At 31.8% G+C, this 288358-nt stretch overlaps 4 protein-coding genes and 2 long non-coding RNA genes across 7 annotated transcripts; 2 read left to right on the forward strand and 4 right to left on the reverse strand.

The window, feature by feature from the left end:
* Nucleotides 1-30275: 30275 nt before the first annotated feature.
* LOC123654296 (transcription cofactor vestigial-like protein 4) lies at nt 30276-61287 on the reverse strand. Its single transcript, XM_045590210.1, has 6 exons — nt 60892-61287; nt 54349-54455; nt 33906-34047; nt 33035-33180; nt 31746-31865; nt 30276-30821 (listed from the first exon to the last, which is right to left on the reverse strand). Exons 2-6 carry the CDS (start codon nt 54443-54445, stop codon nt 30379-30381), a joined length of 948 nt encoding a protein of 315 aa, XP_045446166.1. The 5' UTR covers nt 54446-54455; nt 60892-61287; the 3' UTR covers nt 30276-30378.
* On the forward strand, nt 60428-78474 carry LOC123654300. The gene is made up of 2 exons (XR_006743222.1): nt 60428-60610; nt 78194-78474. It is a non-coding gene; the product is annotated as an uncharacterized LOC123654300 (long non-coding RNA).
* LOC123654298 lies at nt 71610-211327 on the reverse strand. The gene is made up of 20 exons (XM_045590213.1): nt 210664-211327; nt 210261-210455; nt 185901-186009; nt 144620-144842; nt 131334-131498; nt 125439-125519; nt 122266-122451; nt 120576-120704; nt 119185-119262; nt 115527-115595; nt 94958-95115; nt 86253-86368; nt 81560-81727; nt 80539-80727; nt 78170-78295; nt 77225-77308; nt 76165-76307; nt 73159-73389; nt 72647-72823; nt 71610-72128 (listed from the first exon to the last, which is right to left on the reverse strand). Exons 1-19 carry the CDS (start codon nt 211310-211312, stop codon nt 72680-72682), a joined length of 3243 nt encoding a protein of 1080 aa, XP_045446169.1. The 5' UTR covers nt 211313-211327; the 3' UTR covers nt 71610-72128; nt 72647-72679.
* On the reverse strand, nt 109983-112008 carry LOC123654297. Of its 2 annotated transcripts, none has more exons than XM_045590211.1 (2): nt 111837-112008; nt 109983-111381 (listed from the first exon to the last, which is right to left on the reverse strand). In XM_045590211.1, exon 2 carries the CDS (start codon nt 111335-111337, stop codon nt 110525-110527), a length of 813 nt encoding a protein of 270 aa, XP_045446167.1. In that variant the 5' UTR covers nt 111338-111381; nt 111837-112008; the 3' UTR covers nt 109983-110524. The 2 variants fall into 2 exon arrangements, with proteins under 2 accessions (XP_045446167.1, XP_045446168.1); XM_045590212.1 differs by lacking the exon at nt 111837-112008 and adding an exon at nt 111561-111826.
* Nucleotides 211328-245017: 33690 nt separating the features above from the next.
* On the reverse strand, nt 245018-245251 carry LOC123654299. The gene is made up of 2 exons (XR_006743221.1): nt 245106-245251; nt 245018-245074 (listed from the first exon to the last, which is right to left on the reverse strand). It is a non-coding gene; the product is annotated as an uncharacterized LOC123654299 (long non-coding RNA).
* Nucleotides 245252-276303: 31052 nt separating this feature from the next.
* On the forward strand, nt 276304-281193 carry LOC123654699 (ras-related protein Rab-3). The gene is made up of 6 exons (XM_045590588.1): nt 276304-276377; nt 276449-276555; nt 276858-276975; nt 277415-277533; nt 279727-279898; nt 281047-281193. The coding sequence occupies exons 1-6, from the start codon at nt 276333-276335 to the stop codon at nt 281191-281193; spliced, it is 708 nt and encodes a 235-aa protein (XP_045446544.1). The 5' UTR covers nt 276304-276332.
* The last annotated feature ends 7165 nt before the right edge of the window (nt 281194-288358 follow it).

The raw sequence follows: 288358 nt of genomic DNA on the forward strand, positions 1-288358 counted from the left end.
CGTCCCACACTGCGCTTGCTAAGACGCTATCTCCACTCCAGAACAATTCCGCTCCAGTGGCCATCGGCCCTACGACACAGACGTGACCAACCTACTGCCACTTTAACTTGCTAATTTCGTGGGCTATGTCGGTTACTTTCGTTCTCTCGCAGATAGTCTCTTATCTAATTCTATCTTTGTGAGAAACCCCAAGTCTAGCCCGTTCCATTATACGTTGAAAAACTTTAAACTTATGGACCCCTCGTTGATATCGACGTCTCGGCTCCGTATGTTAACACAGGCAGGCCGCATTGCTCGAAGACTTCTGTGAAGACTCGACAGAGCCTACTAAACGCCGCTCAGCCCATCTGAATTCTCCTATCGGCCCCCTTCTCAATGTTGTTGCGGCCTAGTTTCATGGTATGACCTAGGTAGACATAATCCTGTACAATACGAGAACCGGTCTCGGTATGCTTAGTTATTAAACATAATTTTCGTTATGTCCAAGTTCGTACCGAGACCAACTCGTTGGGAGGACTCGTTAAGATCGCCTAGCATTTGGCCTAACTCATCCAACGTCTCCACAAAGATGACGATATCGTTGGCGAAACGAAGGTACGAGATGACTGATGACTCTGCGACGAATGAAAATGGGTCTCGTTAGCTGGCTCTACGAGGCACGGTGGGGAGACCCACAAGGACTGCACAAACACCCAGACTACGGCAAACCCCTGTATGGCCAATACAAATGTTTGTCATGTGCGGGGATTGAACCCGCAACCGCCAGCGCAACAGGTACAATCCATGGCTGTGACCGTTACGCCAACGCGGTGGTATGTATAGGTATGTATACTTAGTACCAGTAAAAGACCCTTCTGTATTAATTTGCGTAATTTAGGTATTATTATCAGTAATAATACATTGCCAAGACCCGATCAAAATTTCATTAAGCCTCTGTCCAAATCGGCTTGTATATTTATTTAACTATATAGTTTTTATTCTCGCCTTAAAAAATAACCTGCAGTGCTGCGAACTCATACGACAGTTAGCCCTATTTTTGCTCTTTTTACGGTCATTCTCCAATTCAGCGTTCTTTGCCTAATTACCGTGACGTTTTTTATTTTTCACTGATTTGACTTAAACACATTAAAATATGAAACAAATCAAAAATACGAATTCAATAATTAATTTGGCATGAAACAGTTAATTGTGGTTTTCTAGATAATGAGACTTAAAAAATTTATGGGTATGGTAATTAGAAAATTTTTATATTTAATGTAACGGTAATTAGAAAATATGCTGTGTGGTTACGGCAGTAAGAATATAGCCACTCCCTCTCTTCCCGTGAGTATCGTAAGAGGCGACTAAGGGATTACACAGTTCCACTACCACCCTGGAACTTGAAAGTGCCGACCGATGGCGGGATAATCATCCAACTACTGGTTTTGAAATACACAGGCCGAAGACGGGCTGCAGCGTCTTAGGTGCAACAAAGCCAGCCCTGCGGTCTCCAACCCGCCTGCCCAGCGTGGTGACTATGGGCAAGACAAGATAAGACACATGAGTTCACGCCACGTTTTTCTTGAAATATATTCTCTCTTGCCTGGACAAATGCGACTGATCTCATCTTGCTCTACAAAAATTTGGACGTCTTGTTTGGTTTTCTCTACAGTAGTCCCTATATTATTATTATGTAAATACTTTGGTTCTATTTCGTTATCATGACTTTGTTTTGGTTTTGGATGTAGCGTGTTTTATATTTCAGTCTTAATGCTTGCTTCCTGTACTTTTCTTTTGCTCTTCTTAGCTCTATTGTTTTGTCTCAAATATGACATTTCTTTATTTGTTTTCTATACATGCCTTCTAAATAACAATAAGAGTGAGATTTTTTACGTATCGGTTTCTCGATAGTTATCTTTGAAGATGGTGAAGTTGGTGAAGTTGGTGAAGTTGGTGTTGAACACAAGGAAGACGCTCGTTCCGTAATATTCACACTTGTATCTTTATTTTCGGTCAAATGCTCATTATTGATTAATAATAAAATAACATACTTTCAGTAGAAGATGATGACAGAGCACTAGATGGACGCGGCGTTGATGTGGTTAAAGAAGGTTTAAAATTTGGTGTCTTTTTCAAGGGAACTAATTCTTTTCCAAAAAAAGTCGACTGAAGAAAAATTTCGTCTTGCTGATTATCTTCTTTTTTTGATTTGGGATTTTCGGGACAATTTTATACTCTTTTAGTGTACTTTTTAGCGCAACGAGTATGATAAATCATTGAGATGTGGTGTGACAAAGTTTCAAGAGGATCTGTTATATTGTTATCAAGCACCTCTATATCTAAGGTCACTTCTTCCTCGATTGTTTTCAATTTTCCCTTTTCCTTTTGTCTTTTATAGTAAGCTCTGAAATTTTCTCTACTTCTTTTTTGAGTTTTCTTCCGGCTTTTGGTGACATTTCGCAGATAGACAGTATTTTTTTATTTTTTTATTGTACCCTTCTTTCTCCTTTATTATTTTTTTTTTTTTGATTGCTAATACAAAAAGGGGCATTTTTAATTCGTTCTCGGCATTATCGCGCGGCAAGCCTTCTATTTTCTTTAACTTCCTAACTAAAATTAAATAATTTGATGAATGGTCAGCATATAATATAGACATATTTACGAACAATAATAATAATAATCTACGAAAACCGCGGTAAACAAGTATTACTTTTTCATACAACGGTAATTATAAACATATGGTAATTAGTATACGGTAATTAGAAAACGATAAATTTTCATAAAAATGTTTAAAACCGACACAGTATAAAAATTATAGCTTATTACAACGTACGGAGGCCAAAATTCTGTCTCCATTTACATGATCAACTTGGGTCTATCTTAAAAATCTAGTATTAAAATAAGAACAACGGTAATTAGAAAAGTTTTTAACCAAGGCTACGGTAATTATATACTCACGTGCTTCATTGGCGGTACACTAACATGAGAGTCATACAACTGCTGATGGACCTCGGTACACACTGAGGAGACGCGATGCGTACGGTAGTGATGTGCCAAATACTTTTATTTAGGGATGTGCACTCGAGAACAGAAGATGTTACGGCAATTAGAAGTTTCCATTGGACATACGATTACTTCATAATAATTATTTGTAGACTGGTTCTATTGAGTTGATATTTTGTTATGCGATACACGCTGCTTAATATCGTTTAAAACGTTGAATGAATCAAAGTAAATCTGTACGCTATAAAAATTACAAGCAAGTTTTAAGATTAAGTGGGTGTGCGGACACGCCACGGTAATTAGAGAACAGAGGTTTTTTGAACATAAGTTAAATTAATTTAGTCTTAATTACTTAAAACAGAAGCCAATATTTTTTTTACAGCTAGATACGGATGCTATCTAAAATATATAAAAAAGTGCATGATTGAATATGATGATATTACGGTTTAAACAAGCCCGGACACGAAAAATTTGCTAATCGGAGAATGGCCGTTTAATAAGTTCTAAAAAACGACAAACAACCTTTTCGACGTTTTTTCAAATATTAACTTTATTTTAATTTATTATTTGTCAATATAGCGGTTATACACTTTTTGTGTAATATTTGTGTTTATATGAAACAGTTTTATAAGTGGCTAATAAGTAACAAGAGCTCTAGAGGTTTTCAGTAATAATTATATAAAGTTCCGTTTGCCTAGTGTTAATCATAAAATTTACATTATTATAAACATTATTTTTTCGACATAGAAGATAAAGTTGCTTATTTTAGTTTTGCAACAAAATGTGTTTTTAATTTGCAAGCGTGAAACGAACGCGGTGCGTAAATACCTTTTTTTTGTTTCAAATTAGTAGATAGGTACATAAATTTCAAAATAACATTTCATTCTTTTTTAAATTGAGATTACTTAATTATTCAAACCTATTATTGACATGAAAAAGAAAAGCATTCATATCAAAGTAAACTACCAATTAAAAACTGACATTTTTACGCTTGGATATAAAAAAGAAAAGCTCAACGAACTGAGCGTTGTTTTTAAACAACGTGACTTTATAAAACAACTGTTATTGACTTTTTTACTATTGAAGAGCTGCAAAACAAAGTTTTGCAGTTAATTCGTTTATGAATTTTTTTAACGGATTTATTTAACGGAAATTAAATAAAAAAATTAAATGAATAATTAATTACTTTTAATATTATATTGTATAAATTATCATAATTATCATAAATTCAAACACATGAGAGCAAAGAGTATAACTTTTTAGCTATATTGTAAAATTAAATCTTGTACAATTACCTCCTTTCGTTCGCAAGCTCTTTAATTTACGTTATTGTGAAAGCTGACTCGCAATTACCCCGACCCGCTTCAGCGAGCGAGGTACAAAGAGATAGGTCTTCAACAGCGTAAATTTGCATAAGTATATGTAAAGGTTTCAATCAACGCTGCTACGATTTTTCAGGCTGGCTTTGTATTATTATTGAGGCACCCTACGCGAAACGAATATTCACGTTTCGGATGCTCTCAATTTTTTTTCTTTCTTGATGTAGGTCGGTTCGATTTTTATTTACGCAACATTCCACTTCGTTGCGAAAAATAAAAATATATTATGAAATTGTTTCTAATAACGTTTACACAATAATAGAATTAGACGATAGATTTAAAAGTCCCGCATTGTATTTTATAAAGAAGAATGAAAAATAAAAAATATACGTTTAAAGCCATATGTAGTTGAAATCTTTCACTAGGTTATTAGCTAGATATTTGGTCCAATTATGATTTTTTTTTGTCTGTTTTTCTCATTATAAGGTTTAATGGTCTTTGACAATACCAAAACAGTACCGATGATTTTTTCCAATATTACGTAGGATGGAGAAGATGCGTAAGAAATCAGTGCGAAGTATTTCACTAATAAAATACCATGTTTAACAGCGACTTTCGTGATTTTGTTAAAAAGTTTCTTTTTAAATTTTTCTTAGTAATAAGAAAATAGATTATACTATTTATAATTAAGTAAAATTAAAAATACATACAGAAATATAATATAATTACAGGGTTTATGGCAAAGGTGAACTTATCTCTGAAAGGGATCTCTTCCAGTTAACCTCGCGAGAAAGATTTACGTATAGAGGATTAAATAGGTGTATTTATTTACGTAAAAAATAAACTAGTTAAATTCTAATATGTATGTACAACTACAAGTAAATTTACTTTATTCAATATAATTACCGGAATAAGGTAATTATGAAAGTATTATTTCGTTATGTGAAAAGGGTTTATCAGGACGGTGTGGACATTTTTCTTTCATTATTTATTTTTCACCCAAGAAAAATAAATCATGAAAGAAAAATTAATGCAGTAAAAATAAAACTTTCAAATATGCTGTGTGTGTAATGTGTGTAATGCAAATATGCAATACATAAAAAAAAGGAAAGAAAAATAATAACGAGACAAAATTAAATTCAACTTGTAACGAGTGTTAACAAATTATTTTTATTTTATTTTATTTTATTTGGATAGCTTACAGCTTATTATAACTATAACTCATACAGAATATGAATAAAAAAAAAAGCTAATAACAAGCTATCACATATAGAAACATCACATTATACATACATATATATTTATTTTTAATTTAATAGAATATTTTTCTTAAATTATTCTTACTTTCAAAAGTTACTTCGTTAAGTTAGCGTCAAAAACAAGTGTCTAACTGGAAACAAATTCATGGCCATACACATTTTTACCGAGTTCACGGTATTTTTATTTAAAAGAAAATTTTATTTTCTTGTTAAATTGAATCTTGGAAAAATATTATAAAACATAGTTTGTAATAGCACTAACGTTCTTTAGCACGTACGGAGCTAATTTATCATGATTTGCAAATGAGAAGAAATTGTTATTGAAATTTAGCGTCAAACTAAGTTAATGAATTAAGCGTTGATTTTAATCTATTTATACCAACCTACCAATTACATATAAATAATTAAATTTATTTTGTACCGAGTGTACGTGCCTAGATTTAAATCAATTATCTATAAATATTTCTAAGACTTGAATATTTTACGGTGTTTGGTAATATTACAAATATGTAAGTCTTCCTATTAATTCGTATTATATTCGTTATAATTTTGCAAGCGATCTCCACATAATTGTGTTTGCTCGCAAACGAAAAAAAAATCGACTTCAATTAGATACATCGACAAGTAATATAACGTAAGTAGATTTAAAAATATAAATTTAAAAGGCACCACATGACAAGCATCAGCATTCGATTAAAATAATAATTATCAAAATTGCTACACCCAGTGAAAAGTTATGCCGACGAAAAAATAGGCAAGTAAATATACGCATTATTGCCGATAACTGAAAAAGCACTTGTGAGATCTCCATTAAATTTAAATCAGCCACATGCTTTGCACCACCTTTCAATGAAAAAAAAAGTCGAGTTGTGTGCCTCCTTTTCCGGAAGTCGGTTAAAAAGTGCTCAGATCGACGATGTTCACTACGTTGACATAATCAGCTGTATATTAATTTATTTAACACTTTATTGCACATTTGAAATTACATTCATTAATACATATAATATTAATAACATAACTTTAAAAAAAGTGCAAATGTGGCCTTATCAATAATAGTGATCTCTTACAGACAACTTACAAAAATAGAGAAAATGTTGATAAAATAAACAATGAAGTAAAATTAATTGTTGAAAGTACAAATTACATACCATTCTCGTAAATAAAGTAAATGAAATTACCATACCTTTAAGACTTATATTACTATGAAACTGTAGACTATTAATTATTACTATATTACTATTATTACATTAATGAAATATACATGTTAAACAAAATTAGGATTTACTTTAATTAAAAAATTGTCTTACGCCGAGTTGCACGAAAAGAAATTAAAATTTAAGTAGTGATTAAACTAATTTAATCGCAAGAATTGTATGAAATTCTTGTGATTAAATTAGTTTAATCGCTATTTAAATTTTAATTTTGTTTCGTGCAACTCGGCGTTAATAATTTAGATTTTTTTAGCGTCTTGAAGGAAGCTCGCTTCACTTAACTGTCAGTTTTTAATATTTTTTCTGAGACGAATAAACAATTCATCACTTTTATTTATTTAAAGAACAAATTGGAAAAATAATAAGATTAAATATTTTTTATTTATGAATAAGATATTTAATTATTAATCATTTGATGTCCTTAAGATATCTTTGAAAAAATAAAACATTAGGTTTGTTCAAGTGTTGTTTCAAAACACATTCACTTCTAGATACTTAATATAATAAAGCTGAAGATTTTGTTTGTTTGTTTGAGTAAACACGTTAATTTCAGAAACTATTGGTTCGAATTGTGAAATCATTTTTATGTTGGATGACTCATTGTCCGAAAAAAACCTATAGCATATAACCGCAATAACTTATATAATTTCATTACGTTTTATTTTTCTCGAATTAACGCAGGTAAAATGTACGTGTAAGAAAATTTCTAGTTGCCTTACATCAATCCTCGTTTAAAATAATTTTATTGTTCTCTGGAGTCAAATGTTCACTTCTGAGAGATTTCTTAAATGCTTCTATTATGAAAGCTTAAAATGCACTGGAGTACGGAAGCTCAGAGTGAAAAGTTCCGTTTTAAAGAGTTCGTCATTATTCTGTGGTCACTTCTGAATTAAATGGCATTATTGTTGCTCTTTTTTATTTACTGATGCCGATTAAAAATATTTCGTACGAACGAACTAATCGTTTGATCTTTTTTGAATGAAATACTTTTGTCACATTTGTCATATGTTTTTTTCTTTATTCAATTACAAAAAGATTATAACGTAAAAAATGACTAGTATGGGGTGGGTCATTAACTCATTTATAAAATTATAGTCAGAATAAGTTGTGTGAAATAATATAAATCGTTCGGAAAAAATATATCACAATATGATAATATATGTATATGACGTGACCATCAAAGAATGATATACTTCAAAGGAAATGAAATCCTTTGATGTTTATCGATATTGGATATCAATCAGGAATATGTTAATAGTCTCATCTTAGCTTATGTATCATATTGCAACACACACATTACAAAACAATAAAATTGGAGTGTCTGTCTCTTCTCAATCTGTTTGTCTGTTTTTGTCTGTCTGTCCGTTTGTTCCGGCTAATCTTTGAAATGGCTGGACCGATTGTGACGGGATTTTCACTGGCAGATAGCTGATGTAGAAAGGAATAACTAAGGCTACTTTTATTTTAGAAATTTATTTATTTTATAACTCTGCGAACTGAACAATAACTTTTTTTGTTAAATTCCACGTGGACGAAGTCGCGGGCTCAGCTAGTATATAATAAAAAAATCCAATGTAATTAATTAATATGAAAAAGTAATATTTTCAACAAAAACTCTAGAAATTTTTTATGTTAAATAAGCGCATTACAATATCAGTTTGCTTTTTATGATATTCAGCAGCTTATTTTACTAGGTCACACACTGACCGGGCTGTTTGAACACCCCTCTTCCCTCATCAGATATGAGAAAAACTAATTAAGCGAATATCGTTCTTGTGAGTAAGAATTTAGCATCAGTATTCCGTGCTCGTTGCGACTAAGAATTTGTAGTTCCGCCTGGACGTTGTTTCGTAGTCGATAAGGGGTGGTTATATTTCACACTTGTCTAAGTCGTAATACAATTCAGGCTTATTAATATAAAATGTTCTTTTACGTAAGGCATTACATAGCTCTCGTTTAATCCAATTATTATTATTTTTCTTTATTTTTATTATTCATTCGTTATTTGTAGACAGTTTTAAAAATGTTATTTATAATGTGACATGTTTTGATTGCTACTGAGAAAAAAATTAAAGATATTAAGCAATCGTGATACGTAATACTCTTTTTTAACCGACTTCAAAAAAGGAGGAGGTTACTCAATTCGATCGTATATATATATATATATATTTTTTAATGTATGTTCGAGGATAACTTCGTGTGGTACCATGATAAGGAAACCAGGATCTGATGATGAGATCCCAGAGGAATCGAGGGAAACCCTTGAAAATCTGCATAACTTTTTACTGAGTGTGCCGATTTTGATAATTTTTAATTTAATCGGAAACTGATGTTTATCATGTAGTCACATTTATATTTCATCGAAATGTGATTACAACTTTTGGAGTAATCTTTGATAATGCGTATTTACTCGACTATTTTTTCGTCTACCTACGTTGTATTACTTGTCGATGTAATTGAAGTCGGTTTTTTTCATTTGCCAACAAACACAATTATATTTAGTATTGTAAATATTGAAGGCGTATAAATGTTTACATCATTACACAAAACGCAAACAACTCGTGTACCAGTCTCTCTACTCACTCCATAGAATATTGGAAATGAATGTTATATGAGATTTCCATGTAAGTACATATTTAAAATAAATGCTGTGAGACTTTGCTACGTATGATTTTTAAGGGCATGCAATTGATTTACAAGATTTGATTTGTTTTTACATTTTTTTACTATGTACTCAATATATAGGTGTTGACATAAACATAAATTTATACATATTTCATTGTAGCATATTAGTTGGTATCAGTGATGTATTTGGCGTGGCTTCATATAGAACTAAGGTAGTGAGTTATTTGGGATGGCTCGAATCATAGTAAATAGTGGAGTTCCTTTATGACACCTCTTATAATTGACACATCATTTTAATTAAAAATAAGAAACTAGAAGGTCTATATCTCTGACTATTTTAATGATTCTGTTTTTACTAACAATGGCTGTTTATTAACGGCATAGTAACAGCAAGTCTAGATATAAAAGTATCAGATGGAACATGTAAAGAATGTAACAATAAAATATTTTCTGCCAACTTCGTTTTCACATACGAATACATAAATTATTTCAATAACTTCGGAACGTGCTTACTTCTTATGAAAGACAAAATTAAACATTTTTTTTTTTTGTATTGATATTGATATAAATAATTTGATTTAGTCCTTCATATTAAATTTATTTATTTTTGTATTTGAAAACAAAAATAAATACATGCATACAAATATTTCGACACCAGCAATTTATACTAAGCTAATTCATAAAAATGAAATTTACAATACAGGGTTATAAAAGGGAAAAAAACGTGACACCTTTTATATTAATTAAGAAACTTATTTGAAATTTGGTATCTTTATTAGTTAATTAAAATAAATAATAAATTTATTCATTGCAATTTCACAATTTTTATTATTATAAAAAAAACACATTTATTCAAGTTGCATTAAGAAAACCAACTTATCCAAAATTCGAGTTGGCGTAGTATAATTTGTTGGTGTCGATTTGTAACTTATATATTTTTAGAATTGAATTATGTAAAATTCAAAAGACATCATTCTTATATAGTAATATTCTTGTATGGTAATGTGACCAAGTGACCAGGAGTAATTATTAATATTATTATATTGGTATTAAATCTAAAATCGAATCGATATAAGCTTCACTCACTGTAACTGTAATTAATTAATTAAAGAATATTATAGTCTTATAAAATGACGATTTAAAGTAGTTTGAAGTAGCTGGTATAAGGCGTTTTTTATTTTTATTTCATAAAAGTTTCAAAAACCTTCGCAGTACGATTCCAAAACAGCCCTATGAAAGACAGACGGACGGATGAAATGGTACCGTTAGTAACAGCGTCCCACGCGCGCGTGAATACACTTTGGGTACGGAAACCTTTAAGGTGCTTTGTATACGAATTACTAGACAGTTGGGTTTTAACCGTTTCTGAATACAAAACTATACGAGATTTATACATCAATATTGTTTTATTATTTTTATCTGTTATATGCGAGGAAGGTAAAATATTGCACAATTATATAAAACGTCTAGTTTAACTACCTGACCCGATATACTTTGCTTTGTCTAGTGAACTGTTAAATGCGTGAAGTTGAATAATTGTTACGTTTTATGAAATTATTCTATTTATGCACAATTTTCTTTATTTTTAGTTTTGTATAAACCTTCTAAAAAAGTTTTAAAAAATAACCAAAATAATCCACTCTCGAGTTTTGAACTTAGCAAAACGTGTAGCGTTTTATTTTTGTTTGTAGAATATTTATAAAATTATGGTATTTTAACACATAAACCGGGATGTCTGGAACGAGCTTGGGGAGGCCTATGCCCAGCAGTGAACTGCAATAAGTAATAGGCTGAACTGTCTGATCTTGTAATGACAAAATAAGCGCTTTTTACTAAATACATATGGAGGTATACACGGTAAATATACCAAAATAACATTTTTTTACAATTTTTGTCTGTCTTTCTGTCTGTCTGTCTGTTTGTTGGTATACACGGTAAATATACCAAAATAACATTTTTTTACAATTTTTGTCTGTCTTTCTGTCTGTCTGTCTGTTTGTTCCGACCATTCTCTGAAACGACTGGACCAATTTTGACGGGACTTTCACAGACAGATAGCTGATGAAATAAGGAGTAACTTAGGCTACTTTTATTTTAGAAATTTATTTATTTTATAACTCTGCGAATTGAGCAATAACTTTTTTGTTAAATTCCATGTGGACAAAGTCGCGGGCACAGATAGTACATATATATAATACCTGTATAAGAAATGTTAGGGAAGTTATTTTTGATTAAAATATCTGTGTTATAGATTAAAACAATCCTAAGTACCATAGTTGAAAGTACTCATTAGCGGAATTAGAATCATTTGTCTATATTGTAACTTTTGTCGTACAATACGAAATTATGTAAACAAACGTGAGAGAGTTTGATCCGATTAGTGGTTTTACTCAAACTTTTGTTTCTGGGCTATAAATACAAAACAACTGCTGAATAATAATAACATTTTAAAAGTCCACTGATAAAAATTTATAGAAATAATTTTATTGAAAGATTTATTATATTTATAAAACGAAAAATATTATACACGAATTAATATGTACGTTAATAATATAGGTATGTTGTTTTATTAAAAACAATTGAAGAGTATACCTATCATACCTATATAACATTAACAAATATGTATGTGTCATAATGTAACTCTTTATCTCTTACGAATTCCAATGATCGATATACATATGTATTTTCTTAGTTCCACTTCTGATCTTCATCTGAAAATCTAATGATATAACATTGCCTATTATCAAAATTCGCATAATTATTTCATTACTATAAAGTATACGTTATTTCATTAAGAACAACTAGCAATACCCGTGCGAATAATTCGCACTAAATAAGTAAAAAATTTACCGACCGATTGACATGTTGACGTTGTTTCCAAATTAAAGCCGTCATATATATAATTTTAATAATTAATTAATTTACAAAAACAAAAGCAATAATACATTTTTTAGTTGTGGATGCCGGTAGAGTAGGCAATTATCTATAAAATGATATATAATGTATGTGGAGTAATTGTGAGGTTTTTTTTAAATAGGGAGTCAAATATCTTAATTAATATATATGATAATCAGAATTTTTTCCAATTTTTCTGTTGTTCAAACACCCATTTATTTATACATTTTAAAGTATAAATTTTAAGATCTATGTAGTCAAAAATAAAAACGTAATACAGAAATATGTATGTGTATCACAACCATGTTCCTTTAAGCCTTTAAGGACCTTTTAAGGAAATAGCAAAAAGGTTATTCGACGTTACAGAGACAGGTATGTGTATCACAACCATGTTTCTTTGTATTTTTACTTTATGTTTCACTATTTGGTACTGGACTAAATTAATTAATTCCAAAGGTTGTCTGTAAGAGATTGCTTATAAGCAATTTGACAGCCTTAGCGCGGTCTATTTCTGTACTTTTTATTATAACGTTATATGTTTGTTTTCTGGACGAAATTAAATAGAATACTTGAATTAATCATATTACTCGTAGACGCATATTTACCTAGATATTCGCATACAATACTTTTTGATCAGTCAAGTGTCAATAGGAAATAAAATATTTATGTACGAAGAAGATAAAATACCTGACATTTGACAAATAATACCAATGTCTGTTATACCTACGTAATCAGAAATGTATGGACGTTACGAATAATGTGTCTATTATATATGTGTGTCTATAGGTGTCTATAGGTGTGTTAAACTATATCAGACCAGGTTCAATAATTTTTGAAACCAAAAAAAGTTAGAACAGTAATGGGTTTCATCCTGTTCCAATTTTTTTTTTACTTTTTGCCATTCTCAAACGCTTCGACTCTGGTCTATTAGTACTAAGATGTTTCTTAGATTCCAAATGATAAGAGGTAATAATGACAATGAAGTAATTGTTGTGGTCAAAAATAATAGAAATAGTATTATGTAACACCGCAATTATTATTACACTTCACTATAATGTTACGTTTTTTAAATAAATTTTATGATTTTTCTAATACTCGAAAGCTAGTATTCGTCATGTGGTCTCATTTAAATTTGACATACATAGATCTAGCAAGTAGTTTTTGAGTTATCTGTTCTGATAACGTTTTTTTAAATGAATTTGGCAATGTTTGATGATGTGGTTCGATCCCCGCACATGACAAACATTTGTATTGGCCATACAGGTGTTTGCCGCGGTCTGGGTGTTTGTGCAGTCCTTGTGGGTCTCCCCCCGTGCCTCGGAGAGCACGTTAAGCCGTCGGTCCCGGTTGTTATCATGTACACCTGATAGCGATCGTTACTCATAGTAATATATCCGCTAACCCGCATTGGAGCAGCGTGGTGGATTAAGCTCTGATCCTTCTCCAACATGGGGAAAGAGGCCTATGCCCAGTAGTGGGATATTACAGGCTGAAGTGTAAGAAACAATAAGAATATTTACTAACTATTTTTAAGTAAGACGTCGAAGTTTTTAGTCGCCTAAATAATTACCATTTTGAATTCTTCACCAATTTCTGTAAAGAAATTGGTCTTAAGGTCATTATAATAAAATTATATTGATGGGTCGAATCGCTTATATTTGTAATTGACTCGACCTTGTTTAACTGTCTCGATACGTCTATGAAGTATTGTTTGTTCTTGTTGTACTTGTACGAAACATAATGTTTACCGATCCGATGTAAGGAATTATAATAAAATAACCAGTTCCTTTGGATTATTGTTACATATTCTTATAATTGTGTTTGTTCGCAAATAAAAAACCAACTTCAATTTACGTCTACAAGTATGTAATATAACGATAGTCGTAAAAACTATCAACTAAATACGTATTATTAAGCATAACTTAAAAAGTACTCACAAATAACGAAATAATATTCGATTAAAGAAAATCCTCAAAATCTGTAAAAAGGCATGACGTAACAAACATAAAATACAGTCGAATTGATAACCTCTTCTTTTTTTGAAGTGGATTCAAATATATATAATAAGTATGATTTATATTTTCAGTGGAAATTGAACATTAACTCATTTTTAAATAAATAGACGTCGCTCGCTAGTTCACTCGATCTGATATTTATTACTTGATTTACTCAGAAGAAAATCTATAAATTTTCCGCTGCAATGAGCCGAAACGTAATGTTTTTTATAAGCAATGTGTTATGAGTAATTCAGTATTGTATTGTTATAGTAATAGCTAAAATCGATTCAGCAGTTTATCGATTAAATACTAAAACAACAAATCAATTCTATAATAATAACTTTTAAAATATATCTCTAAAAATAAAGTTAAGTTCAGTTCTTATTTCTTTTGCTTTCACGACATCACGCAATCACTCAAGAAACACAATCATTGATTTATAGTACATGCAGAGTTTATACGAAATATATCAACAATATAATAGCTGTCTGGATTTCGTCTTCTTTTCTTCAGCTCTACACGTCAGCTCTACAAACCTTATTAAAAAACTCAACTGGATAAGTACTGGATAAGTTTAGAGAAAGCGACAACAAAAATAATAAAATAAGTTTACTCGAGTTGCTGCTTACTCTCTAAAATCTAAATGTTCGCTCTGTTTACGACCCTGAAAAAATATTCCCCAACAAACTACTTTCGTAAACGTACCGCATACATTAATTAATTTCTGCACGTTTTGAAGCAAACTTCAACGGTCCTCTTTTAATTTTTTACAAACCTCGGCTATTAAACAAAAAAGAAAGAACAAAATCTAATTAACGAATCTGTTCGACTTTTAGTGTAATTATTATTAGTTATTCATCTGGGCTGTGTTATATTGATTAATATAAAACTGTCCATTTATTATTATCAATATCATTGGCCTTAGTCCGTATATTGCAGACGATTTAGACAGTGTCAGACAGACACTGTGTCGCCTATGACACACTTCAGGAAAACGCAGAGTTGTCGAAATTCTGCGCCACCCTCTCGACCTCGGCTAGGCCTACAGGAACGACGAATCGATATGTGTGGAGCCAGTTCGGCTTCAGGAGTCTTTCGCATTTTAGAGCTATGCCACGAATGCTTGACAGATACCCCATTCCGGGTTTTAAATGAATTTTTCCTCCTCCAGGACCCTGATGATTTTGAGCTAGGTTTATCCCTCGGACGCCTTTTACGACCCCCACAAGTAGAAAGCGGGTGGTACTATTCTACCCGGCCGAATACTACAACCCAAAAAGGAGATGTTTACTGTACCCCTACTACCGCTTGGAGTCGGAAACTTTGAGTCACAATTTAGTTATTCGTTCTCGTGTGTATACTGCGACTAGCTGGGTTCCACCCGCGTTAATTTGAGGAAAAACGTGCTAAAATATTTTTTAAACCGTTACCGTGCAACACGTGCTTCTTACACCGTGGCGCAGCTTCGCGGCGTCGTCGTTTCATTTGATTTTAAATTAGCTCCTAAATGGCCCGAATAAAATTCTATAAAACACAAAGTTTATCTTCATAAAATTGTCTTGTCGATGAAGTATTTTTTATTCGTAAGGTTTCATATGCCTGGCTAATAATAATGTAATAAAATAATCTTTTCATTTTTTGTGATCATTAAAGCTTTGCAGAGTTATTTTAAAACTATGATATCTTCTAAGATATTAATTGAAATCAAATGATGTCAAGGACAATTTTGTTCAAAAATAAATACTTGAGACGTGTCTATTAAACCACCTTCGTAAATAGTGCATGTTAGAACAAACTTGATTACCATAAAAATGTTACAATGAGCTAACCTTAAGAGATATGCTGTTACAAACTTTATTTTAGGACTTTTGATGGCGATAAATTCCGTCACACATAATTTTTGGGTAAGTTTAACCGTTAACCGAAGCGCACGCAATGGAAACTCTCAAAAAATAATATTTTTTCTCCTTTTCGTAACATTTCTTATTAATTTTCACCTCCCTTTGGTCGTAGCATGATGTTATATAGCCTATAGCCTTCCTCGGTAAATGGATTATTCAACACAAAATAATTTTTCAATTCAAACCAGTAGCTCCATTAGCCCGTTGAAATAAACAAACTTTTTAGCTTTATATATGTTGCAGTCAAAACTCTTAAACAGTCAAAAGCACTATTGACTATCAAAATCAGTCAGAAGTACTTTTGACAGTTTGCTTTAGTCAATAATACTTTTGACTAAAATAACAGCTAAAAGTACTTTTGCCCAATGGAGCTGGTTAAAAGTACTTTTGACTAAATAATTCCGTCAAAAGTGGTTTTGACTGGTTGTATCAGTCAAAACTCTTAAAAAGTTAAGGTGGTCGATAAAAATAACGACAAACGCACATATAAACTTTTATATTACTCATTATTAGTGGAGAACGTGCTGATATTAGAACAAAAATGAGTGACTACGAAAAGAAAGAAGGCTTTTTGCAAAGAATTTAAGCGATGGGAGATATGAAAAATAGTCATTTCAATGTGATGACAAAAGAAAAATTTCAAAAGTTTGCAATGGATGTGAAAGACGTGAAATTTAATGAAAAGGAAACACCATTACAGTACAGTAGACTACAACGCTTTAAAACATTGAAGTTTGTGGTATAAAAAAAATAGTTACAAACACAGAACCTGTCAAATATTTTTGCCGGCTGAGGAAATCTACGACATTATTGATGCTGCTCATATTTCTATAGGGCATGGTGGTCGCGATAGACTTAAGAATGAAACGACAAAAAAGTACGATAATGTTATAAAAGAAATGATTAATATATATTTATCAATATGCGAAGTATGCCAAAGGAAGAAAAGCAAGAAAAGGATGGGTCAGGTTTAGAAACCGATCCTGCACACTAAAATGAACAGCCGCTGCCAAGTCGATCTGATTGACATGCAGTCGCAAGATCGCGGGCATAAATTTATTATGGTTTACCAGGATCATTTGACTAAATGTATTCACATCTAACGAGTTAATAGTGCTTTTGACTGACGCTTTTTTGCAGTTAAAAATACTTTTTTCAGAGAGCGTCAGTCAAAAGTATTTTTAACCGCGAATTTGCAGTCAAAAGTACTAATAACCAATAATTTTCAGTCAAAACCACTTTTGACCAACTTGTCCAGTCAAAAGTACTTTTGACTGATTTCGCTAGTCAATAGTACTTTTGACTGGTTAAGAGTTCTGACTGTAACATATATAATATTAGTATAGATTATTACTATTTGTATAAAAACAATAGATAATATTGTTATAAATATATTGTGTCGCAATTATTAATATGTCTATTTCATGAAAAACATCCCGGAGGGAGACGCGAGCTCCAAGATATATAAATATATATAAATGCCGCGAATAGCCCTTTTTTTGCAAAATATATACAGTCCCAATATCTGGTGCGTTACCTCACAGTAGCAGACCGTAAGATATAACACTATGAAAATAGATTAAATATATCAAACTTACAGTAGCAATGCCGGTCAGTTATGGAACTTTTCTAACTGCGAATGCTGCGGAGCTGAGTCTACCATTCAAGAATGACAAATGGAAATTCCGATTTATGTTACTCTATATGTTTTTCTTTACGCACAATTGACTTGGGGAGTAAACTGGTAAATGCGTGACGAGAGCGTTACGAAAAGTGTGATCGGGTGAGGCAAACGGAAGTTGAGAGGGATAATATATAAGTTAGTGAAGATAGAAAGTTTTACTTCAGTCGTATGGTCTAAAGCACACTCGTTTTTTTATATATAATTACGAAGAAACCGGGTTTTATTTTAAAATATGCTATTATTCATATGTATAATATAAGACTGAAGTCGATGTCTTTGAGCTAGAAATCAATGTAAGTAAGATAAAGGATGCTTGTTGAAGACCCATTGTGACTACTCTCTGTTCAGGGTTGTGTTATCGATTGGAATTGAACACTTCCAATTAAATTTGTCGTTGAAATGAAGGTCGCATTGATTAAAATGGAAACCTCATTTATTGACTCAATTTACTTCGTACTTAAACACAAAGGGTTACTCGTTATTTTATTCCACTTCTCGAAGTTTCGATTTTTCCGATAGCGACGGTTTCTAAATTTTCTATATTCATATTGAAAAGTTTAATTATGTATTTATTTATTTTTTATTAATTTTATTTATTATGTTTACGTCATGCAAATGTAAATTACGTTTACGTAAGCAAGAAAAGAACATTTCTTATCGCGTCTCCTGTTAGTGCTAACTTCTTTTATATAACACGCACTGACGTCGCCTCGGGCGTTTACTCTATTAAATAGCCGTACCTACAATTCCTTAACGAAGTTTCACCGACCTATTTACAGAGCGAGCCCAAGAAATGAATGTCACTTCTATTACTTTTTGCGCAATATAGCAAACCTTTACAGAGAAGTCTGAACAAGTTTATCAGTGTAGGAGAATTATGCCGCCACGCTTTGTGAGTTGAGTTCAGAAGTAATTACAACTTTTTAAAAAATGATTATAGTTATATAATCTCATATTATAGTTTTAACAATGATTAAAGTTATTATAGAATTATTTCAGATAAATTGGCGTCGCTTTGTAACTACATCCATATGCATGTAGTAAAAAGCGGTTATTTTATTATTACAAACAGACTCTCCTTTATTTAGTTGTATAGATTATTAAATTATAAAAAGCAGATAAATATGTCAGTTTCTTAGAACTTGTGATAACTGCCGTGGAAAATCTGTTAATGGCATTTGTGAGAAAAGCATGTATTCAGACATTACACTTGGGTGACTGAATAGACTCAGATTCTATGGGTTATCCTCGGAAGAAATAGCGCTTGATGGGTACTTCACCGGTTAAATGAAATCTAAGCAAATAGTATAAAGTATGTCTATTAAATTTAATAATTATTTATTTTAGTTTCTTGTTCATGTTGATTTAGTTTACTTGATTTTTGTCAATGTTTTAAATTTATAAATATATATATATATATATATATATATATATATTTAAAAAAAAACTAAACATCGCATTCGCCTGTAACATCCCACTGCTGGGTATATGCCTCTTTTTCCGTGTAGGAGAAGGATTGGAGCATAATTATACACGCTGCTTTACTGCGGGTCAATGGATATGTCCCCTACGATCAGTAACGATCGCTATCAGGTATTTATGATAACAACCGCGACGCGAAGTCATTGGACTTAACCAAGGCACGGTGGAGAGATCCACAAGAACAGAAATCAAAACCATACATACAGGAAAGAAATATTTTTACAAACCCATCCCGAACAGGAATCGAACCCGTAAACCGTCAGTGTTTTATGCGACTACATGCATTACTACATCAGAGCGGTAAAACTAAATATATTATTTTCAAAGTACTGATTTATTTTTTGTCTATCTAGACTCTAGATAAATAATAATTGGCGTAGGTACCTACTAAATAATACTTACGGTATACAATACGGTATAAGTTTATCACGGTAAATGAAACTTTGAATGAATATTTCTACTACGGTTAATATTTTATTATAGTTAATTGAGAAATGCATCTGGAAGTATTCTTTTACATGTGCACTCGCAATGAAAAGAAACTCGATCCATCACAGTTTCAATACATAGCGGGTTTTACGCGTGATTCTATACGTCAGCATCAAGTGACAAGACCTTCTAATAACATGCGGCATAGTTTATATACATATCTAGAACGTAGCTAACGACTTTAACTTCATTGTTTCTAAAAAATGGTATACAAAAATTCATAATATCAATATATTTGAATTACGATAAATTATCGGAACAAATTATAAAAAAAAAATGATACTTAAATTCACAAGGACTTGTATAAATTTTATAAACTTATCCCTTTTTAACTGACTTCAAAAAGGAGGAGGTTACTCAATTCGACCGTATATATATATTTCTTTTTATATATGTTCGGGGATAACTTCGTCGTTTATGAACCGATTTTGATAATGCTTTTTTTGCTGGAAAGGAGATATCCCTGGTGTGGTACCATGATAAGGGAACCAGGATCTGACGATGGGATCCTAGAGAAATCGAGGGAAACTCAAAAATCCGCATCACTTTTTACTGAGTGTACCGATTTTGATAATTTTTAATTTAATCGAAAGCCGATGTTTATCATGTAGTCACATTTAAATTTCATCAAGATCTGATTACAACTTTTGGAGTAATCTTTGATAATGCGTATTGGCCTTGACTGATTTTTCGTCTACCTACGTTATATTACTTGTCGATATAATTGAAGTCGGTTTTTTTTTCGTTTGCCTGCAAACACAATTATTATTATTTATATTGATTTCACACATTGAATTTCACACAGATTAAATTTTAATGATAAACGTACCAAGAAGAAAAGCCTAGAAGTACTGGTAAAAATATAATTAACCTAATCTCGTCTTAAAATAACGACACTATAATAGTATAAAGTGAATAAACAGAACAATACACATTCTCAGCTCTATAATCTACAAGTCACACAAGAAACACTAGAAACGAATAGATATTGTTAGAGGAAGTATCCTCTTACAGGCTTTGTCCCTGATGCGGTATCTAGCGATGCACCGGACAATTGTCCTGGTTCCCTCGCCCGGAACCTCTACAGCCTTTAAATAAGTATGCCCGCAGGAACAGTATCAGTCCCTCGACTAACGTAAGAGTTAAATTGTGAAGTGCTGTGCTGTGTTATTTAAAAAAAAAAAAAAATTAAAATTCAAAGAAAATTATAATAGTTTAAGGATCGATCGATTATAATAGTTTAAGGATCGTTCGTGTGGTTCGCGTTTTAATTATAAACATTTTTAAAGAGGATAATAGGATTTTAAAAATGAAAACGCTAAGTTTTTTTTATTTGTGCTCAAGTGAGCTAGATAATCTCATAAAACTTAGTTACAGACTAATGCCTTGTCGTTATGCAACGATATTATAACAAGTGTATTGACTTACCTCGTCGTTGATACTGTCAATGTATTGTGGCAATCCACTGACACTTAACGCCATAAAATTTTATTATATCTAAAAAATAACATCGAAATTGCATAAAATGACGCTTAATGAAAACGGAGCGTAAGAAAATTACAATAATTTGATGAGCAGAAAATAACGGCTGAAAATGTTTTAACGTTTATAACGAGTTCGTTGCGAACGTTTGCTCCGATTACCTACAGAGGCTACGATTACTCCAGCAATATAGAATAAAAGCACTGTTCAGATATTTAAATCACGATGATATTGTTTATCGCGCCAGTCACTCTAAAGTAATGGGAAGGACGGCAATAGTTCGTGAGACAACGGCATTAGAATTACTTACTCTAGTCATATAACATAGTAGTTTCTTGTTCCATTAACGTTGCATTTTTTACGTTACTTTGAACCATACACGCAATTTCAACGGATGTCTTAATGGGTCGCTAATTTTTTTTTCTGTTTGATTATTACCCATTGTTTCTATTTAACGAAAACAAAGTTACATCAATTTTAAAACCTATTAGTTCAGATTTCTATTCGTATCGTCATTTCTATTTCTATTCTATTCATTATCTTGTAAGTAATGTTATTAAAATAATAATAGTTTAATGAGAGGAAAATAAAAATAGAATTTTGATTGACGTTAAGTTGAGAAAAAAGTGTAAAACGTCCGTATACTATGTAACAACACATAAAAATTTCGTAACGCGTTAGGGTTAATGCAAACATGTAAGAATTTTTAGAAAGGGAGAAAACGTATTTCATGTCGTTCTAGTCAAGTACCATTTTCCCACACTATGAGGAAATCGATGACAGGAGATCATGTTTAAAATTGTGAATACATTTGCCTACTGGATAGTATCGATATTATAATATATCGATTTTAGACAACTTTGTTTTATGGTCAATTTTATTAAAAGGGTTATTTTGTTCCCTAAATAGATTGCCCTAAATTCCTAAGTTTCGTTTAGTTGAAAAAAGGCTACCGAATAAAATTAATTATCCCTTCCCTTTTCTAAACAGGCTTTAATGCGTTTATTAGGTACTGTATTCACGATTGACATTTAATGAATAACTAATTTGAGTTTCCCCTTACATAGTATCTAATAAATTCAAGACAGCCAAGGACTTATGGAAAAGTTTTCGTTGCATACATAAATAGAAATTACACCATGCTCGTGAATAAAATATCAAATTAATTTAAACCGTATTAAATGCCACATAGCCTTTGAACCGTCCGTAGTTATTATGATTAAAAATGTAGAAACGTTTAACAATAATTTCGTATTAGGTAGTGGCAGATAATCGATACACGAAACACCATCTATAAATATTACAGATAGGTATGATTAAATATTATAGCAAATTAACTATTATTGTACAGAATTTTCGTGTAATTTTCTGTATTATTAAGCGAGCGGAACGGTTAGCGAGCAAGGCGCGCGTCGATCGATACTCGGACAGGTTATACGGGAGGTGACGTAAATAATAAAAGCATTCATCGTTTTCGTCGCTGACTGGCATCCGTGCTGCCGATCAATCGGTAGCACGTGGATCAGCTATTTTTTGTCACACTTCAACTTTGATGTAATACTTGACACTTCATTGTTCTTTTCAGCCTGCCGTAGGGCCGTTCTCTTTTCGTAGTATGAAGACATCTATGTATAAGGATACAACTTATGATAAGCAATTAATGTAGTTACAAAATTTATGACGCATAAAAGTTTTTGTTAAATTAATATTTTAATGATATAATCTATACCAATATTATAAAGCTGAAGAGTTTGTTTGAACGCGCTAATCTCAGGAGCTACCGGTCCAATTTAAAAAATTCTTTCAGTGTTAGATAGCCCATTTATGGAGGAAGGTATAGGCTGTACGTGTATTATGCTGAGACCATTAGGAGCGGAGCAATCATTAGCAACAATTAAGAATATTTCAAAATCGGGGTTTTTTCCTTTTGAGAGCTTCCGCTTCGTAAACTGTTAAACTTTCGCAAAAATCATGTATCAATTGTTTCCCTTCAAAAGTTCCATGCGTACGAAGTCGCGTGCAGAAGCTAGTATTTATTAAAGTAGCTTTATACTAGTACTCTTTTAACACGTAATACCAAATAATTATTTTTAAAAATTCATCGAACATTGTTGGTACTTCGGCAATGTTTTCATTAGGACAACGTTAATTTTAATGTAATATTTAGGTTAAACGACATATAAATGCAAAAGCTCTCAATTAAAAAGAGCAATTTATCACGTACTGTCCACTAAACTTTTCTATATTCTTGTTTTTCAGGTATACGGGAGCGCTACGAACACTATTACAACTGCTTGGAGCAAATCCGTTAGTTACAGACCAAATCATTGTGTAAAAATTAATTACAATATTTTACAGATATTACCCATCGATGAGGAATTAAACTTTTGTAACATAAAAAAACAAGATCGTATTTACATTAATTTTTTCTTAGAATAAAAATGTATTTTAATTTCGTATATTTACGTGTATATTTGTAGCCACAGAAGTCAGCACATTTAAAATGAATTTCACGCTAAGAAGAATTTGAAAGACCCTTATGCGAGAAGATTGCTGTAATAAGGTGCTATAATAATCCATGATTTGGCAACTGCATTCGAGTGTGTGGATAGAGTGATAAATTATCTAGCACCATTCGAATTCAGTGCTCGAATTTGGACGTTCTACTGAAGAATAGCTCATTCGACTTATTATTAAGGGAATTCTAAACACATATGTTCTACTTTGCGTTCGTTAAAACAAATACGAAATAATTTGGATATTTTTTTTTTAATATATAGACTAGCGCTTGACTGCGATCTCACCTGAAGTCAAGTGAAGATGCAGCCTAAGGTGGTGCGCGCTTGCCTAGAAGATGCCTATTCACTCTTGATTTAAAGATACCCAAGTTATAGTTCGTTGGAAAAACGGAAGCCGGAAGGGCATTCCAAATTTTAGCGGTGAGTATTAGGAACGAGGAAGCAAATCGTTTAGTGCGAGATCGTGGGATTTCAACCACATAGCGGTGTAGATTCATGCGATGCCTTGCGGTTCGGTGGTAGAAAGGTGATGGTGGAACCAAATTATATAGTTCTAGAGCACACTCTCCGAAATATAACCTGTAAAATACCGACAAACAGGCAACCTTGCGCCGATGTTCGAGACTTTGAAGTCTAGAGCGAACCAGCGATTTGTCACCAATGAGTCTTCTGGCGCGTCGATCCACAGAATCCAAAGCAGCGAGCTGGTACTTGGCAGAGCCATCCCATAAGTGGCTGAACATTATGTGGAATATGTATCATGTATGTATCATGTGGAATAACATTATTTGATCTTTTTACAAATGTATTATGTTATACAAAATTAAATTTTCCTATTCGGATAAATCATTTAAAATGTGTGTCTGTCCTGTGAGCGAGTCAACGCGAAGCGATGCGACACATCGTGACAAATAAATCACGTGACGTAAATTAATTCGACAACGTAGTCGCTTAACTTACATAATTGTAATGAATATTAAATATTTAGTAATTATGAATCGTTTCGCTTGGCTTTGTGGAATTTGTCGCTCGTGTAGGACAACGTGTAAATGTGTACCTACCTACATATGTATATAATAAAATTGTAGCCGGAAAATGTCTGTTAGTGAGTTAATGTCTGTGAGTTTTTAGTAAAAGTAAGTTATAGGGATCTTCACATAAGTCGTAGAAGTCAAAACAAGTATTTTTTGAATTTGAGCTTGCCTGTCTGTGTAAATGTTTGTTTCTAGATCATGTAAAATCTACTGTAGTTGGTGCTGAAGTTGAATGCTGCTTCCACATTCGAGTGATTTTAGTTTAAACGATTTTACTTATATTTTAATGTATATAACATATTGACACACCGTCTGTGTAGTTGTAATAATATACAGAATAGGTGTACCTACTCGTAGTCAAATCGTAAGTAAGTTGTACTGAACTTACGAACAAAAATACAAACTTTTTTTAGTTTAACATTGATTTCTCTTGTTTGTGCTATAAGCATAGAAAACAACTTGGTCGGAGTACTTGTTTCTACTAAATAATGTCCTATTAAATATGTAAATGTATTAAGTCAAGTAAATAAGCAATCGTAAACTTAAAAAATATTGCAATGTACTATCATAGTATTTATTTATATAACTATAGGTATATTAATTATAATATAATTTATATACTCATATAAATTAAATTATCTATATATAAATAAAAATGAATATTGCTAATCGCATAACTCAAGAATGGCTCGACCAATTCGGCTAATTTATTTTTTTGTATGTTCCTTAAGGCCCACGAAGGCTTATAAACAAAAAAAAAAAATGAAAAAAAAGTTACTATCAACTTTTGACAGAGGAAAGTCTGTCCAGGTAGCTAGTAATTAATATAATAAATCTAGTTGATCCCGCAAACGTTGTGCTGCCATATATGTTATTAATCTCCTTAATCCCCTCCTTTTATAACTTAGGGGTATGAAGTATAGATGTTGGCCGATTCCCAGACCTACCCGATATGTACACAAAATTTCATAAAAATCGGTCCATCCGTTTTGGAGGAGTATTGTAACATTATATTACCGTAGTTTATAAGACGTCTGCAACATCAGAAGCATCGCAAGTGCGTTGCCAACCCTATCCCCAATTCCCCCCAGGAGCTCTGGTCAGCAACAGGAACATAACACTTCTTGAGAAAAGTATTATCTAGCTGTGATCTTCTGTGGAGGTAACTACCCCAGTCGGGATGCTCCATATATAGAATATGCATATATAATACGAGGGCGCGTTTTTATATTCGTGAAATGAGTCATAATAAAATCGGTATTGAGTAAAAAAAATAAAACAATATTATTTTTCCTTTTCAAAATATTCACCTGCAAGACAAATACATTTTTCAGACATTCTATTTGTTCCCGATTGAATTGCTTGGCCAACGATAAACAATTCAAGAACTAATGATCCGATTACAACAAAACTTGACGTATGGTAGGTACCTAGACTCATTATGAGTCACTTGACATGTTAATATTATAACGAGCCCGTCTACACTCTTCTAATGCTATCATTCCGCAAACTTCAAAACGCACCCTCGTATGTAGCACACACATCACTTCAGCCTATCGCAGTGAACTGCTGGACAAAGACCTCCACAACTTCGCCCAAATGCATCGCAAAAATGGTGTGAACTCATGTGTGCTGCCCATAGTCACCACGCTGGGTAAGCGGGTTGGTGACAGCTGACTTTGTCGTACCGAAGACGCTACTACCCGTCTTCGGCCTAGGTATTTGGAAACCAGCAGTTCGATGGATATCCCGCCATCGGTCGGCTTTAACAGTTCCAAGGTGGTAGTGGAACTGTGTTATCCCTTAGTCGCTTCTTACGACACCCACGGGAACAGAGGGAAGTGGCTATATTCTTTACTGCCGTAACCACACAGCGACTCGTATGTAAAAACTAACTAAATTTGTTGTATTGTCGGGTATTTGACATTTGAATTAAAATTGATACCCAAAGAATTAATAAAACCGATTTTAATCCAATACGAAGTTACAATTTTTTAAGATTAGCTGATATAAATTCAAGTAAATAAATAACAAATGAAATATCAAAATTTTAGTATTAGCATATTATGTAAAAATTAAATACATTTTTCCTGTAAATCTCTTTGTACATGTTGAGCGGACAAATGTACCTAATTATTTAACAAAATAAGTGTCCTTATTTTGATATTATTCCATATTATATATTTATTTTATTAATAAAGGAAAAGTAAATTTTATACATCGTTTTTGTACGTTATTATTATTACTTTGTAATAAATAACAGTGTGCCTCCGGGATAGCCATATATTAGTATCAAATGTAACAATTTTCCAATCGGCTAGCTGTACATATTAATTTTTTTAGAGAGTCATTAACTCACGAAAGTGGACACTTTATGTATGTAGACACTTTGTGTATTGGTTTATATTAGCTACATTTGCCACAAAAAACAAATGATACATTTGATTTTAATTATTTTCATAGCAGATTCAGTTTTGTAGTAAACTAGTCAAATGGTATCAATCGCGGTCACATTGCATTGCTCATGATTTGTAGACACCCCAGCCGGTCACAATATTGACTGACGGTGGTTATAGTAGGGCCATACACGTAGCAAAATCTTTCGACGACGCGTGGCGTAGCGCTAATGACAACGGCTAAGATATACCTAGTATAGGTAGTAAGGCACTAGGCCTTATACCTACCCTTCTTTGTTTGTTTACTAGTATTTTTATTTAGCATCCGATTATTCATTTAGTAATATCGTAATGCCAAGAATGTTTGTTTAATGGTTAGATAGATTTCGATAATTTATCTTTTGAGTCATAAACAGTTTTATTGATAAATTTACCACCTATTGTTAAAACTTGCAGCGCTATAACCGCATTAAAAAAAGCGAAAATACCTCATTTATATTGTTACGTTGGAGTCACAAATAAGTACATTCATGTAGGTCGGGTGAGTGGTACAACAGTTAAACACCTAATTTTCTGATCATCTTAGCGCGTAATTGGTAATACAATATGTATGATTAGATACATGGGTCAAAGTAGTGTTTTATTAGCTACATATTTGCAACTAAGAAATGTTAGATTTTCTTTACGTTTTGTTCAGGATTTTGCAGATATGACTTTAAAAAGAAATGGGAAGTGGTTAACTGTATATATAATACACAATTAACCACTGGGACTTCGCCAAGCTAGTTAGTCAAGGTTCTCGAAAACCGAAATCAAAATTGAAAATATAGCCCAGGTAAATATTGTAAAAAAATATATAGAATGCGGGCAAACGGCGGGGCGGCAAATTTTCGGTAGGCCCAGGGCGGCAAAAACCATTCTCCGCCACTGGTTTCAAAAATATTATCTTGGAAATACTTGAGTCCTTTTAGATGTTTTTACTAAGTATCTTTTTTAAGTCTGCTAATCTGCGTGCCTGGCACTGGGACTGAAAATTATAATCACAGTGCCAAGTTATTTTATATTTTATTTAAAAGTATCTATGATATTTAAACACGAAATAATAGTATTTTACTTAAATTTAATACTCTTGGTATCATTACCAAAGTCTTACAGGATAATCTTACAAAAGGTATAAATTCTGAAAGTGACTTATACAACAAAAATAGCTAGTCAGCATGTATGGTTTCATTCCGCACTTATGTCTTTTATTTTTAAATTTTTGATAGATTGTCTCAATTTAAGACGTTATAGCACTATGCTCTCGTCCAAAGACAATTCTTTCGCAAGATAATAGGAGCTATCCATTTTGTTATTTAAATAATCAAACATTCTAAGTATTTTGTAGTGGGTCTTGGTCATTCTATCTCTGGGCTGAAATGGAGACATCTTATGATAAGCAGATAGGCATTGAAATTAATCGCACTAAAAGCACTTTCTGGTGGTTGCAACGCTTCGGACTCGGAAGCTGCTGTGACACTAAATTCATAGCTGCATTGTCTGTATGTAGTCAAGGATACATATATTTTATATTATTAATTTTTAATAAATTTGTAGATTTATAATTAGCAATCTTATTACTTATAAGTATCATTCACTCATGCACTACTGTGCCAAGCGGAAAAACATGAATTCCCACCACCGTGGTAGAGATAACTTATATAAATATGATTAAATATGAGTAAATATGATTTTTACTTGTTTCTTTTTTTTTAAGTGCAATAAAGAGTATATGTGTATATAGCGCAGAGCCAAGCTGCAAAAGTATCGCCAAGTGCGGTACCGGGCCCGTAATAACTCATACAAGACGAGCGACGCTACAATGTCCTGCTGTCAAAATAAATAAAACAATTTATTTTAATCTGTGTATTTATTTCATTTGACGAAACTTCATCCTTAACTAATGTGCATAAATAGGAAAACGTTATTTACAAATACAATTATTCTTATAACTAACTGTAATTATAAAATAGAGCAACAGCCAGCTGCTGCCATATTTCTGCTTTTGACGAAAAATATTAAATAGTACGTCAAATAGCTTTGATCTTTTTTTAAAAAAGTTTTGATATGTTCTATTTCAAAAATAAAATATCATGTTTTGCGTTTCGTTTGCAACGCCAATAATTTTAGGTTTTTTTTTTTTAAATTTTTACGTGACATTGTGAACGTAAATATATATTATGAAAAAAAAATATGTTAATTTACAATACGAGAATTTTGTATAGTCTTATACATTAATAGACACTACGTAAGTTTAGATGTAAACAATTTACGGAGGTTATTACAAAACCACTTTGTTACGTTTATAATACGTAAATTATTATTAAACAACAATAATATGTAAATTTGGGTTAGAAGCTTAAAAAAAGTTATTTTTCATTAATTATATCTGTGTTATTATACTCTAGACTTTTTTTTTAAGAAAAAACAAATAAAAATGATTATTTGATCATCTTTTATGCAAATCATATATTTACAGAGAAGTACAAGACAATTTAATAGAAAACCATAAACAGTCATTATGCAAAGGCGGTCTTATTGCTTGTGATCATATATTAGTTTTTTATAACCAAAATTAGGAATTTTTACTTTTATACACCTTACTTTTTCTTATTTTTTTCGAAAAAAAAATAAACAGACTTTTCCAAAAAAATAAAATAATCTTAAGAACATTATACGTAGAGGAACATTACGAAACGAGAAATTAGCAAATAACTAAAACTAATACCAATATCCTATCGAATACAACAACTATTCGAAGTCATTTTCACATTAACGTTTTATATTTACAAGGCATTTAACTTAGCCTAAATAGTGAATTGTGCAAAGCGCATAAATTGAGGTAATAACTTAGCGTGTAATGGTGACTAATAATTGACTATATCAATGAAACGATCTCGTATACCCAAAGCCTAAAGTAATAGAATTGTCATGGATATCAAACGAAAAAACAATAAATTCGAGCCAAAATATAGGCGAACTTCAGGTTAAATTAGTAATTTTTTGATACTACAGTTAGAACCGTAAAACCATAAACTGGACCCTTCAGTGCTTAATACAACCATTATATAACGACTCCGCTCCTTGTAATAATTTTATTGGTTTGGTCTTTTTTATCTTCATCTATATTGAGTTTAGAGGATTTAATTTTTTTCCATGTGTCCCCTAGGGCTTTGCTGAAATGATCGTCGACTCCACCTTTAGACGTGTTCTTTTCATTTTCTTTTAACCTCGACGTTTGTATTTGACGCCAGGTGTCTCCGAGGGCTTTTGCGAAATGATCGTCTACTGAAAGACTGGCGTCGTCGACTTCCATAGCGATAATTTTTGCTGGTTTCTGCTCTTCATCGATTTTGAACTGTATGGGGCTGCTAGCTCGGTCTTTTGTGTTGGGTTTGGGGCCAGGCTGCGAATCTGGGGCATTCTTTTTGAACAAGTTCATGTAGTCGTCGCCGAGTGAACGACGGAAGTGCTCGTCTATTACGGGATCGCACATCGACATTGAACCTGCAAAAATAGAAAAATATGTTTTACGATTTCATTTCAATATAATAGGAATAAGTTACATTGTAAGAAATAGCCTCAAGCCTACTAGTGTACGTTAACCATAAAAAAAATTGAAACAAGATTTCATCTATTTTTTCAAAAAGATAAGTTGTTGGTTTTTACCAATCTTTTGTATCACGTAAGTTATTTTTTGGTTCCATGGTTGCCACACACCTTGGATTATGTATCTAGAAAGTTTCAAATTATTTCTAAGACTCTACTACCCGTTCTTTCATCGGACAAAGGGTATTTGTATATTTGGGATCATTAATTATAATTGCACACAATATATGCCGTTATGAAAAACAGAGAACAATTAAAACAGAGACAAATTAATTGGTCATAAATACATGGGCGTATTTACCATAGGGCCACAAGGGCCATGGCCCCTTGGGCCTGGCCCGGGTCATCATCATCATCATCATATCAGCCTATCACAGTCCACTGCTGGACACTGGCCTCCACAAGTTCACGCTAAAAATAGCGCGAACTCATGTGCTTTGCCACCACGATGGGCAGGCGGGTTGGTGACCGCAGGGCTGGCTTTATCGCACCGAAGAAGCTGCTGCCCGTCTGTGGCCTGAGTATTTCAAAGCCAGCAGTTGGATGGTTATTCCGCTATTAAGTTCCAAGGTGTTAGTAACTCTGTTATCCCTTAGTCGCCTCTTACGACACCCACGGGTAGAGAGGGGGTGGCTATATTCTTTACTACCGTAGCCACACAGGGAACGGGTCGGGTTGGGTAAAAAAATATGAACTTATGGAAAGGAAGAATAAAAAAGTTAGTCTAAAAATTCGAAATTCGGGTGCGGCAGTTTTTATTGGCCCCGGGGCGCTGGCTCTTAAAATACTACTAATGTAGTCGAAATACGAGAAATAGCTTACCAGGCGGAGAATCATTGCTCTTTATAACTGAAGGTCTATTGTAGGGCGGGGGTGCCGGTCTCGATCTTAACCTCATGTCGATGGGTGCTTCATGTTTCATACCGGGATACTCAGGTGGAGCTGGGAACAAGATAAATACCTTAGTACAAAACTAACAATAACTAGTAACAACGGTGTTTGTAATAAAATATTTTTACAATTTTTCAAACGATATGAAAACAATAGATATTTTATTATATTCGAATATGTATGTTATTGTTGTATATAACTGTCACAATCCATGCAGTGTTATAATAATTAGGACACCGCCTTGTCTAACTATCTTTGTTTATTGTATCTTTGCATCATTTTTGTTCCGCTAGCGACTTTCAAAAATATTTATGAACAAATAATTATAATATTTAGGCATTGATGAAGATGTTACTGTTTATTCATCACAGACGATTTTATATAGGATCAAATCCAGCTCAGAAGTGACAAAATACACAATAGTTAAACTTTTAAATTAAAACTACTACACAAGTTTTATATTATTATAACTAAATTCTAACTTCCATTGAAAATACCTAAAGCTTAACAATATTATAACGTACAACTCGCGTTGAAATTAATACGAACAAAACTTTCCACTGTTAAATTGCAGCTACGATATCTTTGTTTGCACGTCTTTGTTACCTATTTCAATTGTCACTTGAATATAATTATTTTGTTCGTCGCATCCGAGAACTGTAATTAATTTGTGTTTTACTGTAGTTTACAATAAAAAGAATTTTATAATATTTTACAATATAATTAATTATACGGGCGACTATTCGATTTAAAATCGTTTTCGACACAGAAATAAGTAAAATTGCTAATAAAAGTTAATTTATTGATTGACATTTATTATTTTGCTTAGATCGTTGATGACGTCAAGTTTCTAATTTTTTTCGCCTTTAAAAATTCCTAGACCTTTTTAAATTTGACTTTTTTTCTCGTGAAAAGTAATCCATAACACCACCTAAAGAACACCCATTTGAAGGAACGCATTTACGAGTCAGACGCTGTATATTTATTTACGTAATGCAGTAAATAGGGCTAAAACTACTAACGGGTTTTGAGCACTGAAGACTGTTCAAAATTTAAATGTCAAGAATAACAATTATTCAAATCAAAATAGTCGTATTTCGTTTTATAACTTTATATTGTTTTAAAGGTATATTATATATTTTTTTACTTTATTTATTTTCATGCCCACTAGTTCATAAAGTTACAATATACGTAAATATAATTTTGTTATTCAAGCCTACCTTTACCATTGAGTGCCAGGTTAGCCGGCGCCTCATCGACCTCATCAGATAGTTCGCCGTCGCTGTGAGGCTGAGCGCGCGCAATTGATTGTACGTTGCGTCGCTCGTTGAATGACTGCGACCGTAACGCCATTTTTCCATTTTCCCTGAAATAAAAAAATAATATTCAATTACTTTATTTTTTAAAAATAACACATTACATCTGTTTTATTTTATAATTAATACATGCAAAAAATCTCGTATATTTCGGCCACAATCCATAACATTTAAAATATAAATAAATAAATATCTTATAACATACACACACGATCGTATGTTCCTATGATAAGCAACTTATACTTGTGTTATAGGTTATTATATATATTTTGATAAATATACAATGAAATTATACATAATATATAAATATATACATTTATTAAAGGTTGCCTGGAAAAGATCGCTGTAATCGATAAGGCCGCCTTTGCATACACTATTTGTTTTTGTATCTAATGTTTCTAAAATATATCTTCTTTTTTTGTTTGCAATAAAGTTTTAATAAATAAATAAATATAAATACAAATATTACACCCAGACTCAACCGAAAATCGAAAACGAAACCCGCGGAACAGAAAGCAGGGCCACTACCAACTGCGCCAACGGACTAGTAAATTATAATTATGTAATTATTAAGTATATTTGACTTATCGAAAGTTAACAAGCAAAAAAGTAAACAAATAACCTATAAATTAAGATGTAAAATTTAATATCATAAGAATTACTTAACGATTCAATACTATTTTTGAGAACGTTTCGATCAAATCAAAGCAAATCAAATATTTTTATTCAAGTTTTCAATAAAATTATTTTCTTTTCATATAAAATGTTTGCTCACTTCGGTCTATAGTCGGGCTGGCGCGTGGAGCGTCGTTCCCGCCGCCACTTGCCGGTGAGCTCCTTGGTCTGCGCGCGCGGCGCCTCGGGAGACAGCGTACGATCTCCCTCCGACTCACCACTAGAGGCGGTGCTCGGAGATTCTGAAAGAAAATAATATAACAAATGAGAAAGTAATATATTTAGTTTTCATTTTCTTGTTTAATAAATATTAAAAGTCCACAAAAATATAATTAGTGCATACGCGCAGAAATTCTACTATAAAATGATAATTGATAGAACGAATTTTATTATAAATAATATTTTACATGGGTTTTATTGGTTTTTGTATGCTGATAAATTTTAAGAATGTACATATAGTTTTTCGAGTTGTAGGTTAAGAAAAATTAAGTACTTATTTAGTTTGTTTCGACAATTTTTCTTTTCTTCGTACTCTGTCTGGTATGATATAACGTTCTCCAGATATTTATATTAATAACAATAAACATCAACACTAGATATATATTTTTAAAAAAAGCCGGGTCAATATGAGTCAGTGTAACGTTTGTGCATACATATTTTTAATGTATACCTCTTATAAGGATTTTTTTATTACTTTTAAGCTTAATTTAATTTACATTATCTGTATAATGATGTATACAAAATAATACAATTGCATGTTGTGAAAATATCAAGTCTACATGTTACAGTTTCAAAGGTTTAATTAAACCCTGTGACTGAACCTGTAAATTATTAGCGTTCATAATTATTGTTCCCTAATTTACTTTTTAAAACAGAATCGAATGTGATTAAATACAATCTAACAAGTCTGTGCTATTGATAAAAATTTTGTAAATAAAAAAGATTCATTATATGAATTTGTTGCTAATGTTTTGAAATTTTTATAAATACACAGCTAAGCACCTAAAAAGTCATTCGAAACTGCGGCAAGCGATGATGAATCACAAATTTTACATATTTTAAATCAAGAAATAATTTAGAAATTGACCTCGGTACCTTTACGCGGAGACGCTAGCCACGGTTGCCACAGAGGCACATTAAACTTTGGCGATTGAGGCGGTTCCATCGAAAGAAGTTCCAAATTATTCAAAGAAGTCCGAGCCAAAACAAATAAATAATCAGGAAGTTCCATTATCGCAGCACCATCAAAAATCTCGTATGAACACTCAAAGTCATGACACACTCAAACACCACTCTTGTAATCGCAAAACTTTACACCTCGATCAGCGTCAATCCTTTAGCGAATTGGAGCGATCTATACACAACACATTGGCGTCCCTGCACAGGTAACACTGAAGGTCGACTGAATAAAAAACAAGCTGGAAGAGATTACATTGGAATAAATAAATGAGATGAACAAAAAATAAACCGAAAAGGAAAAAGAGCATCATGCTACATCCACGCGGCCGGACGTTGCGGCGCTTCCTTCGAAACTCGTGGTATATACAGGCTGCTTTACAAGCTGAGGACGACAAGCTATACCAGAGTTAAGCACTTCGGTAACAACCAGCGTGTAATATTGTACGTATTCATAACAAAACTGTAGTAAGTACATGGATGCCTATTGTTATGATTACTTGGAAATATTTCAAAAACTGTCAACGAGAGCACGATCTTCTTGTGACCTTATCTTGTAAGGACAAAGAAACAAATGATGTGCACATTTTTTGGATGTGCGACCTTTATTTTTGACACTGGCGATGACGAACGAAGAGATCTAATTAAACATTGCTTTTATTCTTAAAGTACGAGACTTATTATTATTATTTAACATGCCTATATGTGTAGAAGAATAAGTATTTGTATTACTTTTCGGTAAAATAAATTTACTTGAAATAAATATTCTTACTACCATCCTGTGTATAAATATATCAACCTGTTCGGTCCATTCATGAAAGTGCGTGAGCGCAGGGTGCGGGGATTAATGAACCCTCTTCACTCTTCTCCCTTTACCGCTACAGCCTTTAGATGTAGAAAGTGCGGTTTTCAACCTTATCGTTTATACACTAAAGAGATATTTGCCTAAGTTTAAAAAATGTTCTGAGAAATCAGTGCCATTCATTTCAAAGTGAATCGTATTTGGTTAGTAGCAAAGTTTGAAATGATTTGCAAAAACCGCAACTAATAATCGAGTTCGAAATTACGGTGGTTGTATCCTTGGAAGGTTGTTTTATTTTGATGCTCGCGGGTCGGGAGTGCGGAGGAGGGGGGAGGGAGTCGAACTGTGAGAAGTTACCGCGTAGCTCCGCAAAGGGCCAAAGGCATTAGCTTTTTATTGTCTAATAGAGCGTAGGTAAAGGCCTGCCGACAGGTAGATCGAGTATGGCGCCGCTAGATTAATTAAAGTCTGGTATTAATACAATAAGGTACCAAGGTTTAGAATTTCAAATACTAGCACTTATTCAAATATATATTTAGTTCAAATTGCTAAAGTAATATAATCAAAACAGCAATTGCTGAGAACGTCTGATTTCATGCTAAACTAGGTTTGCTTTACTACCTAACAAGAAAATTAGCATAAGTTTTAACTTGCAGATTCATTGAAGGTAGGTAGGTACGTAATATAGTTATTAAGTTTTTAGAATTAGAAATATTTTTCAAGTGTTAAAAAGTTCACTTCGTATTACAATTACCCAAGTTCCAGACACGCCGCCGAGGGGAAAATAATATACTTTAAATTGCCCATGGAGTGTAATTAACAGACAGTCGTTTTTATTTCTTTAATTTCTTTTATTTAGTCGGCCGCCGCGCCGCCATTCAACCGGAGCGCCAGGCCGAGCGGCTTACCTGGCTGTCATAATCTACAATGGATTGTCAAATAAAATTATAAAAATATATCTACGTTCAATTAATGTCTAAGCACCGTTTGGGACGATTATTGAAAATACTTTTCATATGTTTCGAGTAATCCGGTAATCTCTAAGTTTTCTTGTTAAATATGTTTTATTGATTTTTTTGTACTATCGTAAATTACATCTTTTCAAGTTCATTTGATATATTTTTTAAACCCGGTCAATTAAAAATAATTATATAAAAAAAATCTGCAACTTAAATTTACTAGGGTATATAAAAGTAGGGCTATACTTAACATAAACTACTGTACAAAATTATTAATTTATTTTCTTAATTAATTAGGTACTTTTAATGGATTTCAGATCACTTATGTTCAATTTTGTTATTGAATGTTATTGAAAGCGATTGCGTAAGTAGCAAAGATATCTACATCGTAGAAATACTAATTATAATATTGTCACTATAAATGTTTAAAATAAAAACCGAATTCTTAATAATAAAAAAAAAAATCTCCCTTCGCGTTTTCCACTTTTTGCAATAAAAATTATTCAGGTTGCATCAGTTACAACAATCGACATTACCAGGTAAGTCTTTTTTTAATTTTCTTGTTGTAAAGAGTAACAATAAGCTGTAATCGTGTTCGAATTACACATATCAGGGGTTTGACTTGACCGTAACACAGTGGTCGGTAAACAATAATTATGTTCTGGTCGCTATTGAATATTAACATAAAAATATAATACTTATAATTAGATTTATAACAAGATAGATTACTTTGGTTTAATAACTAATGTAAGTAAACAATGTTTCGAATATTTAAAAAATTGTATTGAGGTATTTTGAGTGGTGCTGTATATCATGCAAGGCAACAAGATTTATAGTTTTGACATTTTGTCAATACTTCTCTGCAAAATCTACAATCTCAGTCGATGTTGACTTCAAATAACCAATAACATTTTTAAACTAATTATCTATAATTTTAAAAATAACGATTCGACGACGAAGTAATTTAAGATTTTGATTTAAAAACAAGATTTGTTATTTTATTTATTGTACTTAATGATATTTCAGCCTGCGGCGCGGCGCGATGAGGATCGAAAGGATGCGAGTAATTCGGTGGCTGCGAGCATGCGCATCCGACGCCCGTTGCTTAGGGGGTCGTTTATTTGCACGCACGAATTATCGATTATTTACCCGGATGGGGAAAGTGAAATTAGGGCCGCTCATATTTCGATACGATACTGTTTGTTTGAAGATCGGCATAAAAGAGTAAAAAGTTTACTCTTTTTTTGTAGGTATATTACTACGCGTTTCGCACTGATATATCCTGGTTTATAAAATTTCCATGTTCTGTTTTCACGATTCCTCTTTTTAGCCTAAATACCTCAATATGAAGACTTTCTAACGCCTCTTTTCTAAGCCAGGTAGATTCTGAGATTAGCACATTCAAAAGTATTAAGTTTTACTGGTCATAAATACAAGGACCGAGGATTATTTTGATGGTTTTAGAAATATCTTCATATTTATCTATTATTGTCTAAAAAGCTTGGCCGATGATAACTGACGTGTTTTAAAAGCGTTTAGTTTAGTTAGTATTAGCGAGGTCTCATTCCATGTATGGTGTAGGTAGGAGCTTGAGATATTTTAATGTTAAGTGGGATGTTTCAGGCAGAATGATGTTACACCTGAATAATCCAAAACATTATATATTCAAAGTTAATTGTAACGAAAATAATTTTAACTCATGTCAGAAAACAACGTTTGCTACTAACATTCAGGTTCTTGTACAGTAGGTATATAGACATTCTAACGCAAAAGAAATGTTCAAATTAATTTTAATTTTATCAGTTGTATAGTATAAGAATGGAAATATTAATTAGTTACATATGTCTAGATGATGTGAGACACGCTATAAGCGGCAATGTATGTATTTTGCCGTAGGTACATATGTACCATTCAAGTTATTATATGTGTGTATTGATATATACAGTTAATTGTATTCAAATTCTACGTAGCGTGAAGTCAGTAGCCGCGTCCGTGGCCGCGGGCCGCTGCATGGTTATTCAACATCTCAGATAACAGCCGCATTAATGCAGGTATGTACGTATCCACGCAACACGCACGCTATTTAAACGAACCATACCTACTTGCCATAGCTAACTCAGTAGCTGATATAGGTACACATTTAATTTAATATTCATTTCTTAATTAATATTGTTCGCGTGCTTCAAGTAACTTGATAAACTTAATGCCATAGATTGTTACAAAATTACAATAGTTAAAAACATTGACTATTGTATTCAGAATTTGTTGATGAAATCGTGATGAAAATTAAAGCTTTTTTTGTTAAGTTTATGATAATCGTTATGTAATAATAGTCAATGTAGAAATATTTGTAACCTTATTATAGTTATCATGTTATCGTTAGATTCAGTGGCGTAGCGTGATTTTTTACCGGCACACCTACGCTACCTACGCTACTGGTTGGATTTCGTATTTAGTACGCATATTTGTAGAAAATATATTGTACGCAACGTTTCAACCTGTAATATCCCCCTGCTGGGCATAGGCTTCTCTTTTCCCCATGTAGGAGAAAATTCTACCACGCTGCTCCAATGCGGGTTGACAAAAATATTCCCTACAGTGAGTAACGATCGCTATCAGGTGTACATGACAACAACCGGGACAGACGGCTTAACGTGCTCTCCGAGGCATAGTGGGGAGACCTGCATGGACTGCATAAACACCCAGACCACGGTAAACATCTGTATGGCCAATACAAATGTTTTTCATGTGGGGAGATCAAACGCACAACCGCCAGCTAAACAGCCACAAACTGTGTGTGTGACCGTTGCGCCAACCCGTCTGTCTTCTTTTCGTCTTCAAAATTTATCAAATTATATTAATTAACAAATAAGGTATTTATTACACGTACTTAATTCATCGGTTACACCTGCACTGACAAAAACATTAAACTAGATTGCTGGGCGTCATTTAGCTACTATTAAACGTTGCATTCAGCCACTCGGCTAATTTATTTATTTATTTATTTATTTATTTATTTAGGATCACCAGTAATTGTTAACACTAATTACAAAATAACGTAAACCTAATCTTAATAAATACTTTAGAGCTAAGTGTTACAATTTCTTAAGGTGAACACCACATGCAAAAAGAAGCGTTACATTCAAAAAAAAAAAAAAAAAAAATTTAAAATGTATAAAAATCAACAGTCACCAATCATACATAAGAAGTAGCGACCTTAACAACAATTCGTCCATGTCTCGCACAATTCCTGTCTGAGCTTAGTAAATGAGTCGGCAAAGACGTCGATTTTAGTTTCGTTTAGGAGCCTGGATAACCTCGGTACCAATGAGTTGGCACCCAGAGTTGTTTTGCGAAAGGGAGGGCACAGCGGAGTAATGGGAGTACGAGGATAAGTTCTCGGCACACGGAGTTGGAACCTCTCAAGCAACTGTGGACAATTTATGGCGTTTTGTAAAATTTTGAAAAGAAAAGAACAATCAAGTAAAATTCTGCGGTTTTCCAATGAGATCATTTTAAAAATAAATAATTGTTTTTTATAGGACAGCGTTTTCCTTGAAACTTTGTTCCAAAATGCCAAGTATGAGACTAATCGTCATATGGGCGTTTGGCAGAATGCCGTTGAATCATAAAAAGATTTGATTTGCAATTAAACAGACGTTTTACTCAGTTAGCTGCAATATACCTACATATTATATCTAAATTTTATAATACTTAGTTCCACATAATTATCTGACCTTTGTTTATGTTTTAATAATATTATGAGGAAGGCGGATGCAAGCAGCGAAAGTGCGGGAAGCGCTTGAATAAAATTCCGCATTCCACGCTTTGATGCAAGTACGGGTACGTGTGAACTGTCAAGACCCACTCACTTTGTTATAAATAGGCTATTTTTATACATTTATTATTTTGAACGCTTCGAGTAACTTCTAACTTTTATGTTGTCGCTCTTAACTAAAAGAATGAATTCATTTTAAAAGACAGCAAATTAACTGGCATGTTATCTGGTCTTAAACGTTCATAGCCGCCCTTGTATCATTGTGATAGGTATAGGTCTAAGAGGAAAGTAGGATGGAAGTGAACATTAATGATTCCTTGTCTCTAACTTATCGTACAAAACGATAGATACGATAGTAGAAATAGGAAGGAACTTGACGCGATAATATTGAGAGACCACACTATGAACTAAAGATACTACTTCGTATACCAACCACACTTTCAAAGAAAATTAACGTCAAGTTACAACCTAGTGGTCGAGAGAAAAAACTGCCGTTGTCTACAGTTTTGCTTTATCCAATTTTTTGCTTTATACATCTTTGTATGCTTTTAACGACAAATAAAGGGAATATAGGTACATTACACACAGAATATTATTTGCAAAATGTACCTATTTACATTCTAAAAAAAGTAATTGTACCTACTCTTGGCTTCCACAAAGTGAGATGAAAATATTCTTTATAAGGACAGACTGTAGTCTGTACTTATAAATAGACCAATATTATATTGATGTTATACGACAGTATGTTATTGAGCTTTATGCTATACATACTCTTAATAGGTAAAATATACATATCTATTTTTAATTTTTAAATAAGAGGCATCTCACAAACTAGTGTCATCTGTTAAAACACCACCAAAACTTATTTTGGTGTAAGCAGCGCCATCTACAAAAGAAAACTGTCCCTACCGAGTTACGTAATGTTTCCTATAGATGGAAGCACAGTGATCAGGTTTTCTTAGTTACTAAACTTATATAGATACCACCTATATAGGAACCTTGCCTGACCAGCAAAAAGTATGCTCAAAATATGTGAAGGCTTTTATACGTGACTTAATGATGTAAAGGAATTTCAAGATTTAAAAAAAATCCTCTATAGGTAATAGATAACTTACGAGATAAGTAATAATTATCTACTCATTCTAAAATGTGTTTTTTTATTAGACAAAGAAAATCGGATCGACAAATTACACAGACAAAAGATTTTAGTCCATACATCTGGATTATGGATATAAAAGTTTATTGAGATTTTTATAATCTGAAATGTTAGTAGTACACATGTAAATTCGGATTTTCTCACACCTAACGTATGACAAAATCTAACTGTATTTATTACAGTTTAGCTTAGCTGTTTACCTTTCTCATTGTCAGTGAGATGTACGAATATTTTACACCTAAAGTCGTTGATACTCGTTAACTATCGATTAACAAATATCATGGTAACTACTATTATTTGCTGGGTTATGCTATTTCTGTCAAATTGTCACCTTGTCAAAACCTGTAGCAATCTGTTTTAAGATCTAATAAGCATCTAAAGCATTGATTCCCAAAGTGTTCTAGGTGGACCCCCAGGTATCCACGAGAGACTCAAGGGGAGGGGGGGGGGTCTACGTTGGCGTGACCAAAAAACTGCTTATTCACAATTCGTAATTGGGGGTCCACGAAAATTTATACAGTATAACGTGTCGTCAGGGGGATCCAGCGTTGTGGGCACGGTGGGTATGCCAACAACCTTCAGCAGAAACTTATTTTTCCTTGACTTGTTTACTTTGTGGAATTATGGAACGGATGGAACTGCTGGGTCAAAAAAATATTTCCTTTTTCCCTTAATTTGAAACCAGGAAAATTTTGAAAGTAGTCTATGAGAAAAAAATAAGTTTGAGAACCTTTGATCCAAAGCGTTAAAATTATATTCATCTATGACTATTTCACTACTACTTCATTCTATATATAATGTTACGTTATTATATTTAGTTAAGATGTATCAGAATTCAGAATGCTCTCAATATGAATACTTTGATGTCTTATCAATGAACACGTCCGACTGTTTGGCATAACTTGGCTTTGAAAAGTAACGTCTTCGAGTTTGCCCTTATTATTTTTATTATAATATTATAGGTTTAGTTTTAAATTACAATAGGTCTTTGGCTGGTTGAAAAAATGACGTGTTTTTGATTCGTTTGCTTACATTATTTAAATCCATCCCTACAGTTTATGTAAAGGGTAATAAAATTCTTGATAAACTATAAAGTTATGTCCAGTGACGCAACGGTGTCGCTTATTCATATAGAATGCCGCACCTAGAGGTTGTGGAACATTTTTTCTTTAAACTTCGGAATCAAGACATATACTGTTAACAAATAATAAATATTCCAGAAAAAAAGGTAATTTTAGAACGAAGTGTATGTTTAGGAATCTCTTAACTACTTTGACTGGTTTCAGCGTGACATATGTTCGTACATCTCGTACACCACAAAGCGATCGCTATGGAATTTTTAAGACTGTTGTAACATCTCGTTGCACCTCTCTTTTTAATTAGAGACTGCCGTGTTTTAATTTAATTCTACGTGTTATTAAAATTATAATTACACATTTCTCGCAGTTTCCCCCGAGTTCAATATTGAGTGACGTTTAAATTACTGAACCGCATTAAGTCTGGTTGATTTTGTGTAGCCAATAAAAATTCATACATAAATATTTTATCTATAACAATGTGAATTTTTAAAATTAGACCAATCACTTCGGACTAGCTTTATATGTATATCAATAACGATTATCTTGGACGAAGGATTTTATTCCAGTCACCACGACAGAAATTTATGTGGAATAGTAAACAGACGATCATATACCTGACCCTGAAGGAAATCAAAATCATACGTTTATTTTGAATCTGAATACAAAGTCGTGTGATATAAAACGCGCCTATATTTGTCTTGATAATCCTAGCGTCATAAATTCAACAAAGTATCTATAACGTAGGTATACCTATAAAATATGCGTATACGAAGTATGTAGGATGTACGTGAATATTTACAGGATGAATGCGACGACTTACACATAATTATTATGTACCGTGCGCATAGTTCAATTTTTTGATTTTCTTAACAGAAACAGGCAGAACTTTTTTACTTTTTAACCGACTTAAACAGGACAAGGTTCTCAATCAACTGTATTTTGTTTTATGTGTGTTAACCTCAGAAATTTTTATTGGGTGGACCAATTTCGATGATTTTTTTTAAATCGAAAGGTCATTAAGTATTTTTTTTTTTTTTTTTCTTTTTTTTTTTTTTTTTTAATGTATGTTACATCAGAACTTTTGACCGGGTTGACCGATTTCAACAAATTTTGTTTTAATCGAAAGGTGGTGTGTGCCAATTGGTCCCATTTAAATTTATTTGAGATCTAACAACTACTTTTCGAGTTATATCTAATAATGCGTTTTTACTTGACGCTTTTTTCGTCGACCTACGTTGTATTATACCGCATAACTTTCTACTGGAAACCAGGATCTGATGATGGGATCCCAGAGAAATCGAGGGAAACTCTCGAAAATCCGTAATAACTTTTTACTGGGTGTACCGATTATGATGATTTTTAATTTAATCGAAAGCTGATGTTTATCATATGGTCACATATAAATTTTATCGAGATCTGATAACTACTTTTTGAGTAATTTTTGATAACGCGTAGTTGCTTGACTATTTTTTCGTCGATCTACGTTGTATTACTTGTCGATGTAATTGAAGTCGGTTTTTTTTCGTTTGCGAGCAAACACAATTATTTATAATATAATAATAAGTGATAATTCTAAGAATCGACTTATAAATTTGACCACCGAGTTTAGAATTATTTAATTTTATACTTTATGTAACTATAATAAGTTAGTAATAGATAATTGTTAATATCTTCACTTCTTTATTTAAAAACTTTAAGTGTCATTTACCGTTTTATTTTGCACTGTTATCAGTATTATTTTTAGTGTATTTAAGCTGTTCTACATGTATTTATGTATGTTCTCTGATTCGAGTTACGTTAGTGGAATTGTTTATTTCCTTTTTTCGCTAAGGTTGATTATATTAAACTTTTTCTTAAGAATTATATGGGTAGGATGTCTTCTACTGCTGCAAGGAAACTGATTCGGTACATATGTATGCAAATTATTTTTATGTTTAGCCCATTCTGACTCCACTCAAAACCTCCGTTGTGCTTAGGACCTTTAAATTAGGAACCAAGTGTCTATTGCACATCTTACAAGGAACTCATAAATACATTCTCATCATCATCATCATCATCACTTCAGCCTATCGCAGTCCACTGCTGGACATTAGGCCTCAACAAGTTCGCGCCAAAAATGGCGCGAACTCATGTGTGTTACCCATATTCACCACGCTGAGCAAGCGGGTTGGTGACCGCAGGGCTTACTTTGTCGCACCGAAGAAGCTGCTACCCGTCTTCGGTCTATATAAATGTAAATACATTCTATGAGATTAAAATTTAAACTAGAAGTCATCATCATCATCATTTCAGCCTATCACAGTCCACTGCTGGACATAGGCATCTACAAGTTTGCACAAAAAATGGCGTGAACTCATGTGTATTGCCCATAGTCACCACGCTGGGCAGGCGGGTTGGTGACCGCAGGGCTGGCTTTGTCGCACCGAAAACGCTGCTGCCCGTCTTCGGCCTGTGTATTTCAAAACCAGTAGTTGGATGATTATCCCGCCATCGGTCGGCTTTTTAAGTTCCAAGGTGGTAGTGGAACTGCGTTATGCCTTAGTCGCCTCTTACGACACCCACGTGAAGAGATGGGTGGCTATATTTTTTACTGCCGTAACCACACAACAGTAAACTAAAAGTATTAAAATATGTTAGACCGGCCCGTTGGCGCAGTTTGTAGTGACCATGCTTTCTGTTCCGGGGGTTGTGGGTTCGATTTCCACCCCGAATCTGGGTGTAATATATTGTATGTGTATTATTTGTATGTATGTTTATCGAAAAAAGAAATGTGTAGCTATACCAATCGGCTATTACCTATAACAAGCATTGGGTTGCTTACTTTAGGAACAGATGACCGTGTGAGTACGTTGTGAATATTTATTTATTTATTATTATTTATACGTAATTAGATTTCAAAACTTAATTTAGATTCCATAAGAATAAACAAACTCTTCGTAGGGTTACTCCTTAGTTATCGCAATGGAACCATGTCAGGGCTGCCACGTACGGACGCTCAGTATATACGCGCTCGTACATGGTGCTATTTCATTATGCAACACGAAGGTCGTAATATGTAACTGGGTGTGAGCCGTGGACTTAGGTATGCAAAAATATTTTTTTTTTGAGTTGAGTCATCTATAAACTGAATCTCCACAATGTATGTTTTACCTTTAATTATATCTGTCCCTAAATTTTCTTGTATAATTTTTAATAAATATACATAAAACAATGAAAATAAAAAAATATATATTGTTTTTTACTACTCTAATTCTTTTATACCGGAAACAATGATAAAGTCAGTAAAAACGTTAACGTTTGATTATGTATATTTAGAAAAAAAAAAAAAAAAATTTCTATTTGGGGCCTTAAATTAAATGCTATAAGTATTTTGAAATAAAAAATAAATAACTTAAAGTAATCATATCAACAAAATTTTCTCTATTATCTAATTAATCATGAAAGTTGAATATTCTGTCAGGTGATGTGATAGGCCATCACAAAATGCATGTGCGTGATGCGATATGCGTCTAAAGAATGCGATAGCAATGAAGTCATCATAAAGTAGAATTTCTAATGGCAATGGATTCCATTTCGTTGGCAGCCAAGCGAGAGTGTAGCTATTCGAACTATTCGGCCCGTCTCGAGCATTGTCTCTCAACCTCAGTACAGAGATCGCTAGTAGTGACACGAATACAAGAGTATTCAAACGTAAACATCTGTGCACCCATGTATCACTATATAATGAAATAAATAACCTTCACTATAATATACTATAATTTACTTAATTCTAATTCGACATGATTGTTATTTTTATGTTCAAAAAGCGTTTAGTATTTGAAACATAAAAGGACCATTCTTAAACGCACTAAATATTGTCAATACAAGCAGTGAATCTATAAATGATATTACAAGTACAATATTTGATACATTTTCTAATGCCTATTCTCTAAGGTTTCAATGATCTAACACACATTGCTAATTGCAATTGTATATGTATCGGTACACGACCTAAGGCATTGCTAATGAGTTCACAAATTCTTCAAATAACTAAATACCTAATCGTTTCTTCAGTTATTTTCAGCTGATTTGCTGTAATTCAGTTTACCCACAGGAATGTTCTTTTTAGTGCAAGATTTTTGTTGTTAGTGATATTTATCGTATTGTGTTCAATGATTCTTTAGTAAAAAAAACACTAAGGTAGTCATTAAAAAAAACTTAATTTTGGTTAAATTATCATCATTATCATCATGATCATTCTCTTCAGCCTATGCAGTCCAATGCTGGACATAGACCTGCACAATTGGTTAAATTAAGTATTATTTAATTTTATTTAAGGAATATTGAATATTGTTGACAAATAATCTAGTTCGATGGGTAATTTATTTCACAAAACATTCAAAAAAATGATGGTGTCAGAGGTTATGAAAATATAATTTGTGACAACAATAGTGATCAACGATTGCATTCCTAAGAATGTTAGTAACTGTAGTTCGCAACGCAACCTACATTCTGCATTCTTTTCGAAACCGTAACACGCCGTCTCAGCGTTCCGGATATTATTGTACACGCTATATTCGTTCCTACTGCATCCAAATAAAGTACAAATCAAAGTGAATATAACACTGTAATGTCAGGTATTGAATTTATAGAGAGCTGTAAAACGGCTCCATACAAAGTTACTTCGGATGATTGATATGAGATGTTGATAAGTCAGACGAGATTTTGACTTGCAACGTCAATAGTTTGAAATCAATGCCGGACGCCGAGCATTGTTAACGTGTATGGAGTATTGCAATACGGCGCATATTGTGTTAATATTGCGACTTGCGTTGTAGAAGGCAGAGGCGCGGTGTGAAGTCAGCTCGACGAGGCCGGCCAAATTCCTGAGCGCTTTCTCTGGTCCGCCGTCCGCGCACGCACGCCGAGCAACGAAAGTAAATGACGACGCGGCTCAACTCCACGCTTCTGTCATCGCGTTGCATAATTATTTGCGATCCGACAATTGTTTGTAAACAACCACCGACAAGAACTTATCGTTTCACGAGTCGCGTGACCAAACTCTGATTAGACATATCGTTATATGCTCACCCTTATCAGCTGTATCATTATAACACTTCGTCGTTAAATAAGAGAAATTCATCTTATCACCATTTAGCATTAATTTAAATTAAAAGTTTCGTTACGCGTGTTAATAAACAAAAAGCAATATTGATAAATTTCAAATTAATCTTTTAATTAATAAAATGCTAATAGACAACGAAATTGCTTTGCCATTAAAATTTAAATGAAAATAAATATGTAGGGTAGGTACTTGATGTTAAAATAGCATTTATGTACGTATTTGTTTATAAAGCATTGGAATGTGGAATTTTCTGACGTATTAAATAAGTAGTTAAATAAGTGGGACAGAGGAAGCATTGTGAATCGGTGAAAATTGCACATCAAGCATTTCCTAGTAAAATCTAGTATTAGAACTCAGAAAGATCAGCTTTCTCAACGAGTTAATTCCATTGTTAAGTAGCATTAGAAAGAATATATCGGAGTTTTACATTAAATAAATTCTTATAACGTAAACATGAATTTCGCGACCCCGTGCTACCCGGACGTGTCGCTTGAGTGCGCGAAGGAAGAAAAAACAAATAATCGCTGACGGTACATGAAGTGATTGGTACACTGCGTAGTCAAACCAAATGCGTCCGGACCAACCGGATCCGGATCGGATTGATTAAACCTTAATAGCTTAACTTTTCTTTTTCATTCCAACATAAGTAGACCGTTAATAATAAGCGTAGATACAATATATGAAATTATTTATTATACTAATTTAAGACAAATTTAAAAAAGGTCTCTTATGTCAGTCCTCCCGTGACCATGGTTGCTGTAAAGTATCCGAAACGTCGGACTTTAAAAAAAAATTAATAAACCGCGATAAAATCCGAAAAAGCTGTTTCATTATAAATGAGTGAATTTCGTGTAAAAAGTAGAAAAAAATCGCTTATAACATTGAAAATATCAGTTTTAAAACTAATTATAATATCAAATTGAAAGCTAAAAATATTAGAACTACAAATGTTACCATGTGAAGAATTTCTCGATTTTTACATTTGTAGAATCAAGCCGAGTTCCTTTATTCAAAAAAAGATTCATTTTCCTAATAAATAGTCGAATTTCGAACATGTCTTATTAACACGTGGCGAAATAGAATAAAGAGTTACATTTATAATTTTAATTCTTCCATTAATATTCAATTTTTAGTAGATCTTCTCTATTTTTCCTTTCACAAGTTTCACGCGCGCAACGAACGCGATCTTTTGCCTATTTTTGCTCGATATCAATAAATGGTTACAGGTAGACACTTGAAATATTCACAAAATACTTAATTGTATATTTATTTTAATAATAAATAATAAAATTATAGTAAAAAAATATTTAGAGGAGCTCTCATACAACAAAAGTGATTTTTTGCCGCTTTTTGCCCGATATAAAAACCAGCACTAGGTAAACGCTTGAAATATCCACAAAATAATTAGTTTTATTTAACAATTAAATATTTTACAGAACATTTATTTATATCTAGTTTAGTCAATGGTACGGAACCCTTTGTGCGCAAGTCCGATTCGCACTTGGCCGATTTGTTTTTTTAGTTCCATATACTACTTACATTATTGACTACCTATAATGATTACTTTACTAACTACAGTGAATCAATAATTAACGATTATCGTATTAGTTAGTGTTATCAATTTTGAGTACTCTAAAAAATAGAGGACGCTCGGCTTGTATTATTTGACGGGTAAAATATAAACACAGAGCGCAACCTAGCGAGCGACACCTAGACTGCAGGTTATTTTCTCAAAAAATGTATTCATCGGCTTCGGTAACTTGGCCCCGGATCCGATAGGTGCAAAATGATGCTAGGTCCGCCATATTACCGGATCCGGTTTACCGGATTCCAATCCCTAACTGTGATCCATTGTTTTTCAGTCGAGGAAAACATGCGCTGCCTGCTTGTATCGAGTTCACTTGCTTGTGAACAAGGATAATTTAATATATGCAAGTCACGGTTGGAATGTTGGAAACATTTAAAGACAACAATAAGATATCAATCGCGTATACAAGCAAATACTAATTCTTTGATTTTGACTTGTGATTGATAATTAAAACGGATACATTTAAATAAACCAACGATTTTTAATTGCGCATAAAAAATTAAATAAAGATATGAAATATTGATCTAAAATATATTATAATAACACTATTAATATTCCAACTTTATATTCTGTTCAATTTTATAACAAGAGTTATAGTTTCTTTAATATTTTTAGATGCACTGTTTGTATTGTATCCGTTAATATTAAAATGTTATACATTTTGAACGAGTGTGAAGCTATTTAATTTATAATTTTTGAGAAATTACAAAAAAAGCTTTACGCTCTAGTCACATTTTAGAACTTCCGTCTTTTTCTATTATGTTGTACAGTTCTTTCGCTTCTACTATTCATAACTATACAATTAACATTACTTAATGTTTACTGTAGAATTCTATAATATACCTATCTGAGATTTTGAACACTGAAGTTAGAATTTTGACATAAACGAATACGTAAGTATAAAGTGAATTTATAGATATTAAATGGTAAAATTATAGCACCAACCGTACGTTAAAGTAAACTACTGACACATATACTAGATCGTTCAATAAGTCCCGAGACTAACCTGGAAATGGCGCATATATTAAAAACTCTTTTGATTTTTAAAAAGTACTGGCTATCAATACAAGAATATGTGTCAAATTTTTAAAAATGGAACAATAAAATTATTGATTTTGAAACATTTAAGTGACGCTACGGTTGTAATTTCGATACAATGGAAAAAAACGAGTTTCGCGTGTTGATAAAACATTGTTTTTTAATGGGAAAAAATGCCGTTGAAGCACAGCAATGGCTTATAAAATGTTATGCAGGATCAGCTCCCTCTAAAGCAACCATTTGTCGGTGGTATGCCGACTTCAAACGCGGTCGCATGGACACCAATGATGGGGAACGCTCAGGTCGTCCAAATGAAGCAGTAACTCAACAAAATATTAACCAAGTCCTCAAAATCGTATTGGAAGATCGGAAGGTAAAAGTGCGAGAGATAGCCGAGATAGTGAAGATTTTAGCTGGTAGTGTTTTCACTATTTTACATAAAAATTTGGCCATGAAAAAGCTTTTTTCTAAGTGGGTGCCGCGTTTGCTTACAACTAATCAAAAGGAACAACGTATCAATGATTCAGAGCGATATTTGGCGCTGATGAATCATAATAAAAAGGATTTTTTACGTCGGTATGTAATAATGGATGAAACCTGGATATACCATTTCACTCCGGAATCCAATCGGCAGGCAGCGGAGTGGAGAGCGGCTGGTGAAAGCCGCCCGAAGCGTCCAAAGACTCAGAAATCGGCCGGTAAGGTTATGGCGTCTATATTTTGGGATGCGCATGGAATACTTTTCATCGACTACCTTGAAAAGGGGCAAAATATAAATAGAGACTATTACATGTGCTTATTGGAGCGATTGAAGTACGAAATTGCGGATAAACGGCCTCACATGAACAAAAAGAAAGTGGTGTTTCACCAGGACAACGCGCCTTGTCACAAGTCCGTGAGAACGATGGCCAAAATTAACGAATTGGGCTTCGAATTGCTTCCTCATCCCCCTTATTCGCCAGACTTGGCCCCCAGCGATTACTGGCTGTTTGCAGACCTCAAAAAAATGCTTCAGGGTAAGAAATTTGACTCAAATAGTGAAGTTATCGCAGCAACGGAGGCTTATTTTGAAGCCAAAGACAAATCGTTCTACACACATGGGATAGAAAAGTTAGAAAAGCGTTGGAGGGACTGTATCGCTCTTGGAGGAGACTATGTTGATGAATAAAAATTAATTTTATAAAAAAGACCTTTTTTTAGTACTTAGTCTCGGGACTTATTGAACCACGTGTTATAATTGTTTTGCCAAAAATCGTGTTCAACTAGTACAAATGTGTTACAATTAATTATTCATAATCGTGTTTGCTCGCAATTGGAAAAAAAAACACTTCAATTACAGCGACAAGTAATACAATTTATCGCGTTATCCAAGATTACTCAAAAATTAGTCATCTGGTCTCGATCAAATTTAAATCGGACTACAAAAGCAGCAGCTTTAAATTCAAACAAGAATAATCAAAATCGGTTTACCCATTGAAAAGCTATGTGGTATAAAACGTTATTAACAAATTGTTTGTTTGTAAATTCAATCACCTCAGAATATTTGAGTAGGTGGATCGATTTTGTTAATTTTCTATTTTTTCGCCTACCTGCGTTGTATTACTTGTCGATGTAATAAAGTCGATTTTTTTTTCACTTTTGCAAGCGAACACAATTATTTTCAATAAAATCTCGATATTCATTTTAACATTCTACTCAATGTATCCGCACCCTTACGGATGACGGATGACGATTAACAATGTCAGCTGGAATCTGGAATGTGACCCGCCTACAAGGCCGCGCATCGTCTATTGATAGTTATAGCTAATATATAACTGCTATAACTATAGACAATGATCAAAACGTATAGAACACTTATTCATTAACAAACCGAAAAACATCGAAAACTGATAAGAAAACTACGTAACTGAATGCAATGAAAATTTTGTAGGTAGTACAGGAGTTTTAGAGTATGCATGTATTTTTAATTTGGTTTGGTGATTTTGAGCGCAAATATTTCCGTATGTTAATTCGGAATTCTGTTAACTTTAAACGTTTAGTATTGGAATTCTGTACTTAAATAATTAATTAAGTAAATTATTTATTTTAAAATAATTAACATTATGAAAAATTCATTCTTTGGAAAATTTAAGCATTTCTTTTCTCAAAAGGGAACAAATCTGCACGGATTTACAAAAACAAATGAACCCAGTAACCACGACGATCGTGTTTTATCGTATTTTAAAATTGCGGCCCTTTGTGTCGAATTACAACCATGTGGGCGGATACTGTATCAACGATGCGCCGGTTCTGCTTGTTTTACAGACTATAAATAGATTTATAGACTGATTAGACAGTTTTAATTTACATTTTATGGTTACTTTGGATAAAATCTATCGTCTGTTGCCAGCTAAATCAACTAACTAGGGGGGAGGGGACATGATTGGAGATAGTTAGACCTTCATTAGCTCCAAGATGAGCCTTGTTAACATGACTCGTTTTTCAACTATAGCCACTCTTAATTCATTGCCTGATAAGTTACTATTTAGAAAGTTATGTGAGCTAGACTTTAGAAAATCTATGAAAATACGAATCTATACATATAGATATATTTTTTTTATCTGTCTGTGATTTTAAAATAACTGTGTTTTTCAAGGGTATATACTTATTTACACGATACTAAAACACAAACAAACGATTTTAAAATTTTGTCTTTCTGTTTGTCCGCGATAATCTTCTAAGCTTTCACTGAAACTTTATTCTTAGGTTTTTGATGACAAATAAATTAACGTGTATTTTAGTATTTTTAAAATTCAATCTCTGATGGGGATGATTCCTTTAAATCTGCACACGTCTTTATTTTTGGACTGTTTTTGATGTTATAAATACCCACCCATCTTTGATATGATCATCATCATATAACTTCAGCCTATCGCAGTCCATTGCTGGACATAGGCCTCCTAAAGTTTGCGCGTAATATCCCGGTTTCCCGGAATCCTCATCCAGCCTACACCGGCAATCTTACATAGATCGTTGGTCCAGCGAGCCGGAAAGCGTCCCACACTGCGTTGGCCAAGACGTCGTCTCCACTTCAGGGCATGTCTGCTTCAACGGCCATCGGTCCTGCGACACAGGTGACCAACCCACTACCACTTCTACTTATTAATTTTGTGGGCTATGTCGGTTACTTTCGTTATCTCGCGGATAGTGTTATTTCTAATCCTATCTTTGAGAGAAACCCAAAGCATAGCCCGTTACATTGCACGTTGAGCGACTTTAAACATGTGGACCAGTCCCTTCGTCAGTGTCCACGACTCGGCTCCGTATGTTAATACAGGCAGGACGCATTGCTCAAAGACTTGTCTTCACGCATTGCGAAATCTTTGAAGTGAAAATTGATAAAATTGACTAGAATACTTGTTTATTTAGGAATCAGTACCCGGTTGGGTATTGATTAATAAATAAACAAGTATTCCTGTTTGAATCGAATATTACCGCCTCATATCTAAACGATGTCTATCATACCATAAGTTAGAAGCAAGTTTTTTTTTAGTTTTTTTGTTTGCATACTAAATAAATTATATACTTCAGATTGTGCGTGAATTCTGGATGGTTTATTAAGGGATTTGTTCCCATCACTGAAATTACATTATAAAGGGGAAACTGTTTTTCATACAACTGCTTTAGGAAACCTGATTGAAATTGAGCTTTCCGAACAGTCTGGTAATTCTAGCGCACGAAAGTCGAGCCATGGTATACAAAGAAGTTCTAGATTATTATGATATAATAATTAGGTACTACTTTAGCACCTCTTGGTAAATGTAATCAATTTCTACGCGAGCGAAGCAGCGGGAAATAGCTAGTACTTTATATAAATTACTTACCAAAACCATCCGAATCACTTGCCGGGTAGGCTGGACAAGGCTGCACCATAGTTGCGGCGCGTGACAGCACATCCAGGGGGGATTCAACTTTCTTCATCTTATTTTCTCTAAAAAAGATTTACTATTTTTATAACAACAATGAACATATGATAGTAAATAATAATAAATGTCAATTTAGCAATGTATGTAATACCAAATTCCTTATATTTATAATAAAAATCCCTAATCAATTTGGAGGTTCACTTGTGGTCCACACACATTTCTTTTAATCATCCACTATTTCTTTTAATGTATGTTTGTATTATAATATATGAGAGAGACGAAAATCTTCTTTTAACCAGTCATCTGACATACATAACAATTACACGATATTCGGTTCGGTTGTTTACTAAAGCGGAAACAATCTATGTCTGGGAACGTAAAAATATTTGGCTCGACGAATGAATGTCGTTGCGTTAATACATAAAATGTCATGCAAATACCAAAGCGAAAATTCCGCGGCACGTAAACGGCTAGACGGTGGTCAGACGTCCGAGATGCGCGGCTATCAAGTAAATAAGAGACGAGCTAACAAAGAGTTGTGAAACGTACGCATACCACCCATGCGGGAACACAGCCAATGGACCACTATCGTGGACCGGGCGTGCTCTGCCAGTTGAAAATGTGACATTATGATTTGATTAAACTGACACAAATAGTTTAGTTGTCAAACATATGTTGCGATTTCATGGCGATGCGACCGATTTCTATTTGATTCTGTCACAAACAATCATTTCTAATGGTTTGATTTCTTAAACTATAATTCCAAAACTGTTTAAATAATAAAATACAATACATAGAGTATTTGTTTTATTTTCAAAGGTAGCGTAACAAACGTAGGTAGATAAAATATTACTATATCGTATGATAATTTTCGTTTTAATTGTTATTCTAATGATTTTACGTTTTTATCGAATCTCATTAACCACACGAGTGATTAAGGACATTCCGAACATATCCCACATGATTCGTAAATAAGACCCAGTTGAATCATAATGAACATAATAAATGACATGGAATGTGGACATATGCTTGACATTATACTTTCAAAGTTGAGATCGTTGTCCGCGGATGAAATGAACCGAACAAAAACTTTTGGAGTGATAGTGCGATGACTGCGTTAACGATGAGGAATTTGGTACATTAACCACAATAGAATTTTTCTCGGAGGCGTAGTAACACGTAAGTACGGGCGTACAGTATGCCGTATGCGGGCCAGTACATCCAAATTGAACCCTGGGATAAGTACGTAAAGTTAACGAACAAGATATCTAACTATAACATAAATATTAGAAGCATAGTCATATATAAGAAGAAAAGACGAACATATTAAGAAATTTATGCCACGATATCATGTAAAAGACATTTCCTGTTGGCGTTACTTATAAATTTGATAAAATGATGAAATACAAACGAATAATTATATTTTTATATTATTTTGTTGCAATTTTAAATATATAGTTGGATCAAGTTATAAATTCCTAAAAAGGTATTTGATTGATTAATTACCTACGTCGAGTTAATTTTTAGAGATTAGTTATGAATATTCTATACCTATAGTTTAAATTCAAAACTTTATTTTGTCACGGATTACGTTTATTATGTACTTATTACTAAATTTTTATCTTTTATATTTTGTTAAATATTTTTTTTTTATTGTTATGAGTAGAAATCACCGTTATTACGCTTATTGAAAAAAATCGATGTAAAGGTAAGAGGTTTCAATTGCGAATTAAATATTGAACAAATTACAGGTAAATAATGAACGTTGCACAATCATAGGACCTCACTAGGATGTGAACTCGGTGCCGAGGGTCAGTAACTGCGCATAACACGATCACAAATGTGCAAACCACAATAAACATATCTATGACCCATAAAAATATTTAATTATACGATACGCTAGTCTAAAGAGGATGAAATTACGCGAGATTTTTAGAATTCAGATACTGTCTCGTGGGGTCTCGAGTTTTAGGAGATCTAACTTGTGTTAGAGTATATTTGATGTAAGTTAAATTTGGAATTTCTCTTTGATTGACACTAACGATAGGAGCTAAGGGTCGTCCATTAATCACATGATGTTTTTAGCAACTTTGTGATATGTGGTGAGATTTTAGACTATCTAAAAAATCTGCCCTCCCTCTGCGCCTCCGGCTTCTCAAGAACACTCTAGGGGTAAGAAAGACCAAGACCACGTGGATAGTGTGGTGCTCCGATTCGGTTTTGGAACAAAGAATTGTTTTTAATATATATAAATAGTGTATTGAAATAAAAACTAAAGTTGTTGCTCTGAAAAGAGAAATTTATTTTTTTATGCTAACTATAAACTCTTTTATTTTGCATTATACATATTTGATTATTTTTAATGACTCTTCATAAGAATCTAATCTAATTTGGGGTTAAAAATTCCAATAAATCTAATTAAAATCAAATAAAATCTAATAATTTCTAATCTAATTTTGAACTTAGGTGGTTAGGTTAATTTTTTTTTATCTATTTAATTCATGTCATGTTTTTCACTTCAATATATTTTTATTTTTACTTATTTACCGTCATATATTCAGTAACAATTATTAGAAATGAACTGAAATATTGAATATTTTTCGTACATAATAAATATATAAGTAAAATAAGTAAAAATAAAATATATTTAAGTAAATAATTGTGTTTGCTCGCAAACGAAAAAAAACCGACTTCAATTACATCGAAGAGTTATACAACGTAGATCGACGAAAAAATAGTCAAGTAACTACGCGTTATCAAAGATTACTCAAAAAGTAGTTCTCAGATCTCAATAAAATTTATATGTGACCACATGACAAACATCAGCTGTCGATTAAATTAAAAATTATTAAAATTGGTGCACCCAGTAAAAAGTTATTGCGAATTTTCAAGAGTTTCCCTCGATTTCTCTGGGATCCCATCATCAGATCCTGGTTTCCTTATCATGGTACTAAACTAGGGATATCTCCTTTCCAACAAAAAAATATGATAATAAAAATAATGATGAACAAAAAAAGAATTATCAAAATCGGTACATCCAGTAGAAAGTTATGCGGTATAATACAACGTAGGTCGACAAAAAAACGTCAAGTAAAAACGCAATATTAGATATAACTCGAAAAGTAGTTGTTAGATCTCAAATAAATTTAAATGGGACCAATTGACACACACCACCTATCGATTAAAAAAAAAATGTTGAAATCGGTCCACTCAGTCAAAAGTTCTGATGTAACATACATAAAAAAAAAATACATTCGAATTGAGAACCTCCTCCTTTTTTGGAAGGCGGTTAAAAACAGGGCTGAAATAAGGTTGTATGGTCTTAGATCTTTGCCTTTTACAGTTATTTAGACAAATCAATGCATTTATGCTTACATTGATTTGAAGCGAAACTCTAAGTGGCGCGCCATTTTTAAAGCATCTGTCTCTTAGTCGTTAAACATCAGTTGTATCGTTTGTTAAAATAACGTGTGAAAACGTTAAAATAACGTGTGAAATGTGAAAAAAACGTGTAAAAGCTGCGGAATTCTTCTTTTAATCTCAAAACTTTTACCATGGATATCTCCATAATATCTTCATAACCATGGAATTCCGAAGGGTAGCAGTGGCACTGGGGGAAGCGCGCCCACCCCCTCCCCCTTTCCCCCAAAATCCCTTAACTCGATGGTTCTTAATCTAAAGCTTTACCAATTTCTAGACAAACATCAAGGTTACTGGGTGTTTGTTGGTTATTTTTTCAATGGAAAAATAAACACACGTGATTATATTATATACTCGTATATCTCATACCCGTCTCCTCTACTGGTGATATTTCGGTTTTTTTTTGCCGAACCCTCTCCTCCTTTCGAACCCTTATTACTTTTATTTTCTCTATTGATACATTAAATAGTATATCGCAAACCATTATATATATATTTTTTTTCAATTCAATATTTTATTATTGACAATAGTATCTTATAAGAAACACCTCTATTAATAGGAAAAGTAGAAAAGTTTGTGTTTAAATGGGTAAATAAATATCTTTATATAGTGGACCGATTTTTTTAACACATCATGCAATGACATGTTTCAGTAGTAGTTATAAAGTCAACGGAGGTATTACCGCGCTCTTCGGCTAGAATGTATTTTAATTCTTAATAGTATATCTCGCAAGATGTCGTCCCTGTTTTGTTTCCCTTGTATCGGCAAACTAAACTTAAATTCAAAAGTAGGTAATTAGCTACACACATGCTATAAATAGAACAACATTAAATGATTATTAGTCAATCCCTTTTGCAAATAAACTACACTGTTGTAATAGTGAATATCTAATATTCTAAACATTTCTTTTTTTTAATATATTAGAATAAAAAACAAAACCGAATAGAACTGGGAATTAGTATTGCATTCATTTGAAAAAGCTGTTAGAATATTTTTTAATAACTTATTTGAAACACAGGTAGGTATATTTTATAATGATCTCCATTACATTTAAGTCTTAGAAAATCGGTAAATGCATTTGAAAACGTAGGTATTCGTCTAGTTTCGACGATTTTTTCCTAATGAAGTTAGCTATAAGTAGTCATATTAAGAAATTGTTTTATTAGTCTTTGTACTGTATATGGTCACGGAGCCGTTCAACGGAACAGGAACTAGTCATTATGTATCGCATAAGGTTCTTAACATCGCTTATGACGTCAGATTCTTTAAACGTATCTATTATTTGAATTAGCATATTTATTTAAATATATTCTTAGTAGTTTACTTGTATGTGCCTATACTAATTTATGTACATTTATATACTTATTTTAGAAACGTTTAATAATACAAAATCTATTGTCAAGAATAAATTTTTCAATCATTTTAAAACTTAGCCCCTTTTTTTAATAATATGAGTTTTGAAATATGTACCTATTATGAAAGATATATTATTATTTATTTAAAGTGATTTTATGGATAATGATGATAAATGAAAAAAAAACTATATTTATTTTTATACTATTTATATAAGAATATATTAGTTTGTAAATTATAGACACAAAACCTAATTAAAAAAATTATAGTTTGTGTACCAGTACTTACTAAAGTTGCATTGTTCAGAGTACGATAGGCTATAAAATATCACACTACGACTAGTAGTAACAAAACAGTAGACATTAACGTCAGCAAGGTAAACTATACGGGACATCTTGTTCAAGATAAAAAAAATAAATTTTAAGGCACAACTGGCGTCACCTGAATGTTCCCTAAAAGTCACATGGTGATCGAACCTTGACATTCCGTACGGTAAAAATAATAATCTATTTTTGTATAACCGTTTTGTATGTTATTATATTGCACCTTTTTACAAAGTACTAGAGTCCATATCGCATGTCGGTATTGACCGCGTTTGGGGTGTGTTGCCTGTCTTTAACGACGGTCGCCACCCCTGCTGTGTGCTTGCGCACGTGTCTTTGAAGGGTCGAGAATAAGCAGATGTTCAAAATTGTAAAGCTGCAAAGGATCGTTCGTATTTATAAGATTTCAATAAAATTTAAATACAAAACCTTTGGTGCAGTGTAATCACTTTTAACTATTCGTAAAAATTAAGAATTCATAGCGCAAAAGAATATAAGTAGCAAAATGTTAATACAAATGGAATGCAATGCCATATCCATAAAAATAATGATGCGCTTGGTTGAGATAATTTCGAAGGCAGAACAATGACTTGTACGTGAGTGCCAGTTGTCAATATTTATTGTTAAATAAAATCAAACGTAGTATTCCATTTATATATACATATATAAAAAAATAAATTACACCTTGTAAAAGTTTTATGTAAAGAGGTACATTTTTATTGTATTTTAAGTAAAAAAATAAGTATGACAAAAACATTTAAACTTGCTATAGAAGGTATACGATTAGACTGTACTATATCTTAAACGAATACACAACCTTATATCATTATTGCATATTTATAAAACCTATTATTTAAATTATTGCACCAGAATGTATAGTTATTCTGGATACAATTCAAACTAAAAAATAAGTACGTGATCAATGTGCGGGTCACATTGGGTAATCGGGCGAGGTATTATCGAGTCGTTATCAACGGGGCCGCGAGTGTGGAAACGATGTTTAGAGGCGCATATCACTCGCATTCCACGCTATTATGTTCGCGAGATTCCTCGCCATGCTCACTGAATGCCCCCGCTCCGAGTAGCGGCGGATTTTTTGCGTGGCGCGTTCGTAAATCAAACCGGTAAGTAAGTACTTACTCGTACTTATTTCGATAGCTACTTATTTGATGCTGTTGTCAGATGAATCTAATTGCGTTGTTTTAATTTTTCTTAAAAATAAGTGGGATAACTATTCTTAAGCTACTTTAAAGTGCGGTGCTTATTATTGACGATAAAGATATAACGTTAAAAATTTAGCAAGATAGTAAATTAAACTTTATTATAATTATTAGGCGTAGCTTTATTAAAGATAAATATAAAACCAGTGTGAATATTATATACAATTTACATATTTTATACTTACATTTTTTCCCACGATACAACACAATGCAGGGTCGAAAGTTTATATGTTTATCACTTGGCAATAACAAACATGTAAATAACACTTAAGTCTTATTATAGAATTAATGATAGTGCGCTAAGTTATATAGTTAACTTCTAACAATGTTATAAAACCGGCGAAGAATAAAAATCAATATCAAACGATTCGCAAAAACTACGCGAGGTAATGTTCTCTCCAACACACGATAAGTAACAATAATGTTATATAATGTAAAGCAGTATATCGAGTTTTATCGCTTAATATCCATTTTCTTTTTTGTAAACTAAAACAATATTTGTTGTTATTTTATAAAATCCAACTACCGCGCTACGACTCTGTTGACGAAATAGCCGCGTTTGACATTTGAGCCGTGCCCACTGCGATTGGAATTTGCGGAATGTCAAATATTTTCAGTGCTGCCATCTGTGTGACGGAATTTCAACAGCTCGAAGGCGGTTCACATATATGTACTTATCATATATCTAATAATTCGTTATTAAAATTACTACATCGAATGATATTATTATTTTAAAGTTTATTAATGTATTATGATCAAGATTTTTTGAACACAGTTTTTAAAGTATTCATGTTAAATGTCTACTTTGAGTTAACCAATGTTTTGCTTTTTTATTGGAATGCGTCCAAGCTGGTATCGCGTTTTTGAGACTACACTAGCGCAGGCGTGATGGTAAGCCGGGCGTTCGTTTGCGTTTATACAGGGTTATCGACACATGGCGTGGAGGCGAAAAGTAGGGTCGGCTTTCGGTGCGATGCCCACCGTAATATAATAGTCGTTGTGCATGTACCGTGGCCAAACAGGCTATTATTGTTTCGGTTCGTTACTTTAGATAAAATGTTTTATTTGAAACCAAGAATAAGTATTAAGATTCTGTTTTGTGTAGTTTAATATTTCATAGGTACCCATTTGTTGTAGCTTATTATTTACATGAAACTACTTTTATTGAATTAATGCCATCTGTAGGCGGCGCTGGAGAATTTTACGAAACAGGTAAATATTTATTGGATGGAGGAGGATAGATATTATACCTATTTAACTAGGTGTTGATTGTTGAAAATATTTACTACTAGATGCCGCTAACAATGTATAAGAAGAAAAATTAAGGAGAAAAAAGAGAAATAATGATATATTTTATTTATTATAACACAACTTTAAAAAGTTTATATGACACGCTTATAAATAACAGAAAAAACAATAAATATAATACTTTATAAACATATTAATCTTTAAATTTTATTACCTTTAAAGCAGCAACTGAACTAAATGTGGCACATAGGTACCTAACTTATATAGGTATAATAGTTAGTTACAGTGCTTTATAATTACATTTATGTAATTATAAAACACTATTATAATTCCTTACAAAAAGTGTGTTTATACTTATATACGTAGGTAAAAGTTATACTTCATTGGCTAGCTAACTTTACGTTGCTAACTTCTTCTTCGTTGACAACATCAGGGTGTCGGTTTTTTCGTGACGGTGTGTGCGTGCATCGTTTTCCTAACGCGCCAAAGAAGTATAACTTCAAAAAATGATAATATATATATCTATATAGACCATTTATAAATTATATACCGATTAAATAATATAGTGCCCATCGTATATCCAGAGTAAGGAAGTATATTCGTGAATAAATCTATGATCAAATTAGCATTTAAAGAAATATTATCTAAGATAAAGAAAAAATGTAATTCATTCAAAATTAGTGTTTGTCTACCCTTTTTTAAATTAAAAAAATAAATGAAAGTAATCAGGCATATCCATACATCATGTCACATTTTAAGGAGTGAATTTTGTAGCAATAAAGCCAATTTACATTATGAAACTAGTTACATGAAAGTATTTACGAGATATTAATTTTATCAACAATTTCACGTATAAACCTCAAGTTTTACAATGCAATCATCGATTTCACGACACTGAAAGTGTTTTGTGTCTCTCGCGATCTTTCTATCTATCTTCTAATATATAAAATTCTCGTGTTGCGTTGTTTGTAGTTAAACTCCTCAGAAACGTCTTGACTGATTTTCATGAAATTTTTCCTGCATATTGGGTAGGTCTGAGAATCGGACAACATCTATTTTTCATACCCCTAAGTTATAAGAGGGGGGTGGATTAAGGGGCCTAATAACATATATAGGGCAAAACAACGTTTGCGGGGTCAGCTACTCTATATATATATAAAACTGAACGTTTGTCTGTATGTCCTTTGTAGAATCGTAAGTGCATGCAATGCATTTGATCATATCATGATCTTCAGCAAAGTGTTGTGCATGAGCCCACAAAGATTTCCGAGTTGGTACAGCCAAAAAATAAAAAGCGTAGCAACGCGCGCATGGTACAGCTAGTTATTGTATAAAACTTGTGTCATAATATTTTATGATTCAACTGATTTCATCGTCTAAAACAGGGGTGACCAACTAAGAGGGCCGCAAATTTTGAAAAATTATTATACGGGACAAAAGCACAGAATGATGGAAAATAATAAGATTTGATGGTACAAGTAGTGAATTTTGGTGTGCCTTATCTTATATTATTAAACGAGCAATTCTTGTATATATATATATATATATATAATAATAATAATAATAATAATAATAAAGACGTTTATTCACCAAGCATAAAAAAAACAAAAGATTTCTTAGTCTAATTTACAGAGATTTTATAAAAAATGCTGGTGAAAAGGTCGTAGACTCAGCTTATTGCTGCTTTTCAGTCCGCACCTTTACAAATGCTGCCAGCACAGGACGTTAGATTTACATTTAAAAACTAGATAAAGTAACGAAAAAAGTAATGAAAATAGTATTTAATAAAATAAAAAAATAAAAAACCAGCATTAATAAATGAAGTACATTGCCGAAGGTACAAGTAGGTAAAATGGCGAGCCACGTGAGACATACTATACGCTTATAATAAAGTCATAGTTACTACAAATCCAGCTCAGTGAGCGTTTCGTATCAACTGTCTGATGAAATGCTATAGTCGCCTATATCAATGTATTGATAGCTTCACTTTTTGCCAATTTGATTCTGACTTTTGCTGCTCAAGGAGCCATCTCTTGGTAAGGTCACGAAATTTCGAACGAGTTGCAGCAAATCTAATGGGAGGTGGGATGTCGTTCCAACATTTGGAAGCCGCAAAGCGAAAACTACCTCTAAACGCCACTAAACACGGACGAAGTACAATAAGGTTTGCGATACGCGATGACCGATAATTATCGGTGTCGGATGCGTTTAGCCACCTCAGTTTCTGTGCCAAGTATGATGGCCTCTTGTGCTTTCTCAGATCAAATACGATAGTGTTCAATTTAAGAGTACGTCTATGCTTCATATTGAGTACATTAAAACTATTTAGGAAAGGGGTAATATTAGATCCACGAGGAATACTATGGCAAAAACGCATACAGGAATTTTGTACTTTTTGGATCTTCGCTTCAGTTTGTTTTAAAAGACATGGCCCATAAACTACATCACAATAATCCAAGTGGGACAGTATTAGCGCATTGACAAGTTTTTTTCTAACAACAGCACTCAGAAATGGTCTTAACTTATAAAGCATTTTAAGCGAAGCGTAACTATTGGCTATTTTTTTATGAACATGCTCTCTAAATCTTAAAGACCCTTCAAATTCAACACCAAGATTTTTTACTACTTGAACTTCTGGAATAGCACAGTTATATTATATTCAGATTATATATATATATATATATATATATATATATATATATATATATATATAATCTGAATCTCGGAACCGGCTCCAACGATTTTCATAAAATTTAGTATATAGGGGGTTTCGGGGGAGATAAATCTATCTAGCTAGGATTCATTTTCAGAAAATATCGTTTTATCCCTGTTTTTAGGGAGTGAAAAAAATATCGTTAGAATACGAAGGTAAATTTCGCATTTGTCAATTTAGTTGCAATAGCTCGGTGGGAAATCGTCCAGTCGGGATCAACCGAGAAGATCATGGTTCAAATCCCCATGTCCCTTATCAATTATTTTTTCTTTTTCTTTTTCTAATTGCACTCGTTATTTTTTATTTAAATAGGCTGTTCTTATTCTTTATTATTATGTCGGTAAAATCGAAAAATATTATTCATATTTTATGATTATTATTTTTTAATTATTTTTTATTTTTGATTTTTTATATTCATTTATATTTTTTATTATTATTGGTAAAAAAAATATTATTCATATTTTTTAAATAATGTAATTCGTATTTAAATATGATTTTCAGAAAAAAAAAACACGATTTGTTGGAGCGCCTGTGAGTTTTTGAGAAGCAATTACTCTCAACCTTGTAATTGTGTGTGACATGCGTTGGCGCAACGGTTACGCCATGGATTGTGCCTGTTGCGCTGGCGGTTGCGGGTTCGATCCCCGCACGTGACAAACATTTGTATTGGCTATACAGGTGTTTGCCGTGGTCTGGGTGTTTGTGCAGTCCTTGTGGGTCTCCCCACCGTGCTTCGGAGAGCACGTTAAGCCGTCGGCCCCGGTTGTTATCATATACACCTGATAGTGATCGTTACTCGCTTAGTAGGGAATATATCCGCCAACCCGCATTGGAGCAGCGTGGTGGATTAAGCTCTGATCCTTCTCCTACATGGGGAAAGAGGCCTATGCCCAGTAGTGGGATATTACAGGCTGAAGCGTTGTAATTGTGTATTTTGTATCAATTTGTAATTTATCGTTATTTTTTATTTTTATTTTGCGTTAGTTAATTATTAATAATTATGTTTGCAGGCAAACGAAAAAAAACCGATTACAATTATATCGACAAGTAATACAACGTAGGTATACGAAAAAATAGTCAAGAAATACGCATTATCAAAGATTACTCCAAAAGTTATAATCAGATCTCGATGAAATATGACCACATGATAAACATCGGCTTTCGATTAAGTTAAAAATCATCAAAATCACTAAACCCAGTAGTATGTTAAGTATAATATACAGTTATGCGGATTTGCGAGAGTTTCCCTCGATTTCTCTAGGATCCTATCGTTAGATCCTGGTTTCCTTATCATGCTATCACACCAGGGATATCTCCTTTTCACCAAAACAAGAATTACCAAAATCTTTTCATAAACGACGAAGTTATCCCCGAACATACATTAAAATATATATATACTAGCGACCCACTCCGTCTTCGCACGGGTATAAAATATAATTATAGCCTATGTCATTCACTGAAAAATGATTAAAATCGATCCAGTAGTTTTAATTTATTCATTACTGCCCGTGGCCCGTACGCGTTTCTTTAGAGTAAAAGCCGGCCGGAACTGCCGCAAACGCTACGTATCGCAATTTTTCAATCTAATATCTTCAAAAATATTCATTTAAATCATATGCTGTAAAGGGCAATATAGATCTATATTAAATCAACAATGTATTTAAGGTATTTAATTAGATAAGGATTAATGCTGTATTGGTTAAAATCGCTTCGAAAATTAGCCATTATTTGTCGTAAAAAGTAAATGACAAAAAATGTTTTTGTGGGATATCCATAAGAGATAGACATATACCGTAGCGAAGTTTTCTGTAGACCTTTTCAATGTGTACAATACTTAGTACATTATTTGGATAAATCTCGTAGCTCTCAGCCTGCGTTTGCAATGTAAGCGAAAAAAATGTAATTATTTACGACATCACATTAGAAACCTCAAAAATAACAGTATTTCTCCACTATTTAATGGATGTTTTTATACATATAAACCTTCCTCTTCGATCACTCTATCTATTTAAAAAAAACCGCATCAAAATCCTTTGCGTAGTTTTAAAGATTTAAGCATACATAGGGACATAGGGACTTAGGGACAGAGAAAGCGACTTTGTTTTATACTATGTAGTGATATATATATATATATATATATATATATATATATATATATATATATATATATATCGCACCTTCGGTGCAACAAAATCAAAACAGTTCATTTCTTAATTTTACAGGAGAGGACTTTTAATTTTTTTTTTCGCTTTACTTCCTCATTTCTGGATTACTATGGAAATCTTTAATAGTTTATAGTATATATAATAGTATATAGTATATATAATAGTACATAGTATATATATAGAATCTTAATAGTTTACTTTCTTTTCTATAGTTTAATTATCTTATATTAAATTATCAAAAAGTTCTAGACAACAAAAAAAAGTGTCCTGAATTGTGACTATATATATATATATATATATATATATATATATATTGAGTTTTCTACAGCCGAATTGAGTAACCTCCTCCTTTTTGAAGTCGGTTAAAAAAGACTTCATCCAAACCGGCAGCGAATAATTTTAACTCTCTCTTCTACTACTAATCCTTCACGATTTACTAAAAATACCGAGCTGGGCTCGGTCACCCAGGTACTTATAATAATATTGACACTACGACACGGGCCGCACGAAATCTCTATTCGGGCCGCGGTTTGCTCACCCCTAGTCTAAAACTCTAAACGCGACGCGATACTAGTGTCTTCTTTGCTAGTGTTGCAATTCGTGAAAGCGCCTGCACTGAAAGACGTATCTTTTTAGTCGTGATATGGGTGGTAATAGTCGAAAAAATTCATCGTGTTTCCTTACGAGACAAATTTTTCTTAATTTTATACAATAACATGTGTATGACAACATTTTGCAAAATAAAGCTCTGATGTTGGCGGAAGCTATAAATACTGACATATCGTAGATTCCACGTTAGCACTATTTTTAATGACACTATTGTCATAGGTAACAATATAAAAGTACAGTTTATTGTACACCAAAACAGAAATAATACATATCAGATTGATTTGTATTATTTCTGTAAGTATCATAAGGTACAAAGGGCGGCCTTATCGCTGAAAAGCGATCTCTTCCATGCAACCTAGGGACAGATGAATGTATTGAAAGAGTTGTTAATAATAAAATTTTATCATGTATGACACTAGTTTCGTAATGTATATTCGGCTTAATTGATTCATTATCTAACATAGTATTAAATGTAATATAATATATTATTTAAGCTTATTCTAAATAAATATCTTACTAAGGAATCATTCAGGGTATTTTTATTATATTTTATAAATAAACAATTGTTTCTATTCTTTGGTTCTTTTCGAGTATAATAACATTACTTTTCATAATATGATTATTTAAGATGGAATACACACATTTAAATATATACTATAATTAACATTTTTTACATAATACATTAATAACTGATTTTCTAGTTATTTTAAGTTTAAAAAAGATATTGAGGTTGAAAGAAGAAAATATTTTAATATTCAAACAAAATACTTCTAAGATGACGTTCTTAATAAAAATATATTCTCTTCAAATTTGTTATCTTTAAATATTCCATCTCATATTAACATTTGCTTTACTGTTCATATCATCTTTATTTTAACGACACTGCAAGAAAATATTTTAATTAAACAGTACTTATAAGTGTCTTTATTACTTTATATATAATTCTATCCTATTCATAAGGTGTGCTCTCACAAAATATTGTTTTTTTTTTTTTTTAATTAATAAAGGTACTCTAGATAATATTATAATATCGAGTTTAATGATAACTTGGATAAAGATAGCAATTTTATATTTTGAATCCTTTTGTTTTGTCTTGTTTTATACGAATAATGTGTCGAATAATAAAATAGATTTATGGATACACGCGGAAAAAAATATTTAATAATAGCCAAATAAGTATTTTTATAAATATGGCCATATCCCATTCAGTCTTTTTAAAATTCCGATCATTATATCATATTATATATTAAGGATTGATTCTCTATTTATTCTTATCATTGATTTTTTGCCAGGAGCTGTTGTGAGACAATAATTTGTATGCTATTAGTCTAAGATCCGAACTATACATAATATTCATCCCACTATTTAATGATGAAAATTAATTAGAATAAATCGCGAAAGGGTTCGCTGAAAAATTCCTGGCCAGGCCATTGTTAATTAAAAACCGATGAGTTGAAGGAATGAATTTAATACCAACCGAAAGTGTATAAAATCCAATGAAGTCTTTTATTTTTCTGACTTTAACTACTGGATTGGCAGGTATAAGTACTAAAATAACTATAAAATAATTTTCATTCATTACACAGATTGGTTAAATTCGTCTCTAGATCGGATAAACATTAACATAAAGAAAAAATATAAATTAATGATTTAATTTCTGATCCATTCATCACGGCCAAGTTGGATTAAATAATAAGGATCGGTTTTAAGGTTTGGTGGACTTTAATCATAATACTCCGATTGTCAAACTTGGGCGAAGAGCCTAAATCGATTTATTTATTCATTATTATTTAATACATTTTAAATTTTTGAAAAAAGCGAAAAAACACATCATTTTTGTATGAGGTGTAATTAAAAAATTTGTGAACCTATTTACTAAGTTTTCAGACCACAGCGTCAAAAAGATTCAAAACATTTCTTGCAGGTGTTCAAAATATTCCAATAGAATTAACACCTAGTTTAATAAACTACGAAAAATAAGATGTGCGAAAATTCTACTTTCAATTGTAGTACGAATTAAATGTCTACATTTTAATAAAAATAACGCAAAACAACTTATAACACTTCTAATTATAGATATTATTTTCACTAAAAGTCTTTTTTCACTAAAGAACCAATCCAAGTTCTATTTGAATGTTAGGTATTAATCAAATGTCAGTTTGAATTAAAAAAAGTAAAAAAATAAATAAAACATAAATGACCGTGACTTTAAAAGAAGGTTTATAATTTTCGAAACGTTTCAACTGAATGTAGTTTTATGTAAATTCTATGATATATATTTATATAATGATGAATTTCCTCACCTCGAGTGAGGTGATCATACCTTAACAATTATAAATTAGTGTACACATACCCTATCTAGTGGTTAATTATATATTTTCTTACAATAACTTCGATAATTTTTTTGTTATCTCTATTTAGGTATAATTAGACTTAGAACTTCAAGGGGACGGTTCAAACGTGTCAAATAAAATATGGATAAATGATATTTTTTAAACATTGGTGTTTTACACAAAGTACTCAAAGATAATTTTACACATTAAAATATAGGAAGGTTTACAAGGAACTATAAAAGCTGATATTTTTAAACGTTGTAGATAATACTTATAGTTATATACTAACAAATGAACCTCATACAATGATTGTTACTATCATATGCAGATATTAATTTATCTACGTTGAAACAAAGTAAAATTCTATGGCCATTTGTGTTGCTAGAAACACTTCTCATATAGTACCAATATTCAAAATAATTTTAATACAGCAGGTCGTATTTTTCTTAAAAGTAAAAAGCAATTAGGTAATTTAAAATTAATGTAGTGATGTGAGTATCTCTATTATAATATTTGATAGACAGTATATAACATAAACATTTATATTTAAACGAGTACTTTGTACTTCTATTTCCTAGGAAAAAATCTTTTTATAGTAGTAGTCTGCCTGGCATATAGCTACCAAATATTGTCTATCTTCCTAGTATAGACATTATAATAACAGAATTAAAAAGGTTTGAACTATAACATAAAACACAGATATACATATTAAATGTTTTCAAATTTATGAAACTAAGAACGTAAATTACAATGTCTAATAAAGTGTCATCTATGTAGTGACGCACTTTCTAAAAATTCTACATTAATTGCAATGTACAATATATTCTACTAATTAATTATTAAGTATTACTACTAAATTGTTTATGTACTAATTTAATCGAAGTAAACGATATGTCAAAATAAAATGCTCTGTCACATATGAAAAATATTGTTCATTAATGCATCAGGCAGATAGAATATTTTAAAAGAAAGTGTGAGTAGTTTTTTAATAGATTCAATCAAAAATATAACACTTTCATATATCTTTCACGGTCGAAAATTATTTACTTTTTATCATTAAAGTAATACTTTCTGTATACGAATTACTATTTACCTACACGTCCAATTTTAACTTGTCAATAACACCATATTCCTGTGTTCCATTGTAAAATATAGGCACTGTTCTCGTTTACAAACATTTCCATCAAGACATGAAATAGATTCCTCCTGTCAGACGAGACTAGAGATTTGATCACAATAAGAGAAATCAATAAATAGCGCAATTATTAGTTTCCTCTTTGATTTCATGTTTTTAATACCTATGTTTATTTATGTTCGGATTTGTTTTGCTATTTTGTATTTGGAAAAAAAATGTTTTATAATTGTAATGTACGTACTTTCAAACTATTTATGCTTATATATGTAAGATATATCAGCAATTTTGCAGGGATTATATTTTTTATTAGTTATTTTCGAAATGTTTATCACATTGAAAATAACTTTATGTGCATCGGGTGTCAATCAACAACTAATTTTTGAGATTATTTTAAGTTACAAAAGTAAATATATAATTTTGAATAAGCTATCGCCCGGTTTGGGACGGTAAAAGTTATTATAAGTCTAATAATTATGTAAACGGCTAAACTTCAATATATATTATATAAATATAATAAAAGGGTTTTTAATTTTATATATTACTTATAGTATTAATTATGTCAACCGTATGGAACTATAATTGTATTTGTAAAATGATATGTTGCTATATTTTTGTATATACTTATGCAGTAATAAAAATGTACCCTTAAAGTAAATTCTGAATATGGAAGGATTGTATTTTTTGAATAAAATAGGCCATACTGAATATAAAATATTTAAATATTTTAAGCAAAATATCAAAATAGTTGAATTGGTCAGCTCAGATGTCGAAATAATATAGGATCAAAATAACGTTAATATCGTATTGCAAAACCATTCTTACCAAGATTTTTTGGTTTTTATATTTAAAATTTGAAATAATGGAAACACAATATTTAAAGAAACAGTTGTCTGACAAAATTGAGCGGTCGGTCTCCGGACATGACGGGGCGTCTATCGTAATCGTAATCATCGAAAGGTATACCGGTACACGACGTCATTTGCAAGGGTCTGGAAGAAGAGGAAGCTCCACATCTGCAGGTCGTTCGTCTCACTCCTAATGGTCTTTTCCACCACCACATGCCTTCGACGGATGCTTCGTAGCTCGCTTTGTCTGATCGTCTCGCTTCGTACGTGTCGGACCAAGTCGATGTTTCGCTATCACAGGGTGTGACCGGGGCGCTTCGGGTCGGCTTAGATTCGTAATATTTGTTGGATTCTTTAGATAGGGAGCCGCGTCTCTGTAAGTTTAACATAATCTGTATTGATTAAAGTTCGTTTTATACCTTGCAATAGATAATATTTTTTATACGAAATAGAACAATAAATCTATTTCTTGTTTATATATCCACATTGACAATGTCAATTTTTCAGTTGTCAATATCATATACATCAGGGTCAACAGTAAACACAATTCCTTAAAAATAAAATCAAATTTAGGACTGATAGGACTAAAATTTATCTGAAGTAGAGCACAGCAGTAAATATCCTGCTCAAAATTTTCACCATCACAATTGGGGAAGTGCCTCAATACACAGCTTTCAAGGAGTATTGTGTTCCTGCGTTGAGTAAGGTGACCAGAGGCCAGAGTTCCTGGGGGATTGGGAGTAGGGTCGGCAACACGCTTACGATGTTTCTGGATTTGCAGGCGTCTATAAGCTAAGGTATTCGTTTACCATCAGATGAGTGGTATAAACTGGTTTGCCGATCTAGTTGTATAAAAAAACATATACCTATATTATGCTTTAGTTTTTCTCACCTTCATGACATGGAAGTGGGGTAGCTTAAAGCGTCACACCTCCTGTAAGAACTTGACCGGGCACACACCTTGACGGTTGTCACCGGAGCGAATCATCACCATGCCATCAACTTCGTCGCCCACTTGAATAACAATCTGATCACGAAGCAACATCAATCCATTATCACCGTCAGATACCTGCAAATGTTTTATAGTATTTTTCTGAATATTATTTTTTAGACTAATCTCATATCGCAGGGTTGCTTAATATTGAAATTTGTTACGAAATAACTACAATATGTATTCTTAATATCGTACTTTACGATTACGAGATATACATATCCTGTTGAATCGTTGTGATAAAAAATAATATTGCTCTACGAACTTTATTCAAAACATTAGGTATATCAGTTTAAAATATTTACCGACCAAAATACCTACTGACGGGTTGTTAAAAATATATATATTAAACTTATTAAGTGCCTAAATCCATTACAAAAAAATATTAACGTGTAATTTCAAGAAATTAATACCTGCAGATTGTGAGTAACTTGCAGAGGTCTTTCTCCCGCTTGAAGCTTAGTACAGTACTTCGATGGAAAGTACCCAATCTTGCCGAGACATTTTCCCTTCCACCAATCCGGATCAGATGTATCGATGACGGTAACCTTGTAGCCCGCTTTCAGGTCTAACTCATCGGCGTGTCGCGATTTGAAGTTGTAGAGAATCACGTACAAGTTCGTTGGCAAGAGTCGTTGATGTTTCTGAAGTGAATGTTATGTACATTATGAACGACGCTGCATAAAAGTTCGAAGGACTACCGTATTCATATGTTTAAGTGTACAGTAAATAATGTTCGATATTGTTTCGATTTATTTCGCTGGCTTTGTGTAATTATTGAATTTTTATCTTGTTCCAATCTTTTCGATTTATTTTCTAGTAGTTCCTCAGGTAGCGGTTTTTTTAATTATTATTTTATTGACTTGACTATTATTTCATCGATCTACGTTGTATATACCTCGTAACTTGATACTGTTGGCTCGATTTCAAAAATTTTGTTTTCTTATTAATCGAAAGGTGGTGCTTATTGGAACGAAGTTCCTTACAGCAGGCTGGACATTTGGCTGGGCGACCGAACTGAGAAAGATGTGAAACTAAAACCGTAAGAAAAATATATAACGGAAGTGACGTAATATCAGTCACACGACTGTATAATATGACGTTTGTAAAACAAAAATATTACTAGTAAACTTTTTAAAATTATTTATGTAATTTTATGCTGTCGACAAAAATAAATAAAGACACATATTTTTTTTTATTTCACTCAATAGTTTGAATTAATATTATTATTATTATTTTGTTTGATTTATTTTATTTTACAGTATTTATTATTTTCTAAAATACTAAATTTCCTAAATACTTTTAATTACTTAATAAAAACCAATCAACAAAATTTAAAAAAAAATCAAGAACTAGAAAATATATATAAAATTCAACATTTTTTTTTCAAATTGTGTAGCTTCTATACTATCCGAAGGAACTTTGTTCCTACCTGGTGTCCTATGACACCACATAATTTTATTTACTTACTTAAGTACTTTTTAAGTTATCGCTAATAATACGTATTTAATTGACTGTTTTACCGCCTACTTACGTCGTATTACTTGTCGATATGATTGAAATCGGTTATTTTCTTTTGCGAGTAAATAGCGGATGTTTTTTTACAGAGGTATAGAACTTTAAGTTGGCAACACTTTTTTAAATGGAAGGCATTATGTCAACTGTCTAGTGATTTATGTTTATTGTTTGGTTTGGCATATCAACATAGACATGAATAGACAGATGCCTGAAAAATGCTTCTCAAACTGACACAAACAACTAAAAGCTATTAAGCAAAGAACTGAACTGAACAATGCTTTCAAATTGTGCAGATTTATTTTGAAAATCATAGTTCTGTTCAAAATATGCATCGCGTACTACGTCCACTTTATGGTCAACATAATCGTTCATCAGAGCAATTAATTCGATTAACTATGGAAAGTTTTCGCACGACTTCGTCTATTCTAAATGATAATTCGCATCCATAGACATGTCGTACAGTGAGTACAGAAAAAGTGATTGCTGCTGTGGAGCGTAGCGTAGAGGAAAACCCGAATCAGTCTATTCGCCATCGTGCACAGGAATTGGATATGTGTCCATCCACTTTATGGAAGATTTTGTGGAAAAATCTTGATTTGCGTGCTTAAATACAAAATCCAACTCGTGCATGAATTGAAGCCACACGAAGCAAGGTGTAGATTCGGTGAATGGCCCAAAACAAGATTACCGTTGACCCCAATTTTGATACGCGAATTTTGTTAAGCGATGAAACTCACTTTTTCTAATGGATACGTCAATAAACAGAACTACCGTAGGTGTGATGAAAATCCTCAAGTGTATGTTGAGACACCGTTCCATCCAGAAAAACACTGTTTGGTGTGCTTTATGGGCTGGTGGAATTATTGCTTCGTATTTCTTTAAAAACGATACTAGTCAGAACGCTACAGTCAATGGTACCGCTATACGGGCATAAATGTTGGAAAAAGTCCTCGAAAATTGGACCTCCAGATTAGATTACGTCCGATCCAGCCGCGGCGGTCATATGCCAGAAGTCATATTGAAATTATAATACCAAAATTATCTTGCGAATAAATTTCATGTCAATAATAATAGTATTTGTTCGCAAACGAAAAAAAAACCGACTTCAATTATATCGACAAGTAATTCAACGGAGGTAGACAAAAAAAAATTGTCGAGTAAATACACGTTATCAAAGATTACTCAAAAAGTAGTTATTAGATCTCGATGAAATTTAAATGTGACTACAAGATAAATATCAGCTTTCGATTAAATTAAAAATGATCAAAATCGGTACACCCAGTAAAAAGTTATGCGGTATAATACAACTTAGGTCGACAAAAAATAGTCAAGTAAAAATGCATTATTAGATATAACTCGAAAAGTTGTTGTTAAATCTCAAATAAATTTAAGTGGGACCAAACGACACACACCACCTTTCGATTAAAAATTTTTTTGTCGAAATATGTCCATCCAGTCAAACTTTCTGAAGTAACATACATAAAAAAAACAAAAAAAAAAAACAGTCGAATTGAGAACCTCCTCCTTTTTTGGAAGTCAGTTAAAAAAATCATCTTATAAAAATATCCTATCAGATTATTCGAACAACGTATTCTCGATAACTTAGATTATTAAGCGGCGTAGAGGGTTGGTGTTGTTAATCTATACAGAAGCCTAATAAAAATAAGTTCAAGGAATCATAAGAAATGTAGTGCTTATTTACTAGAAAATAATAAAAGATTTTAAATCTGAATTTCAAATTTTACAGTATTATTAAAAACGAGTGTGCTTTAGACTGCACGATAAACTTCCGTTCGTCTCACCCGACCACACCTTTCGTAACGTTCTCGTCACGCATTCGCCAGCTTACTCCCCAAATCAAGCCTGTGTACAGAAGTTTTAGGTACTTTAAAAATACTCACGTTGTATTGCTTGACTGGTGAGGGGCACGGACTGGCACTATTGGATGACAAACTCTTATCGGGTTCGTCAGGCAGTTCAACGCTGTTCATGCGGCCACCTCTAGCGCTGAGAAGTCGTCGGCTTTGTACTGGAGACGATGGCGCTGTATACGATCGTTATAGGTTTTATAGAATTATGAAGATTAAAGCGATAAAAAACTTGATTAGTTGTTTTATTCAATTGAAACAAAAATCAACAGCTTTTAGTGTGTTAATACCAATTATCAATTTTTTAATTATTATCATTTGTGTCAATATTTCTGTTTAATTCGGCAAATGTACGAAGCCAAAAAAAAAAAAATCTTTAAAAGTTGATTGAATTGAAATGTAAGACCACACTTTTATTAGATCTCTTCAGGATCGTCCAATTTTTTAGTACTTACGCATAAAAAGAAAAGACAATCTTTTTTGCGTGTCGTTATTTAAAATTCCTTTCGTTTACTTTGTCCTTAAATCATTTGTTGAAGGTCAAACCATATAAAAGAAATTCCAAAACGTAAATCTTAGGTTCGACTTAAGTTTATTGTTATTTGTACTACGTAAAATTTTAACGTAACTCCAAGTTATTACCGGTTATTATTTAATTTTTTTCTCAAGTATAACTAGTTTGGAACTAAGTATTAGTTATGATATTGAAATAGTGTCGGTAATATTTACACAAATAAAAAAATCAAATATAATCTGTATATTGTGTTTCTAATTCTCGTTAAAATCGTTACTGGTTACTGATAAACATGCTACACTGTAATAACGACGATCACAAACAAGTTATTTATACCAACTTATCTTTAAGGCAAACAATGCTGTACCTATTTAATCACAATAATGAATTTCGTTATCGTTGACAAGCGTTTTTATGGCATGATTTTGTATTATAATAAAATAATGTACATCTTTGTATGCCTTTTATAAGCAGTTGCCAAATTACATTTACAACTAGTAACTAAAATAAGAAAGTAAATTACTTCCCACTTGTGTTACATTGAATATCAATGATATGTTATATTTGTGGTCAACGTACATGACTGAGTATGAGCATAGTGGTGAATCATGGGGTTACTTATTTTATAAGAGCCATATCTCATGCAATGCGTTCTGTAGTCACCTAAAATAAAATAAATGCAAGTTAATAATGACATGCAAAAATAAAGTAAATCAGCGATAAATAGAAGATAGTACATACATCTTTTCTTTGTTGTGAGGCAGGTTCAATATAAAAATTCTGTATATTTTGCCAAATAAAAAAACAATATTATTAACCAAAGAAGAATTTTTTTTGAGACTTAGACTTTTGGGTTACCATTGAACGACGTAGAAAGCGCATTATCAGGAAATTTCAGTAGTGTGTAGACGGCAACAATTAGCTAATACAGACACAAGCTAAGCCAAGGGAAAAATAGTGGTGTACATTTAACACAGCTTGTGGATACAAGACATCGCTTTTAGACATCACATAAATTTCTGTTCGAGACCAAAAAACCCAATATTATTAAATTTTGACAAAATAATAAGCCATCTTTACAATATATTATTACATATTTTTTCAAAAACAATTGGTATAATTTATTCAAGTATTTGTTATAATTGCAAAATAAGTGTGCATTTTTGTGTAATTGTCAAACAGATGGCGTTTGAAAATATAGCTGAAACGATGCCAACACTATGTTGCACTAAACAACCGCCGGGGACGGTTCATGTTAAATATCTAACAAGATCAATAAATTTCGACTCATTAACTTCAGTACGTAATATAATATGCTTAATATACTACAATATTTATAAATAAATAGTTATTAACCGCATGTTATATTGCGAAGACGGCTATGTTTTTAAGGATTTATTTTAAGATCCCCATCAATTGCAATAAAATCTTGCAATGTGTAATTTGAAAGGCAGTTTGTATTAATAAAGGTTTAAAGTCATGGGTTTTTTTGACCTCAGTTGTAATTAATATCGATGGTCGTACATAGTACTCTGCTACCCTGTGCAGGCTGGTCCCGCGGGCGACGTCTGAGTTCTCCGCACTCCGGCGAATCCAGTGACAGGCTCTTCATCCTAAGGTTCAACTTTTGGCGTCTCGGCGAATGCGGTGCTATAACAGTCATGCATTATGAGCATCAGGCACTTACCGCTACGACCTACACATTCTCCATTTCTGACTTGCGCTTTATGTAAATGAAATGAGATACTATTATGTCTAGTGAGAACATTTTGCAAATTTTTGTACTTCATTGAAACTAAGCTCGATTAAATACTTCAACCTTAAGTGAATCGATTATATTTTAAATGTAATGTAACCTAGCTATTTATGGTATAAGCTATTGAGATTTGGCATAAAAATTATAGATTTTATTCATAAAACGCAACCTTTTCAATACATTTAGGTACTACAATTTTGAAGAGGCATCGTTTGATCTTACAGACTATTAATTTATCCACATATAATTAAAAATAACAAACATATTTTGAGTGCATAAGCATTGCAACGAAAAATATTTAAAAATATATCAGAAAATACAAATGTAAGGTTATAAATGTAGCATGGATCAAGATGCAAAAACGTGGAAATCTGAATGGAGTTTACGTGACGAAACCTACTGACAACTACAAAACTTTTCAAATAAAAAGTTAATTACTTGTATATACATTCAAATGGCACTTTTGCGACTCGAACAAATAGTAATAAATTATTCAAATAAGTAAACCCTCAGTCGCACGTCACCGGCAGATAGGTTTGATGCAATAAAGTGTCATTATACAAATGAATCAAAGAAGATGCAACGAATCTCTTAACACACAAGTGGTCTACAAGGATTCGCTTATGTACAAATTATTATGGTACCAGGTAAGGGACTGGTGCGGTCTGCCTGCCTCAACATTTGGGCACTCTTGGAGTTCCTCATCGAACCTGCGTAAACAAAATAAATAATATCTATGCATAGTGGTAAAAGCACTAGATCCTAATTTCGGTGTCGCCCTGTAAACTCAATAAAAAAAAAATCAAAGAAGCGAAAAGTAAAAAGAGTATTATCGTTTAAGTCAAAATTACAATAAATTTGTAATTGAAGGTTTTCTCCGAATGTCTTGTCTTTTCAATGTGTCAGTGGCTCGGAAAGTGAGAGTAGTTCTAAACCCTTGTGATAAGTAATTGTTATTTACATTATTTTTTTACGATATAGTGCAAGTGATAGTTAATATTTAGTGATTTTAAAGACAATCACCGAAAGACAAATGCATGCGATATCAGCACGACACGCGCCAAGCCATGCACCACTTACGGTAAGAGGAGTAAAGACCTTTTTATTTATATTTAATGCGAAAACTTATACAAGGATATAAAAAATAAAGCTTTTCTGTTCTGACTTTTATTGTAACAGTAACAATACATATCACAGAACGCGGGGCGTTTCGGGGTAACAATAGTTTCGCGTGCGGTTCACGAGCGGGCTAGAAACCGCACTAAGTCAGTGCTCTTTTCATTTCTAAGACATTTAAAAAATATTTTCGTTTCCTGACAGCAATTTTATAAGATCATTTTTTCTTTCGAACGCTGGCCTGAGGCTTGAGAATTGAAGGCGGGGGATCGCCGTTTTCATTTATGAAACATAATGGCTGTCCGAATGGGCGTGTCGTTGTTTCTTCCGATTCTGTAAAGATAACGGGCGAACAAAAATATATAAAAAATAAATAAAAATAAAATACATATTCGAATAGGATATACAAATGGAAATGATGTCAAGTTAGAATTTGTTCCATGACACATCCAGTGGGAGGACGGGAGTAAGCATCTATAGCGTGATCATTGAGCTTTATCTAGATTATCCTATTCATAACTAACACCGCTATTGCGACACATAATAAAAATAATACAAAATAAAACCACATAACGAAACGAGGCCTTTTAGCCCAATAAGAAGACGGGACAAATAAAGCTCGATTGCAGTGAGACAGAGAGCGATGCGCTACGACAGCCGTGGGCGCGTACTTTCCGGCAGAGAAACAGATCGGTGCTGCGGCGACCCGCGACGTGACTTCGATCCCCACATGGAAAAGCTCTTGACCCCAGCGAAGAGACGCCGCCGCACTCCACTCTCGGGCCGAGGCGCCGCGCCTATCGACAAGCACCGCTCAGTATCGACCGCACCCCGCCCCCGCCCTGCGCCCGCGACTTATGAATGCGTGCAAACAAATCGATTCTACTGAAAACGAGTGGTTTGAGTGTGCGGAGCCGCCGCGCGACCGTCACGCGTCGTCTTTGGAGCCGAGCGACACGGACAGTCGGCGGCGAGCGCGCATCGAGCCGAAAAGCGAGCGAGTCCGGGTGCCGCACCAGACCTGAGCTGGAGGAGACGGGCTGCGGTGCCACTGCCAGGCCGGCGGTCGGGCGCGCCGGAGAGCGCGCGGGCGGCGGCTCTTCCGGCGCCGACACGCGCACTACAGGGCCCCCGCGAGCATCCCCGCCACCCGGCTTCGCTATTTCATTAGCCCGCTTCAGAACTTGATAGGTCTGATCCACTTCCTCCTCTGAGCACCGATCGAAATGTTAATTCAGATGCCATTGGTACTACGAGTTAAAAAGTTTTGGAGGAACGCGGCAAAGGATACGGTCGTGTATCTTTTTTGTTAGTAGTGGTTTTTTGTAAAGTGATTGATATCTGTTCTTTGTCTAGAAGGACAGTACTTTAAAATTAGATTAGTTAATAAATGGAGGGCTAAGAAACGTGATAGGGGTCAATCCGCGTAATACTGTACCCTCATCATAGTGGCTATCGAAATCATCATCAAACTCGACCGATCTCTTGAAAGAGATCTTGGTAAGTCTCTGTCCAGGCAGCCAGCCGTCCTCCACCCCTGGACAATGTAATATTAGTGTCGAATTGTGATCCGTGAGAGTATTGAAAACTGTGTGAGTGTATGCAAGCTTTTAAGCAGTGATAATATAATATTCGAACTAATCTGTTGCTGCAGGCCCTGATGTAGCCGCAAAGTTGAACCAGATTTAGTTATGAAAATACACATAAGAGTAAATAACTTTTAAATATATAAAACTTTCATCACACTTATTTTACATAGTGTTGTTAATAAAACTTACCATCCCTGATAACTTAAGTGTAAGACATGTCGAATAACACTTTAACAAAAATAAATTGCTTGTAGTTAAACATTAGTAAATGTTTCTTTCTGAGGTTCTTTATTCCTTTCGATGTAAAAAACGAAATTTTTCACTGTAGAATATAGGTATCATCAAACTATATTCTTAGCGAACGGTAATCAATTAGACAATCAATTAGATAACTAATATGTATAACTTTAATATTTGTACACCTCATCATAAAATTATTAACGGTTGACTTACTTTCTTCATCAAAAGCAGCATCTTGGATTCTATGGGCCTCAATTTCTGAGGTGCTCTTTTGCCTGCGTAGGAGTCGAGATTTCGTTTGGCATTTACCGACTTGTGGCAAACAGTCACTGTGCACGTTCATCTTACAGATCCTGCATCGGAGTCCTTGGCGTGTGTGTCCTACAACAAAATAATTTTCATAAGTAACAGGTAGGGTAACAGAAAACCGAATCTAGGCTGTTATTTTTTATTATTATTCAATGATAGGTATTTGCAAAATTTACGAAAAATTATAACACACATATTTTGTTTTACATATCAAACATATTGAGAAATCTTTTCTTTTGCTAAAGATCCAATTAAAGGGCTGGCACTTTCTGAAGACCGAAATTACATTAAATGTCATACTCTCAATATGTTTTTTGTAGTTTATAGTATATTAAATGTTTTGATATGCATACATAGTAAATAAGTTTGCAGGTAGGTTAACGAAGAAAAACCGACTTCAATTATATCGACAAGTAACAACGTAGGTAGACGAAAAAATAGTCAAGTCAATACGCATTATCAAAGATTACCCCAAAAGTTGTAATCAGATCTCGATGAAATTTAAATGTGACCACATGATAAACACCGGCTTTCGATTAAAGTAAGAATCATCAAAATCGGAACACCCAGAAAAAGTTATGCGGATTTTCGAGAGTTTCCCTTGATTCTTCTGGGATCCCATCATCAGATCCTAGTTTCCTTATCATGGTACCAAACTAGGGATATCTCCTTTCCAACAGAAAAAGAATTATCAAAATCGGTTCATAAACGAGGGAGTTATCCCCGAATATACATTTAAAAAAAATATACGGTCGAATTGAGTAACCTCCTCCTTTTTTTGAAGTCGGTTAATAAATATATTATATACTCGGAGCTACATTACAAATATACTCGAAATAAGGTATTTATGTTATTTCACTACTTTTGTACATTGTGAAAATAGAAAAGACTACATGTCTCTAAGGGTTGGGTAGATAACTATGTAACAAGACAAATTTTTACGCAAAATTTGGACATCAGATAGTTGCGAATGTTACATGTTTAAATAATTGCACTGTACCTCTTCCTTGTTTTTTTCCTTTACTTTACCTTTTAATATTATTGCGTTACCTCCTCATTATTAATTGTGCTTAGGTTTTTTTAGTCGAATTATCTACAAACGTTCCTGCGCTGCTTAGAAGCAGGTGAACATTCCGTGGCCGGATCAACTTTTTTAGAAAACACAAAATATTTACGCCATTATGCCTCCCAGAATAGTCACTTAGCATTTAACTTTCTTAGCCGTTATAAATATCTAATAGACTCCTAGATAAAGAAGTTTTAAACAGTATACAAATAGTGAGTACAATTACAGTAGTATTCAAGTTATTGATTATTTCTATGTAGAGAAACTCTGAATCTGGTTAATCGTTTATCACTACATAGTATGAAACATAGTCGTTTCTCGCTGTCTGTATGTGTAGATCTTTAAAATTTTGAATTTGATGCGGCTTTCTTTAGTAAAATAGTGATTCCAGAGGAAGGTTTATATGTATAAAACAAGTATAATATAGTAGAGGAATACTGATAGTTTTTGCAACCGTGCGAAGCCGCGGCGGGTCGTTAGTTTATATATAATTCTTAATTATTTATTAACTTTTAGCAGATTATATAAAAGTCTCAACATAGCTTATATTCTGTTTCAGCTTTAATATGCGTTTCCATGGCAATGAGCAAAAGTATGTCACGTGCTTCCCGTACAATTAATTTATAAAATGGTAGATTACACAATGTTATTTAAAGCTGTGAGTTATATCTTGGTACACTTTACGCTCTCTAGGCTGGTCATAGAAACGATATAAATCATATATTTAGTTTACCCGATGACCTTATTCAAACAAATTAATCTCGTTATTAGGGCCGGGTAGACTATGAATCATTTTTATTTCAGAGTCCAAACGTATCTCAATCGCAAATAAGTAAAATGTCAAATTTCATTATTTATCTTATTAATTGACTAGTCGTTTGCCCGATGGTAATTGCGTCGACAGTTTATTTTACCCCAAACAGACTTAGTTTTTGTAATATTTATGGACTCGTAATATAAATGAAATTAAATACCTGACCGGCAGACTTACGTACTGTCAGACACATGGAATTAAAATTATCGTAACGTTTTGTGAAATTGTTCAACAGAATGAATGAATGAATTCTCTACAGAATGTTATGTATGAAAAAAAAATTGCTGAATGTTTCGAACCGTTCTCGAGTTTTGCGCTTAACAACACATTATCGATTTATTTTTGTTTATATAAATACAAAATGATTAGAGGTATTAAAAACGTTGAAAACTTTTATTTTAGCAAAGCCAAACACTAACTACCGTAAATTTAACTTGATAGATAAATGATTGAACTTTAAAACCAACTTTTCGAGTTAAAAGTGTTGTTCGTGATTTTGTTATTGTTAGCTGTAAAGAACAGTGCTTAGAACCGTTGATTTGTGTCCGAGCGTTAAATTCTTTTTAATTTTTTTTTTTGCATACAATCTTTGACATTTTCGTATGTTCTTGACATATCAATTCTACTACTGTACTAATATTATTTGCCTCAATCCATTCTGCTTTATCATCATTCTTATACAACGTATGGAGACTGATCTATAACATAAGTAGGTATAACGATAATAACACATTGTTGTGACCTCTCATTAGTGTGTCTCTTAGTCAACAGAGACCAACTAATTGGGGGCAAAACTTTAATTGGTTGAAACCACAAATGAAAGTGGTTCGAGTGGCTGTTAAAAAAACTGGTAAAGTGTGACTCCGGCTGGTACGAGATGAAATATAGCAAATTATTTGCAAGATTACATATTTATGTTCAAGATAGTATACATTTTTCAAAAACTACCCAACTCGAAAGCTAGAGAGTGAATCATCTAACTTATTGGACAAAGGATTCGATTATTATTGAAACATACTACACCATATAACTGCTAAACAATTTACATAAGTTGTAAAGTGTAAATACGTAAGTATAAGTGCAATAGTTCTTAAAAAGGTTTATTTTAAGAAGTCTTTTGACTATTTTGCTCCCTAAAATTAGAGGTTTTGTTGTTACTTCTATCTTTGTAAAACCTGACCTCCACTAAAATATGTCGGAAATTAAGAAGCTTATCTGTTAGCCTTTAGGAATCAAGTGATGATATTAATCAGAAGTTTAAGTATAGAAAATTTATAGAAATCTTAGTGAGACCAACCTTGTACAGTTTTCACAGAGGAGGTGTTACTTTATTAAGAACTAGCTAGTACTTGCATTAAAAAAAAAATATTAGGAACTACTGGTCTACGTTTTCAAGTAATTAGTATCCCGTTTGTATCCAGTTTCATCAGTCTACGTATGAGTAACTAAGTACGGAATGACTTCATTTAAAAATGAAAGAGCAAATAAAACAGGCTAATATAAAAATTAAATTGAATAGTTGCTAGGTAATGCTAAGTGAGATAGAATATCAGTCTATTTTTGTGACAAAATATGCCACACTATCAACATTTACAGCATAAAGCCAATCTTTATGCGGTTGTTCTTGTGTTGGAAATGGATCATAAATTCGACGCATTCACGCGATGGTGTTCTTCTTGAAAGAAGAAGAGCCAGCACTATCTGAAGGATTAAATGTAGTTGAATTATTTTCTTTCTTATTTTCCATTTTTGCAAGATATTGTCACTTATTTGGTAATATTTGTATTAGTCACCACGCTTAGCACATATTCAAAGATGGCAAACAAGCACACGGTTCCGGCTAATATTAAAAGGTATCTGCTTAACATCAGGTGGTAGTAGGTGTATCTTATTGCCGTCGCCTATACTAGGAGCGTTGTAAGTGCGTTGCCGACTCTATCCTCAACCCTCAACAAGAGCTCTAGCCTTCCTTATCCCAGGAACACAACATTATTCGAGAGCACTTTATTAAGCTGTGAATTTTCTGTAAGGTTGAGGTTCTTCCCCAATCGGGTTGTTCCATATTTAATATTAATCTAATATTTAAAATTCTCGTGTCGCGGTGTTTGTAGTTAAACTTCTCCGAAACGGCTTGGCCGATTCTCATGAAATTTTGTGTGGAGAATCGAACAACATCTATTTTTCATAACCCAAAGTTATAAGGGGGGGGGGGGGGTGAGAATGTTTTTATTTTATTTATTTTATTAGGTTAATAAAATATATGGCAAAAAACAACGTTTACGTTTTATATAAATTTTATATGGTTTAGATACAAGTTATTAATATATATACAATAGAATTAAATCAGTGATTCTTTAGTGTAATCACCATAATGAATTTTAACATCACTTTATTAATCGATTACGTTCTTCTACGAATGTACAAAAATGTAATATTTCAATTCGTTAGAAAAATCGGTACCAACCACAAAAATAAAATAATAGTTCGTTGACATAACGTTATTCTACCATTATTGTGTCAGGCCGTGACGGACTCCACGTAACTTACTATAAATTATTTATATTATTAATGTTGTTTTAATGTTTTCCATTAAAATCTAAAAAAAGTAATTATATTTTGTCACAATCAAATACTAAACTGACTGCATTTAAACTCCAACTATGATGGGTTAATTTAGTTATGGTCTTACATTTTAAAACTCGTGAAAAGAAATTTACCTCGTAGAACTTGTGAGCATACATCGCATGGCGTGATTTTCTTGTATGTGTATTCTTGGAAGTTGTGGGCGTCCGAATCCCCAGCAGAGCGCATGTCGCGGGCCGCGCCGTTCCTCCTAGACAATTGTTTGTATTTTAAAATTTTAATTAATGATATTCATCTTAAGATAATAATGACAAATAAACTTAAATTACATAGATATAAAAATATTACAACAAGTGAAAAATTTACGACCTTCTTTATAATGCAATCCTTATAAATAATTAAAAATCTATTAACCTAAATTGTTTATAACTAACAAAATTAAAAGAAATTAATCAAATGAGTGTCTCTATTACGTGTTAAATAAAAAAAAAATGTTACATTCGATATATTAAAGGATTCTAATTAAAATAATATTTTTTATTATATGCATTGACGTTAGATGTACCAACAGTTTTTTTGCTTTCATAAAGGCGCTTTAGTAATCATTGATCAACAGAGTGATGTATGAATGGGTTATTTATTACCCCGTTGGTACTTTTCAGTGAGTGACAGACGGGTAATTTACGCCATATATTGATCTATCAGGACAAGGTCAAGAGCATGGCTCGACGCTAGGTCAGGCATTACATTGTAGAGCTTATGAAAATTACTTTGCAAATAAAATTTTAAGGGGTTTTAACCTAATACTCTTTATTAGACATAGTCTTTTCTAAAAGAAAGTAATTTATTATATCAATATTATTAATATTTAATGCAATTAGCCGTGAAATGTGTTATATTTAGTATGCAGTCAGTACATTGGTATGCAGAAATATATATTAAACTTTTTTCTGACTGACTAATAAAATGATGAAATACTATTTTAAATATTTAATAGCGTTACTTACGTTTATTTCTAGTGAGGTCATTAGGGAGTGATAGGAATTTAAATATTGTGTTTTAGGCGTGCTTGGTAATTACAGTACAGGATTTTGCATGGCAAATCATAGCTTTCATACAATATATGCAGAATTTAAGCAAACATAACTAAGCAGGACATTAAGTTGTTTAAGCGATGGAAACTTTCAAAGATATCATTATTAAGTTTATATTGACTCATGTCGGGTAACATAGAAGGCTAGTTAGTTACACCTAAGGGGAAGGTTTACCTCATCGCCATAACCGTAGACACCGCGTGGTACATTTGATTTTTTCTTATGATGCAAGAAGAGAACATCAAAATGAACATGATAAGTGGTTAAATTATTTTATTAAAAATGCAATCAAATCTGTGATACATCACATATTTTATTAAGCTGTAAGTTGATCGTGACAAAGATACAAAATATATTTATATCACAACATTTATATCACATGCCTTTGTGATTACATAATAACCTAACAATATTAGAAAAACGATGAACTTACAACTAATATGAGATTTAATAAAATGGCTTGTACTATTCAAAATGGTGACAAATCAATAAACACGGCTGAAGTATTGAAAATTTATGGTTGATATTATTAAAACATGAAACGGTTTCTGTAATCTTTTTTTCGGTAGAAGTCAAATAAAAAATAATAATAATAATACTGATTATCAAACAATATAGCAAAAAATGACTTCTAGCAAAATATTTTAATATGAGTTTTGAAAAAAATTGCGTCTGAAACAGTGTTGCATTTATTTAATCACACCTACAAATATAAGGGTATATAATATGTAAGAATGACAAACAAAATACTTTATTTATTTTTCTTGCTTGTCTTTAAATCGGTTAGTTAAATTCAGAACGAATATATAAGGGAGGATTCAGACTTTGGCTTACTCACTACGAAATGTCTGGAACTTTAAGGTTTAAAGAAATCGTTTGAAATGTAAGGATAAACTAGAAAAGGGATTGGCGAAAGTCTTTTTGTTTTGAAAAAGAAAAAGTTATGGCAGTCCTAACTTAAGCTGTACGAAGCGTATCTGGGGTACTAATACAATTATGGTAATAAGAATAAATACCTTATAAGATTTACCGGACAAATTACGGCAACGTACGTTCAATAATTACTTAATCTATATGTAATGGCCAATTTTGTTTCTAAATATTTACAATTAAAATAAAAGTGATAAAGAATTATGTCTTATTTTTTTTATTAGCAACTTATAATATAATAATAATAACTAGATAAATTACATTAAACTAAAAAAACCTTAACCTTAAACCTTAAACCTTATATATACATAATATGATAACTAAAAAATATTAAAAGGAGTCCCTTTAGGCAAGGTTCCAAAGATACTGGCAGCGTTCTGTCTTATTTAAATATACATATAAACGATACTTTTTTATGAAACATACATAAAATATAAGTGTCAATATTTCATGTATGTTTTTACGATTCAGTGAAGACATCATTTCTCCATGTTTTGTATACACCTCGTTATCTAGAAAAGTATATTTATCTAAGCTTATATTTATTTACTCCGAACTAAATCTTGAATATATCAGAATTGAATTTCTTAACAGTAGATACTTGGTTGCACAGAAATATGTACCATGTATATATGAGCTGATATAATTTTGATTTCGTATAAATATATAACCTTTGCCATCGATTTTACGTGTAATTTTCTATATATTATTTTTTTAGTGCAATAAAGTATATAACATAATAAAAATTTCATATAAAACAAAGCCGTTGGTTGACCCAATATAATAAAGTATCAGTGTAATATCTTTATTAAACTTAAAATATTAACGTATTATATATGATAATCAAACTTTTTGTTTTCATTTCTAATTTTTGGTTTATAATACTAGATAATAATCACATTTAACGATTTGAAGCCGTATAAAAATTTGCTTTGAAGCAGTTGTGACGGCTAACGATGCGGTTTCTTGACCGCTTAATCCTGTTTCTAATTATTTTTTCATGTCAAGTGTACTTGTATTATTCTCGATTCAGTTATAGGATTATTGTGTTGTGTTATGTTTTTCAATTTCCATTTATTTACATATTGTATTCTATTACATTTGTGCTATCTATTAGCACTGTAATGTATATTTTATTCAGTAAGAATAATAAAATTAACTTTTTCTTTAAAATAATGCTACTGTCCGACTAGAAAAAAGGTCAGGCTCAACTAGATCATGTATCTGGACCGGATCAGGACAGAATGAGGCATGCCAGATCCGGCAAGCTCTATCAGGACCAGATCTGGTCCAGACAAGGTTAGCCTGACGTAAAATATAATCTAGTATGGTAAGGCATACTGGATCAGGACCCGGTCCGGTCCAGATAAGGACAGCCTGATGTAAAATATAATCAAGTAAGGTAAAGCATACTGGATCAGGGCCCGGTCCGGTCCAGATCAGGATAGCCATCATGTAAAATATAATCAACTATGGTAAGGCATACTAGGTCAGAACCCGCTCAGGTCCAGATCAGGATAGCTTGAAAGAAATTACGCGAACTGAGCCTGAATAGCGCTATCAATGTTTTGAAGCGCACTTAGTATATATGTATACAGTTATCGGGACAGTCTAGCGGGGGGTCCATTTCTACACAGTGGAGCAGTCGTAAGTAGTAGGAAGTAGTTAATTAGTAGTTAATTATTAGAAGTTAATAAATAAAATTTATTTAATAACAATAGTTAATTAATAATATAAAAATAAATTAAAATAATTGATATTTAAAGTAAAAACATAAATAAATAATACATTGGCAAAAATAAACGGAAATAAATATTATAATAATTATGTTAAGTAACATATTTATACTATCAATTCGCTTTTTTTTGTTTAACATTTTTTTTAAGAATATACATTCGTGTTTTTTAAAAGGACCGTACCGAACCGGCTGATCAGGATGAGATGAGATTTCCTGATCTGGACCCCATCAGAAAATCACATCTCACCCTGATAAGGTCCAGACCAATCATCTGCGTTACATGCCTTATCTAGTCCTAATCAGGCATGCATGGTCCGGCCCTTCTAAGGAAGACGAAAAAATTTCTACTTGAGCTCTTACGACACTCACGGGATGAGAGGGGATGGCTATATTCTTTACTGCCATAACCACACAGCAGTCGTCTGACTGTCCATAGAACAGTGTCGTATCGCGGTCACCAACCCGCCTGCCCAGCGTGGCGACTATGGGCAAAACACACGAGTTCACGCCATTTTTGCCGTGAACAAGGGGTGGCCTATGTCCAGCGGTGGTCTGCGATAGGCTGAAGCGATGATGAAATATAATTTGATACGAAAGTCTTATTTTGTGTTAAACGTTCAATAATTCAATTTTGGTTAACATGAATTTGTTTACTCTTGGTATTCGACAACGTATTAATATATCGACCTTATGCAGAGGAAATTAACAAAACAGTATGGGTGTTCCCAATATACAAATAAATATTAAAATATTATTGTAAATAGAGAAGTTATTGATGTAATATTAAATATATACTTATATAGTCATATATATACACACATATACATATGCCTAAATATATATTGTAATTATATATATCAATAAGATATATTTCTTCATTATGTTTTTAAATAACGCGAGAAATTTTGCGCGTCTCTCTCCAAAAAGGAATTCCATAAACTAATTGATTATTATGTTTTCCAACGCAAAGCTTGAGATCAAATTCTAAACACAAATGTAGCTCTTGAAAATCCAGCGGTACCCAATCAGATTTGATTCAATTTGTAACGTATTCACTTTTGCCTGGAAGACATATCTCCTAGCGTTTCTATAACATCAAATTAATGAGAAAATATGAATGTTATCTAACGCTGTATTTGTTTTATTGTGGTACAATAAAGCTATCTTTATTTCATTATCCTACTTTTTTATATATTATGGTTTGTTAAAAGTGACAGATATGATGAAATTGTAAACTTAAATTCTAAAATCGTTACTTGAATAAATTTCAATAAAACTGATAACATCTTTGGTATTCAATTATTCATATTTAGAACTTTGGAACTCAATAAAATCATTTTTTTACGGTTGCAAATTGATCGAGATCAAATTGATTGATCGATTTTATTTAAATAAATGAATTTCGCCGCAGCGCATCACGTATTTTTTAATACTACTAGTCGCCCAGTGGTCGAAATTCGACCATAAGTAATTTAAATGATAAGTTTGAACATTATTAAAGTTATTTTATCAAAGACTATACTTCTATAATAAAAATGAAAAGATTATATATGCTTGTGTTTGTCAAATACATGGTAGTATGTGTAATGTTTTTTTACCGATTTAATTTATTTTTATGCAATTTACAATTTGAAAAATTCAATTTTAAAAAAATAAGACAATTTAATTTACAATTTAAAAAAAAGATAAGTATAATTATTCTGTACTGCTTCTTCATATAAGTGTGCGAAATTTCATACTCCTTCCGCGCAGTTTTCATAAAAATGGGTACAAAGTTTTTGCTTCACGTCATTTATAATTTGATACCAATGCTTCACGTATTAAATAGATTATTGAATTTTATTTTCAACATCAATAAACTCTCACAAATACGACACTGTTTGATAAATTAGACATTGTTTTCATCTTTAACATTTCTAACTAAGATATAGTTATTAATTTAGATGTTCAATGTTTCGTACATGTGGGTACTTTGTAAGCAATATTTTATATGTTTAATATGACGTGACTTATACGTTTGTAGGTTGCGATATAATATGAAACTCAAGGTCGTTTTAAGTGCAGAAAGTCTTGAGGAAAACTGTATTGTCTTTTATATAAACGCGACCAAACAGTTTTTCAATTGTGACTTCAATATAGAATAACTTTCACTTATACCTCGTTGTACATTTTGTTTAAAAGTTGAAGCTATTTTCTTTTATATATTCGTTACCGGACAGACTTCGTCCAGTCAAAAAAAAAAATATAGTAATTTTTTTTCAGTATTAAAACCTCCCGTGGGCCTTAAAGAACATACAAAAAAAAAATTAGCCGAATCAGTAGAGCCATTCTCCTGAAAATTGTGTTATTTACTTGAAATAACGGTTTGCACGTTAGTTAATTTAAACCTTTTACATTCATTAAAAACAGTAAGTCTTCGCGCCAAATGAGCATAGCAAAATAAAACATGTTCTATTATAACCTTTTTATTCTGTGTGATGACGTTGGTTCAGATTTATAATAAACCTATAGACTGTTTTGCGCTTTTATACTCTTTTGACATTTACAGGTATATATAAATATACTAGCTGTGCCCGCAGCTTCGCCCGCGTTGAAATCAATGTGTCACAAAGTTTTCCCGTCACTCTTCCAGTGAAACTCCCATCAAAATCGGCTTAGCCATTCTGTAAACCTTCATCTTGAAGCCCTTTCTCCATTGGTGAAACCGCATGAAAATCCGTTCAGTAGATTTTGAGGGAATCGATCACATACACTTTTTGGGGACTTTGTTTTATAATACACTAACTGTTGCCCGTGACTACGTCCGCGTGGTTATAAAGATATGCGCTTAACGCAAATTATTTTTTTATTTCAGTCACTTGAAATGCTTATCACACTGAGTAACTTTTTAAAAGGCACAATTTAGTATAATTTAATAGTTATTTTTATAAAACCCCGCTATACACCACATTTTTAGTTTTATTTTCAGGCTGCAGTGTATATATATAGATTACCTTAGTAATATTTGATAAAACGTTTCAGTGATGTTTAATGAAAATTATAACTAGATCGGAGCCCGCCTGCAGTTGATAATTGACATAGTTAATAGTGTTTGGCTTCCTGGATGATGAAAAGCTGGCCTAGATTACTAGATAGGTACTAACGTAATTGTACATTTGAATTTTTTTTAATATACAAACAATATTGTATAGGTATAGAACACTCAAAACAATTATGTTTTTATTACAAATAGTTATATAATAATAATAATAATGACATTTATTTCGGGACTAGCCCATATAGTGTTAGTAACAATGTTTCTTATAACCTAGTGTTAGTACAATAACAGAGAATAAATATAAAATAATTTTTATATTTATACATTTTTTTTTTCAAATCACATGGAGTTTTATCCAATGTCGCAGCATTGAACTCTCCCATCTATCTACAAATACTTTCAGAATACTATTGTGGCTGCCGCGGAAACGCTTAAGTAATGACGCACACCTCTTGCGCATGATAGCTTTGAAGTCATCAACGCGCCTTTCCGCGAACATCAGTGAGGCACTACAGCGCCACGGCAGCCCCAACAGTATCCTGAACGCATTATTGTATTGTACGCGGAGGTCACTGTAAACACGCAAGCTATAGCTGGTCCACGGACTGCACGTATAAAACGATTGGCAGAAGGCTTTAAAAAGAGTTATTTTGACATCTGTACAACGTGCAAATCTGCGAGCCAGCATGTTGCAACGAACCGACAGCGAGCTCCGCTCCCTGTCTATATCCTTATTATCTCCTAAGTTCTCGTTTACCCAATGACCCAAGTACTTAAAGCTGGTAACCCTAAGTAGCGGTGATCCGCAGAGCGATACATCAGGCATGGTTTTATAGCCTTTTGCACCCGCTTTAAAAACCATGATTTCGCTCTTTCTGGCATTATACTTGAGTCCTTGAGCCTCAGCATACACTTCACATATAGACAATAATCGTCTCAATGCACTGACCGATGGGCTCAGCAGCACCATGTCATCGGCATAACTAATATTATTCATGTTTATTCCGTCTACATGACACCCTATGCTACTGTTACTGAGCTCATCTATCAGATGATTCATGTATAGGTTGAAAAGTCGAGGCGAGCTCAATCCCCCTTGCCTCACCCCTCATTCCAACCGGTAAACATTTGAAAATGATTCCTCCCACTTTACACTATTACACGTTATATCATACACCGAAAAAAAAAACGTTAGTTCGTAAATTGGAACTACTTACTTAAATAAAATTATTTTAGTATTTGAAACTTATATCCAAGTAACATAGGATAAAACACGTTGACTGACACACTGTCGCAGTTGGTTGTGATACTGTCTTCCGCTCCAGAGGTACGGTTTCCATTACAGTACTGAGCCTCGGTATATTATGTATAATTAATTATTTAGCGAAAAATATATTAATGCGTGTATGATTAGTATACTTTACAAATAAAATACTTCGAATGGTAGCAGTCAAAGAGAAGCCATAAATGTCGACTATTGTCGACTCAAAAGGGTAATCGACTCAAATAATACGTCTAATCTTATCATGTGTCTCATAGGAATATATAATTTCATGCCATATTTATGCCTTATATTTTATAACACATGAAATATTTAATATTCAGGTTCTATACAAATTGTTTAGGTCTAGCTTGAGTTTCGAATAATGCGAGATAGACATACGTAACTTTATTCACTCGAGCATAAATGTAGAAATCGAGTGGAAGTCCGCTCGCAGGATGCAATCAACTTCCCCGTTGCAGCATGGAAATGTCATGTTATTGTTGAAGGTTATCAGATTCAGGGCTTTAGGATATAAATTAGTGCTATTGAACACTTTACTTTGTGCTTTATTACTCGTAATGTAACTATTAATTATTAATATTTATTGATTTGTCTCCATTGAAATATTAAAACGTGAAATGAAATGAAATGAAAACCTGCGTAAAATAACTTTATTATATTACGTTATGCAAATATTTCTCATATGTTTGGTTTTAATTTTAATAACCATAAAATATAAAGCAGTAACATTTAATACAAGCTGTAAAAATGCTTACTTGTCCGGCGGTGCAGCATGTGGTGGTGGTGCACTGGGAGGCTTGAGGCTACGAAAGGCTTTAAGCCACTTGTTCTTCATACTGCCCGCAGAAGAAGACGATAGCTTCCGATCAGCCGCAGCTATGCTACTATCTGCTTTAGCCGCAAACAGCTCCCTCTGATAACAAAATCAATTAATTAATGCAGTTGCCGTGTGCTCCGGGAGTTATGCCAAATCTGTATAAAATAGTATTTTCTTATAAAAAAATAACAAGTTTGAGCTTTTATATTTCAATTATGTGAAGGTATAATTGATACATCAACTAAAACCTTACGTAATGCAGATGAATTTGAATACTCAAAGTGTGTTACTTGTAGATACATATTATGTAAGTTTTTCTGTAGGTATCTTTACTGGAGACTTTTATTTTATTGAAATTTAATAATACAGAGAAGTTATGGATGTGCTTAATGGATCCATATAAACTACGCGACTGTGGAAAACCTTATTGGCAACGTGACCGTACTGCAAGACGAAATAAAACCGTAGTAATGTGTATTATTTCTTTTCTAAGAATAGTTTGTGATTTGTAGACCGTTTATTGTCATGTTTGCTATGCTTGACATTAAAAGATTACTTTATTGATTTTGAGATTAAGAACAAAAACTTCTCATGCGTGATGTTCTTTCTACTGAAAAACTTTACAATTGCTCGTAGTTGAGGTTTGAACGAATCAATACTAAAGTTTTATGTGTACCATATTATTATTTTATTTTTTAACTACTAAATAACTAATAGCAGGTGTATGGGTTCAATGGACATATTGTCATGCATACTTTATACATAGACCTTACCTAGAATGTTGTTTGATAAAGAATTATTTGAACGAGTTTATCTATTCGTCGGTTTTGTACTTGAATGAAAGTTTTTTTTTTAAACCGACTTCCAAAAAAGGAGGAGGTTCTCAATTCGACTGTATTTTTTTTTATGTATGTTACTTCAGGAGTTTTGACCGTGTGGACCGATTTCGACAAATTTTGACTATTTTTTCGTCTACCTACGTTGTATTACTTGTCGATGTAATTGAAGTCGGTTATTTTTTCGTTCGCGAGCAAATACAATTATTGAAAATTGTGGTTAATATTACTTCATGTAAAACAATTTATTTGCGCCAAAAACAATGAATTCTTACATAATATTAAAGTTCGACTATCGAACTATTAAATAAAATTAATAAAGTAGTCTATTTCTGTTATTGGTAAAACGATTTATGATATGCCTTTGTTCAGCCATATTTCACAGTGTCTGTCGGTGTGCAAGTCCGACTCGCACTTGGTTGGTTTTTTAATATAGGAATAGTAAAAAACGTTTTCTTGGTTATACGAAAAATAAGAGTCAAATGTCACATTGAGTGACGGTACAACAAACTTTATCACTTAACGACTAAAAGCTTTGGAGAATTTTTAGACGGAAATATAGACTGTAAGATGCCCCAGGCACCATTTGTCACATGCGAAAAATATTGATAGATATACTATACCTCTAAAGGTATTATAACTTTAAGACATATATATGTTACCGGAGACTGTAAGCTTTTTATATTGGTTCTAAAATAGCACCAGGTAGGTTTTAAAATGTTTGGCGAATACTGCCAATACATTTTTCACGTTCCTATTGCAATATGCTAGTTTACATTTAGCTGGAAATTTGATCACAAATCAATCATTATTTCACATCCCTAGTACGTATAATCGGCTTGCGCGGACTCAAGCAATAGCCCCTTTGGCCCTAAGGTAAATACTTCCATGGTCTAATACTGATACTGCCGTGCAAGTAACAGGCAGTAAATAACAGCGATACGTATTGAATGGGACAATTTAAATTACCCAAAAAATAAAAATTATCTGAATTTAACACCATATTATTTTGTTGTATAAGCTGCACTGATGCACATTCTTATTAAGTGAATCGTTTTTTTTTTTTAATTTCTATTATAATTTGACATCAGCTATGCATTTACCTTATTTAATTTTTATTAAATTTTAGATTGAAAACAGCCATTATGCTGACACTTTTGTGTTAAAAAAAACGCATTTTTGGGTTAAATATTCAATAGAAGCATTAATTGATCTAGTATTTGTTTCAAGTTTCTATCAATTATCGCCAAAATAACAGTAACTGCCTTTTGGCACCGAAAACAAATAAGTTACGTAACAGCTTGTTAGTGTCACACTAGAGGCTGAACACCACTTCTTATAATGACTAGATGCTCCAACGCGGGCGTCAGGGGTTCAGATATGCCTTTGACATTTTGTGACGAAGTTGCATATTTTAATTTTTATAGCATTTTATATAACGTCAATATTGTACTATAACGTATCAAACATCCCTCATATAATAATCGGTTACTTTAGCAAGTATCATTTTCATATTATATCTGACTTATTCGTAAAAGATTGTGTTTCGTCTTTTATTTATTGCTTTGGTGTCTGAGCGAAAATAGACGAAACTGAAACATCAAACAGAGCAATAAATTATTACAGTTTCAATCAACTTTTGATACAAAAATCATAATCTTAGTATTAAATATGTAATAGAAAAGGAAATACCAGACCAGCCCCGGCTTCGCACAGTTGCAATGCTGATACTAAATATACTGCAGAATGTCTTTATTTATGGTGTGAAACTAGCTTATAGTATGGTTATTAACATAATAACAACAACATTAAAATATGCGTCGTTAGATTACACGTTTTTACAGAATGCGTTGAAGAAATAAAGGTTCACTGCTCGTTGCCCGTAGGTGATAGCGTGATAATATGTAGCCTATATGTCGACCCGACTTCTTAATAATATTCGTACCGTGCATTATTTTTTGAGTTTATTCCGGACATAAATACAGACAAACAGACAAAAATTCTAAAAACTATATTTTAGGCTTCGGTATCGATTGTAGATCACACCGCAAGTATTCTTTTAAAAAAATATTCAATGTACAGTTTTGACTTTCCTACCATTTTATTATATGTATAGATATTCTTATAGAATTCTGAACTATCCCAATAATGTGTTACATGTCATTAAACATTCATCCAACGCATATATGCAGAATATTCACCATCAACACGTATTGATCGCTAACTAGAATAACCAAATTAATTACCCAATTCGATTGAGTACTTGATACGAGTAGGACACATACGACACCATAGCTGTGGGATTAACTCCGGGGCGGTAAATTGTATAATATAATATATTCGATTTAGTATTTATATGATATTAAAGTACATAATATATTTATAGTTACATATTGAATATAATAATTATAATTTAAGCTTGCATTTTGTTGTCCCGAATTGAAGTCTTTATATTTGCATTTTTAATATTAACGTAAAGCTTTTTTGTATCTTGTTCAGTGGCTTAGTAATATTTTGGAAAAGTTAAATAAAACATATAAAAAAATGAGAATCAGAAGTGAAAGAGTCAGGTTGGATGAAAATTGAGTAACTAGTAGAACAATTGGAACAACCTATTTATTTCATCGCATCGCGAAGCTAAAGTCGCAAAAAACAGGGCCATTAGCAGGCGTTTAAAGTATGTTAAGTGTTAGAATGGTAAAACTATACTAGGAAATATAGCGTGGGCTCCTTCCCAGTTTAGACATACCGATGACATAGGCAGCACACTACAGCCCAGACAGATGTTTGACAGTTAAACTTCTAACTTTCCTTGCGGCTTAAGTTCTTGCACATGCTTAAACGAGTGAAAAAGCTTCCTTTCTACAAGTTGTAACTTGAATTTTTGAACTTTTATATTTTAGATTTCAGATTAAAATGATACCGAAGTATTATTTGTAAGGAAACAAGAATAAACGCGTTTTTTAATAAATTATAATAGAAATAGCCTTATTATAAAACACACAATTAAGTATCGTGTACACATGTACTATTAACAAGATTACTGTTATGTTTAATATGTTTGTTGATAACTAAGACTTTTCCAGCTAATAGCAGTTACATGTTTCAGTAGTATTTATTACATTCTACCCTGAGGTTATATTTCCTTACGTTGTTAGAGTAATGTCATGCATTAAGGACTTCTATGGTTTCATGATTAAAAGGATAGCGACATAAAATTCCTTTTTTCCCTTCCAACAACATCGGGAAAAATATTTAATCAATTACATTCATATAAAGCTGTTTGTCCTCAAAAGAAAACAATAAAAGAACGGTTGATTTTTTATTTTTTGACCAAAAAAATTACACTGATTTACAAAAAATGTTGTGGCAAGCTTATAAACTACTACAAAACGTTTAAATTTAATGGTTAAATGTTAGTTTTTGAAGAGTGGAAGACCTCGGTTAGTAGGTTACACTGCGTTTTATTCCCAAATCAAGATTTTTTTAGGAAAAACTCGGAAGTAAATATAGCTAGTAATGACGGTTTTCAATAACGCAGATTGCAAAGATTATTGATACCTATGATATGATGATGATGATGACAATACACGAAAAAGGTTGATCAGTTTGGTCTAAATAAAACTTCTTAAATTTGGAAGAAAAAAGAAAAGTCATAAAGCGGGTAATGGAGTAAATAATAATTATAGTCACTATCAATGTTATATCAATCGTATAATAGCAAAATCATCTATGGTACCATTTTTGACAACTTATGATAGTTAAATATAGTTTACTTGAGGGGCAATACAAACAATTTTAGTAGCATCAAGTAGATAGAAAACATGCAAATATTATCTTTGTGTCAATTAAAGTTATGTTTCTCACAAAAAGTTACTCCTACGCGTAACTAAATACGTCATACCAACTATTATCTTTAAAATAAATCCTACCATCTTATTTATTGAAGAAATAACCGATAATATATAAATGTGCTTGATAGTGTTGTCAAGGTTAGTCAGCAATCCCTTTCGTCTACCATACCGGAATTGTAGTTAGCTACGCTAAAACAAATTAAAAGTAAAATTTAATTATAGCATGAGGTTCGAAATTCGTATGCCATAATATAGCGATCTGAAATAAACGATTGCGTGATCTCCACTTCCCGTTTCGGGCAGGCATTATCTGATAAGTATACAATACAACACAAAACATCTATAAATATGGAAGAGAAAAAAAAAATACTATTATATTTTATAACGAACAGCTGACCTGAAAATGTTTTGTCGTTTTAAATAGCTTTGTGATAAATTACTTTGCACGTTTATTAATATCTTAAGCACATTTTGTACAAAACTAATACAAAAAAGATTGTTAACTGGCTCAAAACCAGGATCCAGATTCGTGTCAAGAACAAATAAAAACTTAGATTTAAGCTTCTTATCGCGAAAGAGTAGGCGTAGGTCGGGTTATCTAGCGTTGTGCTATTTTATTTATATTATTTGCATTCTCTTTACATTTTTGAGTTCTTAAAAAGGAACAGCGAGGTAATCTGAGTAAAGATAATGCCGTATTGTTGATAAATTATTTATTACCATCAGACATAAAATGCAAAGTACTGTTAAAAGATCATTAATAGCGTGCATGGTTTTTGCTATGTAATATTATTAAGTGCCTAATAACTTATTTTTCTATTACGAAATAGCACCGGTTACAATTACTATAGCTCAAGAACTCTTGAAACTTATACCTTGTATAATACGAGTTAAGACTCATAGTTAGCCTACAGAGTAATGTAGGTTTATGTCGATAATTATATATTATACTGAGTAAATGATAACGTTTTTAATTTAAGGAATCGAGAAATAGTTATGTGTGAAGATTTTGATATTTACTATTCTAGCAAATATTATTTAATACTAGCTGACCCGAAAGACATTGTTCTGTCTTGCAAAAGCGTGAAGTTTATTTAATCGTTACGTTTTCTGAACTTTTCCGATCTTCTAAGAATGCTCTATAAAAAAATAGCTGAATTAGTTCAACTAAGGCCCGTTTTTTGTGGTTTGCGCTTAGCAACACATTTAACGATTAATTTTTATTTATATACTAATTTATTATTTAACATTATATAATTATAAAGTAGAAAAAAGTTTAATACATGCGTGATACACTGACCACAAACAAAGAAGACTTGGTTTCATTTTAAGGATATTTAAATTATATCATATCACTCGTCATTTGTCAAACTTTTACTTGAATTACCTACTCGTATTGTGATTAGCATGTTGTCGTCGGGAATCTAAAAAACGTCGGAAATCTAAAAAGTTAATAAACCGCGATAAAATCCGAAAAAGTTGTTTCATTTCAATGAGTGAAATTCGCGTAAACATTAGAAAACAATATGTTGGCACTATTTGCAGTGATCTTGCTTTCTGCTCCAGGGGTTGTGTGTTCGATTCCCGCCCTAATCCAGGTGTAATATTTAATTCTAATAATAAAATAAAACAAATATACTACAAAAATAACAATATCAGACGGCTATTACCTATAACATGAGCATTAAATTGTTTATCTTCGGAATAAATGACCGTATGTATGTAAAAGATATAAATTTATATCTATGTAGTATATAACTGTATTCATATTTTATCGCAGAATCAATATCGATGCTATGTGAGAATTTACATATTTCGTTACATTTACAACACGTCCAATTAATTGGACTGTTTTTCCAACGTTTGGACGTGACACTTTTGCAAAAAAACATTTTTATTTTCTAAGACCACTTATAAAATATTGTAGTCACGCGTATTTGGTAGTCCTACAGGAATTGAAAGTTTTATATTAGCAATCATAAGTCCGCATTTATTACTTTGTTTATTCAATAGACTCATAACGTGAAGCTATCGATAGAAATGTAGAATTGTAGTGAGTCCAAAAAAAAACACATCTTATAGGACGCTCTATAAGATATACGATTAAAAGAAAAAGTAAGATGTTTTGTAACCACATACTGAGTAGACTTAATTTGTTAAAAGTGAAGATAGAATGATTCACATTTGAAACGTAGGAGACATATAGCTTAAGTGTTAACGAAAGTGATAATATGAGATACGGTTTAGAGGTATTTTTCACATTCTATTCTTAACAGATTTTTGATATTTCAAAGAGCGTTATAATTGTTTCTGTATTGACGTCAAGAGCTTAAAAAAAATCAGAGATGTTGTTTGCAACATAAAGGGAATACGTAGATACAAGATAGTAGACAGTAGTAGTAGTAGTATTAGTAGTACATACAGTAGATATACTTAGCACTTTAGAATAAAACTATTTAATATACGAGTTGTTAGCTACTGTTCATTATAACGCCGCTCCTATCAGACATTGCGTGATTTTTCATAGGCCGTAACCTAATAACCTTAATACATAGGTTTTCTCACGCAAGAATTTAGAATCGCAACGGTTGATCCTGAAATTAGCACGTACAGTCACTTTGTATTTATAGTAGTACTACTATACATAAGATGTGAACATTACGTTCATTAAAAAAATTCATTATACATATGCGTTCTGTGCGACTTCTTCAGGTTTCCTATTGCACTAATCACTCCAATAGTCAATATTTATAATGCTCGACGTATCCGCATTGCAAAGGTTACGACATAATTCAACATAGAAGCGATAGCGCAATAATATATCTATGAAGTCATATATTTTAAAATATATATATAATTTTATTTCAATTGAAATTTCCATACAATCTTATTTATAGATTTAACCTTTAAAGATAAAGTAAAACATATATAAAATCGTTAATTTAAGCACGTTAAGCTGTCGGTTCCGGTTGTTATCATGTATGTGATCTGATAGCGATCGTTACTCATAGTAAGGAATATATCCGTCAATTCGTATTGGAGCAACGTGCTGGATTAAGCTCTGATCCTTCTCCAACAAGAGGCGAGCAGTGGTTTATTTTCTGATATGGAGGCCCAGCAGTGGTTTATTTTCTGATTATGCGAATAAAAATAATAATATGTACAAAATTATTTTTATCGTTTTAATAAATCTAACAATTTCTCTAAGCAAACACGTGTAGACTAATACTATACTACACTTCCATTGCATGTAATATTAAATAAGCGTTCTAATAGACCAGGGCTTAACCATTTGAAAATGATAAAAGGTGAAAAAAAAAATAGTAGGATGAAACCCATTGGAAAAAGAAGAGAATACAACTAAAATGAAAGGAAAAATAAATTGCGGGCGATCTAAGGTCGGGAAGTGGTAGGAGGGGTTTGTTTAGGGGTAAAAAGACTGTTTATCTCGATTTCACCAACCAATCAAGCACCCTAATTTTAAATCGGAAATTCTCACGTCAATATATCAGTATTTTTTACGGTCGACTTTTTGTTCGTTGAAATCTCTATTTACTGATGTTGTAAAAAAAATAAACATTACTATGGTAAATGATCTCAGAAAATGCAAATACATGCTCAAAAACGAAATAATAATAATAATAAGACATCTACAATATTTTGAAAACTCTTAAACTAATCTTCTTAATCTTCCTTAATATAAGATGAAATTATTATTATTAAAATAAAATAATTAAAACTTAAAAATACTTTTCTTTTTCACCTCTGAACCCCAATTTGCCAAATATTTATATTCGCAACCCTTTCATTCAAAAGTTGTTGAGTAATCGTAAATATGTATATGATTTTTAGTTAAGGTGAAACAATAAAAAATAATAGTATCTTTTTAACACGGACTGATAAAGTCTATCAATAAGTTATGTGTGAGATACCGGTGAAAAAAGCTCGAGAGGCTTCAAAAAGACTCAAAACTCATACTACATAGTGTATGATCGAATCAGTAGCTTTTTCATCCTGGCTTATATCAGGATGAAAAAAGCACTAACATGAATGTTTGTTTATCCTTTAAAAATAAAAGCAATCGCATAATGTGTTTGCTAAGCACAAAACTGACGGCTGGACCAATTCGGCAATATTTTAAAAAGTTTTCTAATACTCTTTAGAAGGTTCTTACGGGATGAAATAAGGGAAGATGACCAGGAAATTCTAAAATTTCGGTAAAACTTGGACTATTTTTTAACTTTACGCATTTGACAGTTCGTAAGACAGAATAAAATCTGTTGGATCAGCTAGTAATATGTGTACCGTACCTACTTTATAGCTCTTTCGTCACCGTTTTTTGTCAATATGTTAGTAACAAAATATTGTTCTAATATCTATAATATATATATATATATATAAATAATTATAAATTGAAAGTCGTACCTGCGGTTGGAAGAATATAATTTTTACTTTTATCGAGACGTAAGTTTTTAGCCTATGCTAAATAATCAAGTCTCTTATCAATACATGTAATTATTTTTTCTAATTAAAAACAAAGCAAGAGTTTTATACTTATAATTCAAAAACTATCAATACTCTATAAAAAATGTTATATCGCTAGCAACATAATTAAACAAAAAAAAACTTCCGTTTTGAGTATAGGTAAATGTCAACATTAGATTTAGAAAAAAATCGAATGTTTAAACGTTTACTATTTGTAAATAAATAATTTTACAATCCAAATATATGAATAGATAGGATACATACAATTTCTGTGAGCGTTCGCATTTTTCCAAGTTTTTATAAAATATTAATATTTGACAACGACTCGTATATTGAATTTATGCTCGTATTACGTTAGCAAACAAAACAGAGCGGACCTATCGGCTTACGCTATGCTAACAGTAAGGGGTAGTTTTCGAAACAACGTGGAAAATTTCTTTGAAGATAAATTTAATACTAATAAAAATAATACTCGAAAAAATAGTACGCCACGCGAAAGGTGCTCATTATTTTCAATAAAAACAGTTACTAACTAGATTTAAAAAAAATGGAAAATTAACTTATTAAAAAAGGGACTCACGTCATTATTATATGTTGGATCATGCCGTTGTTTCCTTTTAGCTTTGCTATATTCAGGAAGACTTGATTGTCGTCGCATACGTATTCTTTGCTCTCGTTCCATAGTCATTAAATCTGACTTTTGCGATAGAACTAGATAGTGTAATCTATGTACTATATCCATTTTTATTTTAGTATATAAATTAATATTTAGTACATTATTAAATTTAAATCGTCTTCAATTCTTTTGTTTCTTTTTAATTAAAATAATAACTTAATCGTTTACGAAAATTTTACTTTTAAACTATTCATTAAATTAATTTGGTGTAACATGTTTTAGTAAAATTAATAAATTTTACATACTTTTAAATATATATAATAATAGATTAATTTGTTAATAAAATTATAATAATAACTGAAATTTGATCACTTCACATTTAAAGTTTGTATTATATAACACATCACTTGAACATAAAAATTAAATGAAGATAAAGATAAAGTTTGAGTACTAGGATATCATAACGTTGTAAGGACTAAGCCCGCAACTGAGGGCGGGCGGGAGTCGACTGAGCTAGGCGCTGGATGTAGTCCGCCTCTGACGTTTCCCAGCAACCGCTTATTAACAACAGCCACTTTCCGACCGTGAATACACTCATTCGTGAAAATCACTTTTCTATGAAATTTTTATTATTGCTCTCAGACATTATTTTTCTATCTCGTGGACGGGATTACCACGGTATCTCTTTTTTTCATTTAGGTTGCTTTATTTTACCTTTTATCAATTTTCGATCGACAATTATTATTTTATTTCAATCAGTTCAACAACAGTTTCGGAGTAATATTTATTTATTTATTTATTTATACTTTATTGTACACCACAACTACATTTAAATCATTAAACGTATTTAAAGACAGTTACAGACCGTGAAGCACAATGGGCAGACTCATGGCTATCTAGCCATATCTTCCAGACAACATAATAGTAGTACGCCATAATAATACCAACGCCAACCTAGATATACTTACATATAGAAATAAACTTAAAATGTTATATATAAAAATGCTAAATCGAAAGTCTTATATTTTAGATAATTATGTATCTATATTAGGAACATAGTGATAGTGACTTAGACTATTAGTGAAGTCATTTTTGATAAATTTGACAAGTAATTATTTTTCCTTTTTTTAACGTAGGTATTTTTTTTTGATTTTAGTTTCTCTATTCGCGAAATAATTGTGCATTTTTAGATTAAAATTTCTATTACATAGTTATATTATTCAACTGCGTCGATAAACAAGCGTACGACTGATGGTAACCGATTTACCGAAGCCTAGCCTACCTGCTACACCAGAAGCATCGCAGACGCGTTACCGACCCTACCCCCAAACCTTCCAGAGCTTGGTCACCTTACTCACTACAGGAACACAACATCGCTTGAAAGCAATATTATTTAGCTGTGATCTTCTGTAAGGTTGAGACCCCAGTCGAGCTGCTTCATATTTTGAGCTGTAAATTTCCTGCTCTACCCTACCTCAGTTCCAGACAAGCTGTCACAACTCGCCTAGGTGCCTAAAATGACGGCTTGGTTCGCATAACAATCATATTTTTTAAAACTTTATTATGTCATACTACTTAAGAAAAAATATTAAAAAACGTACGTAATAAATTCGATCAAAATTATGAAGAAAAAATAACTTTTCATATTTTTTTGGACGCTGACTTCACTCACTGACAAACGAGGGTTATTGCCATCGTGCTAACTATCATAAATAGTGAGAAATTGTCTTTGTCCCCCTACCTATGAAATTTCGCCACCACATATTAGAATCAGGGTCAATATATTAATATTTATGATTTTATACATATATTGATAGTAATAGATTTAATATATAGAGATAGAAGTTTATTTTATTTTTTAGCGCATTTAAACAAAACTTGTTTTTTTTAAGTTTTTTTTTACTTTTAATTTATTTAACAAAAACGTTATAGTTATGCTGAAATAAAAAATACTGACAGTGAGAGACAAAATTTTAAGGGCGTATTCTTCGTGTCAATGTTTGCTACGCCCTACTACGTAAGTGTAGGTATTACCTACACAAGGTTAATTTGTCACACTCTTTTGTTTGGTGGTTTCATCACTTTATGTATAACAAATAGTGCTTCAGAAGGTCGCACGTGCTACTCTATAATTGATTTTTGTTACCCGTAAGTTACTGTTTAGTTCCCGTATGTTGTCGCTATGCTCTTTTTGCTATAGTATTAATCTTTTTCTTACGAAAGTGGAAGGGATGAAAAAAAGAAAGGGAAGGAAAAACGAAAGGTATTTTTATTTCACTTTTCGCATTCAACGATCATCAGTATGGCGTGAAAAGTATGCAGGGGTCCGGAAAACACAATTGTCTAGACTGCGACAATGTGTATGACTTATACACACATTGGCCATTTTAATTTAATGTAGAAAAATAATACTAGGATAAATTCTTTGACTTAGCGTAAAATGTCGACAGACCACGTATTTAACGATTAAATCACTGAAATCCAAAAGGATTAGAATGATATTTACCTACGTATGTTTCTTTTTTTTAGTTACAGTTAAGTGTTACCGGTACCTACTGTTTGGTAGCCATTACGCGTATCCCTTTGTTGGGCTCGAGTTTGTCATGATTTAGTGTAAACATCTGTTCTAAATTTAAAATAATAATTTATTTTATATTAGCTCCCAAAAGACAAAAAAAAAAACGCTTTGTTTTTTACCAATAAAGTATTGATCTGACAAGTACTTTTTAAGTGATCCCTAATAATACGTAATTATATGACTATCGTTTCGTCTATCTACTTACGTTGTATAATTGGTCCATGTAATTAAAGCGGGGTTTTTTTCGTTTGCAAGCTAACACAATTGTAAAACTTATCGTTAATTAGTACGGGAATCACAAGATTGGTAATGCTGATATTGTAAAACCCCTGTCATCTCGTCATATACTAGTAGAGCTATTACCGGTAACAGCTTGTAGCTGTTAAATGGCCATAATTGAGGGATAAGACTTCGATCGATCGATTTCTCTTTCTCCATGTAAGAGAAGGATTGGAGCTTAATAATCCACCATGCTGCTCCACTGCGGGATGACGGATATATTCACTACTACGAGTAACGATCGCTATCGGGTGTACATGATAACAACCGGGACCGACAGCCTCCAAGGCACGGTGGAGAGACCTACAAGGACTTACAACCAGATCGGAAATAAATATATGTAAAAATACAACCATCGTTATTATTTATATGTATATCTTATCAGAGTGGTTGTTATAAGATTTCAATGCACGAAAATATAGTCAGAAATAGTACCAAAAAAAAACAAAGGTCTTAGCGAATTCAAAGATCGATAGAAAAATTAGAGCACCTAAAATAGTATAACAAGGAGAGTGAGGTGAAGCAAAGTTATCATTATGATCTAAAAGCAGTGAAAAGGTCATCATCCACCTAAAATGAAATCAAACCAAGAGGCAATCTGTAATGCATTGAATTAGACCAGATGGGTGGATTTGAGGAAAAACTGGGCCGCTACTGTTATAATATTTTATGCAGGAGTATTATTTCACACAATGTATAAAAATCACTGTTTATTTGCTTGATTACTATTAAAGCCTAATAGTTTTCCGAAAATTTGTTATTAGGTTTCGTTCTGAAGCCAGTATAAAAGCTAAAATATGAAAAATTGACATCATGTGACAACGGTGGCGTCATACGATTAATGATGTTAAAGGTCATATTTATCTGGGAAGCACGACATAGTGACGGATTACTGACGTAAGTATAAATATGGAAACGCTACTATACATTGCATTAAATTACCAAAACCTTAGAATAAAAGACCAAAACTAATGATTTACACAAAAAAGCAAAAAAAAAAAAAAAACTATAAGTAAATCACTATTGTCGACAGACAGTCGATACTTGTGACAATAGTAATTTAATTTACCTGGATTTGGACTAGATTACTAGCTTGTGATAAAATCAGATCGTTTATTGTCTAAGAAATAGTTGGTATACATATCTTATTGATAAGCAAGTTTAATTAGTTTTAGTATTATCATAAGAAAGTAAACAGGATAATATTTATTTCAATGAGACATTCTTGACATTTTATTGTCATTCCTACAATAAGTCTATTTTACTTTCATAACCTTTGTCTAAAATTTACAGAATAGAAATCTGTAATATTATTTATATTCAATTAATGATCATTAAAAAAAGAGATATTTTTTGATAATTATTTATTAGTAAGGCAGTTCATTTTAATACAAACAAATAAGACCAATAACAAGGAACCCTAAAAAATAATATGTTGATCTTGTAACTTGGTGCAAACACAAATTTGCAAAGGATATTTGCTGTTTTTGTTTCATAATAAACCAAAGAATCCACTCTTTTTAAACAAGCCAGTTAACATGTTTAAATCTTTGTAAACAAATATTGAACAACTTTAATTACTTAATGTACACAAATACTAAAAAAGCATTATCAGATAACTCTAGCTTTAACTAGCTCACAATGTAAATTTTAAGTTAAACAATGATTCTATACTTTCATGAAATAACATCACAGAAATATATTCACGTACGATGAATGTTCAAATTAAGAATAAATCGATGGCTCCTAAGCATACTGAATTAACTCTACTTCTAACTTAACAGGAAGTCGATAAGAAGAGTGTAAGGTTTATAATATTTCAAATGTTAACACAATCAAGAAAAAATAAATAATCATTTTGAATTAAATATATTGATAGCCTTAAACTGTGTAAAATAAAATTCATATTATGTTATTAATTTATGAAATAATGTTTTTTTTTTCGTTATTTATAGGGATAATTTATTTTTAGGAATCGTTATTTATGGGGATAATTTTATTTTTAGGATTTTTTTTTAACATAGATAGATAGGAAATGAAGTAAATATTATTAATATCTTAAAAAATGAAATTATCGAAAATTGTTAGTTGACTCCAGTATACTTAGGAGCCATCGATAATAACATTTCATAGATGTAGTAAAGTGTTACTCACATCTTTCTAATATATTTTTATCTACGCTAACAATGATCAGTTATTCACATGTGGAACATTTATAACTATAAAATATTTAAATATATCTAAATATACACAACATTTTATAAACTCTACAATAATATTTTCACATTTAAGGTATTTGTGAAAAAATTTACAAATTTTAGTTACTTTTAATTGTATACTTCAATAACTTATAAGGCTAATAATATTTTAGATAAAAAAAAAAATGGTTTTCAATTGGGAAGTACTAGTAAACTACTGTAAATTATAAAAAATAGGTAGTGTGTATGGTCATGCTATTACTGTGATACTGTTATTATCTCATAGAGTGAAATCTCAATATTAACTACTAAAAATAGAGTAGATATTAAAATGTTGGCTGTTTGTAAGCGTAAGAAACAATATTAAATAATAGTAGCTTCTCATGTAAGATAAAAAGTCACTATTGGTGCTCTTTATGTACATAATGTACATTTAAAAAATCTTATACACTATAATTTAGAAACATATTGTTCCTAAAATTTTAATTGAAAGATATAAATTATTAAATACTTATATGTTTTACAAAATAGATGAATCACAATTTAGTAAGAATTAAACAGTATCTCTGGTGAAAAACAATTGTCTCCAAATCTATTTGGAGTATACTAACAATTTGTGTAAACATGTATAAAGTACATAATATAAATATGTAAATATATTATACTTCATTTATTTTTGATTTACCATTCAATTTACCCAGTTGACCTAACATAAGGACTGTGTTAATAAGGTTTTCGGAGTAAATTCTTTGATTAGTCTCCATTCTTCTTAGTTTTTGTACAACGTATTTTGAGAAGAACTCCAACTCATTCTCGTTACCTTGAGATCGTAACTCAGAGTCATCAGAACTCCTTTTACGTTTAGCAAGCTTAGGACTGGCTTGTGTTGTTGTTGAAGATCTTCCTTTTCTTTTTGAATTATCGTTTGATTTTATTTCTTCCCTTTGACTATTTATAAAGGCATGGTTAAGGTCTTCACCAAGGTCATTTGCCTCTTCTTCATTTAACTGTATTGTCAAGTCATCTGGTACAGTAACCATGGGTACATGATTATCTAAAAAGAGAGGCGAAGGCAGGAAAGAGACTCGTTTGCGCACTTTGACAGTAGATGTCTTTGGTTTGGCCGTTAGTTCATTAATGCTACCACCAACAGTATGCCTACGATTACTACTAACTTCTTTGTCTTCAGCTTTATTTAGTCTTCTTACTGCTTGCTTGTTACTCCAGAAGTTAACTTTAATTTTAGGCTTCGATTTTGGTTTCCGTTCTATTAATTTAGACTTGGATGCTGAAAGGGTTGTAGGAAATTTGTAACGGACATTTTCATCATCTACGTCGATTATATCAGGTCTTTTGACGGTTTTGGGACTTTGTTTTCCATTAAAATACTCCTTGTTGATTTTATACCGTACATTGTCATCATCTGACTGATAGCCATTTTTCTTTGATTTTTCGGTAGATATATGTTTCATTGTGTTAGTTTAACTTATGTATAAGGATGACATGTAATGTGCACCTGTAAAACAAAAACAAAACATAACAAACAAAGTACGCGATGTTAGAAAGTGCGTGGTGTATACGAAAGAAAATGTTTCCCGCCTAAATCTATAAACTGTTGATACTAAAATTCATGCGTATACATACTATTATTACTAGCAATTAACAATAATATGCAAGGAAAATACATATTCATACCTCTTTATGACAAATTACAGTCGTTAAATATATAAATTTGGTAAGTTTCGTGAAATAAGAAATCACTTTGAGGTTATATGATGCATCAGTAAAAAATGCGAAAAACGAATTACGTTTATTTCTAATGCTCATAAAATAATAAATTTACAACAAAAATGTTGCAGTTAAACAAAATTATCATTAAACCTTATGGTAATATTTCCATTTGTCTTATCAATCTCAATTTAATACCTCAATGAATTACATAACCAATAATTAGATGTGGCAAAAACTCACCTTCATAAATATTATTATAAAATAGTTATTTATTCACAAGTTATATCACTCACACGAAATAAATAAATAGAATCATGGAAATAAACACGTCTCAAATAACACACCATAATCAACTATTAAATGACGCATATTAGTTCATGATATGTCCGCTAGTAGCGCCGTAAACGCGCAGGAAAACAGGTATGGCAGCGTTCTGTTTTTTATAGGTAAAAATTACCAATAGAACAAAGAAAACTCTTCACCCTTTTTTAACTTTAGTTATACACTTTGATAAAATTAACTTTAGGTAACATAATTTTAAGGAGGTATATAGTAACCCATTAATTTATGATTTTAGAAAATATTGCTGCACAATATGTCTATTTTTTTTATTGATTATTTATAAATAATATGGGTATAAGATTGAAAACAATAAAAGCAAAAAGCACAAAGAGATAACAACATATAAATGCAGTTGTGTCGCTACGAACACTTTACTACAGACTATCTTTACGTAAAAATGAAATTAAATACATTGGTGACCTACATTCATAATACACTGGACCGCAAAGAAAAAGGGTTGGTTAGAAAATCTTCAATACCTTCAAAAGTATCGCACCTAGGTTTATGATATAAAAACAAAATTAAAGAATATTAAACGCCACAAAATAATAAAGTACTTAGGTACATAAAACTTTATTTATTTATTTTTGATAGTTGTATAAAAAGCGGTCGCTTTATGGTGTCAACAATGTTGAAAAATCGCTTTTTTACGACTGTTGGAAGTAAAGAATCATCATTTACAAGCTGCAGGAAACAATCTGAGTAGGTACGGATACAGTCAAGCAACGCCTGTTTGAAGCAAATTTAAGGCCCAAATCTAGAAAGACATCAAAAAACTCAAGGTATGGTAAGGATTATGGTAGACAATAGTTGAACTCTGACAATGACTGGTCAAGAGTTAGCTTTTCAGATGAGTCTAGATTCTGTTTATCCAAGAGAACGGGAGAGGGAACGGAGAGCTATGACCAAGCCTTATAGAGGAAAACGTAACGTTTGGTGGAGGCTCTGTTCATGAGTGGGCTCGGATTTCAGCCACACTGAGCTGGTAGTGATAGAAAATGGAACCTTAAACTACACATCTTTATATGCCACTGAAGTTCTGAATGACTACGTTGGTCCATTTTTACGGGACATGGGCGAGAATGCCGTTTTTATGCAAAACAATGCCTATTTTCAAGAAGTCAGTATCACACACATGGAGTGGCCAGCACGCAACCCCGACTTAAATCCAATTGAGCATGGGACGAGCTAGAATGAAATGTACGTCAGCGAATTCCACTGCCAATCACGTTACGTGAAATGAAAGAAGCTCTGATAAAAGAATGGCACAATATGCCGTAGCATCGCCTCAAAAACCCAGTAGAAAGTATGTCGAATCGCATAACAGCAATATTGCGATTTCGCGAAGGCAACACAAAGTACTAAAATGCATGAAAACAGCATATCTGTAACCAATCTATATTCATGAAAATAGTAGAAAAACTTCTCATTTTTATTGAAGTAAAACTTCCTTACGCATGTTTGACTTAGGAAGTAAGCTGGTAAATGCGTAAGGAGAGCGTTACGAAAAGTGTGATCGGGCGAGGTGAATGGAGCAAGACAGAGAGGTGCGAGCACACATTTTATTTCTCTCTTTCTCTCATATCCATTTACGTTTCATATATCTAAAACACAGTGCAGGCCTATTCCCATGACGTAAATTTACGTAAATGTGATATCAATGTGACCTAAACACTAGCTAAGTAAGCTAGTGAATGCGTGATAAGAACGGGCGGGAGATATAAGTTAGTGAAAATATATAGGCGTAAGTTTTACTTCAATCGTGTGGTCTAAAGCACACTGGTTTTTTTAAAATATCATATCGATATCCACATTTAAGTAAATTGATCTCATGTGTTCACCGGAATTGCTAAAAAAGTATTACTTTAGTCTTGTGGTCTAAACACACTCGTTTATTTTTAATTTACTTTATTAAATATAAATATGCGAGATAAAAAATCGTAGTTTTCAAAATTCATATTAAATTAAAAGTTTTTGACTAAAAAAAATAATATCTTGCAAAAATAAGTCAAAAACTCAAAACAATTCAGACAAAGGATGTGTATTGTCAAGAATTATAATAATCATTAGATAAAGAATGTGTGTTGCCAAGAATTATAGTAATTTTTAAATTACTTATTTCGAGACCATAATTAAGTTATAAAGGATTTAATTAACTACTTATTTAACTATGTCGTAACAATAATATGTTTTATTGGTATCTTTACGTAATCTGCTTACTAGTGTTTTTTCTGCTTTTAGTGTTTATTACTATTACTCAAATACCAATAATTTTTAATCAGTATCAAATTTTTCTTTAGTTGAACGTTAAAAAAAGACAATTAAAACTTACCATATGGTTTTTCATAGAAATCCAACCCTTATAGTTCTTTACAGAAATCCAACCCATGTTAACACGAATTTTAATTTTTCTTTTTTGATCCGTAATTTTGACGAACAGGGTTAGCTCGATAACAATTTATTAATACACTTCTGAGATATTTTTACTTTAATGTACAGCTGATGCGATAATGCGTAGGTTATGTCAGACTGCGAGATCTCATCTTAGATTCAGACTGAATAAGTGGGAACACAGTGGGAGGCTGTGCGCAATGCGACACTGTTCACTTTGTTTTTACGAATTATTTAGTTATTGTTTTCAATTAATTTTTGTATCTACATGAAAAACATTTTTATTTCAATTTAACCAATACTTTTATATAAAATACAATTTACTTACCGTTTCACAAGGATCAATTGAAAATTTTCACGAAAATGTCACTTTTTGAAATTACACTTTTTACTAAAATTATAGACGGTATAATTCAAGAATATAGTTAATCAGTAAGGGGTCGAAAATAAATAGCGGGAAAGATTGAAATATATTGATTAGAGCTCGTATGCCCGCTCCGCATGGCTAGGAGACTTGTCGCAACATGGCATGCGCACTATGCCGAGAAGCGGTCGAGCATTTATTTACGTTGAATGTGATCTCTGTTGCGAAGTTGAAGGTCTCCTTTTCAATTGAACTACGTGTGTTTTATTTCTGCTGGTTTTAAAAAGGGGATTTTATGTTAATAGCTTAAGGCATGTACACTTGTACGAGTACAGCGCATCACATGTTACACAATATGATATACAATTTTATTTCTGTTGGCTGTTTTATACATCTATTATACAATACAAGACATGAATACGAGTACGTAGAAGCCCGAGTTGCTGTAACTTCTAGAATTTTTAATGGCTGAATGCTGAGCATTGGATTTACAACATAAACAGGATTTCAATAATGAGAAACGATTTTAAAGGGCTATTCTTGTCGAAAGTTATATTATTGTTCTAGCAACATTTTTAGTACTTGTAACTAAACATGAATGACGAATCTTAATAACTCCACTTACCACAGTTAAAACTTTTTGTTTTAGTTTTCACTTGTAAAAGAGTATTGGTTATTGGGTGACAATTTTCTCTCTTAAGCTCTTCTAAAGCTAACAAGGATTACAAGTAGGCTAGGATACAACCCCACACGGGCAGTGACATAGTAAGTATATGAATACATTGGGATTAATTACGATATGTTTTATTTTAATGAAAATTTTAGTGACTTACCTGAGCTCTAACTGCAGCAAGATGAAGCTGAGTAGCCCGATAATCGTACTTTTTTACAGAAATTTCTTCCTGTAACAAAAATCTATATTTATTACCTGTAAAGAATAATAAATACAATACCTACACGAGTTCTTATACTTTTATTTAAAACAAAAAAATAAGAGTAAATCAAACAATATAATGAGCGCTTATTCATCTTTAGCGACATTAGGTATTCAAACAATTCATTCCTAATGAATGAAAGTATCAGAAAAAGAATGATTAATTAAATATTTCATATTCAATTTATTTTACTTTGTACGTGCTTTGTTAAATTAATTATATTTAATTAATTGTATTTGTAACTTTTGTACCATTTCGTATATCAACTATAATTTAAAACTTTTTATAGACGCTATATATTTTTAATAATACATATACCTACCGAAGTATAATATAACATTTGTTTGTATCGGTATCCGATTCGGTACCTTTTAATTATTGAAATTCATGTACAAGTGCTGCCAGCTGACGTATAATCTACCATTTTATGACCGCTGACTTTATTTTTTCTTCAAGATATTATAAAAAACTATAATCCGACAAATTTTAAGGTGGCAGGAAATGACTAAAAGAACTTTTTGTTACATCTTACAAGGTACCAGCTGACATATTTTTCAGATACAGCAAGCTGACATTAATTTTTATTCATAGTAGCATATAAACTGGTAAATTTTAAGTTGAGAGGAAATCATTGAAAATATAATTTTTTTCATGTTCAAGCAGCTAGCTAACGTATATATAATCCACCATGTTATGGTCAGCTGACTTTATTTTTCGGTAAGTCAGGTTCCCGGATCATACAGCATACTAACAATAAGACTGCCTTACATTCTAGCTACTACTGCCATCCAACTAGTGTACCATGGCTAACAACAAAAGCTCTTGTTACGGGTCTTTCGTAAAAATACCACGTAATTTTTAATAGATGGCTCTGCTCACTTCAGCTTTATAAGTTTCGTTCGACGGAAGTAGATGGCGCTGTCACGTTTTCATATTTTCACTACTCAATAGAATAAGATATAATTGTTAGATAGTACCAACTTAACTTGGGTGGGTAGCATATATAGTTAATGCTTCGTTCCAATGAATAATTGTCTGATTATTTATAAACCTTAATATAAATATAAAAACATAAATTATTCAGGAATGCAAACATAAATAGGTGTTACATATTTAGTTCTATATATCTTGGAACTTAAGAAGCCGACCGATGGCGGGATAACCATCCAACTGCTGGCTTTGAAATACACAGGCCGAAGACGGGCAGCAGCGTCTTTGGTGCGACAAAGCCAGTACTGCGGTCACCAACCCGCCTGCCCAGCGTGGTGACTATGGGCAAAACACATGAGTTCACGTTATTTTTGACGTAAACTTGTGGAGGCCTATGTCCAGCAGTGGACTGTATAGGCTGTAATGATGATATTTAGTTACTCGCCTATTTAAAGGAACATGCTTACTGGTAAAATTAAAAAAAAAAAAACACCTGGAATGGAATTCAGTAAGCATTCGTTAATTGTATTAGTTTGGTTTTTATTTGTGTCTTTTTTTTATTCTTTAGTAGATGTGCCCGCGACTTCGTCCGCGTAGAATTTAACAAAAAGTTATTGTTCAGTTTGCGGAGTTATAAAATTAATAAATTTCTGAAATAAAAGTAGCCTAGGTTACTCCTTATTACATCAGCTATCTGCCAGTGAAAGTCCCATCAAAATCGATCCAGCCGTTGCAGAGATTAGCCGAAAGAGACAGACAGATAGACAAAAAATGTAAAAAATGTTATTTTGGTACAAGTATAGTGTATACACACCCATATGCATTTAGTAAAAAGCGGTTTTTTTAATATTACAAACAGACACTACAATTTTATTTATTTGTATAAATATTGTTAAAAGACACACGTGAACACCTTTAATTCAAAATTCACATTTACTTATTACACCTTACCCAAAACTGTAAAAAAAAGTTTATGGGCTGGTGTAGCCTTACTAATTTTACTACCGAATTCACCAATAGTTGGTAAAGTTTATCCTGCACATATCTACGTTAATTACAGGCTATAACCACAGGAGGCAAAGTTGGGCCGTAAGGGCTGTGGGGCTGTGGGGGTGGTGGCTGTGGGCGTGGGCTGTTTCGACTTAATTAATAAAATATTTTTTTTTATTTAAATTTACATATGGTGGAGAAAAATAAAAATACTGTGTAAACTTGTATCTGTTACAAAACATAATTATAATAATTTTGCATATTTACTTTTACGAGAAGTAAAAAAAAAAAATACATTTTGGTGTTATTTTACAACCTTTTTTAGCATTTCGTTACTTCTTATAATGTGATATTAGATAAGACTGGAAATAAAATATTGTCGTAGGGGATCGAGATACATTCGTTTGTCTCTTTACAACGCTATTTTATCAAAATAGTGTCAAGTTGTCAGTAAATCTATGATTGTCTTTGTAGTCACTTATTCACTGTGCGTACACTTCTTTAAACAATTTTTAATTATTTATTATTTATGCAGGTTGGAGGAGGTAAGTATATTATATCACTTATCTAGCGCCCAATCTACAACTCTTTTAGGCAGAGTTTTTAAATATTGCTTAGAAATGGTATGTAGTAAGTATATTGTGCATTAAATTATTTTAATTAATTTATGTCTCTAAGGAAGTTCTAAGTTCTAGGCTCTGTGAACTTATACTCGTATATAAGCACAACCGTGGAATTGTGATTCCATAAGAATGTGATTCTTAAGTTATAGTCTCTTATATATAAAGAAGATGAATAACAGTATAGAAAATTTGACTTCTTTGGGTTAAAACCTAATGTACCAATAATGTAATGTGTGTAATAGCCCATTTGTACAATAACTTTGTCGTGAAGAAAAGGTGCTAAAAATGTATATAAGTTGCTGATAAAGTTTATTTCGTACATAAGTAATAGAGGCTATGTTAGAAGGAGAACTAACATACTACAATTTCTGAATTAAGAAGATGCGAATATAAATATTAGACGGATAAAGTGAGTTTTGATTGAAATGATTTTTTTTCTCTGTCTGTCTTTCTATTTGTTCGGGTTTATCTTCGAAATGGCTCAACCGATTCTTATGCGACTTTAAGTAGAGGATAGAGGAGGTTGTGGAGGGTGTGAGAGCAAAATCAGGATTTCCTGGGGAGAAATCCCGTGTTTACCAACGTGAGTACCAACCGCCTAGGTAGATATTAAATAACAAACGTTTTGGCTGTTTGTCCCTCAAAATGAACGCAGGTGAAACCGCGGGGCACAGGCAGTGTAAAAATAAAAACATTTTTATTGTATTAAAAATGTTATTCAGATATATGTATAATGTAAATATATGTTCAAAACAGATTGGTACTAATAAAGAAGATTTTCTGTCCGCTCCTGATTGAATAGAATATATTTTAATTACTATGCTTTTTATTTTATTTCTTTATATAATTCTTTGAATTTACTTTACTATTTATACAACACATTTTACTTACTAGTACAGCATTTTTTTGTGTTTTTGAATTTGACACCCTGCTGGTTATACCTGCCGCTTTGTGTTTTTTAACCAAAGCACTTATAATTTGATCGTAAAAAGATCAGGCAAATGAAAACTTACTTGTATTTCGTTGACCTTGTTATATAGACATCCTTCGAGGCTTCGAGCCTGATGCCGCGCTAGAGCATCCAGTCCATCCTGCAAAAACGTTATACATTTTAATGTGTTCATGAATAAAATCTAAAGTAATTTCAAAACCTCTTTACATATATATTACAATTTTACAAAAAATGCGTATAAATAAAAGACTATTTAATCAATTTTTTTTTTTATTATAACTGAAGTTCGAAAGAATATTGTAATAGTAATTGTCTATGTTTTATTTGTAGTTCGCGACCACGCCTTTCAAAGACAACGTAATTTAACTACATTTTTATTGCTTTAACAACTCTTTGTATTTGCTTAGGGCAATTTTATTTTTTTGATTAACATTAAAAGTTAAATGGACAAAGTTGTCGCTGTAAAGTACTGTTCGTAACTTTTTGTCAAATTACGCTTGCATTTTTATATTAAAATACATTTTTGTTACATGACGAGAGTACGAGTAAAGTGTTTTATAAAACGCGAGAGACTGAATAAATGTATGCAACTTTCTTTCTATTTTGACATTCATTCATTCATTCATTACAGTCTATACAGTCCACTGCTGGACATAGGCCTCCACAAGTTCGTGCCAAAAATGGCGGTAACTCATGTGTTTTGCCCATAGTCAGCACGCTGGGTAGGCGGGTTGGTGATCGCAAAGCTGGCCTTGTCGCACCGAAGACGCTGCTGCCCGTCTTCGGCCTGTGTATTTCAAAGCCAGCAGTTGGATGGTTATCCCGCCATCGGTCGGCTTCTTAAGTTCCAAGGTGGTTGTGGAACCTTGTTATCCCTTAGTCGCCTCTTACGACACCCACGGGAAGAGAGGGGGTGGCTAAATTCTTTAGTGTCGTAGCCACACAGCACATTATATTTTGACATATATAATGTTTATTTAACGCCGCATTGGCGCAACGGTTACAGCCATGGATTGTACCTGTTGCGCTGGCGGTTGCGGGTTCGATCCCCGCACATGACAAACAGACCAGGGCATACAGGTGTTTGACGTGGTCTGGGTGCTTGTGCAGTCCTTGTGGATCTTCCCACCTTGTCTCTGAGAGCACGTTAAGCCGTCGGTCCCGGTTGTTATCATGTACACCTGATAGCGATCGTTACTCACAGTACCCGCCAACTCGCATTGGAGCAGCGTGGTGGATTAAGCTCTGATGCTTCTCCACTATGGGGAAAGCGGTCTATGCCCACTAGTGGGATATCATAGACGAAAGATTGAAGCGTAAACGTATGTTTATTTTGTTATATTTGTTAGTTTACGTCTGGTTACCCAGACATAAACTCTCTTCGCAATATAAACTCGCCTTCTACATATATATCATCATCATTATCATAACTTCAATTCGTAATAAAAGTACCTGTAGTTGTTTGATTTGCAACTCCAGATCTTGGGCGTCCTGTCTTAACTGTTCGTAGTTTAGTCTCGCTTGTCCGCCGCCCATACGATCGAGCAACATCTCCCCACGGAGTACTGGCGGCATGCTCTCCTGGTAATTTAAAAGTAGATTATCCATAAAAAAGTTTTTGTTTTCTTATTTACTGAAACTGTTAGTTTTAGCAAAGCAAACAGTAAGATCTCATTTCGTTTTTATAATGAATTTTCGATAAATTCGTGTACGAAATTGAACAGTAATAAAAATTAAAGGTATATTTTTTAATATAATACAGGAACCGGGCTTTAAAGTTTCAATGACTATATAATAAAATTATGACGTGAGACACCTGCATGCAAAAAAAAAAAAGAATTAAGATATAATTTATGCAAACAGATATAACTAATTTATGTAGAGAAAAACTCGAGTACACCTTTAAATAATGCTATTTATTAAACACTGATGTGAATATTGTACAACAATCACAGGGTTATTGTCTCTTGTCACATTATTTCCAGATAAATATTATAACAAAATAATATAGATAAATCACATCTGGAGGTCTCCACTAATAAATGACTTATGTCATTATCGTCCTTAGTTAGATGGAACTTTTTTCCCTGGAGAATACCAGTAACTTGATATGTTTCCTAATCTATGTTTTGAGTTGATAAACATTCTCATTTATTTAATTTATTTATCTATGTTAGTATTATTAGGTTGTAGAGTTTGTTTGTTTGAACGCTCTAATCTCATCCTTCCCTTTTGAGTTGGGTAGTCCATTTACCGAGAAGACTATAGAGAATAGATAATACTTATAATATTTTAGTGCGTCTTCAAATTGTTGCGGGTAAATCCGCGTGACACAGCTAGTATAATATATTACAAAACCTAAATATGTAATAAGTATTGCTCTCCGTTTATAATAAATAAAATACTCTCAAATTATTATTAATACTCCAGCTTAGTGTAATAAGAAGAGGTAAGACGGAGATAATAACGCTAAGCTTAACACATTTGCAAACCAAGTAGGTATCTATAAATGTCATGTATTATAGATATTTTATATTATTATTATTATTGATTATTTAATTTATACTTAAAGATATAATAATAATAAAAAAACTGATTTTGAACTATGTATGTTTCTATGAACTGCTCGTACTTCATTTATTGTACTAATGCCACCTTTCATTCGTGTTTAAACATGTTTATACGAGTTGATACTGGTTTAAATGTTACGTCAGCACAAGACTCGCAAATGCGTCGTGACCATATAAGTATGGTTCCAAGACGCTTTGAATACGTATTATGGACACGATATTTCCATTTATAATTCGCTACAGCGAATTACAGCACTAAAAGGGCGATAAGTCTATATATGGTTAGGTGCGATTAGGTGGTTGCGCTGACATCCTTTTACGGCTGGGTCTCCAGTACTGGTCACTCCACCTGGTGATGCTGTAAAGTCAGCTAGGGCCAACAGGATACTCATTTCTTTCAAAAAACGAGTGTGCTTTAGATCACACGACTGAAGTGCAACTTCTATAGCTCCTACAGTAGGTAATATACGAAACGTCTCCTCCTATCTTCACTCATTTATATCGAGAGAACCTTCTTCGTAATATATATAGTGGTAAGCATTGATTTATAAATAAACAAAAAAAGTATTTACCGCAGCGACATCTAGCGGTGGGTCATCTGGTTCAGGAGGGTATGGCGGTAAGAAAGCTCGCTTGGGCGTCCTCATGGGCAGCTGGTTGTTCAGGAGCGTACGCGCTAGATGTGCCAAATCCGCAGTGCTTGAGACAGCTCTCGCTTGAGCACAGAGAGACTCATACCGTCGTAGCTGGTTATTACTCTGTTAGAAAAAAAAGATAGTTACAAATTAACAATTTAGGATTTTACCCAACCACACCCAAGTTTTAACTAACCTAAACTGTATTGTGTGTGTTTCAATAAATCATCTTATGTTCTCGTTTATTACATATCGTTTCATATGTATGATTTTCATTTCAGGAAAAATATTGAATACAAGTTAGATAGGGTAAGTTAATTTTTATTAACCGACTTCAAAAAAGATGGAGGTGTTATGTTATACTGTTTGTTTCCCAAATACAAATAAATAAAATAAATAAAATAAAAATAAAAAAACGTAGTTACTAAACTAATCGGATGTATTTGCGTTTATGACAGTAGCATTTTTAACCAACTTCAAAAAAGGAGTAGGTTACTCCATTCGACCGCAAATATATATATTTTTATGTATGTTCGGAGATAACTTCGGCGTTTATGAACCGATTTTGATCAATCTTTTTTTGTTGGAAAGGAGGTATCCCAAGGGTGGTACCCTGATAAGGAAACCAGGATCTGATGATGGAATCCCGGAGAAATCAAGGAAAACCCTCGAAAATTGTAGAGACGACTAGTGCGTTTGTTAATTTTTTTCGTCTTCTTACGTTGTAATACTTGTCGATGTAGTTGATGTTGGTTTTTTTCGTTTGTGAGCAAACACAATTATTAGAATATAGGTCTATTGAAAAAAATTAGACTATTATAAATTATTTTTAATCTTTTACGTAGTATATTTAGACGTTTTCAAGAACGATAAAAATATTTACAACGTGTATTATGATTCCTATTATTTACGATCTTTTAATATAATGTTCTTATTAAAATATTTCTTGTTTATCTTAATAGTTTTCCTAATCTAATCTTTAATTTTTTTTTGTGTTATTTTTCTGGGAAAAATCTCTTTCAGAGATAAGTTCATCTTTGCCATAAACCTTATTATTATGTTATGTTTCTACATGTATTTTTTGAGTGCAATAAAGTATAAAGTATATAAGGTGTCTTTAAAATTGAACGTGATAAATTGATGAAGATCCGGTTTAAATTATTGGAGCTTACAAACGGAACTCTACCGTGGACGACAGTAAATTGCTTGAAATTAATGCAATCGTAGCTGAGAATGTACATTAAGGGAACTGACAATTGATTGAAGTCGGATTATTGAGTTGGATTTGTTTTCCTTACAAATTTAATTTTAGGGGAGTTGTAGGTATTTGGATTTTATATTTTGGATACAATCTGATTTAATTTTTCACTTAATAAGTTATTAACACAAATACGATTAAATCTTATCCTACATTTTTTTTTGTTTTATTTAGGTTCACAAATTGAATGATACAATATAAGAAAGTTTATGTTTGTAACAATTTGAAAGGTGTATAATGTTCATTCGTATTACAATAAACACAGCATGCATGCATCATAAATATTTCAATATGATATTATATATTTCTTTCAAAAACTCAAATCTTTTATTGAAATTATCACTTCGGCCTATCACAGTCCACTGCTGGACATAGACCTTCATAAGTTCGCGCCAAAAATGGCGGTAACTCATGTGTTTTGCCCATAGTCATTGGCTTTTTAAGTACCAAGGTGGTAGTGGAACTGTGTTATCCCTTAGTGCTATAAAGAGTATAGCCACCCCCTCTCTACCCGTGGGTATCGTAAGAGGCATCTTAGGGATAACACAGTCCCATTAAAATCATAAAATGTAGGTATTATTGTACCTAAATTTTATTTTATTTTTTTATTTTAAGAGATTTACCTTACGCCAAAGATCTCGTTACTAATTCTACACTGTCCGAAATTCGTCAAGAATATAACTTGGCAACGAATGGAAAGCCTTATAAACGGAAAGTTTTATGAAGAAAACTGTTTCTAAAATCGATTTCGTTATTTTATTTGTAAAGTCAACAAATGAAATACTTTGTTGCCGTAACATCAAAGTTAGTGTTAATAATTAGGTAAGATCGTAAAATTCCCAGTATGTCGTATAAAAGTGTCTTTAAGGGAATAGTTACCAGGTAATTTAAAAGCATCATAAAAATTTTGTAAAGTCATTTTCGTAACAACGCCATTGATTTAGTTTTATGTACGTTGTGTGTGGAGGTGTAAAGCTGGCTTTCGCACATGATCTACGAATAAATTTCTAATTACAAAAACGGTGTATTGACAATTTCAGAAGGAATAATAATTATTGAATCTTTTTCTAGTAATTCTTTGTGTATGTTCCCTTAAAATCTGGAGGCATCTTCACTTTCGCACAATACGAATACGATCGCAACAGTACAGTGAAGGCTTAAAATCGATTTTAAAGCCTCAAATAGAGTAAAGTAATTTTGACTTGATTTGAAGTGTTATATTTTATGATTATGCGGTCTTAACAATGACAATAAATGGAATAATGATAATAAATGTAATAATTATAATTGAGTTTAAGACAAAGCAACTAATTTTCTTTAATACCTAATTCAAAAGATGTGGAATACGGACGTCTTTGACATAGAAACGATGATAAAAGAACTTTATTAATGCAAAAATAAAAATAATAAAATAGAAAATGACGCAAAAATTTCTTCATTTAAAAAATTCGTAAGCTTAGCCACTGTGTGTACCTTTTTACGGCTATACCCAATTATTTTTACACATGAGTAAATCATGAAACAGTAAAATAGCAATCTTTTGTCAAACAACAACGTCTAATATAAAGGATATTTCTTTTGTACAAAGTACAACGAATAGTATCCGTTTGACTAAAGGACTCCGACGCCGAGATCGGATTGGAATTTGTGAAATAATATAAATTTTGGTTAAACATCAAATCACTTAAAATGTATTAATATTGTAAAATGTATTATATTATACAGAAGTAGAGCATAGCCTTTAAGCTAGCTATTTGAAATATATATTATATTTGCATACGTACAATTTTGTGACAGTTTTACTTTCTATTGGAGTAACATTATATTTTACGTAATAAAAATTGCCTCATACCTTGTCAGTTATTATTTCTCCCTCTTGACAAATTGCGTCGCTGACGGCAGTGGTTACGTCAGTCAAAATTTCCTCCAGTTCCTGAAATTAAAGTACAGTAGTTAATTATACTCAACAAAACGTTATTTAAAAAAATATAACACAATTTTAATTAACTAGCTTTTTCGCAGCATTGTTCGCGTGTAAAGTTATTATATTTACCGAAAGGCTCTTAAATATATTATCTTATTAATTATTTACCTTTATTTTTTATTAGTAGTTTAGCTTCATACATAGTATAGCTTAGTTTTATGTTTCTAACTTATGAAACGTACGGATTTTTCATACAAACTTTTAACCTCTATTTTATTATTCTTTAAAACGTGACATATACAAATACTATAACACGTATTTTGTATTTATTCATTCAAAATACAAAAATGATGGAATGTCAACCCCACCATAATACAACACCACTTCATACCGCCCCGGTGTAGTGTTGTGTGTAAGCGCCTTAAAACTGCGGGTTCGATTCTCGCTCGGCATAGATATTTGTATTTGTACAAATATTTGTTTTCGATCCATTAGTATGTCTTTTTGAGTCTCCCCCGTTGTAGTAGACCCTTTTTTTATGTCACTAGGTCGGCAAACAAGCGTACGGCTCACCTGATGGTAAGCGATTACCGTAGCTTATAGACGCCTGCAACACCAGAAGCATCGCAAGCGCATTGCCGACCCAATCCCAAATCCCCCCAGGGGCTCTGGTCACCTTACTCACCAACAGGAATACAATACTGCTTGAAAACAGTGTTATTTTGCTGTGATCTTCTGTAAGGTCGAGGTACTACCCCAGTCGGGCTGCTCCATATTTTAAGCAGGAAATTCCTGCTGTGCCCTATCTCAGTTAAATACACCTAATAGCGATCCTCACTTATTGTAGAAAATGTATCCGCTAAGCTGTAGTAGAGAAGCTTGGTGTTAAGCTCTAACCCTTCTCATACACGGAGAAATAGATGTTTACTGACTGAACCAAACAATCAAATGTGTAAATATTTGTGACGATAACTTTTTATATGAAAGTGGATTGAATAACTTAAAAAACTAAGGTTAAGAATTAATTACTATTTTTTTTAATAACTTTAATATTTGTGTATAATAAATTATGATACATTTGTAATTTATTAGTAGCAACGGCTCTTCTCTCGAGAGTAGACCGCTTGAAGATAATTTTGACTATATAGAAGTCTCCTTATTACGTTGTCCTAGGTGTAACGATTTAGGTAAAGTAGCTGCGTTTACTGCGCTATCTTGTCGTTTTAGGCAACGAAATTGTTCTCCATATAGTGAAACTCATGTTTTGGACCGTAAATGTAATCAAGTAAACTTTAAAGCGACAAGCAAAAGTTGTTTGTTGTGCACATATTTTTGTCACTGTAACTTATTTATTTATTCTGATTCGACCGGTTCATGATTTTATGTTGATAAATGGAATTATAAAATTAAATTAAAGCTAAACACCAGCATTTTATCGTAATCGCTTAAGCTGTTGTTATATATTACGACTACATATAAATAATTTGACACTTTTTAAGTGCAACGGACTGCCGAAGCTTTAAAAATAAAATTTATACGAAATGCAAAAAAAAAAAGAAATGTGTACGAGTACACTATAATAACACAAAGACGTCGGTATCAGGATGCATCTTGCATGAAATTTGCTTTAAAGCGAGTAAATTTCTGTTTAATTAAAATCTATTCCTGTTTCTATTGTGCGCTTGAAGCCTTTCATATCCAGATAATAGGGTTGAAGAGACTGGATGGAATCGTATAGGATAATATTTGTTTTATAATTCAACTGAGCCTGTGTTAACGAAACGATAAACTGCAAATGTTAATAAAATAAGATGTGGTGCAATTGCAAACGAACAATATACCACAAAAACAAAATATTTTGCAAGAATATGACATGCTTATTTGAAATTTTGATTTTTTGTTTTCAGAAACATTAAGTTTATTGTTTTTCTTCCCTACTTTGTACGAATAAGCGTAATGCAAATAATTGTCGACAAAAAATGGAAATGGTATTTTTTGGTTAAGTCTCAAACTAGGCGTGCGTAACTTATCAGCTTTCCAATTTATACTAAAAATACATTGGAATGACTTCTTAAATATATTGAGTCAAGGACTATGTTTAGAAGTTTTTGATAACCCCGAAAACTTAAATCTGACACCTCTTCTTTTATTCTTACTATTACGACTGCTACTGATAAATGTAGCTTTTTGGAGTATCTGTAGCGTCGACGGTATGCCATGATAATTACGACCAACTCTCTTGAAATTCACATTTACTCGAGACAAGGCCCGTTTGCAAGAGTAATGTAATTAGCGTCGCATAAGCTAGAAGTCAGGCTAATTTAGCATAAGTTGACGTAGAAATGTAATAAAATATGAGCTCCTTCAATATTAAATTGTTTTTTGAAGTTTATTGAAGTTTACACTTTAAGAATCGATTTTCATAATAGGCCCCCGGTATGGAAAAATATGAAAAGTAAAATCTACTGTACGAATGACCTCGTTACGTTTTTGTTACCGCCATCTACCCAATATGTCTCCAATAGTTGGCGTTATTTGATTCGATTATTTACCATTTGATATGGTATATTTTCCTTAGACTAATAATTATTATTATAGAAACAGTGTTATTTAGCTATGATCTTCTATAAGGTCGAGGCTCGTCCCAGTCGGGTTGCTTTATATTTTGGTCGGGAAATTTCCTGCCATACCCTAACTCGGTTAAATTTTTAATTGAACTTGTCAACTGATAATAAATTCGTTTCGAATATTATATCAATTCTGTTTTGTAACGTGTTTTAAGATATTTCGTCAAATACGAATCCATTTAATCACAAAGTTTATTGTAGAAGTTAAATTTCAAAATTACTTGTTTGTAATGTATTGTATTTTATGTTTATTTTGCTTCGGATGGAACTTTTGCTCAAGACATACAAATAACTTGTTGAGAAGTTTAAAGTACGTTGTACAATAATAGAACAAGCTGAAGATTTAATATTCTATTTATGAAAGTTAACGAGTACATATTCAACAAAGTTTGGTGTCCGTGCTTGTGTTACCCGTACTCATATGTATGGGTTTGATTCCTGCTCAAAGTGAATATATATATTTGCAACTAAATCATTACGTCATATTGTGCAAACTCAAGATCGATTGGGTGGTGTTTAGGAAATTTTACGATGTTTTCTTGTATTCCTTAGAGTTTGAAGACAAAATCCTTCGAATATTATATATTGCCATTTGATATTGCCAGCGTGTGCCAGATGGCGTACGGCTGTAAATGTAAGTCATCATGTCATATAGGTTCCATGTAATGAAAAAGGAATCTTGAAATTATTTTTTTATCAAGTGGTACAGACCCATTCGTTTCATGGGAAAATTCATAAAAATCAATATTACTAACGGCTGTGAGTTTACACAAACAATCTAAATATTTATTTCGACATTTGCTCCTTTGAAACGTAACAAAATATTTGTAAAGGAAGAATGAAAACAGCTCAAGGGTAGGTACATATCAAATATTTATAAATTGGTATCAACTCTTGATCCGTATACATAATATGAATGAAATAATTCGAAATAATCGAAAGGTATCTAGTATTATAAACCCTTGTTTACTTGGTAAATTAATTGTTTTTTAAGCCTACAAAAAAGTTGACTAAAGAAATACTAAGTAAAATATCACATACAGATATAGGATATAGGACGCTGTTATTGTATAATGTCACTTCACAGTCATTGTCCAAAAAAATAAAGAAAAATATAATAAATCATAAAATTAATAATAAATAATAATAAAAAGAAAAATAAAATAAAATGTCAAGAAATGCAATAAAGATTAATACACAACAAAAATGATTATATTAACCGTGTGGGTTACAGGAGTTCTGGCAATAAATAAAAATTTTGATATACTAGCTGACCCGGCAAACGTTTTGCATTATATATATGGGCCCCGCAGTTTCACCCGCGTTGATTTGAGAAAAAAATAGCTTGAAATTGAAGAAAAATTTACCGACTATCAATCATGTTGACTTAGTTTCAAAATTAATGCCGTCATATATATAATTTAATAATTAATTAATTTACAAAAAGAAAAGTGACAAAATAATTTTTTTAGCTACGGATGCCCGTAGAGCAAGCAATTATCTATAAAATGATATATAATTTATGTGGAGTAATTGTGAGGTTTTTCTATAAAGGGATGCAAACATCTTAACCTTAGTGTATTAATATATATGATTATGAAAATTTAGGGTTGTATGAATTTTTCAATGCCAAATTACAATTTTAAAAAAAGTATTGAGGTTGGTTTTATAATTTAGGGGTTAAAAAAATAGTTTATGACCGATTTTCAGACCTACCAAATATGCAAAAAATAATTGTGTTTGCTCGCAAACGAAAAAAAAACCGACTTCAATTACATCGACGAGTAATACAACGTAGATCGACGAAAAAATAGTCAAGTAACTGCGCGTTATCAAAGATTACTCAAAAAGTGGTTATCAGATCTCAATAAATTTATATGTGGCCACATGACAAACATCAGCTTTCGATTAAATTAAAAATTATTAAAATCGGTACACCCAGTAAAAAGTTATTGCGGATTTTCAAGAAGTTCCCTCAATTTCTCTGGGATCCAATCATCAGATCCTGGTTTCCTTATCATGGTACTAAACTAAGGATATCTTCTTTCCAACAAAAAAAGAATTATCAAAATCGGTATACCCAGTAAAAAGTTATTGCGGATTTTCAAGAATTTCCATCAACTTCTCTGGGATTCCATCATCAGATCCTGGTTTCCTTATCATGGTATTAAACTTGGGATATCTCCTTTCCAACAAAAAAAGAATTATCAAAATCGGTACATCCAGTAGAAAGTTATGCGGTATAATACAACGTAGGTCGACGAAAAAAGCGTCAAGTAAAAACGCATTATTAGATATAACTCGAAAAGTAGTTGTTAGAACTCAAATAAATTTAAATGGGACCAATTGGCACATACACCTTTCGATTAAAAGAAAATTTGTTGAAATCGCTCCACCCAGTCAAAAGTTCTGATGTAACAACATACATAAAAAAAAAAACAAAAAATACAGTCGAATTGAGAACCTCCTCCTTTTTTGGAAGTCGGTTAAAAAATCACAAGAATCGGTCAAGTCGTTTCGGAGGATTTTGGCCCCTCATACTGTGGCACGCGAATTTTATATATTAGGTAACGTATTAATTATAATATAAAAAAATATATTAAATTTTGAAAGTATATTTAGATATGTAAATTCCTGTATTGTATTCCATTCATCTTGATTGACAGATTTATTTTACGAGTCGTGTTTCAGATGTTCTTTGGGTTTTACATTATTTTTCAGCAAATTGTTCCATTATTTACTTGAAACCAGAGTAAATAGATCGACTGAAAACGTTTTTGTTTTATTTCGATAGACTGTGAAATACTAATCTGAAACATTAAAAATAGTGAGAGTTTGCTTAAAATAAATAAAAACGTAACAGATTTTGTGAGATAAATAAAATATTCAGCTAATTTATTGTAAAAAAAATGCTTTTAATGAAGTGTGTGAAATATAATATAATACAAAATAAATACATAAATATAAAATGTATACATACGAACAAGGTCGTCTTGTCCTAATGTGTTATAAACTAAAGCCTGCTGATATACCTATTTTTGTTTTGTACTCGTATATTAGACTATGACCCCACAACCCTAGAGCAGGAAACAGGATACTGCCGATTAGTTAGTACAATATTAAAATAAACTTTATTTGAAATTTATAGTACGATATCTGTACGAATATTTATTATTTTTTTATTAATAAATCTCACCTGTAATATCGTCGGTAATGTGTGCTTATGGTATTGCTCTATCATGGCGTTGGTAGCAGTCAGCTGTTGCACGTAGTTATTGTGCGAATCGTAATACGTAGCGAGGTTCGTCGGATTGGAATTATTGCAGTAGTTTAGAAACGCTGTTCGGTAGTCTTGCCGACTCTGAAATGGAAATATTATCATATTAAAATATGTTTATGTCTATTTCGAAGTAATTTTAAATATATGGTTTCATTTAATGGCGTATATAACGATCAAAGACTTTGAAAGGAAACCGGTCACATGCAAATTGTTTCAGCATATTTAATTATTATTCTATTGACAAAACCTTTTATGCAAGCTTAAATATAAATTAAGGAGGTTTTATTTCCAAGAAAATTAAACAAAAAATATTAAATAAAATTATTATTAACAACGTTTATATTTAATTTATAAATTAATTAGCAAGGCCCCGCGGTTTCAATCGCGATAATTTAAGAAAAAATTATACAAAAATATTATATAGTATATAGATAGCAGGACTTAGTAACATTCCTAAGGGAGTTGCTGGATCTCCTACTGGGCGCGTCCCCAGGTGGCGGATAGGGGAACGCCACTCGCCTGCGAGTGGTAGGGGCCTTGCGGACGGACCTCCGCGGACCAAAATCAGTAGAGGGACGGGGCGGGTGGATTCGCTCGCCCGCGCTGTAGCGCGGCCGGGTCGTGTAGGGCTCCCTAGAGCTTTGCGCGGTTGCTCGGTGCGATCCGGCGGACCTGTGGGGTCAGCTGGGGTGGACATGGAGTTACGGTTCTGGTTTTATCAGAGTGGACCCGTGAGCGCACTGGTGTGACGCGGCGGGTGGGTTCGCTCGTTCGCCCTTTAGCGGGAAAGCGCGGTCTGCCGGCCGGGTTATACTGGCTCCCTGGAGCTTGCTTGGTTGCTCGATACAACCCGGCAGACCTGTTGCATTAGGGCCGGGCTGTGCTGGCTCCCTGGAACTTGCTTGGTTGTTGATGCAGTCCGGCGGACCCGTAGGGTGTTTGCCGGGTCGTGCTGGGCTCCCTGGAGCTTTGCTTAGTTGCTCAATGAGATCCGGCGTTGGAGGTCAAGCCTGTCTGGCTTTGAGGTGGGACGCTTTTGGACCCTATGTCCCAATTCTGCAGACGGTAGACTGGTCCGGTTGAGCGTCCCTTAATTGGGGTGGCCTTTTAAATACATGCCGAATGATAGATGACGAACACGAAATACATACACACAACACATAATTTTAGCACACCACCATATATTTTATGTTATTCATGGTACAATATGAATCAGTTGGTTTTTGTGTGTGTCTGTGTTCGCGTGCACCCGTGCTTTTGCGCGTGTGTGTGTATGTGTGAGAGAGTGCGTGCGTGCGTGCGTGCGTGCGTACGTGCGCGCGCGCGCGCGCTTGTGTATGTGTGTGTGTGTGTGTGGTATTTATACAAGATTTAAATTTGATGTTATTCATTGTAGTGATATTCACTGTAGTTCTCACTTGTTAAGAAAATGGTTGCAAATTCAGTTAGATACGAGTGTAAAAGATAAAAAAGTGTGCTTGGCGTACCGCATATATGTCGGCGATACGCCAGAGTTTCCACGCTCAGACTACATTACACTGAAATAACACACTATTTCTTACTTTATTTATGCACAATTGCCCGTATAGAACAGAACGATCTTTACTTAAATCAACCACTATTATAGTTTCCTTATAATAGACATCAAATACAACTTCTTTCAAAACAAAAAAATAAAGTTAGGTATTGTAAAATAATTCTTAAAAGACAGCCTATAAGACATATTTATAATAAATGTTTCAATGATTTTAAACAACTTCAAATGATTTATAATAATACAAAGGATTAAAATAAAACATCAAACGTTTCCAAAACCTTCAAACAGTCGAAACAGTGTCTATTAAATATCAGATTTCAATAAATAACGGTTTTATGTTCGCAAATAACTTATATATTTCATGAAATATATAAATCTTAATCATTGGCGATTTGCAACCATATATAAATTCATTTGTGTGTGTGTGTGTGTGTGTATGTGTGTGTGTGTGTGTGTGTGTGTGTTTGTGAACAGAACAGTCATTATATTAGTAATATAAAATAATATATTATTCAGCCTTGTTTATTGTAACTTTATACTGTTTCTATTCTAGTAGTAAACATTGTTGACTAAAATCTGTTACAGTTGAAAAATATATTCGATGACGAAAGGCTAAACTTTCCAATATAGAGAAGAAAAACAAAGAAACTGGAGGCATCATTAATTGGAGTAGAAAATCATTCTGAATACGATAATTTAATTTTTAAATATCTTATCAGAGATTTTGCGAATCTTATAAAACTTTAATGAAATTTTTTAAAGTGATAATATTTATTACTGTTAGATGTACAATATAAGTATGACTTATGCAAACCAATACAAATTTTATACTCGTTTTTCAAATTAAATTTCATGTTTTTCATACATTTAGATTCCAAAATCCAATTAATCATGTTAATATAGTCTCGAATAAAATGATAAGATATTTTGGTTGCTTATAAAAGAAGATTTTCTCTCAATAAAAAGAAACATAAATATTGGGTACTCAAATCTAATCCTAAGAAAGCATTTCAGAGACTACGGCTTAGATGAAGGACCCCTTAAAATTTATAGCATCGTATTTAGTTCTCAATTTATTATTTACATCTCATTTTGAATTTAATTTCGTTATTCATCGATTACGCTTTCAAGACACTTACTTTAAAAGTAATTTAAATGTGATGGAAATTAGGTTGAATATATTTACTAATTTCATAAGATTGAATATATTACTGACGACTCATTGGCGTAACGGTCACAGCACTGGTTTGTGGCTGTTGCGCTGGCGGTTGTCGGTTCGATCCCCGCACATGACGAACATTTGTATCTGCCATATATATGTTTGCCATGTCTAAGTATTTGTGCAGTCCTTGTGCGTCTTTCCACCGTGCTCCGTGCACTGTGCACGAGCTAAAAGAAGGATCGAAAAGGTTGAGCAGTTCTTTATTGTAGATGTTGGGGTCCTAGCAGCCAACCCACATAATTCTGCCACGTGGTATCACCGGCAACAACGGCAACAACGGCACGTGTCTGCCACGCCAAGGACCCCAACAAAATCGCACCCTGAACCTGACCGAGGCTGAAGACAAAGGAAAAGGAAGGAGCCGCACAACACCAGCGCTTATATAGTGCTGAGCCTAATCTACACCGCGAACCCCACCAATGGTTGCTTACGCAGCCCTACATCACACGAAATACGCTAATAGCGAAACGCCTAGCAATAAGATAATGGCGGTCGGATAGTGAAATACTATCATTTTTTAGTTTTATTTATACTTTTAACATCATATTATTTAATTTTACACAGCCTTAAATTAAATATACAATTTTAAACAAATAAAAAAAAAAATACGTATGTCACAAACACAATAACCTTATAATGATACTCAAATCTTCATGTATTTAAAATAATGTAAAAAGACATCGTTTTGCTAAAAAATATATATACATAGATATCTTATATTAAACGCTATAATGAGTAATTATATTTTTAAGTAAGGTCAAACTTCCCTTGAAAATGTTTTTATTAATTATAAGCTACATTTTTTGGTTCAGAAATTTCATGAATTTTGTTAATTATATTAACATGACACAAAAATTTTCAAATTTCTGAATTAATTAATAATTGAAGTTAATTTCACGAGTCCGTCAAAGCTATTTCGTAATTGATATAGCTAATTGTTAGCAAAATTGCGAATGTTACCTTTGGTGAAATAGCGGCAAACTAAAATATTAGTAACAGTTAACGATACTGTATATTGGTCTACTTTTGATCTAAAAACCGACAATTACGGGTAGTAAGTGATAGGCGAATGATCAAACGATATTATCGAAGGCCGATAATGTAATCATCACAAATTTGTCGGTTTAGGCTTATTGATGTACTAAATAGAACGTAAATAGTCTGTTTATATACATACACTAGCTGTGTCCGCGACTTCGTCCGCATGGAATTTAACAAAAAAGTTATTGTTCAGTTCTCAGAGCTATAAAATATAAATTTTTAAAATGAAAGTAGCCTAAGTTACTCCTTATTAAATCAGCTATCTTCCACTGAAAGTCCCGTCAAAATCGGTGCAGCCGTTTCAGAGATTAGCTGGAACAAACAGACAGACAGACAGACAGACAGACAGACAAAAATTGTAAAAAATATTATTTTGGTATATGTACCGTGTATACATCCATATGCAATTATTAAGAAGCGATTATTTTAATATTACAAAGAGACACTCCAACTTTATTTATATATATATATATATATATATATATATATATATATATATATATATATATATATATATATATATATATATTGATTTACTTATAATTATCTTATTGCAATTAATTAAAATTATATTATATTATTATTTATTTATCTATTTTAATTATTAATTATCTTATCATTATTATTATATATATTTATATATATGTATACATACATATATACGTAACAGTAAGGAAAATTTTATTTACAATCAAATAATAAAGGTTGAAAATTATAAAAATATTTTGTCATAACGTCTAAAAATATTTTAGGAGTATTATATAAGCCCGTTGGACTGCCATAGGCTGAGCTGATTAAGGCAGATATTTTTATGACATCGATTAAAAAATGTTTGCTGTTGTTTGTAACAAATCTTACGGCATCACTCTGGTTTTATTTCCTAATACGGTTATTCGTATTATAATAAAGATAACGTAATAAATAAAACCTGCAGCGTCACTAAAATATAGAGAGAAAAACTTGTCGTGACACAAAACAATGGAGAGAAATATGACCGGCTTCAAACATTTGGACAAATATCTAGCACTACGAAAATTAGAGAAAGTTACCGATATACTCAAGCGGATCGATCAACAGAAGTGGAGATGGGAAGGATGCAGTTAAAGTGTTACATCTACGAGATGACCAAAAAGAAACGAGGACGACAACAAATAAGATGGGAAGACGAAATTAAACTGACAGCAGACTGACGCAGACTGAAGAAGGATAGATCAAGAGAGATAACAGTGGAGATCGTTGCTAGAGGCCTTTACTAATAGGCACGTCGAACTAAAGATACCTTTTATAGTAGTATTTGTATAAATATATCTTATATAGTAGTATTATATTTTAGTTGTTACTGTATTTTCAGAATAAATGGCTTTAATAAAACTAATAACTACTCTACATATTAATTGTTTGTTGTCTATATTAATCTATTAATTAATGTGTTAATCAAATGCTCAAACGTAATCTTCGATACCTGTGGGCAAATGTCTGTAATGGTATTCCGTTTGCCTGTGGCCGCTCTGACTGTCTCGAACAAGGGTAAGACTATATGAACGTCTTCAAAGTATAATAGGGCGGGGTAAAAAGCTTCGTATTTTTTTAGTAAAAAGTTGCAATATCTTTTTGGCTGTATTGTTTCGTTGTATTGTGAAAGATTGTATAGATTGTGTCGTAAAAAGATGGAATTTTAAAAATGAAATTAAAAAGTAAAAAACAGTTTCTCGCCACTTTTAATTTGTTTCTCTGCCCGAAAAAAGTCGGTACATGTTAAAGTTTTACTTGTCGTTTGTGGATCTAATGCATTGTCAGTAAGAGTGGCACAAAATTGGTTTAAGAGTTTTCAGTCAGGAAATTTTGATGTCAAAGATATATTTCCTATCTGGTCGTTCAGTTACGGATAAACGGTATAAAGCAGTGATGACCCATTTGAAAAAGGCTGGCTATAAAAAAAAGGTGGATGTATGTGTACTACATGAACTCACTGAAAGAAATCTAACTACCCTGTACTCATTTGCAATTCTCTCTTAAGACGTAATGATACCAAACCATTTTTGAAGAGATTGATGACGAAAAGTGAATTAATCACCTGCGATAAGTATGTAAGAAAGAGATAAAAGGTTGGTCAAGCTACACAGGCTATCGCAACCCGGGTTGACACGCAATATGGGATGATGTTGAGATTATGGTTTCAGCGTGGTGACTATTGGCACCATGATTTCACGCCATTTTTGTGAACTTGGGCAGGCCCATGTCCAGCAGTGGAATGCGATAGGCTGAAGTGGTGAAGTGAGTTTATGGTTGAATTGGAAGGCTATCATTCATCATGAGCTTTTATATATTCTTTGTTGCACTTAAAATTTTTGTACAGTTATTTATATACAAATTTAGTTAGCAACGGTGGACTTATCTCTAGAAGAGATAATGTTACATAGCAGGCTAAGAAAGTGCATTAATGTAGATAACATACAGATTCTTGAAACTAAAAAGCTAATTAAATAATATTCATAACATCATACAACACACACACACACACACACACACACATATATATATATATATATATATATATATATACATATATACTACATACACATACACTACTACTTATATAAGATTATACACATAAATATTATACACATAAATATTACATATATATCTATATAAAATACACATATAATATACATATTATACAATACACAATAAAAGTAAACATTAATGAAAAGATACCTTTTATAGCCGGGCAAAATGATCGGATTTCTAATGTCAACAGCTGATGAGATTAAGCAAGAAATTGAGAATAAGCGGCCAGAATTGGTTCACACAAAAGATTTGGTCTTTCATCACGATAACGCCCGACCACATACGTCTTTAATACAACCTAATAAAAATCGAGAGAGCATGACAGGAAAATCTTAATGCATGGATGCATATATAAATAAATAAATAAATATCTACACAATACACACATGTCATCTGTTCCTAAATAATGTTTGTATTATAGGTAACAGCCGACTGGTATAGCTACATTTTTTTGATAAACATACTTATAAATAATACATATATATATATATATATATATATATATATATATATATATATATATATATATATATATATATATATATATATATATATATATTCTTTATTGCACTTTAAAAAAAAATCATAATTACAAGTCATTTTTGCAAAGAACTTATTTCTGTAAGAGATCTCTACCAGTCTACCCATGGTGGTGAGAGAAGATATAAATAAATATTTATATTACACCCAGACTCGGGGTGGGAATCGTACTCACAACCCTCGGAGCAAAAAGCAGGGTCACTACAAACTGCACCAACGGGCTAGTCGAAAGTATATATATATATACTTTCAGGACAGTAATCCTGAGTTAATTCAAGAAAAGATTTAGAATTTTGAGTCTCGAAACTTTCCGAAACAAAGCTCTGTAACATGTGTGTCCATTCTATTTCTAACAAATTCAAATTGTGAATATTTAATTACCTATTAGTAATTTTTTAAATATATCTCTATCTTTTTTGTTTTTTAAATAAACTATTCTTAAGAAATATAATTTTACAACAGATATAATCATCTCAATATTCAACATACTAGATCTGTTATTTAACGTATAACGGATGTAATATTATTTTATACAACCGCAAACTTGATTGCCTTCTACTGAAGTGAGCCCATGATTTTTATGCTTCATAAAACGGCTTACATGCCGTGACAATGGCCACAAAACAAACAATAATGAAGTATAAATATGATTCTACGTAACAGTTGTGGCAAACATATATTATCATACCTTAAAATATTGTAGAAAATAAAAATCTCCCTTATTAAATACAGCGGAATGACGTAGTAAAGCGTAGTCTAATTTTAAATAGCTCTGATTAAGAAAATAACTTTTCGAAGTCCTATTTGAAATAATGTATTTAAAAATATTCATAGATCGTATTAATCGCGTACCTCTGTGGGGATATGTAAATTTGAATTACAAAAGGCTCTATGTACCAGGCAGTACCAATTAATAATAACAAGTAAAATACAAAAAATATATATAATAATTTCTGCTTAGGTCAATATATCCCGTATATAACTTAATAAAGTCAAGTTAATTTAGTTAATACATTAATATTTAAAACAAATGTATTATGAATCACGTGTCATCCACTTCAAGTTAAAAAATCTATTTGAACTAGAGTTGGTTACATTTTTTTAAAATTAAGGATTGAAAATATAAACACGTACCTACTAGCTGTTTCTTGTAGTTTCACTCGCGTAGAAATTCATAAAATTTACAAAGAGGTGCTAAATAGTCGAATACGTATTTATGTATTTGTGATTAAAGCCTAAGTATAAAGTTTCATTTTTCTAACTCCATTCATGACCGCGATCTAAAAAACTTAATAAACCGCGAAGAAATCCGAAAAACGTTGTTTTGTACAAATTTCAACCCCTATTTTATCGTTTCAAGAGGAGAATGTTCAAAAACGTTCCAATACATATTTATTCATTTTTAATCAGCAGTCCAAAAATATAGTTTTATGTTTCTAACTATAAAATGATTGACTTAAAATAGAAATTAACAACTCTTTGTTCACCAGCTAGGAGGAATAATTTTTCAAATCCGTTTGTAGCGGATGTCTACTAACTACAAAGTTGTAGCATTTGAAGCACTAAAAACAAAGGACTTTTATAAAAAAAAAGTAAGTACGCTTAGACCTACTAACGTTAACTAACTGATAACTATCAATTGAATTCCAAGCTTATAATTATGTCAAGCGGCTATCGATGTTTGGTGATGAGTGAATGTCCTAACGATTTCACATCTAAATGTAAATATAGATAGTAGTACTAGTGCAAACTAATAGTAAGTATTGAAAGAGTATTCAATTTATATTCACCAGCTATATCATTTGTATTATGCTTATCACTAAAACACAATAAATTACAATCAGAAATTGTTAGTCTGCGGTTAATTTCAAACAAAGGTATTTGTTTTATAGAACAATGTTGGTGTTTGTATTCCAAATATTCAGTTTCCACATGATGTGTGACCACGAAATCAATTTAGCCTATGTATAATATAAATATTAAGTTAAACTTAACACTGTAGGTACTATTTTTGTGCTAGAAAAGAACATTTTAATAAATCTCTACGTCTTCAACATTATTTAATATAGTGCTTAAATGAAAATATATACGCAGGTAGGTAAATATTTACGTCATTAACGACGATAGTCTATAAATCGATAAGAGTGGGCGACAGGAACAGATATTTATACCATACTATAAAAAAAAAATAATCTTCTATATTATTTATTCACATCTTTTTATATTAGTTTATCGTAAGGTTATGTATTTTGTATAAGTATTAGTATACACATATGTTCTTGTAAGGTTATATTTTAGACGTATTAATATATAGAAGCTATAAGTCCACCTATGCTACTACACAGTCTGTAACCATCTTTACAACTACACGATACACGTTAAACTATGTTTAATTTGTATCATGTAGTTAAAACTACTGCGTAGTGCGAAGGTATACTTTGGGCGTTTATGTAAACAAGGTCAACATTTTTAGAATTATTTGAGAAAGTAGAATCATTAAGGGAATCAATAGACAGGGAAGTACTATGGAAGCTTTCGTTGGTTGAAGAGGATGCGCTTCGACTGATGGAGGAGACGCCATAACCCGAACAACAATCAAAGAATTCGTCCCTATCAATCAAAATAAATATATGTAATAAAATTGCAAATACGCATAAGCATATATACTAAATTAAAATGTTACAAACAAATACTTATTAGGTACCGGCAGTTCATGCACTGATTTAAAATAACAAAACTAAACATTAACACAACGAGAAAAAACGTCAGTGGCGTGTATAAAGTTTATAGACAGGATAGGCAGTCAAAAAAAATGAACAGCCACTCTGCACTTACTTTCTCGCAATTTTTTCCTAATTTATTTTATTGTTGGGAATAGAGGCTTTTAGATAATTTCAAGAACAGACAAGTAAATTATTGGAAACGTAAAGTGCATTTATACTAATAATGCAGGCATACAAATACACGTACAGCAACCAAATGATACCTATCAAACAAATTAGTTACTAGATCGACATAGTCATCTCATAAGGCCGGCACTCTGATAATTTCGTTTGTGTCAAACATAGGAAATCATTGATAACACTATTAATTAGTTACGAAATTGTATGCTTAATGAAAGTACTTGCTTATTTATTAATAAATGAAAAATTATAACGTCATTGTTATTTATGTGTTAAATCGATACGCCTGAACAATTTTTATTTTATCTGTAAAATCGAACGTGTTGAATTTCGATGCACTATTTACTTTCATAAAACACACGTCTCCGTTACATATATATTTCACAAGTAAACTTATTCATCACTAATATATTAATATTTTCACTAATAACAAGAACAAAAAATTAAAAGTGAATTGTCATAATATTACTCTGTGGGATGTTGCGATTACGCGACCGTGTCAAAAATCATAATTATTAGTACAAACGGTATCGAATTCAAGACAATTTAATTCGACGGGTTATTCTTAGGCTGTGCCTAGTTTCGTTGTTAAAGGGACCAATGTTCAAAACACAATCCTTTGTTCCTATTCCATATGACGCGCGCGACATTATAAAATTGTAGGATTATATAATGTCTTACTATCATTGCTAACATTTGTTATGCGATCATAGGCAGAAGTTTCATAAAAGGCCCGTCGTCGATGCGTACGAAGCGCTGATATCGCATATATGTATGACGGCGGGTTTTTTTGAAAAAAAATTAAATTGAATTATGATTTATGTCTTTTTCAAAAATATGTATTCAAAAATAATTGTAATATTCATGTTTTATATATCATTTTTAGTAATATACCTAGGTAGGCAGTGCCTTTCTGCCTATATGAAATGCACGCTACGGAATAACATAAATATATATTTTTTTATTTTAAATTACAATCACGCTGATAAAAAATAGTCACGAAAACATGAAAGCTTTCGTTTTAAGAAAGTATTAATATTACATTTATACGTTAAATAGTTATTAATAGAGCAATCTTTGTATTAGCGACGATTCCTTTCATTTACATTGAGATAATTACTATAAATGATCATGTAATTGCTATAACTTGCTTGTTTTACCATCTGTTTTTTTTTTAATTTAATACACCTAAAATAAGCATATTTGATATGTTCACTTTACTAGAAATTGATAAAGCAATAGCTATTATTTTGTTAAATAGATATCATTTATATCTTTTTCAGCTACAGTTTTACCTAATTTTAGAAGGTGAACGTATACTCGGATCCAATTTACCCTGTTCCCGGATTTTTACACAGTAAATTGAGTTACAAATGGCATGTGAGTTAGTGACCCTTTATAAATAGATTGTTTTTAAAATGGTTTATAACAAATTTTTTTATTTACAACCGATTTTCAGATTTTAATGGCTTCAAAAGTAAAATTAGTAATCAACTAATAATATAATAATATTAATTTTCTTTTTGTTGTAAATTGTGTGAATGAATATTTTAGAACCCTATATTGGAAAGAGATAAATATTAATGAATGATAATTTTTTAAACATCTTTGTCTAAGAGAAGGAGGAGAGAGCAAGCTATAACTAATAAATTGACGAAGTGATTTATTGATTCTCTTCGATTCTGTTATCACATGAAATTTGATAGGATACTGACTAAGTTTTATAATTAAAAAATGCCGCTAAGTAAATTTTCCGTCCAACGCATGAGTAATGTTGATTAGAAAACGTATCAATCAAAATCTAAAACAATCAAATGATTGAACTAATATAATAATAAATATATAAAAATATTTCTTTGTGATAATGACGGCGTACATATTTCAAAATAAAATTATAAAGTAATAATTTATAAAAATTAATAAAAAAAAAAAAAAAAAAATAATAATTAAAAGTAATTAAATTTATAAAAATATTAAATTCGGCGTAAATATTACAGTGTGCTGCGTGGTTACAGCAGTAAAAAGTATAGCTACCTCCTCTCTTCCCGTGGGTGTCGTAAGAGGCGACTAACCACCATGGAACTTAAAAAGCCGACTGATGGCGGGATAACCATCCAACTACTGAACTGGCTGAAGACAGGGGAGCAATATTATTTGACCCATTTAAAGGATTATTTTAACTTTTAAATATCACGGTAATCGATCTTAAGGAATAATCTCCAATCGCATCACGCACACACACACACAATTTTTATAATACAATTAACACATTTTTTTTTGTTATAAGGCAAATTTTGAAAGTTGCTATTCAGTTCAAAGCAAAATATGTTCGTAACAAAATATTTTTGATATATAGGAGAATCTTAATTTAGAGCGGATGGATGAGTCGTAATTATAACTAGCTTATTTACTGAGGAATTTTGTTGACTGTAGTAAAAAAATATATTAAATTAAAACTCAAAGAAACGGAGCAATAACTAAAATAATTAATATTTAATAAATATTTAATAAATAATTAATATTTAATAAATCATTAATATTTAATAAATAATTAATTTTAGATTTTTTAAAAGTTATGAGATTTCTTAACATAATATTTTGTCGAACGATTGTGATCCTGTCGGCTAACAGCTTTATGAAATTGAAAACAAGAGTTTTTTCAGAAGACTTTCGTTGAAGAAGTTTTTATATTGAAAAAAATCCTTAAACCTACGCTCACAACATAGCGATCTATTATTAAAAAAAAGGTTTTTTAAATGTTCCTATAAAAAGGTAAAATCACTACAAGTATAAAAAAAAACATTTAATTTTTTTTCCTTTAAGGCGCATATACAAATTGTCGTAAGAGGATTGTGTTTCATTGAAAGGAATATTCTATTATCATAATATTTAGCATACATTTACGAATATGGAAAAATATAAAATGTTTTCATTTTTAAGTAAAATACAAAATGTGGTAACAATAAGCCCGTGATTGTGATGTTTCACATCAGTAGTACAAAAACTGTATGAGTTGTTTGATGATAAAAATATATAATACTTTAAATATTTGAATTAAATTAACTTCTTTATTATTAACAATTCAGAATATATATAATCAATACCTTAATCTATGACTTATATATAGCATTTATTATATTATAACACATTTATACTTTATTATAACACATTTCCATGTGTTTTCATTTGATTTAAATTTTAATTATTATATTTTCTATCGCTACTGTGTAGTAGTATAAAGACATTTTTTCAGATATTAAAACAAATATATAATTCCAGTATTTTTTAATTAAAATTATTGTACGAATCGGTGTACATTAATTTTATTATAATTAGAGTTACTTTCGGTGTTCTTTAAGGACAAGGTAAAGCTTTAGAAACATTTTCATACCTTATTAAGTTGTTCGTCAGCTTTTCCAAGTATTACTTCACAGCCTTCCCGATGCGCGAAAAGTTTTCGTGCTTGTACTTTCATGTGGAAAGTCTTCTCAATGAGTGGGGTGGCCACCACCCTCTCTAATGACGAGGAGGCATTACTGTATCCTACGACATCAGCTTCAACTTCCTGAAGTAGTGTCTCCCACGTGTGGAAAAGGGAAGACGGACAGCTTGCTCTGTGTAAGAAAAAAAATGTCACTGTAAGTATTACGATTTTCACATTAGGATCTGTTTCACTGTTAAAATCACTTGTACATAAGATGCCGATAGCTAATATTAGCAGAAAGTAAAACAGGCTCTAGGTTCTGTTTTGTTTCAACTAAGAAGTAACAATTTTGTTCTTCTTTTTCTTTAGGATTAATAGAGCTAAAATTTTAGGATGAACAGATTGCAAATAAGTATTTAGAGTGAAATGCAATGGTGAAAAAAGAAAACCTAAACTTTTGTCTGTTTGATATTAATCTAAGTCAGATAGTTTAATAGTTAAAGTTTTACGAATTATTACTAGTTAAGAATTATTACTAGTTACTATTATTAGTTTTACATTACGAAAAGAGTTAATTTTGTATAACTTCGTTGCCGTAGTTATAGTGTTGTTAACACTATCGCAATCGCATATCGCTGTAGAATATTAGTTATGAAATGTTTTACAAGCAGTCGGAATATTCGCTTTTATATTACTCAATTACGAATAGAACGTATATGTACGGAATACAATTTATCCCTACGCAAATAAATTTTATTTTTATAGTTGGTTTACAAAATCTTTGAATTTGATAATTTGTCAAAATTAACCCTGCGACATAGTAAGAAGTTTTGCAAAGAACAGGTAGATGTGTACAGCTACAGCGATGGCCCGACGTGAAGGCGGACTGCACTTCTTGCAGAAACTGTAGAAGGCCGAGGCTAAACGTAGTTGAGCATAACGCCTTCGGCAGTGACTGCTCTATCCGAAGGAGGGGGAATGACTTAGCGAGGTCCTAGAAAACGTATTAATAAGGGTGCGATGAACTACGCGGTGCCATTAAATTGTAGAGCCCCAGGAAAGTGCCCTAGCTGAAATAGCGTGGGAGAATCTGCGATCGCCCTTGTTCCAATAGAAACTTTAAAACTTTCTTTGTAGTAAAGACTATGAGACAATAAGACAAGAGGTAAGGAGTTGGATGGTTATCCCGCCATCGGTCGTCTTTAACTGTTCGATGGTGGTATTGAACCTGTTATATCCCTTAGTCACCTCTTACGACACCCACGTGAAGAGACACTCCTCTCTTATTACTTTACAGCTATATTCTTTACTGCCGTAATCACACAGCGAAATATACAAATAAATATAAATATTATGCCCAGACTCAGGCGGGAATCGAACCCACAAACCCCGGAGCAGGAAGCAGGGCCACTACAAACTGCGCTAACGTAGTAATATAAATAGCCTTGTAAATAACTAGTTTTATTAATGATATTGTCTATCATTAGTACTTAAATAATATTTTAAGCAGCTGTAACAAAAAAGACAGAATGTAATCCAAAATAAGTTAAAATGAATAAATGCTTGGAATATAAAATAGAAAGTAAGTGTAGATAAGCGTAGCCATAGTGTATTTAATTATATCTTTAAAAAAATTCTTTGCTTCATTTGTTTGCACCATGCTTTTTCTTTTAAATAAAGGAACAAAAGAATGTAAGATTAGATTAAGAATTAATACGAGTAGTTACAATAAAATTTAGTTTGTAAGTTTTAGTGAGTCCACAAGTGAAATCATAAAATGTTAATAAAATTTTTGTGTCTTTCCTTCATCTAGTAAATAAAGTGTAAAGTTTGGCTTAGTAAACAGATGAGAACTCAGCCTTAGGGTAACAGATGATGAATGATAAAAAAATACAGTCTGAAGCATTAAAGTGCGAGAGGCATGAAAACGAGAGTTGGTATGAATGAGTCTAAGAAAAAAACTCCTTCTTCTGATGAAACTTACGTGATGGAGGTTTAGCAAAAAAACATTAATACTGCTCATAACGTAATTGTAATAATAATAAAAATATATCCACGCATTCTGCACAATTTATAAAATGGAGTATCGGCAATAAAGTGGAAAGCTTTCAAGATAATGGAATCGCATATATAATGAAGGTGGTTTTTCGTGTATTATATTTAAAAATTGTATAATGCACCTACTTATAATATTAATATAAGGTATATATGTAATATGAATGTAATATTAGACATTTATTATAACCATTAATTATATATTTATAATGTGATATGATTCGATGCCATAAATTTATAATAAGAACATAAAATATTCAAAACTGAATCATTTAAATTAAATTTTAAGCATTATCGAAATAAGTAAGCGGCTTTTCATCAAGAGGAAAATACGATTGAAAACATGAGCTTCCAATTAATTAATGCCAAGTTGTCTATTTATATTGAAAAAATATATATGTACGTATGTATAGGATTTTTTATAAAAGAAGCCAGCTGCTCAAAATCATCGAATACAGAATAAGTATGTAATTTTTGTTTTGTTTTAAAGCAATCTCTTCTGCCCGGAATAACAGCTTTTAGCATTTTATTGCTGACATACCGACAGCAAAACTATCTACCGGATCCAATTGTGTTTGTCGAATCATCCATAAATCGATTGGAGTGTACACACGAAACTAACTAAATCGGTTTAGCCGCTTAGGAAAAGTAAGATGACAAACACACAGAAGAATTATACATATTAAGATATAAACTTAGTTTTATAAATAACTTGTTAAAGTTTTCTACCTCTATAATAATATTAGACTAAAGTTTATTATAAGGGCTTTATCGAACACAAATATAAATATGTTGATACGATTGTATTGCTGCTGTATTACTAAATTTTAAAAACCTTGAACGTGATCATTTTAGTTGCTGATTGCTATCATTTCATGTTAATGAATTGCGATGTCAAATTATTTTTAAGTAATGAATTTTATTGAGAAATTTTTTAAATAGTTCTATTACAACAATAATTTTAATTTTTTTATTATTATTAATAATCTTTAGCACATACAAATATAAGTGAAATACTCTGAATGAGGTAGATGACGGCGACTCACGTAGCCAATATTATAATAATTGAGTTGAGAAATTTACACAGTTCATTTCCCTCGGGTAAGCAATTTGGAAAACAACAAAATTGTTAAACCAACTCAATTGTGATTGACACCCGATATACTTCGTTTATAAATTATTAAGTTTGAGTTAAGTGAAATCTAATACAATTCTTGTCGATCAAAATTTATAATATTAATAATTATTAATATTATTTACGTTTTCACTAATAATCTAAAGTGTAATGAATATTTCTTCGAAAAACAAATTTCGTTTTGAGTGGCAATTTATTTTTTAGAATGAACTTGAGCGATCAAGGTTAAACCCTGTACAAAGTGCTCTCTACAGTGATGGACGTGCTGAAGTACCGAATCACCGCCGTCTGTCCGATGACTCGTTAACGTCAAATCGGCTTAAAATTTATTTCAATTAACAACATATACAGAATATGGCAGCGTATACGAGGAATATATTATTCTGGCATGATTTCTTTTAAAATAGTTGCTCGAGGATTTATCTCATTATATTTAACAACTCGATACAACAATAATAAAAATTATAAAGGTTAGGTTGGTGGAAACTGTCCACGTAGTGGGTCCAAGTACTTTAAATCCCACCACACTAAAAGAAGCAATAATATTTTTCATCACACTCTCAAGCTTATGAAGGGGAGATAAGGGATGCCAATATATAACAATACATCACTCATCATCATCATCACTTCAGCCTATCGCAGTCCACTGTTGGAACAAGGCCTCCACAAGTTCGCGCCAAAAATGGTGTTTGTAGACTATAAGAAAACCATTGATTGGTTGAAAACCAAGAAACCACAAAGCCATTGATTGGGTGGGCTATGTTGGGGTCATTGCAGAGATACCGGTTTGACTATGGGTATATTCGAGTGTTGTAGTGTTTGTACGGAAACTTCACCATGTCCGGTCTAGATACAGAATCAGACTACGAAGTCATCTCAATTGTAGCGCGGAGTGCATCAAGGACATGTTATCTCATCGAAGCTTTTTATCTGCACATTGAAAGACGCCTGTAAGTTTCTGGATTAGGATGGACTTGTCAATGGCAAGCATGTCACTCACCTTCGGTTTGCTAATGACATAATCGTGATAGCAGAGACTCTGGATGACCTTAATACAATACTTCTCGACCTTAGCAGAGTTGCATAACAGGTTAGCTTTATAATGAATATGAGCACGGTAAAAGTCATCTCGAATGCCCATGTTTAGCCTCACCTTATCATTGTTGAGAGCTCTGTACTCGAAAGTGTAGACGAATATATTTACGTAGAATAAACTAGTAAACAATATAGGTCCCATTTCGAGAAAAAGGTGGTCAGGTGCCGAATTCAACTCAAATGGGTAGCGTTTGGGGAATTCTGCGATGTCTTTTCGTCCAGTCTTCCTCAATGCCTAAAGACCAAGGTACTTGAACAGTGCGTGTTTCCAGTGATGTCATATGGAGCAGAGACCTGGTCGCTAACTATGAGCCTCATAAGAAAGCTCATGATCACTCAGCAGGCGATGAACAGAAGTATGCTTATGGTCTTTCTGCGCAATCACATAAAGAATGAGAAGATTTATAAAAGAATTAAAGTAACCGACCTAGCAGAAACAGATCGCAAATCTAAAGTGGTAATGGGCGCGGCACATAGCCGACACATGACCGATGGACATTAGAGTCCTAAGGTGTTAGAATGGCGATTTTGAACCGATAAGCGCAGCGTTGGAAGACCCTCGACTAGGTTGACAGATGACATCAAACATGCCGTTGGAAGCCGCTAGATGCAAGTGGTGTTAAACCGCGAAAGTTGGAAGATCTATGTCCAGCAGTGGACGTCCATTGGTTGACAATGCTGATGATGTTTTAAGTAATGATGTATGTATATCTAGTAATATTAATGTATTATTTTTGGTAACCATTTTGGATGTCTTACAAATCACACAAAACTCTTTAACCATTTTATTTTATAAAAAAAGATATACCTTACAGTTTAAAATGTGGTGATAATGATAACTATAGTTTGCTTCAAAAAATTGTCACGTGATAAGCTTATATCACGTGACATCTATCTAAATCTTCTCTCTAATCTCTCTAAAATCTATTTTACATCTGACTCATTTAGCTTTAAGTTATTGTGAATAAAAACAAAAATTACTGTTGTAGTTTTAAATTTTATCTACGACTAAAAAATACAATACAAAAACCTTAAACCATACTTAATATCTTCAATAAGGGCAGACCCTTGAGATAACTAATACGTAGTTATATTCCCAGTCATGATTTTCAAGTGTAGAATATTTTACTACTTAGCTATAGTGGAAATATCTTAAAATAGGTTACATCAAACTCATATTTTTTTGTATCGAACTATTTTGTAATGTCAGTTTATCCATTTATCTAACTCCGTCCGTCACTCAACTGACATCCATTTTTCACTCTGATTTTACTTTCGTATAAGATGATTCTTGATTCAAATTTAGTATATTATTTTAAATAATGTATGTCTATTTCATATTATAAAGTCTAAAGAAACCAAGGCCTTTTTTTTTTTTGACTAAAAAACGACTTTGTGCTCATTTTTGGGTCAAAACTTAACAAAACATTATTATTGATAATTAATTTACAAGTCTATAAATTGAATGTAAGTGAAAAGTTCATCAAGTAAATATTTAAGAATAACTTAATGTATCATACGAAAAGTATCACATGTGTTAGCGTAGAAGCTTCTTCATCCCGTAGTAGTGCATCGGTCAGTACCTAGAATACGTTTAAAAAAATGTGTGAAAAGTTTCTAATAAACATTTTATCGGTTTTGGTATTCTACTAAAGAAATTGGTTACCGACATAATGCAAATCAGGTTCCACGTGACGTCACGGTTATTTTTTTTGTAGCATGTTTTTTTGTGCATAATACCAAAAAGCTTAAACTACATCAAAGTTTTTTAAAGTTTAGCACTTAACAAACTTCTCTGTAAGTTGAATTACTGCTTCTGTTCACTTCAGCCTGATCAGTCCACTGCTAGAGATAGACCTCCTCAAGTTCGTACCAAACATGGCATAAATCCATGTGTTTTGCCCATAGTCACCACGCTGGGCGGGTTGGTGACTTCTTCTGTTCGGCTGAGATGGAATCGCATTTTGAATAAATATCTTCTGGCATACATTCAATTACTTTAAAAGAGTAGACTGTTATAAATTAAATCTATAAGTTACGATGATAGTTTTGGTTTTTATGGTTTTCGTAAAAACTTTTTATTAGTTTTTCTAAAATATCTCTCACCTGAAGACATCGACTGGTTAGAATTCTGTGCCTCCTGTGATGAGTGATGTACATTAATGGAAAAAATTACGTCCAGTCACTTACGGCAGTAAGTTCCAAGGTGGTAGTGGAACTGTATTATACCTTAGTCGCCTCTTACGACAGCCACGGGAAGAGAGGGGTGGCTATATTCTTTACTGCCGTAGCCACACACCTTATATATACGTTATTTGTATAGATTGTACAAGAAGCAAATCAGCTTACAGCGGATTTATATAGCACTGAACAACGTGAAAATATTACGTTTACTCATAGTGCTTAGAATACTAAAATAAAAATAAATAACAGAGCCATTGTTAATTACGTATGTAAATAAATTATGACTCAAAACTGACCACGCAAACTGACGTGGTTAAAATGACCGAACATTAGCCTAACCTAGTTATATTCATTATCGTCAATTCATTTCTATGAAACTATCATCGAACTTGAACAATATTTATCGATAAATGTAATGATAAAATAAAATTTAGAAGTTATTTTAAAATCATAGAAATTACCATATACAATTTTTATGAAACGTGATATGTTTTTAACGATTGAATTTAATATAGAAATTTTTAAATCTACATTTTAAAATTGTTTCACTTTCTGAAAGATTTAATATTTTTGTATTAGTTATGAATAGTTTTAATATAATTTGTTTCATAAATTAATAATTAATTATATTCAAATGAATGCAAAAGAAGTAATCAAATGAAATTAAATTATTTTGATTACAATATTGTATATTGTATAATAAAATATTTTGGTATATTAATAAGGGTATACTCGTAATATTAATTTAGTAATTTAATATTAATGAGTAATATTCTCTGTCTGCGTTTGACCGAGTCCTGGTTAGGGTCGACAGAGCGCTGAATCTAATCACCGTCAACCGCTGAAGGGTAATGTCCGGGATGCCACTGATGAAACTAAATTGCCTACTCGGGTAATAGTAGGCGGCAGACTATTAGGGGTCGGGAAGAAGTAACTTTTCATGTATCCATTAATGATATTTTTAAAGCGAAATGTGTAACTGTTTATATTCCGATTCCTGTTCATACCACGTAGACTATATACATATATAAGCATCCATGTAATATATTATACTGTCAACCGCGCGGCTTTTAGTACATGGCTAAAAGCAGAACAATGTGGTTGCGATAACTAAAGAGGTGAAAATTGTTGTTTATTAAATTAGGGCAAGAACTCCGTGCTTTTACTTAAAGCTTCGTGTTTTATAGAGCATTTTATGAGCTATTACTATTTGAAATGTTTTAATAAAGGGTAATTGGTAACTTTTTATTTCACCTAGGCGGTCATGTTAATAAAACATGCGTGTATGACTAAATGTATCTGCGTATATTTGTGTGAATATATCAAAAATAATCTATTCTTTATATGCTAAATAGCTAATTTTAATTGGTAAACATGATAGTAATGGATTTTCCGTGATTGTGCCAGTGATACAGAGTACGACAATAATTTAAATATGGCCCCTAGAAAAAAAGGAATATTGGCCAAATTTGTATGTGTATACAGGTTTATCATTTAATGTATAAAATGTAAACTTATTAATTTCCTATAATACGCTGACGTCACGCAACTAGTTTCTCCCTATTGCAATGTATTAGGTATTGTTAGGTAAAGTATTTAAATGGGTGAGTGTGATTAATGGGCGAAAAATAAAATCCTCACGTGTACCATAAAATGCAACACCATCATTATTTTTAACACTTTAAGGCTGTTATTTTTTTTTATATTATGAACTCTACTAATAAAACACCTTTCTAAAAAGTTCTATTTTTGTCAGTAGTACAAATAAACAAAAGAGACAATAACAAGGTTTTTTTTTTATTATATAGATTCTTTGTAAAATACAAAAAGGAACGAATAAAAATACTACAGTTGGATTCACATCCTTGGAAATAAAAAAGATCAATCGAAGCGAGGCCTTAGAGCTAATGAAATGGATTTAACCCTTGTAACCAATGTTTGTTTAGGTTTTTAACATAAAATTATTTATTTGATGTCGTTCCCTTTTTAATATTTATACAGATTTTGAAGAGATTTAAATTTTCATTAATTTTATCAAACAATTACTTTCCAATTATTAAATGTTAATATTGGAGTTTGAGCTATTTACTTTGCAATTTCGGCTTTCCATTATGTACTGACATTGAAACTGAAATCCTACAATTTAATAATTATAATAAACGTTTCACACTTAATTGCCCCCAGTAGGTTTTCTTTTGTTTCAGGGGTTCGGAAACACGCAATCTAGATAGTCTAGATCATGACAAACATCTATATGGCCAATATAAATATTTTTGCGGGGATCAAACTCGCGACCGTTAGCGCAACAGTCAGTGCTGTGACCGCTACGCCAACGCGTCGAAGTACTTTTAAGCTATAGAAATATAGTGAATCGCCTATCGCCTTATACTATTGTAATTTATTATCAACGTGAGTCTAATGACAACCGCGCTGGTGTAGTGGTGAGTGTCCTCGTATATCACGTAATTTTTTTGGTCGCATTTGTTATCATGGACACCAGATAGCGTTACTCATAGTTGGGAATGTATCTGACAACCTGCAGTAGATCACGTGGTGGATTAAACTTTCCGACACTTAGAGAATCCTCCTATATGAAGAAACAGACCAGGAATATAATGTTACTGGCTGAATCAATGAATCAATTGTTAGTACAATTTCCAACTTGTGTAATGGAATTGTTAAGCTCTGTTGCGGCACTGACTTTAAAGTTGTGACAATTCGAGTATATGATTAAATATTGATGTTTCCACAAAAGCAAGTATTCATCTGTGCATAAATGAGATAAGATGAACGAAGAATAAGAATGAAGGCTCAAATAAATGAGAGCAGTGAAAAATGACAGATATGAAATACTAATTCTATACAGACAAAGTTGCGGATAAAAGTGAGGAAATAAATAAAGAAGTAGATTTATGATAGATTATGTAGATTTGTGATAACAAATGTTTAAAATAATATCAAAAAAAAAAACATTCTTTTCTTATTAAAAATTTGTGTTTTTTTTTACAATAGACAATTGTAAATGTTTCACAGTGGAATTTAGGTTTTTATTTTAAGTCCTACATTCTCAAATGCGTTAACCACATCCATCAAAAGTTGTATCTACAGATCATATAGCAGATTGCTTGCTATTCGATTGTGGTCTATTTTAAATATTCAGGGAACGTTTATTCCGAATAGCAGTTTATTTGTGTTAAATTAGGATCTGATGATGGAATCCCAGTGAATCGTAGTGACGACTAGTGCGTTTGTAAATTTTTTTCGTCGACTTATATTGTGTTACTTGTCGATGTAATTGAAGTTGGTTTTTTTCGTTTGCGAGCAAACAATTATTTGGACATTTCTTGGTTTTGGTGCTTTTGGCTATTTTTTTCGCTTATTTTTGTTTAAGTAGGTCTTTAATTTAAGTCCAAATCATGATTTTTATATTTTGTTTAGGTTTTGTCACTTTCAGTGCTATCCTCAGTAATATCTGTGTAACTTAAGTCACTTCAATTTTCCTTTTTTGCTTTAGTTTTCTCAAAAGAACTCATTCTATATCTTCTTTCTAAGTTCTTCTCTGGCTCTTTCGTAGCTTTTCCTATCTTTTTATCCATTATTTTAGAATCTGAATTTAGTACCTCAGCACCTCGTATAACCTTCTTTGTAAAAGGTGTCGAAAGCCTAGGAAGTTAAAAAAATTCAGAAGCTACTTTGTATATTTTGCATTTCTGCCCTTGCTGCAGTCAGTGTTTCCTTGGTTAAAGTTATAACGTGTGGTTGAACACCACATCTACGCTTACCACACTACATCATCTCTCTATTTTGTGGGCATTTTATATCTGAATCACAAAAAGTATTATACATTACAATATAGCCAGGAATATATGCTTTCAAGTTGGCATATATTAAAGTGAAGTAGGGGTACTAGGGATATAAGCCTTTATGGCCCTATATATCCCACAACATATCGAGGCACATATCTATATCCTTAAAATATACCCTTAAAATATATGATTATTTCACCATCAAAGTGTAATTAATAACAACTAATATATCCTAATAGTAGTAGTAAAAATAAAATAAAGTTACTTGCTACATTTAAATTTATAGAAGGTCAAAAATCATTCGCAAAGTAAAATCACGACTGTATACCTCGCCACCCGCAAACGTCTCCTATGCAAGGCTGCAAGCACCAACGCTTTGTGATAAACTGAGGTGGGGGAGGAGTGTGTTCGATTATAAAATAACTTTTTGCTCACGTGTCTTTGAATTCCAGGGTGGTGTGTTGTCTCATTACTGTTCTCTATCTTCATAAACTCCATATCCCAAAAAATTACTTCTCTCTACCACATGTATGCTGACGATTTGCAAATTTATAGTCAGTCAAGTCTCGATAACCTATCCTCTGCTGTGGTTGCTACTAACAATAACTTGGCAACTATATACCAATGGAGTAAATCATATGGGTTCAAAGTTAATCCTAGTAAGTCACAAGTCATTGTCATTGTTATGTAGGTGTATATTTATACCTATCGGAATATTAAATAGTTTATTGTATACAATTTATGTGCATTATTTGTATCTTATTTTGTTTGATGTACGTTTATTATACACCACCTACTTATTTCTTTTTTTCTCCCTTAATCCTAACCCTAAGGTTGCCTGGAAGAAATCGCTATCAAGCTATAAGGCCGCCTCATTGTGCATTATACTTTTTTGTTTACAATTCTGTATTAAATTACTTTATGTGGTATACAATAAAGAATAAATAAAATAAATAAATAGATGATAGGTTTTTTTATTGTCTATCGTATGTCGGCTTGAGCACTTGGGGGGTGTAATACCGACCGAATAAATAAAATAAATAAATAGATGATACGATTTGCATTAAGCCATAGCTATCAAAAGATTTTAATTTTACCAAAAAGTTTCCCGCCAAATAATATCTGCGTACGCGTAAAGGCTGTAAGTTAATCTCATATTCCATCACATGAGTAGCAGTAGTTCTTAAAAACCCACCAATTACTCTCACACATTGGTTTTGAATTCTACCCAATTTGTTAAGATGTACCTGAGCACTATTGTCATAAGGAAAATTTCCATAGTCTATTCTATTTTTTCCATAGTATATTCTATCCAAACGCCTAAATACTTTAAACTATCTACAACTTGTAACTTCAGATTACTAATTTTTATATCAACACTATTTTTTATTAAATCGTCTTTTAAACAAAGATATTTTACTTTTCGATACAGATATGTCAAGACCAATGTGAGAAAGTAACTTAACTATTAAATTCACAGCAAATTGTAACGATTCGGCCGCCTAATGAATATGAATATTTATAATATTCAACAGCAACATATTATGTCTCTAATATCTATATAAGCTAAATTGTGATAAAAATGTATTGTCGGAGAGTATCAAGACTGAGGATAAGAAGAATGGTTTGGGTCAAGGGGCTTAAGTATAATTTTTCCAATATTTTATCCGAGGGAAGCAATTATTTATAACAAAGAAAAAGTATAAAGTTTTTTGTTTGACAATATTACAAAGGATAATAATATAGACTCGTATTTTAGTCATTCCTTTATTTGTATGTGAACTTAAAATAAATACACGTTTGTTTATAAATCTGTTGAATTATTTTGACGTAAAAATTTCCATTTATCTTTTTGTAACATGTTAAGTATGTTAAATGTATATAAAATACAACGTTGAAAACAAGATTCATTGAAGCATAAACTGCTCGTTTAGTGTTCTACTTGTTCCATACTCTTCTATAATTCAAGTTATGTAAAGCACATATCCTGTTTCTTTGGTCATATCAAACTCAAATTGCATTTTATTTCGCTTAACGCCAACCATTTTAAGTCCTTGCAGCGGAGTTTTCGTAGCTTCATGTAAAAATGACGTTTCATACCTTATTTATAAATATATTTTATATGTTTTAGTTTAAAATGTGGTAAATGTGGGTTCAGATGTCGAGTTCATACAATATTACAGCGATTGTCACCACAAAATATAAATTTCATTTAAATATATAGTTTAATCCGTTTAGATCTTAAAGTCTTCCTATGATATTGTTTGGAGATGGTGTGTGTATAGAAAACTTCATAGTTATTCATAATTTCGACACAAATTAAAAACAATTAAGGTTTAGGTTTACATATAATTTTTTATACATTATTTTTGATATTCTTTTTCAAAGTCGAATTTCAATATTTACTTTTCTTGTTATAATTATACTGTAGTTGAATTCAATGATTGATTGATAAACATGTCCTTTAATATATATTTATCGTTGTATGAAATAAACTGTAATAAGGAAGTAGGATATTTAAATTATATTTCCAACTCATCTTAGTGTGCGGCTTCACCTGTGCATGAAGCATGTATGGGTAATTGGCAACATATGTGTGACTCACGGTACAGATTTTGTCAAGCTCCTTAATATAAAATGTACTTTAATGTATATATATTATAATATTTCACTTTTAGGTAATAGTAACTTCGTTGTAATGCATCTTCACATCATGCTTATCTGTTTATATAAAGATTCTGTATGAATTTTTCTTTTCTATTCCTAAAGTTCCTTACAAGAATGTTTTCTCATTTCTCTCCTATACTTAACATCCTTGACTTTTATGTAAGTAATTTAAATTTTTAATCCAAAAAAATACGCCTACACACACACACACATATATATATATATATAGTATTTTTTTTAATATTGTTTGCAGACGTAGGTATAAACTATAAAGTACCTAAAACAAGAGGATGCTTTATAAATATTGTACTGTAAATGCTGTCTTTCTACCATTCATTTTTATTTGACTTTCATGTAGGTACATCAAAACGTGCTAGTTGGTAACCTTATGCTAGTTTTATACATGACACGCAAATATTGACCTCATAACTGTGCAAACTAGTTTGTAAGTAAATACGAATTTGTAGTTGAATGTGTGATTTTAAACGTTGGAAGCTTTGCAGACTACGATAAAAATATCGATTTTACGTCAAAAACTGTATTCTAGCATACAAATTTCGATTTTGCATACCACTTCTACCAGCTTTTCTGTGTCGAATTTTAATCAGCTTATAACTTCGTCCGTAAATGACACAATTTGAAAGCAAATAAAGTAGACTTATTCATTAGTAGCTGTAAAGGCAGCTTTGTTCCCAATTGTCATCCTATTTATCAAGTTTATAAGAAAAAACATGTATGTACGCCAGCTTAAATTGTGTGAGTTGTGAATTCAGGTTCTTGGATATACCCGTTCTCAAATTCTTTGGAACGAATACCGAGAGCAATGATTCCTGTAATTCCTGAACTATCAAACCAAATATATCTTAATTTAAAGTATTTTATTTTTACGAATACAGAAAGATTGTATTTTTTTAACTAATAGATTATTGTTAATAACCGTCTACTCTTCCAATGTAATGTACCTCAAATTCGATTTCAGACGAGAAGTAATTAAAGTTACAAGAAGTTTGTTTAGTGTTTAACTGTAAAATACTTGTATTTAGTTTTGGCCTATTCAGTATTATATATTATGAAATATCTGCGACTTTGTCCGCACAGCATGATAATTAAAATACTTAGTTTCCAAGGTATATATAATAATACTATGTATTTATAATAAATGATAAACTAACAATATTTTAGGTTTAATATTGTTTTAAAATTTTATGTTTTGGTGTAAGTGCTATAAAAAAAGCTTATTGAAGAGCCTACAACTTATATTATCTTTGTTCTTTTTAATAAACTTCGAGCAGTAACTCTCACAACAATAAAGGGATTCTATCAAGTGGCATTAAGATTTAACTTTCAAGCATTTTTAATTATAAATAGGTTTTCGAGTTTTTAAAGATGGTTTGATTATTAGTTAGTTTTTAAATTAAAAAAGTAATTTCATAAATGGAACTGTATGTAATAAAGGAATATATCTAGGTACGCCAGGAATGTGTTCAACGTGGTGTGCTACGCTTATAATTATAGTCGAAAATAATTGGATCAACACACTGCATACACATACGTATACCTATACACCCTCAGCAAGCTATTTCGGCTGTTCGATGTCCTCAAATAATGTTGTGAAATATATAAGCACATCTTAAATATATGGTGATCAAAGAGGGTATAAAGTCTCGTGAATTCCCGCTTTGTTTTAGCCGCCGGGTAATCACATTTAGTATTTTTTACCTACCATGTTATTAATTTAAATATTCTTTGTTCACGAGTTTACCAATCGTAAGATTTATTTTGTGCAAATGTGTATGTTATTAAATTCTCTAATCTCTAATTTATAGATAAACGAATAAAATTTGTCGTTCTATTTTATATCGATACCGCTTGTTATATATTGGTTGCTTGTTTGCAATTAACGATGTTACAAAAAATTGTAAAGGTGAAAAGCATTTTATATTTTAAGTAATAAAATGCATCAACCCCAATTGACGTGTTCCAATTGAATATTTTGCCGATTGGACCACCACAATGCCCTGCGAAACCCACTCTATTACTCTGTACGTCTATATATATATATATATATATATATATATATATATAACGGCGCGTGATATATTTTAAAGGAAATAATTAAATTTTGATTTGATTAATACTGTTGCCATGTGAAATTATTTATGTTAATAACGAATTATGTGCTTTATTACGATTATTGTATTTTGGAGCAGGTAAACACCGGATGGAGTTGTCAGTCAGGTGTCAGTTCGGTCGCTGGTCACTTTTTGGATTGACAGCGGACGTGTGACATGTACTCGCAAACACATCAGCTCCAAATCAGTTTGTTTCTTTGTAATCTTTTCAAATTCAGTTTCTTAAATTATTTTGCCAATTAAAATTAGTTCGATAATATTTCGTGGTGGTATAATTATTTGTTTTAAAACCTTTGTAAACAACATCCATGATGGACGATTCTGAGAGAGCACCCGCTAAGAATAACCATGATGAAGAGAGTCCGGACTATCCTGAGAATTCGCTCGGCGCTCCTTCATCAGAAGTGGGATGTACCGAAACGTCCTAGGAGCAAGCAGGTCACATTTTTCATGATATTAGTGATAATAATCATTGGAAAATTTTGTTCGAAGCGTAGCAACGCTAAATGTAGGAATTAATTCGTGCCTTAAAACAACCTGTTACTTTACTGATTCAAAGATAGCATTCCCTTAATATAATCCAGATGCACAAGATAGTGATGCACGCACTTGGTGCAATACAGTAGATTACAAATAGCCATTGCGGTTACAATTTAGCTACCTTGCCTAGTGATACAAAAAAAAAACCACGGTTAGGCCGAGCAAGGCGATGCTATATGTATAGAGAAATTGAGCACATGTCTCAAGAGCGTTTTAGCAAAGGCAATCGAAACACTAATGCTATTTCGCGTTCCGAGGTTTCAGGTGAAAAGGTGACAATGCCAAACAAGGATGGTGGAACCGCAAAGAAGCCATCACCTACCTACTATTTTTGTTATACAAAGGACCACATTGCAATGCACAGCCCGAAAAAGTAAGTTACTACAAATGAAGGACGTATCGAGCGTTGCGTTGATGTTTGCGCCATCAAGCCAGCTACGGATTATTTTTCTACGGAGACGGGTGAGAAGTTTTCAGTTTGTTTCAATCCTGGTTCTGAAAGCTCTTTACTTAAGGAAAGTAAAGTGAATAGATTCCTGAGCAAAATGCAAAATACTATAGTTACTTTGATAGTTATCGATAGTACGAATATTGAGACTAGTCTCCAAATTTCCACTACTGTAGTAATGCAGGGTTATCCGATTTGTTTATTATTTTACGTTGTGCCTGACTACTGTATTTCGATTGACACAATGATTAGTAGGGCTTTGCTTTACTTAGGGCTTTCCGTTGAAGTGTGTGAGACACGATTTGTACTAAAGAAGGTGACTGTTGTGTCAGTTTATAATGTAGGTATGAAGTAGGTAAATTTAATAAAATTGATACTGACATACCGATAGAACACAAACAATCATTAATTTCTTAGCTTAAGAAAAATTCTGATTATTTTGTTGTCGAACAGGGATCTATAAGGCTAATCGATCTTTATGTTACGGTTCCACGACGACCGTACATACTTAGTTCCGGGAAGCATCAGGAAGTCAGAAATAAAATTAAAGAACTTCTGTACACTGGTGTTATTCCCGAGAGCTGTTCGCCTTTTTTTTTAGTCCAATCCTACTGATAAAGAAAACGGATGGAACTGAACGCTTGTGTGTGGACTATCGGGAGTTAAACAGTAACACTGTGCCTGATCGTTACCCACTACCATTGATATCGGATCAATTTCAGAGATTGGTGGCAGCTCACTATTTTACGTCATTAGATATGGCAAGCGGTTTCCATCAGATACCTGTTAACGAGGACTCGATCGAGCGTACCGCTTTTGTTACTCCCGACGGACAGTTTGAATAACTCTCCATGCCCTTTGGTCTCCGTAATACACCTTCAGTGTATCAACGTGCTATAAATAAAGCTCTTTTGCCCCCTAATGAGACCTTTGCTGCGACATACATCGATGACGTCCTTATTCCATCCCGCACAGTAGATTAAGGTATTGATAAACTACGCAAAGCTCTTAAGGCTTTAACAAAGTGTGGCTTTGCAATAAATTAAAAAAAAATGCTCTTTTTTGAAAACTACGGTTGAATTTTTGGAGTTTGAAGTATTTACTGGTGAAGTTCGACCAAACTCGCGTAAAATAAAGGCTTTGACTGAACTACCGCCTCCCCAAACCGTACTCAACTCCGACAATTTATAGGCTTGGCTTCGTATTTTCGACAGTTTGTGCCTGATTTCTCTCAAGAAATCGCTCCTTTGTACAGGCTTACTTCAGGTAAGGGTAAAATCACCTAGACGCCGCCTTTTGAGAAAATTAGCAAAGATATTATAAGCGTACAGACTGATAGACCAGTTCTTACCATATTTGACCCTGAAAAACCTAATGGAGTCCACACTGATGCCAGCGTTAATGGATATGGGGCGATTCTGATATATAAATTCGCAGGAAAGACTCATGTGGTCGAATATCACAGCCGTCGTACAAAACTCCGCTGAGTCTAGGTTTCATATGAGTTGGAAACTCTCGCGGTAGTTAACGCCTACAAAACACCTTTTGATGCAGAGTCAGGACGTGCCGATAACGGCGATGGTAGGTATGTGATTTCTTGTGATAAACCACAGTTTATGTGGCATAGTAGCCTGTGTGGCATAGTAGCCTGTGTGGCATAGTAGCCTGTGTGGCATAGTAGCCTGTGTGGCATAGTAGCCTGTGTGGCATAGTAGCCTGTGTGGCATAGTAGCTTGTGTGGCAAAGTAGCCTGTATGGCTTAATAGCCTGTGTCGCATAATAGCCTCTGTGGCATAATAGCTTGTGTGACATAGTAACCTGTGTGACAAAGTAGCCTGTGTGGCATAATAGCTTGTGTGGTATAGTAACCTGTGTGGCATAATAGCTTTCGTGGTATAGTAGCCTGTGTGGCAAAATATGCTGTATGGCATAGCAGCCTAAGTGCGTTATGTGCCTGTGCAGCATAACGTGACTTTATTTAGTTGGTCAGTATGACCGAGCATACAAGTATTAACAACATGTTTGGCTTTGTTTTCAAAAACTTTCGAGGATACACACGAGGACGTGTGAAGATGCAGGACGGCCGTAACGGCGCGTGATATATTTTAAAGGAAATAATTAAATTTTGATTTGATTAATACTGTTGCCATGTGATTTATGTTATAACTTAATTATTTATGTTAATAACGAATTATGTGCTTTATTACGATTATTGTATTTTGGAGCAGGTAAACACCGGATGGAGTTGTCAGTCAGGTGTCAGTTCGGGCGCTGGTCACTTTTTGGATTGACAGCGGACGTGTGACATGTACTCGCAAACCCATCAGCTCCAAATCAGTTTGTTTCTTTGTAATCTTTTCAAATTCAGTTTCTTAAATTATTTTGCCAATTAAAATTAGTTCGATAATATTTCGTGGTGGTATAATTATTTGTTTTAAAACCTTTGTAAACAACATCCATGATGGACGATTCTGAGAGAGCACCCGCTAAGAATAACCATGATGAAGAGAGTCCGGACTATCCTGAGAATTCGCTCGGCGCTCCTTCATATATATATATATATATATATATATATATATATATATATATATATATACTATTGTACGTTGGATTATTACACGAAAAAGTTACACTGTAATAGAAGTATGACGGTTTGAGTAGGACTTGCAAATACACTATATACTGGTATATATTTTTAGTACGGGAAAAGCTAAAATTACGTTTTTCTCATATGAATTCGGATTTTTTATTTTTAACTTCGTACATATTTATATTGTTTTGCTAGGTTTATAATATGTATAATAAATAAATAAATTCTGTATAAATATCAGGTGTCTACCTGTTTATAGTTCTAAGAATATGGGTTCCATGACAGATAAACGACAGATAGACAGTGAATTTGTTGAAGAGGGTTTCTTTGCACCCCCTAGGTAGAAAACATAATAAAAAAAATACTTCTTTCTCAGTAACAATGAAATAGTGTTGAAAGGGCTTTTTCATATTGGAAAATTTATTTTAAAACTAGCCGCCTGGACAGACTTTGTTCTGTCAAAAGTTAATAAGTAGTAAAAAAATTTTTTTTTTTTAGTATTAAAACCTTCCGTGGGCCTTAACGAACATACAAAAATAAATTAGTCGAATTGATCAAACCATTCTCGAGCTATGGCGCTTATAGATGAATGTGTTAATGGACGTTCAATATATGTTGATGTCCCAAGTACAAAATGTAAACCTGTGCCCTAGTATGTTGTTGCATCGAACCGCCAATACTCTAGGTCAGTCTAGGCTTAGGAGTTTAAGTAACAAGTTACACGACGTTAAACAATCCGTTATAGCTTGGTTAATATATTTGAACTGAAAAACAAATTGTATTTTTACAACTTTAATTTTAAAATTGTATTAAAATAATATTTATTAGTGAAGTGTGTGTTTTATGATATTTGAATATTGTATTAAATACTGCTAAATTATATTGAATATTTAATTGAAAAAAGTATTTTATATTTTAGTCATCATCATCATTCCAACCTATTGCAGTCCACTGCTGGACATAGGCCTCCACAAGTTCGCGCCGAAAATGCGTAAACTCATGTGTGTTGCCCACAGTCACCACGCTGGACAGGCGGGTTGGTGATGCAGGGCTGGCTTTGTCGCACCGAAGACGCTGCTGCCCATCTTCGGCCTGTGTGTTTCAAAGCCAGCGGTTAGATGGTTATCCCGCCATCGGTCTGCTTCTTAAGTTCCATGGTAGTAGTGGAACCTTGTTATCCCTTAGTCCTTAGGTGGCTATATTCTTTGGTGCCGTATCCACACAGCACATTTTTTTTGTATTAATACATAAAAAATGGCAGATCAATACGTTGCCGAAGCTTTTTCGTATCTACATGAATAATTAAGGCGCATGGCGCTATTTGTAAGGCTCTGTTTAGACAAAGACAAAAAAGTCAGACATATATTTCTATACCACACATGTATTTCAAGTATACTTTTTTAATCTTGTAGTGAGTAACATAGATATGTAAGTAGAACTAAATACAGAGATAAGTATAGATTTTTGAATATATATTATTTATGTTCGGGGATAACTTCGTCGTTTATGAATCGTTTTTATAATCCTTTTTTTTTTGTTGGAAAGGAGATATCCTAAGACTGGTACTATGATAAGGAAACCAGGATTTGATGATGGAATCTCAGAGAAATCGAGGGGAACCGTCGAAAATCGTAGTAACGATTAGTGCGTTTGTTAAGTTTTTTCGTCTAATTGAAGTTGGATTTTTTTCGGTTGCGAGTAAACAATTATATTTTAGCGTTTATCATTTTTGTATTGGTTAAAGTTATGAATTACACATATTTTTTATTTAAATACTCTTGTATTAGTTTTAAAACTTTCGTCAAAACATTCTCCTTTATTACTTTGTCTATACCTATAACGCGGTAATAAAGTTAAATTCAACTAATTGTGAGTGTTTGATATATTTCGGAAAACACTACACAAAGAAAAGATTTGTACGCAGCAACTACTGCAGCTCGTATTACACTTATTGTAGTGTCTCCGAGTTTTAATGAATGATACTCGTATATGCTCACACAAGACACTTTGAATATACGGGTATATAAAGCGCGGAATACTAAGCTCGCCATAGAAGTAGTTCAACGGCCGATGGAATATTCAGTTTGTCCATATTGATTGTTACGCTACCTACGATAATATACGAGGTCAATTTTCAACGTAAAGTGTTGAATTTATTTATGACTATGAACTAATTAACTTAAGATAACGTTTCATCTTATATATCGTAATCTAATTCTTATATTGTCATTGTTAAAAAGTCATATGATTCAAAACGGAAGACCATAATAATTTCGTAATTCACGGATTCAATACGAAAAAAAGAAGATGGCGACATAAGTTAAAGACTCCACCAGTAAACATATTATGTTTTACATATATTTATATGATATTTGCTTAATAGATACGTAAAATATATTAAACTAGCAAAGTTATGAAATCGCATAAAAATATAATGTTATTTAAAATACATGAAACTTTGATTTTGTCCAAGCCGATCTGTTAAAGATGAAGAAGTATCGGTACAAAGAGTCAAATATCAATGAATCACAAAATAATAATTCTGTTATCAAGGCTTATCCTTTCTATTTTTACCAGTGTATAATATAAGTTACTTATAATAAAGCTATATTATAGTGTTTTCAACACTTGGTCAAGTGATTAACGAAATATTTCCATCATTTTGTCAAAAAGTGATAGTAACTTTGATAAAATAATCGACATCTGTAGCCGTGGTCGTGGTGGACATTTATCAGATATCATTTTTCATTCATAATTAATTCATAATAATAACCTTACTCTTTTTAATATATATATAAAAAATTGAATCATTATCATCTAAATTTTGTATTTTATTTTGATTTACAAAACAAAGTTCTTGTTCAAAAATCCTATAAGAACTTAATAACATATATATGTATCTTATAAATTACTTATTTTACCTATTGAATACAAATAAAGATATATATTTTATTTCCTGTATTCTAACATTTAGTATTTTAGAATATAGAAAATAACTTTAATCTATATATTCGTACGTGAAGCAAAAATTATGTACCCCTTATTACGAAAATTGCGCGGACGGAGGGGTATGAAATTTTACACACTAATAAATAATAATACATTAAATAAATTAACATAAAAAACACAGACTACCATTTGACACACACATACATATATTATATACTCTTGTGTCTGTTATTATAGAAGTATAGTCTTTGACAACAGAACCTTAATAGTGTTCAAATTTATACTTAAATTAATCACTATTTTAAATACGAGTACGTAAGGTACGCTTGCTTTTGCGACGCAAATACGTACGCAAAAACGTTTTTTTTTTTAAGAAAAGTATTTTAGTCTTTACTATTAGTACATAGTAATTATGATATTAGTAATAAATACATATTTGTAGTCACTAACTTTACTTCATATTCTCTCCCTTTTTTCTTCTTTATCTGAATTTTACTAATACTCGATTTTGCACACCTACAAACGTCTGCTCTTGTACGTCCTAAGGTTGGCTGGTAGAGAATGCTTTTAGCATTAAGCCCACCTTTTGTACAATTCTTTAATTTATTGTGCAATAAAGTACTGTCCAATAAAGTATTTATTAAATAATAAATAAATGAATATTTTCATAATTTTAGCATAAAATTAACAAAGGTAGGAACTACAAACACATATCTAGTAAACAACTTAGACTGGCCTCAGATGAAGATTATAAGCTGAATTTAGTTTATTACAAAAAGGCAATATAGATGATTTACTGTCAAAGTTGTATTTATAATTTGTAAATAATCATTAACTGGGTGGATGGAGGATGACTTTTTAAAAAGAGGACGGAAAAAAAGAAATACAAAAGATAAACATGTATACTATATATTGTGTCTATCAGAAATCTCTACTAGACAAATATTTGTGAATGTAAATTAAATTGCAACTGGAATTGTTTATATACAACTTGATTAACTATCTACATGTAAAAAAGAAAAAAAGCAATATATTGCTATATTATAACATACAAGAAGCAAGTAAATAATTAAAAAAAATATGTTCAATAAAGACGGTTGTCGGTTCCACAGGCACAATAAATCCCGTGTTTTAGGAAACAGCCGGCTGATGTAGATCCAATTTTTTAAATAATTGTAGTATTAAAATACACGTATAAATGAATATATATTAAACTCAAATCGGAATAGAAATCCAACCCACAACCTTTAGCAAAAGGCATGGTTACTGCAAACTGCCCCAAAGGGGTAAGTCATACGATACGTAGTTCGTGATGTTTAATACTTTAAACGGACCTATTTGTGTATTTACATTAAGTATATTAATTGGAATTACTCAAACTGAAGCAAACACGGTAATTGCGTTATCTGAGCATGTAACGTATTCGCATTAATCATTTGACGTATCATGAAACACTTAGCCTATTAAAGGTATTCATGTCTCCAATAGTTGTTTCGATGCATCTATATTCGTACTATTCGTGAATCTCGCATTCACGAGAGCTATTCATGTACAAGTTAGAGAGGGCTTGACCTATCTCATTTATAAAGGTTAATCTAGGTCCTTCTATTTCTTGTTCTGACTAAAAAATAATTCAGGCGTAGCTTTTCATTCTTTTTACGGTTTTGAATATAGCAATTAAAAAAAAAAAACAACTTGGTCGTACTACATATTCTTTGTTTTGGGTGTTTAATAAATCTCTAGAAACATCAACAATTAAAGAAAAATCAAGTCTTTTAGGGTGATTAAGAGTTAAATTATCTTCAAAGTTTTAAACGTTGCAATATTTAATTACCATATTATTTGTACACTTTTATTTAATTTATAGTGTTTATTATCCATCGGAGTGTAAGTGTAAGAGTAAAAGTTGGTAGTTTATTGCGTCTCTCTACTCTATCCTCCATGTATACTCGCCTATAAAAGTCCCACTGCTAGACAAAGGTCTCTTTCCCAACAATATTTGAGCTTAATCCTCAAATGCATCATTATAACCTGTTTGTACATTCATAGAAAATATAAGACCTCTTTATACGGCTTAAAATGATGTATTCTGTTATTAGAGTCGAGGTAGGCAGGTGTAGCGTGGGTCATTTGTAAATTGTCCGTTTGCACTAACTCCAACTTTCTCGTACAGCCTTTTATAACTTAAATAGTTGTTGTTTCCTTTGTTTTAAATAAGAATTATAAATTAGTTACGAGGAAAGGATACCGACTCTTTTTCGTCGACTGTTATCTCCCTGGATAATGATACCAGATCAAATATTTTTTTAACATAATACCTTTACCTACCACGACCCTTATATTATGCCCCTATGTCTTGGTTTTTTTTCATATTCTTATTATCATAGGGAGTAGGAGTCTTCAAAAACTAGAAATATTGCCTAAAATTTTATACATTTTCAGACACTCATTAAAGAAAAATCTGAGAACATAGAGGCATAGCTGAAGGTTTAGTGACATAAAAAAATGGCATGTTTTGGGGAAAAAATAGTCGACTAAGAAATGCTGTTTTGGTTAAAAATTATTTACCTAAAACGATCTATGCTGCAGTTGTCCCTTTCTTGTCTCGTGGCGCGACGGCAGCATACAGCGAGACGGAAACATTTATTTAAAATACCTATTTTTCAAAAGTCCCTCAGGTACCCTTTCCTCTTGTTGTAATTAAAGATTAAAGTAGCATAGCTTTTTTTAATTATAATTATAATTACTGAAGTAAACAAATTTATTTTAATTACGCTTTCTCTTAATACTAATAGAAAATAGAAATATTATAGGATATAAATATGTTTCGTAGCAAAAACGGAATTTTGTATTGCGTAACTTAAATACATCGTAAGGATGTTGGTTGTCTTTCAGGAAGAATAACGAACAACAACACGTATTTATGAAATATATTTTCGGCAATTTTTTTGTCTCTTACAAGTAGACAGTGTTTCGGAAAATTTCATCCATAGGGAAAATATAAATTTGTTCGCCAAAACCAGTTCAGTTAACAGAGTATTTGATATTCGTTAGTGGTACGCGCATGCAATGTTACGTACCAAACAGAGGTTTGATGTTCATATTACTGTATGGCCCAGAGGGATGCTGGCCTTATTGTAGTTTAATGGTTTAACATCATTTCTATGCACGATTTATTTACAAATTTGAAACGGAGTATTTTCGCTATAGCTATGATAATTTACATTTAAACGTACGTTAGGTATTTACATTTTGAGGTTGAGGAGAAACCGTTTAAGATTAATTTTAGTTCGTAAACATAGACATAATATCTTGTCTATCTATGTCTTTCTAATAGTTTAAGTAATTTAGAAGCCTTAATATTGACATTTATTTATAAGTTTACGCATATTATTTTTTTCTATGTAACCATTTTATAAAATGATTGCACCCAGATAGGATACAGAAAAAAATGGATTTCTTGCAGGCTCGATACAGATTACGTAGTTGTTTCGTATCGGTTAACGCGTTTTACCGATACTTTTCACACAGAACATACAAATGAGTTTCTTGACAACTTTAGGCAGTCAACCTATTCTATGTCCGTAAGTAATATAAACATCAAACATATTATACTTGTATGTTATTTAATAAAAGTTCTATAATTTTGTTTCTACGTATATATAAAAAGACACATTTTTGTCAATTTTGTAGCCACCTGATAAGGAAAATACAATTACATTATACTGTCTTTAGTTTTGTGTACCTAAAGTGAGTAAAGTAACCGAGTGGCGGGTCATTACTGGCAATTTGTGATACTTCGCTGTTGACGGCGTCTATCACGCGGCTGTAGTATCCGCTTACCGTCAGGCGGGTCGTGCGCTTGTTAGGACTCTACCAACCTGTAGTACCAACCGATACAAATCGTTTACGTTCGATTTTTATGTTTATGATATAGGTACCTACGTGATTGTACTACGCGAGTTAAAGTGTATTGAAAAATGTATTTCTACGATCTAAACTAGGTTTTATTAGATATGCGAATACAAAGTTAGTTATGTTACTTTTTAATTTTCAAGTTTATATTTGTAGCAAAAAAAAAATCCATATTGTATTAATATTCTTATTACCTTTTATATAAAATTCACAATAATCGTCCGAAACAGCTGGACCGATTTTTATGAAATTTTGTGTGTATATTGGGTGGATCTGAGAATCCAATATCTATTTTTCATATCCCTAAGTTACAAGGGGGGTTAATAATATATATACCAAAACAACGTTTGCTGGGTGCAACGTCAGCTAGTAAATATTATAAAGAACTTTAATGAAGATCTTTTGAGAATTGTTATTACTATATTTATATTCTTAAAATAAGTTTTAAAACTTAAATAGGTCTTCTTCTTATTCATAAACATTTCTTACAACGAATTAATTTTTTTTTAAACCTAACAATAGCCACGTAGATGGTGCGTTAGCATAATATAAGAGTAATCTTTCTCGTACTAATTATCCATTTTATATCAAGTAAATTTAGCACGTAAAAGTTTTAATAATCAAATTGTTAGTTTTTGCACACTCGACGTGAGTTTCAAAAAGTTAATGTGAATAAATAGCTCTCCTTAGTTTAGTGGCGTTACTTCGACAAAATACCACAAAGTAAATTAAAAGTAGCGCAACTAAGTTAATACGTAAGAAGTTTATAGTGACTGCAATAAATACCTTAATTCAGGTATTTTATGTACTGAATTTTTAAATCTACACTTAGTTATTTAGTGTCAAAAAATAAATTTCAAATGAATTATTGAGGTACTGACCAAAGTAACAATATATTGTTAATTACCTACATATTTTATTTATTTATTAAAAACTTAGTACACACAATAAAGAAGATACATTTTATAACGATTAGATACAAAAACAAATTGTGTATGCAAAGACGGCCTTATCGCTTATAGCGATCTCTTCCGGGCAACCTTTAATACAAGTAGGACATATAGAAAAATCATGTCGATAATAGTGCGCAATCAACAACGCAAGTTTATTACACATAATTAAATCAATTTATAATATGTACTAAAAATAGTTATATAATACAATGTTCATACATTTAAATGGTATATACCTACATAAACATATACATGCATATGTGAATACATACAAAATATTATATATGTATACAAACATGCAAATAAAAACAATATACCAATAGAATAAATATATTTAAGACTATGTAAGACTTAAGTAGTATTTGTGCAAACGATTCTTAAAAATATTTATAGACTCTGATTGACGGATGTTATCATCATTACAGCCTATACAGTCCACTGCTGGACATAGACCTCCACAAGTTTACGCCAAAAATAACGTGAACTCATGTGTTTTGCCCATAGTCACCACGCTGGGCAGGCGGTTTGGTGACCGCAAGGTTGGCTTTGTCGCACCGAAGACGCTGCTGCCCGTCTTTGGCCTGTGTATTTCAAAACCAGCAGTTGGATGGTTATCCCGCCATCGGTCGGCTTTTTAAGTTCCAAGGTGGACGGATGTTAGTGGGCCGGGAATTCCAAAGTTTGATCACTTTAATGTTTCAATATTTATATGTTAAAAAATAATTCCCTAGAGTTATCCTCACACTTCTATTCTTATTTTTAAACACTTCTATTTTAAAGTGGAAGGTACGAATTTACGACTGGTTGAGAATTCATTAAAAGCTGTTAGATCCAAGTAATTATGGCTCCCGTCGACTATAATGAGTTAAGGGTCGTCAGCTGTTAAGTGTGATTGTTACTTTGTGATTGCTCACTCTTTGATTTCATTCCATTAGTTTCCTGAAAGATTTATTTATTGCTAAGGATGATTAATTATGAGTAACTAGCCCGTTGTCGCAGTTTGTGGTGCCCTGATTTTTGCTCTGGTGGTTGGGAGTTTGAATTTCCCTTTAAGTTTATGTGTAATATTTATATTTATTCATATAATTATGTATTATGTATATATATTTTAATCAAAAATATATATATATACATGTCAGATATTAAGAAGAAGAAGGTATACTTTTCGGCTTGAAGGTATATTTCTCTCTCTCATCGTCTCAGAGTACTTACTCAGTCTACTGTGGGCATAAGTGGGTAATGTTGACACAAGTAAACACAATTTATGATATCATCAATTAATCATGAAACAGGATTCACTTAACAGAAAGATAACGCAGCACGGAAGGCGGGATAGTTATTAGTTAAGGAGGCGAAGACTAGCTTCTTAGTATTCGATGGTTTCACGGTTCACCGTGCGGGTGCCGAATCCATCGTGTGGCAGAGGGAGTAACTCAAAGCAGCGCCTAGGACTTGCGACCTAGGTGTAGGTTTAAGGAGGCCTCCTTTGTGATACGTATCAACGCTCACCTTCACTGCTCGAGTTATACGCCTCGCCTAGCCAAATTAATCGTAATAGGTAATAATTAATTCGTTTGCACAAATTAATTATTGAATGAGTCTAGGTTAAGCTATGATAATATTATAAATACACTTGTTGTATCCTGCTAGTGCAGGATACAACAAGTGTATCGTGCCAAGCCAGAGCCAAGACTGCCTTAGCCGAGGTGACACCGTTCGTTTTATACACGTCAGAACAATTCGAGTAATATGAGGGTAGGTGACTATCGAACGATGTGCTAGGTGGCGCGTCGATCACCCCACTACTCTAACAGCTAATAATTGACAACTGACATTATCTGAATACACCCAAGTCAAACACTTGACGTTCCGTATTCATACTCTGCGACATACATATAGTTTTTCCCTAAATATTGTTACAAAGAAAAAAAAGATTTTTTCTATTGCACGTAACATTTATTACTACTACAGTATGTTTGTTAACATATTAATATAAAACCATTAAAAATATATAAAGCTTATTCGAAGTGGTCTCTATTGGCTGCAACACAGTCCTTTAAACGTTGAAGCCAGTTATCAATAGAAGCACGCACTCTCTCGGTGGAAAAATTCTTCACTGCCAATGTCCCTAAATAATCCATACGGATTGTTTAGGGACTCCAAATTATTATGGCATTTAGAACAAGCCATACTTTCTAAAACCGACCATATATCATAATCCAAAGGATTAAGATTGGAACTAAATGACGGCCAGTCTTCAACTCTGATGAAGTCCGGAACGTTGGTTTCTAATCAAGATTGGGTAGATCGAGCTTTATGACCCGGCGCCGAGTCTTGCTGAAAGGACTATTCTTGGTTATTGAACATGGTATTGTTTAGGGGCTTAACTACCTACTCAAGAGTGGTATCTTGATACACTTGTGCCGATGTTTTGATACCTTTTTCCCAACAATATGGTTCAGTCATTCCTTCATATAGCTAACATCACACTAAACTGTCACTGAAGTCGGATAATGATCATATTGTACTCTGTGGACTAATTGGGAAGTTTTCTTAAAGCTTCCAGCATAAATACGGTCATTTTGTTTGTTACAATATTAATCAATTGTAAAAAAATTCTGACACGTAAATTTTTTTTTTTTTTTCTTATATAGGAATGTAAATAAATTTTGTAAAAGTTAAATTGATGTCTATATCAAATACGAATAATCATTTCCCCGACCTAAAAAATGCTTCCTTTAAGTTCTTTGATATATCAACATTCGTTAACTGAAATAAATTACGATGACGAAATGAACAGCTCTTTATCTCAAACTTTTATGACTGTTCTTCATTATAAGTTGTTTTTTCAGAACTTTTAACCACGCGTAAAATTCAGCGCTCAGTAAGACGTCGACTTTTGACGGTTAAATAAGTTAAATACGAGTATGAATATTAATAGAAAATTGCTTACGAAAATTAATTTTTTTCTGTTTATTTTTCTGTCACTCTTTATATCGTTTCATTTTTTCGTGATATTTAAAATATGATGTGTTTACCTACTTTGGGAAAAACAACTTTCATAAGGCTGAAAGTTACATTAATTACTTATGTAACAAATATAATTAAATTTTAAATGTGTAGTTTTTGTAATAGGAGAAATAATTTCCTACAATTGAAAAAAATGTTCGTAGCCAAAAAAAGTACCCCAAAAAGTGCTTTTAAAGTCCTGTTAATCTGATTATATCAAACAGTACGAGAAACAACATCTTTTCAAACAAACCTTCACCACAATTAATCCCTTTGTAATTACTTTACGGAATCAAAGCTTTAAAGTTCATTAAGTATAGTAAGCACAGAAGTGTCCACGGTTTAATGTAAGACATTTTGATTATACGAAATAATTATTATATCACTTTGTTTGGAAAATAAATTATAGTAAATCCCAGTTACGTTTTTATTAATAAATAAGTTTTTATTATTCGTGGGGCGTTTTATTTTACAGTTTTTTTTTTTTGGTTTTATCGCTGTGGTTCCTCGTATCTTGTATCACTAACTATTGTTAGTATTTGAATTGGTCATTCTGATAATTATTAAAATATTGGATTTTGTATCGATGTTACTCTTATTGTCTAATACAGCAACAGTACATAGATAGCGACACCATCTTCCGAATGGTTAATAATCATTTAGGATTAGTCAGTCGCTATATTTGATATCTGTTTTGAGGTATACTCACCCAATATTAATTTTATCATAGTAATAGTATGGTTCTTACTGTAATTATTATTTCGAAGTACCAGAAGAGCACAAAGATGGCGACACCATCTTTCGAATAATTAATATTGAATTTTCAGATTGGTCAGACACCATCTTTGTAATCTATTGGCGGGATTGTTGTCCTATAAATATGATAATTTGTAAGTGAAGAAGCCCTTTTGTAATAGAGGCCTGCATCTATGTGGGTAGAGGTAACATACAGACTAAACTTGACGTCCTAAACAAGTCTTGACAGATCCCGACTATAGGATAACCTTAGAAAACGTCCCCTTCACAGGGAACACACACACTACGCTAACACACACCGTCTTTGCTGACAAAGACGAAGTCCCTCGCGTTAGGATGGCTCGAATACGCTTAGGCACATCGACCGTCGACAACTCGTCACAGCGCTCCCTATAGCGTCTGTTTTACTCCGACGACCTGAGCCGAGGTGCGATCTCGCTAGGAGACATCCTTAGGAAAAACGTCTCTCCCGAGTCTTCTAAAAGGACTACTTTTCTAAAAGGGTATCATCTTCCTTCGCGGCCGGCGTCTATAGTACCCGGCCCCTCTAACTGGTGACGCTGTAAAGGCCAGTAGGGCCGGCCAACAGTAACAATCATTTCGAAAAAAAGTGAAGAAGTAGTTATTGTTTAACTATTGTGCGGCTAACGTTGCTACTCGGATAATTAGCGTATAAGCAATGAGTGTGGTAACTTATTTAATATAGTTAAAAGTGTGTATTGTGAATGAATAATTATAGATTTGAATTGAGAAGTAAGTGTTTCATTGAGTGCTTTCAGTTCTATTAACTACGTAAATCATTAATATTTTAGATTTTCTTATGTTGAGATTCAGTTTTATTAACCTAACTTCAATATATAAAGAAAACTGAATTACTTAAATTTGAATAAACTGAATAATGTTTTACGTGATCATACATAATGTATACGGATCGAATTGATAACCTTCACTTTTTCGGTGGTTAAAAATACAAACGTTATGCTGAAAAGGAGCCTTCGTAAATTACTTATTTAACACTAGTTTCAATAAACAAGCGTTAAAATTTAGTAACTGACAATATCTTTAATTTGATTGTGTGGTAAAAATCATACCTTGATCATTTTGAAAATTGCTCATTCTCTGACTAAATTTTCGCCAAGTGTAGGATGTCATACTGGAATTCATTGAAACTGAAGTATAAATATTATTATTATTACCTCATAATTAAACCTGACTTTCTAAGACTATCTTGGTTCTTGCTTTAAAGACATGCTCATGCATCATACACAGATATGCACGCTTACGTCTACGATTTGTCGCTTACGATTATACGTCGTCCTTTCCACCTTGTAAAAATAAGATATTCAATTGACATACACACACGATTGAAACAATTGGAAGATTAATTGAAAAAAGGTGTCTAATAAATAATATGTTAGACCTAAAAAAGAATAACGTGTCCCAGCTAATATTAGGAAATTGTTCGCAGTATGGGATCGATAAACGGTAACGGGTAACGATGGGATCGTTCGCTGTCAATGTTGTAAACAATTTCTGTAATTATAGCACAACCTCCTTAATAATTATGGAAATTATTAGCAATAAATTTATATATAAATAAACAAAACAGCTACTAAACAATTAAACAATAACGTTTGTATGTCTGTATAATCAAATTATGTAGTGGTTTGCAAGGCAAACATTAAATATTATTAAAATTGAGCTTTATTGATTGACATTACACATGTTAATTTGTCAATACATTTTTAAAATTAATATGTAGTAAAGTTTTTTATGTTTATGACTATTATAAATATTATTTGCGTAATAACTGCTTTTAAATATTAACTATAATTTCTTCTATCAATTAAATTTCATTCGTACATCACAATTACTGAAGCGAAAGCTAAAAATTGTGTAAGAGGAAATATTCAGACAGCAATAAGCGATGAATCAATTTTGTATTCATTAGAAATATAAGCGTTGTAAATTACAGATGTATTAATACAGTTATTTCAGTACGAAACAGGGTAAACAAATATTCAATTACATATTTAGTCTATATCGTGATGCAATTCAGATCGACTATGATGTGATTTCGATTTCGACGAACAACTTGTCTATTGTCATTTGCCTATTTAAATCTCCGTCATAGAAATCGGTTTGGCTTATTCTGGCAGAGTGCCAGTAGTGGTCTTAAGCGTACACAATTTCATTTAATTAAACGATTGTTGAAGTTACTTACTATTGCTATTAATAAATTATTATTTTGACGGCTAGCGAAAGTAGTATGCTTATATTAAGTATTTTGTTGTAGTCTTTTAGTATTTCATCTTTAGCTATAAAGTGGTTATGTTATTATAAAATGAAATTGGTAACGTTTGTTTGAATGTTTTTTGAATATTTTTTTACACAACAATAAAATAACGTTATTTTTCACATACACTTCAAAAACACTTAATATATATTTTTGCGACTAAATAGCCATTTTAGCACATTCAATAATATATTGAAATCGAAAATCAATAGATAAAAAAAGGGTAGAGAGCTTCTTAAATTTATATATATAGCGTATTTAGCTAGTTTTATAACAAATATATAAATGACTTAAAAAAACAAGTGTGTTTTAGACAACACGACTGAAGTAAAACTTACGATATGTAACTCTTTCTCTTTCTATCTTCTCTAACCTATATCTCCCTGTCAACTTCCGTTCATCTCTCCCCTCTCCCGTTCACACTTTTCATAACGCTCTCGTCAAGCATTTACTAGCTTACTCCTCAAGTCCAGGGGCCGTAAAGAAGTTTTACTTCAAAAATATTTTGAGATATAATTATAAATCATTTATGAACTACGTAGTTCTATTTTTATGTAAAGTAGTGTTAAGATCACGTTCAAGTGGACGCAGTGAGAAGGTTGTAACAGGGTCACGCAACAGCTGTTCTGTTGGCTAATAACGTTTCTCCTCAGATGATCTTTGTAGTATGTTATAGTAACATTCGTGTGTAATAATTTCTTTCTTTATTTTTGTTACTAATAGACTCACTAAGACTTTATTTTCTAATATTCAAATTATATGTAAAATTAGACAAGTATTTATTTAAAGACGCGTGTAGTTTAGGCTACTCGATGTTATTTTTTATTTTTTTGCAAATTTGTACATTTTTGCTTTATTTATTATAATTGTGTAATAAATTAAACAATTTATTACTACTACTAATGATAGATTAATAACGAATATTAAATTACATTGCCATAAATATGTTTATATTATGTTAGAGATGTTAAACTCGCGAATGATTAATCTAATAATACAGGCTTTATAAGCAGATAATAAATGACATTGTATGAACAATGCGAGTAAACATTGGCGGAGGCGTAGTAATTCGTATATGAACTTAATAACATTGTAATATTCATCAAACCGACAAACATAAGAGCTTTTAAGTCAACGTACAAACTTTTTCTAAAACGTCCGGATAGCGCATCCTAATGTAAAAGTTAAATTCTGACGTTAAGCATTACTTATACCTACTACTATATAGTAAGTTAATACACTTTTCTATGTCAGCTTTATCTAAAGAAACCGCTAATTCTTATTATGGATAAATACACGCAGTAGTTACAGAAATAATCTTAGTGTAACTTAAAAAAAAATATACTAATGCAAAACTCTTAAGTAAGTGGATATACAGACTACTAAAATTTTAGTGTTAATTACTAATATCTATTAAGTACACATTGTAAGTGTGTTAAGTGTCATTGAGTTTAAGAGCATTTTCGTATTATTATTATTTTATACACGAATAACAGATCAATATTTAAAATAGTAATCGAATTCGTCCCGCACTGCGACTCGTGCCAGATTTAGGGCTTGTCCTCATGTTAAATGCATTAAGGTATCCTTCATTACAAGTCCGAGTGCCATGTAGGGCATAAATATTTAAAGTATACTCGAGAGACCTGAAAACTAAAGGTTAACATCTTTATAACATTATAGATTTAAAAATATGCAAGGTACTCGTACTACAAAGTTAAAGTAGAATAAAAATAAGAATCACGGTCTGTGTGTGTGTAGAAACGTTGCTGAAAATAGCTTGATTCCAGTTGTCCAACGAGAACATATATACTATTTTAAGAAATGCAATAACCTTTAAATTATTAACATATTAAAAAAAAATAAAAAATAAGAGATTAAACATAATGTTAATTATTGCTTTATTAAAATAAATAGTTTTAGAACTGTTTAAAATTGATTTTATATTTTAGGCCGAATAAATTATTACATTGTGCAACCGCCATTTTCTAACTGAAATAGAAAATAAAAAAATTGCGCCTCGGGACTAAAAAAGACGGCGTCGAGGAAGAAAGATGCATTGCAGATTGTGAAAAGGAAACTATGGCCGATTCCGGTCGCTGCAGATTATTATACACTGTGTCGTTGTCGTCTTGAGCTCGTATCACCTATACGTAAGCAATTGTGAGGCGAAATATCTGTGTTGTGATCTCGGTCGTGATAAGTAGAGTATCCTTTGCATTGTGATATTGAAGTGGGGGCTATGTATATACGTCGGGTGTGTATACCGTGCGTGTCCCTAGTTTTTTTTTTCGTATACAAATTTTTAAATATATAAAGATGGTAGAGCTGTGTATACCAGCAATTCTTATAAGTTGTTAATGTCAAAGGGGTCAGGCTCTCATTATTTTTTATTCCTTTTTATAGGTATATGTATTTCTAAAATATAAAAATAGTTTTTGTAACTAAACTAATTGGAACGCAAAATAATATTTAGAATAATAAGGTGAGTATAGTATAATAGGTAAGCTAATACGTATGTAGTTTTATTTCATTTCTTAATAATCGATTGTACATATTATATAATGACTGAAGTTTAAAACTTACATGGTTATCACTAAAAATAATTTCCTATTTGAATAAATTTTAGTAATAAAAATAACCATGTTAATTTAAAGTTACTTAATACGTTCCAATTAAATTGTAATGCAATATCCGATGAAGCTAGAGAAATATCTGGTGCTGATTGCTGTAAGATACCGTTAACCAGGCGAAAATTCGTCTTGAACTTAATGACATAAACACTTATTTAACCCTTATACTTAACTTATTTTATTTGTATAACACTACTGTGTGGTTACGGAAATGAAGAATATAGCCCAGTACCACCTTGGAACTCTAAAAGTTAACCGATGGTGGAATAGCCAACCAATTTTTTAATTTTTTTTTTATATACGGCAAATAAGCGTACGGCTCATCTGATTGTAAGCGATTGCCGTAGCTTATAGATGCCTGCATCACCAGTAACATCGCAAGCGCGTTGCCGACCCTATCATCAATCCCTCCCCCCCTATCGCCCCTAGGAGCTCTAGTCACCTTACTCAACAACAGGAACACAATACTGCTCAAAACAGTATTATTTAGCTGTTTTCTGTAAGGTCGAGGTACTACCCCTGTCGGGCTGTTCCATATTTTAAGCAGGAAATTTTCTGCTGTGCCTACCTCTAATTTAACTGTTAATTTAATATCAATTTTAAAAGCATCTAAGCTTTTTCCTTTTAGATATTGCAAAAATAAAATCAAAATCGTCTTTTGAAGTACATTAAAAATACAAAGATATATGGGAGTATGACACCCGCGCAAATAATTCCATACAATTGTAATACATACTCGTAGATAACAATGTGTTTTGTTAAACTAAATCAAGCTTCTTGTTTGTTGCATCAGATTCCCGTGTATTTATTGTTTTTTTTTTTTAATATTATTATCACTAAACGTAGTAAGACATATTTTATTAAAAATAAATATTTATCTATCTATTACATTTCCATAGACAAACCGTTGACAGATGAACAAGAGGTGCACTCATTAAAACGCAATTTAAATTTATGCATTGTGTAAAACTATTTTTTTAAATGTTATCAGTCTCTATTAAATATTCCTACTAAGTCAGACATTTGTTATAAATTTATTGGGAATATTTAAGTAATACTGTATATGAAGTTGATCATTTTTAATTAAAACTTTTATTGAATTGTAGGTACTAATCAAAATTTTAATACCATAATCAAACAATTTTAATAAGTTGTCAGAACATGTTTGTATTTACGTACTTCGATGTTTGATTCCTTATTATTGTAGTTTAGATTTTAAATGATAGTACCTTTTACTAATAGTGATTTCTAATACAAGTATTTGCAATAATATAACTGAATAGTACAATTAATTTACGACGGTATGTATATTTTACGTTACGTTATAAATAAAAACTATTTTAATAGATAGCAAAACTTACTACGAATGAAAACAAACTGGACGTCCAGTATTTGTATAAACCAACTGTCGGACCTAAGCGAAAATTTCATGCTGATTTTTTATTTGCACAACCATGTACAACCGGTGGCCACATCATTTGACCTTTTTAATGTAAATTCGTACAACTCTGATAGAACTAATAGTATTTACTGTTTTACCATAATGATATCGACTAATTTTTCTTGTTCTTTTTTTGTAAGTAAGGTAAGGTGACAGATACAAACCGGCTTGATAACCTTCAACATCGACGGACCGACAGCCTATGGCTCTAAGGAAGTTTCTAAGGGTAAACCATTTAAGAAAACCGGTTAAGCCGAAAACTCCCCGAACTAGGGCCGATAAGGGACAAGTGATCCCGCCCAGGCTAAGACTGGCATCGAACCCGCTAGACCATGCTGTTAATGCAATGGTTGAATTCCTAGCCATAGTAAAAGCTAATCGAGAAGTCAACTTGGCCACATGCAAAAATATCTTGGAGGCCCTCCAGTGAGGCAGCGAAAGTCTGCTAATGGTGCTACTCGATGAGGCAGAGACAGTCATATATAATAACGACACGTTCCAGGTTATCAAAGGACACATGTCAGGAAAATATATGGCAGCCTATAGCGGTACGGGTGGTTTTGTGTGGCACGGTTGAGGCTGCAAGGCGGGAAAACACGTCACCAAAATTTTTAACACCTGTGAGGGACCCGGTTTTGGTGCTTGCCATGTGCACGAGAGTAATGCTGGATGACAGGATGCTTGAGATGGCAAAATCCATTTCAGTGGATCTTGATGTCGACGCGGGCCTCGTGGGCTGGCAATTGCCGAAGCTGGAGTGGATAAATGGGATACCTGAGTGCGGAAAAATGACACACATAGTCAGAAACTTCGATGAGAATGTAGAAATAGTAGTTACCACGACGGTTGAAGCGCCAAAGATCTTAAAGAGAAACTAGCCCGCCGCTTTGGCGACAAAATCAGGTCTAGGGTACGTACTATGGCCTCCATTGTAACAAATGAATTCAAAAAGGGCACGAAATGTAACCGTTTAACGGTGGACGAAGCTCTTATGAACTAGTTTGGAGCTATAGTAATGGAGGCGCGGCTTTCGGGGCCAAACGAAGTTGTTCTCATCGGAGATGTCAACCAGTTGTCTTATATAGACAGAGAAAATCTGTTCGAAATAAGGTACTGTAGACCTTATCTGACAATCAACATCTCACGTGGGTTGTCCTGCACATACCGGAGTCCCATGGACGTTGTATATGCCATCTGCGAGGTATACATAAATATGTACTCGTCAAATCCCACCATTCACTCCCTCAGAATGAATGGATACACTAGCGCGCCAATACCAAAACTTCAAAAGGACACCCTATACTTGGTCTATACGTAGTAAGAGAAAAAAATCCTGATGGACCAGGGATACGGCACTGGAGAGGGATCGCGCGTCATGACTATTCATGAAGCACAAGGGCAAACCTACGGCGAGGTCATCATCGTCCAGACAAAGACCGAGAGACTACAAATCCACGATAGTGTGCCTCATGCGGTAGTAGCGTTGACAGGACACAATAACACCTGTGTCTACTAAACTGACGACGGGGATGACGCAATCGGCAGGTTCGTTAGCCAAGCGCTGGGTGCCTCGACGAAAACAATCTTGGAGCACAACCTTAAAAGAACTATCCACAAGCGTGATATGTCGCTGGCAAGGGCTCTGCTCAAGATGCTGGGGACAGGCGTGGCTCATGATATAGAAATAAGGAAGTAGATATATAGATATATAATTTCTTATTATATCCTTTTAATTTATCAAATAATTACAAATAGCAATTATTTTTGCATGTTGATATAATTATTTAAATTTTAGTTAAATATTTATGATTGAACTTCTTATTATTGAATTTATTATTATTGAATGCTAGCTATGTTTGATTATTAATATTATCGTAACTTAACTTTTTTATATAAATTTGATTAATGACCTTTTTAAATGAATATTATTGTTAACAAGTAGGATCTTTACGTTTAATTTTTATGTGAAGTAATTTTAATTATACTTGCTTCATGACATTAATATACTGTGGAATGTTGTGTACCCCGTAATTGGATACATATTAGATAATAATGTAATAGTGAATCATATATAATGTTTTATATGTATTCTGTGGATGTACCTATAAAATAAAATAAATAAATAGATAAATAAATAATTATGTAGTGAAATTTAAGTTAATAATAGAAATAGATAATTTATAAATAGATAAATATAAATAATAACTATATAAAATAATAATAATTATATATATATAAAACCCTTACTAACAGATACATAGGTTAAGTTTACATTGTAAATAGAACATAAGTGTACATATATGGTAACTAGGCAATAAATGTACATATATGATAACTAGCAAATAAGTATAAATATAGACATAGATAAGAAAAATGAGAATGTTTAAAAATTAGAAAGGAATTATGTGTATACTTCTCCATAAACAGTATTTAGTAAGAAAAAAAAACCGTCAGCATCGGACCACGTCCTAGTTTTACTAGGCAGTCACAGGACTGTTGATCTGTAGTAAATAAAGAAAAATCGCCTGTGGTATTATTATAGTGCATACATGATTAACAAAAAGCAGCTTGAGCCCGTGGATCAAAATTTTTAAATAAAAAAAAACCGACTTGATAATTTCTTGATAATAATTTTTAATTAAATTAGAGTGTAAAAGTTTTTTTTAAAATCTTCGTCTCGTTATAAGAAATAAATTTCTCGTCAAGATTATCTCTCAGAGTAACAAGTTTATTCTCTTAACCGTTTAGAACTACACTTTCCTAGTAGTTTCTAGGTTATTTGTATATTGTTAGTTGATATTATTTTACGGTGATTACAATTTAGTATATACACCATAATAATCTATAATATTACTGTTAAAAAATATATTATAAATTAATAGGGACTGGGCTTAGTAATTTATTTTTATATTATACATGAAATTGTTAATACTTAATGCGCATAAACAATACACGTATGTTTTAAATTATCATTTATTATATCATACATATATATAGTTGCTGCTTATAATACATATCACATTATAAGCAGCAACTATATTAATTTATTAACACAACTTTGTATTTTTTGTATTAAGAATATTCTTAAATTTGAAGTTGAAAATACATTCAGTGATTGAATTTAGAAAACCATTTTCTTTCCAAATTAGAAATTACATTTAATTTCAGAATGTTGCTTTTAAATTAGATAACTTTTATAAGATACTTGTATTATATAAAAAAGTTAAACTGATGTTTTGGTACTGTTTCTTGGATTTAATTTAAAGCGTAATAAAAAGTATTTCGTACACGTGTAAATAAAAAAATGGAAATATAACTTAGTGTATATTTATTTGTAGATTACCGAAAATAACTGTTATCATCATTTTATTGTATTAATGGTTTATATATATACTAGCGAACTCGGCAGATGTTGTCCTGCCCGGAAAACAGCTACCAAATTTGATAGCTTATATACCGATAGCGGCGCAACCTAACGGGTCCAATTGAGATAAAAACTAACATATCTTCTAAGTCGACAAAATTACAGATGCTTACAAAATTTGATAAAAAATGATTCAGTAGTTTCAGAGCTACATACTCATATCAGCGCCACCTACCAGGTCCGATTGAGATAAAAACTACCCTATCTCCCAAGTTGGACCAATTTACAAATGCTTAAAAAATTTGATAAAAATTGGTTCAGTAGTTTTGGAGTTACATACATTTAAAATTTTCATTGTTAACGCCCACCCCTGTAATCCTTATTGGGCATGAGTTATCCTAAAATCCGCTCATCGATCATTTTCTACACCACATATAGGAGATTCGTACCAAATTTGGAGTCAATAGTTTAAAAACGTTAATTTTCCATTGTTAACCGCAACAATATAATAAGGTAACGTGAAATAGCTATTCAAATACCATTTTTACTGTATGTAAATTAAATTAAAATACGGTCTACGAATAAGATCAATTTAATCATTAATAACTTACGTAAAATGCGCCCTAATATATTATTTAACATGAACTTTATTGAATAGCAATAAAGTTCAAATTGATTTCACATTTTAGTTAGAAAACGTTTGTATAGGAAAAAGAAAAGGGCTGTTTTTGGGTTTTCACGGAAATTATTCGAATTTTTCTCGCCGTAAAAACCATTCATGGACGTCAACGAACACTTTAAAAAAAGAATTGGTAAAATTGGTCCAGGCGTTGTTGAGTTATACGCTTACGAACACATTTTACGATTCATTTTTATATACAAGATTCGATATGGCTTTGTCTATAAATGAGTATTTAAAAAAAATCAGAATTATTGTAATTTTGTACGTAAATTTGTAATATCCATTCACATTTACTAAAAATTAATTATTTATTTCTCAATACTAAAATAATTGAAAATCGGTTCGCATGAATGTTCCTTAATCATGTTATTAATTAAAAGTCACATAATGATAAAATATTATTACAGCTGCATAATATAACCATAAATTCATTGTTTTAAAAATTATATTATGTTCATATCTTACAACGATATATATATATATATATATATATATATATATATATATATATATATATATATATATATATATATATATATATATGATAAATTTTTCGAGTAGAAGCTACTGTCTATTTCTTATATAGTACTAAACTTACCTTTCTTTTCTCAAGTCGCTGTTCCGTTTGCGAAAAGTCGAGACGAGTAGTTGCAGCTCGGCGGAGTGACGTTCGTAGAGTTGCGACAGTTGTGTCGTGAAGTCGGAAACTGAAACAAACTTTTCCTATCAATACGCTCTTAAGTAAGTATCGGTAAAATCGTTACGACTGTTCCAACTTTTTTAATTACTTTTTTTTTCACGTCATTCTTTTATGATTATAAACGGTTATGGATTTATTTTCTAAATAAAAAAATATACAGATTTAACCAGAGTTTAGTGATGAAAAGAATTTCAATAGGTGATAAAATTAAAATGTTAGTTAATATTTATAATTTCAAATGTTATGTTAAAAATGTATGTTTTAGTTTTAGATAAAATAAATATTTGTATATAGAAGAGATAATACTTTAAGTACTACAACGGAATAATTTACGTCCACACGATGTACAACTGTTTATAATTTTTTTAAATAATATAAACATATAATATAGATGCGTAATAAAAGTTCCGAAATTTTTATTATATTTCTTTGGAAAAATAAGCAGTTCATTAAGGATTCGCAACGGTGTCTGAAAGCCTCATTACCAGTTTTTATACCACAGCTTAGGCAACTTTATAACACCTTAATTAATCACCTTACGTGCGGACAGAAAATTGACTTTGTACATTTTTTATGAAATATAAATTCTTTTAATTAACGATGATGTAGTATATATTATAGATATTGAAATAAAATTGCTGTTTTTAAAGGAATTCACTGTATAAAAATACATTCAAAATCAACTCGATAGAACACCAGAAAAGGCTAGCGTGATATTTATTTTTATCAATAATTCTTTAGTAGTAAGCTTGTATGTCGAAGAAGAAACAACATTACGCTTTAACAAATAGTGACTGGTGGAAAAACATAGGTAGGTTTATTTTTACACGTATATTTTGATTAATAATTATTACGAAGGAGTCGTGGGATATACAAAACTATATTGCTATTATTTACGAGTTTGCTCCGCTAACGTGTTTCAATTTGTACAAAAATTAAAATATACATTAATTAGTAATATATATCAGGGATTAATTTCCATATAATTATTACTACGTCTAACTAAAATTGACCTTTCAATTCACGAAACTTGTTTTATTTTTATACCACTATGTAGGGAAATAAGTGTACAACCTACTCGACGGCAAGCGGTTACCGTAGCTTAGGATATACTCCTACAAAACTAGAAGCATCGCAGGCACGTTGCTGACACTACCCTGGACCGTCCCGGGAGCCCTGGTACCTTACCACAGGAACAAAACACCACCTGAGAGCAGCTTTCTGTAAGTTTGTGGACTTTCCCTTTCGCTTGCTTTTAAAATGTGTAAAAATGTTTATTCAATAATTTTTATTCATTATCTTTATTACAACAAAGAGAAATTTAAGCTTTATGAAGCGGAGTAGTTCAATATATAATTTTAAATAATCTGGTTTCAAAGTTTGACACACTTAGTTTTCAAATACATTTTGCTTAACAAAGATACGGGTAAATCAAGCCAGACGTATGGACCGCAGTTTAGATAAATGTTTGTTATATAAGTTTACTGGTTTTAGAAAATAATTGAAGCGCAGGTAAAAGTTTCCAATAGTAGTTACTTTTTACTTAGTTTACTTTTGTGCTCGCTATGGAAATACTTTGTCTGAATTGACTTAAACTTGGAAGAATCTCGTATCAGGCAATCCAATTTGATTCACAAAGCTTGGTATAACGTAAGCTGGCTTAGTCTTTAATAAAGACATTTTATTACAAACCTTAGGTATTATAGTTGTTGTTGTTTTTTTATTATTATTTGCATTTTTGCATCTAAATTTTTGTCTACTAGTGAACACGTAATACATTATATAAACTTATATCTTTTCATATAAAATTCCATCTCAACCCGCATTGTATCATTTTCATAAAGGTGTATATATATATATATATATATATATATATATATATATATATATATATATATATATATATATATATATATTTATTTATTTATTTATTTTTCATCTATGATAGCTTTTACAGAATTCTTATATTATTATTCACTTCTTATATTACCTTTACAATTAGCCTATTTCATTCAATTTATTAAACAAATACTGCTATAATATATTGTATCATACGTGTAATAGGTATTAATGATGTAAGCCTATGTAAATTTGAATTTGATATCTAAATTACACCCCTTACCACGTACCTTTACCACGCTCTATACATATTTGTAAATTAAGAAAGACTAGCTATAGTAATAATTTAGAGGTTGAAAATTAATGTGTTGCTTATGAGTACATTGATATGCTTGTCTGTTTAACTCCAGAAAAGACAAGTCTTATCAAATTGTAATAAAGTAGAAGTGATATAAGATGAAATATCCGTTATATTGGTACATTATAATTAATTCCGTGTGTCTGTAGTCACATAATGTAAATACCATTGAATAATTAAACTTGTAAGATTGCTAGTTTGCGCTCTACTTAAATTTTGATAATTTACCTAGACATTTTATGATACCCGGTAGGATTTACTGCTCTGTTACGTGTCGTAGTTATTATAATTTCGTTATCGTGACGTGATATTTTATAGTCTTGTTTTTTAGCATGTTTTTGAGTGCAATATTTCTTTTTAATTTCTCTGATATTTATTACATTAAAAAAAATAAGTCTTTAGCTTTTGAACAATTGTAAAAACATACACATAACGTAGTTCTAACAAAAGGGTTCAGAAAGATAATCGAATAAATAGCATTTTCAATAAATATTTGAACGGAGTAGATTTTAATTTATTGCAGGTGGTATTTTTCTGAAAGGTAATTAATATTTGACTTAGACTGACAGAGTTTGAAATATCTTACTGTTGAAAATCCCCATGAGGGTTGAGCTGTAATTGGAATGGGATAGTGAACATTCTGCGCTATTCTACTTTAAAATAATATAACTATTAATAGCATAACATTAATATAAACTGTACTTGAATAATATGTTTAAAGAGGGATTTTTTAATAACAGTTACGTCTCCAAGGGCAAACAATCATTTCGAAATATTTATTTATTTATCTTTAACATAACGTATAACCGTATCAAAAAATGTTTCATTAATAAACAATAAAAAATCTTTATAGTTAACGGGATGTTTAATATTGATTCTAATGCAAGAGTATTTCCTGTTATTGAAAATAATTACTGCTGATTTATTTTTTCACTAGCTGTGCCCGCGACTTCGTCCGCGTAGAATTTAACAAAAAAGTTATTTTTCAGTTCACAGAGTTATAAAATGACTAAAATTCTAGCCGTTATTTCGAGATTAGTCGGAACAAACAGACAGACCGACAGACAGACATATGTACCGTGTATACTACAAAATACACTCCAATTTTATTTATTTGTGTGTATGGATTTGAATAGCTAGTAGGTACATTTTTTGAAACAATGGTCAAAATTATTTCATAAATTGTACATTATTAATAAATCCTACCTATACTATATATATTGCCTGCTAAAATTACTGTCTATTAAAATTATTAGGATAATTTAGAAATTACTTTTAACATCGAGCTATTTTCAAATAAAATTATTCCCTTTTTAATTAATGGGAAGTTATAATTTGCCTACCAGCGATACCTTTTAGGCGTAGGCAATGATACTTTTTAGTTTTAATTAATTTGTTTATATATATTTTTATATTTTAATACGTAAATATTATAATAAATAAATTTATATTTTTATTTTAACGTATTAAAATTATTAAGGTTTGTATAATTATCACACTTTTATCAAATGGTATGTAACAACATGGTTATACATTTTTTACCTTATCGTTTTATATAAGACTTTACATCATCATACATTTGTATATCTCCACTGTTTAAAACATAAATAGTACAAAACTTCAACTATGGAAAGTATAGAGCCACCGAAGCAAAGTCCAAAACAGTTTCCCATCGCTACTACCAAGTCCAAAGTTGTACGTGCAACTTCTCGAGTCACTCTTTCGTATGGTCGGCTGCTGAGTATGAATTTAAAACTCATTGGCGCTGGTTCACCTTCTGGTTCGAAAACTTTGTTAGATATTATATTGTAATCTGGCTCGACACAAGAAGAGAGACAATTACAATTTAACCCAGTTTCATTTACTCCGGTTACTCTAAGTTTCTTTAAGACCTGGTAGTGTTTTGTTAAGCACTTTAGTCCTTCTGCATCACAGTAATAGTCACTGTATTCAATCGGTGATAAATGAGATATACAGTTACACAGTTCCAACTGAGCTTCGATGCGACATTGAATGATGCAGACTGAGTAACTATAATATTTGAAGCCTTTGAAGTTTTTAGGCGACTCATTAGGAAATCTGCACTGCCGAACATCTGGGGTGGTCAGAGAAACTTCTGGTTCATTGACTATATCTACGATGGAAAATAGTATTGATCCTTTGAATCCATAGGGAACTTTAGCTCTCCGATCATTTTCCATATTCCAATATGGGACGTCGTCTGGTGAATGCAAGAATACTTCGGAATCCTCAGCTAAAACTACTTCAAATGCCCCCAACCTGCGGTGGTTCGAGGAGGCAACGTAGTACGGAGCAAACTTCTCTTCCACTTGATTATTATTTATTGTATAACACAGTCCATACTCTGTGTTAATCGGCTTAAAATGTTTGCAACAGTTCATAGGCTTACCGTCCCATGTACAACTAATAAAAAAGTCTTTGCAATCAGAGCGGAATACGGACGTTAAATTAAAAATTTCCTTTTTAATTATTAAATCATTTTCATAATTAAAATCGCAGTTGTGACATTCTCCTGTGAAGAAAGCAACCTCTTTTGCAGATAAAATGGACTTGTCTTTATTTTTTATCTGTAACTTTTGCATTATAGTTGATATTTTGTTGATATTTGCATTTTCACAAATTGTGATTGATGGGAACGTAGTATTCCAGTCAAGGTAATCTGTGCGGGTGGTAAAACGTATAGTGTCCTCTTGATATGTCGAAATGTATTTGTATATAGATGCAATTGCGATAATCCAAACATTAGTGTATATTATAAAATATATGAATCTGTAAATAAAATGAACGTCTCTACGAGCCAAAAAACTAGGTCCATGTACTGTTAGATTTCGACAGGAATATTTTAGACGTTCCAAAACTAAAGCTAATTTTGTCTTTATTGATTTCATCTTCAATCCTTGGCAATGTAAAATTGAAATTAGAATGATATTCTCCTCGTATGTTTTGACTTTTTATAGTTACGTGTTATCTTAATCTCCAATTAGCTTCATATGGACATTTACAAATAAAGTAATGGAAAATTTTCTAGTAACAAAGAAGTTTACCGTTGATAAAACGTTTGATAAGAAATCCATTTCAGCAATTTTGTTGTATGTCGCAGTTCTATTGTGCGATTGGGCAGTTTGTCATTTGCCTATGAATCGAAACGTACATAGTAGCAGGAACTATCTTCTTTTAATTAATTGGCATGGCGCGTGCTATATGTCAAAGCAGCATTAAAATAATCAACCGTAACGCGAAATCATATTATCCTGTATAATATGTTGTAGTTGAAAAATACAAGCACTAGCGGCCCATTTTTTAAGTCTGTGGTATTTTGATTTGACTAAATATTTTTCCGTTACTGATATTATAAAACTATGTGTAAAATTATATTTGAACATAATTTTATTGTTATCACGATTTTTCTGTGAAAATTATCTTACCTCAGCCCTTTGAATTTTATATGATATCGAAAAGTAATCAGTTAATCTTGCTGTGTGGTTACTGCAGTACGAATATAACCACACCCTATCTTCCCTTGGGTGTCGTAAGAGGCGACTAAGGGATAACACAGTTCCACTATCACCTTGGAACTTAAAAAGCCGACCGATGGCGGGATAACCATCCAACTACTGGCTTTGAAATACACAGACCGAAGACGGGCAGCAGCGTCTTCGGTACGACAAAGCCAGTCCTGCGGTCACCAACCCGCCTGCCCAGCGTGGTGACTATGGGCAACACACACGTGTTCACGCCATTTTTGGCGCCAACTTGTGAAGGCCTATGTCCAGCAGTGGACTGTATTAGGCTAAAATGATGATGAAATGAAGAATCAGTTAGTTAAGTTAGTGTTAGATCACGGCCGGGTTTGTAATATTTGTTGCATAATATAAAATATTACAAAGGATTATTTACGAAAGGCGTCCACTTCTTTCAAACAAACTGCTGTATGGAAATTCGAGCATATTATGCCAAAAAGGAAAATAAATAATTAATAAGTACATAATTTTGAATTGCTGAGATGGGCTTAAAAAAAGTTAAAAGCTAGCTTTAAAAAACATATTTCATTTTTGTTTGAATTCCTAATTAATTTTGTAACAGCGATACCTTTCCTCTTTCCTTTTATAAAATTTATTTATTATATCGTTATTTGAGTATTAATTAGCAGAACTCTAAACTCCATTAAAATCTATACATTTAATAAAACTGTAAAAGGCCGAATTTCGGTACAATAAAAAAAATGCTAAAAACCGAGTCAGAATGTAATGATATAAGAAGTGAAATGTAATAAGTAATATGTAAGAAGTGAAATAGAACTAATTTAGTTTTTTTTCAATTTTTTTGTTTCTTTGTTTGTCTCTTTGTAAGGGCTAATGTTCGAAATGACTGGACCGATTTAAATGAAATTTTGTCTGGTGGTATTATATTACCGGTCAACATACAGGATACTTTTGATTCCGAAAAATTGAAGAGCTCCCGTGGAATAGTTAAAAAACTTCAATTACTTAAACCGCTTATTACACTTCTTATGCACCTAATTAAGAATTGCCGGTATCATTAATAAAACAATTTATACATTAAAAAGACGAGATTCCGCAGAAAAGTAAAACCTTACAAAAACAGTGTATTACATCATCATATTAAATAAACTAGATGGCGCTGATAGTATTCTACATTGTGATGATGAAATGTTACCGACTCTACTTCGTATTAACTAAATTATATGGCGTTAACAGTATTCGACATCGCATTGGTAAAAATAAAAAAACCTTATTGCTGAAGGCATAATAAATACCACGCGAACGAAGTCGTGACCATCCTTAGGCTAGTATTTAGTAATTACAAAACTTTCTGACAAACTTTCTCAACGGCTTACATAAATGATAAGTTTTACCTTTGTATTTAACCAACTTCAAAAAAGGAGGTATCTCAATTCGACCGTATATATATTTTTTTATGTGTGTTGTAACTTCGTCATTTATGAACCGATTTTGATATTTCTTAATTAGTTGAAACGAAGAAATCCCAAGGGTGGTGCCATGATAAAGAAACCAGAATCTGATGATGGCATCCCAGAGCAGAGCTTGTCGTGAATACAATATATCGTGTCGTGAATATAATATAAAATTTATTAATACAATATACATATTTTATTAATTGTATCTACTCGTTACAAAATCAGATTCAATTATCGTGTCGGGGATGTTTATATAGGTATTCAGCATTCAATATTTCGAGGCTCCGAAATCCCCCACTTCTCGTTTAAGATGTCTTCAGCGATGCTTCAGTAACGTCACTTAGACATGCGTAAATTATTTGGAATCTCTTTGACTAGCTCTATAACAAGATTTTCTTAATAAATGTATGCATATTTTGAAGTTCCACTACGCGTGTCATCGAGTACTGGTGTAAATAAATATTGAAATATACAACATTGAATACTTGTATATACAATTGTAATAATATAAAATACTATTAGTTTTTTGTCTTAATTAATACTCATTACTAGATTTTCCTCGTGTTTCAATTGCTTTAAGATCACTGAACGCCTTCAATTTATTATAAGGTCAGTGATTATTCAGTAGGTATTGGGATCCATTCTCATTTAATAGTAATAATAGCTTCTTCTGTAATTATCACCTAAAAATAAATTAATTAATTAATGTATATTATTATGTTCCATATCCAAAATAAAATATTTGTATGTTATGAAAATATATCATTGATGTTAATTTTACATCTATTATTTTGTTATATACAACTAGCGACCTTTTTTTTTTTTTTTACGCTGGAAAATGCATTTACGCACTGACCCCGCCACCGAGCTTGACAGCGGGAGTGTGGGGGTCCCGGCGGTAGGTGCAATGCCGGACTACCCACTAAAAACCAGCGGTGCCCTCGTCGTCCTAGTGGGGCGCCACGGTACCACTATAAGTATTCGCCATGACGCCCCGACGTATGACCGCAAGTGCTGCGTGGCCGCCTTCGCTTGTAGAGCGCTCTCGGGCACCGAGAGCGCCCTATTGCCTCGAATAGAGGACGCTACGGCGACATGGCCGCAGCTTCCTTAGCGCCTCGTTGGTTGCTGGGGGCGTTTGTACTAAGCCCCACAATTTTCCCTATCTTTGGGGGACGGCAATCTCGCCCCCCCATGATGTGCGCTGCCGGTTTTCCGGCGCTGGAACAGACTGCGCAGCACGGCGTAGCATTGCAGGTGCGGGCAATGTGTCCTTCCTTCCCGCACCGGAAGCACAGCCTGCTTCGGTCGACCGCGAATGGGCACGTCGGGCGGGTGTGTCCGACGCCCATACACTTAAAGCACCGTAGTGGGCGCTGTTCCAGAACTTTGACTCTGGCGGAGCTCCAGCCGACAAGAAGTTTGCCAGCTTCTGCCAGAGTCTTCGCAGCGGGGAACGGGCAACGCAGGACTACGGATCCCATCCCCCCCGAACCAACGACAATCTCGCCTGTCTTCATGAACTCGGTGGCGCAACCAGTGGTCCTGGCCACCGCTTCTGCTACCATCTCCTTAGAGACGGAGTCATCCAGCCCAGAAAGTCGGAGACTCGCGAGCTTCATGGGCTGGACGACCCTCGCCGTGCCCTCAAGGACGCGGTCCAGCTCTTGTGCCAGACGCTGCGCCGCTTCTGGTGTTTGTCCCTTCGCCAATTCCAGTAACCTGGCCCCGGTTGCGGCACACCGGATACTGAGACCTTCCTCGATGCCAAGGTCAGCCAGGTTAATTGTGTCGGCAGCCCGCTTCATAATGTGGCTGTAGGTAACACCCTCCTCCTCTGCGAATACAACTAGCGACCTGCCTCAATTCTTCCCGACCTCCTGTTGCAATGCTTATACTAAAATTAATATAAAGTATAAAATAAATGTTTGCAATATAAGCACAAAAAATGTGTTTCTTTATGACATCATATTAGAAACCTCTAAAACTATCAGTATTCCTCTGCTACGTTATGCATTTATTATGCATATTAACCATTATATATTTATCTTATTGTTTCAATTTATTTTCAGTATACAAGTTTATCGTATTTTTTTAACAATAATAGTAGCGCTATTTTAATTTCAAAGCTCTGTTTATTATTCTCTTTTTTGTTATTTCAAAGCTCTGTTGTTTTCTTTCCCGAGATTCTATCTGATCCAAGATGATCGCATTGGTTGGACAGAGGAGTTGTAATATTCCCTCGCTCTCGTATTCTTTTTAATATTATTGACTCTAAAAAAATTTGAATATTTTCTACTCGGAGTTTTATATAGCCCATACCTTGCTGTTAAATATTTATCCTCACTTGACTCTGCTACTCAATTTAGCTATATTTATTATACAGTCATTACTAAGAGATATGGACGAAGAAATAAAAATATAAATTATATAATTGGTCGGCCATATCGATTAATTATACGCAATCGCCGTAAAAATTTATTTCTTTACGTCTGTATCCTTTGTAGTATATAAATAACTAATCTGTTGACAAACATTTTTAGCCCTCACATTTTCTGTAAGAGATCGGTTTTCAGCTCTAAGGCCGCAACTTTGACACCACATCCTTTTCTGTTCGTATTTGGTGGTACGTAACGTTTTATATTATTTAAATAACTTTCAAAGATAAAAAGATAAAAGAACCAACGTGAAAAAAAAGAAGTATAATATTTTTTAAGTACTCTTATATAAAGATGAAAAATTTATGAAGGATATTATTATTATACAATTTAAAAGATTAGTCCCCGAAATCAATTGAATTGATTCATGACATAACAAACTTGAGTAACGAATTAAATGTTTCAATTTAGATTAGGAATCGATACCGAAGCATCCGGTTCTGTCGTTTAAAAATTTTGATTATATGGTTCTAGTGGTGCTGCTACTTTAATATTACTTGGATATTTAAATGACACGTAAAAGAAATGCTACGTAGGTATAGCGTAAATTCTATACAAAATCGAAAATCGGTATACCCAGTGAAAAGTTATGCGATATAATACAACCTAGATCGACGAAAAAATAGTCAAGCAAATACGCATTATTAGATGTAACTCGAAAAGTACTTGTTAGATCTCAATCAAATTTAAATGGGAATATAATTATGTCACATACCACCTTTAGATAAAAAAATAATAATCGAAATCGGTCAACTAAGTAAAAAGTTCTGAGGTAACATACATATATAAAAAATTAATCGAATTAAGAACCTCCTCCTTTTTTGGAAATCGGTTAAAATAAAATAATATTTTGAATAAAAATAAATAGATACATATATTCATAATTGTTTATATGTACATATATACAAATATACTATATATTTGTTGTGGCATACATGTACATAGTACATACATATACACGTACATTACATATCACACGACAATCGTGTATATTTTTTTACGTAATTTAGAGTTTTATCTTATAGCGCATCACAAAAGATATAGCTTATTGTATCCGTATTAAGTATGGTCTCGTTGTCTGAGTAATAAAAGATTAAATACCAACAAAATTAAAGCAGTGTTACCATTTGTACTGTGGAACTGCACGTTACTATGACTGAATAATCAATATTCGTTTAAAACGTCTGTTATGTTTTGGCTAGTTACGGGTAACATTCTGTGCATACTGTGCTTGCTCTCCGACACACGCAAGTGCTTTGTATAATGTAACTTTATAATACATGCAACACAATTTTATCGAATGTGGAAAATTGGAACATATTCGGAATATTTTTTGTCTCAGTTCAGTAGTTCAGTAATCTATGATTAAAATCTGTTAAAAAAAAAAAAACTTTATTTATACAAAATATTATACATATTTACAATTCACAACTTACGAACTAAATATTTACAGATAGTTTTGATATAATAATAAAAGATAATATAAGATTTTATAATAATAAACTTCAGATAATACTCTACCATTTAGAAATGCTGTTTCAACATCCATTTGATGTATAACTAAAGAATTTTGACAACAATAAGATAACAATAGTTTAAGTGTAGGCATTCTAGCAACAGGAGAATAAGTATCATCAATACAATTTGTTTGCTGAAAACCTCTTACTACTAATCTTGCTTTGTATTCATTTTCGCTCTTCCTTTTGTATACCCACTTCACGTCAATTACCCTTTTGCCCTTGGGAGGTTTGTTAACTAGAATCCATGTGTTATTTTTCATTAAGCTGTCCATCTCACTATTCATTGCTTCTTTCCATCTCGCTGCCTCATTACATGTAGTCGCCTCCTGATAATCAGTTGGAGCCAAAGCGTCGCAGTAGTTACAGTATATGCAATAATAACCGAATTCTTCATCAAAACGAAGTGGACGTTTGACTTGTCTTTTTGTTCTTCTATCTTGCTCTTCATCTTCACTATCTGCTACACTTTTTTCATCATTTTCTGAGTCTTTTATTGTATCTCTTTCCACTTGTGTATTTTTATCTTCTTTTTTCCCTTTTTTTATTTTATATTCAGTATTCTTTTCTTCCTCACCTTCAAAATCACATAATTTAACATCTTCCTCGATTATATCACAATTTCTAGCAATAATAACTCTATTGTTAATTAACACTCTGTATCCAGTATCAGTATAACCAAGTAAAATTCCAACTTCTGCTTTCTTATCCCATTTAGACCTTCTCCGTTCTTCAGGAACTCTTACAAAAACCCTACTCCCATACATTTTTAAATTTTGGACGGATAGCTTCCTTTTGAAAAATATTTCATACGGCGTTTTCCTTTCAATAGTGTTAGTTAAAGTTCTGTTTTTAAGATAAGCAGCTGTTTTAATTATTTCTGGCCAAAATCTTCTTTCTACCTTTGCTTCTGATAAAAGACATCTACCCATATTCATTAATGTACGATTGTATCTCTCTGCTGTTCCATTTAATTGATGAACATATGCTGGACAGGGTTTTATTATTATTCCTTTCTCTTTTGCGAACTGAAAAACTCTTGCATTCATATATTCCTTTCCATTGTCACATCGCAGTTCCTTTATCATCTTCCCTGTCAAGTTTTGTACTTCATTTACATATTGTACCAAGTAGTCATATACCTCATCCTTTGATCTGATACAATAAACTTTGACTAATTTGCTGTAATCATCGATAAAACTCAAAAAATATTTTTCTCCATTATATCCTGTAGTCTGATGTGGCCCATTTATATGCGTATGAACGATCTCTAATATTCCCTCTGCGTTTCGTCGATTATTATTAAATGGTAAGTTATGCATTTTATTTTCAATACATATTGCACACTTTAAATATTCATATTCAATCTCTTTAGGTAATCCTTCTAATGACTCATTTTTACACATTAATTCCAAATTATTAAAATTTATATGGCCCAGAGTACGGTGTAGTTTTTCCTTTACCGTCATATCCTTTTTACTCATATTTGCTTCCAATCTTTCTTCATACATGTAACTTTTCATCTTATACAGTCTTTCATCCTTAATTGCAATTGCTATAACCTTTCCATAATTATTGTAAATTTTTGACAATTTCCTGCTTGAAGTGATTGAATATTTGTCAGTAATTTTAGAAAAACTCAATAAATTTGCCTTCATTTCTTTTACAAAGAAAACATTTGTCAAAGTCACTTCAGATTTTTGCCCATAGACTAAGAAGTAAGTTTTAATATTCCCAATTTTTGTAGCTTCTAATATTGTTCCATCACCAATTTTAACTTTAACAGGTTTATTTAATATCTCACAGGAATTGAAGTACTCATCAGTATTAATAATATGGTCTGTGCAGCCACTATCTAGTAACCAATTTATTTGACCTTTCTTAGGCTTATCAGTCGTTGTGTAAGTGTTATTTGAGATAATCGTATGAAAACTGTTACCTTGATTCTCTTGATTATTATGGTGATAATTTCCTGAGCCTCGTCCTCCGTTGTTATATGAACCACGTCCTCGATAATTTGGCAGACCACGTCCTCGGTAATTTGAAAAACCACGTCCTCTATTATAGGAAAAACTGTGTCCTCGACCACGGTTTACATTTCCAGATTTACAGTTTCTTCTCAGGCGGCCAGGTTTTCCACAACTAAAACAATTATATGATGGCTTGGCGACTGCTTTAAAAGCGTTCGATGTATCATTTGACATTTCACTCACATTTTCTATACTTTTCAATTTTATTTTACTCTTCAAATAATCAACAGTTCTATCCTTCTCAGGTAGTATATCCAATAAATCTCCCATATGGCTGAAGCTTGATGGTAATGCCCTCAACATGTAATTTAATTTTTCCTGTTCATTTAAAGTGGCACCTGCCTGTTTCAATTCATTGATAGATTTTTCAAAATCGAGAAAAAATTCATCGACCTCTGTATAATTTTTTAATTTTATAGCTTCAATTTTGTTTCTGTATACTATTTGTAATGCAGTTGATTGTTTTAAATACATTTCATCAAATTTCTTTATTATTTTGTATGACGTATTCTCTTCACAAATGTACTCTAGTTGTCTATTAGATATTGCGCTGTATATATAATTAGTTGCCTGAACATCTTTCTCATCCCAGGAACCATCATCCGATTTACCTTTTTCCCTTTTCACGACTTCTAAACATCCTCGATATTGTAGAAATTTTAGGATACGTATTTTCCAATTAGAATAATCCGCCCCGTCAAACACAGGAATACTTATCTCATTTTTCACCGCCATTTTGTCTTTCTTTATAATTTAAATTTCCGTTTCTCTTTATAATTTAAACTTTCGTAAACTGCATTCAACTTTGATAACCACGCTCTGCTACCATGTTAAAATAATTTAGACTATCATTTATATACTTTATAATCGTTTTATTATAATATAAAGAAAGAACATTTTACTACATGTTACATGGTTATATATATTCTTTATTGCACTTAAAATTTTTGTACAGATATTAATATACAAATTTTGTTAGCAAAGGTGGACTTATCTCTAAAAGAGATCTCTTCCAGCCAACCTGTGATAGTGAGAACTAATGTTATATAGCAGGCCAAGAAAGTGCAGTAATGTAGATATATACAGATTCTTAAAAATAAAAATAAAAAGCTAATTAAATAATATTCTAACAGCATACAATATATGTATATATATTATTTATATATACGCTACATTTACATACTATATACATATACACACTACTACTTATAAAGATCATACACATAAATATTACATATATATCTACATAAAATACACATATAATATTCATATTATACAATACACAATAAAAGTAAACATTAATGAAAAGATATTTATGGATTCATTTGAGCGAGGAAGTATTGTTTTAGCTTCTTTTTGAAGGTATAGATAGAAGGACTACAACAACAAGAACTAGAAGGTTACAACAACAAGAGAGAACTGCGGATCTGCCATAGATAACAAAAACATAGATTTCAACATAGATTATTTAAGTACATAGACTACAATATAAATGTACACATATACCAACAAAATCACACAAGTTCCATTACTTTGTATATTATTCCTCTATTTTGTTATGGTAGGGATAGAAAATTATTAAAACCATTAGTAAGGTATTTTAATAAATTAGTGTGTCTACGCTTATATGAATAATTGATTTTTAGAACAAAACAAAGTTTTTTTACGTATCAGTGATATAATGTGTTAAGGCGGTACATTGAAAAATTAATATAAAAATTATCTTTAAATGACAGTCGCGACGACTAAACGGCAAAGCGCCCGTACAAAGTAAGAAGCAATAAAATTCAGAACTTCTTATTGGTTACAGCCTGAACAGTTATTTAAAGATGATCGTAGTTATTATAAACTGAAGTCTAAATACGATAAACTTTGTTACAAACATGTTTTATTTATATATGATATTTGTATTCGAACATGTTTGTTTCCAGTCTGGTTGTATGTCCTTGTGGATCTCACTACTGTGCCTTGGAAAACACGTTAAGCAGTTATACCTGGTTGTTATCATAGATACTAAATAACGATTGTTACTCATAGAAGGGAATATATCGGTGATTCTTCTCCTTCACGGAGAAAGAGGCCGCCGCCCAGCAGTGGGATGTTACAGGCTGAATCACTTCGATTTAATTTAAACGTTCGTAAAATAACAATAAAAAACATGTCAGGTTTCTGTAAGCTTAGACTAATTTATCTGAATTATTATTGTGTACGAAAATTAACAATTTCATTACAAAAACTTTGTTATTAAGTATAATTTATTGGGTCTTTTGGGAGTAAACTAGTAAGAAACTTGATCTGAAGATCGCATATTACTATTAGAAGCAGATGGTAAAGTTATCACTTATAGAAACTAGTTAGTATAGTTTCTGAGAGTCTTCGCTTTTAACCTTTAACTACCGTCATGCGGTCTCACAGTCTGGTTTTCGAACCTCATAGATTACACTGATTCTCAGAATCCCCCGTCTTGATTATATCATTACCTTCGACTTTAGTAGCACCAACGTCGTAGCGGGTAGTAGTTGTAATGTAGTGTGTAATTTACGTGAGTAATTTTGTGTTCAAAATTGAGGACCGGTGTCTGTGACCGCATGTCAGAGATTAAGTAACTTTTTTAAAGAGTAATGATATTCTGATATTTTGTTTTATTCGTTTGAATACTTATAAAAATGTTCACGGGCCATCACTGGCCCATCTCATAAGTAAAGCAAAAGATTTCACTCAAAATTATGTAAGTAGTAAGGTGCAATTGTTATAGATGAATATGAGGAACTTGTAGTTCCAGTATTAAATAAAGATAAACTTGGGCTTTTTGTCTTCCAAAATTAAAAGATAATCACCCTAGCAATGGAATTTCTTTAAAAGTACAACGCTAACGACGCCTCATATATAATATTTTTATGTTTGACCATGCATAACTTTTTACAGAGTAGTCCGAGTTTGATTATTTTTTTATTGGAACCATACTATACTAACCATACCCTGAAGACGATCGTCACCTAGGAGGCGAAAAAGAAGCGTGGCTCGCAGCTTGCTTGGCATAGGCATGGGAAAAAGCAGTCCATATTTTTTAAACTTTCTTATTGTATTTTTTAGTACTATGATGGTAATTATAATCATGACATACCTTTTTGAAATCCTTGCATCCTTTAATTTGATACCCATATTGTAGAATTAGCAAAAAATATATATTTTCATTAACTACAATGATTTTGCACAGTCGTCATGTATGTTTTTTTAACGTCACCTATCTAAGAACTTTTGGGCTGCTAAGAAAAATCTAACTATGTCTCAATTATTTAAATCTATGAAGCGGTTCTGAAGATATGTATGAGGTAATAAAGAATATTACATACGTACATACACACACACGCACACATACACACACACATACACATACACACACACACACACACACACAAACACACACTCACGCACGCACGCACGCACGTAGCCACACATACACACACACACCACTTACATATATACATACATACATAGAAGATACGCCCGAAAAACATAACCCTTCCTTTGTAGTCGGGTAAAAAGTGTTAGTACATTTCTTTCGTTTGTCTTAGGAAAGTTACATCATTTATATTTATGGATTGGTAACTGTAAAAGGATGAATATTTGCTTTGTTTACTGTATTTATTTTATGAAATTGTTCTTTGACTGTCCAAGAAATGTGACATTTTGTGATAAGGGTTGGGGAGGGGTCCAAATATAGTGACATTACATTTCAAAATATCTATAGTAATATTATAAATATAAAGGTGAAGAGTCCATTTGTTTTTTGTTTGCTTGAACGCGCTAATCTCAGAAGCTACTGGTCCTATTTGAAAAATTCTTTCAGTGTTAGATAACCCATTTATCGAGGAAGGCTATATATCATCGTGTTAATTTAGAAGTAATTTAATACGCCATTTTATATTTGGCTATTGTTTCTATCGGTGTTGGGAGCATGCACTGATAAATTTATAGCTTTTATGAAATGACGAAAGTTTTGCCTGGGCTCCTGGGCTCTCGGGTAATTAGTTATCAAAAAAATTATTCATTACGTTCGACGTTTGTCTTATAAATTTCATTTGTTATATGCGCCAATTATATTATGAAATAGTTTATTGTTTTCGTTCGTCAAATCCGAAAATAAATGGAATATTAAAAATTATCTCCAAACTGATTATAATGAGAATTCGAAGTACATATATCATATTTTTTTTTAACAGAGGTACTCTGTTTTTTAATATTACGCTGAAAACAAGAAAATACACATATACTCGTAGATACAGACTTTAATTTTTAATCTTCTGTCTTTCATATTCGTATAACAAAAGTAGATCATTATGTTTATATAATGAACAAGCTGTGCCCGCAACTTCGTCCACGTGGAATTAAAAAAAAATATTGTTCAGCTCGCAGAGTTACAAAATAATAATATTTCTAAAATAAAAGTAGCCTAAGTTACTCCTTATTACATTAGCTATCTGCCAGGGAAAGTCCCGACAAAATCGGTCCAGCCGTTTCAGAGATTAGCCAGAACAAACAAACAGACAGACAGACAGACAGACAAAAGTTCGGGGATAACTTCGTCGTTTATGAACCGATTTTGATAATTCTTTTTTGTTGGAAAGGAGATATCCTAAGTGTGGTACCATGATAAGGAAACCAGGACCTGATGATAGGATCCCAGAGAAATTGAGGGAAACCCTTGAAAATCCGCATAACTTTTTACTGGGTGTACCGATTTTGATCATTTTTAACTTAGTCGAAAGCCGATGTTTATCATGTGGTCACATTTAAATTTAATCGAGATCTAACTACAACTTTTGGAGTAGTCTTTGATAATGCGTATTTACTGGACCATTTTTTCGTCTACCTACGTTGTATTACTTGTCGATGTGATTGAAGTCGGTTTTTTTTCGTTTGTCAGCAAACCCTATTATTTTTATTTTATACATTGCCTTTGTTATACATCCTGCGTTAATTCATTATTCATTCATCAACTCATTATTCCGGCAGCAAATCATTCTAACTTTCTCTTCTACTAATCCTACACGATTTGCTAAAAATACAGAGCAAAGCTTGGTCACCCAGGTACTAGTTTTAATGAGAGCATTGATATCACTATGTCAAATATGAGTATGTTAAGAGAAAAGTATAATGTAGGTCACATTTCATGTATTTCTACAAATGTTTTTTTTTATGTTTATCATGTCACATTACATTTAAATTGCATCGAGATCTGATTACAAGTTTTGGAGTAATCTTTGATAATGCGTATTTACTTGACTATTTTTTTCGTCTACCTACGTTGTATTATTTGTCGGTGTAATTGAAGTCGTTTTTTTTTCGTTTACCAGCAAACACAATTATTTTAATATTACAAACAGATACTCCAATTTTATTTAATTGTATAGATTTTTTTTTTTAATTTTGATATTTCTTTGCCTTGCGACTGACATTCATAACATTTTCATAAAATATCAAAACAATTACTTCTTTACGTAGTTGTATCATAGTTTAGGCACAGGTTTTACTCATTTGAAAAATAAATAAATAAATAAACTTACAATAATGTTAAAACGTATTTAGTTTAAAAATAATTATAGTCCCAGCTTACGGCAGGAATGATAGTACAGAATTGTATCGAAACTATCATAATCAATCACTATGAAGCCAATAGTCTGCCTTTCTGATATTTGCTCATCCATCCTCATTTAAATCGTCCCGTGAGACAATGTTTTATTTAGTAATAAAACATTGTCTCACGGGACGATACCAAATTCCAGTATTTTACTCAGTTTGAAATTTTTGGCTTCTTATTAAAGTTAAATCTTTAACATTCGTTTAATTTTAATAAGTAATACAAAACAGTACTAACATAAAATTTATTTATCCATTATTGTCCTATATTTTTATTATAAATACATACCTGTATGTTATCGAGTTGGTTCGGACAGTGCTTAATTTTTAAAATCTTTTATTTAACTTGCAATGTGTGTGTCTGTTTCTTAGGATAGAATCTCGCAACTCAGTTTTGTAGCCTATATTTTCAACCAATTGAGCTGAATTTGTATTATATACTAATATATATTATATACGTTTAGTTTGGATGACAATGCATGGTTAGCTGTTCGATGTCATTCTAGACCTAACGTGGCGATACACCCAAGATGCCGCCATTTTAGTAGTTATATTTTATTGCACTTCTACAATATGAGTATCAAAGGAAAGAGCTTGCTGGGAGTAACTCAAAAAATAAAGAGTTATTCTAAGTCCAATATTTCAAACTTCATAAGATGGCGGAATAAGTTATTTATGCTTACCTACATATGGCTATTAAATGAAAGGATTTTCTTAGAATACTAGACTGTGAAACCTGTCCAGCAATTAAAAAAAACAAAAAATAAATAAATTGGAAGTAAAAAACATTTTAAAATAGAAGCTTTTATGTTAAATGCGCTAAAAGAATAAAATAAACAGTTTGTCGCGAGATTTACCTTTATATAACTTTGTATAATGTTATATATATATATATATATATTTAATTTTGTCTAACGAGGCGGTCACCCCACCTAGCCAGCCCATCTTCTTACAGCGCGCCATAATTTTGTTTCTAAAGAGGTTTTATATTTATTACGCCATATCTCTCGATTCACCACTAGATTTAGTTATTGTAGCCTTGAAAATTACGTATTTTTATTATTTTACTTTTCTTATTTATAATACTATTTATTATAATTCAGAAATTACACACAAAGCAGTTCGGCTAACTTCCAACTTCAAAGCTACAGTTAGAAAATCAAAAACACATTAAGAACAAGGAAAATTTCGTAGAAAAAATATCAATGTACATTAAAACTTAGTAATTTAATTCATATATATATATATATATATATATATATATATATATATATATTATTTATGAATATAGTAACAGAATAAAATTGTATAATAAAAGCTTGGAGAGCACCTGTTACCTGTCACAATCATTATGTATTACAAAACTCGAATTAAACTCGAAACAATTTTAAATGTAAATCAGGCAGCTGAAAAAGCGTCTTTATACATCTGAGTATATTTTTTTTTAAAAGTTCCGTTACTTAATCTTTGCCATTTTTTTTAGATGCAATTTAATGTGCGTGGTATAAACAGAGACGATAAAACCAAATGTGTCCTTATCTCTAATATAAAATATATTTAAAAATATTTCTGAGAGTTAAGGTAGAAGTTTATTTAAAACTTTAAAATCGCTTCGAAGATTGTGAATACGTATTAAGTCAGCTTTATATAAAGATAGATATATAGACTAAATTTCGTCAGTAGTGTACATTACTGTGTTAAAGCAATTAACATAAGTCTCATCATGAGTTCAAATTTCTTCTCGACAACCGACGAACAAAAATAATATTTTTTACGTTCATTAGTTCAAGAAACAAACTCAAAGATGTCTGCCTTGATTTTTGAAAACAAGTTTATTTTAAGTATTATTCAATTTCTATATTTTAATATTATGTGCAAATTGTGCATAAAATTTCGGTCAAGTCGCATGTTTTCACTAGAATTAGATGCTTAATATATTCAGCTCACTATCCTCATATTGCCTAAAATGATACAGGAATGATATGACGAGCCTAAACAAATATCTTTATACGCAATGTAAATATTTATCAAATCTCGTAGATGAAACAGGTATAACGTACAAAATTTATGTCGTTACTTTGCACATTCACGTTAAAAAAATAGTGTCGTAATTGTTGTCATTCTGCTTCCCCACATTCTTTTACTAATCAGATTAAAAGTAAATAATAATTATAATTAATACTTTATAACACCCCGACAACAAAGTGAAAATAAATCCGTTTTCAAAAAACCTTAGCGTCTTTTGTGAATTTTGTTAGATATATTTATTAATGATGCGTAATATTTTATTGATTTTTTTTTTTGTTTAAAAAATAATGAAAATATAATAATTTGTTTTTAATACTTTTTATTAAAATTTGTAAGACTTGATCAAGAGGAAAGAAGAGGAAAGGGTACCTGACAGACTTTTGAAAAATAGGTGCGACTAGGATGCGAAAAATAAAAGTAATAAGTAAGTAATAAAATAAGTAAATCTTGACTTGTATTTATTAATATTTCTCATGAACGTATTTTTTCAAATAAAAGTATCAACCCGTAGTGAGCGTTAATAATGTTGAAGAAAAAGATAAAGGGAAACTAGTTTGAAAAAATTAGCTAAAACCAATTTCTTTATTAATGTCATTTGCTGCTTATATAAAGGAATTAGCGGTCCAATAGCAGTTACAACCCACTACTTTCTTGCGTTAATATCAAATTGAATTAGCTTTTGAACCCTTTCATTTTGAAATTTAAATTAATTTCGGTTCAGTCGTTAAATATTCGTAAAGCAAATATTAACTCAACGCGACACTTAATTATTAAACATATTTTGAAAGATCAATGAGAATTATTCAAGTGTTAAATGCGATTTACAATGGAGACCCGAACGTATACTTTAAATTATTCTACAGTATAATATGTAGTTTACATACTTATTACTCAAGAACTAATACTTATGATTTCTTTAAGTTATTGTTTAATGAGCAATTTTCTATGTGTTACGTTAAATGTTTTCCTAAACTAATAATTGTGTTTGCTCGCAAACGAAAAAAAAAACTGACTTCAATTACATCGACAAGTAAATACAACGTAGATCGACGAAAAAATAGTCAACTACGCGTTATCAAAGATTACTCAAAAAATCGTCATCAGATCTCGATAAAATTTATATGTGACCACATGATAAACATCAGCTTTCGATTAAATTAAAAATTATCAAAATCGGTACACCCAGTAAAAAGTTATTACGGATTTTCGAGAGTTTCCCTTGATTTCTTCGGGATCCCATCATCAGATCCTGGTTTCCTTATCACGGTACCAAACTAGGGATATCCCCTTTCCAACAAAAACAGAATTATCAAAATCGGTACATCCAGTAGAAAGTTATGCGGTATAATACAACGTAGGTCGACGAAAAAAGCGTCAAGTAAAAACGCATTATTAGATATAACTCGAAAAGTAGTTGTTAGATCTCAAATAAATTTAAATGGGACTAATTGGCACACACCACCTTTCGATTAAAACAAAATTTGTCGAAATCGGTCTACCCGGTCAAAAGTTCTGATGTAACATACATAAAAAAAAAATACAGACGAATTGAGAACCTCCTCCTTTTTTGGAAGTCGGTTAAAAATAGAACTAAAAATAATACACAAAAAGAACATTTTTTTAAATATTTATGTATATTCAAAATATGTAACTAATTTTGATAAAATCTAGCAAAACGAAAGTCGATTTCTCTCTTCGAAACACATTAGCTTACCGTTTCAATCTAGGATTTCGTTTGAATCTCTCCTGCTTCAAAAAAAAATTATTTATACAAGAATATATATTGCACATTGTTACTTCATTACTTTTACCTATTAAACAAACTCACTAAAAAAGAATTTTCAGTATAAACCAACTAGAGATTTAATCTTACTTCGATTGTATAGTAAGGTTTTTACTTCAAGTAGAAAATTATGGATACTTTATATGCATACGTTAAATGAATGGGCACAGGTTTTCATTCGCATTAGTATCCTAATGTAAGTAGAGTAGTGACACTTTTTGTAAGCAAATTAAGATAGGTGTCAGTATTTTCTTCCAAGATACAAAATAAATGAATAAGTAAATTGAAACTATTATAGTATTATTCTGTTTCTCTTTCCACAGTTTATTCGTAACACGTTACGTACGTAAATTTACGTAATTTTTAACCCGTGCCTTTTAATTTTATGATTAAACTCAAAGAAATAAAGCGTTAGTTAAAAAAGTTTTTTTATTTTCAAATCCACGCTAACAAGTGTACCTATGTACGTCGTCAATCTAAATAACCTTATTACGTGCACTGATTCCGCTACTATAATTCTAGATTTAGTGCAATCAATTTAAATTATATGGACACAAAGTATAGTGCTATTCGGAATTCGACAAACCTTCGTGACCAAATCGAAATTCGATTTTCAACAAATAATTTAAATTTTGTCGTCTTGTGGCCAACTTCTTCAATTCGTGCAATTCTATAAACTTCTATAATAGCGAAATCCGTTAGCGGTCTTGATAAAAATTTAAATCAAATAAAATTTACCAAACTTTTGTACTAAATTACAAGTTTCCATCAATAATCTTTCGCTTGTTTAATATCTTGTATTACTTTTACGTTTCTAACTATTGAGTTTCTAATCTTAATTTTTTTTTAAGCGTTCTTCGGAATGTTTATAATGGGATACCATATATAGAAGCACCTCAAATAAAACAATAATGAAAACAAAAGAGATAATCGGGAGGGTCGGGGGTAGGGTTGGCAACACGTTTGTGATGCTTCTGGTGTCGCAGGCCTATAAGTAAGTAATTCCTTATAATAAAAAAATACCTCCTTAACAATGAAATATAATAAAAATTATTGTTTTATTATGTTTTCGTAAATGTCTTTAATAGTAGTATAAGAAGAAGAAAGGGCTTTTATGAAGGAAAAAGGTTGAAGCTTAGTCTGCCACGAAGCTCCAAATAACATTTCATGTCTCAGAACATTTTCCGAACATAAAATTATTCTTGATTCAAAAAATTTTCAATGTAATTATTTTATGTATGTAAACATACATAAATATGTGTGCAGTTCGTGTTATCAATTAAGCTACATTGACCTCTATTTTAAATTTTTCTTTACCTAATACAACTTCAAAATATGACAAATTTTGTTACCAAAAGAACAAAACTTTATTCAGATTGAGTATTAAGTTAATGTAAAATTTTGTTATCTACAAAATTATACGAGTTCTGCATACGACATTGGAGGAAGCTCCCACATTTCAATGAAGTAATTCAATTAGAAAATGTATTCAGGTTGGCTATGGCTGGGCCCAATAGGATCACCGATAGTGCAACTTGTTTGTGTTGTATATTAATTTTGACATTTTGTAATGCAATTCATCGTTCGTATATTACTGTATAAAAAACACATATTCTCTGAAGTCGAAATAAATCTAAAATTAAAATAGACTGTTGTTATATGTACCTGTTTTGACCAGTTTAAAGGTGACTTGTTGTTGATTTTTTAATTGTTCATTATGTGCTGGGTGGGTCAGCTCCCGTAGAGCCATCTCTATCGATGGCTGCTGCATGGTAGTTGTGCGGGAAGGAGACGATGAAGCCTGCTTCGCTCGACTCAACTTTCGGAAGAAACTGACTTTTTTCGGTTTTGAGTTTGATCCTGTTAAATAAAAATGTATAAGACTTCATAATTGACACAATTATACAAAATAATATGTACACATAAAAATAAAACTAAAACATTTAGTATCTAGATTAAAACATGTGTTATACATTAGTATTGTAATGCATAATGGTCATGATCATCACACGTTATTGATTAGTCGGTTAATATGCCTTCAAACCGAAACTAAACTTTTTTTAAAAACCTTCTAAAGAAGCTCGTTGTGTCGGAGGCGTCGATAGTGAGGAAGTACGAGCGGACGGTGTAGGAGAGGAGCTCGGTACGGGCTCCGATTGTGGCCGTGGAGGTAATAGACTAAGTGAGGAGGCAGTGGGTGAAGGGAAATGCGCCGCCGATACATCAGACCGACGGTCTGGTTCCGGAGTTGTTACGCGTATGTTTGCGCAGAATTCGGGCGTACTCGCAACCTCGAATAAAGCATCGAAATCTCTGTCAAAAATGTTCTTCCGTGAAAACGCGGGGGTTGGGAGTGGTGCTGGCAACTCGAATTCATCTGGAGCAGGTGTCCTTATTATCTTTCCAAATTCATTGTCTTCATGGCGTCCAAGTTTTTTGAGAAGTTTAGCCTTTGTGCGCTCGCGCAGCTTAGCCGGCCGCTCGAGCGACGGCGTCGGCGAGGCCGGCGCGCGCTCCGCATGCTCCGGGGGCGCCGTTTTGAGAACTAAGGAGGCGCGGGGCGGGGCGGGGGTCGGGGTCGAGGAATTTGCACTAATGGGTACGGGCGGTGGCGGCCCGTAGATAATATCGAGGGTTGGTCGCTGCCGAGGCCGTGGCAGCGAATGCGAGCTGTATGTCAGGGAAACTACTTCGTCCGCAGGATATATTACGTACATCCCTGGCGAGACCGCATCGCGCCGGCCCCTCGCGCCCTCCGAAGAGGTTCACGCGCGTCTTATTCACTACGTGTATCTTTACTTCGCAATACAAGACGTATTTATTATTTCTCCTATAAATATTATTATAATTACAAAAGAAAATCCAAGATTGTGGAATGTTTCTTATTTGTATTTTTTAAACAGTGGAAGGAATAAGGAATGTTTTACGGGGACGATTTTGAGCCATGTTGAGGAGTAAATATTTTTCTTCACATGAACTTTTCCGCTTGTTCTTATTGTGTTGTTTTCAACCTAAAAATATAAAATAAATATGATAAAAAAATAAATATAATATTATTATTATTTATATTAATTTTATTAATTTAAAAATTTATTCTCACTTATAATTTCATATTTTTTAAAAGAATAATTGTAATGTTTGTGTGTATATGCTCGGGGATCCAAGTCATTAACAAAAATAATTTTGGTAGCTCATCGTCTCATTTATTTGTTTTAGAACGTAAAATTTAAAAAATTCGAGGATACATTTAGATGAAACTTAGCAATTTTAGTATGTATTCAATGATATATAAATAGACAATGTCACATAATTCACATAAGCAGAGTTGTAATTAATTATATCAAAGTGGAGAAAACTTCGACAACCTTCTGGCAATATTGAGTAAAGCCTTGAATACATTCTAAAAAAAAAGTAACGCTATATTTTGATATTATTAACGTTTTATATGCATTAACAATTTGATACGTTGCAAATTATTCTCAATTTTACAATGAACACAAAGAGGAACCAAAACATTTAAAATCGTTTTATTATTTACTAGCTGTGCCCACGTCTTCGTCCGCGTGGAATAGTGTCTTTGGACAGCATTTTTTGGATATATCTTTTGGTTTATTTTGGATTATAAACACCGTCGTTTGAGTATTTACATGTTCAACGTGATTCCTTAAATTGGCATAACTTTTTTATTTATGGACCGATTGACATGAAACAAACACTATGTGTTAAGTGAAGCTTATCACAGTATATTAGTGATAACCGTATCTAAATAAGTCATTTCTGAGATTAGCGTGCTCAAACATATTACATTTGCATACAGTATTTTATATTCTTGGTGAAAAAAATCTCACGTAGGCTACTTTTCCGAAGTTTCACTTCTACCGTGTGTGTATTTATTATTAATAATTACGTTACTATTAATGCAGATTCATGTACGTACTCCGTTTTATAAATTACACTGATAATATGAAATAATACTCGTAAGTTTCTAATCGATATTACCAAAATAATAAAAAAATAAAATAAAATGAACCCTTAACATTAAAGTGTTGTTACTTTTTAATTTTCTCACAAACGCTTGAAGGTATTAACTTTGCTTTAATAATGTAGTTGTGAGAGAGGTTACATCAATATCGACGTTTATGAGTTCGATTCCAACGGATGACAGGACAGATATTTGCATTTATGCATAATACTTGCTGATCCGGCAAGTGTTGTCTTGCCGCTAAGCGCTATTAAAAAATGGTTGGTGGCAGAAGAGTAAAAACTTATGGTTGTATCTATCTTTTAATGCCAAATCATAATAAAATAAAAATATAAAATTTTGTCAAAAAAATTAATAAAATATATTTAGGGACTGTTCACCCTTATCATTTAGCGGTATAAAAATAGATGTTGTTCGATTCTCAGACCTACCCAATTTGAACACAAAATTTCATAAAAATCGGTTCAGCCGTTTCTGAGTTTGGCAACAAACACCGTGACACGAGAATTTTATAATATTAGATTAATTTCTGGTTCAGTTCTATCTTTAGATGGGTTGTGTTTGTGTTGTGTTGGTTTTTGTTCGGAAGACCGGACATGGCTACTTGGATAAGTACCTACATCAAATCGCTAGGAGAGAAGTTACACCTCCTTCCTATGAGTGTGGCGTTCCGATGGATACGGCGTGTCACGCTTGGGGACCCTAGCGCCAGGCCCTGGTAGCCATTGTAGGCGGAGACATTTCGCTCATCGAGCATCATCCACTCCATGCTTGGCATCGAGAGGTGTAGTCGGCTGTGGTCTCACCACTCACCACTGGGGTAATAGAGCACTCTCGGTGCCCGGTGAGTATTCTTTAGGCGTAGGCGACCTGCACTGGCGGGCCAAACGTCGGGACGTCACGGTTGCATGCGTTAGCTAGGAGATCCCGTGGCGCCCCACTATGACGATGAGGGCTGGGTTTAGTGGGAGGTCTGTGCGCTTTCTGCTCCCCACTCTCCCATCATTTTCAGCCGGTGGGCTTGTGCGTAAATGCAATTCCGAGTGTTAAAAAAATGGTTTGTGTTCGAAAAGAACAAAGATCTTGTTTTTGTTTGTTATCATATACATCTAATAGCGATCGTTACTCACGATAAGAGCTTATCTGCATAAAAACAGTGGGGTAACACGTGGGTACGGTTGTCCCCACGTAGTACATAATATATAGAAGAAAGGTTGGAGGTTTCCAATCTTTCTTCTATATATGTACTACGTAATCAGGCACGTTTACAGGGAAGTTTACAGGCAATTCTAATTCAGTGTAAGCTTATTTAATTTATGAATAAAGTTAGGAATTCATATATTAGTTAAAAAAAGCGTGTGACGTATCTTATTTTTAAAAACATCTTTGAATATAAATTCATTTGCGTTGAATTATATAAAACACTGTATTTGTGTATTAAAACGGCTGAAGTGATAACTAGAAGGGGAGATAAGGAGGTCAAGCGTGTCTTACAATGGCTGGGGCACATCCTTGAGTTAAAGAGCGCTTTAAACTTCTGACACCGTAATTCTATAGATCCTTCCTATACCTCCTGGTCGGTCAGACTGATGACATACTTTTGCCTAATAAAAGAAAAACCGGAATAGTATAGTTTAGTACGTTAGTTAGCTTTAAATTAGTACAACGCAATGGCTCCTATGTGCAAAATATGCCTGTATTCACAAAGACCTATCAGTCTGTCAAACCGACATGGGTATATGTACGTGTCACAGAATTTCGTAAGAAAAAAATTTAATTCTATATTATGTAACATTTTCGTAAATTATTTTTAGATTATGTATATTTTATATGATAATAACCTAAAAATGGATAAAAAACGCATTAGAAGAGCACTTGATTACCCAGACAGCCAAGTAATAATATACGAGTACTTCAACTTTGTCATTTAGTTCAAATTTAATTATAAATTCATATTATTTAGGATAATTATAAAATTTTAATTAGTTCAACTTGTTCCACTGTCTGTCTGCTATCACTTTTGCGTTTTAGAAGTACATTTAATAATAAAAATGTGTAATACTATTATATATTTTGCTTCAATCAATCGCTTTAGCCTGTAATATCCCACTGCTGGTCATAAGCTTTTTTACCCATATAGGAGAAGAATAAGAGCTTAATCCACCACGCTGCTTCAATGTGTGTTGGTTACTATGAGTAACAACAGCTATCAGGTCTACATGATAACAACGGGGACCGACAGCTTAACGTGCTCTCCGAGGCGCGATGGGGAGACCCATAAGGACTGCACAAACACCCAGATCACGGCAAACATGTGTATGGCCAATACAAATGTTTGCCATGTGCAGGAAACCGACAAACCAGTGCACTAACGCGTAGTCATAACTAATAATTTAATGTAAGTAAAATATGTATCTGAATTTATATTACGAGTATTATAAAAACTTAAGGTAACAGAAAGTCATTCACGTGTATTGTTTTAATGAATATCCCCTTATAGTCACAATAATTCAGTTCAGTTCAGAAGCTCTACAAAGTTACCGTATTATGAATAAAATAGATCGAGCACTGTTAAAGTTTCATTACTTTTATGAAGATCAAAAGTGGGTATGGTTGATTATAAATTACTGTCAAATTGTCTGATGTTTACACTTATATGAATATTAGTAATGGATGTACACGTTGGTTATATCAGTGTATTGTAACTAGTTTGGCTAGAAATGATATGATAGCATTAACACTAAGAACGATGTGATGTGTTCTGATCACTATTATAGAACACAACTGCAAACATTCAATGAAACACTTATTTCACACTTCCAATCCATAGTTATTCATTCACAAAATACACTTTTAACTACTTTGAATAAGTTATCAGACTACTCACTTCTACGCCACTTATCGAGTAACAACGTTAGCCGCGCAGTTAATAATAATAACTACTTCTTTATATACAAATTATCATATTTATTAGGACAACAATCCCGCAAATATATGACAAAGATGGCGACTGACCAATCAGAAAATTAGTATAAACTATTCCGAAGATGATGTCTCCATCTTTATGCTCTTTCGGTACTTCAACAAATAATAATCATAGAACAATACAATCTTTTAATATTATTAGAAGCATACATTTAAATGATAACAGTGTTTATTGGGTAAATATCCTGCAAAACAGATATCAAAAATAGCGACTGACTAATCCTAAATGATTATTAACCATTAGGAAGATGATGTTACCATCTGTTTTGGTATTAAAATAATTGTGTTTGCTCGCAAACGAAAAAAAAAACCTACTTCAATTACATCGAAAAACGACGAAAAAATAGTCAAGCAACTACGCGTTATCAAAGATTACTCAAAAAGTAGTAATCAGATCTCGATAAAATTTATATGTGACCACATGATAAACATCAGCTTTCGATTAAATTAAAAATTATCAAAATCGGTACACCCAGTAAAAAGTTATTACGGATTTTCGAGAGTTTCTCTCGATTTCTCTAGGATCCCATTATCAGATCCTGGTTTCCTTATCACGGTACCAAACTAGGGATATCCTCTTTCCAACAAAAAAAGAACTATCAAAATCGGTACATCCAGTAGAAAGTTATGCGGTATAATACAGCGTAGGTCGACAAAAAAAGCGTCAAGTAAAAACGCATTATTAGATATAACTCGAAAAGTAGTTGTTAGATCTCAAATAAATTTAAATGGGACCAATTGGCACACACCTTTCGATTAAAACAAAATTTGTCGAAATCGGTCTACCCGGTCAAAAGTTCTGATGTAAACATACATAAAAAAAATAAAAAAATACAGTCGAATTGAACCTCCTCCTTTTTTGGAAGTCGGTTAAAAATAAACAATAAGAGTACCTAATATCGACACAAAATCCAATGTTTTAATAATTTTCAGAACTACTTAGCTTTTAATAATGAAATCTGAGACTGCAAGGATCGTGAGCAGATTAATTAATATACGAACTATTGTAATAATATGATAACGAAAAAAAATCGTATAAATACGAGATTTTTAGAGATAATACAGAGCCACAACGAGCTATTGGGTGAATTTGACATTTTATCCCAGCGTGGACCTCGTGCCGTATAACGAAATCGTGAAATGTTTAAACCACAAAGTATGAAAATCCAGCTAATGATTAGAGACCAGCCCTGCTTCATACATATAGCCATATTGACACTTTCAAGTTTAGCGTGAATACTAAGTGACTCAGCTTTGATACTCAACTATTCGGCGTTGACGCTTTAGCACAGATTCCATACCCATCAAACTAATAATAGGTTCGATCACGACAAATGAAAGCAAAACCCGTCTTCGTAGAAGGGAAAGTCATTGAAACTGCTGGGAAATAGTCGTAAGGGATAAACAACTATTTTTAATGGATAAAAAAAGTTTTGAAGGTGGAAATATCTTTCCACCTCCTACCTTCTACCCTTCTATAGAAATTTGTCTAGATAAATGTAACAGAATTGATATAAAGAGTTGTGGTTACATGTTTATAAGGTAAAGTATCATGTTTTTAGTCTTATTTTTCTATGCAGAATATACTTTTCGAAGGAATGATAGCTTCATTTTGAACATAATTAATTTTTGAAGTATTTGGATAGTAATTTACATTACAGTAAAATTATGACTGAAAAGTGCTTTCAAGGCCTAGTCGAGTAAAGAGATTTTTGATTTGATTGAATTTGTAACTTAAGAGCTAATAAGTTTTTTTATTTGTGTGTCTTATTAAGTCAAAATTGCAAACCCTTCGCAATCCACGGACTTCATGAACCTAAAATCTTAATATAAAATTTTATTTTACATAATTAAATAATTCACAGACAGTTTATTACGAAAATTTAAACAATTACAAATTAGGTAATTATAAAAACAAACAAACCTGAGTGAAAATATTTATAGTCAAAGAACCAGGAATAATTTGTTTGCCTATCCTTCTTTGTAACTTATTTATAAAATGTCTAAAAAATTAACGAATATTCTTAATTTTAACTAAATTTGTTATATTATTAGGTCGGGGAAAAAGTTTATGCGTATTTTATATAAAAATTCAGGGTAAGATTTTACAAAACTTATTCATATTAATTATGATATATATGTACAATTTTATATATTTTGGGACTTCTCATTAAAAAACCGCGACAATTAGTTGGACAGCCATCTCTTTATCTTTATTCAAATAGGCTTCAAAAGCACTTTCAATTCTTCATTTTACAAATTAAATTTTAAATTGATTAATATTTTTTTAAATGTAAAGCTGCCACCAATTTGGGATGTAGATTTTGCAGAGAAGAATCGGCAAGAAACTCCGCAGTTACTCTTTTGAAAATAATATATAAACTAAGCTTTAGAACAAAATTAGTAATATCTTGGATTAAATACAGCGTCACTAAGACCACACATCTTTATCAACATTGTAATGCTGCACCAAATAATATACTTTGTCTATTAATTTCTTTATAAGATTTTCTTTAATTAATTAAAAATTTTAAATTAAATATTGACACAATTGCTAAATTATTTGTAAAATTTTATTATACAGGCGGACAGAAAAACACATAAAAATGGCGGGCACCTGTTTTTCACTTTTGAATTCCATTTTTAAAATGTCACCTTATCATGGTATCAAAACCAGTCTGTTGCAAACAATAAAACCAAAAAGATTTTATTGCAACTTTTTACTAGAAAACATTAAGACTTTTACATACGACATATTAAAACAAAGTTAATATAATATATTTAACAACCATTCTGGCGTAATGGTGCGTGTAGACGTCTTAAACATCGACGGTTTGTGGATGCGATTCCTGCTTAGAACGGATATTTTTTGTATTTGTATAAATATGCGGCTTGGATGTCTGTCCTTATGGGTCTCCCTACTGTGCCTCGGAGAGCACGTTCAGCTGTCGGTACCGCTTATTATTATAAATACCTGATAGCAGTTGAGCAGCGTGGTGGTCCAGTCCTTCTCTATATTGGACTGAGTGATTGGAGAATGTGGCCTATGCGCAGCAGTGGGATGTTACGGGTTCAATCGTTATCCTTATCGTTATATTCTATATCTATATACATATACATAACAATTTTTCACGTTTATCCTACTAAGTAGACACAGTTAAATTTGTATTTCGTTGTGACTTAAAACAGCTATGTATATATACAACTCTATTTATTACCGACAAAGCCGTGATGCGTGAAAGATTGAGCAATATATGGAATGTGTTTGCTTTTAAAAGGTACGAGCTTCGAGTGTAGCATTTCGAGTGACTGATTTTGCGAAATTTATTTACGAACGAATATATTCGTTCATTGAAATTTCCCTTTACTAAACAGCTATTTGAATAATTTGTTCGTTACTTCGGTAGTTCATAAAGAATCGCTTAACTTATACATAACGACATTTTATATTTAAGAACGGATGAAAATGAAAATTCAAGCTTGTGGTATTGCATTCTAAAATATTAATGTAATGAGCCAGTCATGCGAGCCTTATTGTGGGAACACTCGACCTCCTTCCATTCACGTCACGTAGAGTTGCACTCATTATTATCTTTGTTATGATGTTTTTCAAGGATCGTTTTCTTTTTTCGTCATCATCATCATCATCATTACAGCCTATACAGTCCACTGCTGGACATAGGCCTCCACAAGTTTACGCCAAAAATAACGTGAACTCATGTGTTTTGCCCATAGTCACCACGCTGGGCAGGCGGGTTGGTGACCGCAGTACTGGCTTTGTCGCACCGAAGACGCTGCTGCCCGTCTTCGGCCTGTGTATTTCAAAGCCAGCAGTTGGATGGTTATCCCGCCACCGATCGGCTTTTTAAGTTCCAAGGTGGTAGTGAAACTGTGATATCACTTAGTCGCCTCTTACGACACCCACGGGAAGAGAGGGGGTGGCTAAATTCTTTAGTACCGTAGCCACACAGTACACTTACTTACTACGTCACTTAAGTCAAAATTTTAGAATAAAACGAAAAAGTTTAGTTACGACAAAATATCTTGTTCTTTATCGCTAAAAATATTTTTCTAACTTATTTTAGCCTCTTTTTTATTTGTTTACTGTAGTGAACTGAACTGAAAAGGTCTGTAAATATCTCATTTCTATTTATGTTTCTATTTTTCTGTTATGCGGGAGAAAGATTGTAGTTTACTTCAGTATGAGTTGGCAGAAAGTTTCCCAAAGATCATCATTATCAGATGTTTATCAGACCAGCTGAGGTTGATGACTTTATTGATTTTCAAAGCTCGATGGGAGACCAACGAGCAGAAAAAGTCACATAATGGAAAATTATTTTAACAAATACATATACACATAAGGCCTTAAGCGAAATCGAAGCCGCCACGATGGGCGTTAATGGAACTTTCGTCACAACTACGATAGCGGTCTGACATGTTTCAGACAGAGTAAAATAAATAATTTTATAATTTTTATAACTATTAAATGAACTTCCTAAGGATGGATTTTTATTTTTATATGAAAACAAAATTTTCCGAATAAAAATTAAAATTAAGGAAGTAGTGTCTAAAATGATTGGTCGTATTAAACTTGCACATAATTAAAATTGTAGTTACACATTTTCTACTTTTAATACATTTTGTTTTCAAAAAGTAATGTGAGTATTAAACATGCAAGTCCAATTAACATGCAATAGCATGTATATTTACTAGCGCTTTCCGGAGCACGGAATAACCCGCGGTCCTGTTTTGTGCTAGCAAAGCTATCACACTGCAAATGACATGCTACCGCGATGCACTTAGGGTAACAAAGCTACCTCCTATTGTTATGTAATTTTTTCACAGCTTGGAACTCATATTTTTTTGACTCAACGTGTAAGTATTTTAGAAAAGATAGAGGTTTGTATATGTGACAAGACGCGCATAATATGTAGGTAATATTTTAAGTACTAAGCGATTTATTCAAAATAATCTAAGAAAATTATTGACGTTGTTTTTCCTTGTTTGAATCATAGATAAAATTTTAGAATTGAAATATTATTATTATTTTTCTTTTTTTTTATTTGATTTCACATTAAATTCATGGTAATAATAATTTTTGGAACGAAGTTCCTTGCGGCAGGCTTGACATTTGGCTGGGCGACCGAAGTGAAAAAAATGTGATACTAAAACCGTAAGAAAAATATATAACGGAAGTGACGTAATATCAGTCACACGACTGTATAATATGAAGTTTGTAAAACTAAAATGTTACTAGTAAACTTTTTTTAAATTATTTATGTAATTTTTTTATGTAATTTTATATGTCGATAAAGATACTTTTTTTTATTTCACTTAATAGTTTGAATTATTATTATTATTATTATTTTGTTTGATTTATTTTATTTTACGATATTTGTTATTTTCTAAAATACTAAATTTTCTAAATACTTTTATGTACATAATTAAAAACCAATCAACAAAATTTAAAAAAGTACTGAACTAGAAATATATATATAAAATTCAATTTTTTTTTAATTGTGTATCCGAAGGAACTTCGTTCCTACCTGGTGTCCCATGACACCACATAATTGTTATTTATTATATTTACTTTACTTCTACTCATATTTTTTTTAAACATTTAAAATAGTCACTTTCCAAAGCTAATGAACTGATCGTTGTATTCATGACGGCTTGTTGAGTTTTAATTGAGTTGGCCAAACAATTTTTTTTATGAAATAATAATCTTAGCAATCGAGGAAAGTAATAAAAAAAGAAAACGAAGATAACTAATGAATCCAATAAAAACACAAGCTAGCATTATTGGAAGCTCTAAACGAATTTCTCGCGAATCGATATCGCGAACAATTATCTCCTGTAATTTTTAACGTATTGAAATTCAATATAGTAAGAATGTGAGAAATTTAAAAAGGTTAAATTAGTCTGAAATTGCATTTGTTACAAAAAAAAAAAAATAATATTATTTTTATTTAACTTGCAATGTATTCATGTATGTATGGACGTAAGTATGTTTGTTGGGCGGAACCTTGCAACTCAATTTTGAACCATATAAATCTTCAAACGATTGAGCTAAAAAATTTATACACGTTTACTTTGGATGACAATGCATGTTAAATTTAGAATGACGTCACATAAGCTATGTGACGTCATTCTAAATTCAATATGACAGAACAGCCAAGATGGCGAACTAGTTATTTCTTATGTATTCATCAAATGAAGAGCTTATTGAGAGTAAGTCTTAAAGTGATGTTACGTCACTCTAAATCTAATATGGTGGACTTTTGAAGATGGCAGACTCGTTATTTTTAATGCACCCCTACAGTATGGGTATTAAATGAAAGGGCTTGCTGAGAGTAACTCGAAAAATAAAGTAACGTTACCTACTATTAATTCAATGACATTATTATATATATTCGATATAATATATTTAATACTTAAAAAGATGGCGGTGCTGTGTGGCTACGGCACTAAAGAATTTAGCCACCCTCTCTCTTCACGTGGGTGTCGTAAGAGGTGACTAAGGGATAACAAGGTTCCACAACCACCTTGGAACTTAAGAAGCCGACCGATGGCGGGATAACCATCCACCTGCTGGCTTTGAAATACACAGGCCGAAGACGGGCAGCAGCGTCTTCGGTGCGACAAAGCCAGTACTGCGGTCACCAACCCGCCTGCCCAGCGTGGTGACTATGGGCAAAACACATGATTTCACGTTATTTTTGGCGTAAACTTGTGGAGGCCTATGTCCAGCAGTAGACTGTATAGGCTGTAATGATTAAAAATATGGCGGACTACGTTTTTTATGCTTTCCTACATTATGGGTATTAAATGAAAGGATTAGCTAAAAATACCAGACTGAGAAACCTATTCAGCGATAACTAAAAAAAAATAATTAAATGAAAAGATTTATCTATGCAAACAAACAAGAAAATCAAATAACTTGTCTGATTGGTTTTAATTTTTAAAATTTCCAAACTAAGTTAGTACAAGTACTTAAATATCGCAACAAGCTTTTATATGCATGTCATAAAAATTGTCTTATGACTTTATATGTAGATAGTAAAAGTTTTAAGGATTTTCTTTTAAATTCTTTTTAGGACATTTAAAACTAAAACTTGTGTTTTAAAACTTTTTTACGTTTAATTTATTTGAAGTTACCCCTTAATATTAGACGTGATTTGGTATTAAAAAATATAAGGGATGAAATTGTGTCAAGCAAAGACACAGCATTGACGTTGTGGTGACGTTTTACAACGATTCATTCAGCTTCTCGCTCATGTTGCTTATCAATATTTTGATCATACTTTTTTTCGTTTGTATGTCTTCATATTATATTTGCTCGTTTCTTATAACATCTAACAAATATTGACCTTAAAAAATAAATATTAGAATTGACGTAAGAAATTGTCATTCGAACTTTTTTTTCCCCGTCTCGTGTTATTTTATTATTTTTTTAAACATCAGAATAAATAACAGTAACGTTTGATGGCGGAAGCTAATTTTTATGAAAAAGTAAACATTTCGCTGAGGGATTAGTATTTTTTTTAACTTATACAGATTAAATGACGTATATAAAAGTAATATCAATATAGGAAAAAAGAATGCATCTTTATTTTTATTACAGTTAAAATTTCACAATATTAAAAAAATTATGTGTATCTTCTTTTAGAAGCATCGTTCATCAAATTGATGCATCTCAAAATAAATAAACAAACCAATACATGATCGTTTCAATTAACCTTAAAAACTTATACATATACAGATAAAACGCGAGCACCAATAAAGGCATCAAGGCAATGATAGCGTGCATCTGCACAGCAATTCTCGAAGTACCTATAACGAAGTATAACGAGATCGCAATATGGAACGTTGCGATCGTTTCGTTTGTTACCGATGTGACCTAGTAATAAAAAAAAGAAGATTCCTTCTTCAAAGCCTAAAAATTCATTTATCATTTTGAAAATTCATTGCTATATGAGATGTTTTATTACATTTTTATAGAATAGTTTCTTTTGTAAAATACAAAGTTTTACTCCAGTATCCAGAGTAAAAATATATTTACATCTATTCGCTCTAAAGTATTTTTTATTAATATTAAAAATATTTCTAAATAACAATAATCCAAATTCCGCTGAGAATACAAATTATGAAATCAGTCAAATATTTGATTTGGTAGTTGATACGACAAACTGTTACAAAAGTTTTAATTTAATTTTTCATTGTATTAAATAAACAAAACCATTAATTTGTGTATAGCTGTAAAAATTATTCCTCATGATTTATGTATAAAGTACTAATAATATAAAACAAATATTTAAAATTTTTATCTATTTCTTTTCTATCTCCAATAAGATACGAAATAAAATTTCAAGGACTAAATTGTATTTAAGAACTTATAATAAGCTGGTGTTAAACTAAAGATTGTGAATTTCATTTGAAAAAAACCTTCAAAGCAGTGCTTAATATATAATACATCATTCAAGATAAAAGAAAGACTTGAACGTACTGTTTAACCTTTATTCTTACGCCAATTTGATTAGATAGGTGAATTAAAAAATTGGTACCTATTTTGTGGCAGAATATGTACAACAATTTGAAAACTATAGTTTTGGAATTAAAAGAAAATGAATGAATCAGAGCTGTGACCCAAAAGTAAATTAAAAAAAATCTCTTATTCAATATCTCTCTTACGAAATCGGTCTTTAATAATGAAGTTTAATTTTATTTAATTGTTGGCAAAAAATATTGTCAATATCAATAAATGTCTCATAAACCAACTACTACATACAATCGTATGATATATAAGTAAATAAACTTGACTTTGTTTGTGATTTTATGACAGTAGTAAGTAGTCAAGTATTAATATAAAATGGATAAAGATTAATTTGGGGTAATAACACTAAATCAGTTCAAGACTACTTACAAAGAACAGTAGTTACTATTTTTCTAATATTTTGCAACAATAAGCAAATTTCTGATATTTGCAAAAAAAAAACAATATTTCATTAAGAGGAGATGAAATAACAAAGTGTAAATATTATTTTTACAGTAATTACACTTGTTATTTTTTATTTATAATATTACCCACATTTTATCTCTTGGTAAATAAATAATAGTAACACAAGAAACTGCTCTGCTATTAGCTTGATATACTCATTTTAATTTGAAATATACCACTAAAAAACATAATATTATTATTATCAGTCAGTATTGTACCTATAGTATAAAGATATACTTATAATCGAATCACGATACTATTTGATATTTTTCTCTCACACACCTAGATTTTTTTATTATAAACTGGAAAAAAGTCAGGTTATTAAGATTAGAACTACCCGAATAATCAAGATTTTTCCAATACATACTACCTACATATACACATCACGACCAGATGTGCGGATGTGCGGATTATACAGAAGGTCGAAGTAAAGCTTATCATTTAGCTTACCGTTTGTATAATGTTGATATCACTGTCCATTCGGTGTACATATTCTGACCATAAGCCTAATCTAACTGCAGCGACACGAACAAAAAGGAAATGTATAAAATTGTAATTATGTCCAATATTTGTTTTCCAATTTACACTCAAAGGCTCTTACTAGTATATTAATCCTTTGTATGAGGTCTGCAAACACACCATGATACCACAAAGCAAAAATAATTACAAAGCAATACAAATAACTGTCATGTGCAGTTTTTGAACGCGTTAACACTGGAACATTAACCACTTTATGTAACAGCTGTTATATAAACATTCACAGGACAGGATAGATCCCCAGCCAGGTAATCAGGAAACCTTTATTATATCTTATTTTCTTAGATTTATCAATCAATGACTATTCGAAGCTCTTCGAATAGTTTTTAATAACAACCTTGACAAATTCTGTGCGTCCTGTGACAAGGGATACAAGTTAAAAATCATCATTTTACAAGTGAGCAGAAACAAGTTTTAAAAAATTCTTGTGCGTGAACTAAGTGGGCTAGTTTTAACTGGAGTGTATTCATTATAGAGCAAAACATTCTCTTTCAATATAAGTTTTAGTATTTTTTGTAAATATTTAATTTTAATTAATATTTACTCTAATTATTCTAATGCTTAAGAATATTATTATAATTTATTTTTTTGTTACTCGTATTCAAATAATATACCTGAATTTTATCACTTTACGAAAGTTTTAGATTCAAAGGGATCTGACTCTAGTTACATCAGTATTCACAAATGTATTGAAAATAAATATAAAATTAAATATAATCTCATTTAAATCACAAAGGACAAAAAATAGCATTGAATACTTATAGTGATTGATTACTGACAAAGGAGTACAAGTTGAAAAATATCGATATCACAATTTTTTTAGCACAAGTCACTTTGTAAAAACATTATTTCCGTAACTAAAGCAGATAGAAGAACATAAGTTACACCAAAAAAAGTTTTTTTTTTTTTTTTATAGCGTCCATAAGATGGCACATAATTAGTCTTTGACCATTCCATTTTGTATAGTGCTGTGTGGCTACGTGCTGTGTGGCTACGGCACTAAAGAATTTAGCCACCCCCTCTCTTCCCGTGGGTGTCGTAAGAGGCGACTAAGGGATAACAAGGTTCCACAACCATCTTGGAACTTAAGAAGCCGACCGATGGCGGGATAACCATCCAACTGCTGGCTTTGAAATACACAGGCCGAAGACGGGCAGCAGCGTCTTCGGTGCGACAAAGCCAGTACTGCGGTCACCAACCCGCCTGCCCAGCGTGGTGACTATGGGCAAAACACATGAGTTCACGTTATTTTTGGCGTAAACTTGTGGAGGCCTATGTCCAGCAGTGGACTGTATAGGCTGTAATGAATGAATGAAAATGAATTTTGTATAGAATCAAGTAAGAAAGAAGAAAAAAGAAGAATCAAAGTACCAAGCTATTACATAAATAGCTAAATCACTATGCGTTGTTACATTAATTGTAAAACGAAGGTAAATAGGCGCCCTCATTTCAATAGTTTGGACAACATCACCATATGTAAGAATTTGAGTACGTCATTAGTACGAAATGGGAAATATTCCAAACCTCTAGCTTGAAATGTTGTTTTAATGATTTAGTGTAGTGACAGCAATTAGTGTATTCCAATATTTTACACATTTTTATCCTCACATCTTTTGAAATACCTAAAAGTTTTGATAGGACTATTTAAATATAACTTGATTTTTTTTATATAGTAGAGATTAGAAATCGACTTTTGACGACTTCTTTAGATTCAAAAATTTTATATACTATTGTATTAAAAGACTTCGAAGTATTTTATTATTTATCGCATATTTGAAAAGTCAGAAAAAAAACAGTGCAAAAATATAACAGTATGTAAAAAACTGCCTCACCACTGAGAGCGATTTTTTACAGAAAACACTTGTCTGAAAAGCCACTCATTCTATAACTGAATGTTAAAACAACACGCAGAGAGACACACAAAGAGCGACAAAAACTATGCAATGAGATACATCTTTATTACACTTATATATAAAGTAAAACGCACTAAAACAATAAAACATTATTTTTTGTTTATTAAAATAAATAAAAAAGAATAGGAAAATAACAATATAGTAAGGCTTTGTAAAGCACTAAAGGTAGATTTATGTAAATTGACGTTGTTTAAAGCTAACGAAAACAAAAAAATAATAATTATTTTAGTAACGGTTTTTTGATTTAACATAAAAAGTTGATAAAAAACTTTAAACGTGATAATCAAATACGATACTCTTAATGGGAGCGATGAATTTTTTATTATATCCATTATTTCATACATTTAAAAATCAATAATGTTATAAAAATGTAAAGCTGTAAATTCGCTTACATTCTTAAAAGTTTTTTAAAATAATACCTATATTGTTCAATTACTTTAAATTTGAAATTTGGCATTACTTTTAATTTTTATCTATTTAATAAGTTTAATCAATAGCCTAATTTTAATTCTGACTTTATTCAATAATCAATAAAATTGTACAACTCGTAAATGAGTAACGCGACCTAATTTTATTGGTTTGTACTCACACACACAATTAAAAAGAAACAACAAAAACACAATTAAATATGAACATAATATTTCACGGACTCTCTATTGTTTACAGTTATCTCGTTATTAAATTTTTCCTTTTCATCCCAAATAATATAAATTTTCTGGATTAAGTAGTGAAATATTATTATTGCAATAAACGACCAATCCAGCAATTCATAAGCGTACATTAATAATTACTATTATTATTACTTTATTATTATTACTATTATTATTAGTTTGTCTCTTGTCTCTAAAATAAAGAGACTGATTTAAAAAAATATTTTCTGATTGAAATGTCAATCAAAAGCCTAATTATTAATTAAATTCGTGAAATCAATGAAATAAATAAAATCGGAATTGCCAAATCACGGTCTTTTGTGTCCATTATCAAAGAAACGTTTCTATTTTTAATTAATCTTTGTTCGGGAAGGTACATTTACGTAATGAAGGTAAAAGTTAAACTTAGAATAGGCGAATTTAACCTTTAATTGTAATTAATCATTAAAAACGGAAAACTGAGTCTTACATTTCACTTCAAAAGGGTCATTTTATAATATTTGCTTTGATATTTTTCAGTATATTGTAAACAAAGCGTATATGTTTTTAACCGACTTCAAAAAAGAAGGAGGTTACTCAATTCGACCATACATATGTTTTTTTATGTATGTTCGGAGATAATTTCACCGTTTATAAACCGATTTTAGTAATTCTTTTTTTTTTTGTTGGAAAGGAGATATCCTAAGTGTGGTACTATGATAAGGAAACAAGGATCTGATGATGGGATTCCAGAGAAATCGAGGTAAACTCTTGAAAATCCGCATAACTTTTTACTGCGTGTACCGATTTTGATTATTTTTAATTTAATCGAAAGCCGATGTTTATCATGTACATGTTACATTTAAATTTCATCGAGTGCTAATTACAACTTTTGGAGCAATCTCTGATAATGCGTATTTACTTGATTATTTTTTCGTCTACCTACGTTGTATTACTTTTCGATATAATTGAAGTCGGTTTTCAAGCAAACGCAAAAGTAATAATAAAACTTTTTTAATAAACTAATTTCTTGTACCTAACCCACATTATAATGGAATGAAATAACATGAAATGAAATTATAATATTTATTTCGCCAGTAAGTGATTTTGATACGTTTACATCAACACAAATATCAAAATAAAAAATATCTACATTCTCCAAAAAACTAACACAAACAAAAGCCAAGGTAATGAAAAAAACTATCAATTTAAAAAATGCTACATTGTAACATTAGTTACATTATAAACTTAGGTAATGTACCCGTTGGTGGTACACGTACACGTGTACAGGTTACACGTTGTTATTCAGCAATCATAACTTAGTGAAAATATTTAGTGTATACTCTCTCAGTGGACATCACCTTCCTATTATATCATCGGCTTTATTAAGTACCTATTAAGTACAATAAATAAATAAATATCCCTAGTGCAGACCAAGAGTAAAAAAAGTCGGAGAAAAAACTATCAGCACTCTATAGACTTTCAATACAAACAAGCAAATTTAGCACTAATAAATAATGTACCTACATAGACTTGTAAGCATATGTGAGTGCGTGAACATAATAAAAAAGAAATTGAAAGCATATCAATGGATTTGATATAAAATTTATTGAGTGAAAGTAACTAGCATCAATATATGTATTCATATATTATAATATACCTGCCAACTCGGTATTTATGCCAGGAAAATAATAGACAACCCAACGTTTGCATTTTATTCAGACTTCTCAATGTCGGTGGGTATTAAATTTATTCTAAACTTGTAGGTGCATTATTAAATAATAATAAAGTTTTCAATTTTAAATTAAATATAGTCTGGCCAGGAATTTTTCAGCCATCCCTATCCTGTTTATTTCCTAATATATTATATAATAAGTATAAAATAATTTTCACCCATTTATCAGATAAGTGAAGTTCGTCTTTAAAAGAAGTTTCTCCTACTTTAATTACCATTTGATTTTCATCTAAGCTGTTTTGGTACAGCAGAGTGTGTTGTCGCGTGAAAAGCCGGCACTCCCTTGGGTAGATTTTTTTTTAAACTTTGTACGTACATAATTGGTAGTTACGTACGCCATGTAATAAATACAAACATACGGTGAAAATTAGGAGGGAAACACTGTTTTCGTATTTTTTATTAGGTGTTCATACAATATTTTTTTTCAAATTTTAGTATTTTCTGGCCCGTTAAATTATCCGACAGTAATTTATTAACGTGTTTTGGATCTATTCTGGTATCGATTTTTCGTTTTGAAACGTTCCGATAAAATTTTTCTCCATGCTCATCATTCATGAAGCAAAATCAGTATTGAACATTGTAATAAGACCTATAAGCATAATTACTGAGGGCTTAAGGAAGAATTTCGAACAGGTAATTTTGAAGTAGTCCGATCGGAGAAGTACCTGGAATTTACAGAAGATTACAGGTAAATAATACTGCTTTCAAGCAATGTCGTGTTCCTGTAGTGAGTAAGGTGGTTCGAGCTCCTGGAGGGATTGGAGTTAGCGTCGGCAACGCGTTAACGCGTTAAACAGATGAATCGTACGCTTGTTTGCCGAGCAAGTTGTGTAGATAAAAATATATGAGTAACAGTACTTTTAAGAGACATTCGGTTTCGAGAGAGCTTTTTGATTTTATCTGAAAAATAGCGACATAACTATAGTCATGTTTTGTGTCGAGTGTTTTGACAATCTTTATTAAGTAAAAATGTATTTTAATTTTAAGAATACTTCTTGTAGTCATTTATTAAGTGTTACTTAGGCATTAAACTTTTAATTAATTAATCAAGAAATTATTAGGTTTTTTTAGTTTGATTCCGTAATAAAGCCACATTAAAAACGTAGTTTTCATTTATAAAATGGTTTATTTCTATTTGTTAAATGCATTTCAACACTTAGAAAAATAATAAGTTCAGTATATTCCGTCTATAATTGAAATTTATCAAGTTTACATTCTGTTTTTTTAGAATGAGGATTTATCAAGATATTCCGATATTCAAAATAAGTACATGTAAGTTTAATGAGCATGCTTTAGGATTTTATAAGCAAAATATTAAAAATAACTTTAGTTTTAATGAATTGAAATTTTCGTTAAATATTACACTTAATCAAGAACGATTTCCATTTAATGGAAAATGCTTTACCACAGAGCACTTCCTTCATAAAATTAACTATGAAGTTGGAATATGTATATTCACTTCTGCTTTGTGGAAGTGTCAATACTCATTTCCTTTCACATATTATTTCCGATAGACAACAGAACTATTCCAAATATTACTATATATATATTTCAATTGTGTGGGATTGGCCTTTAATTGATTCCTTTTGTTAATAACAAATAAATACATTTTAGCAAAGCAAAGTAACGTTTGTATTTTAATGTTAATTTTTATGAAAACCAAATAATATATTTCTAAGCGGCTCTGTACGAATTTTCAGTGTGAAACCAATGTTTAGCCCGCCAAAAGAATGGAAGCTTAGGTTAGCTTTCCCAACTTTTAATTCATAATTAGAAAAAGATTGGGCGTCTAGTGGCATAAAATATTGCTTACTGTGTTTCGTGCAAGTCTTTTATGTTCATGTACATATGTATGAAGCATATCTTAATAAAATTCTATAATAATTCTTAAAAGGTACTTTCAACTAGACAAATTATTATTTCTCCAATGATTTTGCAATAGTAATTAAAAATATAACTACTATTAATTTACGAATATAGAAACTAAAAACAATGTATAGATGGTATAGATTTACGGTATGTTTATTAAAGTGGTGATGGCTTTGAAGTGCTATAAGTAAGATCTAAACTTTATCCACAACTGCTGAAACAGGTCCTGAGGGATTTGTTTCTTATTTTAAGTGCTTGCTAACCTCACCATTATCTTTTAATGGAACCCCATTTTCCATTTTGAGTGTCATGTTGTCGATACAGCTCTTTGATTAACGTTTTACAGGAGTTCATTTAACATCCTCCAAACCTTTTGTTGCCTGTATCGCATACCGAAATAAAATGCTTTAAAATATTAAGGACAGAATGTATGAAAATTATGTATTATTTCACATTCAAATATTTCACCGCTTTTTGTTGAATCCTCTTATTCATATATACGAAGATATAAACAAGCTTATAATCTTATACTATTAAACGAGCAATTCTTGTATATATATATATATACTATACTATAATACTTAAAAATGAAAAATAGTGTATTCAAATTTTGTATGATAAAGTTTGAGCACCTGTGGTATAAAAAAACGTAGGAGACCTAGGTGGCACACAGTTTAAAAAACATGCCTACTTTATGAACTTTCTTAAATGGTATTTTACTCAATTTTTTTTACTGTCAAATTACCGAGTTATTGCTACCTGTGTTTCTCTAGCCCTATTTTTCTTATAATCAAAACAAATAATAAAATAAGAATTTTATTTTGAAAATCAGTGAAAATGTATTTTAGGGTGGTTAGGGCGTTGTTAATAATTTAAACAACAATTTCAAATACGTAGTTTTTTAATAAGCGTTCAAATTGTTTGCCACTAAAAAAATAGCAGAGGTACATGCGAGCGAAGGAACACCCCAGAGGTTTTAGTCCGTGCGAATCGGACATACCGGCATTCTTTAAGGATTTCCTCTGGGTCAACAAAAAAAAGGTACAGAATTATAAAAAAATATATATATAAATAAATAATCGAGCATCTTTATAAAAGGCAAAGTTATGTATTTTACAACAACTAAATAACAAATTCGCGACTAGAAAAAGGTCAGGCTTAACCAGATCATGTATCTGGACCGGATCAGGATAGAATGAGGCATGCCAGATCCGGCAAGCTCTATCAGGACCAGATCTGGTCCAAACAAGGATAACCTGATGTAAAATATAATCAAGTATGGTAAGGCATACTGGATCAGGACCCGGTCCGGTCCAGATCAGGATAGCCTGAAAGAAATTACGCGAACTGAGCCTGAATTGCGCTATCAATGTTTTTAAGCGCACTTAGTATATATACAGTTATTTAGTCTAGCGGGGGTCCATTTCTACACAGTGGAGCAGTCGTAAGTAGTAGGAAGTAGTTAATTATTAGAAGTTAATAAATAAAATTTATTTAATAACAATAGTTAATTAATAATATAAAAATAAATAAAAATAATTGCTATTTAAAGTAAAAACATAAATAAATAATACATTGGAAAAAATAAACGGAAACAAATATCATAATAATTAAGTTAAGTAACATATTTATAATATCAATTCGCTTTTTTTGTTAAACAATTTTTTCAAGAATATACATTTGTGTTTTTTAAAAGGACCGTACTGAACCGGCTGATCAAGTCCAGACTAATCATCTGCGTTACATGCCTTATCTAGTCCTGATCAGGCATGCCTGGTCCGATCCTTCTAAGGAAGACGAAAACATTTCTATTCGGGTTGCTTTACTGTAACATTGTTTTATAACTTATCAACAAATTGTAGTTCGTGAAAATTTAAACTATATGTAAAGAACACGGCCTATTTTATCGTTAATTTTGTTCATTTCCTCATACTAATTCACCTCTAAAAATATTATCACCACATCCCTATTTGCTTTATAAAAAAATATGTTAAAATGACATATAAAAATTAAAAAAAATTAATTACTAAACAAGTAAACACTTTTATTTTCGTATAGTTTTTAAATCTTCTATAATATTAAATAAAGTACTAGTAATAGTAATAAGTAATAAGTAATATTAGTTACTTATTTTGTAAAATCTTCGAAAAATTAGTATACCAATCTATAAGTCCGTTAATTCTCTCTTCGATCCCGGATGAGCAACATGGATTTATGAAGAGGCGTTCTACTGTAAGCAATTTAATGGTATTCACAGATTACATCTTTCGCTCAATGGATAGTGGTATTCAAGTTGACGCTATATACACAGATTTTGAAAAGGCGTTCGACAGGGTTGATCACGTAATTCTGTTACACAAGTTGCATGCCCTGGGTATAAGTGGTGACCTTTTTAGATGGATAAGCTCGTACGTAACAAATAGGAGTCAAGCCATAACTTTGGGAAGAGTGCAAAGTTCTTACGTTTCAGTTATTTCTGGAGTTCCTCAGGGGTCTATACTGGGTCCATTACTCTTCAATGCGTATCTCTACGATATTGGTTCATGTTTAACTTACTCTAAATTTATAATGTTTGCTGACGACAAGAAGATTTATTTAAAAATTAATAACATCACTGATTGCCACAAAATACAATGTGACCTAAATAATCTGTACATATATTATTTAACTAATCGTATCACTGTAAACACAGCTAAATGTCATCAAATTACTTTCACTCGTAAAAAGAATCCTATATTATATACTTATGCTATAAACAATGTCCCCATCGTAAAAGTCGATTCTGTTCGAGACCTAGGGGTGATACTAGATTCCAAAATGACTTTTGTAATATCGATACAATAATTTCTAAAGCATATAGTCAACTAGGTTTCATATCACGAGTTTGCAACACATTTAAAAATATAGGTTGTATCAAAATTTTATACTTCTGCTTCGTTCGAACTATACTGGAATACGCTTGTAGTATATGGGCCCCTGTATACAATGTACACATCAACAGGATTGAATCACTCCAAAATAAAATTATAAAACTTTTAAATTTCAAAAGTTACAGAATCTGTCCCACCTATGTTGATTCATGGAAACACTACCAAATTGAATCCCTATCCTAACGTCGTAAGCAGTACGATATTATCTTATTGCATGATAGAGTGAGGGAAAATAGATTGCAGTGAGCTTTTATCCCAGATTGAATTCCGAATACCATCAAGACGCTCTAGACATATTAAACCATTGTTCCATACACCTCGAGTAAGAACTAATTACGCACGTAACTCCGTCCTCTGCCGTATTGTCAATACGTATAACACGCAGTATCCAAACTTAGACCTGTTTTACCTAAGAACGAAGACGGCACTTAAAAAAGAAATCAAAATGATGCATTTTTCGTAGTGTTATCAAAAATATTCAAAACCAGCACCTACAGATTTATACACAAACCCACACTAATACACCTTCGTCTTACATGCACACACCTACACGAACACGCATTCACCTTTTCATGTCTTCACTCACCTCTAACTGCAGTGGAGGAGATGGAACATAGCCGTTTACTTTTCATTACTTTCTGTTATTTTTTTAAATATAGTGTCTAGTTATGTATTTTATAAGGAATAATATTTTTATATATCAGTGTGATCCTATTTTGGCCATATTTGTAAATTATATTGTAATATACTATTGTGACATAACGCTGTCGGATTGCCTATAAAATAAATAAATAAATAAATAAAGCAATGGCAAGTGAACTAACAAGTAACTTAAATAAAAATGCCAGTGATAATAGTTGAATGATTAATTAGCGCAAAATTAAATACGTAAGTATTAGTTTATAAATATAGTTAATGTACATGGTTAATAATTAATATTGTATATACTACTTTGCCCTACTAATTGTTCTTGCAGTAATCGATACTATAATTTAGAATTGTAGACCAATAGATTTTGGAAGTTGACTACATATTTTTAATTAAGATTATGCACTACTTGCTACATTTACTGTTTATTCATTTAGCATGTAACTTTTTTGGAACAAATACTAACTGCAGCCAAATTTAGTACAACACCGTTACTATATTTTTAGTAGTATTAAATAATGTTCCTGAAGCAAAGTTTATGAGACTGATTACATTAATAATTAACAATGAATCCATCTTGATCGTAATAATAACTCTAATATATAATTTAGTTTCGATACTATAATTTAGAATTGTAGACCAATAGATTTAGGAAGTTGACTACAGATTTTTAAATTAATTTATGTTTCTATAAAAATATTTCAAATAGATGTTTGTTAAGATAGTATATTTCAAAAGAATGATAACTAATAAAAGTATATATTTAAAAAATAACAGTAATATATTAAAAATTATAATAATATATTTAAAAAAATACTTAATTTAATAATTTAATTATGATAATATATTATTTAAAAACTATAATAAAAATTGTTTCTGAAACAAGCTTTTTAGATTGATTATAAATACTAATTAAAAAACAAAAATTTGATTGTGATAATAATATTAAGAAATATGTTTATCGCGTTTATTTCCAAACCACCAAGTACAAGTTGCAAGTACTGCATTTGCAATAAGGAGATTACTGTAATGTAATGTGTACATAATATTTATTCTACACTCTCAATACATTATTTATTTTATTTTTATCATTATAATATTAATAATTATAATATAATGTTGAATAATTTTTAGAACCGAGAAAGTTCCAAAAACTAATACACAGAGTCAAAAAAGAGTTTCAGCAACGAAAAAGAAATCAAAAAGCTACTAATATTTAAGACACCAAATATGGACATAATCTTAAAAAATACTGACAATGTGAATGTTAGACGTACGAGTTGTAGACTTTGTTCAGTTCTATGTAAAACAAACAAAGGGGTTGAAATTGTCATGTTTATAATCAAAATTTTACCAAATACGAAAATTGACAATGTAAAACATTTCATCCATCGAGCACTGACAGAATATACTAAAGAGGTTTCTGAATACTTGGCGAAAATTTCCATCAGCTTCCGATAATTTTGTCTGGTGACTTTAAAGTCAATTTTGCAGATGAAAAATCAGAACCACTAAAACATTTCTTTTAGAAAAATTTAACTTACGTACTCGTATTAACAACAAACCAAAAACATCGACAACGAGATATTGTACTACTATTAATATTGTTGTTTCAAGATATTTGCACAAAATAAAATCGCAAGCATATATATCTTATTTTATATAGTTACCACGAGCCAATAGTTTCAGTAATAGAATTTAATGATGAGAATTGATTAATAAAAATTAGGTAATTTTATAAAATTAATATAATAATAATATTGCTAATAAACTTTTTTTTAAATTATTTATTAATTTTGTACTGTCGACAAAAATAAATAAAGACACGTGTTTTTTTTTATTTCACTTAATAGTTTGAATATTATTATTTTTTTGTTTTTTGTTTGATTTATTTTATTTTACGGTATTTGTTATTTTCTAAAATACTAAATTTCCTAAATACTTTCATGCACTTAATTAAAAATCAATCAACAAAATTACAAAAAAAATCAAGAACATATATATAATTTTTTTTTATTTCAAATTGTGTTGCTTCTATACTATCTGAAGAAACTTCGCTCCTACCTGGTGTCCCACGACACCACATAATTTTTATAATTACGTACGTCAAATCGTCTGTATTAGAAATACGTGAATTTTGTTCGCACGCCATCAAATTAACCAGATGAAAACAAGGCATCATATTTATTTATTTATTTATTTATTTATTTATTTATTACAGTTTACATTTATTGCACTTACAGTTTACAACCAAGGCGTACAATAAACAAGCATAAATTAATAACACTACAACAAATACATTTAAGAAATAACAATTTATCTTATAATACGAGTATACACATTAACATAATTCTAAATACTTAAAGCAAGATTTAACAAATTCAGAAGAATTCATGGCGAATATATCAATACTACTATTGGAGGCCAACATATTATTAAGTAAGCGAAGGGCTGACTGCGTTGGGTCGCTCCGAGCAGCTTGCGTCCGCACACACTCCACCGCGAACAGCGGCCGGGAGCGCCTCATGACCGTACAGCGCGGTGCGCATATACCACATGCCCCCAATGTCGTAGGGTTATCTATTATATTATTTACTAAATGGTATTAGTGGAGCATAAGGGCACACTTTCGCCTTAGCTCAAGAGTATCCAAGCCCACCATACCATTCACATAAAGAGAGGGATACAAATAAGGATAGTAACCATAGAGTTTAAAGAACAAATAACGGGCAAACTTTTTTTGCACTCGCTCAACTAAGGTTTTATAAAGTTTTTCGTGTGGATTCCAGATTAAAGCATTGTATTCCAATGTACTGCGAATAAAAGCAAAGTATAATATTAAAATTGATTCTTTGTTAGAGAATCTTGCTGATTGTCTTATAACAAACCCAAGTGCTTTGTACGCTTTTTGACACGTTAATTTAATGTGGTGATTGAATGTTAACGCCGAATCAAAGATTATACCTAGATCACGTATACTATCTACTCTAGACAAAGCTTCGCCGTCGACGGTGTACGTGAAGGAGATCGGGGAATGGGACCGAGTATACGTTACAATTTTACATTTAGATGTATTAAATGCTAATTGATTGTCTCTGCTCCAGGCACAAACATTATGTATGTCATTTTGAAGCGCATCGCAATCATTATTGCCTTCAATAGTCATAAACAACTTTAGGTCGTCAGCGAACATCAGACATTGGGTTCTTTTGAGTACTTCTGGAAGGTCGTTAATCATGATGAGAAATTGGGTAGGACCTAAAGTACTACCCTGGCTTACACCAGAAAGTACAAAGTATGGATCAGACCGATAAAACCCAAGTTGGACGTATTGAACGCGGTTTGTGAAATAATTTGCAAAGAACTTTAATAAAGTGGGTGTAAAACCTAATTTGGAAAACTTATTTAAAAGAATATCAATATTTACGCGGTCAAACGCTTTTTGAAAGTCAAAGTAGGCAACGTCAACTTGTTTTCTTCTGTCTAAAGTCCTTGCACTGTAGTCGGTAAAATTAATAAGGTTCGTGGTAGTTGAGCGGCGGGCGCGAAAACCGTGCTGTGAGTCTGACAGTCGGGACTGGATTTGAGCAGTGATATGACAATTTAATATTGTTTCCAAAACTTTTGCAAAGCCTGATAAAATAGCTATAGGTCTATAGTTATCTATTCTAGATTTATTACCACTCTTAAGAACTGGTGTTACTCGAGATAATTTCCAACCAGTCGGATATTTTTCGGATGATAGTGACAAATTAAAGATAAAGTGAAGAGGGCCCTGAAAAACAGACAGACAGTCCTTTATAAGATATGAAGGAATACCATCCGGACCTGCTGTCGAACGGGGCTTAAGGCGCCTAACTGCGGTACGGATGTCAGCCTCAGATATGTAACTTACAGAAACACACGCAGATGGTATACCAGGCACTGAACAAATTTCATTCATATCTAATCTAGGTTTTGCGGGTAGGAATACCGACCTAAAATAGGTTGCGAAAGCATTAGCAGCGTTTAATCCCGAAACTACATTGCCATTAATCTCATAGTCTGTACATAAATTATTAGATGCACGCTGATTTTTAACGAAGTCCCAGAATTTAGAAGGATTATCTTTCAAGTTAATTTCCAATGTATGTACATAATTTGAAAAAGCACTAGTAATTAAAATTTTAGTCATTGTTCGATAAAACTTAAACATTTCTCTATTAAATTCCTGCCCGCTGTGCTTATATTTCTTTAAATGAAAATACTTGTTTTTAATAGTACGTATAATCTCAGGTGTGAACCATGTTGGATAATTATAACGTGATGTATTTAGCGTTACTTTTTTTTTAGGAGCACATCTATCAAAGCAGTCATACAAAATTTTATAGAATGTGTCAACAGCCTTATTAACATCCTGATTATTATATACATCGTTCCAATCTAATAATTCGAGATGCATGTACAGACTATTAAGGTCGGCCCTATGAAAATTCCACGCATTACAATTTGCCGTTATTTTATTATCTATTCTTATATTTATATTGTGTTACAAGGTATGAGTATATTATTCATAAATATATTATGCCTTACACTCAACAGCCCCCAGTAGAATTTTCTCCCGTGTCGAGGATCTGGAAACAAATACAATACACAAGCACAAACAGTAGTGCCAACACCACAGTTAGTACTGTGGCCGCTACGGCAACATATCGTCGAAGAGTCGATTATTGTAAATGACCAGTATAGTGTGAAATAAAAATATCTTGTTCTGTTAAATAAATTTAATTTTTTATATTGTGTAGTAAATAAAGTGATAAACAAATAATTGAAATTCACCAACACGCAAGAAACTATAACTAGGTATAGTTCTCACTAACTTTACGTAGATTTAATAACTATGCTTTTAGTTCGCAGCGGTTACTCAAAAACCGACGTCAGTTTCAAGTTTCCAATTTTCAACTCAAAGGGTTGTGTTAGATAAAATGGAAATTCGAGCAAGAACATCATGTACTCGCTCAGGTCTTTAGTTTAAGTACGAATAAAGAAGCAAATGTTAGTAAAAGACAGACGATCAAATGTCAATTTTAAATAATAGTCTTCTTATTCTTTATTGTTAGTTCTTATGGTATTTATGTTTACAAAAATAAAGTGGAACAGTTAATTTTTCAATCTCTATATAATAGACAATTCGTTATTTTTGTTTATAAAATACAATAATAATAAGCACTGTTAGAAAGTTAAATAAATTCAAAGTGCGCAGGTACGAGTAGTCCTATTATATCCACGGCACTCAACGAAATAACTACGGAATAAAAATATGTAGGAACTGAACTTGAAAAACTAGAAGTAAACAATTGGTAATAAATAAATATCTTATAACATACATATACATATACATAACATATATATGGGCAAAACACATGAGTTCACGTTATTTTTAGCGTAAACTTGTGGAGGCCTATGTCCAACAGTGGACTGTATAGGCTGTAATGATGATAATGATTATAACATACACACGCGGTCGTATGTTTCTAAGGTAGGCAACTTAATGCTTGTGTTACAGGTAACAGCCGACTGTTATAAATATATTTTTTGATAAATATACATAGAAATAATAAATATATAAATACAAATTTATACCCAGACTCAGGCAGCAATCGAACCCGTAACCCGCGGAACAGAAAGCAGGTCCGCTATAAACTGCGCCAACGGCTAGGTAAACTTACAAAATACAAGATATCGTGATCCTGGGTGCGAAGCAGTAAATGGAAAGTCAGCAAATCTAAATGTACACATGAAAATTTAACGTCGGTGAATAATAAGTAAGATGGTATGCTGTTATAAGGTCGGCGGATAACTTATTGTCAATATTTGAGACTAGTTTTAATAGTCACATCTAACAGATCAAATTTCATCAAATTTTCGACTTTTCAATATTATTTTAAATTTACTTATAACGGAAGTAAAAACTGGGTAGCGATATTAGCTTTGCATTCTGTAATACAGCCATTAAACAACTTTATTGCTATCATAAAACTCGTAGAAGATCCACGCGTCTTCATTTTCTTTGCATTAATCGAAATCTTTTAAGCGACACACGTTCGAATATAATATATATTTTGAGTAAATAATAATATTGTATAAAATTGTTTTTACAAAACCGTTTCTATTTTATTATAGTTTGATTACAAGTATTATTATACTATAAGAGTAATCTGTCTTTTGTGAATCTAATGATTTCACAAAAAACATTGGCAATATACGAAATAACTTTTTTGCATTATTAAGAACATTGTCCTTTTTAAGTTAGGCTTACGAGAAGTCGATAGTAATAAATTAATGTTACGTTATTAAATTTAAATTGATGTATTATATTGATATTGTGTATATATTTATTAATTTACTAATAGTCATAACAATTTTTAACAAAGAGAAAAATATTTATATTTATTTTATTGTTACGTTTTTGTTTATATAGAAATATATATTTTTTAAAATATAATATAGAAATTAAATGAACAGCAATTGATTATTTGCTGTTTCTTATTTACAAAAAAAAAATAATAATTTAAAATTAAATTGAAAAGCTTAGATTGAGTTGTGAACGGAAATTACTCGGTTGACGAAATTGCTATAAGGACTTTTTATCCCAATCCATTATCAACGTCTTCGTATCAGTCTTTGTACGTCATAGAGAGCAGCAAACTAAATTATGTTTGATCACGTTCTATCGATCACTTTCTAAAAAAGATTTGTTATTACTGTAAGTAGAAAAAAATTGCGTTATATTTTATAACATAAAATATAACAAATACGTAATATTTAATAACTAAAATACAATTTTAGGCTAAGACATTATTACGTATTTTATATGTGTAACAAACCGGTACATGTATTGTTACATGTAAATACTAATAAAAGTTACTAGAATTTATATAAATTTAGCTGACAACCTTCTTACTGGGGAAGTTATTACACATATATCACGTTACCAGCCGTAAGAACAGAACAGTAATCATAAAGGAAGGTCGCGATTAAAACGTGTTTATATTTAAAAGATAATTTGTTTACGTCATTCATGAAATTTCATTATTTATAGGGCGTGTTAATTACTGTATCATCAAAATAAAGCTACGTTGTTATTAAAGTTACTTTCATTTAGATTCCCAAAAGGGTGCGTCTATGAGGAAAATATGTCCACGTAGCGCGTGTTTATTAGGAGTGCAGGAATTCCCAGAGAGTCGACCTAAATGAAAATTTATATGACGGTCAGTAAGACTGTGAATTGCGATCGATATTGGTAGAGTCCTAAATATGATTGTTTATGATGAAGGAACGACTAACTTACAAATTCCTGTGTATTATCTCCGGAAATACAGAAATAACAAAAATATATTAATACATTTACGTTTACATAGACTTATGTAAGTCCTATTGACGTACTTTAAAAAATAATGCTATTTTTAATTTCGTTGCTCACGTTGAAGTTTTACGAAAACATGAATTATGCTGCTTCGCTTACGTCAAGTAAAAGCGTACCGAAATTTCACAAAGAATTTCCGCTGGCGCTAATACAAGTACACAGTTCGGAAGAGCTGCGCTTTACATATTTAACCATTTTTTGTGACAAGACGTTGAGTGTTTTTTTTTTTTTTAATTTCCATCTTTAAATATCGTGTATAGTAAGAGAGATGTCCTAAAGAATTCTGGCACGAGGAGATAATGAGATGCAAAAATAGACACCGCCAATATACGTTTTGACACATTTTGCTACGCGGCCAAGTGCGGCACTGGATATCGGTCAAGTTTGTAATGAGTGTTAGGAAATAGTAACACAAATTTATGTTTTTTAATAAGTTATTTTTTTTTTTTACAAATAGTACATGTACCACTTTCGAAATTGGTTCTGTAACAATTTTTTTACTTATTTAATTTTTCACTTCAAAAATACATACTTTGCTTCGAAAATACATATTGTGTGTAAGTTGTGGGCTATATATTCTTAGGGTCGATAGAATTTAATTTAATTATTCTTACTTATATCAACAGATAATTATATAAAAAAATATTTTTGCATTTGACTTCTGAAAAAATATAACTAAAGTAACTACTTTGGGTAGCATTTTCATTTTTAGGATATTTATTTAGAAAATAGTACTACTTACTTCTTTCTTCTTCAAAGACGACGATTTAACCTATTTTATCAAAACCAGTTCTGTGGTTTAGGAGGAAAGCATATCAGACAGATACAGTTACTTTCGCATGTAAAGTATTAATAAGAAAAATAAAAACTTTTAACGTAAGAAATTCATTAAAGATATCTGTCTTTTATTTAATACTAGCTTTTACCTGCGACTTCGCACGCATTTTTTTTTTTCAATAAAAATTATTCTTTGTTATTTCTAATATGTCTATGGGTACAAAGTTTCTTGATGATCGATTAAGTAGTTTTCGCGTGAAAGCGTAACCAATAACTTACATTCACATTTATAATATTAGTAGGGATTTAAGTGATTCTAAAAAGAACAAAATGTATCCTTCCGGTGTAGGGATGTCGAACACGTGTGCTCAAAAGCAATATATTGCCAAACAATTGAATTTCAAATTTGTTTCAGTGACTATGTTTGTACGTAGAAGAATTTTTGTTATATATTTGTAATGTTATTATCTTCATACATTTATATCGTATTATTTATTTATAATTTTTAATTACTGAACAGGAGGATTTAATTTTTCTTATAAATATTCTTATAAATATTCTATCTAATACAATGGAATAAAAGATATTTGTATTTTATGAAAGCTTGATTAATACATATTAATAAGGAAACAATTTCTTTAATATAATATATATATTTCACATAAGATAAGTAGAAACAGAGAGCGGTTAATACTAAGAAATTAAAAAAATTCGTGCTTATTTTCTTATTACACGCGAACTAACAGAAAATTGCCGCATTATTTTATAATTATAATAACGCTGTTACTCGTACGCGCTAATTAAAATAATACACTGTGTCAAGTATGCTCTGAAATCCTTGCTAATATTGTTAATCTGTTGTATATTTTACGTAATTAATTTACTTTACCTAAAGTACACATATTAAAATAGATTCAAATTTAACTAGAACTCGTAGTTTTCAACAACGAAAAAACTCTGAAAAAAATCTGTTAGTATGTTGTACCATATCTACCTTTAATAAAACAAAAATCCTATGAAATCCTTATGGTATTGAAAAAGCGTTGTTTTTCTTTACAAAAAAGAGTCAATTATTTACAGAAAATATTGTAATATGACTGACGATCATGTCTTTTCTGTTGTATTTTCGAATACAAATTTAAAATTATTTATTGAAATAACAACAATACAAACTTTATAGTATTTCTTTCCATATACGTATGCAAATTGTTTTTAATAATTATGCAAGTAAAGGTAAGTAATAACTGTTCGATGTTTTTCATTCTTAGACTAAATAGTAATGACTCTACAAGTTAATTAATACGAGTATATTAAGGTTACTCTAGTGTTGTAGTGTACAGACAACCCATAGAATTATTAATCTAACTAGCACGCATTTGCTTAATAAATTACACACGTTCCGCTAGACGACCACACCCTACCTTTTAATTTAAGACCTACTTATGGTTTAAATGTTCACGTGTTATATGGTGGTCGTTTTGAGAATTCGTAACACCACTAAAAATTTACCAAGGCTTATTAAAAAGATACAATGTATTTCCTATAAGCTTGTCCGAGTCACTCGTTTAAAAAAGACGAATTTACTTTTTCATTTACTTTTTTATTACTTTCTATTTACTTTTTATTACTTTCTATTTACTTTTTTTTACTATTGAAATTTATCGAGCGATACGTTGGTTAGTTTTAATTTTTCTGGCTATTTTAGAGAATAAGAAAAAAAAAATAATAGTTTATTTTTTACGAGCAGTTTGCTTTGCGATTTCTTTAACAGCTGTGTTTTGTTTAATCATAGTTTTTGCTTGATGGAGAACATTACTTTAGGCATTTCTTGTACACAGGGGCGTTGTGAGTACGGTGGGCATGCCCACAACCTCCAGCCGAAACATATACTTATTTTTTTTTAACTCGATTATTTTATGAATTTATAAAATACTTAGCTTATTATCCCCCTGGACTTGATTCTTTTTTATACAATTATGGAATGGTTGGCCTAAAAACAAAAAGCTCAACCAAAAAGGTCACGGAAAATAATAAATTATTTATTACAACATCCCTAATACACTGTTTTTACCTTTTTCTTAACTTATGGGAACTGTTTTTACCTTTTTCTCAACTTATGGGAAAGGCAAATTAAAAAATGGACACAACCCTAAATCAGATCTGGCTTCCTCCAATGATTATTAACTTAACTAAGTCCAAAGTCGGGATGCGCGAAAAAAAGGAAATAATCAAATCCAAAAAATGATTAATGAGCGAGTTCGTACTTTGACTTCGGCGATTTTCAGGTGGCTGTGACCACAACCGTTTTTTTGGGCTAGATCCGCGCCTGCTTGCTAAAAGGTTAACAATATATTTAAAGGAAGAAAATAAGATTATTGTTTTCAAAAATATGTTATTTAAGTGTTACACGATACGGGTCCTAATTATACTACTGTAATGGAATTGTACGGAATTATTGTGATTTAATGTGGTGTAATAAAATATTCTTAAAATATTTGCTAACTTTTTAATTTAGGATAAAATAACCAAATGTACCTGTTCTGCTGGCGGTTGCGGGTTTGATCCCCGTACATGACAAACATTTGTATTGGCCATACAGGTGTTTGCCGTGGTCTGGGTGTTTGTGCAGTCCTAGTGGGTCTCCCCACCGTGCCTCGGAGAGCACGTTAAGCCGTCGGTCCCGGTTGTTATCATGTACACCTGATAGCGATCGTTACTCATAGTAGGGAATATCAATATGGAGCAACATGGTGGATTAAGCTCTGATCCTTCTCCTACATGGGAAAAAAGGCCTATGCCCAGTAGTGGGATATTACAGACTGAAGCGAACCAAAAGTAATGAAAGAAAAAAAATAACATGTAGCAAAATATAAATCGTAAAAAAATAATTGTTGGCGGTATTAAGGATTTCTTTTAATAAGAATATAAAAACAAAATGAGGTTTTATATAAACATAAGTTAAAAACGAGTGTGCTAAAGACCATACGACTGAAGTAAAAGTTCTTTAGCAATAGGCCTGCACAATAGGCCTGCACTGTGTCTTAGATATATGAAACGCAACTGTCTATGAGAGAAAGAGAGAAAGAAAATGTGTGCCCGCACCTCTCTCTCTCTCTTGCTCCCATCGCTTTGCCCGATCACACTTTTCATAAAGCTCTCGTCACGTATTTACCAGCTAACTTCCCAACTCAAGCGTTCGTAATGACGTTTCACTTCAAAAAGTTTATACCTATATATGCAGGTACGCCGGCATTATTTTCGATCAGAATTAAAAAAACGAGTATTTAACCCACACGACTAAAGTAATAAAACTAACGAAACGTAACTCTTTCTCTTTCTGTCTTCACTAACTTATATCTCCCTCTCAACTTCCGTTCGCCTCGCCAGATCACACTTTTTTCATAATATACGATACCTTAAAAATACGTACCACTTATTTAACCAGCATTTGGGTACCAAGTTTTTCCTAACTACCAAGGCACAGGGCACTGGCCCCAGTACAAGTATGAAGAAGACTTTTTATGACTCATGTTTTATTCATCACACATCAATCATTTTTAGTAGCGAAGTCATTATTATAATTTCACGTTTGATAAATTCTTCAAATGGCACAGTTAGTACTAACTTTTTGTTTTGGTAATTAAAACTTTAATTTTTGTGGTTGAATTGTAAATTATTCATAATTATGTTTTTAGGAAAAAAGTTGGCACTATCTAGTATATGTGTTTGAAACAAAACGATACAATTTAATTAAAATATTTTATAACATAATTCAAAAACTTTATATATTCATAATTGTGGTTGCTCGCAAACGAAAAAAAAACGACTTCAATACAACGACCTATAAAAACTTTTTAACAAAAAATTAAACCGCCGAAAAAACTGAATAGCAAAAAATAATAAACCTTTTTTAACCTTAATAACTAAGTTCTTAAACGAATGTAAATATAGCTAAGTAATTTTGAGTCGGGTGTATGGCAATACATAAAAAAAAATATACGCGTCGACTTGAGAACCTCCTCCATTTTGGCGTCGGTTAAAAATACATTTAAGCTTCCAGAAAAATGATACTGCAAGTTGTATTCATTTTACAGCCATTGTGTACGATTGGTTAGTTAATTTTAAAATTTAATAGGCCTATTTATTGTTAACTCTTTTAATAGTTAGCTTAGTAGTATTTTGCAATACATATAGTATAGATGAAATTAATTGACATTAAGTTTCTAATACTTAAGTTAACTGAGTTAAAAGTGTTTAAAGTTAACTGAGGTAGGGCACAGCAGGAATTTCCTGCTCAAAATATGGAGCAGCCCGACTGGGGTAGTACCTCGACCTTACAGAAGATCACAGCAAAATAATACTGTTTTCAAACAGTATTGTGTTGTTACTCTTGGTGAGTAAGGTGACCAGAGCTCCTGGGGGGATTGGGGATTGGGTCGGCAACGCGCTTGCGATGCTTCTGGTGTTGCAGGTGTCTATAGGCTACGGTAATCGCTTACCATCAGGTGAGCCGTATGCTTGTTCGCCGACCTAGTGACATAAAAAAAAAACTTGAGTTGTCAATTGCTTGACATTCTAAGAAAGAAATAATATATAAACTTCGTTTGCGGGGGTTGAAAGAAATAATATATACTAGCTTACTCGGCGAACGTTGTCTTGCCGCTAAACGCTATTTAAAAATAGGGGTTGGTGGTAGAAGGGTGAAAATTTAGGGTTATATGTATTTTTTAACTCCAAACCAATAATAAAATAAAAAATAAATAATTTATTTAAAAATTAAAAACAAATTTTTAGGGGTGGACTACCCTTAATATTTAGGGGAATAAAAATAGATATTATTCAATTCTCAGACTTACCCAATATGCACACAAAATTTCATGAGAATCGGTCAAACCGTTTCGGAGGAGCTTAACTACAAACACCGCGACACGAGAATTTTATATATTAGATGTTTGTAGTCCAAAATTTTAAAGAAAACTAATAGAACAACCACTTTTATTGATAAAACAAATATTTTATACACATTTTACACGTTTATAAAATGTGTGGTTCATTGGTTAAGGTTAAGTATTATTGTAATTCCTTAAGAGAAGAAACAATTCTTACGCACAGTTTGATAAATATCCCGAATTTACTATAACTGATGCAAATTTACCCAGTTCCCTGTTCCGTCGTATTAAGTACTTCTCTGAGAGTCATTACACGACAGTTGAGTTTACCAGAACGTTTAAGAAGATCGAGTGCCTATTTTATCATCTCTTTCTCCGTTACATTAACTTTAAGGGTCGGGAAGTACACGTTAGGTTGTAAACTGTTTTATGTCAGCTGTAAACTTGTTTCCGAGACGTAAAGATGTGTGCAGATTAGTGCAGGCTTGCAGCGAAATAGAGTCATAATGTTTCGATAAAAAGCGATTTTCATATTATGTTTCTGGTATACTTGTTTTACTGATTGACGATTTAAGCGTTTAAATACTTCCGATTAAATTCTTACGCGTACTGCTATGTTAAAAAAAATTTTGAGAATTCCAGGAATATCATATATTGTTATATAAAGCATCTAAATCCTAATTAAACTGTAATGAACAAAAAAAGTTTATTACTTTTTAAGTCTTGGGTTAGTAAGCTGATAAATATCATAGAACTCTTAAACAAACAAAATAAAGGTGAAGCTATTATGAGGATAAACACTTACTTTTATAAATTTTTGGACCTAATATTTTAACGGTGAAAAGGGCATTTTGTTCTCGTAAACGACTTCTGAGAGTGCTAGCGGGTGACAAAAGTGACAAATTACACATAATCGCCAACTCACTAGCGTTTATAGATTCCGAGAAATTTGCTCTGTTTCAACTTACCTCTGTTTTGATTCATTTCACTCTCCCCAACATAACCAGAATTTAAAAAAAAGTTAAAGTCGTTCCGATAGTCTTAATACGTACAAAATACGCAACAAGAAGAACAAAAAAAAAAAATAACAAATTGTAATTATACAGTAAATGATCGACCGATTCAGGCTGAAACACTGGTGATATAGGCCTTTTTCTCCATGTAGGAGAAGGATCGGAGCTTAGTTCACCACGCTGCTCCAATGCGGGTTGGCGGATATATTCCGTACTATGAGTAACGATCGCTATCAAGTATACATGATAACAACCGGGACCGACGGCTTAACGTGCTCTCCGAGGTCCGGTGGGGACCCACAAAGACTGCACAAACACCCAGGCCACGGCAAACACCTGTATGGCCAATACAAATGTTTGTCATGTGTGGGGATCGAACCCGCAAGCGCCAGCGCAACAAGTATAATCCATTGCTGCAACCGTCGCGCCAACGCGGTGGTCAGACATCCAAACCGGAAACAAAATATTTGTACAAATTCTATCCCGAGCGGAAATCGAACACACCGCCAGTGTGTATCACCTACACGGCGCACGCACCCCTATACTAGACCGTTTTGTGCAATAAACAATACAAAAGTAATACGGTTTACGAATTTTAACTATTTTTATTTAAAAAAATAATATGTCATAGTTATGTGTTAAAGATAACTTCAGCATTGTAATAAAACCTTTTTAAAAATAAAATGAACATCAATCACCAAAACGTACCGAAATAATCTCAAGAATCGATTCGGATAAAAATAATTTTGTAAATAGGGTCAGATCTTAAAAAATATCAGAAACCAACATTAATTTTAAAAGCTTATTCACATTCGTTTTAAATAGTCCACGTGAAAGACACAAAAAAGAATAAAATATCAAAATAAAATAAGTGGTTTTAAGTGACTAGTATATTTACTTACACAATCGCAATATAATAGATCTGTTAAAATAGGGGACTGCAGATTAAAATTACGATGAAGTCTACAAAGCGGCTCGTAGTGATTGCGTCGTTTATTTGCTAGTAGACAGTTTATGGTCGTGTAAAAATGGAGCCACCACTTATAGAAAGATTTATAGCTGTCACTATTAAGTAAATTGGTACGCAAAAGGTGGTTTGATATGCAAATTATCGTCGCCAAGACTGACGGAAATAAAGTAATAAAGGGACTAAGGCTATTACCTTACATTTCATTTTTTTGTAAAACTTCCATGTGTTGAAGCTGTATCATTATTGAAAACCAATTTTGCAAAATATGACGTATCATAATATTACTTATTGTTTACGATGACATCTAACGCTTATGTAACAACAAATGATGAATGATTATATCAATCTAATCAATCAATGGTTATAAATCATGACGATGTATAATGATCATATTTGATTTTCGAATCGAAATTCTAATTGACTATACCGCTGACATATTATGTATTTAGTTGCTCGTTTTCATTATTTGTATAAGAATTATTTAATATAATAAGGGAATTAAGTCTAATTTAAATAAAAACTAGTGGATTAGTTTAAAGTTATTTATAAAACTAACAACAAAACTTTCAACTAGCGGCTTCGTAATAATTTGGAAACCTATTTTTATACATATTAGGTATGTATTAAATTGTAGCAAGTCTAATTTTGTTTATTATAAAAATCATTGCATTATTATTTTTTTTTTTCATAATTATTTGCCTGTTTGTATTTTTTGACACACGTCGGCCAAATAATCTAATTAAATTTCAACAAAACGGTACCTATTTGAGTTTACATTATGATAAAGGACTCAGAGTACATCTAAAAAAATTATTAAGCTAAATTTGTATTGTGATTGCTTTTACAGTTATTAATCTTTAGAAAAAAAGTATTGTTTAGTTGATAAATAATAGTTAAATGATTGTAAAAGTGGTTTTTTTTACCCAAATTATTTGAGATTACAATATAAATGTTTATAATTAATAATAAACATAAAAACTTCATTAATAAAGCTATGGTGGTCTGCCAGACCTCACGTCGGTATTAATGTAAGCAAATTAGCCCGTCAAATTGTCAAAGAATGTTCATTGTTTTGAAATAAATAGTAATAATCGCACGACAAGGAATAACAAAATTGTAGCTTCAAGTTTCCCACTGCGCAAAAAGTTTCCTTTCTGGGTAATGGTATTCGCAAGGATAAATTAAAAATAAAATAAAAATTCTACAAACAATTTTGGAATTGTCAACATAAATTTAAAATTTTTATTTAAAAAAAAATAGGTAAAACGTATTATGCGGTCCAGGTTTACATAGTTGATAACTCAGATGAGTGGACTTAGTGACGCTGTATTTCATGCAAGATATTACTAATTTTGTACTAAAACACGGTTTATATATTATTTTCAAAAGAGTAACTACCGAGTTTCTTGCCGATTCTTCTTTGCAGAATCTACATTCCGAAAGTTTGGTAACTTTAAAAAAAATAATAAACACTTTTAAAATATTGATTTGTAAAATGACGATTCGAAAGTGTAGCCTATTTGAATAATTTTTTTTTTATTTATTTAAATTTTAATAATTTGAAGAGGATGTTACTAGTATTTAAGCGATATTTAAAAAATGGCAATGAATACCTAATTTTATAAAAATACACACTAGGAAGTGGAGATATATTTGACGTTGTATAAGACAAATTAATTATATTCAGTGTAAGACAATTATTATGTAAATTGCCCTTATTATATTAATAATTGCCAAAAAGTGTTTTTTTTTTTTAAGTTTATAGGTTAACTTAACTGTATTTACTTCGCCAGTTTACATTCCAATGGAAAACATTCGAATAAGGCGCAGATTGAAGAAGCTCGCAAAAAAGAAATGAGAGGTTGTAGAAAGTTCAAGTTGATTTCAACAAGTTTTATTTAAATTAAAATCGAGTTTAAATTACTCTCAGTAACTGAAAAGTTAGACTATGAGGTTTGAATAATTAGTCAATTTTATAGACAAATAAAAAAGGCAAAAAAGTACTGAAATTTACTCTCATGTCTATATTATTAGTATATACTATGTAAGTTTATATAACGAATAATACGTATTCCAAAAACGTGTACGCGGCATTGATTTTATGTAATAAGAATTGTCATTACAGCTGCTTCCACGATCTCGGGACCTTGGCTAGATGGTGACAATGAACGTCGAATCACGAGCTAAATTTATTTCGAGCGTCCCACCTGCGGCCGGGTCTCAACTCAACTGTTTATACTAGATATTGGCTCTTAAACGATTTCCTGTAAACGTAACGTTTAATTTTTTATCTGTGGATTATCAACCTTCCGAATTGGCATATGGAATTTACGAGTGACACCAGTTGAGTCCCGCTGTTCTGTGATTAATTTTTTGAGTCGTATATTTTACGTCGATGTGTCTCGTCTTCTTTGATGCTAGCCATTATCTGTAATAGATTTTTTTTAATACCATTACGCCTTACCGGAACACATATGACTGATTTATTTTTTTATTTTCCCTAATATTTAGTATATGTCAAGTATATAGCCAATTATTTAGACGTTCGTTTTTACAATAAAGTTTTATATCTGTATGTAGGTAGGTACAATATAAAAAAAAAACATGCTAAGAATTTTATCAACACTAGAATAGTTAGAATCTTCTTTATTATTGTATTTAACAATTTTATCCGCTTTGTAATTCGCTTGTCTGATTGCTTAATAAATATTTGTACACATAGTTCTAACTATGAAAACTTAATGTTTCCATCAAAATTGCGCAAACATTATTTTTATATTTCATTTGAACTTGCTATTTCGTCAATACGGCTATTTCGTTATTTTGAGATGCCCTAAAAATATTTGCGGATGCATCATATAGCAGCAACAAAATATCAGTGATTGAAAATAGCTAGTTATTCATAACTAAATACATTATTATTTATGGATTACAATACTGCAAAAAAAATAATTAAATAAGCAAAAATAAACTAATCTTAGCATTTAATCTAGTTTCGATGACACTTATCAGGGCAAATATAATTATATAATAGTAGATTAATTTCTTTCAAGATTGTTTTCGATATAAGTTTAACATAGTAATAAGATAAATAGGAAAACATGGCTAAAAAATTATCGATGTTTGTTTTTTTATGTGCCGTTAGACGTTAATACAGACATATGGTAAGTTTTTAGATAACCTCAACAATGACGAAAATTATAAAATTTAATTAATTAAAAGGTTGCAATTAATAAATTCTAATAAAACATATTACTTATTCGATAGCATAAAAAATTGAAAATAATTATTTAAGACCATGCTTTTGAAAATTTGTATATAGTAAGTAAATAAAGAAAACAAAATTATATAAAATATTGTTACTTAGTCATAAATCTTTTTCACAGACAAAATTATAAACTATACTATAAGCCTTTTGTTTAAAAATCTAAAACTATAAGTATAAACTGATTCTGTATTAATAACGAAAAGCGAGAATAATTACAGTTATACGTATGATACATAGTGTGTATTACATACATGAAAAGTGATATACCGAAAAAGATCAATAAACTACTAAATTTCGGACATGAAGATAGAGCATGAGCTTTAAACAGGCTAAGGATTTCGACTGTGATTGGCTCTTAGCTAATTGATGCGGGATGTTATTTTGAACGAGTAAGAAACTGTTATTGGATTGTGAATAGGTAATCTCGTTAACCATATAGGTAAGTCTTGTAATGGAAAAACAACTGTAAGAATGTCGTTGGTATTATAATGTACTAATTTAGTTAGCTTAGTCTGTCCACTCTCTGATTTTCGATACGAGGATCTAAGTAATTGGTTTGACTTTATACCCTAATCAAAAGACATGACCGGATTTGAAATATATTTTTTGTGTTATAGATGAAATGTCATAATATTATATTTGATAATAGCTACAAGTAACCTTAATATTCGCTACGCAATTTAATATGCTTCTATCAAAAAATTTGATAGACAATTTTTAAAACTTTAATCATTCGTAATTATACGTAATCTTTGTGAGCTACAAAGCCTAAATAATTTAAAAAAAATATTACATTTTTATGTGTAGGAAAATACTCTATCGCACTGTGACACTCGCGACAGACGCAGAAGAGTAAATCAAAATCAGAGGTTCTTCAAGTTTGCATTAAAATATTTATGACATGTGTGTGGCAAGGCTGAGAGTTAAATAATTTAGCAAACTAAATGCATATATAAAGCATGTAATAGTAGTATAGTGGTAGCGTCACAAAATTCAAAACTCTTGAGTTAATAGTTATTGAAATTCAACTTCTCAAATTATAAAATATGAAAGCATTAATTGTAACTTTGTCTAAGCCTACTGCTTATTTAATTTACTCGACCTACTTGGCTTCAAAGAAAAAGTGAATGAATCATTAATGAGCTTATGACGAGAAACAGTGTTTTTAAAATGACTGCAATCCTTTTTTGTCCTGTTTCGGTTTTCATGTAAATATTGCTACATTTCTAAATTGAATTCAATGGTAAATTTCAACTTTAACTTACAGACATCAGGTATTAAGTTAAAATAAATACTTTTATATCATCGAATAAGACCTAATGATGAACTTATTTAACACATTCACTGGAAATAATAGCTGAATAATTTATATATGTACTTAGCTCTTTAATGTACGCATATCATAAAACAGATTTCACCAGTTTTAGAACGGTTATTGATCCAAATCCTCTGCAACAACTGATTAGATACGCCTACTCACAATTACAATAGACTCTGATCGTACAAAAAGTACAATAGACAACTTCAGATCACAGTAAATTAAAAATGCAAACAGCGCCTGTAATAAATATATACTGAACATTGACAAATTTTCAAGTCTGTTAATATATTAATAAACAAGACAGAGTACTTCTATTAAAAACAATGGTTGTTTGTATCATATAAAAAAATATCGTATTGCAAGGTAATTTAAATAGTAAGTAGGTATATACGCCAACACGCAGTGGAACAGCGTGATGAATTAAGTTTAGACTCTTCTCCTACATGAAGAAAAAAGCCTATGTCCACTAGTGGGATGTTATAAGCTGAATCAAAATAAAAAATACTATTATAAAAATTTAATAAGGATTTGATATAATATATCAAATCCTTATTCTTATCTTTATAGTTAATGTAGTAAGGAGTAACTTAGGCTACTTTTATTTTAAAAATTTATTTATTTTATCGCTCTGAGAACTGAACAAATTTTTTTTTTGTTTAATTCCACGCGTACGAAGTTGCAGGCACGGTTATAAATATGTTTGATAATCGCTCATTTCTTTTTATTGTTAATTTAGCTTTAAATGAAAACTATTATTTAAAAAAAATAATTTGATACATCAATGACAAGTGAAAGAATAATTATATTTTAGAATATAATATTAAGATCTAAATTAGACTCAATTCCACAGGTAAGTCAAATAAAATAGTGAAATAGTGCTATAGTTTTTTTGTTTTTTTTTTTTTTTTTTTTTTAATTCATATAATTTCGACCATATATGTACCTATATTGTTTTTACGAATAAATTATCGCACACTTAATAATTATCTTAAAATCGCAACACCTCTCATCTATCTTTCTAATATATCACAAAAATGTTCTCTTTTCCTTTTGTTGCCTGCAAATGTTTCCCACAGGAAATTGAGTCTTATTATTATCCTCGTCCTAAACGGGAAATTTACTCGATTCGCGATAAGTCTTCAGCTTAAAAATTCATTCCCTTAATTATGTAAGTATATTGTTATACCAGTCTCGTTCTTCTTTCGAACTCGTATTTTATTTTTATAATCAATTTAATTTAAAATTGTTAGAATTGTGTCTAAGTTTGGTTATTTACAATTAATTATAATTAGCATTAAGTATCTACATAAATATTTATACTTATTATTTCCAGCCATTAAAATTCGATTGATAAGTAAAAAGTATAACACATTTTAAACCTAATGAAAAGTAAAGACTATAATAAATGTTTGCTTAGGCTGATGCTTTGAGACATCAAAAAAAAATCGTCGCTGGTTACCATGGCTATGTTGTTTTTCCATTTAAAACTTCAATTATGCGCGTCCAAGATTGTCATTTTACCACATCTCGTATAAATCTATGATTCTGCTAACCTTTCTTCAAGTTGTGGATATTCGCTATGTAATGAGCTATGCACTAACATAATGGTGTTAGTGCATAGCTATTTAGATCAGTGTATAGTATTGTTATATTTGTATTACATGCTTCAATTCAATCAAAATCAAAAGAAATATTATAAGGTTTACAATAAATTAAAACAAAAGTAATTTTTTTTATAATTATAACTCTAAAGAACATTGCACTTAATGAAATTGATCGTTTTATAATGAAACGATAGAGATAAGAACGAGTAGGTAGGAAATACCTGTAATGTATGTCAAGCTTACTCAGCGACTCCTGAACTGTAAATACAGTTGAGTTGAAACAACAAAAATGCTCAGAATAATAAAATATTAGACGGGTCAAGTCTGTATAATGTAGGCTCTTTATAAAGTTCTATTTCGTGAAGTGCCTCGCTAAAGTTTTTCGAGAAGCAGTGTCACGTAACAACTACCTACTAGACTTTTTAAAAAGATCTCGTCATTTATTTTCGCTAACATCTCGCTAAGAATCTTATATTAGTAAGGACTATAGTTTTAAATATTTCAAAATTAATGATGGAATAAATTAAAAACTAAAAGGGTCAAAGTAAAAGTTTAAAATTTGATATTAAAAAATCTCCATCAAAATCATCAAACACGTTCACGTTCGTTACGCAAATTGTATTTTTGTTTCCCATTTTTTACGTATTTATACCCCATTAGCAATGTAATGTAATGTTAAAAATATATAAAAATATATAAATATATAAATTTAAAAAATATATAAAAATATGTTAAAAATGTTATGTAAAACGAACCGAGGCTAATAAAAATTGTATTAAAGCTGTGTTTACTTAGTTAAGAGGACTAAATGTAAAATTTAGGTGGAATATTTAATTCGTTATAGGGAGTAGATAAAAATATAAATTGTTTACTGAGAATAATTTGATAATTATAATATGCACTTATTTGTCCCCAATGTTATACGAGTACTTAAATGGTTTCGAATAATTAATATGCTTGGCTACATTGGCATTGTAAAACTATTTTAAAAATACACACGATGTCATTGGACTTGGCACAGTCCGAAAAATCTTTATATAGGTACCATATCAGCCGGGCGAATTATAGCTTGGTGACAGATCATAATAGCTTTATTATGGTATTTCATACCTTTAGTCCGGTGTTTGGTAAATTTTGTCGTTCATTGGAATAGATTTATATAAATCATAATAATTTGAGCCTAATCTTATCTCACGGTCGTTGCTCCGTCAATCCGTTCTTTAAATAAGATTACTGAAAATTCATCTTCAAATAAGATTTTATTACAGAAATAAAATATATCGTTATTATAAACTGTATTGATACTAGATAATTCCATTAACGGATAATTTTATATTTTAAGTTGAATGAACTGAAAACCTTTAGCGTTTTAATATTATGTATAAAACTATTTGTTAAATTCATTTATTTTCTTATTATATTCCATTAAATAACGTAATATACTTTTGAGACAAATTGTAAAAAAAAATCTTTATTGTTCGAGACAGCAAATTTTGGATATTTTTTTTTTTACAGAAAAAAAGAATTATTACATAATTTTTATCAATTTGTCAGGCAAAAATAGCCCTTTTTTAATGTGTATCAGCTTTTACAACATCAACGGCCTGTTTTTAATACAGTATAAAATAATAAAAGTGAATAAAATAGCTTTTATTAGAATATCTACAGTACGAAGTAGCTAAGGATCAAAAGTGCTCTTTTAATTTGAGATGTATCTTTCAGAATAGTGCGAAACTTAAATGTCCTCATTATGAGCTAATTTAAAAGTAGAACAGTCGCCCAGTAAATGTTCAAAATATATCTTCATTTCACTCAAACATTATTTTTACTACTGCATTCAGTCACTCATTACATAAATCTCATGTTTTTAATAGCTTTTTGCCTGAATAATAAGCTTTTACTAACAATTTTGACATACTTTATATTTTAACGTAAATCAAAGTTTATATCTTTATAATATGTAATTGTATAAATACGAATTAAATACAGTGTAATACGTTATTTTATAAGAAATTTCCTAACAAGTCAAAATAACAAACTAATTAAAACTATTCAAGGCTTTACTCAATATTTAAAGATCGATGAGTTAAAAATAATATTACAGATTTTAAAACATAGAATAATAAAATAATATAAATAAATTTGGTTTCAAAACGATAAATACTGTTACAATATATAAAAAGTAATCTTACCAAATGTGTTTGATCAGGTAGTTATTACTTATGGAAACACACAAAGGAGCACTAAAACATTCACTAGTCTAATATGAAATATATTATTTAAACTACACACTGTCTTTAAAACACTCTAAATCACACGATTAATGTCAAAATTTTAAGCACAGTCTATTCTTTTCCTATATTTAAATGTCTTTTGGTCAAACTTACTTCTACCAAGAGATATATCGGGATATAAATAATAATGTCCAAAACTATTTATAAATAAGTGTAAATCTCGTTACAAAGGTATAATTTTTTAAAGGTAGCGATTAGAAAGTTTCAGTCGTTTCTTGTGTATAAATAAGTTACGGTACAAATTTCCGAGATGCATGTTGAAAAAATAGCGACAGAAAAGAAATTCGATAAAGATGTTAATCACAAAAATACGTGGTTGAAAACTGCGAAAAATTTGGGTAGCAAATTGTTAAAGTCATTTTCTTCCTGTTACTATAGTATCAGAACATAACTCGCGTGATTCGTTTGGTATTCCTTCGAGTGATTTAGTAGGAAATAAAGGTTACTGTTAAGTTTTGTATGTTCGTCTGGTCGATCGTAGTCCATAGAGCTGTCGCGTGAGCGCACGATCGGGCGCGCTGGCCGGCGAGCGACGTGGGACTGACTCGAGCCCGCCGAGCCCGCAACAACCCTTGCATGCACTCCACCTCACTCTACATACAAACTTAGCTATCGTATAATTTAGACGATAGGATTTTTACTTCATTTTCTTTTAAATTTTGATCTGACTTTTATTTTTATAAGCGCGCTAATACCGGAAAGCTTTTTTGTCACTAAAATTGTATCATGACATTTATTACGTGCATCTATGTCAGATATTTCATTGCCGTTTAGTCTATTTTCTTTTGTGGAAAATTCTTAGAACTATTCATTGTTAATTATAATTTTTTATTATAATCTTTGATTCTATTACGGTCACTTAATGAACTTTTGAACACTGAATGATTTTTAATTGATGAAATATTTTGCTATTGCCAATATACAAAAATTAATAAGCCTTATAAAATTATTAAAAGCATAAATTTAAATGATAACAGTATTTATTGTTTAACTACCCTGCAAAACAGATAACAAAGATTGTAACTAACTAATCGTAAATGAATAGGTATTAACCATTCAAAAGATGGCGTCACTCTCTTTGTACTGTTCCGCTATTAAGCGAATAAACAATAAGAGTAATATCGACAAAAAATCCAATATTTTAATAATTGTCAGAATTACAAATTTATACAAAAATTTGATGATCATATGACTCAAATTAAAACAAAATCACTTTGTATATTCATTATCTAGTTTCATCATTACAGCCTATACAGTCCACTGCTGGACATAGGCCTCCACAAGTTTACGCCAAAAATAACGTGAACTCATGTGTTTTGCCCATAGTCACCACGCTGGGCAGGCGGGTTGGTGACCGCAGTACTGGCTTTGTCGCACCGAAGACGCTGCTGCCCGTCTTCGGCCTGTGTATTTCAAAGCCAGCAGTTGGGTGGTTATCCCGCCATCGGTCGGCTTCTTAAGTTCCAAGGTGGTTGTGGAACCTTGTTATCCCTTAGTCGCCTCTTACGACACCCACGGGAAGAGAGGGGGTGGCTAAATTCTTTAGTGCCGTAGCCACACAGCACATGTATCTAGTTTCAACCAGGGTTTATTTTGAAGCACAACTTTATTTTTGAACTCCTGATGAGTAAATAACTGTTTCAGGTTCATGGAAATCCTAATCTTAAGGCGATGAAATAGGGGTTGACTATTCGTATATAATAAAATAGTTTTGTTATTAAAATTCGTCATTTTTGAAGTGAGAAACATGAAACATTATGCTTGAGCTTTTCATCTTAAGCACATTAATAAGTATTTTGATTTTATTGACTGATTGATTCAACCAGTAATACGAGTATCCCACTGTTAGGAATGAACCTCTTGCAGCTCTACGTGCAGGAGAATGGTGTAATATAAATTCAAAAAAGAGTTTTTTGTATATCTGTTCCACTTTTACGGTTCAACCGCTTGACTGATCACCATATAATTCCGGACGCACGTAGATTTATAAACCGAAATGCAAAAGTTATCTATCTATCTTATCTCATATCTTACTGATTACGAAAATCGCTACGTATCTTTGGTGACTTTTCAATAAATTCAAACTCAAGAACATTGATTTAATTGAATCATGATTTGAATTAAAACATGCCAATCAATTATCCAAAAATCGATAAAAAATGATAAAAATTAAAGAAGAGAAATTTAAAATTCTATATTTTAAGTTTTTTTTTTGTTTTTGTATTTCTTTTCTGCGTAAAGTTTTGTATGTAACTGCATCATTTTTGATATTATAAATATCTATCTTTATTCTTCGACCCAGGTGGGTACTGATTAAAATAAAAAAGTAAATAAATATTACAGCATTTGTACAATTTCTAAGCAAACTTATTTTAACACACTTATTTTATTATTATACTGAAAAAAAAAATATAGGTAGAAATAATAATGTCACAAAAACCGCTAGGTTTATTTAACCTTTACGCAAATAAATAATGCGTGGCACGGAAATGGTCGTAGTCTCGTCACCGGTGTGAGGCCCGTTGTTGGAGATTATTTCATACAATTTTTTTTTAATTTCGTAATAACTATTAAGATATTCGTTTAAAGTACATATACATTACATAGTGTAATACCACCATAGTGTTAGGGATTATCATAATGAGCATGAATTACTTAAATAACTAAAAACTATTGCTGTATCCGACAAAATAGCATTAAATTGCGTTATACGTGACCATTTTTGCAGAAGTTAGAATGAGTATTTGATAAAAGATGAACATATGTCCCATAAAGGAGGAATAATTCCTCAATACAATTAGTTATATCTCAAGAGTTGAGGCAGTATATTTGATGAAAGGTCTCCGGGAGGTCTAACTGACTGTCTGACTGTCACCAACGGGACTAGCCCGTTGGCGCAGTTTGTAGTGACCCTGCTTTCTGCTCCGAGGGTTGTGGGTTCGATTCCCACCCCGAGTCTGGGTGTAATATAAATATTTATTTATATATTTATATATGTATTATTTATAAGCATGTTTATCGAAAAAAAAAAAAATATGTAGCTATATACCAGTCGGCTGTTACCTATAACACAAGCATTAAGTTGCTTACTTTAGGAACAGACGACCGTGTGTGTGTTGTGTAAAAAAAAAAAAAAAAAAAATTTACACCGACCTCTTTATAAAATATTAGAATATTCATAGTACTTATTTACACATAACCGTAACTAATATACTAACATCTTCTTTAGAAATCACTCATTCTATTAGTAAAAACTTTAAGAAATCCGTTTAGTACATTTGAATTTATCGTGTACAGGCTGACATACAGACGAGGGGGGAGGATTTTACTATATAAGATTTTAGAAGTTACATTTATTGTATACTACGCGGCAGATTCCTTTTAAATAAGAAAATGTTCTTAATATTCGTTCGAGTAAAGACATGATAAATTTTGGTTATTTATTCTCGACCAAAATGAAACATTTGTATACACTTTTAACGTTATCATATTTCATAGGTACGATATTTTCTTGAGTTACTTTCCTTTGGTATTCGAAACCCGGTGAAGACTTCAAATTGTTTTAATTTTTTTCTTATTGATAATATATTTATATTTGTGATGTAGGACACATATATGTCCTTATCATAATAAGGACGTAACATAATGACCATAGACTTTAATCGAGAACGAAAATTAATGACTGAAATTGGTTACAGCTTACGCCGTTTTTTTTTGTATTATATTATTTTTCGTAAGTATTTTACTTTATCTGAAAGCACTCTATCTGTAGTGTCCTTTAGTCTCATCCTTAGTCTTCTCCTTTAGTATCTAACATAATAATACTTACCTATATAAAATTCCGATTTCGTGATTCCTTAAATTTTTTTTTGTTTTATTTCAAAACCTAATTATTAAACATTATTATATAAATTTATACAATGGTATAGTGTGAATTGGTAAAAATTTAAATCCTACCTATCGACAGCGTAAAAGGAAGAGAGGTGGCGAGATGAAGTCAAGTGACATCAAAGTGCAATAGTAATTCTACGTTTTCTAGTAGTAATTAGTAAAAACTTTAATACAATTGTTACCACCAACACGCACAACGTGCTGAGATTAATCTTTATCACTTTTCTGGCAATATACTAAGCATGTTGTTAGAATTTTAGTAAAAAAGACTAACTAACTATTTTTTATTAAATTACTATTTAATAAATTATTTTGTTTAACATGCTAGTTAATGATCTAATAAATTTAATTGTTAATAACAAATCTGTCGAAACATAAGAAGTGGTCCCAGCAGTAGCGGATTTACCAGTAGCATAAGTAGGTTAGAGCAAACGGTGACAAATTTTTGGGGTGGCATATTTGGCATACAATCCAAGAAATGAGTCTCAAAAATATAACGAAAATGTCAATATTTAGTACTGTATGGTGCATCTAACACTCACAATGAACACAAATAATTACCATACGCACTGTAAAATATCTGTGTACTTTTGAAACGATGAATTTTAAAAACAATTCAATAGCGTTTAAATTTGGATTCAATAATTTTAACTCATTTATAAATTGATAATTCTTTAGTAGTAGTATAGTTTTTTTCCTATAGTAGCGGAATTAAAAACAAAACATTGGACTTAAATATTAAAAACTGTCGGTGTGAGTCATAAAATAATGTATACCAGCTCCTTTTGCTGTTATCGTGCCTTTTTCTGCCTTCATGAATTTAGTGGCAACTGCAGTTGCTAAATCATTTACAGAACTTTGTTGATTCATAAAGTGCTACAGGAAATTTACTTTTTTGTAAGCGACGCAACGCTGCCAAAAAATAATAAGTGAAATCGGGAAATAAAAATGATCGAAGATTTAACATGTTTATCAGCTAAACCCATGCTATGTCACTTAATTTATATGACGACGCATTGGTACAGCGGTTATAGGTCATAGTGCTGAGACTAGCACTACACTTCTTCCGAAACCCCGACAAAGGAGGAATTCCTACTGAGGGCTTTTCAGCGGAGGCGTTCCTTTATTTGTTATTTTATTTTTTCCTTATTTATTATTGAAAAACGTTTCCTATAAAGTGTCAAGTTTTAACTCATAGAAAAAGGAAGTCTCTAAAATAGTTGTTATTTATACGTTATAAAATTAGCTTACATAATTTTTTTTGGATGAAAGATTTTTATTTTTAACCAGCTGCCCGGACAGAATTCGTTCGGTCAAAAGTTAATTGTATTTTTTTTAGTAACCTGCCGTGGGCCTTAAGGAACATACAAAAAAAAAAAAATTAGCCGAATTTGTTGAGCCATTCTCGAATTTTGCGCTTAGCAACATTCATTTTTATTGATATAGATAAAATTGTTTTTGAAAAGGTCTTATAAAAATCACATTGTAAGCTATTTTAATATAAAATTCACATCGCTATAGGTATATTTAACTGTATAAGATCGATAAAATGTACAAAGATGTAATCAGGAAATTACAACATATTTATGATTTGTTTACATATTTTAAAAATTTCAGAGTAATCGGAATGTTTTTAGAGCAAACAGCGCTCTCGTTATGTAGAAGCATCCGGCCATTTACGATGGGAAAAGTAGTTAATAGTTGTTTAATAACGATATTATAACGGAATTATCGATGCAACAAGTTGTTTTAGCAAATACGTTAGAAGGACTAAGCATGAGTAGGTAACATTATATAGAGTAAGTGGTTTTTCTAATTTAATGACTTTATGTACTCTTCGAGCCAACATGGGAAGACAAATAAGAACAGGGAAATTAAATAATCTCACTAGCAAAACTGTTTATGTTCTAAAATTGATTTATTGTTTATGATGTCTTGTAAATATAGATTAGAATAAACACAGCTTTTATATAAACCTAAGGTATGTAAATACAGCCTGAAAGATCAGTCGAGAGTTACCCAATATTTAAACATATATAATTTGCTTTTGTAAAATATAGTACCTATCAACCTTAAAAACGAATTTCGGAAAAGATTTTTATAGTTCTAAGTATAGTTAGTTTCCTATGTAGAGACATATCTTTAAGTTACATGGGAAGTTTATTGATTGTTTTATTGTCAACTCTAAAAAAACACCTAATTTAGATTATCATCAAAACCTTAGATTCTTCTTACAATTACACAAGGGTATAAAAAAATGGAAAGTGCTCATTAATACTATAATGATGTTATTAACTTGTTAATTATAAGCTAATTTCAGTAGCAGACACTTCAATAACACATACATATGTATTTACACTTTTTTTTGTTATCGCAGTGGAACCCATTTACGAGTGATATCCAGGATGCCCGGGTAGACATTCCTAGACCGTATGTCGGCTTCAGCACTTGGGGGTGCAATACCAACCAAAACTCCTGCGGAAGCCTTCAGCCGCTTTAATTGGAGGGTCCCAGATCTGCAGGTAACAGGATCCCTCCAGCGACAGGCTGGCCTCGGCGAAAAACCAGACTTCTCCTCCATGGGGACACTGTCCGGCTCACCTTTGAACAAATCCCGGCGACGCCGTGTCTAGCAGGACTGGGTTCCCATCCCGGCCCGACACGGGTGAAGGGGCGTTACTGGAGGCGCATTAAGTAGCGCCTCCTACACACCCTCGTTCGTCGCCTGCGGACGAAGGCCTCGTCGGCGGCCCCCTATCTTATCCGCTCGTCATTCTCCTACTGGGACATTACTGTCTCGCAGAAGGAGACCATCGCCTTCCAGGACTCGCCGTCGCCGAGCATCGCGGTATATGTATTTACACTGGACTAGTAACAAATATTCTTAGTGTTTGTTCTAATCTCTTTAAGTAAACTTTTATGAAGTTGACCGATTTTTAGTTTAAAAATAAATATAACTAAAGAAATTTAAATTAACAACAATTAACGTTAAAGTTACGAAATTCATTCAAAGATTAATTTATTAATTTTAAGCAGACATGTCAGCGGTAACAATGAGTAGTTAACCGATGTTATATAACTTAAATTCTCCTAGAGTCGTCTTTTATCTCATGAGCTCCTGCGACTGACTTTGACATGACTAACGTAAATTTGTTTTCTTAGACTCAATTATAACCGGTCCTCCCACGGGTTGGAGATTGACATTCTACTTGGAAATAAGGTCCGACTTACATAAAATAAGTTAATGAATATACGTCACTTTATTAGACGAAACAATTGAGACCTTATGTTTTACTTTATATTTTGATTACATGTACATTACCTACTAGCTATGCCCCGCGGATTCACCAACGGTACAACGGAACAGACAGTATAAATGAAATCGTTTAAAATTTATACGTATTTAAAAAGGTAAAAAATAAGTCAAAAAAGTAAGTAAGAAAATTTGTATATGTATTGTATGCATTCAGTATTGCTTATTACCGGTTTGGTATTGAATAATTATTATTTTGTGTAAAATTCCTTTCTGGAAGCTTTCAAGACATCGTTTACTTATTATCGTTATTGAGTCACACTTAGTGTAACTCAATTACTCATTTAAATTTCTGAGATTAATGACGTATATTGAATCTAAAAACAGTGTATAAAAAGACGTGAATGTAGTTCACCGGCTTTACTCCCAATCTCGTAGCTATTATCAAATAAAATGTGTTATTTTTATTGCCCTCAACACCTTAAATTTGGTATTCTAAAAAAAGAAATATGTAAATATGAGAATAGTAGTCCTGTATAAATATAATGTGAGAATAAAAATATAGATTTAAGTTCCAAATATAAAGTCGCTCTCAATAACAAACAAGCTTATACCACTCACATATACAGATTATGATAAACAATCCGTAAAGTTTTTTAACCCCGGACGCAAAAACAGGGTTATAAGTTTGACGTGTCTGTCTGTCTGTCAGTGGCTTCGTAGCGATTCAATAAAGAAATGAAGCGATTTCAATTTAGTTTTTTTTTTTGTATGAAAGGTGAGTTACGGGCGAGTGTTTTTAGATATGTTTGATGAAAGTCGGCTTAGTCGTTTAAAAGTTGTGTAGGGTGAAAGGGGAAGAATCCGAATGTCTGCAAATATAATCTAGTGGGGTCTCAAATGAAAGCGCATCACGTGCACATTACAAAATAATGTGTTTAATGAAAATCGGTTGAGCCCTGAAAACACTCTGGGGGTAAAAGTGGGAAAAATACCCAATATCTGCAAGTATATGTGGTGAGGAGAAACAAAATCTACATTATAATAAGTGTACCTATAAAAAGTATAAAATAAAAATTAAAAAAAAAAAACCCGACACAAATAACCTGAGTTGCCTTTAAAAAGTAATTAAAGAAACTCAATCGTAAAGTACCTAAGTATGTCGAGTATTAATAATTCTAAAAAAAAATACATCGCGTTGGGGGACCGCTCCAAGTATCGCTATATTCAAATATATTTTATATAAACAATATCTACATATATATAATTATTAATATGTGAAGCAAAAACTTTTTACCCCTCTTTACGAGAATTGCGCGGACGGAGCAGTATGAAATTTCGTACACTTATCTATAATATAAAAATGAGTCGCTGAATGTGTTGCTAAGCGCAAAACTCGAGAACGGTTGGACCGATTTCGCTAATTCTTTTTTTAAAATATTCCTTGAAGTACGAGGATGGTTCTTACGGAGAGAAAAATTATAAAAAAAAATTTTAAATTTCCTGAAAAAGTCTAAAAACAACACTTTTCTATAATCCCATACAAAAGATTTGTGATAATACTTAAAAGTCACTGTTAGGCGATACGAAGTTCGCCGGGTCAGCTAGTAGTTTATATAGAGAAGGAGTGCAGAATGCTAATATTTTTTAAATTATAGATAAAAATATATTAAATCAATAAATAAATAAAAAAAATTACCAACACTACCATGTATTTGACTCAACACGCATATTATACTCTTTTGTTGATTGTCAAAGTCTGTAGTCGACCTGAATTTTTTTTAAAAAGGTTCTTTATTATTAGTATAATCCTTTTAAATTAAATTTTTAATTACGGTCGAATTTCGACTACTGGGCGACCACTAATATATACTCGTAATACTCGTAAATCAGTAAGACATCCCTACTAATATTATAAATCTGAATGTAAGTTTGTTCGTTACGCTTTCACGCGAAAACTGCTCAACCGATCATCATGAAACTTTGAACACATATTCTTGGAGGTATTAGAAGTAACATAGGATAGTTTTAATTTAAAAAAATTCAATGCAGCGAAGCCGCGGGTAAAAGCTAGTATAATATACGAGTATAAGGCTCTAGAATGTTTCGATGTCTCACAAGATTATATGAACACAAATCGTATCTTCCCTATTGATGTTACTATATTCAGTAATTTCAATAGGGAGTATACAATTGGCTTCTCGTACCAGCCGGGGTATATAATGGCGTTCTGTCGCGAGTATACTCCCTATTGAAATTACTATATCTCGTAATTTCAGAATAGAAGAAGAATGGTATGGTATGGTAGAGAAGAAGATGGTTTTCAACTGTCCCGGGTATGGAATCCGGTGATTGGGTTATGCAAACCCATGAAGAGTGATATAAACAATTCGCAAATTGATACGGTGAACGTCGTCTGTAAAATACGGGATCGAGTGTACCAAGAGCGTGCGTAAAGCAAATGACAATAGTAGGGGTGAAAGTAACAATGGTACTGGTGACCAGTATTGACGCAGCAAACGTGTAAGAAAGGAGGTAGTCCGGTGTGGACATTGCTAAAGCCGTCATAATCTACCCGCAAATTTCAGTCTAGTGAACAAGACATTTAATATCGAAATATCGAGCTCCGCAAAATGAAAATAAAAAACATGGTAAATATCCCGTTTAAGAATAGTTTTAGTAATAGAAGTAACCATGTTAATCTAAAATCTTATACAAATCGTATACTTTCCTAGCTCTTCAGCGTAAAATACCAGATTTTTGGAATCAGATCGGAATTCTTATGGTGACAGATAGCACCGCAGGCGCGCTTCGGTCTCGCGATGCTAATATGTATCTGAGTCGCATCACATGACGTGTTGTGACGCTAGTTGTCGACGACGCAATATTCTAATTTTGTTCCCGCGACATTTGGGAACATGATAATGATAATGATCATGATATAAAATACTGTACGACATTCAAAGGTCGATCCCAAACTCGACTTTACATTTAGCTAGGGCCAAAAACTGAAGCGAGTTATTATAACATTATTTATTTATTTTTTTAGTTATTTTATAAATAACCGGCCATTCATAAATTACGTCACACGAATTTCCTCGTCCCCCGTCCTTGTCACAGATAGTCACATTTATGAGACCCTAGCTAGTGTGGTGTCACATATTTTGTAATTTTACACCTATAAATTATCATTTATTGAGCTAAAACGTCAGTTTTAATACTATTTTTAATCGTAATTAAATAACTTTTTGCATAAAATAATAGGTATGAAAAATATTATATAATAATTTTAATACTACAGACGACTAAAGTAAAACTTACGAAACGTAACTCTCTCTCTCTCTTTCCATCTTCACTAACCTATATTTCTCTCTCAAATTCCGTTCGCCTCGCCCGATCACACTTTTCGTAACGCTCTCGTCACGTATTCACCAGCTTATTCCCCAAGTCAAGCGTGCGTAAAGAAGTTTTACTTTAATCATTAAATAATAAATTAATAATTTTGTAATTATTATAAGTATTACATTTTCAAATGTGATGTCACAAAACTCTGGACCCCTCCCCATCCCTTGTCACACAATGTCACCTTTGTGGACCCTCCATTCCCCTTAAGCTGTGACGTTATTTATAGATGGCCCCTTATGTTGATAAATATTATTATATTAAATGTTTGTATTTTAGAGAAATTAATTTTGAGTGTTGAAAGATTTTGTGTGATAAAATAATTATTTATTGTTAAAATTTATCAATTTTGAATTATTTTAACCATATGGTAATAACGATTAACAGTTTTTATAAATTAATTTATGTTTCTATTCCAATCCATTCTTATATCCGCCCATTGACTAAATTGTAAGGATATAAAATAAATGCACTAGAAGGCTTTAAAATGCAAAGTGGGTAATACTCGTAGAATAAGTAATCCATTTAAAAACAAAAGAATTGACATACTACTAATACCACCTACTACTACAACATTAAAACTAGTTTTATAGTTTGTAAAAAAGAGACTAATATTTAGAAATATATGTATTTTAACTATATCAACGAATAGATTTTATTGCCTTTATTATAATACATTTAATCAATACCAAATGCGTAGCATGAGAAATAAATAAACTATCAAAATCTTTAAAAAATACAAGATAATAATTATGCATGCATTGGTCATTATTTTGTAACGACATCTGTTAGAAACAATCATTATTACAACGTAAATTAAGAAATGACGTAGGTACACGCTCTACGTATTTTGCTATGACACACATAGATGGCTCTAGAGAGTAAAATCAATATTAAAACCCCATCACAGTACCCAGTGGTTTACTCGACGAATTGTCTGCTATATGCGTGCAGAGCTACATGGAGCTACATGGTGCTTGCTCCTCTGCTCTAAGTCTTGTGATTGCAGATTGGATCGCGTGTTTTTTTCTTACTCTCATATTTCTATATAGTTATTTAATTTCATGTCTTACAATACGTTAAGATATTATTATTTGCTTATCGTGTGGTTTCTGTAAAAGACATAAATATAGTACCTATACTAGCTGACCTGACGAACTTCGTACCGGCATATTGCACGCTTCCAAGGAGCTTGTCCTTCGTTCTCGTAAAAGGAAGAAATTTTTGCTTGAAGTGCAAACATAAACAGATTTTTTCAACAGATTTTAAAAAATCTGGATCATTAATCGAAATAAAATATAGCCTATATTTTAAAATAGACAAAGTTACATATCTGTTCAAAATTTCATTAATATCGGTCCAGTAGTGTCAGAGATTAGCTCGGAGAAATATCATGACAGGAGATTTGTATACGAGTATATAGATATATTTTATTTTATGTCAGATTAGCGCGACCCACTCCGGCTTCGCACGGGTATAAAATATTATTATAGCCTATGTCATTCACTGAAAAAATGGTTAAAATCGATCCAGTAGTTTTGATTTATTCATTACTGCCCGTGGCCCGCACGCGTTAACTTTAGAGTAAAAGCCGGCTGGAACCGCCGCAAACGCTACGTCCCGCAATTTTTAAATCTGTAATATCTTCGAAAATATTCATTTAAATCATATGCTGTAAAGGGCCATATAGATCTATATTAAATCAACAATGTATTTAAGGTATTTAATTAGATAAGGATTAATGCTGTATTGGTTAAAATCGCTTTTAAAATAAGCCATTATTTGTCGTAAAAATTAAATGACAAAAAAAAGTTATTGTGGGATATCCTTAAGGGATAATAATAATAATAATAATAGACATATACCATAGCGGAGTTTTCTGTAGACCTTTTCAACGCGTACAATACTTAGTACATTATTTTGATAAATCTCGTAGGGTTCGGCCTGCGTTTGAAATGTAAGCGGAAAAAATGTAATTATTTACGACATCACATTAGAAACCTCAAAAATAACAGTATTTCTCCACTATTTAATGGATGTTATTATACATATAAACCTTCCTCTTCAATCACTCTATCTATTAAAAAAACCGCATCAAAATCCATTGCGTAGTTTTAAAGATTTAAGTATACATAGGGACATAGGGACAGAGAAAGCGACTTTGTTTTATACTATGTAGTGATATATAGTTTATTTTAAAATGCATTGTTTTGTTTATTCTATAGTAACTTTTCATAAGCAGTCGTATTAGAATTTGAACCATTTAAAAAAAATTCAAATGTTTTTCTGGGGATTGACTTCAACTTACTACATTCAGTCAGTCACTCTGTTCAGCCTATTGCAGTCCACTGCTGGACATAGACCTCACCAAGTTCACGCCAGAGATCCTGGTTTTTCATAAAACAATTCATTCAAACCGAGTTTTATATGATAAATTTTAAAAAAGTTGTTGTATTTTCGTCTCTATTAAAGAAAAAGGATAATATAAACAGGAAATTAGAATTGTAGAAAAATAAAGCCGGCCTAGTTTTTAAAATTATCTCCTGAGTTGAGGCTACCATCAATTTTCCGGCTACAGCAACAAAAGTTGCTTGGTTTACATTTGGTGTACAGTATAATATTGCAAAACGTCACAGACTTTGTTGTATCGGATACCAGCCGTCAAAATGTTGTCACCTGTTTGTGTTTTAGGATATGAATAACAACAAAACAGTAAACATCTTTATAAGCCTTTGTTAAATGGCAGTGTCTACTCCGTTCGTGTTACAATATAACAGTAAATTATCATTGTCTGCCAACTTAGCTATGCCACTCGACAAACTATAGGGTAATATAATTACAACTTGATTATAAAAAACAGACTATGAAAAAACTATAAATTACATTGTTTTTGTGTAACTTGTTATGAATTTTTATTTATGGGTTACATTTAAAAATAACGGGTGTTGGCGGTTTGGTTGTCGACATGTATTTTGTATGTACATCGGGTAGCCTTTGAAAGAACTATTGTTCAACTATGATCACTTTATAAAACATCATTCCCTCAATGTCTGTTGAATGAAAAAAAAAGTTGATAGTCACACGCGGACAGTATTTTAAAAATTTGTCTTATTGAGATTTTAAATAGTAAGGTTTAAAGAAAAGTTTTAAGATTTTAAGCGTGTTTGAGATTCTTAATTTATTCGCTTTTAAAATAAACGAATATAAATCAATAATTATCAATGGTCCTAGATGGATACCTTTTCTTACTGCATCATATAAGATTAATCTGTACATTTCATCGCCATCAATATCGGTCTCCGGTCTTTTAGGACTTATTCTTAAAAGGATAAATCTAAGAATGTAAGATATTAAAACAAAAAATATTGAAATTTTAATGTGATTTAAAGTGCATTTAGATATCTGAACATCTATTGACTAGTAGCAGTTTACTTTTTGTATGTAAGTTAAAAGGTATAACACAATGTAATATTTTTTAATATCCATTTGACATTATTTTTGAAGCCATTTTTTTTTTTTTGTTTGAGGACAATACTTTTATTTTTGAATTTATGATACGTAAAAGGGAAAATTGTATGTTGTCATTTTTAAAAAATCTGTACGTCTGTAATTGGGTCAAGAAGAGGTCAAGGTTTTCATTTGAGGCTTCACAATGAAGTGCTTTTGTTGAATACACCCATATATCCATAGCCTATGGATAAGTATTTTAAAAATTATTTAAAAAAACAAACAATACATTTCTTAAAGTTGTTTTGTAACTAAAAAATTATTATAATGATATTTCATATCATAAAATATTGAAAAACGTTTAAGATATGAGTCATAATTTTACCTTTTTTTCTTATAAATAAATTAACATCTATTTATTTTCAATACAAAGCGTAATTCCTTAACTTCCGCATATTATAAGCACCCCATCATTTGTGGCTCTCGTTCCAGGTTTGTTAAAAGGATAGGTTTGTTGTTGACAGGCTGCTCGAGCAGATTGCGCGCGCATCGCGCCGCCATGTTGAAATTGCATCCCACTCCCTTGCCACAGTGAAAAGCTAGCAGGACGGAGGTAACAGCTGTGAGCGCGAAACACTGCTACTCCTGTGTTGAATTTAACAAAAGAACCTAATATTTATTATCAGACGCATATCATACTCCGTTAATTAGTTTAACAAGAAATAAATACAATAAATAAGTGTAAGTGTTACAAGCCTTAGTTACGAAATAGTACTCCAATTATCGATTTTCCCCTAACTCGGCCACATTGATAATTTCACGGTAATTTTTTTTCTTTTTAACTAATGAATTACGTATTTGCAGAGTGACACTTCGTAAAGATACAGAGTAAGTAGCAGAAATCAATAAACGTGTTTAAGGCTGGCACCCGTTTCCGTTGCGTGATACGAATGTAAAAGAGAGAAAGGTAGAGAGCGTGCTACAGTTACATCGCTGAAAGAGCCTAACCGATAAAATATAAATATTGACGTCGTCTTGTCAATCGACCGCAAGAGCTAATAAAGGTACGTAGACATGCAACTTATAAGTATTGTAAAAGTTTCACCTACGTTGTCTGTGGTAAACTAAGACAGCTCCTTGTCCTATCGGGGAGTTTTTCATAGAGATTTCGCTTGTTTAAGTAGCTATTAAAAATTGTACTGAGCTAGTAAGATCAATAATATATTTATTGTGTTAAAACATTAAATAAACAACTTTTTTCTGATTTATAAAGCTAATTCAAATTAACTAAAGTAATATTTGATAAAAGTCTAATTTTCAAAGGTTAGTTTCTCTTATTAACTCATGAAAATATAATTGCACCAATATGATAAATATATAACGTAATAAGGTAATTCTGGCAACGTATTTTATTCGATTCAGTCGAGAGCAAAGCTCGCCTACGTGGCGTAAATTTCGGCTCGGATGCACAATCGCTGGTATAAAAAATATGAACATTTTATACGAATATAAGAAGTATTTACATTACAAACTATTAAATTCAAAACAGAATATATTATGTATTGGACAATCTTTTTTATTTATAATTATATTTTAAGGAAAATACATCTTATTTTTAAAGGGCGCAAAATGTTAAACATGTTCCATTTCTTTTGAACAAATTTTGTTATTACAAACTGCTTATGTATTCTCGCAACTGTGAAAACGGAAAGAAAATTAGATTTCTTTGTTGTATTTTTACTTCTTTGTATTATTTACTAAATTGAAAACAAAGCGAAAAGGTAAAGGAGAAGGTTTATAAAAAATTAAACGATAACGGATCCCTCGTTCTCTGTTTCCGTTTCTTTTTTTTAACACTGAATTGTATGTTTTTATTTAATTTAGTTAATCTTAGGTTTCTAAAGTGACTAATATGTTTTTATACATACAATTTTGATAGTAATACTGTGTATTTTTTCCCCTTTGAAAACAACATTATTCCGAAAAAATTTTTTTATATAAACGCGTTGGTTGACTGATTCAGCATCTTATAGATAAAGCTACAAAAGAGGAAACGTGAAACCGGACATTTGGAAAATCGTATCTTTGAGTGACGTAAGAGTTCGCTACAGCTCAATTTATTGTTATTGTCCTACTAATACAACAATAGTTGGCAAAGATTAGAAAAAATTGCCTTTTTATCAAAATACTTAAAAACTTTGGCTAAAATATTTCATAAGAATGTAAAAATTTAAACGCCACTTGGTAGGCTTTAAAACATTTTGACATGAAATACGAAATGAAAGCAGATTATTGCCAGAATCTTTTGTAATGTTATGATTTCAATAGAATGATTATATTTCTGTAATCTTAATATCTATACATATAATAAAATGGTAGGAAATACAAAACTGTACATTGAATATTTTTTTAAAAGAATACTTGGGGTGTAATCTACAATCGACACCGAAGCCAAAAATATAGTTTTTACAATTTTTGTCTGTTTGTCTGTTTTTCTGTATGTATGTCCGGGATAAACTCAAAAAGTACTGCATGGATTTACTTCAAATTTGGCACAAATATTATTTAGAAGTCGTGTCAACATATAGGATACATATTATCACGCTATCACCTACGGGGAACGAGCAGTGAACCTTTATTTCATCAACGAATTTTGTAACAAAGTGTAATTTAACGAAGCATATTTGAATGTTGTTATAATGTTAATAACCATACTATAAGTTAGCTTCACACTATAAATAAAGACATTCTGTAGTATATTTAGTATCAGCATTGCACCCGTGCGAAGCCGGGGCCGGGTCGCTAGTAATATATAAACTAGCAATACCCATGCAAATAATTCGCACTAAATAAATAAAATAACCAACGAACGTCAATCATGTTGACGTTGTTTAAAAATTAAAGCCGTCAAATATATAATTTTAATAATTAATTAATTTACAAAAACATTTCATCATTTCACTTAATTGTTATCTTCAATTTACGTTCAAGATATGGCTAATTAGCCATAAGTCCGCCCATCGTACTTCACTGTCTGTAACTATCTTTATGCTTTTTTTTGTAATATATTTGTGGTGTATAATAAAGTGTAAAATAAATAAATAAAAAAAAATAAATGCGATTATAAATTTTTTAGTTGTGGATGCCTGATGATGTGGATGGATAGAGTAAGCAATTATCTATAAAATGATATATGTTTTATGTGGAGTAATTGTGAGGTTGTTACTAAAAAAGGGCGCCCGCACGTTGAATCCATCGAATGCTAAGAAGTTCGTCCCCCTCCCCGTTAACTAATAACTATTTTGTGTTACCTTACATTGTAAGTAACCAGTCTGACGACCTCCTACTTCTTACATATATAATTATTATATACAAGAAAAAAAATAAGGTCATACTTTTTGGTTTTTAATTTACTTACAAAAGTAATTGAGTTGAAAAAAAAAAGTGATTTAAACACAAATACTGGTTATATCTACATATTATGATTAATGATGCTTATTTAAATGTATGTGTCGAATTTATTGAAATACTTACATTTGAAAATTGTTATTTAATGTATTGATAGGAAGGAAATTATGATTATAGGAATTGTGCCTTGTTTGTGTTTTATCTATATTCGACACTGCTCTGAAAATATTTGTTGTTATTATCCTGTAATATTATATGTACCTAAATAGGTAGGACTTTTGTCAAACTTCTTTCTTTTTTTTAAATTCATGAATGATAAGCAAAAATATCCCCAACATCATTTAAAATAAACACCCTTTTGCAATAGACCGTTATAAGATAAGGCCACACTATCTGTACCAGGATGAGGTGTTGTTAACCTCTAGTGCAGTGAAATAAAGAATAATTTCGTTTGAATACATGAATATTTAACGCATAATTGTATCGCTTGTTTCTGTGACAATGTAGTACTTACATGTCGCGCTTACAAATAGCGATAACAGTCCTGCGTTAGTTTTTGACACACAAACATGGATAAAACTAATTCTAATTGTGAAAATCATAAGAATAGAGAGGTATATTCAACACGTATTTGAGGTCAAAAAGTATATTTAAAAAAATTACTATTTCGTAATATTTGTTTTAGATGGGTGGCGGTGGTGATATGAAATGGCAAAAGGATGCTGCTGATCAAAATTTTGATTACATGTTCAAACTGCTCATCATAGGCAACAGTTCTGTAGGAAAGACAAGGTACACTTTTTAGCTTGTGTTGTTATTTTAAGAATATGAAATAATTTTGAAGTTCTATAATAATCTGTATTTATAATTGTGTTATTATTGTAGCCAAATATTATTACAGTTTGCTCGTATAGTACAACTATATCAGAAAAAGCTTTTAAAATACGACCTATATCTAGGTCGTCATTTATAGTGACGTTTGATAAAAATATGATAATATAATTATAGGTCTCTCTAATATAACATATTTTTATGGAGTTTTTAATACTCTAACGACGAGTTCATTGTGTTTTAAGATATATTCACGTTTTCAGTTTTCTGTTTCGGTACGCTGACGACTCCTTTACCTCAGCTTTCGTGTCGACCGTCGGGATTGACTTCAAGGTCAAAACCGTGTTCCGTCACGACAAACGCGTAAAACTTCAGATATGGGTAAGTTCAAAATGACGACATCAATGTCATCTATATAACATTACTTTTTTACATACATTCCGAGAGTTATTTATCCATCTCAATCATTGAAAGTCCCGTCAACATTAGTTGAGCCGTTTCAGAGATTAGCCGGAACAAACAGACAGACAGACAGGCAGCCAAAAATTGTAAAAAAATGTTATTTTGGTATATGAACATACGGATGTATGCATTGAGTAAAAAGCGGTTATATTAATATTAAAAACAGACACTTCAATTTTATTTATTTGTATAGATGACTATTCTAAAACTCATATACAAACATAGCAATTAATCTTCGAAGTCAACCGATTTCAAGACTTAAAGGCATACGAGTATAATCATTTAAGATTTGAATATTGTTATATTTAGGTTAAATGAAATAAAATAATGTATAGCTTTATGGTATTTGTATTTTCAGGATACTGCAGGTCAAGAGCGCTACCGTACTATCACTACGGCATATTACAGGGGGGCAATGGGTTTCATTCTTATGTACGATATAACAAACGAAGAAAGCTTCAATAGCGTTCAAGATTGGTAAGTTTGATTACATAATGTTTTATACTTACTGTCTTTACACTTATATCAATTATTAATTATTAACAAATCGCGTACAGATATTTACAAACTCATTACCTAAATAATCCTTGATAAAAGAAAAAAAGATCTTTTTATATTTATTAAAACTTAATTTATATGGAGTCTCTCACATAGTAGATGATCCTAATTCTATTCCATAATGTTGTAGTGAAATCATTATTAAAGATTTTAAAAATGAATATTTTGAACGGCTATACTTAGTGCAAAAAGCGTTCTGATTCTTTTATTGATTGGTTCAAAAAACTTACTTGCATTGACCACATTAACTCCCTTAAATATTTGTATTATTTTGTCATTAGCCTTATGTTTTTCTTTCATTTAAACTGTAAATAGTAAAAATGAAATTGTTTATTGCGTATTCAATTTAGTTGTATATTATATATCATCCGGTATGAATTCTGTATAAGTACCTTACAATATTGTTAGATCGATATAAAATAATCAGTGTAAGTTCTCGTAACGCACAATACATAACATATGCCCTATACAAATATTAATGGTTATTGCTTTTCATAGTATCATCATATAAAAAATAGTGAAAGTTAAAATAATAAAACCATTACACCACTACCAACCTAACCAAACCTTACCACACTAACCAAACCACCCACAGAGCTTCAGTAACCACAATAGTTAACGTAGTTGTAACCGAGGTGACTTTATTCGATTACAGGTTTTCATTCATTGTTTATTGAATGAGAGTTTAAATTTGCTCTTTTTAAATAACCTCCACAGTTCATTGTAATCCATATATACAATTAAATTATAGTATTTCTATCCATTCACGGATTTACGTCGTGCTTTAATGGTCTAGTCGAGTTGGCAAGAATATTCTGTTACTCGTCCTAATAGGTCATAGACATATAGGTCACCATGGCTAGCCGTCTGGGAGTGTCGTGAATCGTTTCAGATTTTTTATTATATGGTATTGAATTTCTTATAATATAGATACGAAGTCGATAGAAATTAAAAGCTTAAACGAGTCGTTGGAAATTATTTATAATTTTGTCAAGATGCTTTATTTATTAGCTAACTTTTTAAGTTCGATATTTTTACATTTTATGATAAAAGCTAAAAATGTATTATTATTTATATATCGGTTGTGTTATAATTAGATCACTTCTTACAAGTCTTAATCTTAGTCTAATCTTGTTTGATTAATGCTTAAACCTACTTACTATCTATAACTAAATTAAAAGCAATAATAATTGATAATGAATATCATGACACTTGACAATGTCTAAGTTTCAATTAAAGAAAAAAATGTTTATGACGGAATGACATTATCATTATATGAATATGTTTATATTTTATAATCTATACTGATATTATAAAGCTGAAAAGTTTATTTGTTTGTTTAAACGCGCTAATCTCAGGAACTACTGTTGCAAATTGAATAAATCTTTTTTTGTTGGATAGCCCATTTACCAAGGAAGTCTATAGGCTATTATTTTCTCAAATTAACGCGGTTTGACCGCAGAGCACAGCAAGTATATTTGTGTTTTAACATTTTTGAATAAAATGGCAACAAGTCTAGTCACCTTTTTTACACAAGTCATAATCTAATATGAACCCTTTTGGATAGCGACATCCCGTTTCGATTAAAGGTTAAATATAATTTTAATTTAACGTACTTAATAAAGTTATAAAATCTATAGAAATAAATAAAATTGAAGTGTCGATTTGTAATACTAAAATAACCGCTTTTTAGCATATGGATTTATACACGGTACATAAACCAAATTAACATTTTTTACAATTTTTGTCTGTCTGTCTGTCTGTTCCGGCTAACCTCTGAAACGGTTAGACCGATTTTGATGGGACTTTCACTGATAGCTGATAAAATAAGGAGTAACTGAGGCTACTTTTTTAAAAAAACGTTATTTATTTTATAACTATGCGAACTGAACAATAACTTTTTTGTTAAATTCCACGCGGACAAAGTCGCGGGCACAGCTAGTAAAATATATGATAAATTCTGCGCATTTAATTATACTATAAGTAATTGGTATTTGCTATAAGCTGTACGCTTCATTATATGAGTTTTGGTATTACAATAAATGAAATAAATATGTATGATTCACACGCTATGAGTCGTAACATATTAATAATTTATATTCCTTTCATCAGGGTTACACAGATAAAAACGTATTCCTGGGATAATGCACAAGTTATTTTGGTTGGAAATAAATGCGACATGGAAGAAGAAAGAGTCGTTAGTCAGGAACGCGGCAGACAGCTGGCCGAGCAGCTAGGCGTTGAGTTCTATGAGACCAGTGCTAAAGAAAATATTAATGTTAAGGTAAGCATAACTCTCATTAGTTGACTCAAAAACTAATATCATTTTCATGTTATTGTAATTAAATTAAACTAATGGTCGCCCAGTGGTCGAAATTCGACGATAGTTAATTTAAATTATAAGTTTAAACATTATTAAGGTTCTGTTGTCAAAGGCTATACTTTTTCAATAATAAACATAACAATATATATGCGTGTTTTTATGCATAATTTAGAAAAAAATATTAGCATTCTGCACTCCTTCTCTATATAAACTATAATTGTGTTTCATACTCCTCCGTCCGCACAATTTTCGTAAGAAGGGGTACAAATTTTTTGCTTCGCGTATTAATGTATAGGTTTCATAGCTAACGTGACATGAGAAAGTAAAACGCAGCTGTAACTATTATTGTGTCATTGCTAAAGTTGTTTATACCCAGTAGTGATGTCCGGCATCAAATAAATTACCCACTACTGCATATAAAAGTTGTCGTTTTCAAATTGTTTGAATTCCTTCAAAGATGATATGAAAAATAGTCTTCAATTGCTCTCAAATATATTATTTTAAGCTCCATTAACATTCAAACAAACATTATTCAAAAATTTTACCAATACTTAATAAATTTATCGAATCGATCGAAATAAATGCCAAAATCCATTAGGTTATAAACGAACAGAATTTAATTTTTATTTGTACATTTATTGGTTTACATGAGAATGTGACATGCCCTGAAATTTATTGGAAAATAAATTAAATCACCAAAAGAGCGTAAGCACTTTCCTACATTACGAGTACCTAATTCAATTAGAACACGCCTACGCAATGTATATTCTGATATAAAAGTTAAGTAAACGAAAATGAAACAAAATAATCTATGCATACAATTATATATATTCTTCTTTTAATTTAAAAAATTCGTATATTCCCGTATATCCCGTATATTTCATATTAATTATCATCCGTCAAATAGCGATAACCCCAACAGGTGAAACAGGCCTTAAAATAGAAACATACAAAACAAAAACTAGATATACCTACTAAATATTATCAAAAAATGTATCCGTACAGAGGCCGGGGTTAGCTAAAAGCATAATTTATGAAATAATATAAGATAAAATCACCTACATAAATATGATAAGGTATATTTTCTGAAAGGTTATTACAATTTCTAGACGGTGTTCGAACGACTGGTCGATATAATCTGCGACAAAATGTCGGAGAGCCTGGACTCGGAGCCGGCGATGCTCGCGGGCGGCGCTCGCGGACAGCGCCTTACGGAGCAGCCGCAGGGCAACAACAACCCCGCTTGCAACTGTTAATAGGACACGCTCTAACTGACAGATAACGTATGGGTCTACCTCGGTCACACATATACGTCTGGAATTGACACCGAGGACCGTTCGGTCTTATCAATTATTCTTGAAGTATTACAACTTATTTTATAACAATCGACTATTCAGCACCTTTTTTGTGTGAAATGTGGCCCAATAATGTAATTTATTTTAAAGGAATTACTTTTTTGGTAAATGGTTAAGTAATTATTAATCAAAAAGTATTTCAAGAGTTCCTGAATGCGCCAAGATCTCGTCCGTTTTTATTTTATTCGTATGATACCGTCGTAACCGCCTTGAATAATAATCGTAATTGTTTCTACATTGCAAAGCTTTCAATTCAATTTTATGTATTTGTTTTAAATAAGTTCAATAAAAAAATTTAGAAATTAAATCTTATTGGGAATATTGTTAATCATAAATGTTTAACTATTAGTGTGAGTATTATTCATTTAGATGTTAGTGTTTATCGCGAGCTGGAGTAGGGATCTGATTATTCTATAGATGTAAATTCTTTTTTGAAAACGCTTTTAAATTTTTGCTTCTATTTCATTTCAGCGTATAATTAATTTGAGGACATTTATTTTTTAATAATACAAGCTCTACAACGATTTGTTGTCTGTGATTGTTTTTAAGTTGTGCTAAATAATCATTTGCGCGTCGACGTAAAATATACTTTTGGAGCTGTTAATGTTTTTTAAAGATTTTAAAAATAGACTTGTGGAATTTGGACCAAAGTCGAATTTACAGCTTATAATTACAAAAACACAGACAAACCGTTACTAAAGCGCAAAATATTTTTAGAAATAAAGTAAAAAAGGGGTCATAAGGTGATTTTGTGATTATTCAATTTTAATTTTTTACTTATTGTATATTTCTTTGCCTTAGATTGTTGCGTAAAATATGTAACTTCATCTACAATAGTTTAAGAGCCTTTATTTTTAATTTGTCAATCTTTTTGCTGAGATAAATGTGTCTATTTGCTGTCAATAAAAAGTAAATTTCGTTGCAAGTTATTAGATGTTAAAAATTAGTGAATGTTAAATTGTACTATGTTATAATTCATAAATAAATGTAATTTAGAAATTATGAACATATTAATCATCAGTGTTTTAAATGCATATTAATATGAAAAAAAAGCTTAAAAAAACGATCTTGGCCTGGCGTACGAACATACAGACGTCTGTCTATATTGCTAAACGTTATAGCGATTGTAAATATGTTTCATCAGTGTATAAAGAAACTGTATAGTATTATATCTACTCACTGTGAAGTCGGTTTGTATTCTTGTTACCTACTATGCTATATAATTGATGTAACGATAGGTGTTTACTCGATCGAATTCGTTTAATCATCAGGCATAATATATTATAGCTATGATTAATTACTTCGTAACTGCTGTCATTAAATCATTATAAATCTTATATGGACGTATTATCTAGTGTTCAATGTGTATCTATCACGTTGAGGTATTGTTAGAATTATTGTGTAGAAGACATAGACAATACAATTTATATATCAAGTTATGTTGATACCTGAGCACATTATTTCTTAGAATAAGTATGTTTATATTAGTTGTTTAAATTTTGTCTACTCTATACTGTGGACTATATACGTTTCGTTTAAGGTATCTCGAACCGTGTACATTGGTTTTATTCTAAAAGAAATTTAAAATGAAAAATTTAAACTATTTATAAAATAAAAATAAGTATATCACTAACATGTATATGTTGCAGATTTAAAATATTTGATGAAAACTAATTGTATAATATTAATCACAAAAGTCAGACATGTGTAAAACTTTTCAATTTATATTTAATATAAATATAACATGGTTTAAATGTTATCCTTGTTTGCAGTCTGCACTTAGCCTATACTTAAATTAATGAAAGTCAATTCGACATTATTTATTACCTTTTACATCTATTTCAAAATAAAATATACAAAAGGGTATTTGTGGAATGAAAGGTAGATTGTAATGAAATGTATCGGGAAAAGTATTGAAAGTAGGTACGCGTATATATCTAGCAATGTGTTGAGTCTTAGCAGGGCATGAAATGGCATATCGTAGTAAATGGCTTTAGTATCTAATTACTTTATTTCATTATTATAGTTTATTGTTTGTGAAACAAAACAATTTTATTACATCTCGCGATATCGATCGCTTTATCTTTTGTATGAAACTTCATTTCAATTCAGCAAAATCAAAAAATTAATAGAGTAAATTCTTAAGCATTAAAAAAAACAGTTAATCTGGTTTTATTTTAAGCAAGAAACATTTCTAAAACCTATATAAATATATAATTTTTAGGTATTTCAATTGAGTGAAAAAACACTTAACAATTTATTGTGAATGTATCTCGGCTTTATTCGACTGTTTTATTAAATGTTTAATTTGTATCTACTATGATTGAAATGTATGATTGAATAAATGCTTTCTCTAACTGAATGCTGAAATAATAACCGTTAGATGTATTAATAAATGTACGTTATTATATTTGTTGTGCGTTAATAAAGGAATTATTTAAAGTATAAACAGTGTAAAAGATTTACGGTCATGACATATTTGTTTTACTATTTGAATATTCGGTCTTAATATAAACAATTCCCTTTACTATCGCCGGAAAGTTTTAATGTTATCAATTTATATATTTTGATAAATTTTGTTCAAGAATCAGCCGTAAATGAATATACAACAATTTATTTTTTTTTAATTACGGCTCAGTAGTAGTCAGTTTTATTCATAAAGAAGTAAAGTTTAATTCATAAAGATCATTGTCAGTATCCTGGGCGTTTGTGTCGTGTATGTTGGTAAATCTTGACACAGGCTTTTCATTGAGTACGAAGAGTTTTTTTACGAATGACTTACATCCTTTACATATGAATACCATACATTCTTCCTAATGCGTAAAATAAAGGTAAATATTTTCTATAGTTACTAATTATTACTCTAGACTTCTGTGTACCACACCAAGAAGAATTAGAAGAAGAAGCATTTATAAACTAAATGTATTGTTTAAGGTTTTGTACAAGTATATATAATAACAGTCAAGGAGCTTAACAAAAAAAATTCTAAACTTTTTGAAAATAGTGACATCGATCGGTAAGGTAAGTCAAAAGGGTAAAAATATTTAGTAAAGTTTATGTTAAAAAAATGGAAGTATTGGTTTTTTCATTTATTATATAGTAGATAAAAAATAAATCTTGGTCACGGTTTGTCTGGAAGAGTATCTAGTATTCATGTTTTGCCTCGACTGCCACTAGATGGTTCTAATTATATATTTTTTTAACAGACATCCATTACTAAGAGATTAAAACTGGCCAGATACATTTTTTTACATGATAAATTTCAAATTTTATAGGTTTTTTTTTTTATGTCACTAGGTCGGCAAACAAGCGTACGGCTCACTTGATGGTAAGCGATTACCGTAGCTTATAGACACCTGCAACACCAGAGGCATCGTAAGCGCGTTGCCGGCCCAATCCCTAATCCCAGTTGCCGGCCCAATCCCTAATCCCAGGAGCTCTGGTCACCTTACTCACCAACAGGAACACAATACTGCTTGAAAACAGTATTATTTTGCTGTGATCTTCTGTAAGGTCGAGGTACTACCCCAGTCGGGCTGCTCCATATTTTGAGCAGGAAATTCCTGCTGTGCCCTACCTCAGTTAAGTGTGATGAATGAAAAAAAATGGCTACTATATCATTAGAATACAAAAGTAAATTTAGCATTTGCCTATAAAGTTGTAATAGCTTACATGGGAAATTAGCCGATCGAAACCGATCAAGAAGACCTCGGTTCAAATCCCCATGTCTCCAGATCGAATATATATTTGCCTTTTTTTTCTACTTGCACTCGTGATTTTTTATTTATCGGTAAGATCAAAAAATATTATTCATATTTTATCAATATGTAATTCGTATTTAAATATGATTTCCAAAAAACACGGTTTACTAAAAAATACTGAGCTAAGCTCGGTCACCCAGGTACTATAAATTTAAATTAAGATTTTAATTAAGATTTAATAAGTCTGTTTGAATCCACATTTCCGGTTCTATTATTATAAAATATAAGCCAGTCTTTGTCACTTTTCTTTCTTTTTTGTGTTTAAATGACCAAAACGACTTGATTGGAATAATAGTATGAATAAAAATTTATAGTTCCTTTTACATTTCTGTTAAAAATTAAAATTAGTTTTTTTTTCATTTTATGTATTGAAATTTTCTTGTTATTATAAATAATAAAATGATATAACGGAAGAGTTTGTCTAACAACTTAGTAATTGATAAAGAATTAGCGATGAGGCTTAATTATGTTTATTTTGTGTAAGTGTTTTTGATAAAAGTATATTTGTTTTTGGCTCTTAATCGAAAAGAAGTATCCATTTGAAAAATACTTTAACGTGGGTAATGTGTATTTTAAAGAGTTAGTACTTAGTGTACTTAGGATTCTTGTTTTCGTAACTATTGTAATAATGCACGCAATCAGCTATGCGAATAAGCTCTGAAATGTGTCTTTATTAGTAAAAGAAGTGTTAGCTATTTACCTAAACATAGATCCTAGGTACAATATATCCATAGACCATTAAAACAATATAATTTTATATTTAATTTTTCTTTCCTTAAGTAGTGGATTTTATATAAATCTAAAAAAATAAACTTTAGTATATTCCAGAGTTTGGAGGAAATAAAAACAGTCACAAGAAAATCGGTTGAAAGTTCCATTCAATGTCCTGGCGTTAAAATAAACGAATCTCTTAATGATGCAAATTTTGCATTTCCGCTAGATTCTTTGTCCACATTACAATTTGCGTTTTAATTGAAATTGGAACATAAATTAAATCTGTGAGCTTTTTAAGATTTTTCAGAATTTGCAACGTTAAGCTACATAGCTATTGCCCTCTCAAAGGCAATTACAAACAATCGTTGCAAAAATATTGCATCTACAAATTATATAATTTCATTGAATCGACCTATTTTAAAGAAGCAATAAATATTCGTACATCAGTAAATCCTAATTTATATAGTAATGAATTTAAGTTCCAATCTATTTTAAGCTGTAGTGAAATAATTAAAATCTAATATTCTTTACCTATAAGTCCTATTTCACAAAAATTTAATCGTTTTATGCAAATGCAGTTAATAATACGTTACGTGAATATTACACGTAAAACTATATTAATGTTCTCTGGTGTTGTTAATCTGGGCATTATATTTTAATGCTAAAATATATCTCTTGTTCGCCACTAAAACTCAACGAATCCCTAAAGAAAAAAAAATCCTTGACTTGCGATTTAATAACATCGACGACGTTATTAAATCGACTCGTCGACTCGGACATCATCTCGAAGAATGGTAATTCCGGCTCGAAGCAGACTTCATTTTGTAAAATATTTGATTTTGATCTGAGTTTTGGTCCTTATAGGTTTTCCCATCATGCCTCAGCGAGCTCGTAAAAGGTCCCAGTCGTTATCATAAGCCAGATAACGATCGTTACTCTTGATTGCAGCGGTCGCTCTGTATTAAATTCGGTAACCTGTTAAATCCAGACTGGAATAATAATCAGGATCTTACAAAAATGTAGTAAAACAATATTAAATGAATTAGAATCTCTAAGCTTTCGTATCTTAAAAACTCATTAGCCATCGATAGCATGTAAAACTGGTGTAATGTGTTGGTATATTGGTATAATGTTTTTATTGCATAGCTTTGATATATATTTTTTTAATTTCTTAGTGAAAAATTAGAAGTTAAGGTTTAACAGCTGAATATTAAAATAACGAGTATCACCTATTTGTAAGCTGGGATATTAAGCTCTCTTATGAGTAAAGGACATGTTGTTCAAGCAAAATAAATCTTAAATTCATTACTTCATTATCATCATCATCATCATCATCATCACTTCAGCTTACCATAATCCATTGCAGGACATGGGTTTCCACAATTTCACGCCAAAAATGGCGTTAACTCATTTGTGTTGCCCATATTTACCACGCTGAGCAGGCGGGTTAGCGACCGCAGGGCTGCCTTTTGTCAGACGCTGCTGCCCGTCTTCGACCTGTGTATTTCAAAGCCAGTTCAGCTGGGTGGTTATACCACCATCGGTCGACTTTATTAGTTTCACGGTGGTAGAGGAACTGTGTGATCCCTTAGTCGCCTCTTACGACACCCACGGGAAAAAAGGGGTTGGCTTCTTTACTGCCGTGACCACACAGCATATCATCTTAAATAACTTCAAGTGAAATCGTAAAATAAAACGGTCATATGAAATTAGAAGTAATCGTGCTCCCTAAACTAGGAAAGCACATAGCCTGTGAGATAAGTGCCTTATAAGATATTTTCCAAAAATGATTATTACAGAAAGATTAAATTTCTTAGTCCATTATTTAAAAATGGAGAATACTTTGTAAATGGAGAGTAATAAAAAAATATTATTTTTATTTTATTTTATGGCAGAGTTTTCTCTACACTTGATTAAGAATGCTTAAAGCACGTTAATGAAGCCTGTTAATATATATCCGTATTGTTTCTATCTTTATAAATAATTCAGTATTTTTTTAGTTATATTATGGGCTTACTCTTGACCCCAGTCTAGCTCTAGAGCAGAGACGAGGTCAAAGATGGAGTGAGCTCGCCCAGAAGAAGCCTGTTCACTCGCGCTTTAAACATGTTCGGGTTGTAAGAACTCGGAAATACAGACGCCGGCGGGAAATTCCACTCCTTGGCCATGAACATTAAAAAAGATGATTCGAAGCGTGTTGTACGTATGAAGGATATATCAATCAGGTAGGGATGAATGCCAGCAGTACGTCTGTAAGTCCCATGGAAGAAAGGAGAAGGGGGTATGAGCTCGTGCAGGTCTAGGACACATTCCCCAAAGTACAATCTGTAAAAAGACCGTTGGACTGGCAACTTTTCTTCGATAAGCTAGAGTATGAAGAGACTCCACCAATCCGGAGTTACCGATTAGCCGCTTGGCTCTGCATTCCACTGAGTCCATTGATATTTAGCTAAGTCATTCCACAAGTGACTGCAATATTCCATGCAGGATCGGACTTGAGCTTTGTACAGCGTTAGAAGCTGTTTACCGTGAAATATCGCTTGACCTGGTTTAAGATGCCAAGCGTTCTGGCCACAGTTTGCTCTTTGGAC

Source organism: Melitaea cinxia, chromosome 6 (assembly GCF_905220565.1).
Source record: "Melitaea cinxia chromosome 6, ilMelCinx1.1, whole genome shotgun sequence".
In the NCBI taxonomy this organism is placed as follows: Eukaryota; Metazoa; Arthropoda; class Insecta; order Lepidoptera; family Nymphalidae; genus Melitaea; species Melitaea cinxia.

Excerpts from the sequence above, each read along its gene's own strand:
- LOC123654699 (XM_045590588.1), top strand. The coding sequence starts at position 276,333 with ATGGATAAAACTAATTCTAATTGTGAAAATCATAAGAATAGAGAG. Across the intron at positions 276,976-277,414 it reads GCGTAAAACTTCAGATATGG|GATACTGCAGGTCAAGAGCG; the intron begins GTAAGTTCAAAA and ends TTGTATTTTCAG. Across the intron at positions 279,899-281,046 it reads AAGAAAATATTAATGTTAAG|ACGGTGTTCGAACGACTGGT; the intron begins GTAAGCATAACT and ends TACAATTTCTAG.
- LOC123654296 (XM_045590210.1), bottom strand. The coding sequence starts at position 54,445 with ATGAAGAAAGTTGAATCCCCCCTGGATGTGCTGTCACGCGCCGCAACT. Across the intron at positions 34,048-54,348 it reads AAGTGATTCGGATGGTTTTG|AATCTCCGAGCACCGCCTCT; the intron begins GTAAGTAATTTA and ends ATTTTCTTTCAG. Across the intron at positions 33,181-33,905 it reads CAGCCCGACTATAGACCGAA|GGAAAATGGAAAAATGGCGT; the intron begins GTGAGCAAACAT and ends TTTTTATTTCAG.
- LOC123654298 (XM_045590213.1), bottom strand. The coding sequence starts at position 211,312 with ATGTACGTAATATATCCTGCGGACGAAGTAGTTTCCCTGACATACAGC. Across the intron at positions 186,010-210,260 it reads CTTTAAACTGGTCAAAACAG|TTTCCGACTTCACGACACAA; the intron begins GTACATATAACA and ends AGTTTGTTTCAG. Across the intron at positions 80,728-81,559 it reads TGCTGCTTTTGATGAAGAAA|AGGAGGAAGTGGATCAGACC; the intron begins GTAAGTCAACCG and ends ATCGGTGCTCAG.
- LOC123654297 (XM_045590211.1), bottom strand. The coding sequence starts at position 111,337 with ATGAAACATATATCTACCGAAAAATCAAAGAAAAATGGCTATCAGTCA.